This window comes from Ostrea edulis, chromosome 9 (genome assembly GCF_947568905.1).
Source record: "Ostrea edulis chromosome 9, xbOstEdul1.1, whole genome shotgun sequence".
In the NCBI taxonomy this organism is placed as follows: domain Eukaryota; kingdom Metazoa; phylum Mollusca; class Bivalvia; order Ostreida; family Ostreidae; genus Ostrea; species Ostrea edulis.
This window is the reverse complement of record NC_079172.1, coordinates 8926193-9150836: the sequence shown is the minus strand read 5'-3', so window position 1 is coordinate 9150836 and position 224644 is coordinate 8926193. Positions and strand designations below refer to the sequence as shown.

At 35.5% G+C, this 224644-nt stretch overlaps 5 protein-coding genes and 1 pseudogene across 23 annotated transcripts; 5 read left to right on the top strand and 1 right to left on the bottom strand.

Moving 5' to 3' along the window:
* The first annotated feature begins 5025 nt into the window (after positions 1-5025).
* On the top strand, positions 5026-70167 carry LOC125658073 (huntingtin-like). 2 transcript variants are annotated; one of them, XM_056148448.1, is made up of 58 exons: positions 5026-5142; positions 7312-7422; positions 10292-10378; positions 10540-10660; positions 12307-12446; positions 12694-12832; positions 13094-13235; positions 16095-16276; positions 16967-17150; positions 17644-18342; positions 19618-19773; positions 21317-21516; positions 23024-23125; positions 23290-23387; positions 23511-23769; positions 26098-26258; positions 27457-27483; positions 28185-28327; positions 29608-29740; positions 29972-30165; positions 31124-31248; positions 32778-32963; positions 34157-34377; positions 34883-34958; positions 35605-35822; positions 35957-36105; positions 39091-39227; positions 40886-41002; positions 41893-42015; positions 44756-44961; positions 46457-46599; positions 47354-47582; positions 50357-50456; positions 50748-50851; positions 51032-51107; positions 52047-52223; positions 54062-54138; positions 55348-55480; positions 57498-57617; positions 58608-59027; positions 59521-59698; positions 59927-59998; positions 60352-60474; positions 61481-61657; positions 61832-61929; positions 62034-62188; positions 62295-62363; positions 62532-62646; positions 63284-63577; positions 64084-64239; positions 64484-64671; positions 65151-65265; positions 65381-65526; positions 65652-65719; positions 65917-66040; positions 66568-66730; positions 66901-67061; positions 67722-70167. In XM_056148448.1, the coding sequence occupies exons 2-58, from the start codon at positions 7337-7339 to the stop codon at positions 67963-67965; spliced, it is 9036 nt and encodes a 3011-aa protein (XP_056004423.1). In that variant the 5' UTR covers positions 5026-5142; positions 7312-7336; the 3' UTR covers positions 67966-70167. The 2 variants fall into 2 exon arrangements, with proteins under 2 accessions (XP_056004423.1, XP_056004424.1); XM_056148449.1 differs by lacking the exon at positions 27457-27483.
* Positions 70168-84634: 14467 nt separating this feature from the next.
* Positions 84635-156188, bottom strand: LOC125658059 (complexin-like). 12 transcript variants are annotated; one of them, XM_056148469.1, is made up of 10 exons: positions 146071-146123; positions 144834-144977; positions 137730-137826; positions 135051-135149; positions 130556-130614; positions 128459-128659; positions 112126-112265; positions 103766-103941; positions 89973-90111; positions 84635-87470 (listed from the first exon to the last, which is right to left on the bottom strand). In XM_056148469.1, exons 7-10 carry the CDS (start codon positions 112178-112180, stop codon positions 87370-87372), a joined length of 471 nt encoding a protein of 156 aa, XP_056004444.1. In that variant the 5' UTR covers positions 112181-112265; positions 128459-128659; positions 130556-130614; positions 135051-135149; positions 137730-137826; positions 144834-144977; positions 146071-146123; the 3' UTR covers positions 84635-87369. The 12 variants fall into 12 exon arrangements, with proteins under 12 accessions (XP_056004444.1, XP_056004443.1, XP_056004442.1 ...); XM_056148468.1 differs by lacking the exons at positions 128459-128659; positions 144834-144977; positions 146071-146123 and adding exons at positions 154207-154428; positions 156062-156188; XM_056148467.1 differs by lacking the exon at positions 144834-144977 and having other exon boundaries at positions 146071-146169.
* Positions 139501-148358, top strand: LOC125658057 (NF-kappa-B inhibitor alpha-like). Of its 4 annotated transcripts, none has more exons than XM_048889118.2 (2): positions 139501-139523; positions 146935-148358. In XM_048889118.2, the coding sequence occupies exon 2, from the start codon at positions 146945-146947 to the stop codon at positions 147923-147925; it is 981 nt and encodes a 326-aa protein (XP_048745075.1). In that variant the 5' UTR covers positions 139501-139523; positions 146935-146944; the 3' UTR covers positions 147926-148358. The 4 variants fall into 4 exon arrangements, with proteins under 4 accessions (XP_048745075.1, XP_048745073.1, XP_048745074.1 ...); XM_048889116.2 differs by lacking the exon at positions 139501-139523 and adding an exon at positions 146110-146218; XM_048889117.2 differs by lacking the exon at positions 139501-139523 and adding an exon at positions 146337-146428.
* On the top strand, positions 155301-160007 carry LOC125658058 (uncharacterized; annotated as a pseudogene).
* A 3297-nt stretch (positions 160008-163304) lies between these two features.
* Positions 163305-181876, top strand: LOC125658725 (uncharacterized). Of its 4 annotated transcripts, none has more exons than XR_008798405.1 (15): positions 163305-163407; positions 163721-163822; positions 168366-168577; positions 168874-169021; positions 169107-169205; positions 169419-169675; positions 170033-170244; positions 170332-170476; positions 171804-171905; positions 172185-172817; positions 172900-172959; positions 173701-173760; positions 175070-175177; positions 177182-178379; positions 178812-181876. XR_008798405.1 is itself a non-coding variant. In XM_056148455.1 (15 exons), exons 6-15 carry the CDS (start codon positions 169519-169521, stop codon positions 178907-178909), a joined length of 1659 nt encoding a protein of 552 aa, XP_056004430.1. In that variant the 5' UTR covers positions 163305-163407; positions 163721-163822; positions 168366-168577; positions 168874-169021; positions 169107-169205; positions 169419-169518; the 3' UTR covers positions 178910-181876. The 4 variants fall into 4 exon arrangements, 3 of the variants coding, with proteins under 3 accessions (XP_056004430.1, XP_056004432.1, XP_056004431.1); XM_056148455.1 differs by having other exon boundaries at positions 177182-177265; XM_056148457.1 differs by having other exon boundaries at positions 177182-177265; positions 177454-181876.
* Positions 181877-190747: 8871 nt separating this feature from the next.
* LOC125658735 (uncharacterized) lies at positions 190748-218722 on the top strand. Its single transcript, XM_056148450.1, has 36 exons — positions 190748-190892; positions 191185-191264; positions 195905-196006; positions 197370-197581; positions 197877-198024; positions 198110-198208; positions 198535-198666; positions 199788-199999; positions 200087-200231; positions 203714-203815; positions 203925-204557; positions 204640-204699; positions 205178-205237; positions 205413-206075; positions 206461-206571; positions 206920-207543; positions 207731-208369; positions 208586-209269; positions 209375-209464; positions 209878-210326; positions 210433-210519; positions 210631-211059; positions 211178-211254; positions 211406-211469; positions 211571-211858; positions 212065-212167; positions 214328-214412; positions 214536-214666; positions 214749-214858; positions 214958-215098; positions 215318-215498; positions 215928-216139; positions 216605-216835; positions 216954-217068; positions 217407-217560; positions 218297-218722. The coding sequence occupies exons 2-36, from the start codon at positions 191186-191188 to the stop codon at positions 218451-218453; spliced, it is 7809 nt and encodes a 2602-aa protein (XP_056004425.1). The 5' UTR covers positions 190748-190892; position 191185; the 3' UTR covers positions 218454-218722.
* The last annotated feature ends 5922 nt before the right edge of the window (positions 218723-224644 follow it).

Sequence of the window (224644 nt, the reverse complement as noted above, 5' to 3'; positions counted from 1 at the left end):
TTGACCCAATGATATGTTGTATTGACTCCAAACAATATAATCCTTTATTCAGAGCGAATATATGTAAACATTGACTTAATGGTGAAATACGCAACAAAGAGTGACATATTAATAAATTTTATGCATAGATAAATTATACTGAAGTCAAACATGGACGGTAATTGTCTGTGTTCGTATAGTATTTGATTGATTTCAATATCCAAGGAAAGAGAACTCCATTAATAACGTACACACAACGTACCGGAAGTATATAATAATACAATGTTTATACATCACATGTATTTCTGAATGATGAGTGAATCTTTATTTTCATCAGAATCTTTTTCATTACACTCACAGACCAGGTCCCCATATCCCTACCAGTGTCAATCTGTGACTGATAGTAGTGCGGTATTTCATTTGATATAGTCTAGAGGAAATTCGAAATATGGTAGTGACATTTCTTCCTCACTGAATCTTAGCTGGATTTTTAGTGTTTAAAGAAAAGTGGAGTATGGACTGGGGGGGGGGGGGGGGGGGGGGCTGGGCTAAAAATGCTATTTGCCAAATTTTCAGCAATATTAATTACAAGGCAAGGCAAATTGAAAAGGGGTCATTAGCTACAGATGATACAATTTTTACTGGCAAATTGCACTGCCACTAGTTACACTTAGTGACTTACTTAGAGATAAATAAAGTAACTTACAGACAAATATTTTATTTATTTATCTATCATTTCATTTCATTTTTTTTTAATATCATGGTTTGTACTTGAAGAATCATTGAATAAAGGGACATTATTGGTGTTACAAAAATATCTAATCATGCAGTTTTTAAATTTCTGAATTCTGAAAAAATAAAAATAAATAAATAATAAACATTTCAACCATTCATTCTCAAACAGATTCTGATACCACTCAGCAGTTCTGCTTCTGTCAGTTCTGATGCAACTCAGCCCCCAGACTGGCCAGAGAGTATGTTTCATCTGTAGTGTTTCGGTAAATTCTGATAATGATGGAATTTTAACTAAACGCCCTCACTTTTTAATGTGAATTAAATGGAGCATTTTCCGTTTTTGACAACCTGACGGAAACCTGACACTATACCTCATTTTCTGTAAGAAAGTACGTGGAGTAAAAGGAATTCAGATTTGGATTCAGCATACTCAAAATTGGTAATTACACCTGATTTTTATTGTCTTGGGTAGTGATGTTTCAAGAAATAAAGTTGGGTCACTTTTTCAATGTGAAATGAAACATTTTCCGTTTTTGACAACCTGACGGTAGGGGTGTTTAAGACACTATACCTCATTTTCTAAAAGAAAGTGGAGTAAAAGGAATTCAGATTTGGATTCATATGGAGCGCCAAATTAACATAAACTCAAATAATTGAAGATATCTTCAATTATTTGAAGATATCATCAATTCATTTGATGCGCGCAACAATTGAATTAAAGATCTCTTCAAATAATTAATGATATCTTCAATTCTGAATTATTGCGCGCATTAATTGAATTGATGATAGTATTAATTTTTCAGCTGAATTTATGCGCGCTTTAATTGAATTAATGATCTCTTCAAATGAATTAATGATATCAACAATTGAATTGATGCGCACTACAATTCAATTGAAGAGAGCAATAATTGATATAATGCGCGCATTAAATCAATTGATGAGAGCAATAATTGAATTGATGTGCGCATTAATTCATTGGATGAGAGCAATAATTGATTTAATGCGCGCATTAATTCAATTATTGCTCTCTTCAATTGAATTAATGATGTCTTTAATTCATTTGAAGAGAGCAATAATTCTTTTAGAGAGAGCAACTATATAATTAAAGATATCTTCAATTCAACATATCCACAATTGAATTAATGATATCTTTAATTGAATTGTTGCTCTCTTTAAAAGAATTGATGCGCGCATTAATTCCTTATACAAAAGCATTGTAAATGATTTAAAGATATCTTTTCAATTGAATTAAAGAGATCATCAAATTATTTATACCGAGCTCTAAATTTATCATTGCGAGCAATATTTCTACTAAATTGATGCTCTCATCAAATGAATTGAAGAGAGCAATAATTGAATTAATGCGCGCATCAAATCTATTATTGCTCTCATTAATTCAATTAATACGCGCATCAATTGAATTGAAGAGAGCAATAATTGAATTAATGTGCGCGTTAAATCAATTATTGCTCTCATTAATTCAATTGATGCGCGCATTAATTCAATTGATGAGAGCAATAATTGATTTAATGCGCACATAAATTCAATTAAAGAGAGCAATGATTGAATTGATGATATTTTCAAATAATTGAAGATATCTTCAGTTATTTGAGTCTATGTTAAATTGGCGCTCCATAGATTCAGCATACTCAAAATTGGTAATTACACCTGATTTTTATTGTTTTTGGGCAATTTTAAAAAAAAAATAGGTGGTGGTTGCTAATTAGAGAGGTTGACGGTTAAGACACACATCTACTACATGACTGACACGCCTGAATCTCTGTATATAGTAAATGAATAAAGAATCAATGGTAACAGCTAGCGCAAAATTTATAATAAATATGAAAAAATCAGCGGAAACATTTTGATATACATGTATTCAGTGATTTTCTTTTCTTTGAATGTTTGAAAAAGTTCAACTCCCAGGAATGCATTCGGTACTTTGATTCACATTCAATATCTGTATAAGGTTAAAGGTAGTTCCACCCCCCTGTAACAAAGGCATTTGTATAACACATGAGTCCCCTCTCCTTAATGTATTATCGAGTGCCTGTGCCCTGTGACGTCATAGGATTTTGCAAAGTCAATTTCAGGAAGTTAGCTGTTGTTGTTTTTGGTTCAAATGAAAAAGTTTTCCGAGGTAGAACGAAATGTGCACAAACAACTGTTGAATGCAGCTCCGTTTGATGTAGGGGGAGGGCTTGCGCCTACTTTTTTTTTCATTTGTAAATTCATATACAAAATTGGTGAAAGTAAAGAATACTTTAATCTGGTATGTACAGAAGCCGATAGGTGCCAGTGTATAGAATTGATATTCATTTTAACTGGCGGCTGTCACTTAATTTATGTAGTGGCCGTCACTTAATTTATGCAGCGGCCGCCACTTAATTTAACTGGCAACCATTTCATTTCATTTATTCGCTCAAACCAGGCCATGCTTCATTTATGTACGTAAACTGCATAATTTTTAAAATCTGTCTTACACAGAGAGAGGGAGCTACTAACTCTTAAAAACTATTTTGGTTGTTTACATGAGAACATCCATGACAAACATGCGCTTCCGTATGACGTCATTGCATGACTGTTATAAATTAGATCATGGAGGTACCTTAATAGAAAATGTAAAAGTAGCACATTATCCCAAGATTTAAATATTTGTCTAACTGGCGATAATGACGGTAAAATACCCATAGTATATCAGAATTACTTTAAAAGTAATCTTAACAGACGATTCTATCAGTAATTGCCGTGTACATTAGTTTATGACCTTTCACATGGTGTATAAAAAGTCTCTAAAAGTATTTGCTAAGATTTGTGAGCAAACGAACTCTGGTGGAAGTTTGAGTGATATACTTATTTCAATTATGACGTCACATTGTTTCGCGGATTTTATCCCAGTAAAAATTTTCATAACCTGCATTAACGTACCCGCGTCACAATGGTACATGAGGCACACAACTTTGATTTTATAATTATATAATCAATATTTCCAAGGGTATAACCGTACAAATAATACATATATTTATGTTCCGACCCGGCATTAGCACAAAATAGAGATGCCAGGACATATAATGCATAAAAAGAGATTCGGACGTTTGATAAATATACATGTTAGGGAGGACAACATCTAATTAGTTAATTTATATGGGGACCGCCAGTTATTCAACACACACACACACACCCTCTCTCTCTCTCTCTCTCTCTCTCTCTCTCTCAAAATCAAAGGGGTGCAATCCCTTGTAATCTCCTTTTCCAATACTTAGTAATATTTATTTGATATACAATTAAGAGCATTATTGTTTTTCGATTGTCCTGTTAATTTTTAATGTTATATAAATGTTCACGATATCAAATGTCGACAGATTTGCACACGAGCAAATCTTCATCTGTACATGCCTGTAAACCGAATGGTTTTTTGCTGATAAACTGAATTGAACTGAACTTTTTAAATATACCAACATATCAGGCAGGTAGAACCAGAGTGCTAACCCTTCACTTTTTTGTCAACGTACATTATTTTATTTTATTTTATTTTTTTTTTTTATATGCAGACTAATTTAAGTTATTTTCACATGTGAAATAAGATTAATTGGCAGATTGGCCCCCATCCCATTCTTTTGGTGGTAGTAATGAATAGTAAAAATGGAATAATGAATGAACTGATGAATTGAAGGACGAACGGAGCCCCCTCCCTCCAATTTAGGAGTACGAAGTTTGGGCAAAAAAGAATTTTTGGGGGGTTCCTTTTCTGCTTGTCAAAGACAATTTCTCCTCTGGCTGTCCCTATACTTTGAAAAACGATGCTATGTGTTTGTGTACGATTCTAAATCTTTAAAAAATAATCACTCAGCAGTATAAATTGTATTGTTTTTTAGATTGGCAGCCACCATGTATGAATTATGTGGCGGCCACCGGATAAAATAAGTAACGACCGCCAGATAATGTATAAGAAATAAAAAGTAAGATAGAATATTGTAGACCCCCTAAGTGTAAAATCTGTGAAAACATTAAGTGCAAATGGGTTACAACTGATACAATAAAAATGTTTATTAACATTTATACTGTATATAAGTGTATGCATTTTTAATCTCGTCGTATATATTATGGGGAAATTAAGTGCAATAAGGTCAAATTCAAGATTTGACCTTTGTGATTCATTTTACGGCTGACCTAAAGTGAATGATTAAGATCATGTTTCGATGTCCCAAAAATTAGTACAAAACCGTGCACCGGTATATATACCAGCATTAATACTTAGATGCATGCAATATCGGATTTATTTTGTTTTATTAGAAAGGTTTTCTTCTTTATGATTATGGTTCTGATTTTCTCACGTGACCTATACTTCCGTTCAGAAAATGTGAAGATATGAGTGTCAAGAAAATAATCAATAGGTCTTTGTTCAAGGCTCCAGTCCAAATTGTGTTGGTTTGTGTGTTTTTTGTACCTTGGAATCATTATAAGGAAATAACTAAAGTAATTGTCATGTGGTTGCAAACATGTCCGAAGTCGCTCTCGTGGATTTCAAAACCGTGGTTTTGAAAGAGGGAGACCAGAGCAGAAAAATGATAGCTGCAGAACTGTAGCTCTCAGGGGAAATGTTTTGTGACATACCAGAGAGCTACTGATCCACCTCATCTAAAAACAATTAGAGCACATTTTTATCTGAGCATGATTGAGGTCTTAAATCAAACGAAATTAGGCAATTTTCAATTTACATGGGACTGTTAATCTCGGCCAATTCGGCCCGTCTGAATATTTAGACTGACTCTTTCTCCGAATCTCGGAGCAATCCTTCATAATTCATGTCTGGAAATTTACTTTCAGCTTCGGCCGGTTCTAGCAAACATTGTGCTCTTAGGTGACACTGCTGTTTGCTTCAAATCAGTTAGTTGACTATTAAACCAACTCTGTATCATTATTAATGCTGCATTACTTACCATGTAAGTATGTAAATTTCATATCACTAAATTTTCTGTTCTAATGATCATTCCATGGCACAATATTTTATCTCCAGAAATTGAAGAGTTACTATAGTTTGTTTTTTAAATTCGTGATGCTCAAGTAAGTATGTGGTGATACAATGTATCAGTAACTAGATAATACAGACTATAGGAACTCTCGGAAGATAAAATATTGTGCCATGGAAGTCTTCATTTGAACGGAAAATTTAGTGACTGTTTTATTTTGGGATTTTCGTACCCAGATTCAGTGAAGGCGTCAGTCTAAATATTCAGTCGAGTGGAATCTCAAGTGAGATTAATGGGACTGTAACTAATATTTAAAGGTTATAAAAAATATATTTGATGCAAGTGTATTGCATAGTAAAACATTTATTTTAAAATTTTGACAGCAGAACAAGAATACAGTGATATAAAGCCTCATTTGTTGAAGGGGAAAAATGTGTTGTAGCTCATAGGGACGGGGTGATGCCTTTTCTAGCCGATACATATCACGATATTTGGCACATGACATGATACATATCGTGATACATGTACTTTACATCTCAATAAAAACTAGAAAAAATGATTTCAAATTAATTCAGTTCAAAACAAAACAGGAAAAATATCACTTGATTCAGCTAGTTACTTGACTGGAATAAAATAAATATCACAATGCTCCAAAAACTTCATATTCGATGTTTCTTAGTTCATATGGATAGAAATTGTGTTGGATGTAAATCAGATTGCAAAATGATAGCTATGATATAATGACTGTAAATTCAGGTCGATATGAATATATAATATCATAAAAAATTCAAGTTGATATGAGTAAAATTACATGTAAGAAAGGTCAATGGCCAGCTATCACCATTATTTTTTTTATAAACAGCCAAATATGAGGATAGAGAAACTATATTTGAAGAAGTTGAAAAGATTGCACCAACAATAGTAATAACAAAGCTTCACAGTACAAGGAAGTTTTATCACATGTATTAGGTTGATTGATTGTATCTTGTATAATGGCTCTCTCGAGAATTTTTCACTCATATGGAGATGTCGCCAATACTGGAAAGGGGCTTCAAATTTAGGCCTATGATCGGAGCTTACGGCCATTGAGCAGTGAGGGTTCTTTAATGTGCCACATTTACTGTGACATGGGACATCCATTTTTAAGGTCATCTCCGAAGACCCGTGACATTCACACCTGATGCCGAGCGTTTAGCGATGGAACTCTCACTACCTGTTTTAACGACTTATGTCTGTCGCAGCTTGGATTCAAACCCCGACCTTCCACATATGGGATGAACGTACTACCTCTAGACCACCGTATGCACATCATTAGAAACTACTATGAACAAGTCATGAAAGGCTGTGCTGTGTACAATGAGTTGAATATGTATGCATTCTTTATTGTAAGGTCAGAGGAAAGAGTGTTGTTGATACATGATCCATTTAAACACCTTGCAGGCCGATGAGTTTAATTACGTGTCTTAGTGGAGTTCATATTTTTGTCATACTTTTTGTCAATTTAGAGTAATCATTATGACTGATTAATGATATTTAGATTTTTAAAACTATTACGATGCTTGTTTCATAATGAAGTGTGTATGTTAGTATTGCTTGTTATAATATTTATCTGTGAACTTGCTTTTAGGAGGTGATGTGATTGGTCACCAGCCATGGCTACCATCGAGAAACTAATCAAAGCGTTTGAGGCCCTGAGGGTGTTTCAGCCCTCTGGAACTACTGCAGATGATGCAGCAAAGTAATTTTAGTATTGCTATTGTCAACAAAATTATGTAGTTTGGCTGATGATTCTAGGCCAATAGCTGAATATTAAGAATCAATAATATGATGTGTTGCAAAATGGGTCCAAATCTGCTAGTACACTACTGATTCATAAGATAAATACATGTAATGGAAATAAACACAGATTCTCAGGGTTATAGTTAACATTTGAAGCCTTAGGGGCTATTTCGGCCCCTGACCTTCAAAAGTTTATGGGCCCACATTGTATACCAACAACCTACATTGTTCAAAATGCTATGCGAATTATTTCCCCCTGATTACAGAGGGCGCGCAGCACATTGCGGTCCTCAGTTGATGATGTCATACATGTATAAGAAATAAATAGAAAATTCTCAATTTCTGATTGCAATCAATTGCCAGTTAATGAATTTTTCTAAGAATTAAGTGTAATGACTTTAAAATAGTATAATTGAGCAATAATAATTTATTCACTGATTACATTTATGTGTCCCTTGTGTGTTTTCTCGCAAGCAATGTATGGTCATGATGTAACAAAGAATGTAAATATTAACAGTCCTCAATTTCTTTAGATCAGAATCAGGGTTGTTTTTTTTTTAATATCAGCAATTCTTCATTATTAATAGTATCAATATTTTTGACAACCAAAACACATCCATTGCCAATAAGATCTGCCTAAAAACACATGTGCAACTAGGGCTGCAACGGGTACCCGAAATAACCGAAAACAGAGGGTTCTGTTGTTCGGGTCGGGTTCGGTTCCATTTTTCCATATTTCGGTTCGGGTCTGGTTTTTAAAATAGAATCATTATTAGAAATCCGTTTAAACGAAATGTCATCAAAATCCTCAAAGTTGGCTGTATTTTGATCAATTGTTAAATGATGGCATTGTGGACAAAACTGTAAGTAATGACAGTATATGTAAGATATGTCAGATGCATTGAAAATACGCCACAGGATCAACATCTTTAATGACAAAACGTGGAAAGCATGACTGGAAACGAGTAGAACTATAAGTGACAATGCTGTTTCTAGTACCATGGATGTCGAGTCTAAACCTCAGTCTACGTCCTCGAATAATTATTGTGACAAAATACAATAAATGTTTTTGATTTTAACTGTATATTAGATTTTTAAAAAAGTTATATAGATCCGAACCGAAATACCCGAACCTGAAGTAAAAAATTTAGAACCAACCCAACCTAAATATTTTTGGAACCGTGACAGCCCTATGTGCAACCAATGCATATATGTACATTCTCAATTCATCATTTCACACTGAAAAAAACTACTTGTTGCTAAATGTACACCAGGTGCCAATAAACAGAACATGTTCATTATCTCAAATTGGTATAGATCTCTAGTGTAATATTTCTGTTGAATTTTTTTTTGCATATGATTCAATCTCTCAATTTTATGTTCGTTGTACATCAACTTACAGCTCTTCTTGCAATAATAGATCTGCTCCCTCTTATTATCACAATCCTGCAGAGTTTTTACATGCAGGGATAGATCTATAGATAGGCTGGGTGCCTCTTACCCTTTAAAAAAAAAAAAACCAACATTGTCGTGAATGGTAGTGGAAATGTAAAATTTAACCTATGAATGAAACTGAAAGATTACCCTTGCCGCCTTCCCTCTAGGGCTTTGGATTTTTATTTCATTTTTTTTTTTTTAATTTACTTATGTCAAGAATTTTGAAATCAGGCAATATTATGAAGTCAGCTCCCCCCCCCCCCCCCCCCCTCCATTTTTTTAAACGATGCGACACGCCTGATTATATCACGTTTTCATTGTGCTTTTAAAATTTTTGGTTTTGGTGTCTGTTGTTTTTTAAACAGATTACTTCTGAAATTCTCGGTATTAATTGCATCATAACTCGGACAGAAATAAACGTCAGATACGCCTATATTATAACACCCCCTCTCCCCAACTCTACAATTTAACGAAGTGCATATTTTAAAAAGTTTTCTCCATACTATCAAAGAATTTAAACCTTGTTTGTGTCATAGGTATATTACAACTCAGCATAATAAAGAATTTGGTAGCATAAGCTTTACCATACACTATTTATTTTGTTACTACTATGTATGTGAAGCATAGGACCACAATCATGAGCGCACTCCCACTTCCAGTGTAAGGGGAGTAACTGCAAAAATGTAGCCCAATACCAATAAAGACCCAATAACAAGATTTATTTTTTGAGGTTTTGGTTTTGGCGACAAAACATTTCACTTGCCGACAGTCGAGGCCAATTAACAAGCCATTTCTGGGAAAACAATCTCAATCATTTGTTTTCACATTTATGGAAGTAATGGTCTCTGTAAATTTTAGTATTTCTCTTCTGGGGTTTTGAAATCCTTTCTGTAAATTGTCACATTGTTTATACGCTTGACATAACCTGTGCTCTTAGCATCTGCTTTGCACATGACACAAATAATCTTAGTTAATCTAACGTTTTATTGAAAAGGAAAATACATTATGAAATAAAATTGTTACGCGTAAAATTTAGTCACCATGTAGGCTAGGTGATTTGTAATATTTAATTGCTCACAGGAAATATTACTTGAATTCGTTAGTGGTTATCCACAATCCTGATAAATGAGATAAATACAGATAATTTCGAATGCTATTTGCTGTGGTGTACCATAGATCTCTGAAATATAATAGTATGTTGCATATGATGTACATTTAACATAGTATCTTATCATTTTGTTAAAGACAAATAAAACAACACACCCCGGTGTAAATGCATGTATATAAATGTAACTGACGTGATACAGTGTTGTTTTGGAGAAATTACAATTTTTGATGTGTATAGAACATGTTATGATTTTTAAGATACCGTATGTTTATATATTTTATAGGAAAAAAGAGCAAGCTCCGGTGAGCAAGAAGGACAAAATGGTAAACTGTAATCTCGTGGCTGACTGCATATGTGCTCCAAATATGAGGTATGTACTTACTGAACAAATTTAACAGTTGGTAAACATTTTTTTAATACAAGTTTTCATACCTCGTATAAATCTATGAATCATCATTGTTTGGATGGTGTAGAGTTAAGAAAATCCCATGCATGCAGACAAAGATTTAATAGTCAGTATTTTTATTTAAGGGCTATTGTGGACTTTCCTAAATTTCTTGGCATTGCGATGGAGGCTTTCCTATCGCTGTGTGACGATGCCGAGTCTGATGTGAGAATGGTTGCAGATGAGTGTTTAAACCGAACTATAAAGGTACAATGTTAAAGTATCACATAGAAACACAACTATAACAAGGCAGTATTTGAAATGGTTACTGTGCGTTCCTATATATACGCGAGGAATTTATTACCACATATTTTCGTGAGAGGCATCACTCCTAAAATAAATTTACTCTCTTTTAATTTTCTGTTGCTATAATACAAGTAAAAACTCTATTAACAGACAGCATATGAATTCTTGTTCATGCAATTTGACGTATATGAGCCAATACGCCATATTAAGTACTCGCGTAAAATAAGGAATCTACAATATATATGTCAAAGAATGTTTGGCATGACTACTGCAGATTCCTAATTAAAGGTGAGGAATTTATATTCAGGTAAAATCGTGAGGAGTTTCCTTCACAGATTCTAAAATCTGCATTCATTTGCATTACAAATTATACCACATTTGGAATTATAAAATGTGAATGGTAGAATAAAATTGCAACCATAGAATTTTTAGTTAATGCTTCTTGAGTAGCAATTTGAGATTTAATTGATTTTTCATTCCAATAATTTAAACTTGATAATTATTTCAAATGTTTTTTTTTTATATATAAAAATGTACATGTGCTATGATGACAAAACAAGAGAGATCACTCTTTCTTCACTTTTAAAGAAAGAAGGTTGTAAAATATGATATGAAATTAGTTTGTCCAACCCACATCACAACAGTAATTGTTTCACAAATTATGATGATCACAGTGTTACTTAGTATGACCATTGTCCAATTTTTCATCTGATCAGAATTCTTAACTTGTCCTTATAACCCACTTAGCATAGAGTGGCATCGCAGCAGTCACAAAATGTACTTTTGTTTAATTTTTCTTTCAAGTTTCTTTTGAAAACACTGAGCAGATACAGTGTTTCCATGTTCAGTGAAATATCTGGTGATTTTAGCCCCGAGTTCTTATGGATTATTCACTGTAGTTCCTTTTTTGGTATAGAAATATGTGGTATGGGGAACTCTATATTCTTATTTACATTTTCTTAGAAAGTCTAAGTAGCAGTTATTAAAAAAAATTCTCAGTGTAAAGAAAATGTTATTATTGGTGCCATGTTTCCTTCGTCTTTTAGTAATGTTGATAATGTCAGTAGTACTCATGTTCACTCATGGGAAATCCAAATTGAATATAGCAGATCGATAGTTTGGTCAGTTAATTTGTCAACCAGAGCAGCGTCAAGTTTTGATTCTGGCTGTTGGATATAAAATGGATAGATTGGTGTGAAATATAAGTATCTAAAGTCTGCCCTCATGACTCCATATTATTTCTTTGCACTGAGGGGCAATGAACTAAATCCCTTTCCTCGATAGATTTCTAGTCAGTCTTTGATAATATGTATAATATTTGGAGAGTTAAACAATTGAAAGATAAGGTTTCTGGGAATGGACTTACATGGGGAACTTGTTAAATATCTGTCCCATATTACTTTAGAATGGAACAGAAATTGTCCGTGTAACTTGTTTAGTAAAGCTTCATACATGTATGTATATATATATGGAAAATGAGAAAAATGAACATATACCAGAATACAGTCCTAACAACAGTTCAAAGTAGTGCACAATGAAATGGCTGATGTAGCTAATGCAGAAAGTAGTCTTGTGTTCTTAGTTCTAATGGTTTATATTTGTTTTAGATCCTGCTGGAAACAAATCTAGGACGACTACAGGTGGAGCTTTATAAAGAAATCAAGAAAAATGGCAGCAGTCGAACATTGAGGGCAGCCCTGTGGAGATTCTCAGAGATGGCACATCTTATTCGTCCACAAAAGTGCAGGTACCGGGAACCAGCTTTTACTTACTGGTGCTTTTAAATAGTCTCATTTGTATCATTTTATATGACATTTAATCAAGTTAACCTTTACGCACTTTTATTTTTATCACATCTTTACTTTTATTTGAGCTTTCATTGTAAAATTGACAATTCTATAATCAGCACAGAAACATTGGTCAAGGTTATTGGTGTCATTTTAAAGTTTCCTTTAAGTATCATCTCTTTATATAGTGTGTGTGTTTTTCCTTAGACCATACATCGTAAATCTGTTGCCATGCGTTGCTCGGATATGTAAGCGAGAGGAGGAGGCCATCCAGGATACATTGTCTCAGTCCATGCAGAAAATTTGCCCACCACTGATCGGGTTTGCCAATGAATCTGAAATAAAGGTAACTGTTATTGCCGTCATGCTTAAAACTTTACAAGTATTACACCATGTATGATGTATGTGGATCCCGGTCGTGAATAGTGTCACATTTTAAAGCTATAAATGCAGCCATTCTGTGATTGTATTTTACGATCCTTGTTGATTTATATGCAGATGCCTAGTATAATGGATTGTGTATGGAAGAGGATTTCTTTTAAAGAAACTTTAGATCATAGTAAAGGACTTTCAATTTATAAAGCTGTGATATGATTCATGTTTTCAGGCTCTTATCAAGTCTTTCCTTCCTAACCTACGATCAACTATGGCTGCTTGTAGAAGGATGGCGGCCACTAGTCTTGTTCTGATCTGTGAACACAACAGAAGTCCCTCCTCATTCTACAACTTCCTACTGGCATCTCTTCTTGGTAATTTTCATTCTATTCATTTTCTGATCCAGAGCCAAAAGTTGAAAATGACAATCTAAAGTAATTTAAGTCAGTCCAGAGTTTAAGTCGCAAAATACAAATCAAACAATAGTATGCAATGTTTTATTAACTGACTAAACGATACTATATTTCCATCTCTTGAATCACCTCCCTCTGTAAATTTTTATGCCCCCGAGATCGAAGATTGGGGGTCATATTGTTTTTGTCCTGTCTGTAATTCTGTCTGAAACTTTAACCTTGCTAATAACTTTTGAACAGTAAGTGCTAGAGCTTTGATATTCCTTGTGACAAGACCTTTCCAGGGGTATCAATATTTTTTATCCTGTGGCCTTGACCTTGGAGTTTGACTTACTTTTTGAAAACTTTAACCTTGCTAATAACTTTTGAACAGTAAGTGATAGAACTTTGATATTTCACATGAGTATTCCTTGTGACAAGACCTTTCCGTTGGTACTAGACCTTTTGACCTTGACATTTGACCTACTTTTAAAAAAAATTGACATTGGTCATAACTTCTAAATGGTAAATTTTAGAGCTTTCATATTTCACATGAGCATTTCTTGTGATGAGATCTTTCTACTGGTACCAAGATATTTGTCCTTGTGACCTTGGCCATCTTCGGAATTGGCCATTATCGGGGGCATTTGTGTTTCACAAACACATCTTGTTTATTCTCTGAGACATCCTTCTCATAGTCCTCATTAGATTCTAGTTTGTGCATTTGATCAGAAAGTAAGTTTATTTTCCTGCAGTTTATTTTTCATGAACTGTAAAAATGCAAGTATTAAAGTTGTTGATCAAGGTTTCCTAATGCAGAGAAAATTCAAACTAATTTTTCTAGCAGTACTAATGATGAAAAAGCAGAAATTTTTCATATTTGATTATTGAAAATAATTGAAAGGTCATATTTGGAAACTCCTAAAACCTTTTCTTTATTAAACTCTTCATTTTCAATCAGTTTCAAAAGATTTAATGATAAGTATTACTGAGTAATACAAGTACTGCATATGTAACCAGGACCCAGTTGCACAAAAGTTAGTTAAGTTTAACTGACAATTAACGTCTAGTTACCTCTATAAAAATGTAAGAATTAAGGACAAGTCAACTGTTAGTTAAAGTTAACTAACAGTTAACTTGTCCTTAACTCTAATGTTATTTTAACTGTAACTTGCAAAATTTTAAACTGCAAAAATCTAGACTAGGAGGCACACAAGGATCCAATAATTTGTATACTGATTAGTTAAGTATCAATGATGACATTTTACTACATTCAGTCACAAATAGTTCTCAAAGGTTTTGTTCAAGTTAACATTGTCAAAATTAAGTCTGCATCTCTTTTTGTCATCAATCTCTCCTGTAGTATCTAAGATTCTCTCCAATGGTGTGGACAATACTTATACTGCAATATTTTATTTGGCTGTGTGTCAATTGTGGAAACTAGCTCTCATGCAGGTTGCACCACTCTATTAATTTTGCCTATATGTTCTTACCAAAATTACTCACCTTTGACCTGACCCTGCTTCCTTAAAGTAAACTTTTCAGAAGTTGTACTTTCACATCATGTAGTACAGTTCTTAATGATCATTTTCATACCAAAAAATACATACCCATCCAGCAAGGCGTGAGAGTTTGTTTACATCGAAGTCAAGCACGTGCAAAATCAGCTGGTCAAAAGCCAAATCACCTACCTCTACAACAAAAATTCAAAAAAATATTTAAATCCTTCTTTCATGGTTTTTACTCACAAAATTTCAAACACAATACTTGAATTTATATCTCACAAAAAATTGGAGAGCCTTCCTCATAAGGAAAGTCCCATAAAACATGCAAAGTTCCAGGAATTATTTTCTTTCGGCCATGATTCGATGTGAACCTCTACATAAATAGAGTGATGCAACCTGCACCCCCCCCCCCCCCCCCCCCCCCCCATATTATTCTAAAATGGTGAGATTGTAATCTGACTTTGCTATCTTACATCCTACGTGTATCTATGAAATTCCATCTCCACTGTTGCTGGATTGTTCATGTTGATGGTTTATGTTCACATTTGGCACATATTGGTTTTAAGGAAGTGAAAAAATCATTTGTAGTTATGTCATTTTTTACACCATGTGTTTTTCAAAATGAATTTTGAAATAGTAATTAATGATAATAATTAGTGGGCATATAGAGATTGACTTTTGATCGTTGACAATGAAAGACCTACTGATAAACAGTACATCATCTTATATCTCCAGCTCAACAGTATTACTGTCAGTCGTTATAGGAAAAACTCACAATCTTTAATCTGCAATACTACTTCTTCCTTCCCTGTGGACCCAACAATGATATTTAGTTTATAGCTCTCTCACTTGCACTATTAGTGTTGTCAATGTCATTTTGTCGTGTCATTCCCACACCTTTTTCCAATTATCTTCCTTCTTCCAATTTTTTCATATCTTGCCTTGCTGTCTTCAGCAGCTTAACATTCCCCCCAGGTCTTGCCCCAGCTGTATACTTGACAGGCCACCTTTTGGTCATGCCGTTTTCACTGTTGGTAAACTGATCCAAAAGTGGGCTGGTACAAGCAAAAAAATATACTGATCATTTGAACCAGCAGCATTTTCCCCGGTCACGAACATGTTAAATCTGTCTTCATAACAAGCAGTTTCCCACAACTCTTTGATCATTTAATTAATTACATAAGAGATTTTAGATCCATTATGGTGCATCTTAAGATACTCTTATTTACCCATTGTATATTGAGTAGTTTTGTTCATAACATGTAATGCTCATATGGTATAGACCTGTAGATTTATTACTAAGGTTCATCACTACATCTCACTGTCTCCATTACAGATATGGTGATTCCCGTTGATGAGGAGTCCAGTCTACACACTTTGATTGGAGTCTTGCTCTGTCTGAGGTCCCTTATTCCTCACCTCAATGAATCAGGACAGGAGAAAGAAGGGCTGAAGGGCAGCTTTGGTGTAATGACAAAGGAGAAAGAACAGACCGTCAGCAAGGAACAAATTATCAAGGTAACTGATGCTTGGTTGCATATTGTTTAACGTCCCACTGGAGAATTCTTTACTCATATGGAGACATCACTATTGTCGGTGAAGGGCTGCAAAATTTAGGCCTATGCTCGGCGCTTAAGGCCTTTGAGCAAGGATGGATCTTTATCGTGCCGCACCTGCTATGACATGGGGCCTAAGTTTTTGCGGTCTTGTCCGAAGGACCACCCCATTTAGTCACTTCTTAATGACAGTAAGGGGTACTGAGGACCTATTCTAACTCGGATTCCTGATTCGGGGGTACTGAGGACCTATTCTAACTCGGATTCCTGATTCGGGTACCTGATGATACAGAAGCTTTACATAGTTTCAGTATTGTAATCATTATTTTAATAAATAATGTTTTGTAGGTGTACACTATGCAAGTTTTTTTTATACGGGTATGTTCTCTTTATACAGGTATGTTTTCTTTATACAGATATGTTCTCTTTATACAGGTATGTTTTCTTTATACAGATATGTTCTCTTTATACAGGTATGTTTTCTTTATACAGATATGTTCTCTTTATACAGGTATGTTTTTTTTATACAGGTATGTTCTCTTTATACAGGTATGTTTTCTTTATACAGATATGTTCTCTTTATACAGGTATGTTTTTTTTATACAGGTACATGTATGTTTTCTTTTATACAGGTATGTTTTCTTTTATACAGGTGATACAGCTGTTGCTTCATTTGATGGGACATCCGGACCACAATGTGGTGACAGGTGCTCTGGAAACCTTCCAACAGCTGCTCAGACATCCCTCTCCCCTCATTGTCACCTTACTGACAACACCCAAAAGTATCCCCAGGTCTTACATTTACAAGGCTGATCAAGATTTAAAACATAGTGAAGGTAACTGGGTATGCAAAGTGTTTACAATGGAATGGAGAGAGTGTACATGAGTAACAATTATATTTATAGTAAAATGTTTAAAGTGAAGCAAAATGCTAGATTTGAGTAAGAGATAGCTTTTCATGGATGCAAACTGCTCACAAAGTTCTGGTATTCCAGTACTGCAAGGCCAAAAACAATCAAATGAATTGGTTCTCGGGCCAATTTTGTCAGAAGTAAATGAGGGATGGAGAGGTTTTAATGCCCTCATAATCTGATGTTTTCCATTCATATAATGTAAATGTGCACTATAGGTTTGACAAAAATCCCATCTGTGTCGTGTAAATTATTATAGGTTTCACAAAAGTTCCATCTGTGTCGTGTAAATTATTATAGGTTTCACAAAAGTTCCATCTGTGTTGTGTAAATTATTATAGGTTTGACAAAAGTCTGTGCCGTGTAAATTATTATAGGTTTGACAAAAGTTCCATCCATGTCGTGTTAATTATTATAGGTTTAACAGAAGTACCATCCATGTCTAAACTTCCTGAGGACAGTAACGCAGTAGATGAGCTTGAAGCGTCAGAATCAATAGTTGATACTTCAGAAGTGTCTGAGGACAATGTGGCAGACATCGTAGCTAGCTATCAAGCGCAGATGCCCGAGAGGACGAGTGAACAAACTGAATCGGTGGACAGTAATGGAGTTCCTCTGGATGTTGACACGTGTGATGCCGGAATTGTGATCACTACTTTGGACTCCAAGTACTCTGGGATAGAAATTGGTGATTTAAACGAAGATGTATCTGAGAAATCAAACTTGTCCCAAACTTCTACTGCCAATGGCAGCCAACAAAGTCTGAATAAATTGTCCTTACCACCAAAGACCAAAAGGGGTGGAGGTCAGGACATGAATGGAAATCCAGAGGTGGAGGAGGAGAGCTCACCAGAACTGGATGTGAAAACTCCGGTTCCAAATTACAGACAAATAGATGTTACCCAGAATATTGGGTGTCTCTCAGAGGACATGCCATTAGATTTCTGTATCCGTGTGATCTGTAGGAGATTTTTATTAGGAGGAACGAAGGAACAGTTGATTCCTGATCGAGTTGTACGGGTCAGCAGCAAGGCTTTAGCATTAGGATGTGTCAGCTACACCATGATATTAAAACCACAGGTCCTATTTATGAACGTTTTCAAGGAAGTAACTGAAGGTTAGTGGCCATGCCTTGTCGAAAACTGATTTTTTTTATCATATTGATAGGAATAAATTACATATTAAATACATTTAAAATTATAGAAAATGAATTAAATCAGTGTGGCAAAGTAGGACTCTCTTGATTAGAAAAAGGACAACGTGAACAATATCTTTCTGATGGGTAAATAAAGTACAGAGCAGTGGGTTGGAATTGTTTCCATAGTGTATTGTAAATCTAGGAATTTGTTAGGGCTATTCCAGAAATAAATACATGGGGGGGGGGGGGGGGGGGTCGGGAGGCACCTTTTGTACATACCAAGCACCCATAAAAAAAAATAAAAAATTACCCCATGACCCATCAAATTGATAAACTCATTTTACAATGACCCATCTAATTAAAAAAAAAAAACTAACCAGACCCACCACAAAAATATTTTTAAAAATGAAAACGGTACAAATCTCGCGAGGTTTTCGGGACAAACATTCTAGTCAATGACGCGGTAATGCCTGTGCGACATTGTATCACAGTAGTTCTGAAGAAACGATGTCACATCAACAATCAAAGGCATCTATGGCGGGAATGTTGGAAAGATTGGGAGTCCAAACGATGCTATTATCATGAAATGGGTATGGATATGTTTTTCCACGAATCATTCGTCCTCTAATGGAGCCCGCGCCCGGAGGCCTCTATATCACCATCACACTGACTGATAAATATAACGCATCGGTACCCTCGTATAAATCAACTAAGGTTTGCCTATTTTTATTAGAAAACGGAATACCTATTGGTTTCAAAATATTCCCAAAATCGATACACTGTAAACTGTAATAATCTACAGAACAGAGTTCGCCGCCATCACGTCCAAAGGGACCCTACTAAACGCGCCTCTAATTTGAAGAGTGCCGTAATGGAAAGTTATGCGCTTCAAAGAGCGACAACTCGAATAGTTCTATGTTACTTCCAATTTCCGATTTCGAAATCAGCATTTCGAAAGCACGTTTTCAATTTTCCCTCCGATGTTTTGTAACCAACACGACAAGAGCGACAATAAAATATTCTGAAAACTCAACACCCATGTGGCACAAAATAAAACAATAGAAACTACCCACTACCCATAATAAATATTTTTTTAACAGTCCAACCACGGACCAAATAAAATATGAAAAAATACGACCACCCACACAAAAAAAATATCATTTGCCGCCCGACCCCCCCCCCCCCCCCCCCATTTGATCATTTCTGGAACAGCCCTTAGACATATGTTGTTGTTCGATGATCTTTATTTTGTAGATAATAACCAGTTGATGAAGGATGTGTTACTTTATGCTAGTCACTTTGACCCCCAACTTAAGGGCACGGCTACTCTGATTATTGGTAACCTCATCAAGTCCTGTCTCACGCAGGGAGGAGGAAACTTTATCCGGTGGATGGAGGAGTTCGTGTCAGGTATTGTCTGACAACACAGAATTCCAGATAAACGAGACAAAATACTGTTTAAAAAATATGTTCCCCAAAAATGTCCTGAAGCATCTTGATGTTTAGCATCCACATAGTAGAAATCCACTGTACACAGCTGAGATCTGTAAATTTCATGAAAAGCTAACACCTACAAAAAAAAAGTACATTGATTTTGGGAGAATGTTTTTGTGAAAAGCCTTTCATAGTATCAAGACGTACTATGGGTAGATTTTGAGCAATTTAAAGCAATATTTGATTTAGCTGTCACTTTGGTGTCGAAAATTTTTGTTGTAAAATTTTGATTTACTATTTTAATGATGGAAAAAGTTAAGGTATACAAACTTTTGTTATTGATATTTGTGTTAGAAGACCTATCCAGAGGCTCTGAATAAAGTAAAATTACATTGTCTTCCCATACAAAAATTGGCTATATTTTCAATAGAACCGAAATCTTTATTTTTGATAAAATTTTACGTTTAGTTTTAATTTTATTGATGATTATGGTTAAAGTTATATACAAAACTATCATTTTTACATCAAAATAAGATTTTCTTATTTAGAGGTAGGTCTGGGTATCATTTGGAAAATTCCGACATGATGCATATTGCAATATAGAGAGAAAATGTGATGGGTATTGACAATAAAATATATAATAACAAAAATAAAGCTTGACCTCTCCTTTTTTTTCATTTGCATATTATAATGTTTGCTTGAATTAATCTATCACAAAGGACAATTGTGCATTTGTTTATTATCTATTTGCTTTTATCAGTATTGTTAACACAATTTTTTTTTCTTTACGAAAACGAGCATCCACATGTTCTGGCTTTAAACAAGTCTTACTTGCTGATATAATATCTCCCGTTGTAATGAAAACCCACTCCAAGCCCAAGTCTGAGGCAGCAGAGGATTTTTTTCCAGGATAAATATTCACAAATGAATTATAAATTTATATATTTGTTTATACAAAAATCGTGACTGCAGATCACATTCGACTTTGATCACTACATATACCATTCATCAATAGATTTTTCACCATTTTTCTGACAGTTATGATGTCATCGCAAATGTGTTGTTAAATTAGTTTTACCACGAGAGCTTGCTACCTCTGTTCCACAAACATTACACTTTGGTTTCTCCAAGCGAATTTTTAAAAATTGAGACCACGGTATTGTCACCACGGGTACACTTTCGACGTAAGCGGTCATGGAGCAAATGACATTTAGATAGTTTGCTCTTATTATTTTCAATTTATTTGTTAACTCGTTCATGAAATCTCGCTGTAAGATGTGTTAATAACCATTCTTGATATATTAAACAATACGGGACTCGCTGTATCAGTTATTGTATTGCTCAAAATTACCGATTTATATTGATAATCGATACATTAATCCAACCTTATTTAGAGCTAGCATTGCTTTAAGGTCTGATTGCTGTGATTGTCCCAGTTACAGTTAGTGCTTGTAGATTTCTGTAAGTGTAATTGAATTCATGTACTTGACCTACATGTGCATGTATTTTCACTTTTTAGGATCCTCAGTTACCATTGAGTATTTAGTGGAGATAATTCTCCACATTATGGAAGATGAATCCTCCGTGGCTGTTAGACTTGCTCTTCTGGGGATTAAAAAATGCCTGATACCACTACTAATGGGAACACACAGTCCTACAGGGCTTGAAGCCGTGCTGAAGTTACTCAGTATTCAAAACAATCCCTACTGGCTTGTTAAGGTAAGCAATGGGAGTATAACAGTATTTTTGTGTCTCATTAGGAAATGAAACATACAAGTACATGTATATTTTAAAATACAGTATTTCTTGGACCCATCGTGTACATGTTACCATATGTGAAAGGGTCACATAATTACATTGTGTATGACCTTGACCTTTTTAACTCTGTAGCCCACAATTTAAGGAGGAATAACACAAGTACACTGTCACGGAATTTTGAACAAAGTACTACGATATGATTTTTGCCCATTTGAATCGCATTATCTATCTTGTTAGCTCAGTAGATTGAAGTGAGAGGCTGGCAATTTTTAATTTAATCGCGTGTTTTAGTCCCACTGGTGTTTTAAAAAAAAATTCTGAATGATTTTAGACTAAAATTGCAATTTTTGCAACATTCGGCAACATTTTTAATGTCTAACACCACAATTTTATTACACCTACATGTATCCTACAGTTTTCAGTCGTGAGATTTTTGATCTATGTGTCATATAAGAAACAATAACCAACTTGAAAACTTAACATGGATGTAAAGTGAAGCTGTATGTGATCAAATCCTGCAAAGCCCAAAGGGATTCTGAATAAATTAAATCACTAATTACCATACTTCATAGCCCAGTAAAGTTTTTAAAATGGTTATCACTTTTGTATGTCATTTGAGACGGGCACACAATTTTGAAATATGACATTGACTGCTTGCTGAAGACAATGATGACGCAAAGCGTAGCTAATTATGTTGCTGTGGATTTTTTGAAATGATGAGCTAGCTGGCCTTTTATGCCCTCTGATTCATGTTTTAATCTCATTGAAGTCCATGCATTCAATCAGTGTCTAATGTAATTTGACCTTTGATCTCCCAAAAACTTCATTGGAAAATGATGCTACTTTGGTTTGGTATGTTTATATAGAAATGAATGCTACAAATATACAGATACCTCTTTAAATTCATGTCCTGTTGAAGGAAGAGTAAAGATTGAAATGAAGATTGATATACACTGTAGGGCTGAAACGATACGCCCCCTTCACGATACGATATGTATTACAATACTTCTGCCATTATTCAGTATTTTCAATACGATACATTTTACAGAGGAAACCAATAATAACTTCAAAGAAAAATTTAATTACGAAGATTCAGTCATTATTTTAAAAGCAAACTGTTTCCGAACTGCTGAACAGTAAGATGCCTGTTGGCTCTGCAGTTTAAACTGATTAAGTTCATTATCGAAGTATGACTGTTATTGGACGTCATTTTGTACCTCGTGCATGAAAAAATAATAAGTACAGGTCCAGTCCGATGTGTTTTACCGAATCCGATTTTTGAAAGAAAAAAAACCCATATCAAATAGAAGATCGAAGGAATGAATCGAACATTGAATTGAGCGTTTATATTGAACAGTATCAATATTTCGGTGAATCGTTTCAATCCTAATATACAGTGTATGTAGATAACCCTGGAGATTTTGATCTACTCTACAGAACTTTTCCTACATGTATATTTTAACTGCAGGTAGAAATACTAGAAGTCTTTAGTTCCCTTAACTTCAATGTTCTGAATCATCTCGAGTCTTGCTGTAGTGATGTACAGAGAGGTACTAACCACTATCTAGGGGTAAGTCAACAACATCATGGAGAGTAGTCCTCCCCAAGTGGTGCCAACTAAGTTACAATCATGCCATTTAATTCTTCTGTTGGAAAATTTCTGTTAAAGAAATTGTCTATACAATGAGATACTTTTGATATTGGGAGATGAAGGTATAGTTTTGTTGTTTTCAGAAGTTAAATCTACAGGACAGGATCCTATCGTTTGTGATAGAGATGTTGGGAAGTGACGATGTTAGGGTCAGACATTGTGCCTCAGAGACACTTGTCAAGTAAGAAATACAAAAGCACAATTGAAATAGATCAGCAGAGAAATTTGAGAAAAATATATCATTCATTTTTGAGTCCTGGTCATTTTCTCGGTTTGTTTTTGGATTGATAATTTTGTTTTACAGAATTGTGCCAAAGTTGTTTTTCCCATGTGATCATCCCCAACATGACCCAATCATAACGGAATCTCGACTTCATACAGAGAGGATGTTGTGCCCTATGGTTTCTGATTGTGTTTTAAACCCACCCCCTCTAGTGCTGGGGCTGATAAAGCCTTATGATAACAGCAACAAAGCAATCTCCTTATCCATAGAGAGCAACCTGTCCAGAGTTGTGAAATCAGCTTTACACCAACTAAACGTGTCACAGTCCAAACACTTAACAGTGAGTAGTCATTTGTGTGTGCTAAGTGAATTATGTCAGTTTGGAGGTTTGATGATATGATCAGTAAATTACTAGATTAGCATACCCTCAGTCATCAGAAAACATATTTCCAGCCAAACACATATTTCATGTACATCTATTTAGTCTTTTTAGACGGGATGTATAATGGTATGGCGATTGTGTCTGTTTGTCCATCCGTCTGTCTGTCCTGCTTTGAGTCCGGCTCATAACTTAAATACTATAAGACAGAGAATCATCAAAGTTTGTCAGCTGATACATCTTGGGTTGTGGGTGGGTCACATTTAACACTGTGACCTTTAATTAAGACAATATGGCAAAATCCTTTCCAACTCGTAACTGGATAAATATTGGGTTTAGAATCATCAAGCTTGGTCGGTTAATGCATCTTGAGAAGGTGTGTTGCTCCCTAAATCAAGGTCACTGTGACCTATAACAAAGATGATATGGCCATATTTGGCATAACCCTTTTTTGGGCTAATGTAGGTATGAGTCTAAGGATCAACAAACTTTGTCAATTTGTGCATCTGTATAGAAATGTAAATTGTAGCTTAAAATCAGGTCCTTATGGTAAGTATCTAAAAAAAAAAACCAACAATGTTTTAAGGGAGGTAATCCCTACACATGCTCGAGAGTAATTCAGTAACCTTGTTCAATAATCATTACTACAAGAAATAGACATTTTTTCCCCATAAAACAAAGCTGCATAACAATTAATATAAATACTTATTTTGTTTCTAACATTAATGATATAAATATATGCAGTACTGTACTACAAAATTTGTAAAGACTTAACATGCACATCACACAACAGATACAGGAATCGTCAGTTTAATCTCTGTGTGCAACTAAGATTCCATTAGCCCCTTAGAAGTAAGCCATGGTGTTTCAGAGTTCAGCTAGAGATTCAAAGATCATTTTGATAAGAGCTAAATTACATCTGTCCAGTTAAAGATTGTTAAGGAATATAATCTTTGCACAACCCAAAATAAGTAATTCATTACCATGTGAAAGAAATTATCTAAATATATGTCATAAAATGAAAATGTTTTGGAATATTGTAGTGATTTGAGCAATTCAAAAGATATAGTGACAAGTTATTTGTAATATGCAACAGACACAAGGAATAATCTTGATTTTACATCAGACCTTAAAGCAAAGATATTGGTGCAATCTTTGCACCAACTTAAGGTTGAGACGATTTTGTGTCATGCACTTTATCTGTTTATGATGAATAAATATCTGACGGGCTTATCATGTGCCAAGGCGGTGCACTTTATTGTGAGAAGTAGGATTATCTGCCGGTGCTCCTATCTCTCCATCTGTTTTTTAAAAAACAAATTTTAACATGAAATAATGATATCATGAGGGTAAGTCTGACGCTTTCACAATTTCAAAGAGAGTTGGCTAAACTTCCTCATTAGGAGGGATAAGTTGTGTCAGCTGAGGGGGAGGGGGTAAAAGAGAGAGAAAGAAAGGAGAATGGGGGGGGTGGAGGGAGAACAAGAAAGGATAGTAGGCAGGGAGCAGGGGAAAAAAGAGGGAGAAAGGGAATGGAAAAATATCAGACAAACAGGAGAGGAAAATTGACCCCCCACCCCACCCCAACCACCCCCAGCTTTTCCTGTCTGAGGTCTGTTTAAGGTGTTTTATTTTCGGTGGAATGAATGGTGTCATGCTCTATTTCTTTTGTCGGAGGTCTGTTAAGGTTTTCTGTAGTATGGCTATTACCTTAACCTGTTTCTCTCATCTAAGGTTTGCTAATGAGCTGCTGTATTTTCAGTGCTATAGATTATTAGTTACACAGTTAGTTAGTGACCTGATATGGAAAAATACATGGTGTGAAAAGAAAACCCGTATCGGGGGAGGTGAATGGGTTTTCTTTTCACACTATGTATTTTTCCGTATCAGGTCAATAACTAACTGTGTAACGAATTTATCACGTCGAAGACCTCTAACTGTATATGTGGGGGTCTATATCATACAACTTATCGCTTTGCCAATTTTGTCACGGCTGCAAGTCGAACCCGACAATAAATAACTTGCTCAATATGGATTTTTCTTGCATGATACTTTTTTTCACGGCGTCATGTGACCAAGATCTCAACAATTAGATTTCAACAATTTTGTCTGAGGCTTGATAAAGTGTCATGTCATATTTCTCTTTGTTGAGGTCCATTAATGATGTACATTATTTTCTGTGGTATAAATGGTGCCCTACCCTATTATTGTGAATGAGGTGCTAATTTTTCGGTGGTATTAATGGTGCCTTGCCCTATTATTATGAATGAGGTGTTTAATTTTCTGTAGTATGGTTGCTGCCACGCCCTGTTTCTCTTGTCGGAGGCGTTCCCTGCCACGCTGTATGCTCATTCCTGGGGATGTGGACCCTGTACCTCATTCCTTCCTAAAGATGCCGGCACCAAAGGAGTAATGAAGAGGCCCCCAAGTCGATCTCACAGTAACTCCAGGTAAACCATGTAATTTGTTTTTCTATTACAATGTACATTTTTTTTCTGGTCTTATTGACTTAGCTTTATTTCCTGTTACTTTATAGTATGTGTGTATTTTTGTCAGATTATTTAAGCTTAAGTTACACTGTAACAATTTTTTTTAATCTTCGTATCATTTCTGTTTTCTTTGTTCTTTCATTCTTGGTAGAATTCGCTGAAAAGTTGTTTTAGTATTTTAGTTACCTACAAATTAATTTGATTGATTCCATGTTTTGTCAAAACAAACCTGCTAAGATCTAGAAACAAATGTAAGATATTGAAGAGTCTTAGAACCCACTTCATTATTAACACAATTTCTCTGATTATTTGATTTTCATACATTAACAATGATCATGAAATCTATGTACAACATGTACATCATACTTGAACAAATGTAGAACCATGCATGCTTATATAATTCTACATTGTTTTGAAAGTGCGATTTTTAATGATGTACATGTAGTGATCTCTGTTTGATGAAAAATAACACATACTGTATACCGTATATACTCGCCTATAAGTCAGAATTTGGTAGTTAAATTTTGGTCCAAAACTCTATGATTAAGATTAGTATTTTCTGGATGGCATAATGTATAGCCTAGTATTTTTTAAACAACAAAAACATGGACAAAATAGTAACTGTTTAATTTGTTGAGAACAAAAAGTGAAATATCGATGCCATATCCCAAAATTTTATTGGAATACAGATAAATACATAAGAATATTGATATGAAATTGATTTGTTGGGGAAAATATCAAATGTCGACACATTTCTCAAAATATTATTTAAAACACAGGTAAAAACAATAGAGCATTGATTTGAAATTGTCAACCGATTCTTGAAAAAAAGTTAGACCAATTTATAAATGGGCCAATGGCAATTCCCTCCGAAATTACCTTAAAACTATAAACCGACTTATAGGCGAGTATATACGGTACACTTTATAGTGTGTTATAATGTACATTTGTACATGTGTATTAATTTGGTAAGGCTTACTCATGAACTCATGAACAGTAATTTCATGGCTGCAACAAAAAAGGAGGATTACAGATACACTGTAATTATGAAATTTTGACAGTCCGCCATGGGTTAAATAAAGTAAAAACTGAAAACAGAATGGAATATAAATATCAAACTGTGTCTAAACTGACAGATATTTATGATATCTTTTAACAGAACCGTGATGGGTTATGTTTGGTCTGGGTAAGACAGGGGCAGCAACTGCTTTTGTTTGTTTGTCCGTATGTTATTGTCTCCCTTTAGCAAGAACTGTTCTGAACTAAAAATACACAATATTATCTGTTACTGAATTATCTGTTACTGAATTATGTGTTACTGAATTATGTGTTGCTGAATTATCTATTATTGAATTATCTTACTAAATTATCTGTCACTGAATTATGTGTTACTAAATTATCTGTTTTTGAATGAGGAATGCTTACAATTAAATCAGAGCACTGAGTAAAGAGCCATGCTTAATACATGTTACTCTTTCTTTTTTAACTGTGAAAAATTCATTATTGACCATGTCATGTTGAGTTGCGTTTGAGCTATATACATGTACTGTCCGTACAGTGGGGATTTAGTGCATGTTTTGTTTACAATTTTTCATGTCCTGCATGGGAATTTTTCTCCTCTTTCCAAAATTTATATATCTTTATGGTTGTATGATATATATATATATATTGCCAAAGTTTTATTTAAACGAAGATGCATAGAACTGACCATGTAATTGATTGTCATGCATATAGTTAAAACATTTTCATGGAGTCATTGCAAATAAAAAAATAAGGTCAAGACTGATGATTTATAAATACAAGTATCTTGAAGGATCATAGACCATAAACTTGAAAACAATGATGTGATGGCTTTATGTTGTGATGATTTAGTGCTTTGTATTTCAGTACATTCAGCGTCGACGAGATGTCTGCGGGGTCGGGAGGGGGACCCCTCACTATTATACTGCCGTTACTGATGTCCACTAATGTCAGTCTGGACCTGGCCACACACAGTGACACGCTACAGTTTGCTGGCAATCTGGTCGCAGGTAAAGTTGTCGGTGAATGTTTATCCATATGTATCAGAAAATATCTAGTGTGCCCTCTCATTACTGTGGTTAGCATCAAATACAATTTTTGTTTAAGATACATGTATAGGAAATCGGGATCTATGAAACGAAGCAGTAGATTTTGTATGATACATGGTATGTTGAGAATAAGTGATGGTTTTTCACATGTCTTAGAATCAATCATTAGGAATATTTCGGAAGATGTATATTGATAAAGCATCCTCAGGGACAAAAGACAATATCCTCGGTGAATATTGTAAGTTTATACGGCACTGAGAGATGTTTTACAAGTTGTAAACTGATGCCTTATCCTCGGTGAATATTGTAAGTTTATACGGCACTGAGAGATGTTTTACGAGTTGTAAACTGATGCCTTATCCTCGGTGAATATTGTGAGTTTATACGGCACTGAGAGATGTTTTACAAGTTGTAAACTGATGCCTTATCCTCGGTGAATATTGTCAGTTTATACGGCACTGAGAGATGCTTTACGAGTTGTAAACTGATGCCTTATCCTCGGTGAATATTGTCAGTTTATACGGCACTGAGAGATGCTTTACGAGTTGTAAACTGATGCCTTATCCTCGGTGAATATTGTAAGTTTATACGGCACTGAGAGATGTTTTACGAGTTGTAAACTGATGCCTCTGTCTGTTTATGGGCTGTATACAGGTGTATGATGTTTTATGAGTTGTAAACTGATGCCTCTGTCTGTTTATGGGCTGTATACAGGTGTATGATGTTTTATGAGTTGTAAACTGATGCCTCTGTCTGTTTATGGGCTGTATACAGGTGTATGATGTTTTACGAGTTGTAAACTGATCCCTCTGTCTGTTTAGGTGCTGTATACAGGTGTATGATGTTTTACGAGTTGTAAACTGATGCCTCTGTCTGTTTAGGTGCTGTATACAGGTGTATGATGTTTTACGAGTTGTAAACTGATGCCTCTGTCTGTTTAGGTGCTGTATACAGGTGTATGATGTTTTACGAGTTGTAAACTGATGCCTCTGTCTGTTTAGGTGCTGTATACAGGTGTATGATGTTTTACGAGTTGTAAACTGATGCCTCTGTCTGTTTAGGTGCTGTATACAGGTGTATGATGTTTTACGAGTTGTAAACTGATGCCTCTGTCTGTTTAGATGCTGTATACAGGTGTATGATGTTTTACGAGTTGTAAACTGATGCCTCTGTCTGTTTAGATGCTGTATACAGGTGTATGATGTTTTACGAGTTGTAAACTGATGCCTTTGTCTGTTTAGGTGCTGTATACAGGTGTATGCAACCAATAGAAGAGTACAACCCAGCACACGACGGGGAGGGGATCAAGTGGGCGGCCATCTCTGACAGATTACTAGTTCCCTTCCTAGACCAACTCTTATTTCATATTGCCAGGTTATTTCAAGTTGTTTGGTTTTATGATGTTCAGTTTGATATGCATGTACATGTATAAAGTGCAGTGTACATATACAACCCATTGTACCAATTTTATATGGATCTAACTAAGTTGGTACATGTACTTCATTTCTTAAATTTTTCAGAAAGTATTTGAAATCAAATTTATCTAAATCAAACTACATGTATGATCTAGTAAGTTTATAAGATAAAATGTTAATCTTATTTCAGGGTTCTGAATTGCTGTGTGCATGTGATAGATGAGCAGGTCCCAGGTCCTGCTCCGGTCAAGCCCTCCTTACCTTCTCTTCCTAATGCCCCCTCCCTCAGTCCTATCAAAAGGAAGAATAAGGGGGAGAGTCCGAACGATTCCCCAGCTAAGGGGGCCACCACTGACAACAAAACTCCCACAAAACAACAGAAAGGTAAGGGGCCGCCACTGATAATAAAACTCCCACAAAACAACAGAAAGGTAAGGGGCCACCACTGACAACAAAACTCCCACAAAACAACAGAAAGGTAAGGAGCCACCACTGACAACAAAACTCCCACAAAACAACAGAAAGGTAAGGGGCCACCACTGACAACAAAACTCCCACAAAACAACAGAAAGGTAAGGGGCCACCACTGACAACAAAACTCCCACAAAACAACAGAAAGGTAAATCCTGAACAAATGCTGAACAAATAAACTCAGGTGACAAATACTTTTCCTTGACATTGAAATATGGATTTGAGTTAAAAATTGGGATATATTTTCTAAAACCTTTTGTTTTTTAATATCTATATCTTGCATGACTTTCAAGAGAGAGAAAAAGGAGGGAAAGTGGGTGATGGATCTGGTTTTTTGTTGTTGTTTGTTTGGTTATTTTTGCCTTCGTCCCCTGCCACAATGCGGAAGGTTGGTTGGTTGGTTGTATATTGTTTATCGTCTCACTCGAGAATCTTTCACTCATATGGAGACGTGACCATTACCGGTGAAGAGCTGCTAAATTTAGGCCTAAACTCGGCGCTTACGGCCTTTGAGCAGGGAGGGATCTTTATCGTGCCACACCTGCTGGTACTGAGGACCTATTCTAACCCAGATTCATAGAAGTACATGTACCAGTGTCCATCTATCCATCACACTTTACTTTTGTTGGCACAACTCCTTGGATATCACTGTACGGATTTTGTTGAAATTTTGCAGGATTGTTAATTACAATTATATAGCTGATCATATTACACGACAATTTTGATTCTTCAAATTTTACAGAAGTTATGGGGCTTTTGTGCGTCAACTTTTTTTTGTGGTGGCAGGGGACATATGGCTACGCGTCGCAATCTTGTTAACATAAATTGCGATGTATTAATTTGATATTGTCTACGTCTTTTTATAATGAAGAGAAAGAGAAAGAACAGGATAAGGAAAAAGAGAAGACCAGAAAGGAGTCATTAGGAGTGTTCCATAGTCTTCCTCATTACATGAGGTTGTACGATGTCCTCAAGGGAGCCTACTCTAATTACAAGGTATGTGTTTATTTCTTTAGCTCCTTTACTGAGAGGGTGTTCGCATAGTGTAGTGGTTAGCACACTAACTAGTTTCTCACTGTTGCCATCTGAGTTGGATCTTCAGGATCAGTAGTGGGTGTATGTGAGAGGATCAGTAGTGGGTGTATGTGAGAGGGTCAGTAGTGGGTGTATGTGAGAGGGTCAGTAGTGGGTGTATGTGAGAGGGTCAGTAGTGGGTGTATGTGAGAGGGTCAGTAGTGGGTGTATGTGAGAGGGTCAGTAGTGGGTGTATGTGAGAGGGTCAGTAGTGGGTGTATGTGAGAGTGTCAGTAGTGGGTGTATGTGAGAGGATCAGTAGTGGGTGTATGTGAGAGGGTCAGTAGTGGGTGTATGTGAGAGGATCAGTAGTGGGTGTATGTGAGAGGGTCAGTAGTGGGTGTATGTGAGAGGGTCAGTAGTGGGTGTATGTGAGAGGATCAGTAGTGGGTGTATGTGAGAGGGTCAGTAGTGGGTGTATGTGAGAGGATCAGTAGTGGGTGTATGTGAGAGGGTCAGTAGTGGGTGTATGTGAGAGGGTCAGTAGTGGGTGTATGTGAGAGGGTCAGTAGTGGGTGTATGTGTGAGAGGGTCAGTAGTGGGTGTATGTGAGAGGGTCAGTAGTGGGTGTATGTGAGAGGGTCAGTAGTGGGTGTATGTGAGAGGGTCAGTAGTGGGTGTATGTGAGAGGGTCAGTAGTGGGTGTATGTGAGAGGATCAGTAGTGGGTGTATGTGAGAGGGTCAGTAGTGGGTGTATGTGAGAGGATCAGTAGTGGGTGTATGTGAGAGGGTCAGTAGTGGGTGTATGTGAGAGGATCAGTAGTGGGTGTATGTGAGAGGGTCAGTAGTGGGTGTATGTGAGAGGATCAGTAGTGGGTGTATGTGAGAGGATCAGTAGTGGGTGTATGTGAGAGGGTCAGTAGTGGGTGTATGTGAGAGGGTCAGTAGTGGGTGTATGTGAGAGGGTCAGTAGTGGGTGTATGTGAGAGGGTCAGTAGTGGGTGTATGTGAGAAGGTCAGTAGTGGGTGTATGTGAGAGGGTCAGTAGTGGGTGTATGTGAGAAGGTCAGTAGTGGGTGTATGTGAGAAGGTCAGTAGTGGGTGTATGTGAGAGGGTCAGTAGTGGGTGTATGTGAGAGGGTATAGTGGTCACCCACTCGGGACACAGGTTTCCTCCCTGTACTCCAGTTTTGTCCCACATCAATGATCCAAGCTGATCAGAAGTATTAATGTAGTGGAACTTGTTTGTTACTCGTTATTGTCATTGTAAAATAAATAAGATTCAAACTTCACTGAAAGGATAGCAATACAGTGTATGTACATGTGTTAGAGGTTAAAAGTAGGGGAGTTCATTTCTAATGGGATACTATAAAATTAATTTTGAGCACAGATAAACTTGCCGTATGTGCATGCTACCTGTTACATTATTTTTTTGGTAGTTTTTACCTCTGGATATGGAAGACTGGTAACATGATTTCTTTAGTGTGATGAATTGATTATGTACTGTTAGGTGTCCCTGGACTTGATGGCAACAGACAAATTCTGTAATCTTCTCCACACATCTCTAGTAACTCTGTCCCAGATGCTCGAGATCTCCACTCTAGAAGACATAGGGAAATATGCAGACGAGATCCTGCAGTACCTCAAATCTACCGTCACTCTGGAACCGACCGAGTCCATCAGATGTGTTCAACAGGTACAGTCAAACATAATTATCATAAATCCACGCTTAGGCCAATTCAACTTGATTGATAGATTATCATCCCCACCCGCCCCTCAAAAATTGGCCGCCTTGAATGTTTTTATTTTGCGAAACTTGCGATTTCCGGAATATTTTCATGTCCGACTCTGGTATTTACACTTCTTGTTTACATTTCCGGTATAGCAACGTGAAAAACCACATGAAGAAAATAGATCTATATGGTTTTCTTAATTTCTCGCATTCTTACAGGCGTAAATCTTGAAGAAGTTAGGTATATTTCTGTTTGAAATTAAAGCTTAACCTAGAATTCGTCTGTGAAAATAGCACAGATTGATATCCACCTGACATTAAATGATGCGCATCTGTTGAAAAAAAAATCGTTTGTCTTTAATATTTTTCTCAGAAAACAAAAATTAAAAAATAAAATCCTCCCACCCGCCCCATACTTTTAGCTGACCCTGGATGATAATCTACAAATTAAGTTGAATTGGCCTTATTGCTAGGTAATACTTATCCCCTTATGAGAGGAAGATTAGGAATATTTTTGGAAGTATTGAAGTTTGGTTATAACAAACTGTTTCTTGCTGGCCCTGGGAATTTTTCTGTGCTATACTTAAAAGGGTATTGAACAGGAGAGACAATAATGGTTCAAATAGAAAATTTCCATAAATTCTGTCAATTGGGAACTTGTAGTGGTGGTTTAAATTTCACTGTAATCATGGTACCTGTATTAATGTTTTTCATGGAAAGTGTGAGTGACGTCTACATATGAGTGAAATATTCTCCAGGGGGGTGTAAAACAATATACAATCAATACAAACTATAAAAAGGAACAGCAAGTATTCAGATAATGTAAAATTAAAACAACCATCATGATGAAATTTTAGCACATTTGAGCTAAAACTATTAATAGTGTATATGATATGAAAACAGAAGACGGCCATGGAGTACTATACCAAAATATAGCAACTGAATGCTTAACCATTTTGTCTGTGTGATATAAGGTACAAATGTACCTTAAGTTTTAATGAAATTTGATAAATTCATGCAGCAATCAATGGTTGTCATCGTGACTAAATTTAAAGCAGCAGTGTAAGAGCTGAATGTTACTTTTGCTATAAACTGTAGAATTAGAACAGGATACAGTTTTAACATTTCATCTCTTGTCAAATTCTGTTATCTTCAAGCTTTTAAAGGCCTTGTTTGGCACAAACCTGATTTGTCAGTGGGAGCCCCAACATTTGGAGTACTTGTCAGGGAAGCCTGGGAAGGCAGCCCGCTTGACTGGGAATAATAAGCCCGGGCAGTACTTCTTCTGCTTTACCCAGCCTTACACACAGTTTACGCAGTCCCTGGCTGGAGCTACGTTTAAAGCCTCATCTCACGGGGACCAGGAGGACTCCACAGGGTATGATATACCGTATAGCATTTTTTTTTTCCCCAAGGTTATAATTTTGGCTTATTTCACTTGCCAAATATGCACCCAATTACGACTTCAGTATTTGAAAGAGAGACATCTTTTCCCTGTCCACCAAAATTTATTCCGCTGAAATTATTAGCATACATGTACCTTTGAGCCTGCAAATTGCCAAATTTTAGACCTGTGAAATAAACCCTCTATACAGTACCAATTTCTGTTGACTTTGAGTATAAGTTAGGGGATCATGAATAATCTTTAGACACTTTTTCATTTTGTTAAATGGAAGATTAAGCAAATTGGGTTTTGAATACAAAGAAATTAATAAAATGGGAGATGTATTCATCTGTTATTGCAGTTGTGGAGATTGTACATAAATGTTGATAGGCTTGGAGGTTTGTTTTTTAGCTACATGTAATATGTCAAAATCAGAATTAGGTTTTCAATTAATGCATGTGTATCTGTTGCTTGGACAGCATTTTCTTTTATGATGCAGGACATTGAGCACCTTAAGAAAAAGTGTTGACAGAAAACTTCCAGCAGTTCTGAGACCCAACAGCAAAACTGAGAAGGTAAACCACTGTATGTACTATGTATGTGACTTAGAATTGTGGGCAGATCACCACAGGAATCAGAAATCAAAAATTCACAAAAGATATCTCAGTATTTACATTTACCAATGTATTTCCTTGTATGACAATACTAACGAAATTGACATTCAATTTCTTGTAACGCAAAGTTGGTCTTTTCTTGCGTATGAATACAATCATCGCTTTAAAAGTCAGGTACTCTCACCTGGCTTCTTGCTTATGCAATGTGATAGGGGATTTAAAGGCCCTTCCCCCTTTTCACCTCAAATTTAAAAAATAGGAATAGTGCAAGTAAAAGTCCAGATTGGCACCCAAATTGGCTGAGTATTTTGACTAATACTCTACTTTCACATCCCCTTCCCCCTTCCCTTCAGAAATCCTGGATTTACCTCTGCAATGACATCATAACAGAAACAAATTTTTTTTTTTTTTTATAAAAAACGCATCAGAATATTTATACAGAGTTTAATTGTTCCATGCAAGTGGTGTAGTAGTACGCTTCAGGGTCTGTACTTATATTAAAATATTTATATTGAGATTGCGGTATCTAGTTCTTTTATCGCTAATCTACCAGTACATGTATTATTTGGTACAGTATTTTAAACCTGGAATATTTCTCATCTAACAGTCCACCATAGCCTCATATATCCGTCTGTTTGAGCCTTTGGTCATCAAAGCCCTGAAGCAGTACACTGTGTCCAGTAGCCTTGACCTTCAGCAGCAGGTGTTGGATCTTTTGAGTCAACTCATTCAGCTTCGAGTTAACTACTGCCTTCTGGACTCGGATCAAGTCTTCATAGGATTTATCATTAAGCAACTCGAGTTTATAGAGGAAGGTCAAATCAGGTGTGTAAAAGGAATGTTAATGGAGAGATGACATTTACATGTGATTGTGCTGGCTATGTTGAGGACGTACTGTATTTCTGCATATGATATATAACTATGTGAGAGTTGTTTAGTTTTCTTTTCTTTTTCCCCAGAAATTCAGAGGACCTGATTCCGAATATCTTTAGTTTCTTGGTAATGCTGTCCTATGAGAAAACTCACAGTAAATCAATCATAGCAATGCCGAAGATTATTCAGTTGTGTGATGGAATCATGGCCAGCGGTCTACAACCTGTGTCTCACGGTAATAATTTACAACCTGTGTCTCACGGTAATAATTAACTACAACCTGTGTCTCATGGTAATGATTAACTACAACCTGTGTCTCACGGTAATAATTAACTACAACCTGTGTCTCACGGTAATAATTAATTACAACCTGTGTCTCACGGTAATAATTAACTACAACCTGTGTCTCACGGTAATAATTAACTACAACCTGTGTCTCACGGTAATAATTAATTAGAACCTGTGTCTCACGGTAATAATTAACTACAACCTGTGTCTCACGGTAATGATTAATTACAACCTGTGTCTCACGGTAATAATTAACTACAACCTGTGTCTCACGGTAATAATTAAATACAACCTGTGTCTCACGGTAATAATTAACTACAGCCTGTGTCTCATAGTAATAACCAACAATGGACTTTTGAATTATTTGCAAACCAGTGGAGCTTTAGAGAGTTTTGATATTGGGTTTCTTCATTGAAGGGAAATTAGAAAAATAGGGGGTCATTGTGCTTGTCATTGGGCTACATTGTGTTAAATGATATCATTTTGCATATTTGAAAAAATCTACTTTTGATTAATTCACATGAAATAGTTTTGTTTCTTGGTGTCAATACAACATAAGCAACACATATCAATCATTCCATTGAATTGATGTACACGTGTGTCTTCTAAAATGTAGATATTCAAAAGTTTAATACTGATAGATTGAAAATAGATTATGACCTGTTTACACTTAAAATAAGCAAAAATTTATTAAGGAGGTACTCTACATTGTTATAATGGCTGACTTCCTTTTAAAACATGGATGAAAATATAAGTATCAGCAATATTTGTGTATTCATTTAAAAATTTCTCACCTAGCTTAGTAGCTCAGTAGGTTAGCATGTCAACTGTTGAACTGTAGGTCGTGTGTTTGAGTCCAGCAGGAGTTTTAAATTTTTTTCAGATTGCTTTCTACTAAAACTGGATTTTTTGACTAAATAAAGTAAATCTGAAAGTTTTCAATTTCAAAATATTGTACATATCCGCCACTTTTCATCCATATCATATTTCTTAGGTGTAACATACTTCCTTAATATATAGAAATTCAGAGTTTTAAATAAACAGCATAGGGAATACTGAGGTATCATTTAAGGGCATAGGATTCCTCCAAAAAATTGTTACAGAATTTTATTAAACTATTTGTAAATATTTGTAATATCGCAAAAGACCCTTACCGTGTAAGTGGAATTTTTAGCGAGACACAGAGTTAGCGATTATCCCATAAAAATGGGTATATATATTTAGTGAGTGGTAATATTTAGCGATTTTATCAGATAACTATTACCTACGATATGGAATAAATTCTTAGCTGTATTAAATTTTAGTGATCTCAACACCCTCGCTAATAATTCCAAAATTGAATCCTCGCTAAAAATTCTACTTATACAGTATTTACCACAAAATTTTCATGTGAAACCAAATTCAATGGAAAACCTTTACCCAAAAATTGAAATCCTTCAGACATGTCTGTTTATTGGTGCATTTCATGTATTGATGATATATTTACATTGTTGTTTGATCAAATAATAGAAAATCCACGTAAACACAGCAAAATCCTGCTTCTTTTTATCTGTTCAAACTCTTGGGTATCCTAGGATTTTCAATTTGTCGGAACCAATTTGTGTGGACTGGCAAGATATTTCAGTTATACAGGAATATAATTATGTGGATGTAGTTTCTGTTCATTGTAACATTACATAAATTGTGTATTTTATTGAAATTTGAAATCCATGGGAAAGTAACACCCAATAAAGCCATGAAAATTGAGCCCCATGAAATGTAATTCCACAGCATTGTCAGTTTTTAAAATTGCTCATAAGTTGAATATCTTGTCTCAGAATTTACAGTGGAACTTAAAACGTATGGGAGAATTATTGACCAAGATGCTAAAATTTTATACCTTATAATTTTAAAATATAATTTTATACAAAATTTCAGGTCAATTTATATGTAAGATGTAAAATATATTAACCTTATTAATGAATTTACAACATTTGAATTATTTTCAAGTCTTTTTGATATTTTTGTGTTGTGTTGGTGTGTGTCTGCTTTCCATTCGGGATGTGCATATTACCTAACCAGTATATTGTGATAAAATCCATAGCAACAATATATCATGATGTCAAAATCAAATACTAGTTTCCAGGCTCTAAAGCATTATCCTTTCCACCTACCGTCACCATATCATATATATGGACTACCCATGGGATGAAGATGTTCCCTATCGATTTTGGGGTCAGAGGTGAAGCGCACTGGACATCGAAGTAGCAATATGTTTTCCGGGCTCAAAAGCATCCTTTCCACCTACAGTCACCATATCTTACATATGGACTACCCATGGGATGAAGATGTTCCCTATCGATTTTGGGGTCAAAAGGTCAAATGTCAAGCGCACTGGACATCAAAGTAGCAATATGGTTTCCGAGCTCTAAAGCGTTATCCTTTCCACCTACAGTCACCATATCATACATATGGACTACCCATGGGATGAAGATGTTCCCTATCGATTTTGAGGTCAAAAGGTCAAAGGTCATGCGCACTGGACATCGAAGTAGCAGTATGGTTCGGTTTGTCATGCCATTTGTTTTTTACACTCAGAAAAGAGGTAGTTTATACCTATTACCAACACCCTTTGGGAGATTGGGGTAAGCGGGGGGTATTCTTAGTGAGCATTGCTCACAGTACCTCTTGTATTTTACAATACATGTGTGTGTATATAAATGATTTCTATAAAAACTCTGAAATGAGGGTAACACTGAAAATTTTCAACCCTCAAAAACCTTTGTCAACTGCGCCTCAGTGAACACTGGTTTTCTATCGGTGAAAATTTACAATGCACTATTTATACAGTATATTGTTGCAGTATACCGCATTATGGTTTTCTCTCTCAATATCCAGCTCTATGTTGTTTCTAAATTTTGATGAATGGTAAGTGTGTTTTCTATTCCAACAGCTATCCCAGCTCTGAGGCCGGTCGTGTATGATTTATTTCTGTTGAGAGGGGGAAATAAACCCGACATCAGCAGGGACTTAGAGACTCAGAGAGAGGTGGTGGTGTCCATGCTGCTCAGACTCATTCAGTACTACCAGGTAAACACTGCTCAGACTCAATACTACCAGGTTAACACTGCTCAGACTCAATACTACCAGGTAAACACTGCTCAGACTCATTCAGTACTACCAGGTAAACACTGCTCAGACTCATTACTACCAGGTAAACCCTGCTCAGACTCATTACTACCAGGTAAACACTGCTCAGACTCATTACTACCAGGTAAACACTGCTCAGACTCATTACTACCAGGTAAACACTGCTCAGACTCATTCAGTACTACCAGGTAAACCCTGCTCAGACTCATTACTACCAGGTAAACACTGCTCAGACTCAATACTACCAGGTAAACACTGCTCAGACTCATTACTACCAGGTAAACACTGCTCAGACTCAGTATTACCAGGTAAACACTGCTCAGACTCATTCAGTACTACCAGGTAAACACTGCTCAGACTCATTCAGTACCACCAGGTAAACACTGCTCAGACTCAATACTACCAGGTAAACACTGCTCAGACTCATTCAGTACTACCAGGTAAACACTGCTCAGACTCATTCAGTACTACCAGGTAAACACTGCTCAGACTCAATACTACCAGGTAAACCCTGCTCAGACTCATTCAGTACTACCAGGTAAACACTGCTCAGACTCATTCAGTACTACCAGGTAAACCCTGCTCAGACTCATTCAGTACTACCAGGTAAACACTGCTCAGACTCATTCAGTACCACCAGGTAAACACTGCTCAGACTCATTCAGTACTACCAGGTAAACACTGCTCAGACTCATTCAGTACTACCAGGTAAACACTGCTCAGACTCAATACTACCAGGTAAACCCTGCTCAGACTCATTCAGTACTACCAGGTAAACACTGCTCAGACTCATTCAGTACTACCAGGTAAACCCTGCTCAGACTCATTCAGTACTACCAGGTAAACACTGCTCAGACTCATTCAGTACCACCAGGTAAACACTGCTCAGACTCAAAACTACCAGGTAAACAGTGCTCAGACTCAGTACTACCAGGTAAACACTGCTAAAAGAGTTTCCAAAATTAACCTCAGAACTTCTTCTTGAGTGAATATTACCGGAACTACCATATCTGACGTCTGTCTGGTTGTCTGTATCGTTGTACTTGTATTTATTATACATGTACAGAGATCCGGGAATGAAGTCAAAATTTGAAGATTACTTTTGTAATTTGAATTCTTAAGTGGTGTATTCAATTAAAAAATAGATTTCATTTTTGAAAATACATGTACATGAAGGTATGAACTGCGTAGCTTCATGTTGGCATACTTTATGAAGCGTGTTGGCATTCGTGAAAAGTATGCCAGGGTGAAGCGTTGTGTTTCATACCATCATGTGTGTCAAAAATGAAGTTTATTTCTTATATTTATTTCTACTTTCATATCTTTTGTCATTTCCAGTTGTTAAAGTAGACGTACAAATGTATGGTATTTGTCTGTATCCATAGCTCATTCTTCACAACTGCAACGCATTCATGAGGAAATGGTCATCTTTATAATTTGTGAAGATATCAAAGACAAAAACATGAAAAATGTAGATATTGCAAAAGTGTACAAAGTAAATTCTAATGTACTGATTCCGTTGATACAATAACATGTACATGTTTGTGTTGGTCAGTGGATGCATAAAGTGGTTTACAACAATTTATATGTATGTACAGACCCTAGATTTGTTGGTGGTAGTTTTACAACAAAGCAAGAAAGAGAGCGAGGACCGCTGGAAGAGACTTTCTCGTCAGATTACAGATACCCTCCTACCAGCGCTAACAGCCAATCAGGTTAGATTACTGATACCCTCCTACCAGCACTAACAGTCAATCAGGTTAGATTACAGACAAACTTAGCAGTATTAACAGCTAATCAGATTCCCTCCTACCGACCTTAACAGCCAATCGTGTTAGGTTACTTACAGATAGCCATATTAACATCTAGATAAAATAACAGATGTCTTTATCCACCTTAATATTGAATTCAGTCAGATTAGATACCCTTCAAGTGGCCTCAACATTAACAGTGAATTAGGTCAGATTAGATACCCTCACATCTCCTGTAACATCCTCTCAAACTAAATTTCATAGATTTTCCATCGGAATCTTTTAATAAAGAGTTAAAGAAACTAGGCTCTCATCCCCATTTATCCCTGCCTGAATGATAAAACATCAGTTTTATGTTGCATTTCATTTTAGGTGAATTTAGACAATAGCCAGTCGTTGGATGTTATACATCAGCTGTTTGTGTGTAGCTCCTATTGTGTTTACTTTTTAGGTGAATTTAGACAACAGCCAGTCGTTGGATGTTATACATCAGCTGTTTGTGTGTTTAGCACCTATTGTGTTTACTTTTTAGGTGAATTTAGACAATAGCCAGTCGTTGGATGTTATACATCAGCTGTTTGTGTGTAGCTCCTATTGTGTTTACTTTTTAGGTGAATTTAGACAACAGCCAGTCGTTGGATGTTATACATCAGCTGTTTGTGTGTTTAGCTCCTATTGTGTTTACTTTTTAGGTGAATTTAGACAATAGCCGGTCGTTGGATGTTATACATCAGCTGTTTGTGTGTTTAGCTCCTATTGTGTTTACTTTTTAGGTGAATTTAGACAACAGCCAGTCGTTGGATGTTATACATCAGCTGTTTGTGTGTGTAGCTCCTATTGTGTTTACTTTTTAGGTGAATTTAGACAACAGCCAGTCATTGGATGTTATACATCGGCTGTTTGAGTGTTTAGCTCCTATTGTGTTTAGACCAGTGGATATCTTACTGAAGACTTTACTGCAAGCTCCAACAAACATAGTAAGTTATGATCAGTGTCATTGAAGCTCTTTATATTTGCTGTCAGTTAAAACTTCTCTTAAATTCGTTTTTATTCCCCTGAGATCAAAGATCGGGGGGGGCATATTGTTTTTGTCCTGTCTGTCATTCCGTCATTCTGTCTGAAACTTTAACCTTGCTAATAACTTTTGAACAGTAAGTGGTAGAGCTTTGATATTTCACATAAGTATTCCTTGTGACAAGACCTTTGCGTGGGTACCAACATTTTTGACCCTGTACCTTGACCTTGGAGTTTGACCTACTTTTTGAAAACTTTAACCTTGCTTATAACTTTTGAACAGTAAGTGGTAGAGCTTTGATATTTCACTTGAGTGTTCCTTGTGACAATACCTTTCCATTGGTACTAGACCTTTTGACCTTGACATTTGACCTACTTTTAATTATAACCCCCCCCCCCCCCCCCCCCCGCAACAAGTTGGGGGGGGGGGGGTATACTGGAATCGGGTTGTCCGTCTGTCTGTCCGTCCGTCCGTCTGTAGACGCACTGGTTTCCGGGCTCTAAAGCATTATCCTTTTCACCTACAGTCACCATATCATACATATGGACTACCCATGGGATGAAGATGTTCCCTATCGATTTTGGGGTCCAAAGGTCAAGTGCACTGGACATCGAAGTAGCAATATGGTTTCCGGGCTCTAAAGTATTATCCTTTCCACCTACAGTCACCATATCATATATATGGACTACCCATGGGATGAAGATGTTCCCTATCGATTTTGGGGTCAAAAGGTCAAAGGTCAAGCGCACTGGACATCGAAGTAGCAATATGGTTTCCGGGCTCTAAAGTGTTATCCTTTCCACCTACAGTCACCATATCATACATATGGACTACCCATGGGATGAAGATGTTCCCTATCGATTTTGGGGTCAAAAGGTCAAAGGTTAAGCGCACTGGACATTGAAGTAGCAATATGGTTTCCAGGCTCTAAAGTGTTATCCTTTCCACCTACAGTCACCATATCATACATATGGACTACCCATGGGATGAAGATGTTCCTTATCGATTTTGGGGTCAAAAGGTCAAAGGTCACGCGCACTGGACATCGAAGTAACAATATGGTTCGGTTTGTCATGCCATTTGTTTTTTACACTCAGAAAAGAGGTAGTTTATACCTATTACCAACACCCTTTGGGAGATTGGGGTAAGCGGGGGGTATTCTTAGTGAGCATTGCTCACAGTACCTCTTGTTTTTTTTTACATTGGTCATAACTTCTAAATGGTAAATATTAGAGCTTTCATATTGTACATGAGCATTTCTTGTGACAAGATCTTTCTACTGGTACCAAGATATTTGTCCTTGTGACCTTGGCCGTCTTCGGAATTGGCCATTATCGGGGGCATTTGTGTTTCACAAACACATCTTGTTTGTGTCTTATACAGTACATTCATGTATTACAGTAAAATGCAGTTACAGTGAACACACATGTATCTTGAATTTACGCTTACAATGAAGGAATTTCCATTCCCTGTAGTTTAAAAACATATTATGAATTCATTAAATATAATGAATTACATTTATAATGAATCAAAATTGTTTGTCCCCAGCACTTTGCTATAAGGATGTTTTTATATACATGTATGTCCCAAGTTTCTTTGTTCAAGTAGAATTACCTGTATTGTCTGATGAGTCTGTCCTCAGTATATGTGTTTGATACAGAGTTGGATGAGTCTGTCCTCAGTATACTTGTTTGATACAGAGTTGGATGGGTCTGGTTTCAGTATACTTGTTTGATACAGAGTTGGATGAGTCTGTCCTCAGTATATTTGTTTGATACAGAGTTGGATGAGTCTGTCCTCAGTATACTTGTTTGATACAGAGTTGGATGAGTCTGTCCTCAGTATATTTGTTGGATACAGAGTTGGATGGGTCTGGTTTCAGTATATTTGTTATACCCCCCGCAAAAAGTTGTGGGGGGGTATACTGGAATCGGGTTGTCCGTCTGTCTGTCCGTCCGTCCGTCTGTAGACGCAATAGTTTCCGGGCTCTAAAGCATTATCCTTTCCACCTACCGTCACCATATCATATATATGGACTACCCATGGGATGAAGATGTTCCCTATCGATTTTGGGGTCAAAAGGTCAAAGGTCAAGCGCACTGGACATCGAAGTAGCAATATGGTTTCCGGGCTCTAAAGCGTTATCCTTTCCACCTACAGTCACCATATCATACATATGGACTACCCATGGGATGAAGATGTTCCCTATCGATTTTGGGGTCAAAAGGTCAAAGGTCAAGCGCACTGGACATTGAAGTAGCAATATGGTTTCCGGGCTCTAAAGCGTTATCCTTTCCACCTACAGTCACCATATCATATATATGGACTACCCATGGGATGAAGATGTTCCCTATCGATTTTGGGGTCAAAAGGTCAAAGGTCACACGCACTGGACATCGAAGTAGCAATATGGTTTCCATTTAAATTCTTTAACAGCTTTTTTCATCGCATGGAGAATCTGTGTTCCTAGATAATCCATTTCTCCCTACAAACGAGAATACCCAAGGTTTGTCATGCCATTTGTTTTTTACACTCAGAAAAGAGGTAGTTTATACCTATTACCAACACCCTTTGGGAGATTGGGGTAAGCGGGGGGTATTCTTAGTGAGCATTGCTCACAGTACCTCTTGTTTGATACAGAGTTGGATGAGTCTGTCCTCAGTATACTTGTCTGATACAGAGTTTAATGGGTCTGGTTTCAGGGTACTGTTGAAAACCTACAGAGATGGATGTGTCTGGTGTTGTCTGTGATACGTGTTCTTATGGCACAGTCCAAAGAGGAAGTCATTCTGTCTCGTCTTACCGAACTCAGAATCAAACTTGCACTTTTTAAAGTTCAAGCCTCCAAAGTAACAGAAGAACAGAAACAGGTGATTCAGAATTTGATTCCTGAGCAGATTCTGGCAAGGTAGGTTGAGTTGATTTGTTGAGTTTTTCTCAGAATTGAACATGCACATGCATAGTATTGGTGAAACTTAAATAAATACAGGCATACTTTCCATATACATGCAATGTCCAGTTAACATGTATACACTTCTTGTGTAACATCTATACGTCTCCTGTGTAATATTTCTATCTTTTTTCTTTAAATTAAGATATTTGTATCTGGCATTAAGTCAGATATTCCTGTGGCCTTTTATTTACATTCTGACATAATTTTGTTGTGAGAAACTTTTATTTACATTCTGACATCATTTTGTTGTGAGAAACTTTTATTTACATTCTGACATCATTTTGTTGTGAGAAACTTTTATTATACCCCCCGAACGAAGTTCTGGGGGGTATATAGGAATCACTCTGTCTGTCTGTCTGTCCGTCCATCCGTCCGTCCGTCCATCCGTCTGTCTGTCTGTCTGTGCAGATTCGTGTCCGGGCCATAACTTCTTTGTTCTTTGACTTAAGCATACCATATTTGGCACACAGGTAGATCACCATGAGACGATGTGTCATGTACCTTCATGACCTCTATATGACCTTGACCCTTGACCTCAAGGTCAAAATTAAAGGTTTTTTACAATGGATTCGTGTCCGGGCCATAACTTCTTTGTTCTTTGACATAGGCATACCATATTTGACACATGAGTGTATCACCAGGAGACGATGTGTCATGTACCTTCATGACCTCCATATGACCTTGACCCTTGACCTCAAGGTCAAAATTAAAGGTTTTTTACAATGGATTCGTGTCCGGGCCATAACTTCTTTGTTCTTTGACATAGGCATACCATATTTGACACATGAGTGTATCACCAGGAGATGATGTGTCATGTACCTTCATGACCTCCATATGACCTTGACCTCAAGGTCAAAATTAAAGGTTTTTACAATGGATTCATGTCCGGGCCATGACTTCTTTGTTCTTTGACATAGGCATATCATATTTGACAAATGAGTGTATCACCATGAGACGATGTGTCGAGTACCTTCATGACCTGTATATGACCTTGAACTTTGACCTCAAGGTCAAAATTGATTATAGGGTTTTGACATAGTCATACCATAAGACATGGGTGTATCACCATGAGATTATGTGTCATGTACATTCATGACCTCTTTATGACCTTGACCTTTGATCTCAAGGTCAAAATTATAGGTTTATGCCATGGATTTGTGTTTGGACTATATCTTCCATTTTCTTCTACAAATGCATACCATATTTTTACACTCAGGAAAGAGGTAATTTATACCTATTAACAACACCCTTTGGGAGATTGGGGTAAGCGGGGGGTATTCTTAGTCAGCATTGCTCACAGTACATCTTGTTTACATTCTGACATCATTTTGTTGTGAGAAACTTTTATTTACATTCTGACATAATTTCGTTGTGAGAAACTTTTATTTTAAAAGTAGTGTGGAGCCAGAACTGAAATTTTATGATGCTGACAGTTTGTTGACTTTTGTAGGTTCCTGGTTCAGGTGATTGGGAAATGTCTGAAGTTCATCATAGATCACGAATCATCATATCATGAATCACATGACCATGCAGACTTCCTTTCCCAGCAGTTATCACAACTCCTGCTGTATATCACTCACATGTTCCAGTCAGGTACTTACATCATCATACAACATTTCTCTTTTATAAACCACAACAATGCTAGAGTTTGTGAATTCATATTCAGCATAATCCTATTGAAGTATTTCATTGACACCACTCAACTAATCCATGCAGATGAAATATCTTCAGTGTTTTCTCAAGTTGATGAGAGATAAATGAAATCAACTGGTATTTATGCATATACAGTATATGTGTATGTGTACTATAGATTTAAATTGTGACTCCTAGGGCTGGTGTGGACTTGAAAGATAGGTCTAGAAAAATATTTCTAACAAGCAACAAATTCTTTGTCAAAATGATATGTAGTTATCCTAATACAGCGGACCAGGTCTTTGTCTGGTGTAGGGCCACAGTTAGGGCTAAAAAAAAAGCATTAGAAAGCTTTAGAAAGACCTCTGTTTCTGTTAATGATTTGGATAAGTGTTGTGTCTATGTTAAGTGTTGTCTTTATAAATGAGATATCCCATGAGGATCTGAGTTAGAATAGGTCATCAGTACTCCTTGATGTCTTAAGAGGCGACTAAACGAGGTAATCCTTCAGATGAGACCGCAAAAACCAAGGCCCTGTGTCATGGCAGGTGTTGCATGAGAAAGACGTCTCCCTGCTCAAAGGCCATAAGTACCGAACATAGGCCTAAATATTGTAGCCCTTCACCGGCAATGGTGACATCTCCATATGAGTGACGTTAAACAATATACAATCAATCAATTATAAATGTCATCAATATGATCTTGGATTCCACAGGCATGTTCAGGAAGGTGGCGACCAGCGCCTTGCAGATTGCAAAAGAGGAGACTGGTGATTGTTTTTACAGCATCAGAGAAGTCAATCGTAGCTTCCTCTCCGTTTCCATGACCCTGCCAACTTTGACCCTACAGTGGTGTAATATTCTGATCCTCCTGAATTATGATGACCAAACTTTGTGGAGTGAGGTGATGCAGACCCCTAACAGACACCTCAAACCTGGAACGAGGTACAGTAAAACACAATTATAACACACACTTTAAATGTGGAATGGGGTACATTAAAACATGATTATAATTGGATACCTCTTACTGGACAGAGATACAATAAAACGCTATTATAACACAAACCTCAAATATGGAATGAGGGGCCTCCGTGGCCGAATGGTTAGAGCATCGCGCTCAAAATCACACGGCCTCTCACCTCTGTCGGCACTGGTTCGAATCCCGCTCACGCCGGTAAGTGAGAAAGTTTCCCAGTTTACTTTCGGAAGGTCGGTGGTCTCTTCCCAGGTACATTGTATCTGGGTTTTCTCTTCCACCAATAAAAACTGGGCACCACCAGATAACTGAAAAATTGTTGAGTGTGGCGGAAAACATCAATCAATCAAATATGGAATGGGGTACATTAAAACATGATTATAATAAACACCTTAAACCTGGAAGGAGGTACAGTAAAATACATTTATAATAAACATCTCAAACCTGGACAGAGGTACAGTGAAATACAATCATAATGAACACCTTGAACCTAGAATGAGGTATAGTAAAATGTTTAATGACCACCTCAGACTTTGACAAGATACAACAGTACACTATTCAGTAATACAGCTAACAGGCACCTCAAACCCAAGAACAAGGTACAGTAAAACTCTATTATAACAGACACCTCAAAACCAAGAACATGGTACTGTAACAGTAAAACTCGATTATGACAGACACCTCAAACCCAAGAGCATGGTACAGTAAAACTCTGTTATAACAGACACCTCAAAACCAAGAACAACAAGGTACAGTAGAACTCTTATTACAACAGACACCTCAAAACTAAGAACATGGTACAGTAAAACTCTATTATAACAGACACCTCAAAACCAAGAGCATGGTACAGTAAAACTCGATTATAACAGACAGCTCAAAACCAAGAACATGGTACTGTAACAGTAAAACTCGATTATAACAGACACTTCAGATCAGAAACTTAGTAATGTGATACACTGTGCTGTAACAGGCTGTCATAATGAACACGGTTATTGCTAACAAACATCTCAAACCAGGAAATAAACGGTTATTGCTAACAAACATCTCAAACCGGGAAATAAACATGGTTATTGCTAACAAACATCTCAAACCAGGAAATAAACAGGGTTATTGCTAACAAACATCTCAAACCGGGAAATAAACAGGGTTATTGCTAGCAAACATCTCAAACCGGGAAATAAACATGGTTATTGCTAACAAACATCTCAAACCAGGAAATAAACATGGTTATTGCTAACAAACATCTCAAACCAGGAAATAAACACGGTTATTGCTAACAAACATCTCAAACTGGGAAATAAACATGGTTATTGCTAACAAACATCTCAAACCAGGAAATAAACATGGTTATTGCTAGCAAACATCTCAAACCAGGAAATAAACATGGTTATTGCTAACAAACATCTCAAACCAGGAAATAAACATGGTTATTGCTAGCAAACATCTCAAACCGGGAAATAAACATGGTTATTGCCAATAGGCATCTACTGGGAAATAGTCAGTACAGTCCTCTATACAGTGAATTATAGTAAACACACGAAGTCCTGATTATAACAGAGTAAACTATTACATGATGTTAGGAGATGTGGATATGCTGTACATGAACTGTAGCAAATTCCAGTTTTAGCAGAGATGTATTGACTCGCCATAGGTTCATTAAATCCTGTTTTACTGTACATGATAAAGTGGGGTCTCATATTTTAAGTAAAGAGTAGAATTAAATATTCAAGTGTATATTATACAGGTGACTATCGATAACTCGAAGTTCAAGGGACCTTGATAAAACTTCGAGAGATCGAAATTCGGAAATTGAAGGTCCGCCGGTATGGTTCAGATTTTACAGTAACCGGAAATGTATACCAACAAGATCATATGATATCGTTTTGACATGTTTTCCTTCATATTCGTGAGGTACTTTGATATCAAAATAAAAAACCGAATTTTGCATTAATAAAAACATTTCAAAGTTTATGTATTTATTTGTTCTTTAATCATGCTTAAATAAACATACAAAACCAAGTTCTGATGACGCTTTACTATCACAAACTAAACAGCTGAGCACAATGTTAAGTCCATGATGTTGCTGTACCCAAAACAAAAATTCTAACGAATGAGTAAAACAATGTTTTAGAGTAACTTTACACAAAGAATAAACTCGAGAAATTTAACAGTCTGTAGATCTCTAAATTATGTATAAAATTTACTCTCTCGTTGTCACGTCAAAACAAATTATTGCTTTTTTTTCATAGTCGGATTATATATAATTTTAATCATCCTGACTCAAAACCCTGGTGCAAGGTGTAAACTGACCAATTAGCCAATTATATACTCAAGTGTGTCACCTTCACAAAGAAGCACCAATGATGTTTCAACTATGTAAACACCTAATTACCCCTCTGGCATTCAACAAAATCTAGGTAAGGCCCAAGCGGAAATTATTACACGCTTGAGTAACGCTACCGCCACTTCAAGAGATCGAGAGTGGAAAACAATGAAATGTGTTTTACGGGACCCAACTTCACTTCAAGAGATCAAGAACTTCGAGAGATCGATAGTAAATTTGGTTTGTTATATAGAGAAAAAAATCGGGACCATGATTTCACTTTAAGAGACCAAGAACTTCTAGAGATCGAAGTTCCAGCCATCGAGAGTCACCTGTATTAATTTTTGTTATGATTTTTTTCTAGAAATGATGTCAGAGTAGGGAAGCATTGTATTAAACTAAATTTTGACTTGTTTTCAGTCAGTCGACGAGTCATGAGGCACCCCCTGTGATAGAGACCCACTGTTGTAACCAGGAAATCTTACGAAGAGGTGGAATCATTCTCTTCTGCGATTTTGTGGTAAATAATCTTGCGCTAGATGAGGAACTTCTCATGTGATTAAATATTTGGGAGTTCAGTTTTGTTGATTTATATTTGAGATAGTAAAAATGTAGAAAAATTTTCCAAAAAATAAATTTTCATTATTTCATAGTTTTGTGCAAATAAAAGTCTCAAGAATAAAATCATTTCTAGAGTATTGTCCAGAGCTTGTAAAGATACGGGTAACTTGTATAAAAAAAACAAAGAAAACAGATGTCACTGTCTAGGTAAGATTCTAAAATGCTGATTAAATGTGTGCTGATGTTTTAGTGTGAGAATATGCTGGATGCTGAACACATGACGTGGTTAGTGATAAACCATGTTAGTGACCTGGTACAACTTTCCCGAGAATCACCTGTCCAGGATTTCATCAGGTACCTACAGCCTTTCCCAGATCAGAGTTCAAAAGTTTCTCATAATAGATACAGCGGTTAAAGAAATTCTGGAGTTACAGAATTACTTCTTTCTATCTAATACATGTATATGTAGGTAAGATTGAAGAAGTATTTTGAATGTAATGTTTGTCATCAAAAAATCTTGATGTATACTTGTAGTGCAATACATAGAAACTCTGCAGCCAGCTGTTTGTTCATTCAAGCAATCCATGCAAGAGGTCAAGATGTATCAAAGGTAAGAATTGTTGACATCAGACACTAAATTCTAGTATGATCAGGCAGTTACAATGTAATTTCAGTTGTAACTTGCAATTTGACTGGTTAATTGGCATTCCTAAAAATAGTTTATATTAGATACTGTAAATTGATAAGTTCTTGAGCCTTGCCATGTCGACAACAGCAAATGACATCACAAAATCGTTTCAGTGTGTTGGTTTAACACTATTGCTCATGATTTTGGTGGATATACATGCACTATATGATATGCATTAGGACTTAGAAATATTAATTACTGAATTGGGTGTCAGACCCTTCTACATCTGTGCATTAACCATGTCTACCCTCAAATGAATAAAAATTTCTCTCAAGACATGCATTTTTCCGATGCAAAGAAAAATATCCCGAATTCCCAACTACATTTTATATACTTCCGCCTGTAAAAGATTTGACAAAGTCTGGCTCCCTTCTGTAAAAGATTTAACAAAGTCTGGCTCCCATTCTGTAAAAGATTTGACTAAGTCTGGCTCCCATTCTGTAAAAGATTTGACTAAGTCTGGCTCCCATTCTGTAAAAGATTTGACTAAGTCTGGCTCCCATCTATAAAAGATTTGACCAAGTCTGGGTAATCCGGATGCATAAACAGTTAAAATTTTGCCAAAAATGGCCAACAGGGTTTAATATGCAGTTTCAAATATTTGATCGCGATGTCATTAATACATGTGTATATATACAGATACAAAAAAGCACATCAATTATTCTTGGCACATTGTGGGAGGTTTTTCTAACATTTCCTGTGTGCTGGAATTGTTTAAAAGTCATGAGTTTTGAATTTTTAAAAAAAATTATTCCATACTTTTTTTTATTAGATAATTAGAAAGAAAAAGCCTGCCCTCCCTCATCTTCATTCTTTAATGTCATACGTATGAGTCACACAAATTTCATTTTCCTCTCACAGCCATCCCTGATCAAGAAGACTATGAAGTGTGTAGAAGCCATACATCTGAGTCAGACAGGTGCCCTGTTGACCCTGTTGATTGACAAGTTTCTAAACACCCATCATCTCTCTGTTACTCGCCTCTGTGACACCATTGCCTGTCACAGGGTGGAAATGTTACTGGCAGATAACTTTGAGGTTTGTATTCAAACAAGATACTTGTACGTGTACATACAATTGTATTGTATGTGGATAATTTCAATGTTTTAAGCAGGTTTTTAAAATCCCAGAGGCATGTTGCTATGAATCTGTAAAAAGAAAAAATTTGTAGCATGGATTTAAAAAAAAAATTGTACATGTATACCTTTTAGCTCACCTGAGCCAAAGATGCAAGTTCAAGTGAGCTTTTCTGATCAAAATTTGTCTGTTGTCTGTCGGCGTAAACTTTTCAGATTTTCATCTTCTCCAGAACCATTGAGCCAATTTCAACCAAACTTGGCACAAAGCATCATTGAGTGAAGGGTTTTCAAGTTTGTTCAAATGAAGGGCCATGCCCCCTTCAAGGGGACATAATCACAAAAATGCAAAAAATAGGGTGGGGTCATTTAAAAATCTTCTCAAGAACCACTGGGCCAGAAAAGTACAAATTTACTTGGAAGCTTCCTCACATAGTGCAGATTCAAGTTAGTTTAAATCATGGTCCCGGGATAGGTTTTACATGGAAATAAATAGGGAAAATCTTTAAAAATCTTCTTCTCGAGAACCACTGGGCCAGAAGAGCTGAGATTTATATGAAAGCTTCCTGACATAGTGCAGCTTCAAATTTGTTAAAATCATGGCCCCTAGGGGAAGGATGGGGCCACAGTAGGAGATCAAAGTTCTACATTTTAATATATTAAAAAAATCTTCTCAAGAACCATTGGGCCAAAGAAGTTTACATTTGCATGAAGACTTCCTTACATAGTGCAGATTCAGATTTGTAAAAATCATGGCCCCCAGGGGTAGAATGGGGCCACAATAGGGGATCAAAGTTTTACATACTAATATGTAAAGAAAATGTTTAACAATATTCTTCTCAAGAACCATTGGGCCAAAGAAGTTTACATTTACAAGAAAGCTTCCTGACATAGCGCAGATTCAAGTTTGTAAAAATCATGACCCTGGGGGTTAGGTTGGGGCCACAATAGGGACTAACGTTTTACATGGTAATATACAGTGTATATGGAAAAGCTTTAGATATGGGCCAAGGTGACGCATTTGAGCGATGTGGCCCATGGGCCTCTTGTTCCTTTGGTCGTAATTATGCTCTCTATTGTGACTTTATGCATGTGTATGTATTTACATATGCATGCTTTGTACATGTAGATTCTTTTACATAGAAACCCATATCTACATGTTTGTCTGTGACACAAACTTTGTCATTGCATCATACATGAAAATTTGTTCTGAATTTACAGTGTAGATGTATATATACTTGCATGTTTATACATTTACATGGATCATGAAGTTGGAACTAGTTGTACATGTACTGTAGTAGTAGGTGTTAATGTGAAGGTAACATTTGTAGTAGGTGTCAATGTGAAGGTAACATTTGTAGTAGGTATCAATGTGAAGGTAACATTTGTAGTAGGTATCAATGTGAAGGTAACATTTGTAGTATGTATCAATGTGAAGGTAACATTTGTAGTAGGTATCAATGTGAAGGTAACATTTGTAGTAGGTATCAATGTGAAGGTAACATTTGTAGTAGGTATCAATGTGAAGGTAACATTTGTAGTAGGTATCAATGTGAAGGTAACATTTGTAGTAGGTATCAATGTGAAGGTAACATTTGTAGTAGGTATCAATGTGAAGGTAACATTTGTAGTAGGTATCAATGTGAAGGTAACATTTGTAGTAGGTGTCAATGTGAAGGTAACATTTGTAGTATGTATCAATGTGAAGGTAACATTTGTAGTATGTATCAATGTGAAGGTAACATTTTTGATCAATTTGTATATGTACATTTACTTCAATTTAAGCATTTTTCTTAACAGGATGCAAAGAAGCAGTTGCCAGTAGATGATTTGGACAAACTTATAAAGTTTATGGAGACCCATTCATTGTTGAAGAGGTGAGGTTTGGGAAAAGCATAATATAAAATAATCCTGACTGAATGATTCACATTTTCACAAGTGATTGTGAAGCAGTAATCCCCTTTTGTTGGATTCGTAAATTGACTGGTGATTTTTAACAGCATTAGAATCTTAATATTCATTGTTGATTTTGATATACACAGTGTTCTGATGTTCATGTTGATACTTGTTCTTATGTTCATGTTGATACTTGTTCTGATGTTCATGTTGATACTTGTTCTGATGTTCATGTTGATATACACAGTGTTCTGATGTTCATGTTGATATACACAGTGTTCTGATGTTCATGTTGATACTTGTTCTGATGTTTATGCTGATACTTGTTCTGATGTTCATGCTGATACTTGTTCTGATGTTCATGTTGATATACACAGTGTTCTGATGTTCATGTTGATACTTGTTCTGATGTTCATGTTGTTACTTGTTCTGATGTTCATGTTGTTACTTGTTCTGATGTTCATGCTGATACTTGTTCTGATGTTCATGTTGATATACACAGTGTTCTGATGTTCATGTTGATATACACAGTGTTCTGATGTTCATGTTGATACTTGTTCTGATGTTCATGCTGATACTTGTTCTGATGTTCATGATGTTCATGCTGATACTTGTTCTGATGTTCATGTTGATACTTGTTCTGATGTTCGTTCTGATGTTCATGCTGATACTTGTTCTGATGTTCATGCTGATACTTGTTCTGATGTTCATGTTGATACTTGTTCTGATGTTCATGCTGATATACACAGTGTTCTGATGTTCATGTTGATACTTGTTCTGATGTTCATGTTGATATACACAGTGTTCTGATGTTCATGCTGATACTTGTTCTGATGTTCATGTTGATACTTGTTCTGATGTTCATGTTGATATACACAGTGTTCTGATGTTCATGTTGATATACACAGTGTTCTGATGTTCATGTTGATACTTGTTCTGATGTTCATGTTGATACTTGTTCTGATGTTCATGTTTATACTTGTTCTGATGTTCATGTTGATATACACAGTGTTCTGATGTTCATGTTGATACTTGTTCTGATGTTCATGCTGATACTTGTTCTGATGTTAATGTTGATATACACAGTGTTCTGATGTTCATGTTGATACTTGTTCTGATGTTCATGTTGATACTTGTTCTGATGTTCATGCTGATACCTGTTCTGATGTTCATGCTGATACTTGTTGTAGACATGCCAGACTGGTGTCCTTGTTACAGAGATTGAGGGGGACCATGAATCCAGAGACTTGTCTGTCACTCTATGCAGGCTCATGTCATCCTGTTCTGACCAAGACAGAGTATGCTCACAATCAGATGGACAAGGTAATTTTGAAAGTTGTTTGTCAAAAAAAAAAAAAGAAGAAAACTCCACACACACACACACCCGAACTGCATAAAACAAACAGTTCCACTGCATGTATGATATTTTGAATTGTTTTGTAGTTTCTAATCATTTTCTAGATGGGGTATACAATAGCTCTCTTTTATGCCCCCAAAATTAAATGCAGTGCCATATACATACATCTAGTGTTACCTTTTTCCACCCTTACATCCTTCAGTCATTCTGTCATAATTCAATTTCTGTTCATCAAATCTGCTACAGATGTGCATATTTAACTGAAATTTGGTATACAGACATTTCAGGAGAATATCCAGGTCAAGTTCTTGTTGAATAATTTTTTTTACACCCATCTTTAGATGGATCGTATTTCTGTATATCCATCTATTTGTGGGTTTTCTGTTTTTATTTTCATTTTTCTTTCATATTGTAACAGCCAATTTCGACATTTAAATTTTTGTACCTTTATGTACACGTTATCTGCGTGTTAAGTCATAGTTTTAAGGGCACATATATTTTTTGTATATGCACGAGCTTGCTGGAAAGAATGTGGGTATGTTCTTGTTTCGCAGGACATTGTACTGAACCGCTATTTCCTAAAGAAACTACTTATTCGCATATGATATACTGGCCACTGTCCAAAATGACTAGAAACATAACTCATCTATGCGTATGCCTGGAATTTTATTAAGTCAATAATTGACATCATGTGACTTTCCTCAACTTCATACGATATACTGTAATATTACATAGAGAGTGCATGATTTGTCTTGAATTTACGATGCAAAGAAAGTATGTCACACCCTGATGATTGCTGATACTACTTGAAGCCAGTTCTACAAATCAAGGTGTAAGAAAAACACCCTATATTTATTAGCTTTTCACGGGCATATTATGTACCGTTGGCGGTACTCTTGTTAAGCTAAAACCTTTTATTCATACGATGCAAAATGAAATAAGTCACAGCATGATGATGACTGATACTACCTTATGTAAAGTTCTACAACTCGCGGTTTTAGAAAACACCCTACATAAGCTTTTGATGGGTGTACTATGTACCAATTCCAGTAATCTTGTTAACAGAGTTGCGCCCCTTTGGATTTAGATGATTTCGTTTCTGGTCATTATCTCAGTCATGCACAGCATTTTGAATCAAAGTTCAGGATATAGATATATCATAAGAATGCACAGGTCAAGTTTGTATTTAGTTGGTGAAAAAAAAATTGGCAGAGTTATGTCCCTTGGACGTAGAAAATTTCAAACAGTCCGTAGTTTTTGCTCATTATATTTGTCATACATGGACATTTTGAATTGAAATTTGCGACGTAAATATATCAGGAGAATATGCAGGTCAGGTACTTATATGGGTCCACAGGGATAACTTTTGGCTAAGGGAATTTTATACAATTCATGGTTTCCATAGATTTTTTAAATTTGATTTTTTTCATAAGATACTGTATATCGTGAAACATGTTCAGATTTAAGTTGCCTGTGGTTGCATAATTTTAATTTTTAAGAAATCTAGTTTATGCCTTGCAAGTGTATAACCATGATTTCAACTGCAAGACTTACCCCATTAAGAGTTGTTGGTACTGGGGGGTGGGGGTTCTATTCCTTAAATCACATCATCATTTCACTTTAGTAAAACTGCAACATAGATCTAAAGTCCTGGATTCTAACTTTGTTGCCAGCGGGCGCATCCATGTTGTTCCAACACATCTTTTTTTTATGCCTCATGGAAAGGTGTTTTGTTTGTTTTGCTTTGTCCATATGTTTTGTCTGTGTGCTTTGTTTTGTATGAATTTGGTTTATATCCACAATTGTGAACATGAGCTAACTTTTTAATTACATTGTGCATGTCTACATGAGAAAGAAACCAATGGTATATTCTTTTAAGACGAAAGTCATGGCATCATGTTTTTAGCAATCATGCCTTGACATTGAAGGTCACAGAGGAATTTGTGTTACATAGGTCCATATTGTCTTCTTTTCATTTTGTAGGATTTATTCATGTCCATTGTGAAGTATCAGTGCTTCAGCCCCCACTCCAATCCCCGGGAGTGTGGCCTGCTTCTACACAAGCTGGAATACGCTGACATGCTAGCCATCATGATGACAAAGGTGGGTCGTATACAGATTGCTCATAATAATTGAGTCTCTAACGTATTTATGTTCCATATTTTGTAAATAATATAGTTTGAATAATTCAGAAAGTGTTTCAACGACGTTAGTTGATTTGCATAAATAGTTCTCAAAAACATAATAAAGTAGCTTTTTGTGGTAAAAAGACTGGGGGACTTGGGGACTGTCTAGGTCCCAGTGAGTCTAGGGCAAACCCTAATTGGGGACCCAGGGGCAGTGCCCTGAAGCTACTGAGTTCTGAGAAAATAAGACATATGTTTGAGTGTTTTTGGACATGTTTCTATTTCTAAAAAAAAAAAAAGTGGATTACAATTATCAGAGAGGGGCACTGGCATTGGATCTGCTGCTGCCTTACATGTAAAATGAATCATGTAGTAATGTTTGTGGAAACATATTTACAAGGTGACAGAGAGAGAGAATCGTCCAGTATTGAATATTTCAACCATTTAGGTTTTGCAGTAGAACACACCTAACATTCATATTTCACCAAAGAGGTGATTGTTGAAAAAATCTCTGTTAAAATCAAAGGAGTATAGTCCTGTAGATCTACCTATTGGGCATAAATCTGCTATGTGTTCTAGCATTGATTTATACACACGTGTTGGAAGCAAATTAGAAGGAGGGGAACTAGCTTAATCGATTAATATAAACCTTATTCCGAACTTAATGCGGTGCTAATATACTGAGAAGTAGGGATGTAGGCTATGTCGTTGATTAATGTATGTTTTACAAAAAGGCAGGGAGCTATAACACACAAACATGCACTGTTCCAGTGCCTACATAACATAATCAACAGAAAACAAAATTCAGAACGTGACATTTCAAATGGGTGTCCCACTCAACTTCAGTAATTGTTGTCCAGATGTTTTGAAAAGTTCATGTATGTGAATCCTTAAATATCACTAACTCCGATTAATCTTCATCTATTTGATGTAAATATTAAGTTCAGATATCTCGCCTTGTTTCCAGGAGTTCAGTCTAGACATCTTGTCAGAATGCCTGACACTTGGAGCTCAGTACACCCTTATAAAGAGCACAGACTCTGTGACAGTTCTAGACAGTGAAGGGAACCAGGTTCTGCAGGAACCAGTCACAGACAACTTATTCCAAGCCTCACAGCTCACTCTGACCAGGCACGTTAACTACGTCATCAACCTCCTCCCCGTTCCACATCAGATCTTGACCTTTTCATCCTTCGTCGTGAAAGAGAGTCGATACCAGGAAAAGATGAATGATATATTCTTGGACGTGTCATGGCGAGACATGATATTTTCTCTGACCAAAACACTGAACTGTTATTTGCAAGCCATGTCTGGGTTGCCATGGAAACCTGATATTCCTGTGGAATCTCACTGTGATATTTGTAAATTTAGTGTGTTGTGCATGGAGGTGAGTGCTTTTTAATGACTGTAATTACACAGATTCTTCTTCTTTTTTTTCAAATTTGATTACTTTAATTTCATTCTTTGTTAGATAAAGAAAATAAAAGTAATACTTGTTATGTATATATCTACATAGTGTGAATTTATATTTTCATTATCCATTAAGTCTTGCAAATATATACACCATTTCAACACATTGGATAAAGCATATAATAAAATCACGCTATTATAGACCTCATACTATTACTTTTGAATATCTTCCTTTGCCCAAATTACAGATTTATCTTCATACATTGTGTTTTTACTTGTGTACATCAATGCATAGTACTTTTATTCAACAGGTGATAACTAAAGCTACATATATATCATCCAATGAATGATGCACATTACCCATACATGTATCAGACAAAGACATGTTTGTTTACAGTAGAATTAATTACTTGTATAAAAAAAAAAAAAGAGAGACAATTTTAATGAAGCATGCACACATGTATTTGCAGTTGTTGTGTTGGATGTTTCATAATGACATTCTTCCGACCTCAGAGCAGCTGAATACGTGTCTGATGTGTACTTCAGTCATTCTGCAAACTCAGCAGCTCTCTGCTGTGATTGGTCAAAAAGATCACGTGTCATGGGTAGCATCTATAGCTTCCTGTATCTACCAAGTCTTTCTTTCGTGTAAGTAAATTTTTTACCAACTATATTACCTTGATATGTTGTCTGTGTAGATACAAGTATATGTTGGCAGATACTGGAAGTGCTCTTACGGAGAGTAAATGATCTGAGTGACATCTTTCATAACACAATTTGAAATTTTTTTCATAAAAAAAACATCATTTGTATTTTCCATTTATCGACTGATTTTTTTTAGTTAAAATCTGTTGAATTTGGAATGTCTTTTTTCAGTGGTACTCATTCCAGGAGACAAACTAGTCACAACCAGTCAGGAATCATTTGAAGAACCAAGTAGTCAAAATGGTGGGTGTGTTGGTGTGAAGTTAAATGTGGTGATATTTGGGCATGTTTTTAGAAATTGGAAATGTTGGAACTAGAGAGATAGTGTTACTTACCTCAGGGATAAAAGACTTCTTGTGTGAGGAATTCCTGTCTGAAATTTTAAACCTCATCACATACATGTAGTAATATTGATTTGATATATAGCTATTGATGTTTGCTAACAATGAGTAGTAGGATTGATTGAACACAAAATACAAGTTAAGTGCATTTGTACTAGTGCATATTTCAATATAAAGAAGCTTCAAAATGCTAAGACATTACCACATTATTCACAATGGACAGTTATGACATAAATCTTTTATTTTTTTTTTCAGAATTGTCTGTGATTGTCAAAGCCTGTGATCAGATTTCAGAACTTGTGCAATATTTGTTGTTCAGCAAAGCTTCTCATTCTATTCCACACTTTGTGGATTGTCACCTTACAACTATCATCATATGTAAGTATACCACATGTAAGAATATGATACATGTATCAGATTAACTCATTGTTCTAGACTCATTCCAAAGGACAGGGCTTTGTATGTGTCTCTCCATCTAAATATTCTTTCTTCTGTCATGCTTCTTTCACTTGTACATGTGCATATATCTCAGAAACTACAAGGCAAAGCTTATTCATATACATGACATTGTGCATTTATATGTGTGGTAGCAAACTTAATTATTGAGTAAGCTAGTGATGCAACACACTCATTATACACCCTGTAAACGAAGTTGGGGGGGGGTATATTGGAATCAGCATGTCCGTCTGTCTGTCTGTAGACATGGATTTTGTCTGTGCATGTTCTAAGAAACTGGGGCATGAATTTTTCTGAAAATGTGTGCACTCATTACTCACCATATGAAGATGTGCACCTGGTATTTTCATATAATTTTTTTTAAACAAAAAAAGAGTATATCTTAAAAATTCATAAAGAGATTTGATTTAAAAGTTGTAAATACATTTTTCTTAGTAGATTAGAATATTCAAAGTACTAGAAGGTTATGCTAATTTCTATTTTGTTTAAAAGTGTCTCTTTGAGAATATTTCAAAAACAAACTAAAAGGTTTGAATCAGATCTTTTATATACATTTTTTATTAAAGTAAAATTACACTTAATTTATGTACTTTACATTTTGACTGATAGTGAATATATTTTCTATGTATTCATTTTCTGTTGGGGGAGGGGGGGATTGGTATAATGTTTATATTGAGCATCACTGGAAATATTTTAATATTTGATTGATTTTTTAAAGCAACATTTTCAATAAAAAAAAAATAATATACTAGATGACCATTTGATTAGACAACTTCTGGTTTGATCCGAGGAAGTCTGTTTTTATCCATTATATAGTGTGCCCCGCGGGGTATTAGTCCCGAAAAGACAGTTCTGGTTAATTTTGTAAGTTATTAGAAAAGTGCAATGAAACATGATTTGAAGAGATTTTTTTATGTTATATTTTCAGCTTTAGCTCGCTTACCTGCCCTTAACAGTTACGCCAGAACACCATCATTAGTATGGAAATTAGGATGGACTCCCACGCCATTTGGTGAACTGAAGACACATTTGCCTCCCTTGCCAGTGGACTATCTCAAAGATAAAGATGTTTTAAAGGAATTTGTTAGCAGGATTAACACTTTAGGTATCTCAATAACAATCCAAAATTTTATTTCAGTTTAAAAAATTGAATTAAAGTTTGTGGTTACCTTGTAACTTTTGGATATTTACAAATGTATGTAAGAAATGAAAGATTGATGTGAAATTATTTTTAATGGTAGTGAGTTACAGTGGTTTTAACACGGTATTTTCCTGGCAGGTTGGATAAGTCGTCAGCAGTTTGAGGAGACTTGGATGAGTTTACTGGCTGTACTGAACCCTGTTATAGAGGACGTCACGGAGCACATCACACCGGAGGTCTGGAATTAGAACATAGTAATCAGGGGGAATGATGCTGTAGAAATTGTGAATGTAGTATAATTATAACAGTGTTAGGAATAGTTTTTGAATTGCTGTTGTAGGAGGAAATAGAGAGGTCACAGTGTATGGTGATAGCTGTCAAGGCCATCACTTCCATGTTGTTACAGTCAACCTTGACCCCTGTACCGGGTAACCCTAGCAACAGTGTGTATGAGGTCAGACCAAGGGATAAACCACTAGGATTTCTCCATACCAGGTAGAGATTGTTTTCTACAGTGTTTGTTATGTGAGTTACCAGAATAATCTGCTTTCTGGTTTGGTACTGTATACATATTCATATCGTGCATCTTCTCCTTCTACAGATGTGGGAAAAAATTAACCATCATCAGAGGTATTATTGAAAAAGAAGTGCAAGATTTATATGGAAAGAGGTATTATATATTTTTCACGGATATTGTGCATGTATTTTCTAGTTTAAGCTTTTAGAAATGTGTGAAAGATAACAAGAATGGGGTGTATAATAGCGCCAATTATCTGTTGCAGTAGCGTGTGTAACATTTTTGCAGACAGTTTTGGACTGTTTTCTTATTTTGTGACAGTGAGGATAGTTCCATCAGTAATCTGAGTGAAGGAGAGGACAGGGAGATTCTGCGGTACATGTTTGAAAATAACCTGGAGAGGGAGTCTGGGGATTTAGGGTACAGTCTGGGACAGGTAAGCTTAGGAGTCTGGGGATTTAGGGTACAGTCTAGGACAGATAAGCTTAGGAGTCCGGGGATTTAGGGTACAGTCTGGGACAGGTAAGCTTAGGAGTCCGGGGATTTAGGGTAGTCTGGGACATGTAAGCTTATTCTTTATTTTCATACAAAAATTAAGAAATATGGCATTAAACATCTGGACCCAGTTGCACGAATGTTAGTTAACTTTAACTGGCAGTTAACTTGCCATTAACTAGAGCATTTGTATAGCGTTAACTGTCAGTTAACCTTAACTAACTTTTGTGCAACTGGCCCCTGTGAGATAAGGGGAATAGTATGTACCCCTCCTGAGGAGCTAAGGGGCATCACTTAACAAAATACTGACACCATCCAGCTTTCAGAATTAGAATATACAACTTTATAAAATAGTTAGCTGTAGCCCACATTACTTTTAGATCCCACCTTTATTTACTGTAACTTGATCTAGATCCCGCCTTTATTTACTGTAACTTGATCTAGATCCCGCTTTTATTTACTGTAACTTGATCTAGATCCCGCCTTTATTTACTGTAACTTGATCTAGATTCCACCTTTATTTATTATTATTTGCACCAAAAGATAAAGTGTGTTCATTTCAACATGTATAATCCTAGGTATCGGTGGAGTCGATCTGGTCAGTAGTGGGTGCTCTACATGCTCAGACCGCTGAGTCGGACACGCCAGATTCTGTTAACAGTCCAGAGCAGGAAAATCCAGAAACCGTTCCCCCTCAATCCCAACAGCAGTTCCCACTGATGAATATAGAGAAGAGGGAGAGATCGATATTGCTCAGTGGCCTTGACATTCACTCCTGCCTACAGTTTCTGCTAGAACTGTATGGACAATGGTTGTCCCCTAACAGCATACTGAAACCACCACTGATGCTGAAAAATGAAGTTGTCAAGTCGGTAAGATATCAGATATTTATTTTAAATCGGTAAAGTTCCTGTCACACACAGTGTGACTGATGCAGCCTCTGGGTGACCAAAAATATTCATTACATGGTCTTGGAACAGTAATCACGAGGTTTTAACGTAAAGGTTAAAATACAATACTATTAGATTTCCTTTTGGTGTACAGATAACTTACATGTAGAAAGCTACTGTATAGGGTTTTTTTCCACGGGTCTAAAATTTGGCAATTTGTTGGCTTTAAAAGTATACGAATGATTTTAGTGGAATTAATTTGGCGGACAAGGAAGAGTTATCTCTCTTCCAGATACTGAAGTCACAATGGGTGGATATTTGGCGAGTGAAATTTTGGCGGAAAGCTATCTTACCGCTAAAATAAGCCAAATTTATTCCCCCACGGTAAAAAATGCTATACGGTGTTGGAATTCCTTTTGGTGTACAGATAACTTTAAAAGCTCTTAGATTCCCTTTTGTAGTACATGTGTATCTGTCTGTTTTTGTAGCTGGCTTCCTTGTCTGACCTGTTTGTGGAAAGAGAACAGTACGAGTGGATGCAGGACTTCCTGTTTGATATTTACAAGGCCCACCCACCCGAGGATGAGATTATGATGCAGTACATCAATGTGGGACTCAGTAAATCTGCTGCAGTTGTTGGACTGGTCAGTACAAATACACAAATACCCTTACCAATGCCCACATCCAAAAACATGGATCTACCACAAAAATCTACTCATTCTTATTTCATTGAAATCCATCATTATTCAAACTTCTTAGATTCAAATATATATTCTGGACAGACAAGCAGACTATTTGTCGAAGGAGTCAATAGAGTTGTTCAAGTATAAAAATTGTTTCCTTTATGTATGGTATGTAAGAAATAGTTAACTTTTAACTCGCCTACAGGATAATTCTGGTATAGAAAAGATGATGAAGTTGCTAGACACCGGACTAAGAAGTCCTAACCTCCCCAGCAGGATCGCTGCCATGCAAGGAATACTGTATCTCCTGGAGGCAGGCATGCAGGAGATTACCAAACCTCTGGTGCCCATAGCAACAGAGTTTCTTCTCAGGAATTTAGGCAGCATAAGCCAGTATGTCCTTTTAATTAAGATTAATGACATAATTACAATATTCAAAACATTTATCTTATTTTTTAATGGATGTGTATGGGACTTTTGTAAAAATGATAGTAAATTTTTATTTAAGAAATAAGTTACATTTTTTCAAAACAAGGCTCTGATGTGAAGCTTCATGTAACATGTGATCAATTCCTGTGAAGCTTCAGGGTTTCTAAATGGATTTGATAATGTATCATCCCTCATCATAGCTCAGGGAAGTTTTTGAAATGGTTTATTTATTAAATTTGAGACAAACAGCTAATTTCAAAATGACACTAACCAAACGCCATACACCGTGACAATGTGGTGATCCAGACATAAATTTCTTGTGAATCCATTCCAGTCCATAATCTTTGATGATCAAGATTATGTGTTTATATTTACATGCAGTTTAGGATGTGCATACTAAGTTTATCTATCCGTGCATGTATTGTATGGTATTTGTATTTCAGGACCTGTATAACAAGTCAACAGTACATGCTGACAATGTGGGCCACAGGTTTTTATATCATGGAAAATTATCATGTGGATCTTAAAGATTTGGAATTTCCCAGCAAGATTCTTCAGGTTTGTCATTGCCATAGTGATTGTACATCGTTGTTTCAGTTTGGAGCAGAAAGATTCAACCTTGACAGTCGTATTTTTTTCAAAGATGTATGAAAATCCTGTGAAATTTTTACAGTTAGCAGTCTCGACAGCCTCGGGAAATGAGGAAAGTGTGTCAACCCCCGTGTACCTAGCAATCCTTAAAGGCCTGGAGAGATTACTGCTGACAGATGTGCTCTCCCAGCAGGATGCAGAGGCCATAGTCAAACTAGGGGTGGACAGGTTAGAGTAGCACAGTGTATATCTCTCTGTTGAATTTTTAAAGTAGCATTCAATTTGATTTGTGTATGATGCATACAATCAATGTGCCACAGACTGTTTTGTCTGAACCCTAGTGAACATTGTAGGTTATGTTTACCCAGTCCTCAGAGATCACTGGCAGCTCTAGGACTGATGTTTACATGCATGTACTCAGGTAACCTCTAACAATCAATGATTCACTTTTGTACACTTATACGGTAAAAGCAGAATTTTTAGCGAGGATTTAATTTTTGGCATTATTAGTGAGAGTGATGAGATCACTAAAATTAGCGATAACAACTTATTTCATATCGATAGTGATAGTTATCTTTCCTGGAACGTGTGCTAATATCGTGAGGGTTTGTATCGCAGGCAAGCAGTATGACCAATATAGCCCCCTCCCCAGGGACTCGCCAGCCTATGACTTCAGTGTTGTGTACCAAGACCCAGAGTCTCTCATTCTTGCCATGGAGCGAGTCACTGTCCTCTTTGATAGGTAAATGTTAAATAAGCTTTCATGTAATATCATAAAGATAAATGAATGGTATTGTAATTGCCTGTTTGTCAAATGTTACTCTAGGAGCCAGCTTATATTTAGCGGATTGAATTTTTTTCCAGGAAGCAAATATTCAGGGGAAGTAATTTGAAGATTGTAATTGTTTTGTACTTGGAGATAAATGCATGGAATTGTTATTATTTACAGGAAATGGCTTGTACCAGTTATTTGGACTCATTTTAATTCTTTAGACACAATTAAACAGACTGATTATTACTATCTCTTTTCAATAACTACCCAAGTCCAGTTCCACTTTATTTGGTACATAAAAACAACTGCCCCTGTATATATGTATGAATTTCAATTTGAATTACATACCATACTTTCTAAAGTGAGACACAGCTTTAATATGAAATCCATACTTCAAACTAATCACCTTATTTCTGTAAATCTTAGTAAGCAAGGTTTATCTTCCCATAATACCATGTGAACAGGAAATCATGACAGTAAATTCACTTTTGTTTCAGGATAAAGAAGGGCTACCCTTACGAAGCTCGGGTCATCACCCGGGTACTTCCAACATTCCTGGCAGATTTCTTTCCTCCTCAGGACATTATGAACAAAATCATAGGGGAGTTCATCTCTAGTCAACAACCCTATCCTCAATTAATAGCCATGGTTGTGTTTCAGGTATAGTACTTACAGTGGAGTCAGTTGTGTTTTACTTGGTACATGTATATGAGCATTCATTTCTATTACCAAAGAAAATATAAAACAAAAACTCTCTGAGTCATATGATGATACAGTAATAAAGAATTAAAAAGGAAATGACACTAAGAATGTTTTGATTAACTTTACAGGTGTTCAATAATCTTCATAATCAAAACCAAGAATTATTAGTTCAGAACTGGGTAATGTTATCGCTGTCCAATTTCACTCAGCGAACTCCTGTATCCATGGCAACATGGAGTCTGACATGTTTCTTCATCAGTGCCTCAACAAACTCCTGGCTGCGACCTTTGTATCCTTTTGTTAGACTTTACAGACATCATACTGTTGCACTTTTAGACATAATGAACATAAAAAGCATTCACAAGTTGCTTCATTCTGAATATTGCTCTCAAAGTTTGCCTATGCTATATGTTTTTTGTTGTCCATCTGGGGCAGAACCAGGAATAATGGGGGGGGGGGGGGGGATCAACTTCATGAACCAGTGGATCCTTGGGCCACCTTAATGCACGCAGTGGTCCAGGGCAAGCCCTGGTGGGGTTGAAGGTCCTGGATTTTATTTTTAGGGCTTGAAATATGTCTCCTACATGTATGTAGTCATATTAACTTATTTTCTGTCATTTTTAATGAGGTGAAATTTATAACATGACAAACTTTAAGGGTTTTTTTGGAATAAAATATAAGTTCTCCCAATAAAAGTAACAATAAATCAAAATGTCTTGTTATTTATTTATATGAGAGTGGAATAAATTATTGATTCTTTTATTGTTACATGTAACAATAGATCATGATTTACCTTAAATGAGAATTTAAGGGTTGGAGGCACCATAATTTCGCCACTGTCCATGGTAACAGAATATCAATATACAGTGTACATCACAAATGGAAACTAACAAGTCACAGTTATATCTAAGATTTTCAGCAGGTGATTTTTTCCTTAATATGTCCTCAGAATAAATCATGTCATCAACCGGATGGGCAAAATGGAGGCAGTAGATCAGAGTCTGTTTTGTATGACAGCGCTGGACTTTTACTCAGTTCTGAAGGACAAACAACAACAGTGGGCTTTCATTTCTACATTCCAGAATGTGTTGTCTTTGGGAGCTCCATACACACACTTACTAGAAAGACTAGAGAAAACGTTCCCAGAGCATTTCCCACAGAAGAAGTTACTGAAGCCCCACCCTCTGTCATAGAACCATTACTGAAGCCCCACCCTCTGTCATAGAACCATTACTGAAGCCCCACCCTCTGTCATAGAACCATTACTGAAGCCCCACCCTCTGTCATAGAACCATTACTGAAGCCACACCCTCTGTCATAGAATCATGACTGAAGCCACACCCTCTGTCATAGAATCATGACTGAAGTCACACCCTCTGTCATAGAATCAGTAGTGAAGCCACACCCTCTGTCATAGAATTATTACTGAAGCCACACCCTCTATCATAGAATCACTAAGAAATCATCACCTGTAGCATTTAGATGGGTTGTTAAGTCTCTTTACTTGAGGTTGGCTACATAGACTGACTATGTACATTGTTCACAGACTGGCTATGTACATTGTTCACAGACTGACTATGTACATTGTTCACAGACTATGTACATTGTAGGTGGGCACTTATGAATAATACTTGTATGTACACATGAAACTTTATTTATTGTAACCTCGCTTTATGAAATATTGTCTTTGTTTATATCTACATGTACAGTGTAGTAGTACACATCTTTATTATGTGTAATATGTACATGTAAATACAAGTATTTTATCTTTCTAAGCTAGCATACTTGATATATTCGGTAAAGTGCTGTCCTTGTTTTAGTTTTCAAAACTAAGTTGTAAATTTTTTACAGTGAACAGACCATTGTTGTAGTTGGAGCATGACTTTCTTTAATTAGTTATAAATGTTTAGTATGATAGAAGTTTTATACAAATTGCACAGTAGATTTAAGGGATGGATCACTGTTTTGTAATGTGAAATCCAGTCTTTTCAGTGATTTACTCAGAGAAATTAATACAGCATATAGTACAAAAGTGGTTTAAATGTCATGGGGGATTTATTGTCCGATACACATGTCTGTCAAACTGCATTTTACATGTCAAATACAAGTTAATAAGTAGAGGGACTAGTTAGAGATAAACTCTTCATTTGTATTGAATTTTGGGGGTTGGGGGGGGGGGGTATGGCCTGCTTGTTTGCTAACCGGGGGTCATTTAGAAATTAAAATATTTGTTTCCCCCATGTCTGAACGTCCAGCACAAATTTCTCAAATAAATTGCATGTCATCAAAAAGTTGAGGGGGGGGGGATTATTTAGTACTGGTAAAATTCTTTTGAAATTCATTGAAACTTGTAAATGAGATATATGTAGTGTATCAGCTTTATGTATACTGCCTACTGGTGACCTGTGTAATGAGCAGCAGATTGTACAAGTGTGGACTTCACGGACTCATCTCGAGTAATATGCACTACATTTGATATAGTGTAGCAGCACTCTTTGTGTGTTATAAGATATACAGTGATATGCAAGTAAGAAACATACTGTGTAACTTGAATGTACAAGTATATGGGAAATCGTATCGAAGTGTGTTAAATTTGAACACAAAAAGTTGATGCTTATCAGCTGAACATTGATCCAGATATGAGGAATTATGTGTGATATTACATGCAGGACTGCTCATTGCAAAATTCCAGGTTAAAGTGCATGTATGTGAACTCGTGAAGTTGTGATTTACAAATAATTTTTGTATTTGGATTTTAAGGTCACATAATGATTTATGCAGTTGTTCCGTATGTTCGTTTACAAGCTATGCATGTAAATATGCATGTACATGTAGGTGTGAAAATGCTCTGATTGTGTGTGAAAGATAAATATATTTTTGAGCAGAGAAGGCAAAACATGGAAGATTTTTGTATGAAATACTCTATAAAATACACTAATACCTTTTCATTAAACATATGAATAAACAATTTTTAATTTCATTTATACACAATTATATCCATGTAGCAGTAAATGAATATGGATCAAGCCTTCATTTATTGAGACTGGATGTGAAGTAAACTGATATTCTTTTTGCAACTTATCACACACAGGTAGCTAAATTTGCATTTTTGTGTTTTATAATGAAAAGTAATGACAAAATACAAATTTGTACATGTATACTCAACCATAAATTACGTGACCAGCATCATTGCCTTGTGCTAGACTTTTTTTCTATTCAAAGTGATCGTTTTTTTAATTTGATATACATGTATATTATTTCCATAGGCAATTGACATTTCAACATCCTTGTCACTAGAAAATGAGTTCCGTATGTGAGAACTGTGTCAACTGTTGTTGATTACTTGTTGCTTTTTAAGTTTGTTTCAATCAGAAATAAAGTTTTTGTTGAAGAAAGTGTCTGTCATTACAGATTACCGGTGACTGGTAATGGCTGTCCTCTCTCCCATCTATTGTTCTCTTTGTCCTGTATGTATTACTCCCAACCCCAACAAACTTAGGGGCATATTGTTTTTGTCCTGTCTGTAATTCCGTCATTCGGTCTGAAACTTTAACCTTGCTAATAACTTTTAAGCAGTAAGTACTAGAGCTTTGATATTTCACATGAGTATTCCTTGTGACAAGACCTTTTCATGGGTACTAAACCTTTTGACCTTGGCATTTGACCTACTTTTTAAAAAATTTGACATTGGTCATAACTTCTAAATGGTAAATATTAGAGCTTTCATATTGCACATGAACATTTGTCCTTGTGACCTTAGCCATCTTTGGAATTGGCCATTATTAGGGGCATTTGTGTTTCACAAGCACATCTTGTTTTTATTTAGAATTTCATATTTTCATTGTTATACCCTCCGCAACAAGTTGGGGGGGGGGGGGGGTATACTGGAATCGGGTTGTCCGTCTGTAGATGCAATGGTTTCCGGGCTCTAAAGCATTATCCTTTCCACCTACTGTCACCATATCATATATATGGACTACCCATGGGATGAAGATGTTCCCTATCGATTTTGGGGTGCAAAGGTCAAGCGCACTGGACATCGAAGTAGCAATATGGTTTCCGGGCTCTAAAGCGTTATCCTTTCCACCTACAGTCACAATATCATACATATGGACTACCCATGGGATGAAGATGTTCCCTATCGATTTTGGGGTCAAAAGGTCAAAGGTCACGCGCACTGGACATCGAAGTAGCAATATGGTTTCCATTTAAATTCTTTAATGGCTTTTTTCATCGCATGGAGATGCTGTGTTCCTAGATACCTTTTGGATCATAATACTGAAGTTTTACCTATTACCAACACCCTTTGGGAGATTGGGGTAAGCGGGAGGTATTCTTAGTGAGCATTGCTCACAGTACCTCTTGTTTTGTATGCCCCCTTCAAAGAAAACGGACATATTGGTTTGCACCTGTCAGTGAGTAGACCACATGTTGTCCACTAAATATATAGAGAACCATTCACTTGATTGTAATGATAATTCATTTGTGGGTTGGCTATGAGTAGAAGAGGAGCTCTATTGATTTTCAGATCAAAAGGTCAAGGGTCATTCCACTCTTGAAATACGGAGATCCTGTCCACTTAGTATCTTGAGAACTCTTTCCTTAACATCAAACTTGGTACATTGTTAGGAGTAGGTGACCCTTATTGATTTTGAGGTCAAATGGTCAAGGGTGAAACTGGACATAGTAATATAATGTCCACTCAATATCTAGAGAACCCTTTGCTTGACAGACATCAGACTTCGTTCCCTTGTACATGTACATCATAAGAAATAGATGATCCCTATTGATTTTGAGGTTAAATGGTCAAGGTCAATCCACTCAGGACATGCGAAAATACTGTCCGCTTAATATCTTGAGAACCTTTTGCTTGACAGACATTATAAGGAGTAGACACAATAGTTATCATTTGAGTTATAATTCAGTTATAGATACACACAATAGTTATCATTTGAGTTATAATTCAGTTATAATTCAGTTATAGATACACACAATAGTTATCATTTGAGTTATAATTCAGTTATAGATACACACAATAGTTATCATTTGAGTTATAATTCAGTTATAGATGCACACAATAGTTATGATATTACAGATTTATGGTTCTCCCTTCGACACTGATGGTTGGATGATGGACCCTGGTATTCCCAGAGATGTTGTACCCATTGAGATGTTGCTGGTTGTATACATCTGACATTGGTTCTCTACAAGGCATTGCTGGTAGGATATCTGGTTCTCACTGAAATGTTGCTGGTTAGATGTCTGACTCTCCCCAAGGCATAGTGGGTCAGATAAGTAGTTCCGATTGAGAAATTATTACTCAGATATTTGCTTCTCCCCAAGATGTTTATCAGATATCTGGTTCTCCCTGAGATGTTGATCAGATATTTGCTTCTCCCCAAAATGTTGATCAGATATCTGGTTCTCCTTGAGATGTTGATCAGATATGAGGTTCTCCCTGAGATGTTGATCAGATATCTGGTTCTCCTTGAGATGTTGATCAGATATGAGGTTCTTCCTGAGATGTTGATCAGATATGAGGTTCTCCCTGAGATGTTGATCAGATATCTGGTTCTTCCTGAGATGTTGATCAGATATCTGGTTCTCCCTGAGATGTTGATCAGATATGTTTTTCCTGAGATGTTGGATCAGATACCTGGTTCTTCCTGAGATGGTGATCAGATATATGGTTCTCCCTGATATGTTGATCAAATATCTGGTTCTTCCTGAGATGGTGATCAGATATCTGGTTCTCCCCGAGATGTTGATCAGATACCTGGTTCTTCCTGAGATGTTGATCAGATATCTGGTTCTTCCTGAGATGTTGATCAGATATCTGGTTCTTCCTGAGATGTTGATCAGATACCTGGTTCTTCCTGAGATGTTGATCAGATATCTGGTTCTTCCTGAGATGTTGATCAGATGGTTCTCTCTGAGACATTGGGCGTATATCTGGTTCTCTCTGAGATGTACATGTTGATCAGACATGAATCTCCATAAAATATTGGTAGTAAGGTGTCTAGTTTTCCCAAAGACTGGTGGTAGGATGTTTGACCTTGGTGCAGCCTCATACAACACTGGTTGGATAAACTGTTTCTTCTTGAGATGTTGCTGGTTAATGCCTAGTTCACCTCGGGGCATTGTTTTTTGTTGTATTTTTATTTTTGGATATTTTGTTTTCATTGAGACGTTGCTGGTTAGATGTTGAGTTCTACCCTAGACATTTGGTTCTCCCCAAAACGTTGATGATGGGGTTTGACACTGGTACACCCCTAATCCAAACTAGTCAGATAGCTAGTCCTTATATAAACTCTCTAGGTCACATGCAGTCACCCAAAATAGAAACATGGCATGAATACTATATAAGAGGCCAAATGCTTGAAACTTTCGTTGGATATTGTTGCAAGGAACGCTTCCTTAGGGTCGAACATGTATTATATGCCGTGTCTGTGTACATACCGGTAGTTAACAGATCAGAACAAAGATATACAATCCCTGTAACAAGGAGTTTTTGCCCAATGAAGCGAAACGCAAATTTTTAAACAGGCACGGTCATTTTTCAGACAAGTACGTCAATATGGTATATCAAAGGCGGCTTGAAGTAACCTGGTCAAATCTGGCTACGTACTGAAACGTCCGTCGTGCAGTGGTATCCATTCCCATTTCTATTACAATTTTTTTCTGGAGCTCCTGATGAGTCAGTCATTAACTCCAACAGACAGAACACGCCAAGGAAGAGACGCGATCGGAGCACTGGGATGTGCATGCGAAATAATGGTTCCAGAGAGTCAGAGAGTGGTGAAGAATTACAGACAACACGTCGACGATAGTTTATACAATCAAACTAAAATCACATCCTTTGATCCGCCTACCTAGATGAGCGGATCGAAGGATCTAATTTTTATTACATTGGAACAAATGATTGACCCGCTAACCGCATCACACTGGTGTTCCTTATGGAGGTTTATTTAGACTTTTTCTTACATATTTAATGCTTTGCTAGCTGTTCTGATTCCTAAGATTACTCAAGAGATGGTACATCCGGACTGGCCTGGCAAGAATTGAGTCTAGTCCATACAGACCGGCGCGCAGACAAATGTACATACCGTACATACGTTGGTTGTGTTAGGATATTGAGACCCCATCGTGTATAGAGCGCCAAATTAACTAACTGAAATCTTAACTGAAGATATCGTATTCATTTGATGATATCATCAATTCAATTATTGCTCTCATCAATACAATGAATGCGAGCACCAATGTGTTTGCATTATTGTTCGCCATTTTTTTTTTTTTTTTTTGTAAATGAACTGATTAAAGTTGCAAGTGTATTCTAAATTACATTTGTGGGTGTGGCCGGTCGACGGGGATTGCTTGCTCCTCCTAGGCACCTTATCCCACCTCTGGTATATCCAGGGGTCCGTGTTTGCCCAACTATCTATTTTGTATTCCTTATAGGATTTATGAGATTGGTCGCTGTTCGTTGTCTTCACCTTTCATTCATTTTACTCTAAATTTTCACGAAACACTTCTTTGTAATTATGCACATCACAATTTCTTGACCGTATTTTTTGCTTAATACACAAGTATCTTAGAATTTCTAGTTTGAAAATTCTAATTCGATACTGGAATCCATAAGATTCTATTTTTAACGCCTGAAGCAAGAAATTATCGATTTACAAAATTACATGTATAGAATTATTCAAAAGTCACGAAATGGAAGGATGAAGAGAAATCTGACATGAACATTGAAAATACTTCCCTGAGATCTGATACAGACCAGATGTCAGAAAGCCTTTTATCTGTTGAGGATCCTCCAGAATACCTTGTTCTATCTAGAAACGGTCTGCGAAGCCTATATAACATACCCAGATAAAACATTAAAAGCATATTTATATCTATAATATCAAACGATGGGTCGTGTTGAAATATAATGCACATGGAACATAGATATGAAACTAAAAACTGACACCAGTAGCTCTCTCTGTTCCGAAGAGAACTACTTAACCGCTTGTCTTCGCTGTGGTATAACTTTTGGTTTGTTTTCTGATGTAAAACAAAATCTGTGACAAGTGACATTTTCTGTAGCTCTCATAATTTCCATCAAGATCCAGAAATAAAAGGTGGATTTATATTTTAATTGATGCAACAACTACCTTTCAGATTAATGAATATAACATAAAAGTTTAAATATCAAAACAGTGAGAGAGAAGGGTGTGTGTGTTGCAGAGTACAGAAGGAGTCTATGTGATACGTGTACATTTTCCTGGCTGTTATAATGTCGTTTGCTTTCTAATCAGTCTTTCTAATGATTTTCTCCAGAACATGTTGGGAATGTAATTCGTATCTAAATCTTCTGAAAAGATTCTTAAATAAGCTCGAAATTGATTTTCCTGGAGAGGGGCATCACACATTACAGAGGACCATTACCGGTCTCTTCAGATCCGCGGAAATCTCTTTCATGCTTTAATCCAGGATAGAGATCGAAATGCGCAAAATACCGATCTAATGAGGATTTTTCCAAATTCATTTCTAATAGCTTATATATATATATAATGAAGCTATCTTGAAATAGAAATCAAACTATTAAAAAGTTACTTTTTTCTATCATCAAAATTTCTATCTCGTTGAACATGCATATTGCATTTATTTGAATTTCTTATCAAAATATCATAATATAGTAAGCTCGGAGAAATAGCAATGAACTCTTAAATGAACATAACTGCCCTCTTAAATGTACGTTAAATAACTGTATCTCATTTCCATTCTCAATGACCGTGTAGCGTGTGACAGCGTGGCGAGAATTCCATCGTCATCGAAAGCAAGTGTTTTTTGACTTGCCTAGATGGTCGAGCGGTCTAGCGCGCTGGTTGCATGCTGCTAGGAGATTTGGTTCCGCAAGTCGTGAGTTCAACCCCGGGTAGGGGCGGAAGTGGGTATCCACATAAAGTTAAATTTTCTGTGCTTTATATTACTTATTTCTTCACTTAGGGCAGTTATGTTCATTTAAGAGTTCATTGCTATTTCTGTGCTTTATATATATATATATATATATATATATATACGATTACTTAAAAAGGAAATATGCATGCAACATATATCAGGGCTTATACTTATGGGACAAATTTCATGACATCTCGAAAATAAAAGATGATTGCAGGTCTATGGAGCGCCAAATTAACATAAACTCAAATAATTGAAGATATCTTCAATTATTTGAAGATATCATCAATTCATTTGATGCGCGCAACAATTTAATTAAAGATCTCTTCAAATAATTAATGATATCTTCAATTCTGAATTATTGCGCGCATTAAATGAATTAATGATAGCATTAATTCTTCTGCTGAATTGATGCGCGCTTTAATTGAATTAATGATCTCTTCAAATGAATTAATGATATCAACAATTGAATTGATGCGCGCTACAATTCAATTGAAGAGAGCAATAATTGATATAATGCGCGCATTAAATCAATTGATGAGAGCAATAATTGAATTGATGCGCGCATTAATTCATTTGATGAGAGCAATAATGGATCTAATGCGCGCTTTAATTCAATTATTGCTCTCTTCAATTGAATTAATGATATCTTTAATTCATTTGAAGAGAGCAATAATTCTTTTAGAGAGAGCAACTAAATAATTAAAGATATCTTCAATTCAACATATCCACAATTGAATTAATGATCTCTTTAATTGAATTGTTGCTCTCTTTAAAAGAATTGATGCGCGCACTAATTCCTGATACAAAAGCATTGTAAATAATTAAAGATATCTTCAATTGAATTAAAGAGATCATCAAATTATTTATACCGAACTCTAAATCAATTATTGCGAGCAATATTTCTACGAAATTAATGCTCTCATCAATTGAATTGAAGAGAGCAATAATTGAATTAATGCGCGCATCAAATCTATTATTGCTCTCATTAATTCAATTGATGCTCTCATCAATTGAATTGAAGAGAGCAATAATTGAATTAATGCGCGCATTAAATCAATTATTGCTCTCATTAATTCAATTGATGCGCGCATTAATTCAATTGATGAGAGCAATAATTGAATTGAAGCGCGCATTAATTCATTTGATGAGAGCAATAATTGATTTAATGCGCGCATTAATTCAATTAAAGAGAGCAATAATTGAATTGATGATATCTTCAAATAATTGAAGATATCTTCAATTATTTGAGTTTATGTTAATTTTGCGCTCCATACAGGTCTTCGATAATTTAATAATCCACTTTCTCAAATCTACATCTATAGGTCTGTTTGTTCTGCTTAGTACGCTGTACAGCTAGCATCAGAGTACAGGGTATACTACATAAATGTTGGATTGGCAGGCCTGTCATTATTATTGTTTTTTAGATTAGTTTAAATATATATGTTTAACAACTGACCTTTTGATTTATGAATAATTTAACATTTGTGTCTATCCGGAGACTTTTCATTATATATTGTATTTAATGAAATATCAAACCTATCAGACCTTTCATTATATTGTAATAATTAATTATCAAAACAATCAATCATTTTCAAGATTTTGATTTTAAGCGCTTAACTTTCCGTTTTATCACACCTCCGTAGCGGATCAAGGAATTTCTCAATGGGAGAGTGGCGCATTTAAAGGCTGGGGCTGTCTTGAAGCCCCACCCCCCACCCCCCTTGCAGTGGGACAATCTGTTGGGGGGGGGGGGGGGGCAGGAGGCTAAGCTCCCCATAAAGTTCTATTATAGGGGGGGGGGGACATATTTGTATTCAAAATGGATCAATATGTGCGGGGGCGCACCTGTCGCTGGATCCGCAATCTACAGAGAACAAACTAAACCATTCGCTATGTCAATCATTCTGGTAAATTTTATTAAGATTATTCAACATTCAAGATAATGTTGAAAAACATGTCTTATAAGAATGGCAAGGAAAAAATACCATGGAGGTATAATAGATTTGTTTTTATTTTCTGAAAGTTTGTTACTACAGACATTGTGGTTGTGAACATGAGACACTCTTAAAGTGTGTGGTTGTTACAGAACGAAAGGCCCATACATGAAAGTGGTTATTGATTTGGAAGTCGTACCGAAATCCAGGTTCATAGAATGTTCTAACTATATAAAGTCCAGTAAAAGCTTATATATGCGTTGATATCCTCGAAATAATTGCAAAGAAAAACAATAAACAATTGAGTTACATTTTCCTGCCGACAACCCTCTCCGAATATCGGAAAGCTGAACAAGGGGGAGACGTCAGTATTTGTGGGATAACATGATTATTAGTAAGGACAACTCGCGCGCAAAATCTCGAATGAGTGTGATTTTTAATAGTTTTGATGAGAGATTTGTAATATAGTCTCCAAGTTTCAGTAGCACATGGCCTCTCGTACAAATAAATGATTTAGTTAGCTGCCATATCGGCAAACCTACTGAACGGCTAATAAGTATATTGCGCAGTTAAAAATTCACTGGGTAGGCCCCTGCATCTCTCTGAAAGTTTCATTCGTAGTAGAATACATAAGCAATGGTAAGGTAAAGAAATTATATATATTTCCATACATATCTTTTGACAAAAAGTTACATGCACTTTCTCTTTATGAAAATATGAAATAAATTAATCAATTACCGCACATATTTTTAGAAAATTAGATTTTTCTTATTTTTTTTCACCAAGGGCGGAAAACTCCTCAAAAAAAAATGTTGCGTGCAAAAAGGTCAGCTTTTAGTCATTTCCCCGTCTACTTCACTTTCATCATTATTTTTAACATTTATTTTGATTTAAATCATTTAATATTGTGCATTATATCCTTTCGGATACCTTAAATCCCCATCAAACAAACTAAGAAACGTTTTCTTCCATATAGTCATTTTGTAATGTAAAATCTAAATACGTGTGTATAGTCTTTTTATGTCAATTTGAATGGTCACCCACTTATCAGGAAGTTTTAGCAAAGGTTTGATATTGACAGATACGGGTAAATATAAACACATCAGAAGAAAACCACCAACAATCCTTCACTGCTGTAGACCGGGCGTGTTTGAATGGCTCCACGAATCTGGAAAAATTGTTCTACAATCGAACATGCTGTACTATGTATAGATATTCTAACAGATTATATAAATTCCTAAAACAGTTCATTATCCGGCATACGTTCTAAAGGATACACAGAGAGCTTACAATTGATTTTCTAAGGAAATTGTCATTTCCCGTAACTTCCTGACTCTTGGGTGTGTATGTCTTATACAGATAAGACCAGACAGCAGAATAAGTGTGCAGAATACCAATCTAATGAGGGGGTTATTTTCTGTCTGTTTCAGTAAATGTTTCAATAGCTGCACATTGTGGACATCAACACATCACTCAGACATGTCATGCTTTAGAAAATCTTGACGTTGTAATTCATCCATCACAATTTTCACATCTGAACGGCAGTAGATTGTCATCAATGGCAATTTTGAAATGATTTCTGTTCTCGGATTATACCAAATCGAAATAAACTTTTGTAGAATATCAAATAAAAGAACACAATAAATTTTACATGAGAAATGAAATTGCGTATTTAGAAATTTCGAAAGTTTAATAATCGCTACAAAAAGTTCACTGACAGACGTTTTAATGATTGTGTATTAGGAAACTGAATTCAAGAAAAATTAAATCAAATCTGCACATGAACAGAATTAAGCTGGTGCTTTATGTAACGATATCCAGTTTTACTTTTTAGCATTAGGGCCTTACATGCAACACTTCCCGTAATGGGGGGGTGGGGGGGGGGGTGGGGGGGGGGGGGGGGTATACTGTGTTAAATAGAACCTTTATGTTTGAAAAAAAAAAATACTCGGATGAAAACAGAATGGGAAGAGACCATCGACCTCCCGCATGTAAACTGGGAAATATTCGCTCTTACTGGCGCGAGCGGGATTCGAACCCGACAATGAATACAAAATAAAGAGTTGGGCAAACGCGGACCCCTGGATACACCAGAGGTGAGATTAGGTACCTATGAAGAGTAACCATCCCCTGTCAACCGGTCAGAACCGTATTGAGCCTTATATGTCTTAATAAGGTAAACGGAGTAATCCGTAGTCAAAATCAGTGAACCAAGAACGGCCTAACAATTGTATGAGACACGTCACGTCAGACAGCATTTGACCCAGTGATAGGTTGCATTGGCAAACTAGATAGTTATAACGACCATAGAATTTGCGAAATGCTGACTTTAAACAAGACCGTTGAAACACCTGTAACACCAACTTATTTGGCAGTAGCCTGCCTCAATTTAAAACTGATCATAGGTATAGTACAAGCTCTTTAACACCATATGCAGGTGAGAATGGAATATTGCTACATAAATATGGGAAGTTGACGATGGAGAAGTTGAAATCATCCCATTTGTACCATCTGAGAGCAGTGCAAAAATGTGTGGGAAAACTCAGCATTTGCGTTCATTTTCTAAGTCCAAGGGCCATAATTTCTAATTTCAAGGACCATAACTCTGCAAAACACAAACAGATCGAAACAAAATTCGAAGTTGATCTACAACCTGCAACGGTAAAGCAATGTACAAAATATCAAATGAATATCTGCAAGCAAGACGAAAAAAGGGTGTGGAACGTTTATTTTCTAAGCCAAGGGTCATAACTAGGACAAAAATCAATGGACTGGGGAACAAATTCGAACTTGATCTGTAACTTGTGGTAAAGCAATGTGCCAAATATCAAACACATAGCTAAGTGCGGAAAACCGATTTGCCAGAGAGACGGACAGAGTGCAAACCTAGAAACTCCCGTTCGTTAATTTTGATCAATACAGTACGTCTATTTTAACAACAGAAACGACAGTAGAATGTAAATATAAATTTCAATTATTTCTTGATTGTCTACTTTTAAAATACCATACTACATTCACACCACCGTGATTTTCAAAATATAAGCATTCAGCGATATCGACCTGTTTACATTAGTAGGCCTAGTCACCAGTCGCCTAGATCAGTGCTGATGCAACATCTACAGTTATATCCAGCGACCGTGGTACATGTATCTTTATAACTGTATCAATGTCACAAGGTGGTCACTCGAATACCTATCATTGCCTCTAAATTCTTAAAGTTGCTGAAAAATAGAGGAATGTAAATATTTGGAGGACTATATTGATCCGTCCTTCCCATTGGACCGACTCGCTCGTTGTTGCACAACTCCTTTGTCCAGTGCAAAAGAGCGATAAGTAGTTGGTTTGAACATACATGTATTTCATTGAATGAGATACAACAGTCAAAATAATTTAGAAACTTTGATATCATTTTTACAACTGCAGCCTGGCTGAACGTATTGAAATTTTCGGAAGGATGATTTCACGAGTTTCTATTCAATTAGTTGTAATAAAAACTTTGAAATCATTAATCATATTTTAACCCTTGGATCGCGTTAACTGTACCATGTTCAGAGTTCGACAGTACTATGTTCAAGTAAAAGACGCGACGATGGCCAAACCTTGATCTGACACGCTAAGTTGAACATATATTGAACTACAAACTTGGTGCAAATTAATATCAGAAACAAAGGACTCAAGTCTCAAGAAGGATTGAGTAAATGGAAACTGGCGAGGACATTAAAAGATAAAAAAAAAGAAGTTACAAACAAAATACAAATGTACATATGTTGTATCTGTACTGTTGACTATCGTGTGTCGATAGATCAGGGGACAAAACTCTGGTCCTAGGTGAAAGTCCCGGAGGAGACATCATGCCATCTGAAGAAATTGGCTCCCAAAATGCACACACAAAAAACTTTTTCTTGAATTCGCCTTGTCCAAATGGCGAAGGACCATGATATACACGCATCATAGGCTAAGTTAATATACAGACCATCACAGGCAATCTTTGTGCCGAGAGTGACATTTATGTACAGAGAGGATAGAATATACAGCACTGAGAAGTTTGTACGATGTAGTAATGCTTCAGAAAAACAACCATTAGTGGACATTTACAACAGAATCGTGCAAGGTTTCTGAAGGAAAAAAAGAAAAGAATAGTTCGTCTTTTGACCTATCAGTATGATTAGCAGCGGTGTAACGCGAATAAAATAGTAATCAATCGAAAGGAAGAAAGTTAGCAGTGTAATTCAATTTCACTTGGTGTAGCGTTTCAACGCCTTCCTCAAGCTTATAATGCGAATGTATTGTCCGGTGTCACCTGCCTCCCACAGAAATGCCAAAGTTATAAATCAGGAAAGTTATATTATCTGAATACCTAGTCTTTAGAAAGAATGCATGGTCCTCCAATTTCATAATTTAAATGCTATGAATCCTGTTTTACAGTGGGTATGAGTTATTAATGTAATCACGTAAAAGATATCTAGGCGTACACAGTACTCACCAATTCCGCCCGGACGCCTTTTTCGTCCGGAGATTTTCTTGGAAAACCTCTACAGGGTTTTCCCTAAAAGGTAGCGGGTATGACACAATTAATTTGCACCTGGTATTTCCGATCCGTGGTAAAATAATTATGATCATCATTTAATTCATTTCCAAACGAGAAATGTACTCCGAAACTTAAAAGATTGTCGGACTCCATGACACAAGGTTGAGCCCAACTCAAGGTCATTTGGCGATCAAAGAGAGACCATTTTAACGTCTCTCTCAACATTTATGTACGGACCATAAAAGCTCTAGTCATACTTGTCGTTGGCATTAAATATTCTAAAACCCAAACAGATGAATAGTGATCAATCTCATAATACAAAATTAAGAGTAGGGCAAGCACGAGCCCCTGGAGACATCACAGGTGCGATCATGACTAAAAGGAGTAATTATCTCCTGTTAACAGATCACACTCACCGTGAGCCCCATATCTTGGTCAAGTAAAAGGAGTAATCCGTAGTTAAAATCGATATAGAACGGTTCAAGAATTGGTATGGAACATGTCAGACAGTACTTGACTCAATGACAGCTAGGCTGTATTTGTAAATTAAATTTTGCGAAATGCTGACTTTACACGAGACTGTTGAAACTCCTGTATCATCATCAACTTATTTGTCAGTAGCTGGCCTCGATCCAAACAGTGATCCTACTCTTGCGCATCGAATCAGTTGAGAAACATAAACATTTGCTACATGAATATGGGAAGTTGACGATGGAGAAACTAAAGTCGTCCCATTTATCATTAAGTTGAGGCGTTACTTTGCCTTTGACATCTGTTTGATAAAATATTCAAGTATGAAGCAGACGTGGAAGACGCCGTGGGGCCTTTTATTCAGAGTTCACTGGGATATATCGAATCGACACGAATGGAAATAAGTATTGTTAATAGATGATACGTCGTCAATATGCGTGTATCTATATGGTGAGTTGAAGACCATAGCAAAGGAATTCTTTCTCACGTCGAAGCTTTCTGCCTCGTACGAATATAAAAACCAGGTCAGCTAATAAAGGAACACAATTCGTGCCCATAGGAATTCCAACACTGTTGGAAGATCTGATCACCAAAGACTACGAATATATTACCAATGAGAAACTCCAGCATCTTTTTGATGTAATGTTTTGGAATTTCTGATCACAAGATATGAATATTTCCGTTTCCCGTTTTTAATGTAGAAGCAGCTGTCTAAATGTCTTAATTTCATTCATCGTGAGGAATGGTCGTGTATTTAGTATTAAATGTCATACATTTTGCTGTTGTTCGAGAACAATTTTGTGATTTCAAATTTACTAAAAGTTTTTAAGTAAAGAATTTTTTAGAATCCACGCTTGATTTACACCACTTCTGGCACATGTCGAGATATAACACGCTTGAATTAAGCTTCTTTCTTCACATCATTTAGTATTTTCGTGAGGGCTTGATGGCACATTTACTGGATTTGTAATTTAAGGGTTTCTGTGAAGTTTTGTAATCCCGTATAGATATGTCCTGATGATATTCAATGGTCACACGAACAATTCTAAAGCTTATCACCAGAGCTTGTCCTGTCCATATTTTGCGGATTTTTTTAAAGATGCCAAAAATCTACACAATTACAATATTCTTACTCCGACCATTTGGGGGGAGGGGTGTGTGTGTTAAGTTAGTCTTGCAGGCGGTACATGTATTGTGGTCATTTTTAATTCCTAGACGAAGAACTGTTTACATTGAATATCTATAATTTGAATTCAAACACAGACTTTGCGTAAAGGAAATGTCTTCGTGAAACATAATTCCCCCCCAGCTTGGCTACATTTACATGACCTTGATATTTATCCTTCAAGGTCTATGACTCCAGAACATGGTCGACCCTCCCCAAGCCACTCAAAGGACATAAACACCCGAAGTTTAAAAAAGGTTGGTTGGTTTTTGTTCATTTGTTTTAGGGCCCAATTACATTTTTTTTTATCGTGACGTCATCGACTTATCGTCGGATACCCATGGCTGATCTCGTCTGTGATCAGTAGAAGACGAAATCAGCCGTGGGTATCCGACGATGTCGTCGACTGCGAGTTGCTCTAAATCGACTCCGTAATACATTAATACACGATGATCAAATCAAGTTCTACAACAATATGATTAAATATGGAGAGTGGAGCTGAAGAACATCTAATGGTCCAAAATGATTTCAAACAAGAACCTGAACAACTAAACAGGTTACAAGTATAAGGTGCCTGTCCCTCGGAATAAAGATGAGATGACTTTGTAATATCCTATAATTGCTTAGTGAAAGAACCCAGTAGTGAAGAATTATATTACAATAACAATGTTTTAAATTTATCGTCTTCATCGTAAGATTTTTTTGGTGAATAGGCCGGGTCACCAGACTGCTGCATGATTCCCTGTAAAGGAGCTCCACAACAGCCATACATACAAGTACCAGTAAGGCACAAAAGGTCAGAAACAACAAGTCTTACATTATGCTATTTTGTAGTTTAATTTCTCAATAACAACTTTCTACTGATTGTTTCAATATCCATACAGTACAACTACAGGTAAGACCTGCTGCACAGCCTAGTCTATATAAAATCAACTGGAAGCTGTAAACAGACTCACAACTATAACAAAAATACCCTTGATAATCATACAAGAGCTGTGGTACTGAGACCAATGAAAACTACACACTGCAAACACGTGTCATTCTCGATGGCACATTTTTCTACACAGGTCTAAAATAGTTTACCCATTCTCATTTTCAGGTGACAGATTTGGTATACAGATTGGTGGTCTAGTTAAAACATGAACACATTGAACATCTCAATTTGCATTTTGCAATATATGTAAATGAAGGAATATGAAAACAGCATATGGATTTCTAACAAACATTGCATAATGTCCAAATTAATACCAGAGTGGAACTTTTTAATATCAGTTCAGTTTATAGAACCCCTCCCCCAATGATACAGAAAATATGAAACTAAATCTGCATTAAAGTTACAATACGGTCAAAACTAGGATTCATAAGTCTTTCCTTCTTAGTGGTTCATAATTCAAATACATGCAGCCATATATCTGTATATCTTATTACATTACAGGTATAAATGATACTAGTACAAATCAAGACTAACAAAGGTAGAAGAAAAGTGAAATAAAACAGAGAATTAACTGACATGATATAAATAAGTCGTAGAATAACGCAGTATTATGCAGTCGTATTAACATAAATATACATCAAAACAACAAAACAAAGAAAAACATTTTTTTTTTATACACACTATCATGGGACTATCCATCCAGAGGCCTAAGACAAGTTTATCGTATTTCATGAATTCTTTTCATTATGGTAGCTTTTACATGTAGATATAGCAATAATTCAAAATTAGTAAAACTTTTCCAAAAATGTCTTTTAAGTAATTGTTATTTCTGCACCAGTTACCCAATTCACAAAAGATCTTTCCATTATAACGTACATATAATATAAAAAATCCTTCCCTACATCCATCAATGCTTTACTTTGCTTAAATTTGCAAGTTTAATCATGGATTCCTTTTCTTTCTTCAATATTTTTTTTATTGCAGTGAATAGTGAGAGAACTTGAATGTTCCTGAATGTATATTGTTTGTATATTGTTATCAGTTATAAGATCTTTTGTGACATGGGCCTCTGGTTTCTGCTCTTGCAACACTGTCCACCATCCAATGAAACGATAGGTACAGAAGCATCCAAAATTAGACGACAGCTAAAATAAGTTGACCACTAAAAGGAAAAATAGCAGTATTGTCTTTGAATTCTGAAAGTTTTACCATGACTGGCGACTATCTCTAAAATAGACTTCAGGATATCATGAAAAACAGATTGGAATGCAAAGAATAATATCACATACAATAGATTAAATTAGAAAACTAAATATATATGAAGACTTTCAGTTTAGAGAATCTTAAAAGGATATATAATACTATTTGCAAGTATTCAAAATTATGATTATAATGCAATGATTTGACAGTATCATATATACAAATATTTTTTTTTCTTTGCAAGAAAATTATGTCTATAAGGGAACATATGAAGATGACAAGTAATGCAAACATTATATATGACATACAAAACAATAATCTCTAATCACTGGCATTACAAAACTATGGGCCGTGTTGATTGATATATTGTAAAACGGTGATCAAAAGAAGCACTGCATCAAAATCTTATATACACTTGCCATTTTTCATTCAGTGAGAATAAGAAACATCTCTGAAATTGTGTTCGAAACATATACATGTATAAATAAGATTTTTCAAGAAATACTCGCAACAGATTTTCTTATGTACAGCATTTTTTTTTTTCAATTGTGCGCAGCTAATTCTACTGTATACAACAATGAAATACAGTCTAGTATATTGCATACTAAAATATACAAGTAACACGATATGAAATGCTTTTCACAAGTATTATGCATATTTTTACTTTCACAAACGTTCTGCTGCCATATTGCCTAATTTTCTCAATATGGAGTATTGTCACGTGATCCTGGAAGAATCTGTACATACAAAGAGAATAAGCAAAACTTAGTTATAAATCCCTTTAAATTTTTTTTATATTTTCAGAATCATATTTTCCTTCATTTTCAGTGTTTGCTAGATCATTCCACAAAGACGGGCGAATAACCATGCATTGAAAAAGGTATGAACATAACATTCTTATCTACAAGAGGACTAGCAATGATATCATTTCCATACAGTAATAATATTTCAATATAATGTTGATATCCTTTACAATTATTTACTCAGTCTTAATTTAAAAGTATCAAGATGGAAAAAATGAGAGAATTAAGAAAGAGAAACAATTATTTACAATACTGAGGTCAAATTCATAAAGAAAACTGTTAAAATATTGAATATGTAGAAAACTATAAAAAGAAATTGTAAACTCTTAAAAATGTGAATATTGTTTGCTGATTCTTACTAGCTTAAGTCCAAGACATCCAGAAAAGCTATTTCTACCCATTATGAACATATTCCATGCAAAAGGAACACACAACACCTTAAATTGCAAGCAAAGGACTAATGGAAAACAAACAAGTGCTTCCTACAGAAATGAAACAATTGAAAGTACAGTTGAATCTGAATTTTAGCTGGTGCTTAATGCGACTACAAATGACAGACCAACCAAATCATCCAGATATTGTCACATGACTTACATGAACCAATCAACAGTGTTATTTACTGCAGAGAGCACTTTTCAGTCACTTCACCGACACTTTGAGCCAATTTTTGTGGAATGTCCTGCACTTTGTTTTTCAGTTCATCCATATTTTTTGGCACTGAAAGCAAAATGTTACAGGTAATTTCCCCAGGAATCTATAATACAGCAGTAGCATACACATGTGTGTTTCCATGTTAAAGAGATCTAAAATGGAAAGTAAAACACAGTTACCGTGAACACTCTTATAACGAATTCACACTTATAGTGAAGTGATTTCCATTCCTTGCAGTTTTAATACACATCATGAAATTACTGGATATAATGAATATGTTTATAATGGATAGAAATTATCTGTCCCCAGGATTTCGCTATAAAAGTGTTTAACTGTAAATAAATAAACTGTCAGGTTGTACTCTACTGGAAAATCAATGTAGAAAACTTCCGTTATAAATGAATATACTGTCAGATTGTACTCTACTGGAAAGTCAGCATAGAAAATGGCAGTTATCTCGGGGTGCTTTCTTTTAATGTTGCCTTGTCGGAAAAATTGCCGGGAAACCCAGCAAAACTTGCATACATTTCCAAATTTGCCAGACAGCAATGCATGTTTCATTATGATGAAGGCAACACTGGTAATACCAGTAATATTGGGTTATTGGAAAGTATCCAAAGTTTAATTTCACACAAATAGAAATAACGAAAAATGTAAATTTGTGATCTTCAGCAACTCAATTAAATTGAAAACTATTAATTACAAAACACATCAATGCAAGTACATGTATTTGCCTTGTCAATATATTTTTTCTAAATGGTTTGACATAAGGAAATACCCAAAAAATTACAATATCTATGCCCTACCCTTTAAATATCAAATGTGAGGACATTTTGGAAGCAAAAGTACTGTAGTTTTAGAATTTCTTGTAGGCATGCATTTTAACTTCTATGGTTTTCTTTAAAATGGAACTCTGGGAGCATGTTATTTATCAGAAAGCAGATTTCCATTCTCCAAACATCTGACAATTTCCACCCTGAGGATCAATGAAATCCATGAAAAGAGCAAGCAAAAATAGATGAATGTAATGAGACCAGTGAAACTACAATAGATCTCTAGTTAATTGATATTTGTATTGTTATTTGAATGATAAAACAAGATAACAATTAAATGAAAGCAGTAGTGCAAGATGATAAAGAATTTCAGCAGCATGCACAAAAAGCAATTTATTCTCTAGTTATACTGATTAGTCACTTCAATGCAAAACTTTATTCAGTTTTTCAATCTACCAAATTGATTTTTGACTGTGAACCTTTATGGTCTGAAAAAATAAAGTTGATATAAAAATGTCAAACTTTCCATCTGGACTTTCAAGTTCATAAACAATTCATCAGAACTCAGTCATCATGGTGTGGATGAATATGAGGCATATTCTAGTGAAAAATTACACTGACATTAAAAATTGAGTAACATGCAAACATAATCACAAAAGGGAAGGGCACCTTTAACAGACTATTAACTTTTTCCAATACTGTACACATAACTTTTTCCATAATATACACATTTTCCACTTGATCTGGTATATAGAAAAAGAACAAGAGGCAAATGATCCACATTGCTAACCTGAGTAGTACCCCCCCCCCCCTACCCTGTGACCTTATCATTGCCTCAGTGCCAGTGTTTGAACAAAATCCAAACATCATTAAAATGTATGCATCTCAAACTGACAAGTAGAACCAACCATTGTAGTTCTTAAAAATGACTGAATCTTAAATAATTTCCCTACATATCCCTATGTAAAACCTTAAACCCATAATATGGTGTGTGTGGGGGTGGGGTTGCATAAATTTTCTCCCGTTGTATATAAGAAACTAGGCTTTCTAGTTTAGTGGTTCTTGAGAGAAAGGTTTTTAAACATCTAATCCTATTTGTACTAAATATTACTTATCTCCCATTGGAAGAAGGTATTACATCGACCTTCATGAGAATAATCTTGAATCCCTATTATCCATCATCGGCATGGATGCTTAGAACCAATTCGGTTTAGAAGAAAATGAAAATGTGAAAAGTTAACAACAGAATCACACAACAGACAAAGTCGATCTGGAGAAATTCACTGCAGCTAGAAAAAAAAAAGGCTGAAATTCATACCATTGAAAGTGAAATTCCTTTCTTGATCAAATTTTGTATGTAATTTTAATGCCCCATGTAAATCCACATAAATACAAAATCATGGAAAAAGCAATGTCTCAGAATACCTGTACATGTATTAAGTGTGTTTCAGTGCCAGATTTTGTGTTAAAAATACTAAATCATGACCCAAAAAAAAAATCCCAAATGATATATTATCACTTGGAATGGATTGTCTTGAATACAATCTAAAAACATTGGGGACAAAATTAGATTTTAAGGAAAACATTTTCATTCAAAGATGTGAGGTGAACAAGAAAAAACTGGTGTCAAGAGAAGTCTGATCATTATACAAAATCGACAAATTTTTTCAAACAGAAAAATTCAGATCATAGTTACATCAAATAAATTTTTCAAGCAGCATGGACAATATTTACTCCGTGTAATCTAAGTGTCACTAGAAGAAGTTCAAACAACAACACACGGAAGAGAATTTACTTGTAAACTCTTCTTCGTCGGAGTCTGCCGCCGCTTCAGCCGCTAGCTCGGCGGGGGTCTTCTTCTTCCTCCCCACTCTTCCTCCATCATCATTATTCACCATTCCTTCCTCCTCCGGCACCTTCTTCTTTAATCCATACTAAAATCAAAGGGTGCAGTGAATGAATATTTAACTGAATTTGTTTTGGCCGAGTCATATATTATTTCAGACACTTGTGATAGTAATGCAGACAATTTTTCTACACTAGAAAAGTCAATACTGTGCATTAATGGTGCATAATAAGCTTGAAATGAACATGCTATTGCTATTACAGTATATAATTTATCAAGACACATTTTAATACTATATTTTCAAAAGTTCAAAATTCTTGGATGCTATCATGTAAATGAGCATACAATTATGTGGTTTAACCACAAAAAATTGAATAAGCATATCTTGCAAGGTCAGCAAATTCATTGACATACTGGTACCTACCCTCAATTCATACAATGTATGTTCCTCTTTAATAAAAAACAAGAGATGTTTGTAAAACACATATGCCCCCCATGGTGCAAAATTGAAAAGGGTTATACACACACATCATTTAATTGAGAGTAGTATCATCAATTCAAAATATTGAGCAGACAATATCTTCCTATGTCAAGAGTGGATTGACCATGTGACCTAAAACTCAATAGGGGTCATCAACTCCTGAAGATGTACCAGTGTGCCAAGTTTGATGTCTGTCAAGCAAAGGGTTCTCAAGATATTGAACGGACAGTATATTCCTATGTCCAATTTGACCCTTGACTTTTGACCATGTGACCTTAAAATAATTAGTAGTCATCTTCTCCTGAAGATGTACCAGTGTACCAAGTTTGATGTCTGTCAAGCAAAGGGTTCTCAAGATATTGAGCGGACAGTATATTCCTATGTCCAGTTTAACCCTTGACCTTTGACCACGCGACCTCAAAATCAATAGGTGTCATCTTCTTTTGACGATGTACCAGTGTACCAAGTTTCATGTCTGTCAAGCAAAGGGTTCTCAAGATATTGAACGGACAGTATATTCCTATGTCCAGTTTGACCCTTGACCTTTAAACATGTGACCTCAAAATAAATAGGGGTAATTTTCTCTTGAAGATGTACCAGTGTACCAAGTTTGATGTCTGTCAAGCGAAGGGTTCTCAAAATATTGAACGGACAGTATATTCCTGTCTAGTGTGACCCTTGACCTTTGACCATGTGACCTCAAAATCAATAGTGGTCGTCTTCTCCTGAAGTCGTATCAGTGTACCAAGTTTGATGTCTGTCAAGAAAAGGGTTCTCAAGATACTGAGCAGACAGTATATTCCCATGTCAAGTTTGACCCTTGACCTTTGACCATGTGACCTCAAAATCAATAGGGGTCATCTTCTCTTGAAGATGTACCAGTGTATCAAGTTTGATGTCTGTCAAGCAAAGGGTTCTCGAGATATTGAATGGTCAGTATATTCCTATGCCCAGTTTGACCCTTGACCTTTGACCATATGACCTCAAAATCAATAGGGGTCATCTACTCCTTAGGATGTACCAGTGTGCCAAGTTTGATGTCTTTCAAGCAAAGGGTTCTCAAGATATTGAGCGGACATTATATTCCAATGTCGAGAGTAGATTGACCCTTGACCTTTGACCTTTTGACCTGAAAAACAATAGGGATCCTCTTACACTCATAACTATCCCACATAAGAAATATCATTATCATCAAGTGAATGGTTCTCAAGATATTGAGCGGACAACACATGGTCTACAGACCGACCGACCGACCGACAGGTGCAAAACAATATGCCCCCTCTTTTTCAAAGGGGGGCATAAAAATATTCCATGGTCTTTCTCAACCATGAAAGCTGGAGTGCATGCATGTACATATTACATCATTAAGATTTAAGTTTGAAAAATTGCAAAAGACATTATCATTAATTGTACAATTTTTTAGATGTATCCATAAATCTTCAAAGCAAAGATTCCATTTAATGCAACCAGATATATAGTGTCGACTACCGGCAGCAACAACTCAACAGTAATTTGTTCCAGAGTTACGTGCAAAAAGGGGTGGCCAACTTTGAAATTACATCATATAAAATCCACTGTTTCTCCTCTGGAACAATGGCATTCAATCACAAGTGAATTCTCATCGACTTTTTCAGCAGCCACCTATAAGAATTAAGATTGCCTATTTACATGTATTGAAATTTTCCTCCAGTGTTAAATTTCTCTCTCAATTTTTCAACATTTTACACCTAATCCTGAACAATCTTGACAATGATAATCATGTACAGCTGTTGAATAGAAGTTGAAATTTAATATTGTTAAATATTTATTTAATAAACAATGTATATCCTATATATAGCTATTCTATTTTCTTGTAGGACGTGTGGTTTTTTTTTTTTTTCAGGTTCTGTTTTTATGCAAGAGGAGTGTTCATTACGTAATACTTGTTGTTGGGGACTTTGCTATTTTTAGATCACTTCTGGTCAGTATTATTTTTATATAGAAAAGAAAGTACTAGGGGCAATTGATGCTAGAGCGGGATTCTGCAGTTGTGACTTGATTTGAGAGGATGCTTCGTTGCACAGTAAATCAACAAACTCGGTTCATTTTTTACAAGTCCTGGATATCAGTTTTGGGGACGAAATGTATTGAGATTAAGTGTCTCTAAGACAGACTCATTTTCCATGGGTGTCATTATAATGATCTACGAGAACAATGTTTTCAAACCTGTGCATATCATGTTTTTATATACGAGAAGTTCGGAGAATGCTATCAAGTGTTCCTCATTCCCCTTTATTCATTGATGAAATGAGTTCAATCATGTACCCATTCTTAGGGAGAAACTTACTATACAATATCTCAGATCATTATACTATTGCAAGCATGTCTGAACCACTTTGAATTATGCAGGTCACTCATTTAGTGTGATTCAAAATTTTATACAATCCAGGTTATGTTCTTGTTAGCACAATAACAAGTACTATGAATACTACTGTATCTTATTTACAGTATAAACTAAACATACCCTCCCCCTACTCATTAAGAAATATTCTATTATATGGTGTATCACAGTGGGTCACTTGACCCCCCCCCCCCTCCCCCCCCTGTGGTTTGGGTTCCCTAGAAGTAAACATATGCTGATATTCTGATTCATCTCTCACAACAGTCCATAAAATTCTATCTCTCACAAATATTGAAAGATTCAGCTTCTTACAAGCACAACTAACCCTCCATGCAGGGTGACATATGGCAGAATTAACTCGTTAACTAACACTAAATATGCTCAAACCATCAGCTTTACCGATGCGTAGGTGAGGAACACCAATGATGAATGTGTTGATGTGCATGGAATACCTAACCTGTCAGGCACTAAAACCACGGATCTCGCATCAAAACGCAGTAAAGACTAAATAAAATCCAGCATACAATGGCAATAGTCACTTGAACAGTTTCCAGATGATTTTGGATCGTTGTTTGTACCAATCATATATGGTAAACTCTAACAAGAGAAAATGGTAACTGCACAGCCAGGATAATCAGATCACAGAGTAAGAGATGATAAATGCATGTGTCAGAGAAAAGAAACTTCAAGATGTCTGACAACATTACTAAGATTCAATGCAAATAAACAGCCAATGAGAAATCAGAACAGTAGCACTAAGGTGAGATTATATATTTGTTGTCAAAAACAAAATTTTGTGGCAACATGCACAATTCTAGTGTAACCTGTGAACTTTAATTGGTATGATGTCACAATGAAATGATTCCCACATACAACAGTCTCGGTGCATGTTCATCCGAGCGATGAAGGGCAAACAAACACCAGACTGGTATGTGAGAATGCCATAAAACAGGAGAGCAAAGGTACAGGACACATTGTACTACAAAATATTAATTTGTAAATTTGTCATATTGGCATCAAAGAGCACCCAGCTTATATAACAATATGCAACGCAAAGAGAACCGGGCTTGTATATCACAAAAAGCAACACAAGAAACCGGGCTTGCATAACACAAAAAGCAACACAGAAAACCGAGCTTGTATATCACAAAAAGCAACACAGGGAACTGGGCTTGTATATCACAAAAAGCAACACAAGAAACCGGGCTTGCATAACACAAAAAGCAACACAGAAAACCGAGCTTGTATATCACAAAAAGCAACACAGGGAACTGGGCTTGTATATCACAAAAAGCAACACAAGAAACCGGGCTTGCATAACACAAAAAGCAACACAGAAAACCGAGCTTGTATATCACAAAAAGCAACACAGGGAACTGGGCTTGTATATCACAAAAAGCAACACAAGAAACCGGGCTTGCATAACACAAAAAGCAACACAGAAAACCGGGCTTGTATATCACAAAAAGCAACACAGGGAACCGAGCTTGTATATCACAAATAGCAACACAGAGAACTGGGCTTGTATATCACAAAAAGCAACACAAGAAACCGGGTTTGTATATCACAAAAAGCGCACACAGGGAACCGGGCTTGTATATCACAAAAAGCGCACACAGGGAACCGGGCCTGTATATCACAAAAAAAGCATTAATGCAAAGATAACCAGACCACCTTCAACATAGACCACAGCAAACAGTGAGGAGGACATATATTGTTCAACAAATGAATATGTAGTACATGTATTTAACTGCATTGCCATTATCAGTTGGTATCAATTTCCTTTTCAACAAACACCTATTGGGCATGTAATGTTAGAAGCCCTTCTTTACTGAGGAGTCTGTCACTGCGGGGCCATTAGATTACGGCATACCATCTACATTACATGGAAGAGAAAAAACAGATATATGTCTCAGTGCTAAGTGAGGCTGAAATCAGGACTGCCATATGAGACACGTGCGTGGCAATGTAATGGTCCTATAAATGTGTCGTAAAACACAACTGTGTGACAATCACCAATTCTCAATAATATTACACGAAACTCTTTGAAGTAATGCAATATAAAAGTTTATTTTGAAATTCAGGAAATATTCCACTGCTCCTCAGTAAAAAAAAACCCAAAACAAATTTAATCCATTAACTCATAACGGTATTGATTAAAGGTCTTGAGGGAAAACAAAATGGCACTTTCTGTATAAAATTGCTGAGTTTTGGTGTCAGACTATAAAAATTTCATATAAATACCCACATAGATGTGTATAACATAGATGAAAATCAACCTGCATATATTCTAGTAATTAACAGAACTAACAAGAGCACCGCAAAGAGGAGGATCACCTTGCAACTGGTTATATTTATAGACGAGACACAAAAGAAACGTGATGCATTTAAATTGATATCAGTAATAAAAATATTAACACATTAAACTTATTCTTCCACCCACACAAATATATTGCACATCATGTCACTGTATCCCCTCTCATGAAATTTGAAGTCACGATATCAATAATATTTCAAAGTGGGTAAAGCATTTCCATGAAGTTTAAACTGTATTTATTTTAAAGAAGCATTACATATAACATTTGTTGAGATTGGAAAACCAAGTGCATATGCACTTGTATCGAATTCCTCTCTCATTATGATATTAGTTAACAAATGGCTTCACATTTTGACAAGAAAGAAAAGAAAGCAAAAACAAGAACTGCCAAGCAGAAAAAGAGGTAAACACGTCCCCCCTATATTTAGAACATATACGTATTCCCACCTGATATCATGGATAGTGTTTTCACGATTAACAAGTTTGATAGATAAATTAATGCAAAGACTTTTAAAGTGCACTTGAAGTTAATAATCACGAAATCGATAATGTATCAAATAATTTACACTTTATCATTAAAACGGCAAATAATTAAAGGAACACAGTACAAAGTGAACTAAAATTAAACAATTACGATGACATATATGTAGGTACAAAAAATTTTAATCATCAAACATATGTCTCAATTACACAGAAACAAAGCTTCAAGCGATTGCTGGTGTAGAGAGAAGAACAGACAATATATTGCCATTAATGGTCCTATAAAGTTACGTCTGCAAGTATCTATTAATATAGCTGCAGAACTCGAGCTCTCTTGGGTAAATTTGGACAGTGGTCTAGCTATCACAATATTCTTCCAGAGACCTACAGATCTGCGGCTACTGTTAATACAGGTACCAGGTATCTAGAAACTTGTAGCAAATGTTTGAAATAATTTTTGAACATCTTTCTATGAAATTAGGAATGATTATATATAATGAGAAAAAAAGCATCTCTATTAATTAAAACAATGTTGACGTACGTGACATACATGTACATGCAGTGCCATTGTGGGATTTCTTACATCGTTCGAACAGTACGACATGTTACTCAGTAATTGTTTTCTATTGAAAACTTAAGACTGAGTTATAGTCGGAGATGTGTCAAGCCCTGCTGGTAATGAATCACCACTAGGAATACGATCATTTTGCAAAATTAGCCAATTGTAAGAAAAGCATTCAATTTCCAAAACACATAAAGAATTTGTCAAGTCAGTCTGCCAGGGAACTACCAATAGGTACATAAAGACGTTTCTCAACGTCTCTCTGATTTATATTCCAACCTCAATCTACAGAACAAGGAAATAATACGCTTCCTAAAAGATTTAAAGTACCACAAACACAATTCAAGGTCATTTCAAGAACAAGATGGCATTGTGTAATTCAAAACCTGTAGTCTCCTTGGATGTGAAGTATGGCACGAATTATACTTACACAATTCAGCATGTATTCTATATAGCACTTGATAACCGCAATCATCTTGTTCTATTCTATATAGCACTTGATAACATCAATCATCTTGTTAAATTCCGCATGTATTCTATATATTTGCTTGATGAATTTCAATTAAGAGAAAATAATTCACTAGAAATATGTCCTTAAGACATGAATGCCCCATCCAATGTGATATTTGTTATGCAGTATGAAAACAAGAGGCCCATGGGCCACATCGCTCACTTAAGTCACCTTAAAAGCTTGGCCCAATTATTTCAAAAATTTCCCGATATATTCACATGTAAAATTTTGATCCCCTATTGTGGCCCCAACCTATCCCCGGGGGCCATGATTTTAACAAACATGAATCAGCACTATGTCAGGAAGATGCCATATAAATTTGAACTTGTCTGGACTAGTGGTTCTTGAGAAGAAGATTTATAAAGATTTTTTCCTGTATATTCGCATGTAAAACTTTGATCCCTTACTGTGACTCCACTATACCCCCAGGGACCATGAATTTTACAAACTTGAATCTGCACTATGTCAGGAAGCTTCCCAGTAAATTTGAACTTTTCTGACTTAAGAAGAATTTTAAATGACCACACCCTATTTTTGCATTTTTGTGATTATCTCACTTTTGAAGGGGTCATAGCCCTTCATTTGAACTAACTTGACTTCCTTCTCCCAAGGACAATTTGTACCAATTACGTTTGAACGAAATTAGCCCACTGCATGATTCTGGAGAAGATTTTTAAAATTTGACAAGTGTATTTTCACTATTTCACTATTATTTCCCCTTGGAGATGCACATTGCCCCTCATTTGCACAAACTTGACTTCCTTTCACCAAAGGATGCTTTGTGCCAAGTTTGGTTGAAATTAGCCAGGTGGCTCTGAAGAAGAAGATCAAAATGTGAAAAGTTTACAACAAGTATGGAAAGTTTTGTTCAGAAAAGCTCACTTCTGCCCCTATTCACAATGGGAAAAGTTTGAATTTTTCATTTTGTGCAAAAAAAATTAAAATACTGAACCTTTTTTTATGTAGATTAAATATGACCATAAGAGGCAAATGAAGGGGGAAATATCTTCTTCATGTAAAAAACTTTATAGCTTTTTCAATGTAGAGAGTACGTTTCTGCACACTTTTTCATTCACCTTATCAATGAATTAGAAGAGAAATGTGGTGCTTTAATTCACAATAGGAAATTCACTTTGTTGCCATCATTGGATGCCTGATTATGCTTCATTCCTCTCCCCATCTAAAAGACTAAGGGTATCATCCGATGACGATGTGTGCAAGAAAAGGTGTTTTGTCACCAACAGAATTCAGGAAGAGTTACAGTCTGTCATCAGTTCAATTTCTATATAGTGGACAAATGTTCCGTTCCTACAGCATATAGTTGCATGGGCAGTAGATCTACATGAAAATTTCTAATTATCGAGACAGGGTTTTAGCCATCCAAGGCGCGGGTATGTTAAGACAGGTCATGCTCCATTTATGCACGTAAACTGCATACCGGTAATTTTTAAAATCTGTCCTACACAGAGAGAGGGAGCTACCAACTCTTAAAAACTATTTTGGTTGTTTACATGAGAACATTTTGTATCATAACAACATGACAGACATGTGCTTCCGTATGACGTCATTGCATGACTGTTATAAATAGATCATGGATGTACCTTAATAGAAAATGGAAAGTATAACACTACCCCAGGGTCTAACTGGCGATAATGATGGTAAAACAACCATATATCAGAATTACTGATAGAATCCTACCAATTTTAGTAAGAAATAATTATTAAACATTTAATTAAACACGCAACCATCTAGCCCATGTTTTACATTTTGCACTGATGCTATGCAGTTCTCATTAAAAGTTTTCTTAACATATGATTCTATCAGTAATTGTTGTGTACATTAGTTTATGACCTTTCACACGGTGTATAAAAAGTCTCTAAAAGTATGCGGCGTAGTGTGCTACTTTTGCAGTTTTATTTCAGTGTGTGACAGAGGAAAATCGGATCGACATGCTAAATGGAATGTTTTCCCTGTTAAACAAAATTGTCAATAAGTGAAATCAACATACCTTCATAGTATCAATAAATTCTCAGCGTTTCACATATATATTCCATATATCCCATGTTATATATTTCAAATACTCCACATTTTGTCGATATTTGCATGGCACACATTAAATTCCTTACATGTGTCAATTTTTAACGTCACTTGATGTATAGTCATGACGTCATCAGTTTACTTTCATATTGATCAGACAGAAATTACACGACAGCAGTATAACATTTCGAATTTCGTTGGATCTTAGTAGCTGCATGGTTTATTTTATGCATAAATAAAACTTTCATAAAAAATGAAATCGGAATTTAATATATACTTAGTGATATACATTGTACTTATTTCAATTATGACGTCACATTGTTTTGCGGATTTTATCCCAGTAAAGATTTTCATAACCTGCCTTAACGTTCCCGCGTATATATGATGTGATTAATACCTGCTGCCTATAATTCATAAATTAATGATCTTCAACAGGAAATCAATTCACACAAAGATAAATATTCAGAAGATCATTCAATGCTTGCATGGTAATCTGCTCTACTCATACCGAATTTGTTATAAATTGTATAAAGAATTGCATCGCTGTACAGATATTATAGTGCATCACAAATTTATACAATCAACTAGGACCTCTGAAATTTGCTGTAACCATGTTTTACTGTATTTGCATTTATGACTGATGTAGAACAATATCATATATCTTTCAGGGGCTTTTAAGTTTTAGCCCGAGATGCAGAAATGCAGTTGTTTCGTCTTCAAGAAAGTCAATGGTTAATGCTTGATTGTAACATAGTTTAATCCCATAACAATTACCTCTTGACCCAAGAAAAGCCATTATTATAAATAATATAGCCCTTCTACACATTACCATCATTGGAATTATGAGAAAGCCAGAATTTGACCATGAAGAGCAATTTAAGTCATATGCCTGCTTTCCTCTGACGATACTGATAATGGTCTGACTTTTCCGTTAAGTATTCATGGCGAATAAGCAGTTTCTAGAGGTCTGTGGAGTAGCATGGTTCTCAAACTCAAGTGATGGATTATAATAAGAATTCAGACTAACTAGATGATACCTTTTTTTTTACTTTGAATATTTACAAGTAATGAAGCCAGTTTTCTTTCTCATTTAAATTTTTGTTGGAATCAGCAGCGTAGTTAAGGAGGTACTCTACATCGTCATTATGGCTGACTTCCTTTTAAAACATGGATGGAAATATAAATATCAGCAATATTTGTCTATCCATTTCAAAATTTCTCGCTTAGCTGAGTAGCTCAGTAGGTTAGCACGTTGGCTGTTAAGCTGTAAATCATGGGTTCGAGTCCAGCAGGGTTTTTAAATTTTTCTGATTGCTTTTCAACTAAAACTGTATTTTTTGACTAAATCAAATGAATTTGAAAGTTTTCAATTTCAAAATATATGTATTGTTGTACATATATATCATCCACTTTTCATCTATATCAAATTTCTCTGGTGTAGCATCCTCCTTAAATACATCACTCCATTCCCTATCTTGAAATGATTTTGTAATGACTTTAAAAATTTGCATAATAATTTTGATTGGTCAACCTTTCTGGGGGGTCATTTTAGATACCCTAGTATGCATAAAATATCATTCTTAAAGGGAAAATTTGAGAAAATGATTTTATTGCATCGAATTTATCCAATTTTATTTCAAACTTCATACCATTTTATGTACCTGATCATTAAACCAGTATTACTATATGAAAATTTTCAAAGTAAATTTTGAAGTTCTAAAGGAAGAATTAATGATGAATAAACAAATATAAAAATCTCATGAAATTCAGTTTATCTTTCATCTTATTGAATTAGCTAGCTTTTGCTGTTACCGCTGATTAAAGATTTATTCGTAAACTTTCTGCTCTGTAGGGTATACATGTAGCAGCAGTATTTACAACTGTAATGTCTGCCGCACAGTAGGAGAATTTCAACCTTGACACACAAAAACATCATCTGTGGCACCCAATCTTTGTTTAATTCAAAAGAATGCATTATAATTATGGTTGCAGATAGTAAATCTCACATCTCAACCTATCCAATAGATATATGAGAGAAAGCCATCCTTAAACTGACTCCATTGATAACTGCTTGAACACTGGTATCAACATAACATTGCAATTACATTTTCTTTATCACTTGCAAGCTATAATTTATCAGCAGTACGTTCTGTAATTCACTTGGATAGATTTTCAGTATTGTAGAAACTATCACCAGACTTAGTCTGATTATATGTATTATAGAAGCCAGTGCTAGCTCTCTAACAACACCTTTAGGAGTCTCCAGTATGGAGACTTCGATGGATAATGCCGTTTTCACTGATCAGTATGAACGTAATGATTCCCTAGTGCCGAGTCCTGGGGTACAGACCACCAGAGCATTGCACAGTAATTACATCTTGTACATAATGAACATTTTTCTCTGAATAATCAAAGTGAATGAACAATGCTTTAGTTGTGAATATAAAAAAAGAACCAGGGGATCTAATACTATAAGCAGTTCAAAGGAAATTTACAGAATGTTATGGTTTGATATTCGTGTAGTATGCTGTTATGTGTCAATTAGTCAAGAGGTTTTTCCTTTTTCCGACATATGACACTGTATCGGGTAATGACATCCTGCTGCATACAATACCATGTCTCACTGTATGATCAAACATCCATCTCTTGTAATATTTATGAACATTGATATTTTAGGTTCATGTCATAAAATAAAAAAAAGATAAAAAAAAAAAATCTTCAAACCCATACCATCATTCTGTAATGTACATTATAATAACAAAAATAATATGAGGTAGGCAATATGCAAAAAGAAACGACGTACAAATAAGTGCACATATTTAAATTTACCTATGTTTTGTCATTAGTAAATCTTTAGTGTTTCATTGCTTGCCAGTGTACATCTCTTGATAAACAGTAATCTCAGATATGTAAGTGAACTTCCAACTTAACATAAAATCCTAATATCTAAAAAAGGTAAATTACAAAATACAAATAACTTAGGAATAAATGTCTGGTTTTGTATGTACTTGGGGGGATTTTAAATTTTTTAGAAGCATGGGGTAATTTGTGAATAACTGATTTATATAAATTACCTCAATGCTTTTATTGTTTCTATGCCCCCATATAATACATACAAAACAGACATTCAGATTCACTTATCATTTACACCAGTATATATCCTTTCCTCAGCCTTATAGTGTAAAACTGTGTATACTGGCCAAAATTAGAAATTGTGATCCCGTGTGCTGGACCCCAGGGGAGGATATCACAACATATTTGAAATGAACTGTGGGAGGAAGTTGGATTCTATTGGTTCTGTTGTTACTCTGTCTGATCTTCTAGATCCTCATATGTGTGACAAGCATAGAAGTTTCATAAAACACATTTTTCCAGATTTCCACACCCTTGTTTTTGGTCGGTAAAGGTTCTGCTTAACAAGCAGGCACACAGTTTAGGCGTCGAAAGAAAAACTCAGTATAGAAGGTTTTATACGAAAGGGAAAGTGGAAAGGTTAGAAAATACACCTAAAAAATAAGAAGAGAGTGACCCCTGCACCATTACGTAATTAGAACTGATCCTGATGCTCATTCTGTAGAATATCAAATCCACTCTTTCTTGAATCAGATACAGAGTGTTTATTCATACAGCGGTTCATAATTCTTTTATGATTTTTTCCCCCTACATTCTTCAAAATCTCCAGCTGTCAAAATTGGATATAGAACATGGGGTCAATAAATTTGGAAACAGAACATGGAGTCAATAAATTTGGAAGTAGAACATGGGCAGTCTATGCGAAAGACATCGGACCGTCGGACCTGACCGATGTGCAGTGCCTCAGGTCCGATGCATCATTTTTTACACCGGACCGGAATGTCCGATGTCTCAGTGTCTGGTTTTGAGCTTTACTATTTTGATGCGGAGTCATTTAAATGTTTGCTATAAGTAAAAAATAGCACACAAATCCAAATATGTAAATGAATGTGATTAAAACCGCATGGACTGTCTAAAGTATTATACGGGAGGGATCCCTGGTATAGTATTACTAGTATAATAAATAAGATTCCCTTGGTTTTGCATTTTCACATGTTTCACTTTTTTACATTAGGTTTTTCGTTCTGACAAAATTTGGTTCGGTCTGGTGTGTTCATTGATCACACAGGACCGAATGTCCTGTGTGGTCCAAAAAACTTTCGCATAGACTGCATGGGGGTCAATAAATTTGGAAATAGAACATGGGGTCAATAAATTTGGAAATAGAACATGGGGTTAACAAATTTGCCCTTGATTCATCCCCAGTGTCTGCTAAAAAAGACAATGGCCCTGTACAACTACAGCTGTTAATTACTTTCTGTTTTGATACTCTCTATGAGCTGTTAATTACTTTCTGTTTTGATACTCTCTATGAGCTGTTAATTACTTTCTATTTTGATACTCTCTATGAGCTGTTAATTACTTTCTGTTTTGATACTCTCTATGAGCTGTTAATTACTTTCTATTTTGATACTCTCTATGAGCTGTTAATTACTTTCTATTTTGATACTCTCTATGAGCTGTTTCCCTTACCTTGTCCCTTATTGACTGTCGGAGTCCTCTGCCTTTCCTCTATGAGCCCCTTACCTTGTCCCTTATTGACTGTTGGAGTTCTCTCCCTTTCCTCTATGAGCCCTTACCTTGTCCCTTATTGACTGTCGGAGTTCTCTCCCTTTCCTCTATGAGCCCTTACCTTGTCCCTTATTGACTGTCGGAGTTCTCTCCCTTTCCTCTATGAGCCCCTTACCTTGTCCCTTATTGACTGTCGGAGTCCTCTGCCTTTCCTCTATGAGCCCCTTACCTTGTCCCTTATTGACTGTCGGAGTTCTCTGCCTTTCCTCTATGAGCCCCTTACCTTGTCCCTTATTGACTGTCGGAGTTCTCTGCCTTTCCTCTATGAGCCCCTTACCTTGTCCCTTATTGACTGTCGGAGTCCTCTGCCTTTCCTCTATGAGCCCTTACCTTGTCCCTTATTGACTGTCGGAGTTCCTCTCTTTCAGCCTCTGCTTTCTCATGCTTCTCCTTTCGCTTCCTTTCTGCCTCTAACCGCATTTCCTCCACCTCTGGATCCTCCCCTCCACCGCCTGCATCTTCCTTACTTTCCCCTTCCCCTTCTTTGTCCCCGCCTCCTATAGCTCCTACAAAGTGTCATATACAAAGTTTGATTTCATTTTCAGTTGCCCATCTCATGACATTGAAGCAAAACACATTGATGATTTCGTTTAATGTCTAAACATATGTTGTTCAAATCCACTCATGCTTTCAACTTTTTTAAAATAACATCAGAGGGTTTACTCACTGATGTGCCACCCATTCATAACCAAAAAAGTTGTTTTTCTACATCCTGCCAAAAACATGAACTGTTTGTTGCATTTACCCCCCCCCCCCTCTCACAATGCAAAATACACCTGTCCAATTTATTCAGTAATGTAGTAGTCATCTCAATTATCATTTAAAATCCAAGTAAAACATTCTTTGGTCAAAAAATGGCTCTGACAGTGTTTTTTAAAAGACATTTTCTCTAATATTGTAGAGTTTTATGAAATCATTAGTTCTAGGATGACTGTGTTGAATATATTGCAAACAGATTTTACTAAAGTAATTTTAAAAAAAACAGCATAAGAATATCATTACTTTTCAAAAATATACATATGACACCAACAACACGGAGGACATGTACATCAAGTTTAATGATCCTTAGAGTTAGTATTGTTAGTACCGCTTACATCCTCAATAAATCCCACATTTAGGTTCTGACAAACAAAAACACTGCATAATATCATAAAACAAACTGTCGGTGGTTGGTTGAATAAGTGACACAAGTTGGATTATCCTAGCCTTATTAGTACTGTTTGTTTTTTTGTTTTGTGCTTATGAAATTATACGCTTGAAAGTTTGACTGTAACTTTTGATATTGATAAACTTTAGGCTTTTTCCTCTTATCATTGGAAACATTGTGTCCCACATTTGATGATACTTATAAGCCTATAAGGACAGTTTCTATCTGATCCACAAGGTGCTGACAGATGGACAGACACTGCACTGTGCAAAAACATAATATGACTTATCTATGATGAGCATATAAAAATAAATAAATACATCAAATAAATTTTTTAAAATATAAAATTAAAACAGCATTCTGTTCAATATATCATTTATCTTACCATGAAAATACTACAGTATTAGAAAATAGATGTCATTTGACAAAGTCTGATTTATTTATTTTTCAATACTACAGAAGAATTTTAACTCTTCATTGAAAACTGTATTGGACTCTGGTGTGATTCTAATTCTAGGAAATTATAAAGTTGTCAGAAAAAGTCAGCAGTCCCATCTAACTTACATTACCACTAATGACATCAAATCACACAGCAAATGACTTCAGATCTAATGTCTCTAAACAAAACTACAGTAAAACACGCCTGTAAGGAACATTCTAATAATGAATTAATTGGCTTAAAATACAGATCTCTCAATGAGAGATCTGCTGTATTTCAATCAGATTGATAATGAATCCATGCTTATGTCAAAGATATAATTATTCCCCTATGAGAGGAAATTAACAAAATTATATTGGATATAATGAAGTTTGCTTAAAACGAACTGTTTTTCACTGGTCCTGGAGGTTTGCTATAACCATGTTTTACTGTGTTTACCTAACAAAAATCTAATGACTTTTTCCAACGGTTTCATAAATTCCAAGTATTAAAATCAATCAAGAATCTAACAATGCATAATTGATAATGTTTTATGAAATCTAACAGTATTACAATGAACAATCTATGTAGTACACTGTATGAGAGGAAATAGATACTGAAATGACTAGACTCTTACTAATTGTTCACGATTATGATGTTACAGGTAGTGGTACATTGAAATACTACATGATTGGGTATACTCTACATGGTGTGCTCTCAGAATATGAATGTATGCATTGTATTAGTACACTTAACTGTGAGAAAACTAAGATTATTAGTCACTGTTAATGTGTTGTCACTATTATTACACCAGAGCCGACTATAGGCATACTGTCTGAGTAAGAGTACTGTACTCATACCTGAGTTAAGTAACAATATGCAACCCTTTTCGACTTACCAGAAAGCTTATCTGCAAATTTTAATTTTATAAAAAAAATTACACAACTAAAGAAATCAGACAAACTGAAAACAAATCATCTCATAATAGCTTTCATATACATGTATATAGGGTTTCCCATGGTTTGTGGTTTGTTATGATCTTTATCCAATGAGTTGTGTTTTCTATCCCCGAACCTTGGCGAGATGATAGAAAACACATAACGAGTTGGATAACTATTATATCCAACCACAAACCATTATCAGGAGATTCTTTTTATCATGTGTTATCCCCTCCCGGTTTTTACTGCTCATGCAGCCTTCAAAGCCTCAACATTTTGTAATTAAAACAGATTACGTAAATTTTACACTTGTTTGTGATGTCACAAATGGCATAGAATATAACATAGTCACCATAATGTTTAAAATATATATAAATCCCCTATAGGGTCAACAAAGGTCACGGCTGTGCGTATGAACATTTGTTTGAAGTAGGTAACAAGGTACTACTTTTACTAAGGCAATACACACCTAGCAATCGCTCTCGCTTACTAAAGAAGTCTTCGGGCTTTATGGAATTTGATCATATGACCAACCTGTATTTTACATCCTGATAAATATTTTAAAATGATACCTTATTTCTTAAGTAATGTTTAATATCCAATAGATAAAGGAGTAAACATATGATATATTATTGTACATGAAACAATACAGATTATCAATTTTGTTTCTGGTTGAAAGGGTATAATCCTAAAATCAAAACCAAAAATCAAAATACGATTACAATAAAATATTGTAAGAAATTTTTATATTTGAAAATACATGAGGGTATGAACTTTGACACTATATATGTAACACCTGCACACTTTTCATGAAACATGTTCAATTGAACAGTATATATATGCCAGCGTGATCGAAGCATTGCATGGTCGGAATTCCGAGCCATTGAAATAGACATACTATATCTATCAAGATTCACAAGAGCTTCTTTCAAACTGCAACACATTCATAAGGAAATGTTTGTAAAGATATCAAAAGGAAAAACATTACAAATGTAAATGTTTGAAAATGAACAACACAACAGACAAAATTTTTGTTTGACATCATACGTACATATGAGTAAATGATTTATTATACATGCATGTACAATAATTAAACAATTTTGTGGGGAAAAAACAGCTTGATGAAGAAAATTCAATGCAAATTCATATTTCTACGTGAGGAAAAAAGTAGAACTATTGAAAATTTGTACAGCAAGTGCATGCATTGTCAAAACTGCAAACTCATAATTATACTGAACCAATGTGGGAGAAAATTCCATGCAAATAGTGGACACTGAACGCTAGCTCTCTATGTGTGTGATAGTGACAATAGCATGATTTACCAGTTATCTGGGACCACATTCTTTAATTCCAGACGCGTGTTGTTCAAGCTGTTCAGTATAATTATGGAATTCACAGAGAAATATCCCTGGTGTAATGCTGGTTTAATTGGAAGCACAGGACTCAAGAATTGCCTAAATTTGGTATTTTTATAAATGTAAAACCTCAGGCAAATGATCTCACTGAAATGCAATTGAATAGTTCATTTTGATATATTTGTATGAACATTGAAGAAATTGCATGATATATGGAGCTTAAACAAATTTAATGATTTTTCATACTGTCATGAGTGATATATAATTAAGGATGTGTATGGGAATATCTATATGTACAATAATACTTTGAAAATAAAATCTTTGAAATTTATTTTGTTTAAGTGAAAAAATGCAGTTTTAGGAGAAAGTAACCATGAAAAATTGATATTCAAACTCATGATGTTCCGAAACACCCTCCGCACTATTTATAAAAATCCAAACTACTATTTTGGCATAAGTTCGTAAAAAATGTAGCATTATTTTATAAGTATATATGTTTAGAATACCCTGCTTCATTTTGCACTACTTAGTACGGACTGCCAATTATTATCATTTATGCTGGGTGTTAAGTATGCATTTTTCCACACCCAACATTATATGTGGGGAAAACTACACCGTAACTGAATGTAATAATAAATTGTATATTATATCAAATATTTATAACTATATGCGTGGGGGAAATTTTCATGCTTATTACGTGACCATGTAATTAGTGTAAATTTCTCCCGCGGGTAAAAAAAACCTCACTTTTACTGTATATATGCAGAGAAATTACTTCTTGAATAATTTTTTTTAATCAGGTCTTGATATGGGGGTTTAAAGTTTTGATTATAGGTTTTACAACTGCTTGGTCTCTTATAAACATTTGCAATTAAGGGCTGATCTGAACAAATATCATATTGATAGTGTTTTTGTGATGGCTTGTCTCAGAGGACACACATATATCATCATTTCACTTTTAACACTTGTCTTTCAGAGTAATTGTATCCTATTTGAGTATGTTCTTCAATAAATAATGGTCTGATGGATATCATCATTGTCCATCAAGCCATATATGAAAAAAAGAGAAAATAAGAATTGATCAAATATCAATTAGAAGAGTGAAAAACATCACTGACATCTATTCATCCGAGTAAACAAAAAACTACCAGTGAACTAGTGCCTATCACTTAAACCAGTGTGTTACAATGAACGCCGAAGACATTGGACCTTCTGACAACACTAGCAAATTCGTGATTGGTTCACTCTCAGAGCAAATTGCATGACCAACAGTCTGATGATGATTCCGTGTATGAAATTGTGTCTTCGTCTCTCTTATAAGTATACATGATTATGATGAATAAAACGTTGAACCGAATCAAGAATCTTTTTAAAAATCAACACTGAGAAAAAAACAAGGTGTAGGTCAAACAGCTGGTTGGTCATGCTGGCTAATTTGAAGACAATCAAGTAGTGGATGATGATGACATCAATTTGGAGGATGAACTTGAAACACTGAATGCTATACACGGAGAAGAAGATAATTATGATGGATTTGTTGGATAATTATGATGGACTTGTTGGATAATTATGATGGGATTTGTTGGATAATTATGATGGATTTGTTGGATAATTATGATGGGATTTGTTGGATAATTATGATGGGATTTTTTGGATAATTATGATGGATTTGTTGAGAGCAGTTCTAAGGAGGATCGGAATCAGAAAATGATTTCTAAAGAAAAAAGAAACTGTGTAGACCTGTTTTAATTTCATTTCAATTTGACAAACTTTTGCTTGGCTCAATGAAAGTTATTCGTACACAGCACCTGACGTCTTATGCAGATAATCCCGTGGGGATCCAGGTTAGAATAGGTCCTCAGAACCCCTTGCTTGTAGTAAGAGGCGACTAAATGGGGCGATCCTTCAGATGAGACGCAAAAACCAAGGTTCTATGTCACAGCAGGTGTGACATGATAAAGATCCCTCCTTGCTCAAAGGCCTTAATTATTATTAAGGCCTGAAATTTACAGCCCTTCACCCTGTAGCAATGGTGAATTCTCTAGCGGGTCACGTTAAACAATATACAGACCCTGAAACGTGCTACTACACCAGTTGCACGGTACGGTTCGGTACGCTTTATGAACGGTACGGTTCGTTTTCTGAACGGTACGGTTCGTTTCTTGAACGGTACGGTTCGTTTCTTGCACGGTACGGTACGTTTCTTGAACGGTACGGTTTGTTTCTTGCACGGAACGGTTCGGTTCGTTTTTAAGGTGTAGTAGCACGTTTCAGGGTCTGTACAACCAGCCAACCTTATACAGATAAAAAATCTCTGGCATTCACTGGTATTACTAGAAGTTCATGCAATTTGTTTAAAATCTATATACTGTAAAACAGCTTCATTTCACTACTACTTTTATCATCAAATCGTCTGCAATGATAATTAAGCAAATGGCATTGAGTAATCATGGAAGCATGAGCCTATACATTTAAGCAAAAGGAATCTTGTGAACGTTTTCTGCATGCGAAGAGAAGTTTGTTTTCAATATTTTGTTACATAATGATGTGATTTGGGTTATGCTTTATAAATTCTGTTATTATAAATATCATTGATATAATATACTGAAATATCCACTTTCTGGTGATCCTAAGATGAGGACATCAGAAATGCACAGCTCAGATCTAGCTCCCCTGTGTTTTAATTTTTTATGAAAAAGATTCTTTTTCTTTTGTTGAAAAAGAAGAATTTTTTAACTCTTGATGAAAAACTTCTGCAGAAATAGAGCGAATTGGAAAACATGACTTATATAGTTTTAATAAATTTTAATGTATATCTGCAAACTATGATTGCAGATGAAAGAAGCAAAGAAAGTGACTTTTCAAAACAAACAAAAAATAAAAATAAAATAAACAACAACAAAAAAAAACCCGGTAGCAGACAACACAAAGTTTTCTTTTTGATGTCGAATTCAATATAACAACTAGAGGGAAATTCGTTATAATATAACATCATGGTTTTGTTACATAATAATTTAAGTTCGAAATACATGTTTCATATATCTCAAAGAAATGTTGTGATTTGGGAATAGTATAAAGCTAGTATAGCTTTATATGATATAGCTCTTACATAATTTTGCTAATTTACTGCAAATACATGTACAGTTGTATATAAATACTTAAAATAATATTTGATAGAAGTTCCATAGAATTAACTTATGTCTGTTACAATTTGTAAATGATCAGTATTTGTATAATTTGAATAAACAGTATAAACACTTTGGTTTTGGGGCAATTAAAGATTTATCAGATTTTTTTGTTAACATTGCAGAACCTATAGATTTACAGGTATCAATGACATATTCAATGTTTGGATACCAATTTTGGTTTTGAATGAATCAACCATCAGTTTGCCTATCATCTGATGAAAAACATAGCTGCAGTGTAATAACATATTTACTTGAACAGCGAGAAGCCTCAAAACCAAAGTGTTTACTCGAACAATGGCCAAACCAAGTTCCTGATAATTTTACACAAACAGCTGTAAACAACTATTATGCACTGGCACAAAACCACACTGGGGAATGACAGATAATAACAATACATTCATGCAATCTTTCATTGTAAACAGAGTCAGTCGATATAAAATCTGACGGCAGGGAGTTGGGGTTCGAACCCCTGTGACCATCCATAATGACTTTTCATTAGCAATCAAAATTGGATTTTGAGGCCTTAAAACCCATAGTCTATAACTTCATGGTACACACATTTAAAAACATTAACATGCTTCCTTTGCAGTTTCATTGGGTGATGAAGGTAGCACGCATTGCAGAAAAAATTAGCGTTAGCAGCTAGGTTATATAGTTTTTTAATGCAATGATTGCTATACCTTCATCACCTGATGAAATAACAAAGGAAGACATTTTATGGTTATATTTATATTTTTATGTATTTTAAAAAAAATAGTATTAAGATTTAAGTACTAAAATATCATATGGTTGACCTTTTCATTACATCAAACAGAACTGACATTACACAGACAGGTGGCATACTACAAAATCGGATCGTACTAGTTTGCAACAAACATGTATAAAAAATAATTCATTGTCAATGTTGAAAGCAATGTCAATTTCAAAAGAAATTTAAGAGAAAAGATTCAGTGAATGTAATTATTTGTACGTGTAACCTCACATGATATTTAGAACTCTCATGGCATCGACAAGCTGAGCGTGTTAAAATACATGTAAATGTGGCATTGTACTTTATGTCATATACTGCAATGAGTTCTACCACATCTTCATACACTAAAATCTTACAGACATAAATTGGCTATATATATACACATAATTTTACTTTTGATAACTTTATCACAGGCAGACAGCCTTATAAGTAGTCAGGACATTCACTTCACCAATGGGAGGCCCATGCAGGTTCAATTCTGGACCCTAATCTTGGCTGAGATTCAGCTCAGCACAATATTTGTACTGACACCTTTTTGGTGAAGGCGTCATTCCAAATATTCAGCCAAGCCAAATCTCAGCCGAGATTATTCTGGACCCCAGCATGCCTACGACATTTAACATCGACTGCTTTCATTTGCCAAATGCGGCACACACAGTGAAATTTACAAGACGTGCAAGTAATTGTTTTGCAAACCTCAAAAACTTAATTTTTTTCCCAATAATCTCACCAAGACTGCACGAAATTAATATTGTACCAATCTGGATGGACTACATGTATTTGTAGGTGAAAACATATATGTGGACAAATTAATATCTTGACAAATACTTATGAAATTAAAAGTAATTGCATGTACATCAACAATCATGAAATATTATATAGAAAACACTCACCTTTAACTGATTTTAGTTGGTTGCCAACCATCTGTTTAGCAATGAATGCTGCCATTTTGGGTTATAATTCTGCCCTCTTCTATGGCAACAATGGCAGATGCTGTCTAAATCCTCTTTTCACATCAGCAGCAAATGATGTACTAAAAGCAAATAAAATCAGTTTAACAGGGCATCTTCTTCCTCAAGTCTCATTCCTACAGACAACACAACATGTCCTCTTGTAAGAAATAAATAATATGGAATCAATGAAGCCCTGATTGATTTGGTGCTAATGACGAGAACTGTCATATACACAATGTTAAGTATTAATGAAAATCATTTCATTGAGTCCATCAATATGTTTTCATTATCATCGCAAGTTAACATTCTGTTTATTACAATGATGATCATTCTGTGAATGCAAGAGTTTCTAAATAAATCCTGCTAATCAAGAATTCGTCATCTTAGTCAAATTAGAAAGTATTGTAATCATGGGGATTTCAATACCTCACAGTATAATACAGATCCATTACAAGGCCAAGCTTGTTTGCATTGTTGTAAAAGTTTACAATTGTTTTTCTTGTACTTATATAGTTTATTATGCAATAGTAAAATTTTACATGCTTTTTCTTCTAAATTTTTTATCTCAATCCTGAAAATGTATTTTTTCATATTAGTGATGATGGAAAAAATAAAAAAATAAAACATAAATTACGATGATATACAGTAAAATATCTGTATCTCGAATATGGTTTATCTCGAATACCCCGCTTGAGTTGAAGTCGACCGCCGGTCCCGGCCGTTTTCCCTATATAAATGATTAAAAAAACTTCTGATATTTCGAACACGGTAATCTCGAATACTCCGCTTATGTCGAAGTATTTTCAAGGTCCCATACCCTAAATTCACCTGGTTTATCTCGAAGTGCAGTCAATTTTCCGCTCTGCTTACCATACCTGGCGTCGTTAAGTCACACATTCACACCCGCGGATACACCGATTATAATTAATGATCGCTAATCCACGCTCGCCTTTTCCTAGCAGACCCAGATCGCAATAAATAGTTCAACAGCTTGGGTGATTAGTGAAACCATCCTACAATACGGCTAAAGTTCACCACCAATTATGAACTAACACGCCCGATTCCAGGGAGGGTGTTTTGAAGGACACACACTATATCATTAACGTGTGGGTTAGATAAACGCACAAAATCGTCGACGTACGCTTGAAGGTAATGCTCTTAATAACGATAACGCATTTAATAATATACGCTTCATTAAAACTTTATTTAATAAACATTTAAAAGTGTTTTTTTTAAAATCCGTCTTTTGTTTCTTACGTGATAGGTTCTTTCATTACAACGGAAAAACTACATCCCAGTCGAGCCTAGACATCAGTAAACTTAAAGTAAGCATACAGGCACGAACATCTTAATTTTGAAACACATTGTGAATTCAATTGGATGTTTATATATATTAAAAAAGACAACATGTAATGAATACTGAGCATACACAATTGATGCAGTCCCTGAAATATTTACTCCTCCATTTTTGCTTACTATTCTCTTCAAGCTCATATTTTTGCACTCTAGCTGCTTTTGCTTACAATAATCTCTCATCATTCAGTCAATTTTTATTTCACTCAGTAGCTAAGTATTCAGTTCATGCACTCTAATTTTTCCATTTTGCTCAATTCACACAAATTAACATTGCGTTCACTAATTTACATTGTGTTCACTAATAAACAATGTGTGCTCAATAATTAACATTGTGTGCTCAGTAATTTACATTGTGCTCAGAAATTTACATTGTGTTCACTATAATTCACATTGTGCTAAGTTTTACATTGTTCTCACTAATTCACGTTGTGCTACGTTTTACATTGTGCTCAGAAATTTACATTGTGTTCACTAATTTACATTGTGCTCACTAATTCACCATGTGCTAAGTTTTACATTGTGCTCACTAATTCACCATGTGCTAAGTTTTACATTGTGCTCACTAATTTACATTGTGCTCACTAATTTACAGTGTGTTCACTAATTTACATTGTGCTCACTAATTTACATTATGCTAAGTTTTACATTGTGCTCAGTAATTTACATTGTGCTCAGTAATTTACATTGTGCTCAGTAATTTACATTGTGCTCACTAATTTACATTATGCTAAGTTTTACATTGTGCTCAGTAATTTACATTGTGCTCACTAATTTACATTGTGCTCAGTAATTTACATTCTGTTCACTAATTTACATTATGCTCACTAATTTACAGTGTGTTCACTAATTTACATTGTGCTCACTAATTCACAATCTGCTCAGTTTTACATTGTGCTCACTAATTTACATTAGTGCTCACTAATTTACATTGTGTTCATTGATTTACATTGTGCTCATTGATTTACATTGTGCTCACTATAATTTACATTGTGTTCACTGATTTACATTGTTCTTAGTATCATTAACAATGTGCTCACTAATTGACTGTGCTCATTGATTTACAATGTGCTCACTAATTAACAATGTGCTCACTAATTTACATTGTGCTCATGCAGTAATTTACATTGTACTTACTAATTTACAATGTACTCTGGGTATAATTTACATTGTGTTTACTAATTTACAATGTACTCTGGGTATAAATTTACATTGTGCTTACTAATTTACAATGTACTCTGGGTATAATTTATATTGTGCTTACTAATTTACAATGTACTCTGGGTATAAATTTACATTGTGCTTACTAATTTACATTGTGCTTACTAATTTACATTGTGCTCATGCAGTAATTTACATTGTGCTTACTAATTTACAATGTACTCTGGGTATAATTTACATTGTGCTTACTAATTTACTTTGTGCTTACTGATCGATTTACAATGTGCTATTAAATATTTTCTTAAGAAACTTCTGAATGTAAGTAACACTTTAATTATCATAATGATCGAGGATTGTGAATTTTGAAATAAAAGGTAATGAAAAACAAAACAACAAAAAACCAAACCCATTAACATTTTTCTTATGAAACTCTACATTTACTAGTGAAAGCGGGAAGACATCAACTGAATTTTGTTTTCTGTGACTGCATTTAAATTCTGGTATTTGACAGTAACATATGTGCTATTACAGTGAATGCCTCCACACATAAGTAAGAAAAGACAATAGGTATTAAGATCCAGAGAGTTCAAAACAAGTGGAGCCTTTAGAAGCAATCATTCAAAACTTATTTTAATGGTGTACGAGTTATACTTTCAGTGATGAACAGAGATCATTATCAATTCAAAGTGTGCTCATGGTGTTGATTTACAAGAAGCGATACAGTACTGATGATCAAATTCCAAAACATTTGATATTTCCCAGGAGAATGAAATGCAGGCCATTTTGACCCTACAGTTAATGCAAAATGCATATTTCATGAGAATTTATCCAGTGGGTGCAAAATCATACTACATATTTGACTCTCCAGAGAGAGTAAACTATGAATAGTTGGCATAACTAAGTTTCCATAATCAATTGACGACTCTGTGGAAAGCTGTCAGGCCATATAAAGCATTAGAAAGACAGGACTCGTGGAGAGATCAATAAAATGAAGGGGGAAAACGTGAAGAGTCCAGACAAGTTGTTCAAACTAATTAAATGTAATGTTGCAATCAATACATATCGGACACTTTGAAATGACATGGAGGATTTCCGTGTAACACTAAATGTGTTAAATTTGTAGAACTGCTAGCAGTACATTATGAATACCTTCTACAAAAGCAAATGCTGGAAAATTGAAAAACCTGCAACTGCATTACATGGACATATACTTCCTGTAAAAATCTAGAGATGTGCTTTTATTACCAATAAAAGACTTTGGTAAACACTTACAGTTGTTAACTTAAAGCATCCAATTAACTAAAAATACTTTTTACCTGAATATGAAAGATATACATTTATTTTTGCAAGAATAAACATTAAAATTTTAATTGATACTTCTTTCGTTTCTTTCACTTAGACAATGTAATTTCTCAATGATTATTTAGAACCAACAAAATTTGCAAGGACCAAACACGCAAAGGGCAAAAATCTATGGCAATCTTTTCAGCTACAAATTGCATGTAAACTTCTATTCAATATCAAACAGCACTATCAAGCAATCTCTTATTGCGATTTTGTCTGAACCTTTCCATTTTTATTTCAATTGTCTTAGGGAAGGATTTTTGTTTTGGAGAATGATTGATTGAATATTGTTCAACATCCCACTCAAGAATATTTCACTCATATGGAGACGTCACCACTGACGGTGAAGGGCTGCAAATTTCGGCCTATATGCTCGGCGCTTAAGGCTTTTGAGCAGAGACTGGTCTTTATTGTGCCACACCTGCTGTGACACGGGGTCTTGGTTTTTGCAGTCTCATCCAAAGGACCGCCCCATTTAGTTACCTCTTACGACAAGCAAGGCCGGAGTACTGAGGACTTAAATTATTCTAACCCAGATCCCCACAAGAATTGTTTTGGAGAAGTCTCAGAGGTCCACCACACATGTTTTACCCAAGTTTCCCTGAGATTAAGAATCATTTCAAACCACTGATGGTGGCAACCCCACTCTGGACCAGAAGCCATGGTTCCACTAAATATTACAACAATCCTAAATCTATACACTAAAGCATTGGAATTGTTTACATGCATATATATGATATATATCATTTTGATGTTCTCTTCTTTAATGAAGCACTTGAACACATTTTTCAAATAAGTTCCTACCATGCAAACTTGAAAGTACAGCACACATATCAGGATAGTTAAAACTGTACTATAAACCTAGTGGTTTGTCAGAGAAGTTTGCTGGAAATGTGATAAGTTTACAGACAACCAAGATAGAGAACAGAATACTGACAAACTGCAATCTTCAAGCTCACCCTAGAGTTCAAATTCATAGGGAACCACAGAAATTATCAGGTATAAACAACCACAGATCATCTGAATTTTTAAAGACTAACTAATTCACAGTACAGCCCTTAAATGTTGTCCTAATTGCGTTTGCTAGTTTTTTCTCCATGTTAATTGTTGCTGGTCCAGACTTAAAAATAAATCCATTTGTGTTAGCTAAAATGCCTATTGAATTTCTGATGATCTTGGACTTGGTACTGAATGTTAAAACGCAAACTAATAAGCATTCATTGGTAAAATCCCTATTTCTATGCCCTTGATATGAAGAGAGTGGATCTGATCCTGGGCTATACTCAGGGTAATGATCTGTGTGTACAAGAATGCATATTCATGATGATCCAATGTTACTGCTGTGGTTTGCTTATCAGCACAGAACGCTCACAATGCCTCCAATATGTGATATTATGGTCCTCTCACAAATCAATAATGCTAATCAAATTGTTTGGTTTTGGTTTGTTTGAAAATATGTGGCTGAACTAAATGTTAGTATTGTGGTGTTGGTGTTTAGGGAGTAGGGGTCCCAGAGTTTATTTATTGTAATTTGCTTCAGTTTGTAATACTATTTCATGCAGTACTGAAATGCACTTCTATCAAAAGAGGTCATCGAAGGAAAATTGTAGAATATTGGTAGCCTGCACCCAAAAGTTCATTAAGCTTTAACTGACAGTTAATTTATAGATTCAACAGTGATGTGATCTTTACATAATACAGGTTTAACCGGAATATACAAACTTTACATGTATACAAGTTATAATATTCTTCAGTGTATTAATATTTTTAGATGATCGAGGCATTCGTAGCTTTATAGTTTTGAAAATACAAGGTCCATGATAAGTCGTAATTTATACTGCACATGCAGTCACCCAAGGTCTGAGCATGCAACAACTCTACAACTGATAGCTCGATCAATAAAACATGGTTTTAATCATATTGAAAAAATAAAAATGAAATTGTCCTTTAATAAGTTTTCCAAATTCAGTATTTTCACTGTCCAATAGTAAAAATTCATTTTCACAACTTATTCATTGGGATCATGATCCAAAGCCTGACCTAAGGGTCATGAATTTAACAATCTCTGTTCTTCATTTCCAATTAAATTAATTAATTATGTCAATTATATCCTATAGTCCTTCCCCGCCTAAGGATGTCCCCGTAATTAGCTGAACATTTCACAAGATCTTCACTGGTGTAATTTCTACATGTATAATATGATACAAGCTTAGGGATCCCAAATGTGTTTAGAAAACCTTAATATAACAATCAAAACAATCATTGCTTGCTCAACTTAAATTGAAACAGAAAGCAGAATTATGTCTAATATAAGCAGAATTAGGTCTAATATAAGCAGAATTCTGTCTAATATAAGCAGAATGTCACACTATAACGAAAATGGTTGTGGGTTTTTTCCAAAATAGTTAAAATGTTGAATAAAACTGCATGTTCAAGAATTATTGCATTATATCAAAATAACTATTAATTGTTTTAACTACAAGATAGGTACATGTATGTTAATATATTAAGATCTACCATATTCATCCTGAGCACCCCTTCAAGTTTCCCACAGGACCTTTTTCAACTCTCAAAAATTAGAATTGCAGTCCCATCCATTTAAATACAGTATGACTTATCCTATACTGGTAATAGCTACTATATATATTTTGAGTATTTACTATATGGTGTTTTGATTATTTGAAATGATAAATCAATATTAAAAAAGACCCAAGTTAGAATTTTTAAATATCAATAAGATAACAGCATGTTCTATGGCACATGCAAGTCCCATAACTCCGTAACAACAAAATCTACCTAATTCAAGTGCTTTGTATAAAATTCATGACAATTTCCCCAAGGGAACTTCATAAGTTAATCATTGTATGCCACAAAAAAGTGTTGAAGGACAGATGAACTAATTACTATAGGAATCCAAGCAAATACCTTTATATTCTATGACAATCTTCTTGAGTAATATATCTTAAAGTGCTATTATCTTATCAATATTGATAGATTCTTAAGATTAAGCTGATAAATCTTAAAATCAAAAGGGATCTTCCTTTGCCTCATCCAAGTACTTATAAATGCATAAAATTTATGGGAATCTTTCTCCAGAAACTTAAGTAATTGTGCACCATTTGAGAAAGTGCTGATGGATGCATGGACACAGAGACATGGATTAGTACAGGGCACCTGCCAATATGACCAGACCTTTTGAGATTTTACAGAGACAGCTGGATCACACACATTTTACAGCATCATTTTTAAAGGCTTTGACTCTGTCCCTCAAGAGCCCCTGGGGAGGAGTGACCATGAAAATCACAATCTTATAAGTTCCTCTTACCCCAAAAATGTTCCATACATGTACCAAATTTGATGAAAAATGGTCATGCATTTTCAGAGTTGATTATATTCAAATGTTAATGAACGATGGACAACTGATTGCAGTAGGTGAAGGAACTAATAAACTAAATTGCATTTTGTTAAAATTCACTGTATAATTCATTTAATGGTTTTTTTTTTTTATTGTAGAAATGAAATCCCTTGAGAAATTCAAAGTGCTAAACAGTTATGCATTATTAATATGTAATCCTGGACTAAATGAAATCAAAGGGGGGGGGGGGGATACACGGTAACTGAATATATCAAAATATTTACAGCTATATGTGAGCGGGAAATTTACACGCTCAATATGTGACCGTGTAATTAGTGTAAATTTCCCTCACACGTATAAATATAATCACTTTTACAGTAAACAATTTGAACTTGTTTACTTTGGCTATTGTCTGTTCCAAAGACAGAAACATGTACAATTCCAAATTCCAAGTATTTCAGAACAAAAAATCATGAACAAAAACATTTAAGTTACAAAACCACATTCACGTGTACAAAAATGTAAAAAGTATTTCATTATTTGCCTGTGTTACAAAGAATCAGATCGTCTTCTAAGCACGCATTTGATATACATGTAGCAGGAGTTGGTTTAAGCCTGAGGTATTCTACCATACACAGCATTAAGTCACCGACAATGACTTTGAAGCTCTATATCATTGCTGATCCTACTCAGTATAAAGGAATTAAAGAATATGCCTTGAAAGAAAGCTCACAGAATATGACAAATTGGATGCCATTTTTTTTATGCTCTTTGTGCATCTGATCGTCTGACTGGAGGCAATCAAATGATTTGCTAATTGTGTCAAAATCAATACACAATGATAATTGTCTATTATAGTGATGCTTACCCTCCACGTCGGTACCTGATAAAAACACTTAGCAGTATTGTCAGCTATATTTCAAACGCTCTTCTGATCCTGCAAATTGAGTTCATTTCGCCAACACAGGCTACATACTATGACTTTGATCCACGATTAGCAGCTATCAACATTCCATGTGCATTGAGACTTAACCAGCACTGTCACATAGAACCAGGAGCAGGACATAGACTTAGAAAGGCACACAAGTTTAAATCTACGAGGGCTGTTCGATATGTAATGTATATTGTACGATATCTCAAAAGCATTCAACTCAAATAGTGAAATGAACATTACATCCCTTCAAAGTATTCTCTATGGTTTGAAATACATAATTTCAATCTCTGAATCCATTTCTGAACTGCGTCACGGTACGCTGATTTAGGTAGACCTATGAGGCACTGACTCGATGGCTGAGCGAAGGGCTTGTCGGGACTTGTAATGACGTCCAAAAAAGAACTTTTTTTAAAGTTTTGAAAAAAGTCACATGGGGCTAGATCTGGAGAGTATGGTGGGTGTGACAAGACGGTAACCTTCTCCGACTTCAAAAATTGCTTCATAAGCTCAGATGTATGTGATGGAGCATTAAAATCATTAAGTAGATGAACATGCCTAAATCCTGACACAGGGCGTCGTTTATGATAATATTTCTTGAGCTTTTTTAGTATAACATCTCGGTAATACCAACCTGCAACACTTAATTTTTCCCTTCGATCGGCACCGGAATTTGTACCGCTATACCATCACATGAGAAGAATATGCAATAAAGAACCTTCTTTGTGCTTATGGTTCTTTTGGCAACTACAGGCCTTCTACCATGTAAAGTTAGCTATATTTTGTTTCCAATTTTTCTTACTGGTTTGAAATAGTGAACCCATGTTTCGTCACCAGTAACAATGTTTGCAAATTGTCTTTGATTGAATTTGGGAAACATTTTGAACAATATTGCTTAGCGGTTTGTACTCATACCCGTTTTTGGTCACCTATCAATATATGCGGTATCCATGCATCTGGCAGAAATCTTTCGTACTTTCAAAATATGCTTCAAAATGAAATGCACCTGCGATAGCGATATGCCAACAGCTTTGGCAATATCACGAATCGTGTATCTGCAGCCACCACTTTCAATTATTTCCCTGATTTTTGAGACATTTGCCTTGTCTGTTACAGTCACAGGTCAGCCAGATTTTGCTGAATCTTTGACGGACTCTGTGCCAGTCAGAAATTTCTTTCTCCACCTATGAACTGTCTCATAAGATACCTTAATTATCAGACCCATACACTTCCCCCAATTCAGTAAAAATTTACATTACCGAATGACCGAGTTTTGTGCGAACTTTTATATAAGCTCTAATTTCTTCGATATTCTCAACCCGTTTCCCAACCATTTTTACAACAGTGGTCAATGACTGACTCTATGGAAATGACTATATATAAGTTTAAAACTATGTGGAGCTGAAGGCTCATGTTTATACCGTTGGAAAGGTATTGAATAGAGCTATTCAAGAGTATCATCATGCACAAAATAAATGTCCCTGTTAAGTCTATGATAAACTCTTTCCTTCACAATGTGTAAATAAATCATCATTTGTCTAAAAAACAATAATCTTACAGATTATTGGTTCATGTATTATGAAAAAAATATAGGAAAATAAAATTTGATATTTTAAGTCTATAATACATGTTGCTGCGACCCATATGTCCAGTCTTAAAATTTCAATTGTATTGCTTGCATTTTCATATTCAAAATACATCAATGATCATCTGCAAATAAACATTTCTTTACTATTGCATCAAACAATGCTGCATTTGTATCCTCAATCTTGATATTGTGATTAAAATTTTTTTTATTTTATTTTACAAACAACCTTACCTCCAGTATTCTGAACAATCAATCATATAAAGATCAGCATTTTCACTTTTACCTTGTGTCTTAATTTATCATTCACAACTTTCAACCCACGTTTCTGTCACCACATGATGTCTAAATCTCTTGTGTGTTTGAATAAAAAAGTCGAAAAATTTATGATTGGATATTTCTGGACGAACTGGCAGATATTTAATTTTTTAAAATCAGGCGATATTATAATTTTGATCTCTTGTAAATAGATGCGGTAAAATCAGACAAACTCTTGTCCAAATTGATATGTCTTAAAGTCACCCTGGGATAGAAAATAGCCTCAACGGATCATCCTTTTCACACAGCTTTATGACAAGGGATATTTTTCTGAATGGTGATATAAAGTTCTTGATAACAAATTTCCTTAATGATTTACAGTGTAGTCATTTTGTCTTGTGTAGTGATATAAAAGAGCAGCGCATTGACAAATCTATAAATATAATTGTACATGCAATATATATAGACTCCTCAATAACAAAGAAATTGACAGTTACTAATATTTTAAGGTGGCTCACTGCACTCTGAAATAGTTTCTCAAATCAGTACGAATTGATTTAATCATAAAAGAAATGATGATATACAATAAGTATCTAATATGTCAAAAAGGCAGAAAATATGCAAATTTGGATAAAATTAAAACATGATTTTCAAAAATTTATCACAAATGAACAAAAGACTCTGGGGGGATTTGAACTCAAGATCTGCAGTTCACCAATGCTTTAACCACTGAGCTACAATGATAGACAAACAAATCGACTGATACAAATAATTTCACAAACATTTAAATCGTTATCTTGTGACGTAGTGTCAAAAAGAGTATAAACTTCAGTGTAGTGAGCTACCTTAAAGTAACTGACCTTTGTTTACAATAAGTTATTGATTGGAGTTTGACATCTTTTTGAAAACCTTTCTGTGATGTAACACAGATTTTTTACCTCTAGGCAGTGACCTTGAGGTCTTTTAAAAGTGAGGATTCTTTATCATGCTAACACCTAACCATGACCTAAGTTTATAAGGTTTTGTCTGAAAGACTGTGACTTTCACCTCAAACGCCCAACATCTGACAAAGGAACAGTCTGGCGCAGCCAGGATTCAAACTAATGACCTTCTGATGTCAAAGTGAGTGCTCCACTAATATAGCAATGTAATTCTCACAAAATTCAAAGATCTATGCATGTTGACACAGACTATGCCATCAGACCAATGAAAGGACACATCGAAAGACAACATACCTGAAATCATAATACTCTTAGGACATGATGATGAACCCTACTCTGTTACGGAGTCTGGGGAATTCTTAATCTGGGTTTTATTGAGTTGAACTGGCCATCTGTCAGTCTGGCAAACCTTACACAACTCTGACAGATGTGAAGATATTTTGTGATTCATCCTTGTTTAAAATCAATAAAACCAATAATCAGGTTCCTTCAAAAACATACCATGACTACCTGCTGTGAAGCTGTAGATTAATTATTTATTATTTATTTCCATAATGATATCTAAACTGTCACATATGAAAGCAAAAAGTTTACTGGTACATTTAATATTCTGACAATCCCATTTGCTTGGTAAATTTTAATAGTTCATTTCTTTGATTTGATTTTTTTTTTATACATCAAGAATTTTTTAAAGAGAAGAATAAGATTATAACAGAAAATATCTATCAACAATATATGGACAAGATGATAAGGATTTTCAGAGAAAATATTTCCATCTAATATATCTTGGTGCATGTGTAAGAAAAAATATTAAAATACATAACTGCATATGAACTTCACACTTTCTGACTTTATTTGGGGAGAGAGAGAGAGAGGGGGGGAGTGTTAAGCATCAAATGAAATATATATGCTTTTAAAAATTGATGCACAAGCGGATACTCATAATTAAGAGAATTAATTCAGTAAGTAGACAAACAAAAGAATAACTCGCATTAGTACTTAATTAAATCCGTGATGGATCGTCATGACGCACCTGGACTAAATTAATGCTAAAACGCTTGGATTTGAAAATATCAATATGAAACTAATTATATAAACATTTTCTATTAATATATGATCAAGTATTGCAATTAAGATTATGAACATTCATTTTGTTCAAGTTTCTCATATTTTTGATATGTCAATCCATAACCTTTTCCCATATTCCTATTTCAAACTTGAAATCCTCCATGACACTCTGCAAAAAGTCTCACAAATCCATAATCATAGAACTATTAAAACACAATTTTGGATACTTCCCCAAATTGAAAAAAATAATAGTTACATACTTACTTGAATTTATATGACAGCGATAATTCCCTAAAACATGAAATAAATTAGAGTGGACTGCTCAAAGTGTGTAACTAATGCAAAACCCAGTTTTGTGATCAATACACAATATTGCAAATACACTCAGGGGGCTGGCAATCAATAGCCCCTCTGATAGTAGCTTACTTGGGACAGTGAAGGAAGCTGTTCTACACAATAGGAACCTCAAAAGCAATCAATTCACTGGATACAGTTTTATTTCATATTGCTTCATGCATCAAAGCCTCCTTTCCAAATCCATAAACATGTGTATCAAATGTTTAACTTGACATCAGAGGTTGTTTAACACTGAATAACCAACTTAGACGATTATAGAAATAAATATAAAACCATAGTTTCCTCTGTAAGTTTGAATGAACACTGTCTATTGATAAAATATTAGCTATATATAATGTTCTCCCTCCTGATGGAAGTACTAATTTTACTTTATTGGAGTTCTTTTACAATCACTATTTTTATACTTAGGCAGTCTTGAATAAATCATATGTTTAACGTCACCCGCGCATATAGGTTTTTGTTGGCATCAATGTTTGTATTCGATTACAATTAAGTTTTACTTTAGCGATAAAATGCAGGCTATTTATATCATGCAGTCAGAAATGAAAATTTAATCAGTTGATGAAATTCTATCCTGGGAACAGTTTAATTTTGATTATCTAAATGTATAAGACTCAATATTTTATGTAAGTTGTTTTCAATTTCACTAAAAAGAATTCAATTAATAAGAGATTTGCTTGAAATTTTATTTGTTCATATTTCCCCTCCTGTCTCCCTGTTATACCTGACATTATAACTAGAATTAATTTCAGAGAGTCTCATTTCTAAACTGAAGATCAGTTCTGGATATACGAATTGCTTCTGTTTTAAAAATAGTTGATCTTTATTTAAATACAGTTGAACTCTGATATCTTGAACATTGATATCTCGCATACCATGGATATGCCGACATGAGGTGGTGTTTTTTTTTATGAAAGACCAAATATTCTGAAGTTTTCTAATCTATTGTCAACTCAAGATTTGATGATATTAAGAAATCTCTGTGTTTTTATTTCTCATATTTTTGAGATTGTCTGTTGTTCTTCATAATTGTTCTTCTGCTACCTCTTAAACATATTACTATTATGTTTATTTATACATACAGTGTATATTATGTTCCCCTCTGGTATCTAAGAAAGTGTCATTGTTCCATATGTGAACCTCTGATGATTTTTCTTCCATGTATCATATTTCTTGTACCTCATCTACCGTTTAACATGGTTTGAGCAAATAAATTGAACTGAATTGAAATTGAAATATAATATATTGCAATCCAGGTCATGAATTCTTTTCAAAGGAGTCTTGAATTTTCAAACTTCCAAGAAAAAACCCTCCTGATGGTTTTTATTCTTTCGCTTAAAATTCCTGTATGAAGGGGAGATTAGCAAAAAATTCTAACTGCAGTTACCAGGATGAGTATGTCCATACAATGCATAGAATCAACAGAAATCAGACCCACCCCTAAATCATAATTTTGTTAATTGTACAAAATAAAAAATTTGATTTAATTGCATTAATGATTCTAATATGGATGACAAACGGTCGACGAAGGCTTATTAGTCAGCTCTTCTCAATGTAATTCTACATTAATTCTATGAGACAAGAATTCTGATTTATTTTTTGCTCATTAAGTGCCCCAAGTCTGTAATAACAAATCAATTTACTGCAATTATCGTTTTAAAATTATAGTCCACAAAAACAGGAAAGAGTTGAGAGTGTGTGTGAAACATATACTGGTACATGTATATCAAAGAATTAATTAGCTTCATTCATTAACGAAAAGGGTAATAATCAAAAGAAAAACAGTTTACTGGAGTACAACTTATGAATGTGTACTGGTACTTAAATTATGAAATCTATTTTGAGTATATATGTAGAACAGTCACATCTGCATGTTTGATACACATGTACATTAAGAATTCAATGGATAATTCTGTGCCTATTAAAATATGCATTTATTTTTCATAAATCAATGGCATTTCACAATATGATGAATATAATCAGACAGTTTAGTCAATAGTCACAATAACAGGAAGGGGCCAATGCAAGAGACAGCTGAACAATCGCAACAGATTCTAGGCATAAAATTCGCCATTTCGTTGGACTTCTAATATATTTTCAATAACAAATAAAAACAGATGAAAGAATACAATAAATGCTAAGGTCACAGAAGCAAATCAGCATTCACTACGAACATTAAATGTGGTCCATTCAGAAGGTATGTATTTGTGAGCTACGTTAAATAAAGCAGTAACGACACCGTTTCATAAAAGCACATGTCAAGACAACAGAACTTTAAGACACTGTATCTAAAACAAGACACATTGTAGATGAGGTATCCAAGAACACACTTGTGAAATATGCAGTATAGAGGCTAATGAACTTCAAAAAGTCCATGAGCATCCTAATGTGTGTTGTCATACCCACCTGCAGTAATCCTATATATAAAGACATAAGACTTGCAGATGCTTCTGATCACACTAAGCATTGATCCCGTGTACTAATTAGTCCATTGATTTTACTGACAGAAAGGCCACAAAACAAGCCATCCCTCACAGAAGTTCACCACTTTATCAATCACCAATAAAATCTTTAATTACATTATGCTGTACACCCAGATTCCCAGTCTGTATCATTTCATCATTCACTCCATTAAATCCCTGTCAGTGTTTAACCTTACTGCTTTTTCAGAAATACTCTCTTGCCTTGCCATGGCAACCAAGTATATTTCCCTGGAGACCTTTCTGATAGTGTAAATTATTTATCAAATAGGTTTTCCATATCAGATTAGCATGACATAAGTGTGTTCTAATACATATATCATTGACAGTTTGTGTATCAAATTAATTGAGATGATTACACCCGGTACTTTTATGAAATTAGTAGATACAGAATCTCTTACTTTTGTTATATGATAACCTGTCATCTAAACAATGAAGTGTGGTTTGTTATTGAACAGCATGCAGATGATTTTTTTTTTTTTTTTACAATTCTCAGGTGACCATCATCTCCAGTAATGATATAAAAAACACATTTAATTGCACACTAAATGGAAGGTAGAATACATTTTTTTGGTCCATAAACACTGACAACCCAGTAAAGTGAGAAAACTAGAAGGAACAATGAAGAAAGGTGGTGCGTCACACATGTTTTTGTTTGACAGAAAAATCCAATGTTTGTTTCTTTTAGCTTAGCTTTTTCTAAAAACATTTTTTGCTTGAATAAAATGGCCAAAAAATATTTTGGATCAAGGAAAATTGACAAGTCCTTTTAAATGTTTCTGCAATCGACATAATGTAAGGTCCACGTGGATCATGGCTTGGCATTGTGCCATATACTGCCAACTGATTTATGCATCGTTAAGATGTAAACTTGAAACTCTACAAAAGAGTTGATATCTAGAAAACAACTATTGCACATAAATATATAAGATCATGCAAAGTCTTTGAGTGTACTGCTACGTAACGGAGCAATTATACACTATCAGCCTCTAATGGATAAGGAAGAATGGGAGAAAATAGCATAAGGATAAGAACCATAAAAATTTGTTTCCCCACTAAATTAACTGCATAGCTTTTAAATAATTAAGTGACTAAATGTCTTAAAACTTAAAAAAAATTATGTGACTGACCTTCGATGTTTTGTTTTTTCATTTCGCGTGCCATCAATTTATCTGCATTTTCAAACCTAAGATAATCAATAGAAAATGTTTCTTCCAATTTCAGACTCCTCAATGAGGAAGTCGATTTGTAACAAGGTAATAGCTCTATAGGGGGATGAGCAAATGTACTTGTGATGATGGAAAAACATAACTTTCATCCCTTACAGCAAAATATCTTTTTGTTGAAATTTTTTTCTTCTTTTTATAGCAGCATTAATCCAACATTGATTGCAAAGAAACTGCCCAAGCAAGAAAAAATATGTGATAATCTTATACTGACCTACTATTAAGCAGTGTCACCTGCAGCCGATCATAGGGGCTTGCAACATGGACTGCATTAACTTTCATTATATTAGTTTGGAAGCTGAAGAAGTGACATTAATCAATATTCCACCAAAATTGCAATCATGGAAGACCCTCACATGACCTCAAGATGAAGACAATCGGTATCTTTCTAATGGCTTCCGATGATTCTATAGCTCTATAAATATAGAATCATAATACTGTCTTTCTCACAAATCAAACTAACTGTCAGACTATTGGACATAAATGCAATATTAGTATCAAACACCCAATATCCTGGCTTACAGCCACAAGAAGAACGTGACAAGTGGATATCCCTACAGATGTATCATATTTCATGAAGCTAGTACTTCCTAGCTTAACATTTAGTTTCACTTTTATTATACAGTTGAATTTTTCCAACAAAAAAACTTTGTTTCATTGCCGACTTATTTAATTTCTGTATTTTGTCTAGTTCTCTCTCAATTTTTTTAAACTGTATGAGATATATGATTTGTAATCGTGTACGTCAGATTCGCCGCATCTATTTACAAGAGATTAAAATTATATAATATTTCCTGGTATTAAAAAAACATGCAACTGTTCATCCAAATATACATGTATGGTCTGCATATGATATATCCCTTAAAAAAGGCACCTAATGGGGGGGGGGGGGGGACATGCATTGCTATTCCAATACTCTTAGAATGCTTATTAGTGTACTGTTTTTCCTTCATGATGACCCATGAAAGTATGAACTTGACCTTTGACCTTAATAAATAACAGATGTCATTCTCTCACTCTGGAGAACATGATTGTCCTAGCCTTATTAGTACTCTTTCTATCCTTCCCAAAAGGTGCTTATGTAGGCAGACACACAGGAATATAGTTGACACCAAACCGTTAAACATGCTGCGGGCGTCTACAGTGGTAAAATTTGTATATCATGTTTGATTATCCTTGTCTTAATTATTAAAACTGTTTCTGTTTCATGCCTACAAAAATATCCTTCCCTTGCAAGTTTGACCTTGATAAATGATAGGTTTCTTTCTCTAATCATGAGGAACATGTGTACCAGATTTGATGATCCACTCCTTATATGTGCTATCTGATCAACATGGTGCTGGTGCACTTTGCAATACCAATTATAAGACTACTTTTAGATAAATCTTATTTTCAAATTTTTTAAAGGAATTTATTATAACTAAATTTGATTAAATTAAATTTGAAATCTCAATCATACAGTAGATAATTGATTAACTGTATAAAAGTGAAAGGAACTCTTGATCATCTCACAAAATAAAAAAAAAAAAAAAAAAAATGACAATGCTATGCTATGCAATATGGCAAATTAAATGATACGTGATATGCATGGTATGATATGAGTTATATATGTTGTAAAAGATAAGCATGAAATGATGGTATAGCTTCATTACATTTATCAGTTTTAGGCATAGTTTATGTACATCTTCAAATTTTGGATATATAACTTGCATGTATATTTATCAGTTATGAATGTATATTTCATACTGATAAATTTAAATCTTTAAATAGTATAAACCATTTAAAATCTGTGGATAATGAATATCACTTCACTTAATTCGAGGGTCTGAGAATGATGGATTTTTAAGACTTTAAAATCAAAGTGTATGGTGTCATGGCTGCGTAAAAATCTGCACAATTTTGTTCCCAGTCAAAATAGAAATCGCCAATCTGTTGAATTTTGATGCTATTCTATTGAGTACTTCTTAGTATATAATCACCAGTTATAGATTAATATAGCTTTAATTATGTATATTTGCAAGTTATAGGCCTATAGCTAATGAACATTTACCAGCTTTTCTCTAAATCCTCATAATATAATACTTATAAGTCTGTGAACAAATCAGTCAGCTGAGTATCAGTGAATCTGCTGTTCAGACTGGTTCTCTGCCCCTGAGTAATTTGTATTGCAAATCTTAAAAATGTTGCATGTGCTAATTAATATAACTGCAAGGTAATACGATGGTTTTATATGAATGCCATGGATTTGTCCGTCTGTTTCGTGGTATTCAGTATAGGAATATACATTGTCTCCCCTTAGTCCGACACTTACCTTCTTAGTTCATGGGTACATCTGCCGGGCATTTCACATCGTTTTTCCTTCAGCTCGACCTACAATAGTTGAAATGCAAACATGTCTTAGAAAACTACAATGCAACTATACTGAATGATGTCAGAATTATTCCATTACATGTGAAGTGTTTTGCAATGTCAACACCCCAAAAATTGAAAACTTTCATCACTGTTTTTTCTATTGTCAGATTTCAATATACAAGAAATCAGAAATACCTTTTTTGCCCTTCTACAATTCTTCACCAGCATGTCTAGTTACCTCAGAGTATTCAGTCACAAGGCTGATACATGTAGACTTTAGATTGTATGTTCAAGCTTTGCATGGGTTTTAGAAAATTCAACTTATCACAACAAACTTTCAAATTTTTGCTACATGAAGCAAAACCTTAAATTTTTAACAGCTATGGCATGTCAAATAATCTTGATGTTTATGTGTAAATCTTGATGTATATTTGATAACCTTGATGTTTATATGCATAAATCTCGATTTATATATTCAATCATCTTTATGTTTATATGCGTAAATCTTGATATGACATGTATTCGATAATCTTGATCATTTTTATTCAACAATCTTAATTCTATGTATATTCGATAATCTTGTTAATGTACATTTAATTTGATAATCTTGTTATTTATATTTGATAAATTTTGCATATATATCAAAATTATCAAATATAAAACAAGATTTCAGCCTATAATTATCAAGATTATCAAACATACATCAAGATTTGCACATATAAACATCAAGATTATCAAATACAAATCAAGATTTATGCATATAAACATCAAGATTATCGAAAAGAAATCAAAATTTTCACATGTAAGTATCAAGATTATAAATATAAATCAAGATTTGTATAATATATTGCAACGTTTGACATGCCATAAACAGCATAACTTTATTTTAATACACAAATTCTACATATAATTCTTTTTTATGACAATTTTTATATTACATATATGCTTTATCACACATCCTTTAGGAAATGATATAGAATAATTTAAATTCATGGGGAGCATTTTTCATGGATTGTTGAGATATATGCAGTTACATTGGGATGTAATTTTATGGATATGGTATACACTGAAACAAAATATATGTATAACTTTGTATTTTGTTATGGTTTGAAATTCCTGGGTTAAAGGTACCAACAAAATTCATGGAAATTGAACACCCACAAAATCTAATGATATACACACGATAATGATCAGAGAAATATGTACCATACGAATTTCATATCGAAAACTTTCAAATTCACCCTACTGAATGAAACAAGAGGCCCATGGGTATCATAAATTTAAAGCTAAATTATACAAGGTGTTAATAATTTTAAGAAAGTAAAATTGTTCTTTGCTTTCCAGATTTGAGTTTTTCAATGTCCAAAGGCTTTGAAATAACTCGAGTACTGTATTTTCACTGAACATAATTGCTGCTCCCTGAAGCCTCAGTCCTGGCAGTGGTCATGAATTCCACCAATCCAATTAAAGTGATATCCTTTGATCCACCTAGTTCACTACATTAGCATCTAACAACATCCCATTCAGAGTCACGACAGAGTGACCTTTATGTCAGCCAATGAAATCGCTCCTCAAAAAAATCTAAACTGGTTGTTTGGAAATTGCAACATTTCTCTTTGTTGTATATCATACCTTTAGGCATTGCGAAAGTTTTTGAAGACGTTATGCTCTACGTAAAGTTCCAATTTTTTTTTTACGAGCACAGAGAAAAAAATCAATAAGGGGATTTCTCATCAAATATTTTATTTCGATTCACTATACATGCTACACACACATTTGATTAGGGAGAAATAACCTTGTAACCACTAGCTATCGCATGAGCCAACACCTCTGCTTCTACATAATTATGTTTTAACATGAAACACAGCAACACATTAAGTGCACTGTCAATAAAGAACTCAATTTTCCTGCAACAAAACGCCTTGGGATAGCACATAAATGTGTCACATTTAACTTTTAGCTCACCTGAGCTATAAGGCTCGAGCAAGCTTTTCTGATCACATGTTGTTAGGCAGTCATCTGTCTGTTCGTAAACTTTATATGTTTTTACTTCTCCAGAACCATGGGGTCAATTTCAATCAAACTTGCCACTGTTGCAAAAAATCCTTGGGTAAAGGACATTGTTCAAATGAAGAGTCGCACGATTTTCAAAGGGAGATAACAAATAAAGGAAATATGGTGGCATCTTTTAAAAATCTGTTTAAGAACCACTTGACCTGAAAAAAAATTATGTGAAAGTTTCCTTAATGAATGATGATTTAAAAAAGATCAAATCATGACCCCTAAGGGTAGGGTCACAATAGGGAATCAAATTTTTATACGGGGCATATATAGGAAAAATCTCCATCTCAAGAACAACAAGGTTAAAAATGATTAGTTATATTTTTAAAATATGCATGCATCCTCTGGTAGTACATATTTAAATTTGTTTAATTCATGGCCCCATGGGGTACTGGGTGGGGCCACAATGGGGAAACAAAGTTATTTATATGAAAACACACAAGAAAAAACTTTTAAAAATATTTTTCTCAAAAGTCGGAAACCCACGATTGGTCGCTCTCCATTTACCTCACTATGAGCCATGTTTATACACAATCAACATATAGTGCAGATTCAAATTCTTCAACAATGACAGCCACAGGTAAGGTGGGTCTACAGTAAAACTAACAGCTTTATGTGAGGATATGTAGGAAAATCTTTTCAAGAACAGGGCCATGATTAGTCATTATATTGATATTCTCAGGTAATGCAGATTTAATTTTCTTCAAATCATGGCCTGGGGACTCAAAAGTTTTACATGAAAATTTTCATATCAAGAACCACTGATTGCATACACACTGTGTACATGTATATGCACATGTGATATATATACATGTAGGAAAGGAAAAAAATTCTGGGCTAGACCAGGAATTGAACCAGGGACCCCTGAATTTACTAGTCAGCTGCTCTAACCACTGAGTTATCCAGGCCTGCAATATCCATGGTCCATATAACCCTAACTACTAAATTTTCTTCCCTTCTTAAATTGTCTTTGCCCTCGAAGACACATAACCCAGGTTCTTTTGCCTCTGGTAGGAATTTCACCTGAAATCCAGTGTGGTCAATGGCACCAAATGTAATATAGGAGAGGAGAAAATTTATGGTTGGACAAGGAATTGAATCCAGGACCCATGTATACTAATCAGGTGCTCTAACCACTGAGCTATCCAGTCTGATATCCATGGTCCATACAGCCCTAAGTACAACACATGCAAGCATTCGAATGTAGTACAGATTAATATTTGACTAATGTTGACTTAAAAAGATAGGGAATCATGAACACATTAAGTCATAACCCTATAGCATTAGGTTCCAGGGGTCATAATGTGAGCGGCTGAGGTCAATATTTGTTGGATTTAATAGGGTAAAGATCTTTATTAAACCTTCTGAAGAACAGCAGGGCCAAGGTAACTCAGGTGAGCATTGTGGCCCACAGGTCTCTTAATGTTATATATGTAAAAAATATCCTATTTCTCCAAATCTATACATGTGCAAACAAAAAGTAAACAAGCTTTAAGCTCTTTCAACTTTTGAAGTTTGTCATGCTGTGATTGGCTAAATCAATCTTATGATTATTTATTATGTTAAGGAACACCAGAACATGACCTTCAAATTAGTGTAGCAAGTATGTAAGTGGATCTAATATCTCAATTAGATTGGAATTGCACATTCTTCATAACTATACACATAGTATTTAATTTGTCACGATGCACTGAAGCAAAGAGGATGATTTTAATGGGGTAGCAAATTTTACATCATTGGTTAAGGGATCCAGGCTATTTATAACCATAGTTTTTCTTGAAGATGTACTGGGGTAAAGAAGAAAATTTAAAGCCCTGTCCAAGCACTAGCACCAGAACTCCTGACCCAGGGGCCAAGAATTTAACATTTCTAGTTGAGTCATCCTTGCTTACCATTACCATGACTACAAACACAGTTTCTCTGCTTGATATTCCTGAGCAGAGAAGATTTTAAAGACTGCAACATATCTAAGGTTTTGATCTCACCCCTCAGGCCAAAGGGGTGCAGCAACCATGAAAATTCATAATTTTAGTTCCCCTTACCAAAATGATGATCCATTATCAAATGAGGAAAATGGGCCATGTACTTAAAGAGAAGAGATATATCATATTCAAATGTTATCGCACGATGGTCGACAATGGACAACTATCAATCACAACAGACGATCCAAGCAAAAAAGATTAAAAACCCTGTGAGACCAAAACTCACAATCTACAAATTGACAATCTTGCATATGAACTCACTGAGCTAAACAGCTAGGCTATCAGACTTACAAGGAATATATTAATGATTTATATTTTTCCATTTGTATTTTGAAAGGAATTAATCAATGTGTTATTTATCCTTAAAGCACAAATGTTTATAATATTCACATATCTCTAAATGTTTATCACCTGTTGTAAAGTGTATCAGAAACACAGTTAATGCTCATATATATTCTTCTTCTTCCAAGCAGATCAAGTCATCCAAAGAATAGCCAATCCTCTTTACATCTACAACAGAGTTATCAATTCAAAATCTGAACATGTTTTGTGAAACACAATGCCCCTTACCATGGTAGAGTTTTACTGTGTTAATTATCTCTAGCTGCCATCCCGATCCAAGTGTGAATGATGCCAGTTGTTTCAATGTCCAAGGGGGGGGGGGGGGGGGAGGGGGGCTACTAATGTCACTGTTCCGACTGCTGGGACGGCAGGTGAGAACACATGGTCAACATGATCATCAAGGTCATGTCAAGGTAAGCCAACACAGTAATTAATACTGACCTTGACTTTCACTTTCAGTTCACGAATTACTTGTATACATGTGGTTCATTTTCACAACTAAAGTTTAATGCAATACAGACTAATGAACAGACCCACCAGACCAGCAGGCCAAACAATATCCTGCCTCCATCTCATTTTTGATCTTCTGGCTTAAAATATCTCAATCTTTCAAAAAATGTTAGGTTCCTTTAATGTCATTTATGCAAATGAGTGTTACTGTAGGTATTTCACATTGTGAATCTCTAGATTGTTGGTGATAAGAAGTCTTCTTAATGAGCAGTGACCAGAATAATAATGTCATCTTACAAGAAAATAATGTTTGTTTTGATATTATTATAGGTCCCAACAGGCAAAATAATTCATAACGTTTTCATGCAGCCAGCCGTGTTACACCGTTCACCGTCTTTTAACCAGATTAGTATTTTACCCGTCAGATGAGGCTTAATAGCGGTACAATAATTTATCAAGATGATTGAAGTAAATTACATACTGTCATGGAAAGGAATAATTTATTGCTAATAATGTTGCATTCTAATAACGCAGACTGAGCCAGGGTCTCTAATCAATATAATCAATTGGGCCCACTATGCTTTAATGGTCCTGCCAATATGCATTATCGTCTGGAGCCATAATCAAGAATGGTCATCATTTCAGTGGATGCTCAAACATGCGCTCTTTGCAAATTAGGGATCAGGTCCCACCCTCCCTTAGATTTCTCTATGTGTATGTGCTATATGATTTTTCTGTACATTATGATTATCATAGCTTTACGCTTTCCTACACTAAGAAGATCACTGTAAACCTTTATAACCTCACGCATACCCATAATTCCAATCAATATGTTACATTCTCCTTCAAATAAGAACATTAATCATTGATTGTTTGCACGAAAATATCTATTTTGATAATTTTCTTGATTGACTGTGTAATTGCGACATCCTTTAAAGTTTGACAATCAAAATCCTGTGACTTCCAAATGACACATTGAACAAATTGTCAAAAAAAGATAGATATGTAAATCTTTACATAGTGCTAAGCCACTACAGACACTCCATTTACAACAAAATATTAGATACAACAAAATGACACAGAAATAATATTAGGTCCCAACAATTTTCTTCCCTTTTCCTTTGATTAAGATGGATGGTAACCTTGAAATCACTTATAGTGATATTCCATTTACAATGAAGAAAAATCTAAGTCCTGCTTGTATAAATTGCATGCCATTGGATAAAATGAAATACGTTACTACCACGGTTTCTCACATAGTATGTCTAAAACAAAACTAAGCATAGCAATGTTCAGTTGTGGTTTTGAGCTTCATCTTGATGAATGACCTTGACATTTAATAGTCGCATAGCAATCACGTTGACCTTTTAGTTCCACAAAAATAAAAGTCTTTATTGAATAGTGCAAAAGCTATATCAACAAGGTTAAAAAATTTACACATAGAATGAGACAGAATAGACCAAAAACAATATGCCCCTGAACTTCAATCTTAAGGACATAAATATATCATTCCTGTATTATAAGGAAATTAAAAATCATGGATGGATGAACAGAGTAAAAGCTATAGTATACAAGATGTGTTTGTGAAACACTGATGCCCCAGGATCACCATCTTCACAAGTCAAGGGTTATTGATTCGTAACGAATCAATAACTCTTGACTTGTGAAGATGCAGGATCACAACTAAGTGGAACTTTAAGGCAGTGTAGATTTGTTTGAAAATTTCCAAAAACTAGATCAATGGTCAAGGTCAACAAATTTGATATTGTTGGGAAGGTCGTCTAAAAAAAATAAACATGCTAAATATAAAAGCAGTAACTACTACCTCTTATGATTTGAAAGATGGCTTATATTCGAATTTTCTAAAAGTAGGTCAAAGCTCAATGCTAAGGTCACCAGGTCAAAGATTTTGGGGTCAATGGAAAGGTCTTGTCACAAGAAATACATGCATACCAAATATGAAATCTATACCTCTTATGGTGTAAAAGATATGACCAAGGTTAAGGTTTTTTGTCACAGACAGATGGACAGACAGACAGGCCAAAAACTATATTCTCCTGAATATTCGATTTGAAAAAAATGTTCAAATTTCTATACATAAGATGCTTAACTGTTGAAAATTTAATTGTATGGATATTGAATTTCAAAAACATTAACCATATTTAAAATATACTTTTAAATTTATGCTTACAATCTGTGAACTTCTTCCTGAATTGCTCCCTTCTGTCCACAATTGAAAATTTGTTTCATCAGATTACCAGATTATCAGATTTTTAAAAATTTGTTTCTCTCAGTTACCTTCTGACAGCCACCAGTGGTGATGTCCTGGCAAAATGTACACAGCAAGATACGACTTAATTTCTCTTAACTTTCACTTCTACTGATCCAACTCTACCTATGAATAGAAAAATGCATAGTTTTAATTCTTCATTCAGGAAACTGTGTCCCTTGCCTTTTATTGTCAAGTCTTATAAGTTAGAATGTGATGCTCTGCGAAGAAAGATAACTCCACCAATATCCTGCAACTAAGCTACACATTGTGTACACTGACAGACTTTAAAAAATACAATAGTGGAAAATTCTCTGTGTTTTTTTAAATCAATTTAGTTCAATGAATAAATATCTGTGGTATATAATCTTTCATGATAAAAGTATATCCATCGATTTAACACCTCATTGTTATTCCTGGAGAAGCTGTATGTGAAATAGCAGTCAAGAGGGGTACATTTTAGGTCAAAAACGTAGTTTTGGTCACCAACACAGGGTATGCCCACCATAACAGCTCGTATGTGACATGACATTGATGGACAGGCACTCAGAGTATTCTGTCACTGTCCCAGTAATGCCTAGTTCTTGCAGATTCTGAGACTGGCAGCTATGTCACGCCCACCTGCACGTAGCTCCTCCCATAAATGTTCAATCAGATCAAAGTCCAAGGACATAGAGGGCCAATTAATAATGCTGATGTTGTGTGTTTGAGGAAAATTTCAGTCAATCTTGCTTATGTATATATATATATATGAGTGCATTGTCAATTTCATCTGCATACTGTCTGGCAGTTTTAGGTTTTAATCAAAATGACCAAAAGTGAGCAAAAATTTGTGTTAATTGTAATTGATGCTACCTCCACCAAATCTATAATGCTCAAAGACAGCATTGTCACAACAGTCAAATCAAGCTCTACTGTCAATATTACTAAAGTTAACTCGTCTGAGAACAAGACCCGTGTCCAGTTTTGGTGTTGACTCAGCCCACTGCATTCTGTAACATCAGTGATGCAGTTTAGGTTGTAACCCCTTGTATGGTCTTCCGCCGCGGATCCCATGCCCTTTCAATATTCTGGATACTATTCTAGGATGAATGGACCTACCATGACATTTAATCATTTGTTCCGAGTAGTTGCAGCAGACGCAAACCTATCCCAGAAACCATCACAGCACACAGGTTATTGTACTGCAACGAGTATTAAGACATCTTGCTGTCTCTGCAGACTAACACCTCGCAGCATACCGACAGTTTGGTTGAACATTATTTGTTTGTATACAGCATGATCTATAGCTAATTCTTTGTTTCTATACTGTTAATTTTGTAGTTGCTATCACCAATAGAATAGCTTTTTCACAATAAAACTCGTTTTTATATTTTCGTAAGTTTTAAAAAGTACCCTGGATATTTTGTGCAGTCCTCACATTATGTGAATATTGAATGAGGGTATAACAGGCATGATGTATGGTGAGTAATGTTTGCAAAAAATATTTTTTAAAAATATATCATTAAAAAATTATTTGAAAAAAAATGTTTTGCATTTTTAAAGTCCGTCTGAATACTTATACTATGCAATGTGGCTAAAGTACAGACCTATATTATAAATCTGTAGTCTGATTGTATATTGTGAACTTACAACCTTTCAGCAGGTGTCTCCTTAACTAATGCTGTAAATTTTCAGAAAATAGACAAAGTGAAAGTACTAAATTTATATATGCAATAATGAGAAACTTTTCAAGGAAAAGTTAAAATATTTTATCAGAAAATTTTCCTGGAAGGACATTTTTTTTATTAGAATATAATTGACTTGTGCACTTAGCTAGAAAGGTATATATATCTAATATTACTTTGTAAAGCTAGAAAATCATATTTACATGGTTACCAGCAGCTAGTTTACTGAAGCTAATTTATGCAATGGTTTCACCAATTTGACTTAACAGATCAGAGGTGTGGGGCTATGGAAATGAGAGTATCATTGAGTCTTTGCATCTTAAGTTTTGTAAATTTAAATACAAAATGAAAGTTTAAAGACCTACATAAACTGTAGATAGTGAACTAAATAAAATGTTGTTCTATGTTTCTACAAATGCCAGGATGGTTGCTATCTGGAAACAGAATGTAACAGGCAAAAAAAAAAGGCAATAAAAGTATATGGTCTTATAAACTACTGAATTGACCATTTGATTCCAATACATTTTAGTTGGTTTAAAAATGTGACAGAGCAGTGTAAAGATGCATTTATATTGGACAGAAAGTTACCCATTGATGCAATGCAATTCTTCTAGACTAAGTGTCTTTATCATAAATCTTATAAAAAAGAATTAGGTAATTGTTATCTTATGATTTTGGTAAAGTTTATATCAAGTTTAGATGTGTTAGTCATGGACTGGCCATTGAATGTTGTGTTTAAATACATGTACCTGGTATATATAGATCGATAAAATAAAATTTGGATTTTATGATCTATGTAAATGTACTTCCCAGTAGCTACATGTAAACAATGTAGAGAATGATATCAGTCTTGCAAACTTGTTTAACAGTACTGATGGATATTTTCCTATTGGTTTAGCAAAGCTCTGCAAAATTGTTTTGTCAATCTTAAATTCAATTTGCTACTATATACAGGGAAATATTTGCCCCCCCCCCCCCCCCCCCCCCTTTATTTTTGTCCCTTTCCTGTTCTTTGTAAATGGGCTAATTCAAGACTGCATGGGCAAAACTTTTTTCTCTTGTCTATCATAATTGTGTCTATATAGACAAATTCAAAATGGGGTTAAAACTGTTTGCAAGTTTAGAAGGAGAAAAAAATGTAGGGCAAAAATAACCCTATATACAATATTTTTTCCACTTATGAATTCATAATAACATTGTAGATACACATATATTTATTTACATTTAAGATATTATCTTCTTGTTGTATCAATTAATTCTTTAATTGTACTTTCATGCCTTATACATCAGACCTAAAATGGAATAAAAGTCTAAACTTTTCTCAATGAAAATTTTCTTTCAACCATGCAGTGTATAAATAGAAAAAATATGGCCCAATCAAATTTGAGTTTTACCTTTTCAAAAGCACAATGATGACTGTATCAATTTTTATTATTTTTCAGGCCAAACACGATCAACAATGTACTGTAATTTTTGGTTCCAAATGCTCTGTGTTTCTACAATTATTTTATTTTGAATTACATTGAATAGGAGATTAACAATATATAAAAATTGACATTTTCAAGATGTTTACCCTTTGTATCATTCCTCAAAATCTAAATGTCAGTCTGCTTCATTACACATGCTAAATCTGATTGTTCATGGACGCCAGCCCAAAAAGTTGTCAATTTCTGGTTCCACTGTCATAAAACTTTCAGGATTCTCAAAAAAAAATTCTCCTAAACTCTTGAGAATTTCTCAACTTAGAATATTCTCAAAATGATTGTCATAAAATGACGTGAGTATATATATTCTAATAGCTGAGAAATTTTCTAGAGTTCAGAATTTCTGCTAAAGAAAAATCCCACGAGACAATAATTTTGAAAAAATTTCAAATATTGAAATGACCTTGTCGAGCTCTTCAAGGCAAAAAACATATGCATAGTTAAGTGTAAATTAAACAAGAGGCCCATGGGCCACATCGCTCACCTGAGTCACCTTGGCCCATATCTGAAGACTTTCCATATATATTTGCATGTAAAACCTTAGTCCCTATTATGGCCCAAACTACCCTTTGCAAACTTGAATCTACACTATGTCAGAAACCTTTCATGTAAATGTCAACTTCTTTGGCTCAATGGTTCTTGAGAAGAAGACTTTTAAATCTTTTTCCTATATTTGTATGTAAAACTTTGACACCCCCCCCCCCCTCTACTTGTGGCTCCATCCTACCCCCCGGGGGGCCATGATTTAAACAAACTTGAATCTTCACAATGTCAGAAAGTTTTCTTGTAAATATCAGCTTTTCTGACTCAGTGTTATTGAGAAAAAGATTTTAACTATATATTTGTATGTAAAACTTTGATCCCCCTTGTGGCCCCATCATATCCCCGGGGGCCATGATTTGAACAAACTTGAATCTGCACTATGTCAGAAAGTTTTCATGTAAAAATCAGCTTTTCTGGCTCAGTGGTTCTTGAGAAAAAGATTGTTCCTGTAAATTTGTATGTAAAACTTTGATCCCCTATTGTGGCCCCATCCAACCCCCGGAGCCCATGATTTGAACAAACTTGAATCTGCATTATGTCAGGAAGCTTTCATGTAAATCTCAGATTTTCTGGCTTAGTGGTTCTTGAGAAGAAGATTTTTAAAGTTTTTCCCTATATATTTGTATGTAAAACTTTGATCCCCCCCTTGGGGCCCCATCCTATCTCCGGGGGCCATGATTTGAACAAACTTGAATATGCAATATGTCAGGAAGTTTTCATGTAAAAATCAGCTTTTCTGACTCAGTGGTTCTTGAGAAGAAGTTTTTAAAAGATTTTTCCTATATATTTGTATGTAAAGCTTTGATCCCCTATTGTGGCCCCATCCAACCCCCGGGGCCCATGATTTGAACAAACTTGAATCTGCATTATGTCAGGAAGCTTTCATGTAAATCTCAGCTTTTCTGGCTTAGTGGTTCTTGAGAAGAAGATTTTTAAAGTTTTTCCCTATATATTTGTATGCAAAACTTTGATCCCCCCTTGGGGCCCCATCCTACCACCCGGGGCCATGATTTGAACAAACTTGAATATGCAATATGTCAGGAAGCTTTCAGGTAAATTTCAGCTCTTCTGGCCTAGTGGTTCGTGAGAAGAAGATTTTTAAATGACCCCACCCTATTTTTGCATTTTTGTGATTATCTCCCCTTTGAAAGGGACATGGCCCTTCATTTGAACAAACTTGAAAGCCCTTCACCCAAGGATGCCTTTGGCCATGTTTGGTTGAAATTGGCCCAGTGGTTCTGGAGAAGAAGTCGAAAATGTGAAAAGTTTAACAGACAGACGGACAGACAGACAGACGATGGACAAAAAGCGATCAGAAAAGCTCACTTGAGCTTTCAGCTCAGGTGAGCTAAAAAGGTGATCGGCATATTTTTGTCTCCTTTGTAAATAAGAGAGAAACAAATAGAGATAAACACGATAAATAGAAAGGAAACAAGGACAAATTTTTGGGGGGAGTGGTGGGTTAATGAAGAGGTTACCCTCGTTGAAGAGGGGAAATCAGGGACAGACATGCTGTTTCGGAAGTGGTGTTAAAGGGATGGGGAGGGCTGTTAAGCAAAAAGAATTTTTTTGAAAACTGAATCCGCAATTTTTAATTGTACATTGATCTTACTCTATTCAGGCCACACTGCATCATTCATATACCGAAATATTTTACACATTGCTGCCCATGCCATACAATTGTAATTTATTTATATATCTATTAATTGATATAGATATATTTTGAAATTCTCAAGGACCCCATTGGAAATAAGCAATAATATATTTGCTTTAATGGGGTATCCTAGGTAGACTGTAATATAAGTACATAATGCAGCTGTGATAATATATTGTATGTGATGACAATACTGTGATAAAGTGACTGTGATAACATCTGGTATGCAAGTTTTATACAATTGACATGTGTATTTATTTATTCATATTTTGATGATGTTTTATACAAAAATGATTGTTCTGCCTGAATAAAACTACTATTACAACTATTTTCGAATATTTAACACAACCATAAGATAACAAATTTCTATACCAAGCAACTTTTAAAAAAAAATTGTATGTTTGCAACATATCTTTAGTTGATGGAATGTGTAACTGCATGTGTACATTTCCATTATAAACTTTAAAAAAAGAGATCTAGTATGAATATTAGGACCTGCGAAGTGGTCCTACTAAAGAGACCCTAAAGAACCCGGAGATTTTTTATTTTTAAAAGTGTATAGACTGTTTGACAACATTAATTATTGATGATGGAGCATATAATAATCAAACTAAAAATTCCCATCCATCTATAACCCCCCTTTTATTCATTTTATTAAAGCTGTATGACCTAATGTTCATGTATTATTTTTGTACATAATTACTTTAAAGCAGATTAATTACTTTATAAAGTTATTAACTTTCCCTTAATTACATGCTTGAAGACATCTGCATGTAAATGAAAACAGTGAGAATATTATTTAGAAAGTAAATATAGTGTGGTACATATATAAATCATCCGGAAAACTTCGGGCCTTTCACCCAAAACACAGTGTTTTCCGTGAAAGGCCCAAGGTGTTCCAGATAACGCATAAATTATACAGTGGTAGACGTCTATAAATAGACCCATGCGCGTCAGGGGAATCCCAACAAGATGTATTAACTCGTACGCAACTGTCTAGTTTTAAGGCTGAAAGAGCGTAAAACAACGAATTACTAAGAGGTATTTGATATTTTTGTTTCTATTAAACTTATGGCACGGTACTGTTGTAACAAAATACACAGCTTTACAAAGATAAGACCACCGATGATCTGAAAGTTTGAACTGGTCACGTGACTGTCACATGAAATGGCAGAGTGACACGGTTATTTGTAAACATCGATTTAAAATCAAATAATTTTGGTTAAAACAGGTGAAATAATGTATGATATGCCATACAGCCTCATAACTACATACGTGGGATGATTTAATAGCGTTTTTACGAGATGGAAAAAAAATATCTAATTCGGACCATACAGCTTTAAAGATATGCACTTTCCCTTTGCTGCGCTCTTTAATTATTGTAATCTTTAATTCATATAAATATATAATCTTGATCAACCAAATATTGCAATTTGTAAAGAAATAAATTTTCATAAGTCTAAAATAAACATTTGACGAATAATTCTGACAGATATCAATTATCACGGACATTTTAGTTCTTTATATTAAAGGTATATGTGCTGTATTAAACAGTACTTTGACGTGAAAAATCAGACCAATATTTTGTCAACTGATAAACTATTAAAAATAATAAAATTAATTGATAATTTTAATTAACAAATTATATACAGGTATTAAAGGAGCACTGGTCTAATCATTGTAGGGAGGGTACAATGATTTTCTAATGCATATTTATGAAGGAATGACGTTTATGGTGGATGTGCGCAGGTGCACGAGAAAAATATCATTATAGAAACACCATACCAGAGATTCACTGTATGTAGTTGTACTGAATGGCAATTTCATGTTAGACACGAAATTTAACTCCCCCACCATTGCTCCCTACCCCATTTCTGTCTTATTGTCTTTTACCGCTGAATGTGTCCCGCTTACAGGCCATCCACACTTCTATAAATAATATATATTTTTAAATGAATTATAATTTACTGTACTTAACTGAATTATGATAATCACTTGGGATACGCCAATAACCATTTCATGCTTCGCTCAGTCCAACGGTCACACTGTATGCATATTATTATCACAATAAATCATTTCAAGAGCATTTAATCCGAGATTCCTCTGACTCTTACCCCCGCTTTTATATTTGACATGTGCGGGGGAGAGTCAGAGCGGACTCCATATTGAAAAGTGGGAATTCAGCGACACCAGCTGGTGTCGCTGCTTTACCTACCTCTTACAACTTTATTTCACGGACCCATCTTCCAAGACGCGAGGATTCAGTTATCGGAAGATTATTCTACAAATACATCATGATTAATACGATGCTATTGCCGTTTAAACGGCCCTAACACCGACAAATGGAGCATCACTTGAATTAGGTCGCCGCCTCGCCATTTGATTTCTTTGCGCATGACGTCAGCACATGTAAACACAAAATTCCATCGTTTAAACGGCGATAGCATCATATTAATCATGATGTATTTGTAGAATAATCTTCCGATAACTGAATCCTCGCGTCTTGGAAGATGGGTCCGCGAAATAAAGTTGTAAGAGGTAGGTAAAGCAGCGACACCAGCTGGTGTCGCTGAATTCCCACTTTTCAATATGGAGTCCGCTCTGACTCTCCCCCGCACATGTCAAATATAAAAGCGGGGGTAAGAGTCAGAGGAATCTCGGATTAAAGAGCATTATGATCAAATGATTGTGATAGACAGTTTTGAAGAAAATATGTATTTTAAGAAGTTATACCCTTGGTCACCCTCAAGTTTGACAACTATATAACCCTTCTTAACTACACATCATCGAATTTAAAATAGGCCTTAAACTTAAAGGCTTTTGTGATATTTTATGCATATTTAGATATTGTCTATATAACATTTACAGTTGTCACTGCATGCACAACAGTGAACTATTATTGAATAAATATACTGTACTGCTTTATACGGAAATATATATAACGTTTGATTTATATAGGCAAAACACTGTGCATAATGGGTAATGTTTACATTTTCTATCTTTAGCCCTAGGCCTAGTTTACCTTAGACTTTAAGTTAGACAATTCAAAAACACAAAGTGGGAAACTCCATACTGAAAGTAAAAGAGAAAATAAATTCGGGGAAGCTAAAGAAAACCGAATGTAACAGGGATGTCAACAGCAGCAACTTTGTTTAATCAGACTTGCAAAGGTAATCACGCGGATCACGCTATTTGTTTATTCAAAACGACTAAGCGTGTTTAAAAACAAAATTCCAGCAGTATTTCTAGACTAAACGTAAGCTGATCCCTCCTAAATTAGGACACACGCCAGGGAAATCCCCAAAATCTATAAATAAAATGAATGCATTATGTACAACCCGGGATTTTTTTTTATCATCATTATCCTGAATAGCTATTAAGTGAGTATTTTCACATTTCTGAATATAGTGGGTATGTATATAACCTGATAAATACTAATAGCAATGCATTTCGATCAGCAACTATGACGCGCACAAGGTATGTAGTAGATCTAGTAGTAGTAAAAATTATACAACTTTGGATGGGCATTTCCGCAAATTATCATTCATTGCAAAAATAAAAAAAGAATGGTATATGTGTAGTTTACTTTATTTACTTCCGTGCACTTTCATTTTGAATCGTAGATAATATATTTGTACTTAAAGAAACGATATCAATATGCACTTTTGGGGGTTTCTATGCAATATGTGTCAATATTCCCTGTTTTCTTGAATGGAGGGGCAGGGACAAGAAACGACCTCATTTTTAATTTATAACACGTCGGCAATTTTCCACCTATTCTTGAAAGCGCACTAGCTTTGTAGAGGTATCATCCGACAGAAACACAAAATATTTATGTGTGTGTGTATGTATGTTTAAAAGTGTGTTTTGTTTTTTTCCTTATTAGAAACAAAACAATGGCAACGGCACCCAAGAAATTAGAAAACGAAGAAGAGGTTTTCAATAGCTTGGAAACGGACTGCCCTTACCGAACACACAGTGTACTTCGAGAAGATTCTGGATTTCATTCCGGTCCCTTCAAAGATAGTCTACCTGACAGAGGAGATGAGACAAGTCACCTGAAGAAAATTAAGGAACTGGGAGAAAAAATGGAATGTGTTGAACTAGAGGAAAAGATGGAGTGTGCTGATGTTGGTGTCTACTTTAACAGTTTGGAAATGGCCAAATCTGAAGAAAACCAACACTCTGTCAAAACTGTTTTGTCTCTTTTAGAACAGGACAAGGATGGAGACACATCGCTTCATTTGGCAATTATTCACGAATCGACCAAAGCCGCAATGGTCATGATTTTCCTTGTGTCTAATCTAGACTCTGAATTGTTAGATATCCCCAATATGCTGTTACAGACTCCCTTACATCTAGCTGTTCTCTTAAGATCTGTGGAGCTTGTTGACATTCTTATTCACTGTGGCGCCGATTTTGAATGTCGCGATCTCCATGGAAACACACCTTTACATGTCGCTTGTTACCATGGTTATGACGACATCGTGATGTGTTTTTTGAAGTTTGCTAATGGATCACAGACTGCACCCAGTTCAATTCGAGGGATAAATGACCGGAACTACGATGGTCAAACGTGTCTCCACCTATCAACAGTTAATACCAGTCTTCCCGTGGTCAAACTATTGACGATGTACGGAGCAGACGTTAATGCACGTGACGGAAAGAGCGGGAAAACCATACTGCACTATGCTGCAGAAACTGGAAACACCATTTTACTGGATTATGTTTTACAGTTACGGGGCGTTGACGTCAATAGTCGATCATACGCTGGCCAGACTCCCACAACGCTTGCACGAGGAAGAGGTTATTGGGATATCTTAACAGCGCTGAAGAAGTATGGCGGGAAAGAATTTGAAGACTATGAAGACACTTAATTGAACACTTTAAATCAAGACACCACAAATAAAGAGACAGACATTTTAGAGAGGCATTGTATGAATGTAGTTTATAAAGCACCATCTTCGCAAGCCAAGTGTCCGATTCGCTAATCGGACACTTGGCTTGCGATAAAGCACATGTATGTAATTATTATACGAGTATTTGAAATACAGCGCATATTGAATGCAAATTGTATAACAAATTGTAATATTGATGTTCTGCTTACATTCTTGAAGTTTTTCACACAGCAAACCTTTCTACACTTGATCAATCCTATTTTGAAATATTACACGGGAATTTGAGCTTTGTTGAAATACATGTATATGTGCTACCGTGTATACCCGGACGTAGAATGTCTATACATTGTCAGTGTACTAATACGAAGTGTGAAGTAGGAAGTGTATGTAAATAAATGTTTATTTCAAAATGTGTAATAGTTATCCCTTATCCCTCTGTATTTAGTAAATTAGAAGTATTATAATGGTTTCAACTGATAAAAACTTGTAACAACATTGTATTCTGCTTACGGACCATGATTAGAAGAACTCGACTTTAATTCCACATTTCATAACCTAACTTATACTCTAAACTTTGACTTTCATTCCACATTCAGTAATTCTACTTGTATTCCAACTTCTCTTTCAAAAGTTGGAATTCTTCAACAACAACAAAATTAAACACAATTAATAGCCTAGTCAATTGGACTTGAGTTGCCGTGCCCATATCTTTACTCCACACGAAGTATTAACTACTGTGAAGGAGAAACCACAGACGTAGTCTGGCACAACATATGTAAGAAGTGGTGTAAATCAAATCAAGATTCTCAAAACATTGTTGGAATTCCCATGGGCACAAATTGTGTTCCTTTAGTAGCTGGTCTGTTTTTTGTTTTCTTATGAGGAAGAATCTATTCACAATCCTCTACATAAGATTAAAAATATCTCTTGGTGTGGCCTTCAACTCCATATTTATATTAGATACAATGACGGTATTCTAAGAGACAGGGTTCGCGGTGGGCGTGACCAGTGGACAGGGGATGCTTAATACTCCTATACACAGCTGGTGTTTTCATGGGCCCGCTTTTGTTCCAGTCTGAGTAAAGTTCCATGCCGTAGTGTAAATAGAAGTCTGGCTTTAGTTTGATTGCCTATACTCCTTTTTTTAGCTCACCTGAGCTGAAAGCTCAAGTGAGCTTTTCTGATCACCCGTACTCCGGCGTCCGTCCGTCCGTCTGTCCGTCCGTCTGTCCGTCTGTAAACTTTTCACATTTTCAACTTCTTCTCAACAACCACTGGACCAATTTCAACCAAAGTTGGCACAAAACATCCTTAGGTAAAGGGAATTCTAAATTGTTAAAATAAAGGGCCAGACCACCTTCCAAGGGGAGATAATCAAGAAAAGGTAAAAATAGGGTAGGGTCATTATAAAATCTTCTTCTCAAGAACCACTGAGCCAGAAAAGATGAAATTTATAGATAAGCTTTATTAGGTAGTGCAGATTCTAAATTGTTAAAATCATGGCCCCCGGGGGTCGGATGGGGCCACAATAGGGGGTCAAAGTTTTACATACAAATATATAGGGAAAATCTTTAAAAATCTTCTTCTCAAGAACCACTGAGCCAGAAAAGCTGAGATTTATATGAAAGCTTCCTTATATAATGCAGATTCTAAATTGTTAAAATCATGGCCCCCGGGGGTCGGATGGGGCCACAATAGGGGGTCAAAGTTTTACATACAAATATATAGGGAAAATCTTTAAAAATCTTCTCAAGAACCACTGAGCCAGAAAAGCTGAGATTTATATGAAAGCTTCCTTATATAATGCAAATTCTAAATTGTTAAAATCATGGCCCCCGGGGGTCGGATGGGGCCACAATAGGGGGTCAAAATTTTACATACAAATATATAGGGAAAATCTTTAAAAATCTTCTTCTCAAGAACCACTGAGCCAGAAAAGCTGAGATTTATATGAAAGCTTCCTTATATAATGCAGATTCTAAATTGTTAAAATCATGGCCCCCAGGGGTCGGATGGGGCCACAATAGGGGGTCAAAGTTGTTTTTTTTTTTTTTTTTTTTTTTTTTTTTTGATATAGTGCAGATTCAAGTTCGTTAAAATCATGGACCCCGGGGATTGAATGGGGCCTCAAGGGGGGCATCAAAGTTTTACATACAAATTTATAGGAATAATCTTTTAAAATCTTCTTCTCAAGAACCACTGAACCAGAAAAGCTGAGATTTATATGAAAGCTTCCTTATATAGTGCAGATTATAAATTGCTAAGATCATGGCCCCCGGGGGTCGGATGGGGCCACAATAGGGTGTCAAAGTTTTACATACAAATATATAGAAAAAATCTTTAAAAATCTTCTTCCCAGAACCACTAAGCCAGAAAAGCTGAGATTTATATGAAAGCTTTCTGATATATAGTACAGATTCTAAATTGTTAAAATCCTGGCCCCTGGGGGTCAGATGGGGCCACAATAGGGGATCAAAGTTTTACATACAAATATATATGAAAAATCTTTAAAAATCTTCTTCTCAAGAACCACTAAGCCAGAAAAGCTAATATTTACATGAAAGCTTTCTGACATAGTGCAGATTCAAGTTTGTTCAAATCATGGCCCCTGGGGTAGGATGGGGCTACAAGGGGGGATCAAAGTTTTTTCATACAAATATATAGGGACATTCTTTAAGAATCTTCTTCTCAAGAACCACTGAGTCTGAAAAGCTGATATTCACATGAACAGCTTCCTAACATAGAGCAGAGCTAAGTTTGTTCAAATCATGGCCCCCTGTTGTAGGATGGGGCCACAATAGGGGATCAAAGTTTTACATGCAAATATATAGGAATTTTTTTTAAAAAATCTTCTTCTCAAGAACCACTGAGCCAGAAAAGCTGATATTTACATGAAAGCTTTCTGATATAGTGCAGATTCAAGTTTGTTCAAATCATGGCCCCTGGGGGTAGGATGGGGCCACAAGGGGGGATCAAAGTTTTACATACAAATATATAGGAAAAATCTTCAAATATCTTCTTCTCTTGAACCATTGGGCCAAAGAAGTTCACATTTACAAGAAAAATTTCTGACATAGTGTAGATTCAAGTTTGCGAAAACTATGGCCTCCAGGGGTAGATTGGGGCCATGATAAGGACTACGGTTTTACATGCAAATATATATAGAAAGTCTTCTGATATGGACCAAGGTGACTCAGGTGAGCGATGTGGCCCATGGGCCTCTTGTTTTTTTTATTCTTTAGAGGATTTATGAGATTGATTAGTGTTCGTTATCTTCACCTTTTCTATGTTGAGAAGAGAAAAAAAAAATATATAGCATTTTCCCACAAGTGAGAATATTATGGCGATTCTGTTGAAGTTTACATCTGCAACATGACCTGGACGAATATTTCTGAATTTTATCATTGACCTTAGTCTTGGTTCATTGATCATAAAATCCAGTATTAGTATTAGTAACATTACTTGATATTGTGATATCATCTGATATCTTATACAGCTGGTATTGGTAATGTAGTCTGATATCTTGTATAGCTGATATTGTGATATCATCTGATATCTTATACAGCTGGTATTGGTAATGTCATCTGATATCTTGTACAACTGATATTGGTAATATCATCTGATATCTTGTACAGCTTAAATTATATCATCTGATATTTTGTACAGCTGATATTGTGATATCTGATATATTTTACAGCTGGTTTTCATAATTGGTAATATCATTTGACATCTTGTACTGGTAATATCTTGTACAGGTGATATTTGTAATATTATTTTATTAACTCGTACAACATAAATATTCCAATTTTACCTCGTACACATAACAAATTTGAACGCATTCTGCCACCAAGCAGTGAAAAGCATGAGAAAGTAGGGAGCGGAAGATTTGTACTCAAATATTTTAAGCATTTATGACATATCATGCCAATAAGGGAAAAATTATTTTTACATTTCTTGATAAGCGATAAATCATTTATAGTGTATACATATATACACATCCGTGCTGGCGTAACCTAGTACCGAGTAGAGCAAATCAAACAGTATGAATAAACCACAAGTTTAGTACGGAGTAGAGCAAATCAAACTATGAATAAGCATAAACCAAGTACGGAGTAGAGTATTGACTTATCTTCTTATTTCTCATGTCTATTTATAGCTTTGCATGTGTTAAGTTTGTGTTTGGTATTCCCAAAATCACTTAAATGGAAATATATCTCACATGCATGCCATGCATTATTTGTTTTCAATGCAGAGTCAGGTGTTATGATGAAATAAGTATTATTAGCTGAAATGCACTCTCGCGCTATTTAAAGATACATATATACGATATTTTGATACATGTATACAATAGTTCAATGCATTACCGTATCTTTAGATGTTATCAGAAAAGTATTTGAGATTTAGGTAAAGGTAAAGAATATTTAAGAAGATATATTTCATAAAGCATATTTGAACTTGTCGCTGTTTAAATAGACAAAATTTCACTACATATATTTGATACTATATATAAGCTATACGAAATACGAAAACAAGCTCATAGAGTTTACAATATACAATGGGTCTCTCTTGTGAACCAAATACTAAAAGACGTAAGAATAATTCATTTTTTGTTTGATTCTCTCTCTCGCACACAAATTGTATATATGTATATATTGGTTATTATTTATTTAGTGGTGTAGTGATATATACATTCAATAGCATAGGTCCGGGTGGGTTTTATTTGTTGTTGATTTATTTCATCTTTTAATCTATTCATTTTCTGAGTTTTTTAAAGACCCCTATTCTCATTAATTTTCCCATTGATACAAGTCTTCTTGCTTTATGTAGTTACTGGAATTTTAAGAAACTTTTCCTGGTTTTTCTTTCTTAGTCACAATGTAAAGCTTATCATCTTTGCACCCAGACGCACGAATCAGTCACTGGTCCTCGTGACAGGTAGACCAACACGACTTTAAAGGATCTGCGATGCACGAACTCTTAAATTTCAATCTAACAGAAGAATGAACAATAAAAAAAATATTTTCAAAAATTACCATTACTTTTGCGCAACCGTTCAAAACTTAAATTAGAAAATTACCAGTAGCATCATACAATCAGTGATCACCATTTATCTTCCCGAGTCGACTTTCCTCATAAATTCGCCAAGCTGGAATTCGAATCTTTACCGACGTTCAGTGTGCAATGGTTTAGAGAAACTTTATAAAGTTTGGATTTAAAAATTAAAAGCTCACTCACCCAGAAATGAAACTCAGATAAGCCGAGTGCTGAGTTCACTGCGTGTGCTTTGTGTAAATGAACATTTTCCTTATAGACGCAAAACAGGTGCCTGCGTTTAATTGTGAAAGCCTTATACTAAATCACGTGATATTTCTTTTTTACGGAATCGTTTTGTCACTATTTTGATGTCTGTATGAAATACTTTATCATGTTCTAACTTTGCTAAGACAGCCACATCGTCATGATGGTTAGACTTAGGTACCCCCCCCCCCTTTTTTTCACATTACAACTCAGAAAACATGTTTTTCCCTTGCCGGAAAAGTCCGCGAAGATGCGAATGAGTCTTCTCTCCCCATGAAATGCAAGTCAAATACATGTATGCCATACTTATAAGGTGTCAAAGAGAATCGCAGACAGCTAAACTGCTACATTTACAATTATTAAACTGTCAGATTTATTATTTGTAACACCTTCCACTGTAACAGGCGGGCGGGACATACACACACAATATCCGCAATACATGTATACAAGCTGATGGCGCATTGTACTTAATGTGATTCATGTCCTATAAATTTTGGGTGAACTTTGATGAGATCAGATAAAAACAAAGTAGCACAAGTGAAGACGTTATGCGCCATTTAGAATGACATTTTTGAACTGGTAACCATATTAAAATTCCATGATACCCTGGGAAATTGTTTACACCAAGTTTAAGATAAACGTATTTTACCTTCGTTGTATGTACACGTACCCTAACAACATGTAACAGAAGGCTATGTGTTCTATATACACATCAGCACATCTAGGAGAAGGTCAACAGATCAACAAAACATGCAAGACAGATCGGTCTCAAGGTCAACACAAACAAAACAAATCAGGTGACCCTTAACACCACTATTCTATTACCAGTCGAGATAGGGAAAGAAAACCTCATGTATCAAGGAATTCACATATGTAACATTAACATTTAACAGAGAGAGAGAGAGAGAGAGAGAGAGAGAGAGAGAGAGAGAGAGAGAGAGAGAGCAAAACTACGGCCCTACCTGCATTGTTTTATTGAATGACCAACATAAACTGTCTGTTCCACACAGGTAGAAGAAGGAACCTACAAAATGTTTGGCCCAGTAAGACCTCCAACCAGGACTTCCTATTCAAATGTCACCAGAAGTTCATGTCCACGACTATAAGCTGGACATGGGTAGAACAGGTTCTGCGGAAGGATTTAGTCTGTACATGTACATCAACGACAGGTCTGTGCTGGACCCCTGCAGGACGGAAGGAGGAAGAAAATATACCCCAAAACCACATGCATGCGAACAATAAAAGCTAAAATCCTATAACTACTAAACAGAGTAAAAGACGGACAGGAATAAAGAGACATAGTTGGCTGCCCCACACTTCACAAGTTTAATGGGCAGTTAGTAAGTTCATAATGTTCAACTATATAAAATTATAAAATAAATAAGATACATTTTGTTCAGTACAAAAATAGATATAAAGAGATTACATAGGTCTAAATCTTTGGTCATTCTAAAGAGAATGTTTTAACAATTTTATTCATTTTAAAGTCTCAAAAGATCGTGATGGGGAAAGACGTAGACTATTTCACCCATTGAATACTGCAGTACATAGTCCCATGACTTGCTAATTCATGATAAGATGTGATCTTCACCAAACTCAGCCAAAGTCACTTTGAGTTATCGGAGTATGTCATTAATTCCTTTCACTTATAAATAGAGTGTTTCCGCGTTATTTATAGCAATACGCATTTGATAAGTGTGTCAGGAAGCCTCGGTCATTTGTCAAGTACATGTGTTTGATATTAATGCTTAATATTTATAGCAGTAAAAATATTCAACTAATAACGTGAGTATCGCTGGTCAGTATTTTGTTTTTACTGATACAAAGGTAACTACAGTAAAATAAGATCAAGTTATAGTGCGTGTGGTTACTAATGAGTGTTTTCTGCAGTAAATACATCTTTTCTCCCGTGATAGTAAAATTAAAGAAATAAGTTGTAATTAGGTAAAAAGAAATTAAATAAAAAATTGTAATGGCCAGTATTTTGCTTTTACGATATCTAAACTACAGTACAAGTGATTGTGTAGGATGGCCAACCATAGTCGCCTGCATTCAAAAGACTGATAAGATAACAATTTGTAATGATCTACTGCACAATGACGGTGTTTGAATATTCTTTCAATTTAATTCTTGTTTCTGCAGTTTGGGTTGTGGTGATGTCTGCCGCTGAGGAGAAACGACTTCTGCTGAACGATCCAAATTTAATTCATTCTCAGATTTCCGCAATGCAACATCAAATCCAAGAACTGAATTCGAAATATCAAGAACAGCAAACCAAACTGCTTGCACAGGAAAGACTTATCTCGGATCTTCAGACGTCTGCAAAATCTGCTACTTGTTCTCCGTATATTGTTTTACATCCATTCGAGATTTTCACTTTGTGAATTAGTATAGTCCACTCACAAAGACTATTTTCAATTCATGGCTCGCGCAATGATCACATGTTTGTGGGGGGTTTGATTTCGTACTTGAAGAGTTATGGAAAACAGTGATTTAACTGGTAAATATGCTTCCTTTTCCTACAAGGCTTCACACACACACTGTCAATATCATGACAATACACGTTAGCCCATCATTACTTTAAATGATTTTAGTGATACATTGAATTTGATAGAAGTCGCAAGTGCCACATACGGGTTTTCTCATTACCTACATGTAAAAGGCAGAGAAACAACAAAGAATTATTTCTGATAAAATATTAGTACTCGTAAAAGCACCCTGTACATTGTATCGGAGAATCTAGACGACTTGTACATATACCTCTTGCCTTTGTCTACTCTGAAGCATTGTTTACATTATAAATGATTTTCACTTCACCTATATAAAATTCCTTTAGATGAACCACATCAGTTTATCCATGTATCAAGTTGTCACTGCTTACTAGAAAAATGAAGGGAAAAAGTTCAAGTGAATTAATAATGTTTCCTATAATTCCAGGTGGCGCCACTTTTGTTCGCTGGGGAAAACATAGCTGTCCGGATGGTTAAAAAAAACGATAATGTTAAATTGTTCTCCAATCAAAAACACAATCACCGTTCTTGAAAACGTTCTAAATTTTATTCCCACTTCCGTTTTCTCTACTTATGCACCTTTTCATATCAGATATCATCGGTGGGTTTTTTTCTCTTCAATTGTTGATTTCACAGTGTGATCCGATTTTCCGGATTAGATTTCTTAAGTGACAAACAAATTGATGGTGCAGGGATTCCAAAAGTCTCGTTTAAAGTAAGCATTTCGCAAATTCTATGGTCGTTATAACGATATAGTTTGCCAATACAACCTATCATTGGGTCAAATGCTGTCTGACGTGTTTCTGCCGATTGTTAGGCCACACTGATTTTGACCACGGATAACTCCGTTTACCTGATCAAGATATAGAGCTCATGGCGGGTGTGACGGTCGACAGAGGATGCTTACCCCTCCTAGGCATCTGATCCCACTTCTGGTATATCCCCGGGGTCCGTGTTTGCTCAACTTTATTTTGCATTGCTTAAGCCTATAGGAGTTATGGGATTGATCACTGTTCGTTATCTTCGCCTTTCATATGGCAAAATCTCAGAACAGATTTCCCGAATGGCAATTTTGTAACCAGGTTACGCTAAGGAAAATATTTTGCTTCCATGGCATAAAACGCATATATGTCCTAGAGTCAATATGCTATTTATGGATATTCACCACCTCTCCTGACATGCAAGTGTTAGAAAGGTTACAGACTCAATACTTCATTAATGCTAGTTGCAGAACTGTAGCTCTCTGAAAAAATATTTTGACATAACAGAGAGCTACAGAGCCACCCCTTATAAAAACCTTCGATTTACGGCGCACAAAAAGTTGCGCACGGTTGAGGTCTTATATCGTTGTATTCTTGAGTTGCTGTTTCATATATTTAATATCAAAAAATTCTTAACATATTCTCCTACTATACTTGTGTCTAAACATACCTTCAAATATTCATTAAAGCCCCATACGACCTGAAAACTCCCAGCTTCAAATGATTTCGTTATGTTAGGTAGCCGGGTCAATTCGTACCCTGTTGTTGTTGGTATATATTCATAAAATTCGTTATATGTTATGTATTCGCTCTTCATTTATCATCAATACGAATAATTTATAGAAATTAAAAAAATAAAGTTTTTCTAAAGCTAAAATAAGCTCTTGATTCATGAAAATGCTACTAAAGTCCTTAACACTCGTGTGGCAGGGATGGAGACCGCACCAGACTAATGAAAGCCGCATTGCCCTGAGTTTAGTTATTAGAATAATTATTATTTAAAGGCACTGGGATGATACATTATCTAAAATATTTGTGGGGATATGAATTTACATCTAGACGTTATTGTGCAAGTATGGAAATTAACCATGATTCGAATTGACCCGGCTACCTAACATGGCTACGTCAATAAACGAAATCATTTGAAGCTGGGAGTTTTCAGGTCGTATGGGACTTTAATGAATATTTGAAGGTATGTTTAGACACAAGAATAGTAGGAGAATATGTTAAGAATTTTTTGATATTAAATTTATGAAACAGCAACTCAAGAATACAACGATATAAGACCTCAACCGTGCGCAACTTTTTGTGCGCCGTAAATCGAAGGTTTTTATAAGGGGTGGCTCTGTAGCTCTCTGTTATGTCAAAATATTTTTTCAGAGAGCTACAGTTCTGCAGCTACATTAATGCCATCTCTTCAAAGTCAGGGTTACAAAGATTACAGATCTTTCTCTCACAACCAACTTCTCTTCAAAGTCAAGGTTACAAGGATTACAAATGTTGCAGATCTCAGATTTCTGTGTAGCATATCAGGGACCGGTCCATGAATTCTGGTTAGGGGGCGTGGAACTTTTTCCAGAGGCAAGAGGTCTGGGGGCCGCCCTAAGCTCCCCCAGTGGGCCCAGGGCAAAGCCCTGGTGGAGGTCCAGGAGCAAAACCCCCGGAAGCTCGTGAATTTTAGTGATTTTAAGAATAAAAATTAACCATATAATTAGCCTTCATAGGTGAAGTTACAATCCTCTCTAACAAACAGAAAAGCACCTTTATCAACACTACTCAAATGAGGCAATGAAAAACACAAGACAATTGTGATAATCTACACAGTACTGTACTATTAACAAAAAATTTACTTATTGGACTTATATAACACCACTAAATAGAACGTGTATCACATTCGTGTCTTGTCACCAGGGCCATTTACAGTATGGCAATTTTTTTGTCACTGTTTCTCAAACTTGTAAATAGAGAAAACAATTTTTAAGATTTGAAAAAGTATTAAATTATGTTTTAAGAAAAGTATCAATAACAGAAATAAATGACGTTGATATAACGCATTTTTATTTTCATGTAATAATGTCGCACTAACATTATCTCCGATGTGTAGTTAGGGACTTTATGTATTTTGCCATTCACCTTTTAGAATCAATAATTATAGATATGAGTTGATTTTCCCTATTTTTATAGGACGCACTGATTTGTAACCTAAACTTTGAAAATTGAAAACACCCCCTTTAAATCCGCCAGTGCATATGGTAATCCTTTTCCCTAGTGTAACCGGGTAAAAACAAACCAACAAAACCGGTTGAATTCATTATTAAAAGTTGTGCAAGAATCTTATACAGCTTATGTAACGCGGTCTGAAGTCATGAAGGAACGCCTCTGGAAAATGATTGACCACATCAGAAACGAGAAACGTCTTCCAACTTAATTCATATTACATGAAATGTGTAGAAATTACTCTCATTCCAGACACGAGTACACGCAGAAATAACTTTCATTCTTTGTCATTCAATATATTTTTGAATACATTCGATCTATTTGAAAAAATAATAAAAAATGAAATTTGAGTTTTATATGGCACAGAACAATATTGTCGTTGCCATAAACTGGAAACGGATACATATCGTGAGGGAAATCAAAGATCGTCATATGGAGCGACGGACGGTTATTCAGTTTACGTAACTATTCGGTTATTTCCATAATCTTTTCGATTACGGAAAAGGACGAGTGGGATCCGACTGACACGATATAAGTCAACGTGAAGGCGTTGGTAATGCTCTATATGAAAGGGAGTGAATTCTACAGGCTCCAGGGTCGGGTGGGCGATGATTTCTGGGATATTGAAATAAGTCTCACCCTATATGTTTGACTTGTCAAAATCAAAATTGTCATTTACAAGTACAATTGGGTGATTTGAAAATAAGATAAAGGCATAAAGGGTCGCTTTTCCGCTATAGGGTTTGTATCAGTGTTCACTACATTTGGGTATTGATATTCCAGGATTTGCCGGGGGATCACACTACTCCCACAAAGGAGGAGCTGCTGAGTATGTCTGTCTGACACGGACCCCAGTGTTGACTGCGGCACTCCATGGTAATAGTGGATACATGTTCGGAGCAGAATACGATAGTGATACGTTCGGACCAAGCGATGGTGATGATGTTCCTTGTGCTGTTTGTCGAAGCCTATCTCCCAGTGTCCTCATGATTCCATGAACCAACGTGTGTGCTCCAGGTTGGAGAATGCAGTACAGGGGTTACCTTGCAGCCGGCTACTACGATCATGCTGCTGCTTCACAATATATTTGTTTGGATGAATCTCCTGAAACCGTGATTAACGGACATGTCAATAACAATGGCAAGCTGATCTTACCTGTTCGTGCTTCTTGTGGAGCTCTGGAGTGCCCTCCGTACGAAGATGGCAAATATCTAACTTGCGTTGTGTGTACTAAATAGAGAATCAACGTTTGTTTTAATATAGCTTGAAATAAAATTCTTTCCTACATGAGTCTTATTTTTTACAAACTGTTTTCTATTTGAAAGGTAAAGATTTAAACCATTTGAAATTTTTTATTCCAATATCTTTAACCTTTTTGCATTAGATTTATGGTGAAGAGTGCACTCGGAATAAAAGACACCGCAAAGTCGTCCACTTTTGCTTCATACTTAGATATTTTATTGAAATTAGATATCAACGACAAACTAAAAACTCAATTTTATGACAAACGGGATGATTTCAGTTTCGCCATCGTCAACTTCTCATATTTATGTAGCAAAATTCCATTATCACCTGCATATAGTGTTTATATCTCTTAACTGATTCGATACACAAGAGCTTGTTCTGCGTATGGTCAGTTTTTAAATCGAGGCACGCTACTGACAAACAGGTTGATGGTGAAGGGGTTCCAACAGTCTCGTTTAAAGTCAGCATTTCGCAAATTCTATGGTCGTTATAACGATCTAGTTTGCCAATACAACCTATCATTGTGTCAAATACTGTCTGACGTGTTTCATACAGATTGTTAGGCCGTTTTTGACACACTGATGTTGACTACGGATAACTCCGTTTACCTGATCAAGATATATGGCTTTCGGCGGGTATGATCGGTCGACAGGGGATGCTTATTCCTCCTGGGCACATGGGCTCACCTCTGGTGTGTCCAGGGGTCCGTATTTGCCCAACTTCATCACTGTTCTTATCCTCTCCTTTCATTTTCTGTAGCCTTCCTCCATTGAAACATTGTGTTCTGTGGGGATCCGGGTTAGCATAGGTCCTCAGTACCTCATCATTGTAATAGGCGACTAAATGGGGCGGTCCTTCAGATGAGACCGCAAAAAACCGAGGTCCCGTATCACAGGTGTGGCACGATAAAGACCCTTCCCTCCTCAAAGGTCGTAAACGCTGACCATATGCCTAAATTTTGCAGCGATTCACCGGCAATGGTGACGTCTCCATATGAGTGAAACATTCTTGAGAGGGACGGAAACCTGCTGTGACACAAGATCTCGGTTTTTGCGGTCTCATCCGAAGGACCGCCCCATTTAGTAGCTTCTTACGACAATCAAATGGTACTGAAGTTCTACTTTAATCCGGATCCCCATGGGATGGATAAAAAGGGGAATGCAACGATAAAACACAATAACATGTATATAAAATTAAATGACAGTATGACATAAGATCTTATATCTGTACAATTATCGAAATAAAACACTATAATTAAGGTAAAAAAAAAATTATAATTAAAACAGTCACAGTTTATGCATGTTAGAATCTAAGAAGCTAATTGATAATGAGTTTTAAGACGTTTTCTTGAAAATTTTAAGAGAGGATTACTTCTTGATGTCACTTGGAAGGTCATTCCAGAGATGTGCTGCAGCTCAGCTGAGTTGGCGTTCGTATTTTTTGTCCTGATCTTTGGCACCACAAGTCGTGACTTCGATTCATGTGAAGATGTGAGCGATAGATTTACATGCAGGAGATCAAGTGTGCACAGCATCCTTTGTACAAATTGATCTCTATATGAAACCATATTAAATATCCATCATTGAACATCTCAAACAAAGTACACGTGATATTGAAAGTCGCCTTATTTTTGCACAATGGATGGAGAACAACTTTAAAAATGTTGATGACATTTGGTTTTCTGATGAAGTTATTTCTACTTAAATGGGATCGCAAATTTACAAAATGTCTGTCACTGGGATAGTGAGAAACCAAGTCTGTATCAGGAGAACCTTTGCAAGGGGAAAAGTGACAGTTTGGATTCGTTTGAGTTCAACAGGGTAATCAGACCTTTCTTCTTTGTAAACAAAAATGGCGATACACAGTGAACAGCATTCATTACCTTGACGTTCTAAAGAAAAAGTCCTTTCGATTTTAATCAGAAAAGCCATATCATAAATCCAAAGGAAATCTGGTTTCAACAGAATGGGGCGACCACTCAGACTACCCGAGTTGTTACGAACTGGTTGCATGAAACATTTGATGGAAACTTCATTTCTTTCAAAAACTTTAAACATATGGCCCCCTCATTCCCCTGACCTGAACCCTCTTGATTTCCTTTCATGAGGGTATCTGATCGGGTACACAATCCATGACTCTGTAACAGAATTCCAAAGAAATGCGGAAGATTTCAGCTGAGAAGTCTGCTGTTGTCAGGAATTTCACGCACATATTGGACATTGTTATTGCTAAAGGTAGTCAATTAGAGCATATTCTGTGCATTTTTTCCGATTTTTTAAATAACACTCACTCTGTAATATGTTTTTACAAATTTTATGCAAAAAATCTACATTATATAAACTCATAAAATTGCATTTGTTTTGTTGTTAGGAAAACCAAATCAAAAGTTTATGTGCGAATATTATTTATATGCAAAAATCTTAATTTATATGCAATCAAGATTTATGGAACATACATCAAAGGTTTGCATATAAATAATACGATTATTAGATCTATTGAACATACATTAAAATTTATCGTATATAAAGGTCCGTTGAAATCCGGGATAGAATAGGTCCTCAGTACCCCTTGGTTGTCTTAAAAGGCGACTAAATGGGGCGGTCCTTCGAATGAGACCACAAAAACCGAGGTCCCGTGTCACTGTAGGTGTGGCACAATAAAGATCTATCCCTGCTCAAAGGACGTTAGCGCCGAGCATAGGCCTAAATTTTGCAGCCCTTCATTGGTAATGGTGACGTCTCCATATGAGTGAAATTTTCTCGAGAGGGACGTTAAACGATTTACAATCAATCAATCATGTATAAAGATTTTCGCTTTGCGTAATGTACTCAATCAATAAATTTATCCATGACAATACAGCGGATTTTCATTTTAGTTTTACCTAAATATATTCCTGTTTAATGTTTTCATCAAATCTATACATCAAAACATTTACAGAATTTTTCAAGAGACAAAAAAATAAATAAATAAAAGAAACAACTAAATGAATTACACCATATTTGCAGAAATACATACATTCTAGAATACATGTACAGCTAATTTACATGTATTCTGTAGAATGTACGTATGTACAATATATGAATATGCTAGTATTAAGAAATAACACAGAATGTTAGACCCTATCGAAATATTCTCACAATATTAAACGTAAATGTTGACAATTCACACGTCTTCACATGACCTACAAAAGATTTGTCTGCATAAAGTTATCATACTATAGTATGTTTATAAGATACATAGCCTTGACATACCCGTGTTTCTTAGTTATAAAATCATCCTTAAAGACTTCCAACTGTGTTCAACATGATATAAATTGAAGATAAATTCGACTTTGTTCATAAAGAATCGCTAGTCACAATGAAGACGCTGTGCATGCTGTTGTTGCTGCTGACGTCTACAAACAATGCCTTTTCTTCTCTCTCAGACTCAGGTACATCTGTTAGTTTTAGAAATATCAGTTCAGTGGGTTTAAAAGTTTTATACATGAAAATTGAGACGCAAGCAACATTTTTCTTAGAATTGATATTCTACATCTAATCATTTTAAAAAGAAATTATTTATAATAATGTCGTTCTTACACATATATACCAATGTAGTTCGGTTAACATAGGTTACTATGTCATTCCTGAAAACGATCGTTATACTACTAACCTTATGACCGTCAAATATGTCAGATATGATATCATATCAAGTACGTACTACCGGGTACTGTCTGATCAATTAAAATCAATTTTGTGTTTCAGTCTGTAAATCGTCACTATGGGGCAGTATAACGGAGTCCATGATCAAAACGTCTAACCCAAGAGCAAGAGATGTCATGAATTCCAAGCTTGATTGCTGTGCTGGTGAGTATTAGGTGCAAAACGATGGTCACAGCATTCCAGTGGGAGGGGTCCTCGCTTTGAATTCTTCCCTGGAACGTGGGGGTACGATGTCAAACCCAAGTGTTGATTGTTCCTTCGTCATGTTTTACTTTTACTACTCAATCCTTGTTTATGAGGCGAGAAATTTACTTATGAGTACATTTACTCATGAGCAAATTTGCTCCTGTGTGCAAAGGTTTTACTATACGCGTTACTACAACATTAAAACGTATGACTTTTCAACACTTTACACGATCATTCCTTACGATAAATTAAAGACTATACTTTTTGACATCATAGACAGTTGCTTCGTCAGCAAAAGTGGAAAAAGGAAATATTCGTATCTAGTGATTACTGATCAGTCACCCAAAATACTTTGTTAAACACCACTTTTATTCCACGCACAAGTACTCTGATGTTGAGATAAAAAATATTCCGATGTTCCTCATTGACAATATCTTCGTGGTCTTTGGTGATCAGGACTTCCAACAGTATGTTGGAATTTCCATGGGCATGCATTGTGCTCCATTGTTAGCTGACCAGTTTTAATGTATTCGTATGAAGCAGAATTATTTTAAAATTTCTACATGAGAAAGAAAATCTTTTGCTATGGTCTTCAATTCGACATTTAGATATATCGACGACATATTATCTATTAACAATAATAATTTTCATTCATATGTCGATTCGATATATCCCTGTGAACTCGAAATAAGACACCACAGAGTCGTTCACCTCTGTTCCATACTTAGATATTTTATTGAGAGCAGATATCAAGGGCAAACTAACAACTCACCTTTATGATAGACGGGATTATTTCAACATCTCCATCGTCAACTCCACAAATTTATGTAGTAATATTCCATTATCACCTGCATATGGTGTTTATATTTCTCAACTGATTCGATACGCAAGAGCCTTTTTCTGTGTATTGTCAGTTTTTAAATCGAGGCAGGCTAATTTACCAATACAACCTATTCTGTCTGACGTGTTTCATACCGATTGTTAGGCCGTTCTTAGCACACTGATTTTGACTACGATAACCCCGTTAACCTGATGAAGATGTAGGGTCCACGGTGGGTGTAACTGGTCGACATGGGACGCTGACTCCTCCTAGGCACCTGATCCCACCTCTGGTATATCCAGGAGTCCGTGTTTACCCAACTCTCTCTTTGGTATTGCTTGTGGGAGTTATAAGATTGATCACTGTTCGTTATTTTTACCTTTCATATCAGATAATTGTTACAGTCAAAGTCTTCAGATCATCTTATTTTGCAGAATAACTGAAACTTATTTCTAGTCACCATAATTTAATCGTTAATTCTACTGCAAGCATCAAAGGTTTTAAGAAAGAGAAAAACATAGATTTATTTGATATTATGTGTGTTCTCAACATGAAAAATAGGATGAAAATTGAATATTTGTGACTTGTAATACAAAAAGTTCAAATCGTACAATTGTGGAACAGTATTGTTAGCACTCGACATAAGTTGTAATTATAACTTGAAATATGTAGATTCATCAAGAACCTGCGTAGCTGACCATCTGTATTCTGATCTTTCGTTACCTTGACAATCCCATTTAGATTGGCTAAACAAGCTTTCATCACCTGTACCAGCACAGTGCGTTCGAGTATTGTGTTATTCCCTGACGTTGTTCAAATTTTCAGATGCAGCCATAATCATCATCAGGTCAATTGGCTTATCTTCAGATTTTTCATTAGCGGTACTAAAGCTATCCATCATTGATTGATGGCAACTTCCCATTTTTTTGGTATTCGCTTTTCTTGTAATTTCACCTTTTCGTTGTCTTCAAGTGAATAATAATTTTCTTGTTCTGTTTGATTTCCGAGTCTGTGTTTCTTCTTTATTGTCTCCCTTTTCATTTGCTTCAGTTGAACCATTTACCTTCTTCCGAGGGTTTTCTGGAATCCGAATCTGTGGTTTATCACAGTCTGTGGTCTCCTCTGCGTCTTTAGCATCATCTTTGGCTTGCTGATTCTAGGATTGTCGTTGAAAGGGTTGAAGCTGAAGTTGTCTAGTATATCATGATCCTCGGCTTTATTATTCTCACTTGAATTGCTTTGTCCCAAATCTGCAAGTTTTCAATAACCTGAAAGGGGGAAGATGCAGGCCTGTTTCCTAAAATTGAATCTAGCTCCTCAAAAAAGTTACAAGTCTTTCTACCTCTCCTGCTTTTCTTATGTTTACCTTTACATTCTCTGTATGGCCTGTATGAATACGTATTTTGGACGGATCTGAAGTCTTTTCAAAACGCCTGTCCGTCATTTGCATCTGTCTTACAAATTGGTCCATTATGAACCAGTGGGTTATCTAGCTATTCCTCTATGCTGTGTTCTCCCCAAACAGATAGAAGAGTTTTTATTTATTTGTCACTCCATGACATACCTCTCTTTTCCCCATCCCCTCTTCTTTTTAGAGGTCATCCTTGAAACACAATGCACTCACAATATTTGTAAGGTCAAGAAAATGTGATGATGCAATAAATAATCATGCGTTAACTATATTGGTACTTTTTTACTTTTACTTTTTACTATTGGTAATGCTACAAATAGTGATGATATAATACAATCACTGATTTGCTTTTGGATGTAAAGTTTACTATGCGTTCATACGACCAAATTTGCCAACAGGAGCAGAGAATTAATTTTTGCGCACAAGAGTAAATATAGTTGCAACTATCCCTGACTAGGTGTAAATATGCTTACAAGAGTTGCAAGTGTGTTTATACAGCGAGATATGCTTACATAAGTATATATATATATATATATATATATATATATATATATATATATTTATTCATGTACCGGGGTATATATATATATATATATATAAATTATTTGCATATGAGTAAAACTCGCCGTATACAGAGGGCTTAAGATATACCCTTGCCTGTTAATTTGTCTTTAGCTTTACATATATGTAAGTAGGTACGATCATGCTTGTTACATCTAACGCTATTGTTTACTGGGTATAAATTTTATACAATATATACGTGTATATCCAGTAATCTACAGCATTATATTTAACAAGGAGTAATCGGGCAATCTATACAAGTAAATACCCCCGTGGGCTGGTTCGTTCTTTAAATCAAAGATGAATTCTATCATAGCCATATCTCACAGTGGGTGTGGCTGGTTAACGGCGGATGTGTACTACTCCTGGACCAAGTTGCACAAAACTGAGAGTTAACGTCTAGTTATCACGAAATAAATGTAAGAATTAATGACAAGTTAACTGTTAGTTAACGTTATACTTAATCCTGGACATCTAATCCCACTTCTTGAGTCTCTGTTAGCTATAGTTTTAACACGGTATTCGTTATAGGATTCATGAGATTGATCATGTTTCCTTATCTTCACTTTTCATCATCAAGCAAATTCTGTAGTTCCTCTCTCACTGTTGAAAGTAACATTTTCAACTAAAACCCACAGATGTAATGAGAAATTATGGAAGTTAAGAGAGTAAAGTATGAAAAGCAATTTAATAGAAATTTGCAAAGTAATACCCCACCAACGTTGTTCATGATAAAACTCTGAATTTAGATCTGTGTATACTACGCTTTGAAATTGATTTGTAAGTTTAAGTAATGAATTTCATTTTTGAAAATACATTCATATTTTCAAAAATGAAATGCATTTCTTATATTTACCTTCATGTATTCATTTCTGCCGAAAGTCCTAGTCGTTATAATAGAGGTACTATATTTATAAAGATTACTACGCGTTTTGGTCACAAATGCATCGCATTCATGAGGAAATGCTATCATTACAGTTAGTAATGCTATGAAAAGCAAAATCAATGGAAATATAAATATTATGAAATATTTCTTCAAATGGCATCTTCTGTTGTTTTTGGATGTATGTATTAAAAAAAGCTTAGTGAAATGCCTATCTCAAAAAATGACATTTTATGTTGTTTTGAATGCAGATATTCAAAAAGCGTCACAAAATGCCTAACTCTTGATGAAATACTTATAGGCAGAGATAGAGGGGGGGGGGGGGGGAGGGGTGATGATTCACACACGTCAAACACTCAGTGGATTGAGGTGGACTTCATGCATTTCTATCCTCGTTATTTCTACAAAACAAATTGACTCTCTACTTCACTGTTTAAGATGATTGACTGATACTTACTAACTTTCTAAATACATACATATATATAAATCGAAATGTGAAAAGGAATTTTAAGGTGGTGGACAGAAGAAAAAGACCCAATGAAAGAACCTTTGGGTTTCATGTACCATACATGTAGATGAAGGTTATCGTGGGGTGAGAGGTGAAATGAAATAGAAATTGAAAAAGTAAAGAAGTTTATCCCACAAACACTGTCCATGCAAATATGTGAATAATATATAGATATGTTAAGCACGTCTTGTTATCATCGGTGTTACACTGAAATTGCTTTACATATTATGAAATATCTCAAAAATGACATTTTAGGTTGCTTTGAATGTAGAAATTCGAAAAGCGTCACAAAATGCCTAACTCTTGGAATACTTGTAGGTAGAGATAAAGGGGGGTGGTGTGGTGATTCACACACGACTGACACTCAGTGGATTGAGGTGGACTTCAACCAAGGCGTAGGGATACGTGGTATCGTTATTCAGAAGCCTGAGGATGTTCACCGTGGTTATGTGACGTCTATTTCTATTGAGTTCATGCTGAAGGGATCAACATCTTGGCAATATTTCTCCTCAGATCCTCGTAATCCACAGGTAAATGACATCTCGTTTAACATCTATTGGTAAATATTTTGAGTGTTTACGTAATGATTCTGCAACATATAAATTTTGCATAAATATTCAGACCAGATTTACATATATCTTTGCTTGAAAAATTCTCGTTAGGGTCACCATGTGTAAAATTGAGATGGGATGATAGGGTTGGGAAAAGAATCATAATAGCTTCGAACGCGGAAATTGAAAAACCATATACATGTATATATATTTTTGTAGACACTGAAAGAACATATTGTAATATAATTTGCCTGCATTCTTAATATATTTTGTAGGCAATGGAAACTCTCGGACAAAGTGTAGATTCTACCTCAATTTATTTAAATCCTGGAATTGCAGTTTCTAAACTTAAAATCAACATCCTCAAATACCAGAAGAGTCCATGCTTACGATTTGACTTGCTAGGGTGTAAAAATTATGAGGGTAAATACTTTTTAGTTTTACAATATTGGATCTGTTAAATATTTACTGATATGAAGAATACACTGATCCATCTTCTAATTTTCAGACCTGTGTCCCAATGCCTGTTTGAATGGAGGACAGTGTGTCTCAGAATACATATGCGCATGCTCAAACAATTACAACGGAGATAGATGCGAAAACCGAAGTAAAACTATAATAGCTAATATTCTACTATAACTTTAATGATTATAGCCTGTAAGGGTTATTCAACGTGTTGTTAGCATATCTAAGATTTATTTCTCTACTTTGAATATTTTGTAATACTCTGTATTCACACATGAATTAAAATTTATTAAATCTGAAATGAAATCTAGCTTATTTACATCTTCTTTTAATTCTGAAATCATCACTATTTCAGTTTCAAATGTTGGTGAGTATTCTGGCACTTAGTGATTTTTCAATCAAGTAATATCACATTGATGTTCTTCCGCAAGTGGAATAGTCAAATTTAGCATATTATGGATAATGAAGGGGAAGTAAAAACTGTGACAAATTTTACAGTATGTGACACTGCACTTGGACTGGAGAGCGGAAGTATAACAGACAGTATGATATCAGTGTCATCATCTACAACAGGCAAACCGAAACAGAAGGTCCGATACAATTGTTGTACAGGTAGCGTTAATGTATATTTCACCTCTCTATTCGCATATACAAACTATCACTAGGTTGAATGCTGCCTGACGTGCTTCATACCCATTTTCAAGCTGTTCTTTATGTAATGATTTTGACTACGGATTATTCCGTTTACCTGATCAAGATATAGGCTTGACAGTGGATGTGATCAGTCAACAAGGGATGGTTACTCCTCCTAGGCATTTGATTTTATCTCGCATTTCCAGGGATCCTTGGTTTTCTTACTCTTAATTGTATTTATGGGATTCATAACTGTTTGTAATCTCCACTTGTTTATTCAATATTTCTATTAAAAATTACATATAAACATTTATACTATGGATCGATACATTTTAGGCGAAGACAACGGAGCGTGGTGTCCTAGGTCCAATGATCCACATCCTTGGCTTGAGGTTACACTAGCAAAACCCATGGCTGTGTCTGGACTTTATTTTCAACACCCTAGTCAGAAGGATTCACACACTTATCCAAGCATATTCATGAAGAGCTTTCAGCTGAAATTTATTTCAGCTCTAGATCCGCTAAGAGAATGGAGAAGCTTTAATGAGGTATATGATAAGAATTCAATTGACGAAACTTGCATATTGTTGCAGGAAATGCAATCATATATATGAAACATTATGGGATTGTTTCAGCATATCCCTTCAATTTACAACTCCACATTGTACTACAATATCGGTTTGGATCCCTATCTTGTCACGGATGCAGTTAGAATCTACCCAGAAACTTACACAACGGCGCCCTGCTTTAGAATGGAAGTAATTGGTTGTGATCCAACAGGTTACTTTAATCTAAAAAATGATTATTGACATTTCTTGCTATTTGCTTTTTAAAAGCGAAATCCTATCACATGAGTAGATATGAATATTCATTATATCATTGATAATTCGGTCCTGATTGACTGAAATCCAACAAACTAGATTTTTACCTTCACAGACCAAAATGAATTTGGAATTTTCAAATTGATACGATTTAATGAAAGATGAAGATAACGCATAGTGATCAATCTCATACCTTCTATACAAAATAGAGTTGAGCAAACCCGAACCCCTGGATATACAAGATATGGGATCAGGTGTCTAGGGGGAGTAAGAATCCCTTGCCGATCAGACACTCCCGTCATGAGTACTATATCTTGATCAAGTAAACGGAGTTATCCGTAGTCAAAATCAGTGTGCCAAGAACGGCCTAATAATCTGTATGAAACAAGGCAGACAGAATTTGACCCAATAATACGTTGTATTGGCAAACGAGATTGTTATACACATGTAACAACCATAGAATTTGCGAAATGCTGACTTTAAAAGAGACTGTTGAAACCCCTGCACCATCAACTTGTTTGTCAGTAGACTGCCTGGATTTAAAACATAATATTAGTTTTGGTCATCAGGTAAGAATTCGGGTCTGTAATCACCTTCATCTAGGTCTTGACTACGAGATGATCGACCAGGTATCATTACGTTGGTTCTAATAGTCGGTTTCGATGATTTAGATAACTGATTTGTGTTATTAAATAATTATTGATATTTTCGCGGTCAATACGAATTTTTACCCACCCGCAAAATTAAATACGAAAAATGTTATATTTACAGGTGTTTTAAATATCAATGGGAAATTTTGTGATATGACTTCAGCTTCTCCGTCGTCCACCTCCCATATTTATGTAGCAACGTTCCATTACCATCCACATATAGTGTTTATAACTATCAATTGATTTGTTACGGGAAAGCATGTTCTATGCGTGATTAATTTTTACATTGATGCAGACTACTGTCAAATAAGTTGATGTTAAAGGGATTTCAAGAGTCTTGTTTAAAGTCAACATTTTGCAAATTCTGTGATCGTTTAATGATCTAATTTGGAAATCAAAGGGTTGAAAGCTGTTTCCTGTGTTTCTTACGAATTATCTGAGCAAGATGTATGGCTTGCGGTGAATGCGGGCGGTCAGTAGGGTATGCTTACTCTTCCATGACACCATATCGTGTGTTTCCTGGGGTCCGTATTTGTCCTTATGTTTTCAGTCTTTATAGGATTTTTGAAATTGATTACTGTTTGATATCTACACCCTATAATCACACTCTTATATCATTATACCTTCTTTTTTTAGTTCTTTGTCCAAAGGACTTTTGTAAAAATGGAGGAACCTGTATGGGTCTTGGTGTCTGTAAATGCCCTAAAGGTTTTTATGGCAACAATTGTAATCAAACAGGTAAACATCGACCAATTCCATTTCTCATAATCATTTCACGAAGCATCAATCTTTTCACGAAGCATCAATCTTTTCACGAAGCATCAATCATTTCACGAAGCATCAATCTTTTCACGAAGCATCAATCATTTCACGAAGCATCAATCTTTTCACGAAGCATCAATCATTTCACGAAGCATCAATCATTCCACGAAGCATCCATCTTTTCATGAAGATCATCTGAAATGATTATTGTTGATTTCTTTATCTATAATTCCTAAACTATTCTTATATCAACAGCTTCTACGATGGTACATCTGAATTTGGAATTTACAGAAATAATTGAACACGTCATTCACACAACCATAAATATAAACTTTAATATTCATGGTGCTGTATCCCTGATAAATAGTCAAAATGGAAAAGCAATAAATCTGACAGGAAACAGCTACGTAACAGTCAACAACACGGGATTCAATTCTTGTATTAAGGACATCGACACGTGTTCTTCCGGATTTACGATAATCACCAACGTAAATCTACATCAACTCACTGACAACACCTACATTATATCCAGCGGTGGAGACTTACAGAACCATAAAGGAATAGCTTTCTTTTACGCCAATCACCAGTTACATTTCGTTGTTACTACAACATCCCGGCGATGGGTTATTGTCGTAAATAATAGTCTTTCGTTGCATGCCTGGCACCACATTGAACTCTCCTGGAGTAAAACATCGGGGTCGTCACTTGTTATTGATAATCATCTTGTTGGTTCCGTTAGTCAGCCGCTGCCAGTTGTGGCTACACAGGTGAAACCACTCACTATTGGATTTGGCTACCATCATCAAGTATCCATTTTGATGACCATTAATGGTCTGCAGACGTTCGATTCCCACAGAGAGAACTTGATAGTCAATGGACTAGTTACAAGTGAGTCTATATTCTAATTTTTATGATATCGTTATGTTGCTATAATTATCTTAATACGATATCAATTTTGGTTTATTTTTAGCTCCTGCACCAACACCATCACAACAAACAATATCCACCGCCTCTCATACGACAGACTCAAGTAAGACTCTACAAATTTGTATTTAATAATCTGAAAATGCTTGTGGAATTATTTTCTGTTACGTGCATGATTATATAAAATATGGTAGAATTACACGTATTGGGTCAAATGCTGTCTGACGTGTTTCATACCGATTGTTAAGCCGTTCTTGGCACACTGATTTTGACTGCGGATACTCCGTTTACCTGATCGGGATATAGGGCTTACGGCGGGTGTGACCGGTCAACAGGGGATGCTTACTCCTCCTAGGCACCTGATCCCACCTCTGATGTGTCCAGGGGTCCGTGTTTGCCCAACTATCTATTTTGTATTGCTTATAGGAGTTATGAGATTGATTACTGTTCGTTATCTTCACCTTGCACGTATATCAATCCAGGTCATTCGTATGTCCATATTCTATGTTGTAGTTTCGAAAAAAGCTTTTGTTACTCACAATTAAGGGTGCATGTATCTGTTACAAACAAAGGATTCCTTGTGTAGAAGGATATACATTTTTATTATAATCTGTTCCGATTATCACGAATAGAAAACGCTAAACATTCGATGAAAAGTTAGTTGTAGACAAAATCAGTGTTTGTTCGCATTTTGTCCTACGGTTATCAAATAAAGTTGTATAAACGGGCATGGATATGAAATGATTCATAATAAACTTATGAGAAGTTGTTGGTAGCATGTATTCAGAGATATAAATCCCTTTCCGATATTGAAAGTTTAAATAAACATATATAATGCTTGTTTCAGCTACAATACTAACAAATGCAGCGACAACACGAATTCCTACTACTACAGATGCTCCATCCAGTAAGAATTGCTTTGCTTCTTATATAAATATGATTTTAAACAGAATTTACCTTGTATTCTGATTCCCATTCATTTACTAAATTCCCACGAACTATCATAAACTGGCTGTGTCTTTTATAACACATAACGCACAATAAAATGATGTCCAGAGCTGAATATACTTTCTTTGATAAGAGACCCGACTACAACTCCTTCCTGTGATCAACAAACCTTGGATTTTAGTTTCAGTAAACTTCACGATAACATTCTTATTACGCCATCTTGCAATTTCACTGTCTATGGCAAACTAACTTTAACCCCAGAGCAAAACGGAAATGCAATTCTAGAACTCCACAAGCATGGGCATTATGTTGAACTGCTGAATTATGGACTAGAATGTATACAGGATATGACGAAATGTGAAAATGTGTGAAATTCTAGAACTCCACAAGCATGGGCATTATGTTGAACTGCTGAATTATGGACTAGAATGTATACAGGATATGACGAAATGTGAAAATGGCTTCACACTGAGTGCAGAAATTAAACTTCTGGACATGAATTCCACAGATAAATGGTACATATTTTCTAGTGGAAGGGATCAGGTTGGAGCAAGTGGTCTGGCTTTGTATCTTTGGCACGGTGACCTCTACTGCTCAACAAAGAAGGATAATTTTATGTGGACTGCAAAACGTAAACTTGATGTCAAGGCTGGAGAATGGCACACCTATCAAGTTTCTTGGAACAAGAAAGTCGGGTTTATCGTTTATTTGGATGAAAAAGAGTTTATGTCCCATTCAATTAAATTGCCAAATCACGACCAACCTACCATATACCCACTCTATATTGCGAATGCTCCGAACACCACTTATTCATCCACACTAATGTATATTAGGAATTTATACACATGGTCTGCATCACGTGATTCTCTTATCGGAAAAGGCTGCATTACAGGTATTGAACTTTTGTTTTAAAATTGATTTCATTTTCAGAATTTGTTTACTCCTTATAGAACCTTTCATCGGGTGAAATTCCGTCTGACGTGCTTCATACTGATTGTTAGGCCGTTCTTGTCGCACTGTTTTTGACTACGGATAACTCTGTTTACATGATCAAGATATAGGGTTCACGGCGGGTGTAACCAGTCGATAGAGGATGATTATTCCTCCTAGGCACCTGATCCCACCTCTGGTGTGTCCAGGGGTCCGTGTTTGTCCACCTCTCTATTTTGTATTGCTTATCGGAGTTCTGAGATTGATCACTATTTCTTTTCATCTATCATAAAATGAGAGTATTTTGCATTCAATAATGCAAGCTGGGTTTTTTGTAGAATACACTGTTCCTCAGACGACCAGACAACCTACAACAACAACAACTCCTGCAACAACATCAACAACAATACGAACTTCAACAGTACAATCAACAACAGTTGATAAAAGTAGGTTATCTCATAGTGGTTAAAATGCTTATTCAGTATCGATAAATAACCAATAAATTTGTCAAACTACTTTATATCATTGAGAAAAAAATGGTTAATCTTCATTTCTCACACATTGACCTCACATGCAATTGATCACAGTTTGAACAGTTTCGCTGCATTTTTGGTCTGTAAACATATGTATCCCCCCCCCCCCATCCCCCCCCATAAAACCACAAAAGGTTTAATATAAATTTGCTAAATGAAAATGTATAATAACTGCAAAAAAGAATTTGTGTTTCACTTTTCCGTTTTCCAGTGATTCCTACAGTGAAATACGCGATTTTAACCCAAATTAGCTCTTTTTGGTTTGTCTAATAAATCAACTTTTATGAAAATCGATATAAATATCTATATTGACATAAAAAAAAACATTTAAGAATTATAACATTTAAAAATTGACCAGAAGGTAGGCGGCAAAACCTAATAAATATTACATTGTATGTCAATATTCCATTTCATATTTCCCAATTCTAATTTTTTTTTACTCACAATGAACGATACCTGCTACCGACAAATAATTGTGTGTTTAAAAAAGTATATACGTGTACATATATTAATTTCTTAGTAGTTCGATTCCTAAAATATGCCAATGGTAGATGTGTACGTTTGGTTATCAAATCGGAATTTACGATGTGTGTTACTAGTATAGACTAACTGTGGCTTCTTGAAATAACGTATGTAAAACTCTCAATGGAACAGAGTAGAGTTTTGGGCGGATATGATGTGGACCTAATTGTCTGTTGACGCAAGGTAAAAGTGAATCAAATGTGACATAATTTATACTTGGTCTTTTATATAAAAATGTCCATGACTGCGTTTCCGTCTTTGAGTATTGGGAACGAGTCCCATCACATTCACGTTATTTCCTTGTGGACTAGTTAAATTTCCCACATCATATACATTATCATTGCATCCATATGGAAATGCAGTACCTAGGGTCCTGATCCAGTGATCTTCGCGTTGTCTACGAAAAGGGGTACTTAATGTTGGACTATTTGTGTGATGCAATTTCTCTCTCCAAAATCCTTACCTTGATGAACAGTATTAACTTGTCTGGTGAGTTAAAATGATTGTAAAGAAGTTTGTTACCACCATTATTTATTTGAAATCTGTGTCCCGATATTCTTTTATTAAGTGAACCCTTAGTTTCTCCAAAATGAATTAAGCCGCATAGGTTACATTCAATAGCATAGACAACGTTAGAAGATTTACAAGTCAAATTAAGTTTTGGTACAGAAACTACGTCCAGTGAGATTAGTACTGAATCAACTTCTAGTGATCAGTATATCACAAGTTTTACAATTTTTTACGGAACATTTTGAGATCGAACACATGATATCTGAAAAGGATTCATCAAAAATATGTCTTACAGGAACATGAGAATCTTTAATTTGGGTGTATGAATTTTGATTTCTGTACCAATGCTGATGATTATTTGACTGTACTTACGAAAAATCTTTGATATTCTGAATGATAATCCGAGGGACACCAACCAAACTGTTGGAGTCTGTGCCCCTTTTAGACTCTACAGAGTGACACCTTTTTATACTGGGCGACGTGTCAGCCAGTATTGTATCGCTATTGTGTATATTCATGAAAGAACATATATCGAGCGAGAACTATCCTTGGAGACAGACTGTTCACCAGCAGAGATACATGCTCGATGGTTAAATGAAAGCTGAAGATAACGAAGAGTGATCAATCTCGTAACTCGTATCAGCAATACATTTTTATATAGATAAAAAAAATCTATCTTCCCGTTGTTAAACTTCCGCATTGTTACACTTCTCAAGAACCACACGACCAGTTACATCCAAACTTTCCACATCATAGAATTATGTGGATGAAGTTGATTTTATTCAAGTCATGGGTCACTTCAATTAAATGAGTGGGTTTATATTTGAATAGTCTTCTCATGATTCTTTGAATCGCACATTATGTAAGTTGAATTTTTTTTGCTAGGTCCAGTAGGGACTCCTACGTCATTGACTGTGGATGTGCAGCCCATGACAGTAGCTGTTTCTCACAACCCACCAATAAATCACAGTAAGTACTTGTACAGTCTGTTCCTGTACTTTTACACAGAATATTATGTAAATGAAAATTTCAAAATATAAATTAAATATATAATAGTATATATGTTTTAAAATTCCTATACCTTCGATAAATTTTTCATTTCTTTATTTTTAATAAATATGATATGGTTGAAATGATGATGTTTTTTGCACTTTCAGTGGTATCAATAGAGGATATTTAATGATTTGTTGGATATAACATTTATTTCACGTGCAAGGTACGATTTGTTTTATTTTCATGAGTGAAAATATAAAACAAAATCTTGTCTCACTTTTGAAATAAATTCTACATCCAACAAGAAATCATTGAATTTTCTGTTTATTACATCTTCATGTCTTTTATTTAACTCTCTTAGCTTTGTCATTATTGTCCTTGAAACATTAAAACATGTTGCACAGAAAATATAGTAGAAAAATGTAAAATACATAAAAATCAATGTATTTGATCAATAGAATAATCTGACTTTAATCTTATTTTGGATATTCAAACATTAAGCAGGAAAAAATTGACCAAATATGTTTTTCAAAAATGAAATAGATTATGTATATCTCGGATGAATGTTCCGACAATTCACAATGTGGAAGTAATTGTGAAAATATCAAATGAATGAATTACAGTATTTCACAGTTGAAAATGTAACAAATGTATTTCCTTGCATTTATCACATTTCCTTCCTTTATACTATGTCTTTCTCATTTGCTTTCTTCTATCGCTTTATGTATGTACCGGTAAAATGATCGCGAATCGCGAATTTCCGCTTTGTTAGAGAGAACTGCGATGGATCATGTAAGGTAAGAACGTTCCTTTCACAAACAGTGGGTTTATACATACATGTTTTATAAAGCTAATTACAACCTGCATTCAAAGTGGATGCAATCATTGGTTTTTTGGGGGGTTTTGTATCAAATATTTGAGCTCCTTTTACCGATTTGTAATCTGAAAAATAGGTGCATATATTTGTGTTGATTTCAGATTCAGTCCCACCGACAACCATACGATAATTGTAGTTCGTGGCAAAGCTTTATAAAGCTTTATATTTCAGGGGTTACGCTATCCATGTAAATGCTTTGTATCACATGTACATGTAAGTATGAAAAGTCGCCATAACTTTACCTCAGTAAGACATAATACAGCTGTTAGATTTTATTCCAATTTTCAAGACTGTAAAATGTCTAAATAAAGAAGTATATTTTTCTGGATGCATTTTGAAAGAGAAATGTACATTTTTACATGTGTATATTAAATGATAAAGATGAATTATACAATATGCAATATAAAAAAATTGTTTGTTGTTAATTTCTATTGTGATTTAAAACTACTTCATCTATTTTCATTTTGCCTGTACTTTTTTGTATTGATGCAATGCTCATCCGTTCTCGTTTTAATTTTCTATTTTCAAGTTTCCGTTAACTGATATCTTATATAATTCATATATATTTTAATTGATCAAATGATATTGTATCATTTTATAAAACTGAAAGATTATGAATTCTCACTGTATAGTTTTTTATTTCAGAGAGACGAAGACCCTATATCAACCACGAAACAAAATGTTTTGTACTGCGAGTCTTTTCATTGATATTGTGTTTTTCAACTTCTAGTTATTCATATTAAGAGCAATGTTTTTGATGTAATAATTTTCATTTCGTTTCTTTCATGTAATTGTCATATAGCTGAAAAAAAATCTTATATATGATTACATTAATTTGTGTTTTACTGAGAGCGTGCATATTTATACCACTTACATGTACCTCGCTTGGCCTAACCACAATGTATAAGGTTTTTAGAATGGAAATACATGTATCTATGCAAATGAACATGCGGATCTTTTCATTATTATCAACGAAACATACCTGATCAGGATATGGGGCTCACTGCGGGTGTGACCGGTCAACAGGGGATGCTTACTCCTCTGGTGTGTCCAGGGGTCCGTGTTTGCCCAACTATCTATTTTGTATTGCTTGTAGGAGTTATGAGATTGATCACTGTTTGTTATCTTCACCTTGCACAAAGCTTTCGGTCATTAATTACAAAGTTCTGATTTGATGGTAAAATATTGGTGATATAGGCCTACTCTACAGGTCTCGTTTTACATCTTGTGTTTTGGTCGATTGTTTTCTTCCACGTTCCATTCGAGAATTTTCCCCTCGTAAAAACGTCATCACCTGAAGCGGAAGTGACATAATTTACCCTTTCATGACTCTCAAGGTTGCAGCAGTGATGGTTCTTTATCGTGCCAAAGTGACTCGGAATCGTCGTTTTAAAGATCATATTCGAAAGACCTGTACCTCTCGGCTCTAGTGCCGTGCCCCCGGCGAGGGAACAGTCACTAAGTGTGATAAACAGCCTAGGTGTGACGTACGGCGGGATCGAAAATCAACTCCGCACCTCGCGGTTGTGAGGAGAGCGTCCTAATTACTAAGATGCCTTCGAGTGCATTATGCATATGTTTGTCTTAGCATTTTTGTTATATTTCACAAGAGTGCATCTGAATGAAGCTATTCCATGGAATTTACAATCATTCCATACATACTTCGATATGATCCTAAATGAATGGCAGTGGCAATAACCAAAGTTTTCAATTTGCATTGTAAATGTTATGCCTGATCTTTGAATGGATCTAGAATAGAGTTCTTTTTAAAACACAAACACACTGTAAAATCTTTGATTTTCCCTGTTACTTTGGGATAGACATATCCATGATTGAAAAGGGTGAAGATAACAAACAGTTATCAATATTATCTATCCTGTAAAAAAAAAAAAATCGAGAACAGGTCTGGATTTCTCGAAAACATACCAAAACTTAAGTTTGAGTTTTCTTTTATTTGAACAGTCTAAATTTAAGCTAAATCTCAGACCTAAGTCCAAGTTTCTTTCGGGAAATCCAGGTCAGGGTAAATACGAACCTCTGGACACGCCAAAAGGTGGAATCAGATGTCTATGAGGAGTATACATCTCCGATTGACTGGTTACACTTGCCGTAAGCTATCTTGTAACTATAGAGTAATTCGTAGTTAAAATCAGTACCTGTAAAGAACGGTCTGACAGTTGTATGACACACGTAAGACTGCATTCGACCTAATGACAGGTTGTATCTGCAAATAAAATAATAATAAATAGCAAATAATTTGCGAATGCAGATTTCAACGAGAATATATTATACAATGTAGAAAGCAACAGAAAAGGGTTAGCCGATGATGAGCTACATTGATGTACTCCCTTATATACCTCCAGTTGATCTTATGACATTTGCTGAGAACATTACATCACATATCTTGCGATTCCTGAACGATCCGACTACCGAGCATTTTGATTGGTTAAATAATTATATTGATGAATATTTATGAGGGAGTAGTATTGGTTGAGGGAAATGATGCATTTTCAGGAAAATGTACAGTTTTATCGTATTACCTTAATAAGACTGCATATGCTGCATTTACTCCATCTGAGGACTACCTCCTGCAAAATCAAAGCTACTTCCTCATTAATTGTTTTATCCAATCAAAGTGTTCAGTAGAGGAAGCTACGTTCCAAGAATCCTGAGATCCGTGACGTAATGTTATTAGCAGACGTCATAACCGATCAAATATAATGATGAAAGAAAGAAAGTTTCGTGTCCGCACCAAAATAGAAATTGCTGATTATCGACAATTAACCAAGTCAGTGATTAAGAAGGCAAACAATTCTCATGGAACTTATCTCAGCAAATGTTATTCAATAAGTGTGATGAATTTGGCCAGTATTAAAATAATATATGATAGTCAGCTCTTTCAGTATAATAAAAAAAAAATTGGAAATTCATGGTCCCCTCTTACTTTTTTTTCTGGGGGCATAAATTTGATATTTCCATTATGTACATTAAATAACTGTGAATAGAATACTCCATTGATTTTCAGGTCGTATGTTTCGGGATAGCATATAGTATCCGTCGTGTCTGCTACTCTGTCCGTCCTACCTCATATCTCCTAAACCTTTCATTAGAAATTGATGATCATTGATTACAAATATATCTTCGAACAGGGACTTTTAGATCTATGTCATTTTGGAAAGGTCAAGGTCACTCAGAACATATACCTTATATAAGGAAAAAGTTATGTATTTCAATAGCATTGCTCATATATCACAGAAATAAAAGGCACATGGCTTTCAGACGAAGGTCATTCAAGGTGTTTTTGTAAAGGTCAATTTCACTCAGAATGTATACTTTACGTATAAACAAATCTTCATTTAAACAATATTTCAACAGTTATTGACCTTTTGGACCAAGGTCTCGCAATGTCAATTTGGTAAGGTCAAGATCACTCATAACATATACCTAATGGATTAAAAAGTTCCTTAAATCAACAGTTTTTGAATAGGTATTGATAACATATCACACAAAAATGAGTTATAGTCAAATGGCTTTCAGACTATGGTCACTCAAGGTCATTCTGTTACGGTCAACGTCACTCAACATACATATTATATATGGGAAAACTTCATTTCAACAGTACTACATTTTTCAACTTAACTTAAGATTGGTAGTGCCTTATTATTCAATACTGTTTACATGTCAATGATAAAAGCATATTGTAAATGAAAGTTTTGTGTTTTGTTTTAATTTGTGGTTGGTAATATCTCAGCTTGTAGACATTTTATTCAATGAAAAGGGAATCTGCTTGCATAAACCTTTGGTAAACATTTGTAAATTTCAGGAGTACAATATATAATCACTAAAAGTATGAAAAGTGAAGATAACGAACAGTGATCAATCTCATAACTCCCATAAGCAATACAAAATAGATAGCTGGGCAAACACGGACCCATGGATACATCAGAGGTGGAATAAGGTGCCCAGGAGGAGCAAGCATCCCCTGTCGACCGTTCACACCCGCCGTGAGCCCGAAATCTTGATCAGGTAAACGAAGTTATCAGTAGTCAAAATCAATGTGCCATGAACAGTCTAACAATCGGTATGAAACACATCAGACAACATTTGACCCAATGGTAGGTTGCATTGGCAAACTAGATCTTTATAACGACCATAGAATTTGCGAAATGCTGACTTTTAACGAGACTGTCGAAACCCCTGTACCATCAATTTGCTTGTCAGTAGCTTGCCTCTATTTAAGGTTGATCAACCCTCATGTGATGTCAAAGGTTTTTGCAAAATCTTTATTTAATTGAATTTTGCACATGATAGAATTATATCTTTCAGAGTAATTTTATTCACTGAATAAAATAACAAAAATTTAGTAAACCTTTGATACTAAAAAAGTTTTTATTTTCTATAGATAATCAATTATTTATAATTTTAGAAATGTTGTCAAGGGCAATAACTCCTATGCTGGAATTTACTCCACTGCATGTCTATGACACAATGATTTCTCTAATATCCACAATTAACTTTTGTATATCTATGAATTTTCAGTTTTCTTAAGATTTGGTGAGATTTAAAATTTGGCATTTCAGCAAGTTTTTATCAATCTTCATTATTCTGTGTGATCTTTTTATGTCGGTATATACTTCTGTTTTTGTATGTCTGACATCTTTAAAAAGATGACAACATACACATTTTCTTTGTTGATTAAATTATATTATATTGAGTGAAAATTAATGCAGTTTTTCCACTTTCAACCATTAATATTGATAAGTCACATGAGGATCGATCCACCTTCAAAACTTACCATACGCAGAACAAGCTCTTACGTATCGAATCAGTTGAGAAATATAAACCATATACGCAGGTGATTATGGAATATTGCTACATAAATATGGGAGGTTGACGATGGAGAAGCTGAAATCATTCCGATTGTCACAAAGCAGAGCTGCTAGTTTACCGCCAATATCCACCCTCAATAAAATATCTAAGTAAGAGGCAGAAGTGGACGACCCCGTGGCGTTCCATCTTCACAAGTCAATGGTTATTGATGCGTTACTTCGCACTAACCCTTGACATCAGTGACTATCAAAAATTTGGGCTCGTTCTGATTGGTTCCACAAAAGCGTGAAAACTAATGAGAATGCGGTTCTATTTCTTAAGCAAAAAGGTTTCCAAACTTGATCTCCTATTAATAAACGTAATTAGTGGGGTAAATATTACAATTATCAATACAGCAATATGAGATCGAGTCATTTGTATCCATGTACACCATAACAAGATGCAGTGATTTCATTGGATGTTTTATTTATAGTGGATTGTGTAATGGTCTAATGAGCCCAACTTTTATATAGCGACTGATGTCAAGGGTTAGTGCGAGGTAACGAATCAATAACACTTGACTTGTGAAGATGGTGGTGTCCTTCATTTCGAGTTCACATGGATATATTGAATCAACATATGAATGAAAGTTATTAATAAAAGAATTGGCTTCATGGCCATGACCTGACCTAGGGTATATTAATTTACCTAGAGAAACTATTGTGCTAAATTAAACTTAATATACAGCACAACCAGCCGCAAGACATCTGACCTACTGCCCGAATTGAATAGTGCCCTTAACCTAATATCTGAATAGACCAGTAGGTGTGTCGAAGCTTAACTGGCTGCCCTGTAATCCCTCAAAGGCTGATTAGAAGCTGGAATGACAAGAGTGATACAAGTTTAATATTTATTAATTGGATCAGAAACAGGATGCAAATTTACATATATGGTGGAAAGGGTCGCATGCAAACTTTTTGTGGGGAACTGGGGAGGTGGCCAGTGTGCCAGTTTGACTACCAAAGTAGGGGCAACACAGGGGGCTCTATGTGGACATAGGTGCCCGAACCTGAACGAGTCCCCACGTTCTAAGGGAGGTAGAGATCTCTGCGCATTTCACCGGTCTCCTGCGTGCTACCAGGTTTAATTAGCAAGTGCGGAGCAGGCTTGTAGACCCTCCTACAGTTGTCGCAACATGCACCAGCCTGTAGCATCCCCTCCCTGAGTAGGAGGTGGATGTGGCCCCAGCTATGAACTAGCTGAGAGACGCACGAATTAAACTTTAGCAACTTATGCAAGAAATTAGTATTTTCTATGAATATCCACTGACCCTTGACCTAGTTTAATGGTCGTCTGGAGGGTACACGTGAAATACCTGCCCCCTGCTTTAGTAGTAGGTGGGAGGAGAGCCGGTTTTGGCGCAGAATTAGTGATCAACTACCCCAACGCACTCCCCAGTCCGCCACAGACATTGGAACAATGTCCCCCACAAAAATTGATATTTGTTTGTTTTGTTTGTTTGTTGTTGTTGTATTGTTTCTTTTCTTCATGCATACTTGAAATTGGAGGCACTTAAACAGTGGGGTGGGCGACGTACACCCTCGTCCGTCGCCCAGGGCCCGCATTTATCTCTACCCTTCCCTCTTTGAACCCCCTGTGCACTCTCAAGCAATGGTTACTAAGACCAAGTTATCACCAAATTGACACATTTCGGTAATCGCTCTCAACTTGAAAATTACCTGAATTTTCTGTAATTTTCGTGGTAATATCTAAAACTTTCAGGATTTCCGACCAGTAATTAGATTGAATTTGAAGTTGATCATTGCAAAAAGTGTAACCTCGAAGGTAATAAATTAACAAGGTCATCTAAATTCTGCGGGGTGGGCGACGTGCACACTCATCCAGGCACAATGGGAGAGCGTTTATCTCTATGCTACCCCCTTCGAACCCCCTTGCGTACTCTCAAGCAATGGTGACTTAACAAGATGTCACTGCTATCATTAAATTGACACATTTTGATAGTGATTATGAAGTAGTAAATTATTTGAATTTCCTGCATTTTTCAAGGGAATAGCTAAAACTTCAGGATTCCTGACCAAAATTAGACTGAATTCTGAAATGACCATTTTCAAAATGTGTAATCTCAAAGGTGACGTAAGATTAACAACAAAGTGGTCGCAGTTCAGGCGGACTATAAGACTTGTCAGCTCTTGAATAACTCCTATGATGGAAATCAAAAATTTGACAAAATTTCCTAACACCAATTTAGCAAACCATCTCCCAGTCCTACTGGAGGAAAATTACGTCCCATAACTGAAACTGGAATACCTCTAAAGGATTCCGATTGATTCTGAAGAGTTTCAGTAGAAAATTCTAGAGTAATTTTGAAGTCTGAATTCCGTCAAAAAAGATCTAACTACAAGTCCCAAATACTTCCGTAAAAACTAAGGTAATGATAGTAGAATGGCACATTGCTAAATACCATTTTCGACGTTTCCTAAGATAAAACAATAAACTGTAATGGATCAAACTTTTTAGACCGGAAATTCCTCATAAATTCGTCAAACTAATCCAAATGTTCCAGAGCCAGTAAGAATTAACCCAAACTCAGTTAAGAATTAAATTAAGACTGATTACTCGAGCCAAAATACGAAAATTACCCAGCCCATTAACACCCCTAAGCCTCTACCCTCAAAGCACGCCTCCTCGGAGCAAGTCCTAAGCAGCACAGAGCGAGCGTCTCGAGATCTCCGGTTTAAGACGTAAAGGTTATAAAGCGTAGAACAATTGTTGAAAAAGTTGGATAACAAAACATGACACTTCCTGACGTGATTTCTCGACTGCTGGAACCATCCAAACTCCAATAAATGCCTATTGAATGAATTATGGAAAGAAAAGAAAAAATTCAACGCCGAATACATCTCAGACAAAACCAGTCAATTATTTACATGAAAATGGAATGGAGGGTGATTGACTTAAAGTTAACCAAACAATAACTTTTGGTTAGGCTTGACATTGAAAATAAACAACAACGAACCGATCAACAATCTGCAAGTCCGAACTGAAATTGAGATTGTGGACAATTATCGGAAACAAAAACTGCAATTAAATGCAACTAATGATATGGAACTAGGGTCTCTGTGCTATGGAAAGTACTAAATATCCAAAGAACGACAAGGTGAGAAAATACTGCGACTCGTACGCTGTGATGCTGGTTCTAGCACAAACCTGAAACGTGTGTACGAAATAGCATATAGCGCTCCACGTCACGTACGTTGTCGGAATCATCTGTAAACTACATAAAATATAAAGAGGCAAATTGCTGAAATAGCAAGAATACCACGTAATTGCATAGGGATGTTAAAAATAGATAAGTACTATAAAGTTAATAACTCTGTATAAATTGACCGGTGAGGTCCTTGGTACCTAAAATTGTGATCATGCTGTAGTAAAACCCGTGAACCCCTGTGGCCGTGAATAGCAATGCCTACCCTGAAACTTGGGCCCAATAATGCCTAGCAAGGTGAAGATAACGAACAGTGATCAATCTCATAACTCCTACAAGTAAACCTAACGAGATAATGTAGTGGTTTGCCACATTGCAAATTGAACCTCGTGGTAGGTTGAGGTCCGAGCCCTTGGTCTATGCAGTGCCGTCATTTTGGCACAATCAGGTATACAGGAACGTTATCCAGGTTCACCCGTGTAGGACATGAAAATAAATAAATACAAAGTAACGCGACATAATGAACTGATTACAGAATGGGACGAATTAAGAGTAAGCAAGCCTTGGAATTTGTAGCATGATCTGACTAGCTGGTGTCCTTTGCTTGACCGACTCGCTAGCCATGCCTATTGAAAGGTCATGAAACCTACGTTAACCAAGTACCTTGAATCATGAATGGCATTTTGGCCAAATAGATACAATCAACATTGTGCCATAGGTTTGCCATTGGGATACATAATAATAGAGCACCGGCGATGCTAGGTATATTAGGTGGTGTAGGACATGGCCAGGATATGAATTTACATATGGCGGCTGCCAGAAGATACATACAGAAACTCAGTCTGAGTATGGTATCGCCCTACGGGCTATGTTGTGCGTGTGCTTTACGACAGCCGGTAGAATTTGAACTAAGTGAATATTAAGGAATATCAAATAAATGCAGCGACTCACCATGTTGACCTTGAGAAGGGATGGTAGCCTTCGTCAGGGATTAGACGACTATCGCCGCCTGAATAGGTACCTCCTGCCTTCAGGGGAGGACCAGCGTTGTCGTGCTTCACTGCCTGGTTGGTATGCCGTCCTTGTCTCGAGCTCCAGTCCCGTGGAGATCCGGATTAGAAAGGTCCGTGTGTGATGGCACGATAAAAATCCCCCCCCCCCCGCAAAGCGGCCGAGCACAGGCCAAAATTTGGAAACCCATCGCCGACAGTGGTGACGATTCTATTCAGGTTGACCTTGAGAAAGGAGAGTAGCGTTCGCCTGGGATTAAACCTCCATCACCGGCTGAATGGGTACCTCCTGCCTTTAAAAAGGGGGGGGGGGGGGGGTGACCATAACGTTGCCGTGCTTCACTGCCTTGCCCTCCAAGTCTCGGACTCAAGTCCCGTGGGGATTCAGGATAGAAAGGTCCACATCATCCATCGCAGTTGTAACAGGCCTTCAAATTAAACCGCGGGTCCGAGTCACAGCAGGCGGGGCGGTGGCACGATAAAAATCGCTGAGGCTGAGGCTCACCGCTAAGCGGCCGAGAAAACGCCGAACTCAGGCCAAAGTTAGGCAACCCATCGCCGACAGTGGTGACGATTCCATTGTTAGAAGAGATGTTTTACTGTATTGCTTATAGGAATTAGATAGGTCACAGTTCGTTATCTTCACCATGGACAAAACAAAACAAAACAAAATCGATCGGTATTGCTTCTATCTGTCCCTTTTGGTTTTTTTGGCTTCATCCTGTTGCTGCACTGGTAAAGGATTGTTTGGCTGCGTATACGATTGCACGATGTTAATAAATTAGCTCGATGGGAATGGATTGTCATTAAGAAAATCATTTTTCACAATGTGTTGAATCTAAGGTTTGAGCAGAATGAAAAGTTAACTCGTTCCCCGTTAGGCGGAATTGTAAGAGGCAAGTAGTTCGAACCAGGTTTATTTCGTAAACGGTACGAACTGTATTATTAGCCAATCTTAATTAATTGTGGACTATTTGATATGTATCAAATAATCTTGATTATTGTTAATAGATAAAGAGTCGTCGATATATCTTAATATCGAATTGAAGGCCACAGCAAGAGATCTTTCCCTCGCGCGTAGAAGTTTCCGAATAAATTCTGTCTCATATGAATACAAAAACAGGTCAGCTAACAAAGGAGCACAACCCGTGCCCACGGGATTTCCAACAGACCGCCGGATCTTCCATGACTAAAATACGCTGTCGTATTTTATGACAGCTTTTGAGGTATTTAAACACCTAGAAAACGTATGGAGCAAACTAATTTCACGTTTAGAGTTTAATATGTTTCAATCTGTTTGCAAATCACACGTAGCCGTTCTTGCACACTGATTTTGACTACTCCGTTTACCCAGTCGACCGGTCTACGGGGTGCTTATTCCTGATCCCACCTCTGATATATCCAGGGTCCGTGTTTGCACTATCTGAATTTTGTATTCTTTATAGTAGTTATGAAAATCAGCACTGTTCGTTATCTTCGCCTTTTAACTTTTTCAAACCCAAAAGTTATGTCCCACTCGTTACTGTTTGTGAAATGTACGTACTGGTACTGTCCATTTACTTGCGTATATACATCTATCATAAAAACCGATATTAGTCATATATGTATGTACTTGTTTCCCCAACATGCTGCACATGCAGTTTGCAGTCCATGTAACCTGTAGTTAATGTTGTAAACTTTCTTTCTTTTTTGAATTTCCTTCTTTATAAAATGTCTTACTGTTATGCCCTCTGGGCCCAAAATTGGAATAAACTTATCTTATCTTGTACATGTAATTATATCAGGACTCGTAGTTAAATCATTTTCCAATGATTATTAAATTGATATCAATGTTTTTGTTATTCGTGTAGTTTCATGATAATAAGGACCAAGCTATACGATAATTGTATTTAATCATTTTCTTACTCTTTCTCTCATTTTCTTTTATTCTGTACCAGAGGAAAATATTGCTTGTTTAAAAGCTTATACCTAATATCTCAATGGTAGAAGCACCTGTTAAATATACATTAAGTATAAAGTTTTTGCATGAATTTTGTAATTGTATCCCTAGTTCGATAAAGATTTATGATTTTGCTTCCGCTTAAATGTGAGCTTAAATATGGTACATGTAGTTTTGCATATCACAGGACACTGGAAATAAATAATATCACGTAATTACTATCGCATGATAGGATAATTAATCACTACTAACAGAATCCTTTGTTTTCTCATTAACTTACCACAAAATGACCCCAATTTTAAAATGACATTTATTTTCCGTGTCAGTTACAGCATATGGTAGATATCATAAGAGAATTTGTAACACGATCACATCTCGGGTCTAGATTGGAGGACCTAGTGCGACATCAGGTTTGTACGTGATAAGCGCACGGGCAACATACATCCTACAGAGATAAACAAATAAGCGCACCTGCATGTTCAATATAATCATTTAATATTCGTCATATATCAATAGTCCCTGTAATTTTGTCAGCAAAAATTGAATTCAATGAAAATTGCTCTATATCATATATTTCAGTAATAACACGAATGTATAATTATTTCATATAGCTTTTAACCTCAAAACAGGTGCATAAATATGTGATTTTCGTGATTAAATAATTATTTTCTTGCAAGACAATGATTCTTCCTTATATGTTTCTTTACACTAAAAGCGACTATCTAACGTAGTTTTGATAGTTTTCTCTTGTTTTTTGTACGAAATAAATGTTTTTATTAGTCATTGATATATATTCCTATGCCATTGAGAGATTCCGAGAGAGAAATGGTTGTCATCACCTTCCCAGCTTTCCTTTAAGAAGCATGTATAATGAAATATTGGCCCTTTCTTTTTTGCGGTGTATGCTCACATGTGTTCGTTTACAAGGTTTAGATATAATTCTTAAGTTGAACTACTCAAAATTAGCTTGGTTGTAGTGTGTACTTAATTTAAGATTTCCATTAAGGTGTTTGTTAACGCTTTGTTACTTAGGCATATTTAATGAATGCTCTAGCTCAACAAATGCAGATTATATGCTTAATTTATAACAAATACACTTAGAAGAGTATAGTTATCTGGTAGAAAACAGTACTGGTAAATACTGTTTGCAGAGACGATTGTATAGATAAAAAATCAGGAAATTAAAAAGGCATTTATTTCATGGCAAATACACAGCGAAGAAAACAGTACTGAAATAAATATTGTTTGCAGTGACGATTGTATATATAAATAAAATATAAGAATTTACATAGGAAAATCTAGACACAATAGACTTCTTGACGTGTATTCTTTAAAATACAATTGTTGATTTTCTGTGAATGTAAATACAAGGCAAATAAACACATCAGACTAGTTTACAGATCCTCGTCAAATCAAAGGAATCAACAATTTATATTCCTAGGGTCGCCATGAGACGACCTTGCCCAGCCATATCTCTCTCACAGGACGAAATCCACCCACACTTAGCATACTAGGTAACATGCCAAATTTTAAATCTGCCGGATCTTCAAAAGATAATCTATGAAATTTGGTGACAATCTTGGACCCCTCAACCAAAGCACTGTGTAAACGTAGGGGGTTACTGCCAAAAGGAATTTGTTGCTATAAATAATCTGGGTGGGGACGTTTGGTAGTGTATTTAACATCCGAACCCATCGATCTCTGGTACAAAAAGGACCGAGGTTTTCGGAGGTATAGAGCAGGTAATGTAAGCTTTAGAAGATTTTTTTATAAAAAGAACGTATCTTAAAAATAAATATGCGCAAAATTAAACATAAATGAATACAGTATAATTAGGCAACGTACAATCATTTACATGTACAACAAAATAAAGTAATTAGGAAATTGACACAAGGAAAAGAAAAAACACCCGAAAAGATGCATCTTTATTTACGAAATTTTATCATTTTAATGAAAAAAGGTACATAAAGGAAACTTGTGAGAATTCATCTTTAAAATTAAAAGTATAAATCAAAATTTCCCCTTTTCTCATAGAATGCATTTCGCGGTTTTCGGTGTGCTGTTGTTGCTGAGTTTAACATCACACGGGATTTCTGCTTCACTCTCGGACAGCGGTGAGTCGCTTTTAACGTAGAATTTGTTTATATAATTTAGATCTTATATTTGTATTTCTGGTGTATTTGAATACGAGTATTTAGCCACTAGACTTGTAAATCATCGTTTAGAAATGTTCGTATAAATGCCTTCTCCATACGAAAAACGAAATGTGTAAGAGTTTTTGTTTACACATTAATATTGTTCTCAACAGAACTTTTGCATTGATTTGAAATTTCAAATATTTTCTTTAAATGTATGAATTTTGTCATTATTTTTAATGAAAATTTATTGATTCTAAGGCAGAAGAAAAAATGTTACGTTTCCTTTTGACTGTCAAGAAGATAAAGTAAAACTGAATATATTGTGTAGCATTTCTTTCCAAAGCAGTATGATATACTGAACAATGTCATTCCCATACAACACAAACATTTTTAAACCAACTAAATCGCTCTTTTCCATTTTTATGTTTAAGCTGCACTCAGTGATATAAATTATAGCATCTACACAACAACAAGAAAGGAATGCGAGGTTCCATCACCGCTTGGTTAAAATTGTCAACATCAAATGAAAAGGCATTTTTATCATATTTTGAGATCTGTATCCTCCATCTTTGGGCGAAAATGTTTCCATCTTGGATCGCACCCACCCCGTTTGAAGGTTCCCTGGATCCACTATTGTTGCTATGTTTGTTGATTTCAAGACTATAAGATTTAAAACGGGAAAAGGGCGTAGATATAAAAGCTGACCAACGGCACGAGTACCATGGAAATCGTCAGGGGATTACCTGTCCCTTCTTCAGGACTGTAGAAATAAAAACGAATGCAAACTATAACTTAAACTTAACTAGAAAGGCTGAGATAAAAATCAAAACTTCTACATCATTTTATTTTATTTGTCCAATAATCTTGCAATTATTATCTGTTAGGATTTTTTTTTTCGTTTTGCTTTATTCTTCTCTAACTTTTTGTTGCTTATGGTTGATTCTAGCCTACTCCGAACCCATAGTTGTGGGCATGAAAGATGATACTCTTTTCTTCCATGAATAACGTGTGCACCCTAAATACATAAGATACACTTTAGACGGTTTGGCATGGGGGTGGGGGGTGGGGGGGTTAGGGGGTTATTTCACATATCGAGTTATCTCTAATGAAAGGTTTTGTTATTATTTTTTAATGAAGATGTCATTTGCATTTTTTAACCAATTTTAATTTTATAATGAAGATGGATATTTTTTGTCATAGTTGCTTGACATTCCAATGTTAGAGATCAAAAACGTTTCACTGTTTTAAGAAAGGAAAACAAAAATACATGGGTTAGATTCTACGGGAATGCATTGAAAGTGAAAAATGGGAAGAAATGGAAGGTCAAAATAAAGGAAGTAGTGGAAGGCCAAATCATTGATTGATTGAATATTGTTTAACGTCCCTCTCAAGAATATTTCACTCATATGGAGACGTCACCATCGCCGGTGAAGGGCTACAAAATTTACGCCTATGCTCGGCGCTTACGGCCTTTGAGCAGGGAAGGATCTTTATCGCGCCACACCTGCTGTGACACGGGACCTCGGTTTTTGCGGTCTCATCCCAAGGACTACCCCATTTAGTCGCCTCTTACGACAAGCAAGGGGATACTGAGGACCTATTCTAACCCGGATCCACACGGGATGACTTCAGGTCAAATCAAACGAAAACTAACTTACAAAAACAGTGTTAGACCAGGATATAATTTTTTTTTTACTGTTTTGCGTCCACACGTGGTTTATCCTTTAATCCAGAAAAACACTTAAGAAATATTTAAGGAAAACATTTATTTTGTTTTTAAGCTGTACTTCCGTGCACATTTAGTCATTCTTGTATAGTAAAGGATTATCTGGAGATCGTCCGAGTTAAATACTATGAACTCTCGTCTTTGACAAAAAATAGAGTTAAGATTGATTGATTGATTGAATACTGTTTAACGTCCCTCACGAGAATATTTCACTTATGAAGACGTCACCATCGCCGGTGAAAGGCTGCAAAATTTACGCCTAATGCTCGGCGTTTACGGCCTTCGAGCAAGGAGGAGTCTTTATCGTGCCACACCTGCTGTGACACGGGACCTCGGTTTTTGCGATCTCATCCGAAGGACCGCCCCCATTTAATAGCCTTTTACGACAAACAAGGGGGTACTGAGGACCTATTCTAACCCGGATCCACGTGGGACTAAACAGAGTTAAGAACAGCTAAACATTTTCAGTGTAGTCCTATTTCTTCGAACAGTGCTGATCAGGCATCAACAATGAGGGGTGTCTTATTTACACAAAAGCTTTGTATCTAGTTTGAGGAGGAAGGTTTCGTTTATACAGAATGCATTTAAGATGCTACTATGTATGTACTGCAGTCGAAATTGTTATTGACTCCAGAAAGCCATGTTAGGCAGAATATTGCATCTCTTCACAGACTATCAGCGTCTGACCATCAACAGATCTACAAAATGTACATCCTTATGGCTTACCAGAAGGGCCATGTTCTTCCATCCTTTATCTGAATGCTTTAAAAGACTTCATTCGGTAATTAAACATGAAATAATTCACGATATCCGGTCAATATCTTATATATCACGTCAGTTACAACACATTCTCTAAATGCCCCCCCCCCCCCTTCCCAAATCCCAATCATATATGTAAAAGAGGAATATATTACTATATTATAGATGTAATTAATGGGAACAATCTTGCATACTGCGTGAGTAAACTAAGTTCACTTTGACAAAGTCATACCAAAGGAAAGCAGTTTTTAAAGTATCGATTTATTCTAGATGGGAATTAATATGACAAGAATATCAATATATTTTATTCTTATCATGCTGAAAAAATGAATCTTCAAAAGAATAACTTCACATCCATATTATTTTCATCCGCTGTAAGATTTGGGAACAAAAGGGATAGTTTTACTATGTACATATATGGTTTCATTTCTTGGTTTCTTATGCACAAAATTATGACGCACCAAGTAAATATTGTACTTTAAAAAAAAAAAGGGCGTACCCGCCCACATACATAGATATGGCAAAAGAGAAGTTTGATAACTCTATGCGAACAATGAAAAAAGTCATAAATTTTCCGAACTTAGCCATTTATTTACTCTGCCGATTTCGCAGATACGTAATAATTTTATCAAAAATCAAATTATATCCTACGATTATCGTCATAGTTTGCGACAAACCCACGTAAACTTTAGCACACCCTATGGTTACTTCATGAGACCATGACTTTAAACAAGCACATCGTTTGTTTCATGCAGAATTTCTCTTTATCTGGTGCTTTTGTGTACAAAGTGTCACCTTATATTAATTCTGTAATGAAATTCGCAATTCAACTTTCGGGTCTGTGTTTTTGTATAGAAGATTTATCGGTAGTTAGGGACTTATATTCATTAATGAAATTCCTCCGTCGTCATTCTGTAAATTTCCCTGTGTTTTATCCATTTTATCATTACATTAATACAGTTAATATAACACAAAAATATGAAGTTAAATATTGATGCATCAGCATGAAGGAAATAGCTTTAGGGTCTTAATTAAAAATATACTTTTCTACATACGAATTATGTACTGGTTCACCGATGTGAAGGCCATTATAGAAATTCTAATAATAGGAATCCATCTGTAAATGCCCAAAACCATAAAACATATGGACAATGCTAAACATCTTTATCTCACACACTTAGAAATTTTCAAATATATTTTAAAGCCACATTTAAATAGTTTTGAAAGCTCATAATCTCGTGGACCAATACTATTTGACCACTTATCACCGCGACCTTGCAATTTGATACCTACAGTCTTCTTATCGCGGACTTCTAAAATTAATGATGCTCGTTTAAATTCGATTTTTGACAAATTATATATCATTTGTGGCTTAGGAGAAAGTATGCAGAGTACATCCCACCCCTGATGCCTCGGTCTATCCCCACAGATGAATGCACACTCTTGTAATGAGTTTAAAGGGTCAGACTGGCGTATAAATCTTTATCATTTATCAAATAAAATGTGTGATTTAGTTACTATCAGTGTTATGACGTAGATGTGTCAAAATCAGCAAGAATCAACAGAAATATTACCATACATATTGCGTTTCAAATGATCAAGTCTTAGTTTACTGGCTGCATGTAAAAAAAAAAAAAAAAGTAATAACGTACATTTTCCTATAAAAAAAAAAAAAGAAATGGATAAACAAAAGTGCGTTTTGTAAACGTTTTCTGCTGTGAATTATTCACCGCGATAGAGTAATATTACTGCCATTCTTTCTATATCTACAAAAGAAACAGTATGTCATAACAAACCTTCATGATATGTACACATACTGTATACATTTTGATAAGTTATTTGTAAGTTGTATAAAGCTGTTTTAGTAATTCTAGTGACAATATAGATGTATGACTTGTCTTTTTAATAAAACCTTTCACGGATAATATTTGAGAACCGAAAAAAAAAAGATTTTGGATAGTAGATATTGACAAATCACGTGACACCTATATACAAATGTATTAGGCAGTGTCTGCTTATAAACGACTAGCCCCTTTTAAACAGTACATTGGAATTATCTCGACGACGGGTCATTACGTCAAAAATAGAGTACAAAACTTTTGGAATGTTATTTTTTTTATTGGTGTTTCAGTCTGTAAATCGTCACTATGGGGCAGTATAACGAAGTCCATGATCAAAACGTCTAACCCAAGAGCAAGAGATGTCATGAATTCCAAGCTTGATTGCTGTCCTGGTGAGTATTGCTAATCAGGAAAATGTCCATGTGAAGGATGGGGTACTACATGGCCTCTTTACATGCTTCACTTTTACTACGCACATTACTACACAGAGTACTACACAAAATACTACATAAAGTACTACGCAAATTAGCATGGGGCGCATTTAGTCGTATGATCAGATTCCTAAGTGTCCACATCCATTTGCAAAAAGTAAATAAATTTTATATATAGTGGAAATTCAATATGATTAGAATTATATCTTTGAACCGCTTTGGTAGTACCGTTAATATCACCAGAGCGGATCAAAGATAGTATTTTAATCAGGCCTCGACGCCATAAGCTGAGAGTAGACTTTTAAGTCTAAATGTCAAATCTAACTAACTCCTGAAATAATTTTCATAACTAAATAAAATTTGAAGATTATATTGGCATTTATTTTGTTTAATATACCAGCAGGTTTTTAAAAAACAAAAAAAAACAAAAAAAAAACATCATTGATAGATAAGTATATGTGGTAAAAATTGTTTTTAATGGTAATTAAGGCCTAATTGTATAAGAACGAATTTAAAAAAAAAAAAAAAAAGGGATAAAGAGGAATTGACTTGGATAAAGTCATTAAAGTTCTTATTTCGATGAAAGAATGGAGTTTGTCCTATTTCTGTTGATTGACAGTGTTCCCAAAAATATCGAATGCATGCCTTCATTTCTCCAAGGTTGTAGTTTTACTACAACTGTTTTAATGGTGTAGAAATGCATGCAAATTATCTCAGCAAAATATGAATTCCATGTCCTCCGGGAGGTTCTAAGTTCCATGTCAATATGCAAAGAATCTGCAGGATTTAAGGGGTTTTATCTTCAGAACCCCACCAAGACTTCGCCGTGGGTTCATTTGTGTTTTCATGACGGATCTCTCTGAGTACTGGTTAGGTGTATCGTGAATGGAATGTTACTTCATGCATTCCCATCCTTATTATTTCTACACAAAAAAATTGACTCTCTACTTCGCTGTTTAAGATGATTGGCTGATAATTACTAACTTTCTAAATACATACATATATATAAATCGAAATGTGAAAAGGAATTTTAAGGTGGTGGACAGAAGAAAAAGGCCAAATGAAAGAACCTTTGGGTTTCATGTACCGTAGATGAAGGTTATCGTGGGATTAGAGGTTAAATGAAATAGAAATTAAAAAAGTAAAGAAGTTTATCCCACAAATGCTGTCCATAAAAATGTCAATAATATATAGATGTGTTAAGCACACTAAAATAGCATTATATATTATGAAATATCTCAAAAATGACATTTTACGTTGTTCTGAATGTAGAAATTCGAAAAGCGTCATAAAATGTCTAACTCTTGATGAACTACTTATGTAGGTAGAGATGAAGGGGGGTGGTGTGGTGATTCACACATGTCTAACACTGAGTGGATTGAGGTGGACTTCAACCAAGGCGTAGGATTACGTGGTATCGTTATTCAGAAGCCCGAGGATGTTCACCGTGGTTATGTGACGTCTATATCTGTTGAGTTCATGCTGAAGGGATCAACATCTTGGCAATATTTCTCCTCAGATCCTCACAATCCACAGGTAAATTGCATCAGGTTTAACATCTTTTGGTAAATATTTTGGGTGTTTACGTAATGATTCTGCAGCATATAAATTTTGCATAAATATTCAGACCAGATTTACATATACCTTTGCTTGAAAAATTCCCGTTAGGTCACCATATGTAAAATTGAGATGGGATGATGAGGTTGGGAAAAGGATCATAATAACTTCGAACGCGGAGATTGAAAAACCATTTACATGTATATATATTTTTGTAGACAATGAAAGAACACATTGTAACGTAATGTGCCTGCATTCTTAATATATTTTGTAGGCAATGGAAACTCTCGGACAAAATGTAGCTAATACCTCAATTTCTTTAACTCCTGGAATTGCAGTTTCTAAACTTAAAATCAACATCCTCAAATACCAGAAGAGTCCATGCTTACGATTTGACTTGCTAGGGTGTACGAATTCTGAGGGTAAATACTTTTTAGTTTTGAAATATTGGATCTGTTAAATATTTACTGATATGAAGAATACACTGATCCATCTTCTAATTTTCAGACCTGTGTCCCAACGGCTGTTTGAATGGAGGACAGTGTGTCTCAGAAAACAAATGCGCATGCTCAAACAATTACAACGGAGATAAATGCGAAAACCGAAGTAAAACTATAATAGCTAATATTCTACTATAACTTTAATGATTATAGCCTGTAAAGTTTATTCACCGTGTTGTTAACATATCTAATATTTTTTTCTCTAGTTTGAATATTTTGTAATAATCAGTATTCACTCGAATTAAATCTGGGGAAAAAATGCCTCTCCTTATTTTCATCTTATTTTATTTCTGACATCATCACTATTTCAGTTTCAAATGGTGGTGAGTATTCTAGCAATTAGTCATTTTTCAATCAATATTACCGTTATTTTCTTCAACAAGTAGAATAGTCAATATTAACATATTATGGATAAAGAAGGGGAAGTAAAAGTGTTGACAATTTTTACAGTATGTAACACTGCACTTGGACTGGAGAGCGGAAGTATAACAGACAGTATGATATCAGCGTCATCATCTACAACAGGCAAACCGAAACAGAAGGTCCGATACAATTGTTGTACAGGTAGCTTTAATTTCATTTATCTATTACATATACAAACTATCAATGCTGTCTGACGTGTTTCATACCAATTTTCAAGCTGTTCTTTATGTACTGATTTTGACTACGGATTATTCCGTTTACCTGATCAAGATATAGGGCTCATGGTGGGTGTGACCGATCAACAAGGGATGGTTACTCCTCCTAGGCATTAAATTACACCTCGCATTTCCAGGGTTCCGTGGTTGTCTTACTGTTAATTGTGTATTCTGTTTGGGATTTGTCACCTTTTGTCTTACTGTTAATTGTGTATTCTGTATTACTGTTAATTGTGTATTCTGTTTGGGATTCGTCACTGTTTGTCTTACTGTTAATTGTGTATTCTGTTTGTTAATTGTGTATTCTGTATGTTAATTGTGTATTCTGTTTGTTAATTGTGTATTCTGTATGTTAATTGTGTATTCTGTATGTTAATTGTGTATTCTGTATGTTAATTGTGTATTCTGTATGTTAATTGTGTATTCTGTATGTTAATTGTGTATTCTGTTTGTTAATTGTGTATTCTGTATGTTAATTGTGTATTCTGTTTGTTAATTGTGTATTCTGTATGTTAATTGTGATTCTGTTTGTTAATTGTGTATTCTGTTTGTTAATTGTGTATTCTGTTTGTTAATTGTGTATTCTGTATGTTAATTGTGTATTCTGTATGTTAATTGTGTGTATTCTGTTTGTTAATTGTGTGTATTCTGTATGTTACTTGTGTATTCTGTTTGTTAATTGTGTATTATGTATGTTACTTGTGTATTCTGTTTGTTAATTGTGTATTCTGTATGTTAATTGTGTATTCTGTATGTTAATTGTGTATTCTGTATGTTAATTGTGATTCTGTTTGTTAATTGTGTATTCTGTTTGTTAATTGTGTATTCTGTTTGTTAATTGTGTATTCTGTATGTTAATTGTGTATTCTGTATGTTAATTGTGATTCTGTTTGTTAATTGTGTATTCTGTTTGTTAATTGTGTATTCTGTATGTTAATTGTGTATTCTGTTTGGGATTCGTCACTTTTTGTTATCTCCACTTGTTTATTTAATGTTTCCATTAAAAATTACCTATAAACATTTATACTATGGATCGATGCATTTCAGGCGAAGACAACGGAGCGTGGTGTCCTAGGTCCAATGATCCACATCCTTGGCTTGAGGTTACACTGGCTAAACCTATGGCTGTGTCTGGACTTTATTTTCAACATCCCACTAAGAAGGATTCACACACTTATCCAAGCATATTCATGAAGAGCTTTCAGCTGAAATTTATTTCAGCTCTAGATCCGCTAAGAGAATGGAGAAGCTTTAATGAGGTATATGATGCGAATTCAATTGACGGAACTTGCATATTGTTGTAGGAAATGCAATGTTATATATGAAACATTATGGGATTGTTTCAGCACATCCCTTCAATATACAACTCCACATTGTACTACAATATCGGTTTGAATCCCTATATTGTCACGGATGCTGTTAGAATCTACCCAGAAACTTACTCAACGGCGCCATGCTTTAGAATGGAAGTAATTGGCTGTGACCCAACAGGTAACTTTAATCTATAAAATAATTATTGACATTTCTTGATCTTTGCTTTTTAAAAGAAAAATCCTGCCATATGAGTAGATATAAATATTCATTATATTATCGAATAATCCTGTGCTTTCTGATTGGCTGAGATCCAACAAATTACATTTTCACATCCACGGATCAGATCAAATATAAACTGGATATTTTCAAATTAATGCGATTGAATAATATTTTTGGTTCTCAACTAAAACGTGTGGTCTCTAATCACTTAATGGCATCTATTTCTTTAATAGATGTAAGATGATTGATCAAGTATCGTCCGTTAAACTCGGTTTCAATGATTGAAATTATTAATTTAGACAATAAACAAAGGTGAACGACCAAATATTGTTTCGTTGGTCCTAGTAGTCGATTAGGATGATTTAGATCATTGAATCATATAATAAAAGAATTATTGACATCTTCGCAGTCAATAGGAATTTTTAGATACTCTCCAAATTAAATATTTACCTCGTACCCTGGACTTGATGAATGCTGTACTTCTCAGGTAGCCAAAGTATTGTATAGATCTTGAAACGTTTGAATCATTAATCTTAAAATCTAATACAGAAAAGTATATATATTACAATCAAGGCTTATAAATGGTAACGACACACTTGGACTTTATAACAAAGGGGATGACAACTTCTCCATCGTCAACTTTCCATATTTATGTTTCACTATTCCATTATCACCTGCATATGGTGTTTATATCTCTCAACTAATTCATTACGCGAGAGCATGTTCTGCGTATGATCATGTTTTTTTTTTGTTTTTTTTTTTTTTTGGTGTTTTTTTTTACATCGAGACAGGCTAATGGCAAATAAGTAAATGTGACCTGGGTTTTAACCGTCTCATTTAGATTCAGCATTTCACAAATTCTATGGTGGTGATAATGATCTAATTTGCAAATAGAGCAAGACATTAGGTAGAATGCTGTCTACGGCGTTTTATATCAGTTGTGATGCCGTTCTTTACACTCTGATTTTTTTTGTTTACCTGAGCAAAATATAGGCTCTAATGTGAGTGTGACCGGTTTACAGGGGGTGTTTATTCCTCCAAGGCACCTGATCCAACCTTCATCTTTTCAGGGGTCCGCCGTGTCCTGCTCTACTCTTGATTTTTCATTCTTTTAGAATTTCTTTAGATTGATCACTGTTCGTTATTTTCATCTTTTCATCTACAGATAGGAATACAAAGTTACAAGAAATCAGTTTTTAAAATCGCATGTAAGTTAAGGTCAGTTACAATCCTTTCTATGCAAATGAAAATACAAGATACAGAACCCATATTTTTTTAATCCTAAAATCAATAAATTCATACTTAACTCTTATGACGTGAAGCACTGTTAAGGTTAACCGATCCTCATGTGATGTCATAGGTAATTGCAAAAATCTTTGATAAATTAAAATTGGTGCATGATAGAAATATATCTTTTAGAGGAATTTTATTCACTGAATTGAATAAAAAAAATGGTAATTTATTGATTCTGAAAAGGTTTATATTTTCCATAGATAATCAATTATTTATAATTTTAAAAATGTTGTCAAGGGCAATAACTCCTACGCTTGTATTTATTCTACTGTATGTCTATCATACATAATTTCCCCAATATCCACAATTAATTCATACATATCTATGAACTAGCAGTTTTTTTTTAAATTTGTCATTTCACCAAGTTTTTATCTACTTTACTTATTCTGTATAACGAAAATGTGTGATTTTCTGATGTCTGACATCTTTAAAAATGTGGCAACATACATATTTTCTTTGGTTATTAATTAAATTTAACTATATTGAGGGGACATTAATACAGCTTTTCCACATTCAACGATTAATATTGATAAGTCACATGAGGATCGATCCAACTTATCAGAGCTGCCAAATGACTTTAAGAGCACCTCATCAAGTCAGATGATGACGTCACATGGACTGTAACGAACGAATATGCAATTTCCGAGTTGCCCAATAGTTATTTCCCTTTGTGGAAACCTTAAACACAGTGAGATGCAAAACATATTATCGTCCACACGCGGTGGGTACAAATGCTTATCACTGCCTTCATATATTGCAAAGAGGATGATTATCAGACATGCAACCTCCCAAACTGCTGTGACACACAACATTAGTAAGTTTATTAGTACTTAATAATAAAATAGTTCAAACAAAAATCGATAATCACCAATTTTCTTTGATTAAAATATCACTCGTGCAGAAGAGGAAATAAAAAAATAATTTCATATTTAATTTAATGCCCTAATTCGATCAAATACTATTCTTGGTATGGTCAGTTTAATGTATACCAACGGCTGATATAAACAAAATTTACACTTTCATTATTTTTTCCGTATTTACATAGCTAGTCTATAGTATATACATACATCTTGTACCCACCCAAGCATTCAACAGAACACTGAACGTACCTCTATCACGGAAGAGCTGATATCTCGGAAGTTGCGTATTAGTAACACAAGGTCATGCCCTCGTGAAGTTTATTATTTCATAAGGGAAGGCAGAAATTAATATTTAGCATATATCGATATTACGGCTGCGAAAGTTCTGTCCATGGCCTCCTTTGATCAAAATGATGATACCAGTCTGTGAAGTCTGTCAATAATTACATTTTAAACATTTGAATCATCATTTACGCGATGGAGTGATAACATGTGCGCAGCAACAGCAGTATTTGTAGAAAATTCTGCATATTTTCGTAGAACCAATATCGTCTGACTGTATCTAGTGTATGTCCTTGCACAAAAGCCGTTTTGTGAATATGGTTTGTTTTCCTCCGTAATAAGCAATACATAACGTGATGTATACATGTAATCATGGTATATACATCCCTAAACTGAATAAATACGCAAGAGCTTGTTCTGTGTATGATCATTTTTAAAAATCAAAGCAGGCTACTTACAGGCAAGTTGAGGTTACAGGGGTTTCAATAGTCTCGTTTAAAGTCTAAAGTCATTATAATCTTCTAGTTTGTCAATACAATCTGTCATTGGGTCAAATACTGTCTGACGTGTTTCATACCGACTGTTAGGCCGTTCTTGGCACACTGATTTTGACTACGGTTTACTCTAGTTGCCTGGCCAAGATATAGGGCTCAAGGCGGGTGTGATCAGTTGACAAAGGATGCTTACTCCTCCTAGACAACTACTCTCAACTCTGGTATATTCAGGGGTCCGTGTTTGCTCAACTTTCTATTTTGTATTGCTTGGGAGTTTTGAGATTGATCGCTGTTCGTTATTTTTACTTTTCACCTACACAGTGCATTTCACATACAGCCAATACTAATGTGGATATGCTGAGTATGTGCACAAGGAAAGTGTTAATGAATATTGTGCATTTCAATTATCTTATTTACATAGAATCACTTATTGTGACCTTTAACTCATAATTATGCGATCTGATATAATGATTTTGATAGAATTTATTAAACCTTCTTTTAACCCTTTCAGTTCTTTGTCCAAAGGATTTCTGTAAAAATGGAGGAACGTGCATGGGTGCTAATGTCTGTAAATGTCCTAAAGGTTTCTATGGTAATAGTTGTGATCAAAAAGGTAAGCATATGGCAGTCTCCTTTTCATATAAATGATGACGAAATATCATTCTGAAATGATTCTTCTTCATGCTTCATCTATATTTCCTTACGTATTATTATATCAACAGCTTCGACGATGGTACACCTGACTTTAGGATTTTCAGAAATAATTGAACACGTTATTCACACAACCATAAATATAAACTTTAATATTCATGGTACTGTAACCCTGGTAACTAATCAAAATGGAAATGCAATAAATCTGACCGGAAACAGCTACGTAACAGTCAACAACACGGGATTCAATGCTTGTCTTAAGGACATCGACACGTGCTCTTCCGGATTTACTCTAAACATCAACGTAAATCTACATCAACTCACTGACAATACCTACATTATATCCAGCGGTGGAGACTTACAGAACCATAAAGGAATAGCTTTCTTTTACAGCAATCACCAGTTACATTTCGTTGTTACTACAACATCCCGGCGATGGGTTATTGTCGTAAATAATAGTCTTTCGTTGAATATGTGGCACAAAATTGAACTCTCCTGGAGTAAAACATCGGGGTCGTCACTTGTTATTGATAATCATCTTGCCGGTTCCGTTAGTCAGCCGCTGCCAGTTGTGGCTACACAGGTGAAACCACTCACTATTGGATTTGGCTACGCTCATCAAGTATCCATTTCGATGACCATTAATGGTCTGCAGACGTTCGATTCCCACAGAGAGAACTTGATAGTCAATGGACTAGTTACAAGTGAGTCTATATTCTAATTTTTATGATATCGTCATGTTGCTATAGTTATGATAATACGATATAAATTTTGGTTTATTTTCAGCTCCTGCACCAACACCATCACAACAAACAACATCCACCGCCTCTCATACGACAGACTCAAGTAAGACTCTACAAATTTGTATTTAATAATCTGAAAATGGTTGTGGAATTATTTTCTGTTACGTACATAATTATATAAAATATTGTAGAATTACACGTATATCAATCCAGGTCATTCGGATGTCCATATTCTATGTTGTAGTTTAAAAAAAGCTTTTGTTACTCACAATTGAGGGTGCATGTATCTGTTACAAAGAAAGGATTCCTTGTGTAGAGGGATATCTATTTTTTTTTTATTATAATCTGTTTCTATTATCATAAATAAAAAATGCTAAACATTCGATGAAAAGTTAGTTGTAAACAAAATCAGTGGGTTTTTGTCCTACGACTATAAAATAAAGTTGTATAAACGGGCATGGATATGAAGTGATTCATAATAAACTTATGAGAAGTTGTTGGTAGCATGTATTCAAAGATATATATCCCTTTCCGATATTGACAGTTTAAATAAACATAAAAACATGTAATGCTTGTTTCAGCTACAATACTAACAAATGCAGCGACAACACGAATTCCTACTACTACAGATGCTCCATCCAGTAAGAATTGATTTGGATCTTATATAAATATAATTTTAAAACAGCGTATACCTTGTAATTTGATTCCCATTCATTTACTCATATCACACAAAATATCATAAACTGACTGTCTTTTATAACACATAACGCACAATAAAATGATGTCCAGAGCTGAATATACTTTCTTTGATAACAGATCCGACTACAACTCCTTCCTGTGATCAACAAACCTTGGATTTTAGTTTCAGTAAAATTCACGATAACATTCTTATTACACCATCTTACAATTTCACTGTCTTTGGCAAACCAACTTTAACCCCAGAGCAAAACGGAAATGCAATTCTAGAACTCCACAAGCATGGGCATTATGTTGAACTGCCGAATTATGGACTAGAATGTATACAGGATATGACGAAATGTGAAAATGGCTTCACATTGAGTGCAGAAATTAAACTTATGGACATGAATTCTACAGATAAACGGTACATATTTTCTAGTGGAGGGGATCAGGTTGGAGCAAGTGGTCTGGCTTTGTATCTTTGGCACGGTGACCTCTACTGCTCAACAAAGAAGGATAATTTTATTTGGACTGCAAAACGTAAACTTGATGTCAAGGCTGGAGAATGGCACACCTATCAAGTTTCTTGGAACAAGAAAGCCGGGTTTATCGTTTATTTGGATGGGAAAGAGTTTATGTCCAATTCAATTAAATTGCCAAATCCCGACCAACCTACCATATACCCACTCTATATTGCGAATGCTCCGAACACCACTTATTCATCCACACTAATGGATATTAGGAATTTATTCACATGGTCTGCATCACGTGATTCTCTTATCGGACAAGGCTGCATTACAGGTATTGAACTTTTGTTTTAAAATTGATTTCATTTTCAGATTTTGTTTACTCCTTATACAACCTATCATCGGGTGAAATGCTGTCTGACGTGTTTCATACCGATTGTTAGGCCGTTCTTGTCACACTGTTTTTGACTACGGATAACTCCGTTTATATGATCACGATATAGGGTTCATGGCGGGTGTAACCAGTCGACAGGGGATGCTTATTCCTCCTAGGCACATGATCCCACCTCTGGTGTGTCCAGGGGTCCATGTTTGCTCAACTAGCTATTTTGTATTGCTTATCGGAGTTCTGAAATTGATCACTATTCGTTTTCATCTTTCATAAAATTAGAGAGTATTTTGCATTCAATAATGCAAGCTGGGGTTGGTTTTTTTTGCAGAATACAGCACTGTTCCTCAGACGACCAGACAACCTACAACAACAACAACTCCTGCAACAACATCAACAACAATACGAACTTCAACAGTACAATCAACAACAGTAGATAAAAGTAAGTCTCATAGTGTTTGTGCAACACTGTTTGCTATGACACAAATCGCATTGCGAGCGCACATAAAAAACAAGCATGATGCATGTATATATCACCTTACAAAGCATGATGTAATATACATGTAGTTGTTCAGTAATGCTTGCCTCGGTAGTATGATTTGGAATTTCGATATTTTTTGTTGGTGTAACCATGATTTTTTTTGGATTTTTTTTTTTGGATAATCATTCCTGTGTGATTGAATGATAAAGAAAGCATTTATATCAAAAGGACCAAAACTACGGAAGAACATTTGTGTACATAAAGAAAAAAGTATGATAATTTTCACTAAATGCTTTTGTAATTGTTTAGCAACAGGTGCAAACCAAGAAGTAACTTTAAACTACAATTTTCTCGGTATTACTGGAAATATACTACAAACGCCAGCGCAGAATTTTTCTGTTCATGGTCAACCATTAATTGTACAGGATGGAAAAGAACAGGCTCTAGTTTTGAATAAAACAGGACAATATATTGAATTTCAACAGACAAGTGCCAATAATTGTATCAATGACCTGACGCAGTGTACTTCTGGATTTAAGTTTGACGTGAAACTAAAATTTATTGTGATCACAGCAACAAACAAATTGTACGTCCTTTCTAGCCTAAAGCAAGGACATGCCGGTATTGAATTGTATTATCTAAATGGAACGTATCACCTTACCGTTGTGTCTAGTAAAGCATCATGGAACCTCGCTGTTGAATATGAAGTTAAACTTAAGATTTGGCATACTTACCGCATTGAGTGGAGCCCTAACTTCGGTCTCGCCCTGTATGTGGACAACTGTCAGGTTGGAAAAACTTTCACTGCCACCCAGACAGACGTAAATCTACAGTCAAATTCATTAGTTATTGGATCGTCCTCTTTGATAAACTTTTCCTATTCAACACACATGTTGATTACAGGAATGAAAGAAATAATTAAATCGGATAATGGTAATCATTTTGTAATAATTGAAAATAAAATACTTTTTTACGCAGGATTGCATTATTGCATCTTGTAAGGACTAAAATACAGTTTGTAATTTTGAATGATCATTGCATAGATAGGATGAATATTGATAGCGAATTTTGTGTAAAGACAATTATAGTAGTAGTTCATCTATTGTACTTTTCTTAACAGATTCCAAAGCGCATGCGCACCATACTGTGGAGCTGAATTACAACTTTATTAGCATAGATGCCAGTCATTTGTATACTCCAGCGCATAATTTCACCGTGCATGGACATCCATTGCTCGTACACAGCGCACATAACAATAAAACAGCCATAGTTTTTAACCAAACGGGACAATTTCTTGAATTTTCTAGCCACGCAAATTTACACAGCTGCATTAGTGATATTCTGCACTGCATGGCAGGATTTTCGTTTTCATTTGAACTGAAAATTTTGAATGCGCTATCACTTACAGCGAAAACATATATATTATCGAGCTCTGGTCCCCTTCATCCAGGAATAGAAATGTACCATCTCAACCACACATTCTATCTCAGTGTATTGACAACAAAGATTTGGTCACTGAAATATCCGTTTGGTTTTAACCCACAAAAATGGCATACATATCGAATTGTTTGGAACGAAATTGAGGGACTTATTTTATATATCGATGGAATGAATGTAATTTCCAAAACCCCGTCAATCTTAAATATGTCAGTGACATCACAGTCACACCATCTTTTAATTGGTTCTTCATATAGCAATCAAACACATTACAACGCAAATATTATGATATCCGGGATGACAGAAATCGTATACTCTGCTGGTAAGAGCCAGTGACTCCTGTGATACACATGTAAACTGTAAAAGTATTCAATTTTAAATCATTAACAAACAATTTTTTAAATAAACTATTTAAAGAAAATTCGTTTACTAATAAATGAAAATGAAAAATATCTTTTTTAATAAAGGTATATAGATTTGTAAATCAATATTTCTTTATATTTGATGGTTTATTTCATCATCGTTACAATTATTGTAGAAACAACCACGACTGTAGGACCGACAAAACCAACAATTCCACAGTATCACTTCGACCTAACTGCGGTATCGACTAATGTGACAACATTAACATCCAACAATGTCGACATGAATCTGGTCGGAACTCCTTCCATTGATACATCCAAAAATTCAACTTGTTCGTTGCAAATATCTAACTCAAAGCAGTACCTCGACCTAGGTATCCACAAAAACTTGTGTTTCGGAAACATCGGTCTTTGTTTCCAAGGACTTACAATACAGATTATTGTTAAATTCAATCAGTTGGATGAAGGAACAGTTGTACTATCCAGTGGCGGAAGCAACCTGTTAGGAACAGGCATGGCAATTATCTACCAATTTGGGCGTCTACAGTTTGCTGTATCTAATAGTAATTATTCGTGGTTCACTAGTGTCGGACGTGATAAAATTCCTTTGAACATTTATTTGAAAATAATTTTCTCTTGGTCTCCAAAAGAGGGCATTCAAGTGGTAATCGATAACCATGTAGTGGCCGCTTCGACGACGTCGATTCTACACCCCACTGTAAGCACGACTAATGAGCACCTCTACGTAGGAAACCTACCATCTTCGACTACGTCGTCTGTCAATCTGTGCATACAGTCTGTTATTATATACCATGCTTGGATAGGAGACTGTGTGGCCGGTGGAATAATACCTCCTCCAAGTAAGAGCGTTAAATATTTTACGTTTGAAACGTAAATTGTAAGTGCGCGATGAAGTTCGTAAACATAGTTCTCGACCTGTAGTTAAGTAATCGTTTTATCTGTAGTCACTACACCATCTCCAGCGATGACCACCCAAGCAATAACTCGACCATCTACTACTGATTCCTGTCCATCAGGACAATACATCTGTAAAGGTAAGCTAACGTTTGAAAATATACTTTTCACAATAGCAGTTTTCAATATTTGATGATGTTCGTCTTTAAAGTTTTAAAAAATTTCTTTTATGCTTTCCTGAAGTAAATAAATTACATTGATGCAAACATCTAGTTAGCAATTGACTTGACGTCATTTCGTCTCCCCCTCTGGGGAATAGGACCCCGAACATGCATCCTCCAATATCTCCTTTCTTGAGCTGCTCTTGCAGTTTCGTTCCAACTAATGAACCCTACTTGTGGTCTCTTTCTCTATCAGCAGTCCACGGTTCTTTCGGCCTTCCCCACTTCGTCTTTCCCTCTGGAGTCCATGTACTATTCTGCTATTAGTTATTGTTGTCTTATCGCGGAACATGATCAATCCAATAGTGTACTTCTGTTGTGTTTTACAACAGATTTATCAACAACACGCCCTACAACCACAGCTCAGCATACAACTGCCAAACCAACAACTACAATTCGACCGACAACCACTGCTCGGCCGACAACCACTGCTCGACCCACAACCACTGCTCGACCGACAACCACTGCTCGACCCACAACAACTCCGACGACAACAACAACTCCAACTACAACCACAACTCCAACCACAACAACGACAACCATACCAAGACCGACTGTCCCTTCCTATACTAACCAGCCAGTCCTGAAACCATCTGTCGATAATAAATGCGCAGCTCATTTGACCTGTTCATTCCAGAACTCTTTCGAGAATAATGTAGAGTTCATTGTTTGTTTGAATATTGGCAATAGAAATTGTGTGCTTAAAAGTATTGTTCCCGGTCGAACGAGCCAGTACCATTTTTCTGTGACTCAAATCAATGAGAATTTGTACAAAGAGAAGGTGGGTATTGTTTTTTATGTCGTAAAAGCATTCTATATTTTGTCGACTGTTTAAACTCTGTGGGGATTAACTGTTAATGTAGTAATAACTATAACTTTACTTTCAGGTAACGTGTTCTATACAAGCCAAGTTCAAGGATCAAACTGCACTGACTCCAATCTTCACAAGTACTGAATTTGAACCTACCATTCAGGTATGTCAGTTCAATATTCAATGTTACTATCCGCAAATACAAGACATTCAGACTTCTCATTCAGTGTTTTATTTTCTGCTTATTTAATTTCCCGAAAATTGGTCTTTTCAGATAACTTCAGGCAACCACTTACAAATAACAGAGGGAACGGTATTTCCTATTCCACATATTTTAATCAAAGTAAATGCGCCACCTCAGTTCTTTTGCTGCACCGGATGTAGAGGACGATGTGAATTCAAATTGACCGCAATGCTTGATTATCACCGCATCATCAGATCCTGCCCTGGAGGTAGGTCCGTTATTCCTCAAGCTTTGATTGGATGGGCTGGGGAAAAGCAATCAAACACTCCTGAGACATGTGGTACTGTGGTTAACTGTCACAACTGGGAAAACCCTATCATCTTACCGGTGTATGCTACAGTGGACGGAAAGTATGACCGTGACCAGACCGTCAACTACAATGTTCAAGCTAACATACTGAATGTTCAGTCAGGGTCAGTGACCGCTACACCACAAACATTGGACATTGGAAAAGTAACAGTAAGTCTGATGCATTCTTAGTAGTTTAATTCAAAGGGATTTAGGTTCAAGGAGTTTGAATTTAGATTTGGCACTGATGATGTTTTACTTATAATTACATAAAATGTTAACCAATTAGGTAACAACCAAAGACAACGACCACAAATCTGTGTGTAGTTCTGTTAATGACCCTCATATGACTACATTTGATGGCAGGTATGTTAACATCTTCTGTTATTTCCAATCTGGGGTATAATAAGGTGATTCAGATATGTTAAAGAAGGTCTTGTTACCTTCTACAGATATAGCAATATCATTATCATATTTATCAAAGTTGTTTTGAATATATTTGTGTTTTGTTTTTCAGACGCTACAATAATTTCCTGACAGGAGATTTCGTACTGTATCAACATAACTCTCTGCCATTTGAGGTTTGGTCTCGCCTTTCTTCAAAATGTATACCAGTATATCGAACTCGAATCAAAGACGTAACATACATATGACTTATTTACGGGTTGTTTCATTGATATAGGTACATGCTAGATACGCTAAATGCAGCTCTAGGTCACGCGCTACATGTAACTGTGCTGTTGCCATAAAATCTGGTGATGATGTAATTACATTTACCGGATGTAATGGTGGTGGAACAACATCAACATCACACGGTCACAACATTTTCGATCTCCTATTCCATCGTCACCATGATCATCATCATCATAATTCTGGACATGCAGCGCCAATAACTCTTGCCTTGTACAAGAATGGTCAGCTTACACCTGGTACTTATATCAGAAGATATGGTTGTGGTCAGAAGTACGAGGTAATCATTGACAAACTATTGGCTTAAACTAGAATACATCTTCAGACTAAAGTAACTTTTGTTATTTGTGTATAGATTTTGTTGTTGTCATTTTAAATCCACGAATGTAAACATACCAAGGCTTAAGTAAATAAAGTGTATATATCTTAATCACCTGCATTTTACTTTTAATGACCCTTTGACAAACTACTTTTTCTTTTATCAAGGTTCTGCTACCTACTGGCACGCTCATAACAATACAGACAAGTTCGAGGAACTTCATCAACATCTGGATAAAGCCATCCAGCGTAGATCGCAATAAAGTTACAGGTACTGATGATATAAACTGTAACGACAATATTGTAAATCTGGCTATTTTGACATAAATATTATTAGCACCTTTCTTTGAAATGGCTGATTATCTAAAAGAATGTCTGAAGATAAATATAGTACGTCTACGTTAGCGGCTGGTAACTCTGACAGAAATGAAGCGCTATAGCGCCTCAAGAAGTATGCCAGTCTGCGTGTTGCGGTTGATACCCTTGCGTATAAAATTTACAAGAATAAAAATTTGTATCTTAAATTATTCAAATCCGCGTGGTTGATTCATTAACAAATTTCTTAGTTGGAGAATTTTTCACTGAAATAGAGACGTCTCATCAATCGAATACGTATGCATACTACAAAAATGCATGATTTAAATGTTGCATCTGAGCAAAGTTTTCTAGAAGGGTGCATTAGGAAGTTTTGTAGCTAAAGTTTGTTAGCTCAAAAAGGTTATCGAACATGCCTTAAACATGCATGAGTGATTAATTTTATAAATGTATTCAATCACTAATGATTAGGATCTAACCTACCTATTCAAAATGAAAAGGTAAAGATAACCAACAGTGATGTAAAGTACATATAACCAACAGTGATGTAAAGTAAAGATAACCAACAGTGATGTAAGGTAAAGATAACCAACAGTGATGTAAAGTAAATATAACCAACAGTGATGTAAGGTAAAGATAACCAACAGTGATGTAAAGTAAAGATAACCAACAGTGATGTAAGGTAAAGATAACCAACAGTGATGTAAGGTAAAGATAACCAACAGTGATGTAAAGTAAAGATAACCAACAGTGATGTAAAGTAAAGATAACCAACAGTGATGTAAAGTAAATATAACCAACAGTGATGTAAGGTAAAGATAACCAACAGTGATGTAAAGTAAAGATAACCAACAGTGATGTAAGGTAAAGATAACCAACAGTGATGTAAAGTAAAGATAACCAACAGTGATGTAAGGTAAAGATAACCAACAGTGATGTAAGGTAAAGATAACCAACAGTGATGTAAGGTAAAGATAACCAACAGTGATGTAAAGTAAAGATAACCAACAGTGATGTAAAGTAAATATAACCAACAGTGATGTAAGGTAAAGATAACCAACAGTGATGTAAGGTAAAGATAACGAACAGTGATGTAAGGTAAAGATAACCAACAGTGATGTAAGGTAAAGATAACCAACAGTGATGTAAAGTAAATATAACCAACAGTGATGTAAGGTAAAGATAACCAACAGTGATGTAAAGTAAAGATAACCAACAGTGATGTAAGGTAAAGATAACCAACAGTGATGTAAAGTAAATATAACCAACAGTGATGTAAGGTAAATATAACCAACAGTGATGTAAAGTAAAGATAACCAACAGTGATGTAAAGTAAAGATAACCAACAGTGATGTAAGGTAAAGATAACCAACAGTGATGTAAAGTAAAGATAACCAACAGTGATGTAAGGTTTAGGTAACCAACAGTGATGTAAGGTTAAAATAACCAACAGTGATCAAACTTTCAACTGCTCCTTCTTTGTCCTGGTCTCAGTTTTGTATTTTTGTAAGATGTAAAACGTATACGGTACCAATTTTGATGCACCAGATGCGCATTTCGACAAATAATGTCTCTTCAGTGATGCTCAAACGAAATGTTTGAAATCCAAAATAACTATGAAGTTTTGGAGCTAAATATAGCCAAAAACAGCGTGCCAAAAAAGTGGAGCAAAAAAAAAAGATGTATGAAATCGATCACTGTCCATTAGATACACATCTTTACCTCATCACGATATAGAGCTCACGATGGGTGTGATCTGTCATCAAGTGGTGTTTATTCCCGCTAGGAACGTGATTCCACCTTTGGTGGTTCAAGGGATCCACGTTTGTCCTGATCTCAAGTTTGTATTCTTTCTGGGAGTAATGAGATTGATCACTGTTCGTTATCTTCGCCTTTTCATTGATAAAGTTGCCGTTTTATTGTATAAAGTTACCTTTTTATTGTATTGGCTGTCGACGCAGTAGCACTCCGATATGTACACCTTTTCTCCCTTCACATGAAGGCTTTGATATTGTTGGGTTTTTTATGAAATGCCTAGTTATTGAATATGAAAGCACAGTAACTTGTTTAAAAGTTATGAAACACCAATTTGAATTTCTAAAATGCATGTTACCAGGTCTCTGTGGAAATTATGATGGTCACTCTGGTAACGATGTTCCTGGGAGAGATACGTATCCCAATGAATTCTGTAACAGTCACAGGTAATATTCCAATCTTTCTTGTTCTGTAATTTCAAATAATAAATGATATGGATATAAATGGATATGTTGTTCTAGTAAGCAACAAAATAAAAGAGATTAATTTTGACGGTAAATCAATTGCAGGCCAGCAGAAGGTATCTTTACTGGTGTGAAACCCGGAAGTCTACCCGGGATAACAACATGGTGTAGCTGCGTGAAGAACAAAACCCCGTACTGTTCTCCTGGATATGGTATCTTTATCTGCGAGAGAAACAGTATGTAGAAATTCCTATTTGCATTTTCCTCTGGTAATTGAAGTCGAATTTTCTTTGATTACAAGTTTGTTTTGTTTTCAAGGATATGACATCACATCTACCATTGTAAATCAGGCATTGGTACCTCGGCCGTCAACCCATCGAATGAGACGACAAGCAGAAAATGAAAATGGCATTCCAGATTTAGAGGAAGTATGCAGTCAACGAATTCGAAAATTTTAATCGTTATGTATAACTATATTTAACTAAGAAATATCTGATAGATAATTAACATATTTGCCACTGGTGTAGGATGGTACATACACAAAAGAAGCTGCTGTCAACTACTGTGAAGAATATATATCTAACAACACAGCCTCAAAAAGCTGCATGGCCGTACTAGACTCCAAGAACTACACCAGCCAAATTGAGAATTGTGCTGAAGATTTGAGGGTACGTAAACAGTGTTATTTGCCATATTTTGTCACATTCCGCATAGGATTTTTTCTGAATGCTTTTTCTTAACAGTAAATATATTTTAAGAAGGGTATCTTTTTTTACATCCTAGTACATGGGTTTTTTTTTAAAAAGCACATGCATATACATGTAGTTTTATGCATAGCAATGTGTTTACAAATGAAAGAATGATAAGGAAAACACACACTTTTACAGATTACGGGAGATCCTGAGTGGGCTAAAGACCATGTGAGTGATATTGTAACTAACTGTCTGATAGAAGTGGACAAACAGCAACCGGCAGAAAACGAGACAACAGAACCCACATTTAACGCCACAGAAATCACATCAAACCTTTGTCAGCTAGACTGTGGACAGAATGGTCATTGTTCCGAGGGTAATGTATTCATACGATGGCTATCTGTGTGAATGTGCTACTACAGACTATACATGGCGATTGCTTGGTTTACCAGAATTCAATTTCACATTAGTGTTTTATGTATTTTTGTTATGCTTTGTTTGGGGGTAGGGTTTTTTTTTGACAAGGTGACAACATATTTGTCATTAGAAGCTTACAATCATTAATTAAAAACAATATATATCTGATAACAAAGACAATATTGATAATAAATTACATCCCTTCACAAACATGATAATTTTAAATAAGGATTTCTCCAGTAGTCAGACTGTAATGATATGCATGATTCCCTTGTATTTTGTTCAAACGCTGTTGCATTTTATTCAAATAGACATTACTGTATCCCTGAAACCGACTTCTATGGAAATGCATCACTTATAAATGTCTGTGTTTCACCTTATAATTTAGGCGTCTGTCAGTGTGATGACGGATATTCAGGTATTCAGTGCAGTATTTACAAATCCACACAGCCTTTCGTCATGAAAACCCTGTTCAACGGCACCAGCTGTGACACGTGTGGCTGTGACATCCAACAAACCGAAGACTGCAGCGCAGCTATCATATATGGAGCCAATTTTGTAGATTCTTCTACTTTAACTTGTCATTACCAATTCGTCAAGGCAAGGTTTCTTGCATACATCATAACCATTTCAATTTTATGTACTGTGTAGGTATAACAGAGAAAACATACATGTAACGAAAGATGGAAAAATTCATTTCTAAAAACTGGAAATGCATGGGTGGCCATGTTTTTTTTTTTTTTTAGTAATAACACATTTGGAATTATTGCTTCGGGGGAGTGGATCAGAATCAATCTAAACAAACTGAAGTCATTTACACCTAAGTCTACAATAAGCGCTTATCTATCGAATTTAGTAGCAGGTTTCAAAATATGAATGAGTGCACATAAGAGCAACAAGTATTTGTAAAATAAAACAATGGAAATTTGATGACAGATGCCATAACAATACACAATACCAGCAATCTCTGAAAGATATTCCAAGCATACTGATCTGGATTTCGTTTTTAAGAATTTCTCAATATTCATATAGTGCGACGTTTATAAATTTATAAATTTCCCACAGATTGAGAATGAAGTTGTAACCACTACAGAAAAGAGAACAATACCAGGAGATTTCATTAACATGAATCAAATTTCTTGCAAACTCCCAGAATCTCGAGGTGGTGCTCTTATTCAAATCAGCAACGACGGTCAAACCCTCAGTACGGATAGCTACCTTCATCTAGTGTACGATTCCAGGTGTTTTGACTGTTCCATCACAGATGACGTCATGAAATCCAACTGCAAGCTCAGAGTAGGTGTTGTTTTTTGTTAGTTTGTTTGTTGTTTTTGTTTTGTTTTTTCACATTTATATTCATAAGCGTATAGAGAGTATGGAAAATTTTATCATTAATGTGTTCCATACATTGCAGGAAAACACCTGTCTTATAAATGGGCAGTGTCATACCTTGAATGAAGAGAAAGACACAAACCACTGTAAACGTTGTGACCCGTCATTGAGCACGTCAGCATGGTCAGACAGCGACAGTATGTACTCAGTACACATTCATTTGAAATATTTTTTTTATCATATATGGATATCATTTTTTTTTTTTTACTCATCATTAATCAGTTCCAACGCAAAAGGTTGCTTGTATTTATTTAAATTCGACTGTGTATACTGAGAATGCAGAATTGAATTTCGTACAAATAAGAGTCACCCATGAATTTGAAATGCCAACGCATTTAATACATTATGTTTTCGCAGCGTCAGATGGACGAAGTCTAATCCCCAGGTACATATATCACCTTTGTTGTAAACGCAACAGAAAATTAATCAAGTGAAACTAATGTTAAACATGTGACATACCTTTTTTGTATTATAGCCAAGCAGTGTAGACAGGAATTGGCAGCTGAACAGGTGTCCAAGACAAACTCAGACTCCGGATACAGCAGTGAGATTGTTACCATTCTGGCTGTGGCCTGTGGTTTCGTTGGTTTTCTCCTTCTCCTAACTGTATTCTACACATGCAAACAAAAGTAAGTATCTCAAAGCAGTTAATTTATATTTGTGCTAAAACTGACCTGCAGTTTGCTTTATAGTTTTACTGTGAATTCATTAATTTTCGTAGAGATGTGATATCGCATGGTTTCAAAGAAAGAATTATGAATTACATTGGGAGAGACATACAGAAAAAACCTAGTATTTTTCTGAAACACTAAACTCCAGAAAAATGAATTGTGATTCATATTCAATGATTGTTTACACAAATAATGGAGAGAGGGTATTTAAAAAATGGTTTATTGAATGAACATAAATCTAATTAAAATCATAAAACAGTTAAAAAGTGTCCATTGTCAGAATGTAATCCGCTTCACTTTCATTTTCTAACCTAATTTCTCTTTCCTACTTTGAGGAATGCAGCACCCTATCTATTCATGCATGAAATATATTTCTTAAAGCATGTCGGAATAGATAGTCTTTATTGTAATCGTGTGTTGACAGTTTTTTGGACTTGTCCGGCTACCCCTGCAGCTATTCATTTCGAAATTTGTACTTAACGTTTGGGTTTTTTGGCCTATTTTTGAAAGAGATATGGACTTTGAACTTGTATATTTATATATAAAGTAATGCCATAAAGCTGGACCCTTTTGTGATGCTTCCTATTACAATGTTATTTGACTGAAATTGTAAAGTTGTGTCTGACCTATATACGTCCACTTTGATGTAAGATTTTCAACAGATTGTGATTTTATGTATTTCCTGTTCATGTAGAGAGAGACTGCAGAAAAGAAAAGAGAATGACAAGTACAAGTTCTTATACCAAGAGTCCATATCACGTGATGCTTCACGCATCTCCATGGTGAAGGAAATGGAGATCCAGCATGCTGTTGATAACCCTGTGTATGAAGAGGACAAAAGTCGACTGTGATTGGTGTATGGATCTGTAAATTTCTTATTCTAAAATATGTGTCAAAGTATATCACAAACCGGTCCTGCGGGCAGGGATAGGCACACTAAAAGTGTTCGGCATATCAAAAAGTGGCATTATTACAGAAAATATCTTCTTAACTGTTGTATATAGATATCTGATTTCATATTCGTTCACTTGTGACTTTTTGACTTCTTAAAGTTAATAAAACTCTTGATAGTATTGATAATTGTCTGATTTTTTTTACTTTGATTTAGAATAGTGTATGGCATCATTATTCCAGTGCAATTACGTATAATAAACCCATCTTACTCAAAATATTGCTCTAGGTCAATGACGGCCTTTTGACGAGTTTGTGGACCCGTTTATGAATTTGAAATCAATAAAAAAGCAATGCCACAAAAACAATCAGACCGCTAGTTGTATCCTGTTGATTGTAACTAATATTAGCAAATAAGGAAGAGTGGTGGACACAATGCTTTCTTATTGAGCTGGTTGGCGGTCGATGAAATACTATTTCTTGTATGTCACTCCTCCTCACCTCACCGCCAGTGGATTTCAAAGCCGACTTATTCATGTTTTAACTCATGATCCAGATGCTGCATATATATATATATATATATATATATATAGGGGGACGTTTACTCTTCCTAGGCACTTGATCCCACCTCTGGTGTGTCCAGGGGTCCGTGTTTGCCCAACTATCTATTTTGTATTGCTTATAGGAGTTATGAGATTGAACACTGTTCGTTATCATCACCTTTCATATATATATATATATATATATATATATATATATATATAAAGCACTAAAGTTCCAACACCTGATACCTCAAAGTGTCGGATCCACAACGTGGATACAAGGTCAAATACAAAAAATTATACAAAGCACTAAAATAACCAACGACACGAACAACCAGATTGTCAAATTTTCAGGACAAACGAAAAGAATTACATAATGTGGCCAATATCAACAGAGAATAGTAACAAAAACGACATATAAATACATCTAGCACTACAACTACACTAATCTACAAACGTATTTACAACGCAGACTACATGTTTTTTGGTCTTTAGGCTTGCCAATCAATGTTAAAAGTGGAGCGAATTAGGACATGCCTTATTCGTCCAAAGAGCTGATTCAAAATGTATGAAGTGATAAAAATAGACTTATTTAATCTCAAGTGGAATGAATTAAAAAGATAATAATAAGAAAAAAATATCAACACACTCACAAAAAAAATCCTATGTAAATGAATGAACACTATAAAATGAAATAAGAAATGAACAAAATTTGAGAGAAAGATAATGTAAATAACAAGTCTGAATAAGTAAACAAAGTGGACCAACTCCAAACAAAAACAAAGAATAAGCAGCCTAGGAAATTGAATCAACATCAGACATCCCCGTACTGATCATGTCTAGTGTACACGTGTAGACAACATAGAATTAACATCAGACATCCCCGTACTGATCTTGTCTAGTGTAGACGTGTAAACAACATAGAATCAACATTAGACATCCCCGTACTGATCATGTCTAGGGTAGACGTGAAAAACATAGAATTAACACCAGACATCCCCGTACTGATCATGTCTAGTGTAGACGTGTAAACAACATAGAATCAACATCAGACATCCCCGTACTGATCATGTCTAGTGTAGACGTGTAGACAACACAGAATCAACATCAGACATCCCCGTACTGATCATGTCTAGTGTACACGTGTAAACAACACAGAATCAACATCAGACATCCCCGTACTGATCATGTCTAGTGTAGACGTGTAGACAACACAGAATCAACATCAGACATCCCCGTACTGATCATGTCTAGTGTAGACGTGTAAACAACACAGAATCAACATCAGACATCCCCGTACTGATCATGTCTAGTGTAGACGTGTAAACAACATAGAATCAACATCAGACATCCCCGTACTGATCATGTCTAGTGTACACGTGTAAACACAGAATCAACATCAGACATCCCCGTACTGATCATGTCTAGTGTAGACGTGTAGACAACACAGAATCACGGAAACTGATAAATGGGTTTTACATGTAAGCAATCGGTTATAAAGGCAAAGTAATTAAAAGGGGTGGGCTGATTTTAAACAGAATTGAAAAGAAAAAAATGTGTTCAAAAATGGTCATGGTACCACTGTTAGAGACATGATCAGACGAGTAGGTCTAGATGAAGCTTAAAATCTAAGGGTTTAGCCCGTATAATTCAATTCATCCTGGTGAAGTCAGTAGGTTTGTTGATACCATGCGGTTCAAATGACTTCAGCCTGTGCATCCAGAATTTTTCCATCTGCTTTCTTTCGGTATCTCACCAACTAGGGTCATGATCAATAACCACTACTGTCATGTCCTCCCATCGGTGGTTATTGCCATTGAAATGTGTTGCTACTGACAAATCTTATTTGGTTCTGATGGAGGACCGGTGGTTGTTGATCCGTCTGCGAAGGTCTGTTGTTTCTCATATGTACTGCTTCCGGCAGACATCGCAACTGTTGAGATAGATGCAGTTATTGGTTTTGCAGGAAAAGTTTCCCAATATTTTATAACTGCGACCCGTGATAGGACTGCTAAAACCCTCAGTGTCTGAGCTATATTTGCATAATTGACATCTGAGGTCTGAGCATGTTTTGAAACCTCCATTGGGTAAAGGGTTATCCAGTTTGGTCCTTACTATCATGTCCTTCAGGTTTCTGGGGCGTCTGAAGGATGCCATCGGTGGTTCCTTAAAAACACCAGCCATTCGTTTGTTGGCATGCAGAATGGGAATGTGTTTTTTTCAGAATACCATTGATGTTCTTGAAGGCGGGATGATACATAGTGACTAATGGAACCCTGTCATTCTGAGGGTTTTCTTTATACTAGAGGAGGGACTGTCGGTCCTGTTGTGACATCTCATCAATCGCGGATTGTACCTTGCAAGGATCATATCCTCTGTTAGTGAGATGAGTTTTGAGGATTGTTCCTTGTTCTTGGAAAATAGTAGGAGTAGAGCAGATGCGACAGATTCGCGTAGCTAAACCCTTAGGCACACCTTTGAAAGTGTGGGGTGGATGACAACTAGATGGCATAAGGTATAAATGAGAGTCAGTGGGTTTGGTGTGGAGATTAAACTCAATTTCCCCGTTTCTAAATGTGGCTGTGGTATCCAAAAAATGTGTTATTTGAGGTGAAAATTTCCACAGTAAACTTGATGGAATTATGGAAAGAGTTTGGCATCTCGATAAAATCGTCCAGGCTTTCACGACCGTTGACCCACCTCATCTCAATGTCATCTATAAAACGTAGCCAACTAAGGGGTTTAACTGGTGAATAATTTAATTAATTACTCTTCGTGCTTTCGCCGTGTTGTTCGGCTCTTCAGAGTGTAACAATTTAATATACTAATACAGAAAGTGCACAATGCAATGTACTTGTTATGACATTGTAGTTTTTAAAAGATGTCGTTATTGTGACGTCACAAAGGCAAATTGAAAAATAAAAGAACAACTATTTGACATATTTGTGATTGAATATATATATCGTAATGGAATCAGAGAGAATCTGAAGCAACAAACCCGTCAAATCAGCAGAATATGTCGATTCATGAATCATTGTCATCCTGTCGGTAATTCCAGCCGTAATTTCCGATGTGCATTGACCTTGGAGGTCACCAGTTCGGATTTACAATAATCTGGCAGCTGTAGTAGTCTAGATGTAGAGCGTTCGCCCCGCATGTGGAAGGTTGTGGTTCGAATCGCGGTCGCGACAGACCTAAGTCGTTAAAACAGGTAGTGATAGTTCTATCGCCAAACGCTCGGCATCAGTTGTGAATGTCAAGGTCCCCGGAGATGATATCCCGTGTCACAGTAGGTGTGGTACGCTAAGGAACACTCACTCCTCAATGGCCGTAGGCGCCAATCATCGATCTAAATTTGAAGCCCTTCGCTGGTCTTGAGGATGTCTCCATAGAATGAAAAATTCTCGAGAAGGATGTTAAACAAAATACAATCAACCAATCACACAATAGTCATCATAATCACGGCAGTGTTGAGTTGCTGTATAGGTCTCCCATGCAAGTTCTCTGCTTGTTTTTCAATAACATCATGCCCTCTCGATCCATATACGGTTGTCGTTTCTTGCTGGGTCTGTTACCTACGGTTTGTGTTGGTAGGTGGTCCCGCATTGCACTTTCCAGCTTAATTCAATTTGTCACTAAAAATGGTTTAAGCTTCCGGAGTAATTTTGTCCACTAACTCTTTGCACTGTAGTCCCCTTTCCATATGAGTGAAAGATTCTCGAGAAGGACGTTAAGCAGTATACAATCAATCAACAGTCACACTTGTACTTTCTCGTCTTACTGTTCAATATGAAAGGTGAAGCTAACGAACAGTTAGAAATCTCATAACTACTATAAGCAATACAAAATAGAGAGTTGGGCAAACACGGACCCCTGGATATACCAAAGGTGGGATCAGGTCCCTAGGAGGAGTAAGCATCCCCTGTCCACCGGTCACACCCCACCCGCGGTGAGCCTTTTATATCAGGTAAACGGAGTTATCCGTAGTCAAAGTTAGTGTGCCAAGAATCGGTATAAAACAAGTTTGACAGCATTTGACCCAGTGATAGGTTGTATATCCAAGTACTAGTCTTACATGTGTGTTCAAAGGTCAGTATGCAGTCATCACTATTACCTTGTGGTAACACATGTCTTTTACAACATTATCCTCAGTTGTAAACACAAGATTCAAGAGATGGTATTCGGACCACTGCTCCAAATCACCACGTACCTCATAGGTCTATCCACATGTTGGATGAGGAAACAATTTCTGATGCGCTCTATGGATTGGTCACTTCAGAGTTTTCACTGTCGTTTTCAGTTTAGTTATTCCAGTCGACATTGGGATAATCAAAGTCCCAAGCTATGATTAAGTCACGTACGCCTCTATCTGTTACACTCCGAAGTAACCTTTCTAGGTTCTGATTGTTCTTATCGTCACTTAATGAGCTGCGATATATACAACGTAACACAATTGTTTTATTTCCTCCAAATTCCACACTGACCCATACCGACTCTTAAAACTCTTGTTCATCACCACATACCAGTTAAAAACGTCTACCCCAAAAAAGATTCGAAACGTGTACATATACATACCCCCACGTCCTTCCGACTCCAGGTTGTGGAACGGTGGATGATAACCTTCCAATGTTAGCTCTGTTGCTTCCAGTTTTGTCAAACAATTCTTTGATTTCTCTTCTGTTAGCGCAGTTAATGTCGGGCTTATTTTTCTGAACACATTGTTCTAGGTCTAACATATTTGTGGTCATCACGTCAACATTACTTGTTATTTAATCTTAAGTCCAACCTTGAAAATTTTTTTATATATGGGTACTTGTGACGTTTACTTAACATCTCCCGAGTTCGTGGCGACATTCCCTGTATCTGCCCCCCCCCCCCCCCCCCCCCCCCCCAGGTTACCTGTTGTCGTAGAATGCTTATCCCTCCTCTGATAAGAATTCCAGTCTCGCCATGGTCCCTCCTATCCCCCACTTCTTTTCGCAAATTGTAAACCTCCTCCAAACGTTGCATCTTTGAGATCCGGGTCGATGAACACCTTGTATAGTGTGCACTAACCTTCAGTGTTTTTTTAATCTTTAAGAAACTTTCTCTTCCACTACACACTGTTACCTTCTGTTGTGTCCTTTTCTCCCACAACTCAAATTCCACTGACTATACATCGGATCCTACGCATCGACCCCAATCGCGCTTAGAAACGATATCCTCTGCTTTACTCTCCTCTAACTCTTTTCTCATAGACTCGGTCAGGTTTTGAATATTGATGTCCATCTTACGTAATTCTTTATCTCTCTGTAATTCCTGAATTGTTTACCCTGTTACTTATCTGATGTACGTTCTGGAACTTCAATTTGTGCCGCCGGCGTCCTTGCGTCATAGCTTTCCAAATTCTTGACAAGTTTCTCGAGGTCAACAACACTGCCCTTGTCTGTCTTGTTGTCCAGCTTTTCCTCTAACCCATAATGATTTCGTGTAGATCGGAGAGGAAGGGAGCTATTCCTAATTTTACATATTTTAGTATTTTTTCATTTAGCTTGTACATCTTCTGTCAAAGAGAATACGTATGTATTTATTTCAGAGTTGCTACGACAATGCTCCGCATCATACAAAAT

Bases quoted from the DNA above. Each gene is read 5' to 3' on its own strand.
- LOC125658725 (XM_056148455.1), top strand. From the start codon at position 169,519: ATGGATAATGAAGGGGAAGTAAAAACTGTGACAAATTTTACAGTATGT. The intron at 169,676-170,032 runs GTAGCGTTAATG...GATACATTTTAG, and splicing joins CCGATACAATTGTTGTACAG to GCGAAGACAACGGAGCGTGG. The intron at 173,761-175,069 runs GTAAGAATTGCT...GGTTTTTTGTAG, and splicing joins TACTACAGATGCTCCATCCA to AATACACTGTTCCTCAGACG.
- LOC125658073 (XM_056148448.1), top strand. From the start codon at position 7,337: ATGGCTACCATCGAGAAACTAATCAAAGCGTTTGAGGCCCTGAGGGTG. The intron at 63,578-64,083 runs GTAAGATATCAG...CTGTTTTTGTAG, and splicing joins AAAATGAAGTTGTCAAGTCG to CTGGCTTCCTTGTCTGACCT. The intron at 66,731-66,900 runs GTATAGTACTTA...TTAACTTTACAG, and splicing joins TAGCCATGGTTGTGTTTCAG to GTGTTCAATAATCTTCATAA.
- LOC125658059 (XM_056148468.1), bottom strand. From the start codon at position 112,180: ATGGCAGCATTCATTGCTAAACAGATGGTTGGCAACCAACTAAAATCA. The intron at 103,942-112,125 runs GTGAGTGTTTTC...GACACTTTGTAG, and splicing joins CCAACTAAAATCAGTTAAAG to GAGCTATAGGAGGCGGGGAC. The intron at 87,471-89,972 runs GTAAATTCTCTT...TTTTGCTTTCAG, and splicing joins CGACGAAGAAGAGTTTACAA to TGCCAAAAAATATGGATGAA.
- LOC125658735 (XM_056148450.1), top strand. From the start codon at position 191,186: ATGCATTTCGCGGTTTTCGGTGTGCTGTTGTTGCTGAGTTTAACATCA. The intron at 198,209-198,534 runs GTAAAACTATAA...GGGAAGTAAAAG, and splicing joins AGATAAATGCGAAAACCGAA to TGTTGACAATTTTTACAGTA. The intron at 198,667-199,787 runs GTAGCTTTAATT...GATGCATTTCAG, and splicing joins CCGATACAATTGTTGTACAG to GCGAAGACAACGGAGCGTGG.